The sequence below is a fragment of the Castor canadensis genome, chromosome 12, assembly GCF_047511655.1.
Source record: "Castor canadensis chromosome 12, mCasCan1.hap1v2, whole genome shotgun sequence".
Taxonomy (NCBI): domain Eukaryota; kingdom Metazoa; phylum Chordata; class Mammalia; order Rodentia; family Castoridae; genus Castor; species Castor canadensis.
Window position 1 is genome coordinate 17297746 of NC_133397.1, and position 240386 is coordinate 17538131.

Sequence of the window (240386 nt, forward strand, 5' to 3'; positions counted from 1 at the left end):
TTTTGTAGTATTAATGCTTATGTTTACTCCTTTGATCCATCTTGAGTTAATTTTTATATATGGTATGAGGTAGGGTCCAAATTCATTCTTTTACATGTAGCTGTTCCCTACCTAGAACCTTTTGTTAAAGAGACTATTCTGTCTGCATTGACTGATCTTGTCACCCTAGGTAATGATCAAGTGCCACTCTCAGTTCCATTCCAAGTCTACACATTAATCTTGTGCCAATACCACACCATTTTCATTACTGTAACTCTGTAGTATTGGGCAATGAGTTCTCCAACTTTTTCTTTTTCAAAACTGCTTTGGCTATTCAGGGTACCTTGAAATTTCACATGAATATTAGGATTAGCTTTTTTGTTTCTATTTTTAAAAAAGGCCATTGGAATTTTGGTAGGGATGGAATTGATCATGGGATGTCTTCATTTCTTTATATCATTTAGCAGTTTCATAGCCTTCAGTGTATAAGTCTTTCACTTCTTTGGTTAAATTAATTTCCAAGTATTTTATCTTTTGGATGCTATTGTGCATAGAACTGTTTTCCTAATTTTCTTTTCATATTGTGTATAGAAACACAATTGATTTTTGTATGTTGATATTGTGTTCTTCAGTTTTGTTAAATCAATTTATTAGCTATAATAGTTTGTGCATGTATTCTTTAGGACTATCTACATATAAGAGATGTCATCTGTAAAGGGACTCTTTTACTGCTTCTTTTATTATCTGGATGCCTTTTATTTCTTTTTCTTACCTAATTACTTTGGCTAGAACTTGTTGACTACTAGTAGAAGCAAGCATTTTGTCTTACTGCTGATCTCAGGGGAAAGTTTTCAGTCTTCCCCCCCAACCTCCCCTATGCTTTCCTGCCTCTCATTGGCTCCTCTCTCCAGGGTGCCTTGTTCTCTATCCCTGCTCACTGAGCTGCTCTAGGGGAAACTACTCTCCAGTCTTTGCTATATTCACATCCTCAAATCCCCACTTCTGCCCCCACTTTCTAGTTAAATGTCCCATTTTTCAAACTAAGGGTGCTTAGAGGAGTGCCTGAGCCTCACTCATGTGCCCCACTAGTCAATCAGCACATTCCCTCTCTTGCCCTTTCCCATAGCACTAAGCACGGAGGAGGTGGGTGGGTCTCGTAAATGCTGGGGTCTCCATACACACCTATTTTGACAAGACTAAGAGGTCAGGCTTGTTGAGAAGAGCTGTGTTGGTGCTTTCCTGGAACAGGAAAAACAAATCCTTACACCTTCCAGCTTGATTGGCAGGAGCCCAGAGAGAACTCATGGCCATCTAGGAAACACAAGTGTTGCAGAGCACCTGGCTCCATGGCAGGTGGAGCCTGCCGACAAGACATGGAATCCCCTGTTTGTGGGAAGAACCTTCCATCCCTTTCCTCTCAGCTGGAGGGGAATCCTGGAAGTGCCTACTTTACTGCCCTGGGGACCAGACACCTCTGTGAAGGCAATGACTGGAGACCCACACACTGGGTTTGGAGCACAAACCCAGCATGAGGAGCTAGAATGAGCCCACCTCCCTGCTTCCAGCTGAGCCAGTGCATTTGAAGGACAATGTAGGCAGTTTCTCTGCGACCCCTCAGCTCTGCTCTGAAATGACGGCAGTCTGCTGGAACCCTCAACCAGGATTGGCACCAAATGACTCCCAGAAGAACTGGACAAAACTATCACCATAGTGGGACATAGTAACATCCTCTCTCAGAAACGATGTGTCAGTGGACCCAGAGTAAACAAGTACAGAAGTCTGAGCAACAGTAAGTTTGAAACTATTAACATTCTCCAAACAAGGTATATATTTTAAGTATCCATCGAACATTTATTAAGAACTGGTTTATAATATGTACGTGTATATATTTGGTTGCAAAAAATTAACTTAGAAAAGTAATTTTTTACTTAAAAGTTGTACAGATTCCCATTCTCAAACCAAAATAAAATAAAACTAAAAATGAATTATAAGGATAATAATACTAGACAGAAAACCTGGGGGGAAAATGCAAAATGCTAGTATTTTAAACAGATTTTTAGTTTTAAATAAGAAATAAAAACTTCAAATTTAGTCATCTTGAAAATTAATTAAAAATGAGAACACCACATGATAAATTGTATGGGAAGTAGCCAAATTGTGCTCAGATGACATTTTTGTAGCCTGAAGTGTTTTTCACTTTTTACTTAAACAACAAAAGGAAAAGTAAAGAAAAATTTGACATGATTAAAAAAGAGGACTAAAAATTGAAAGGAAACTGAATGAAAGTTAATAGAAATTGATGAGTTAAATAGAAAAAAAATAGTAACACCGATCTTTAAAATCAAAATTAGTTTTTGTTGTTGTTTGGAGATAGGTTCTTGCTATATGTAGCCCAGGCTGGTATATATAGCAAGAACTCTTGATCCTCCTGCCTCAGATTCCTGGGAATGGGATTATAGGCATGAACCACCATGCCTGTCTTCAAAACTAGTTTTTAGAAAAGACTAACATTATATATTTCCCACAAATATAAGTAGTAAAGAAGGGAAACAAGTAACTCTAGAAATGAAAACTGAACTGGTGTCATAAATACACAAATAATTTTTAAAGTCATAAGAGAATAAGATATATATTTGAGATCTAGATAAAGTAGATAATTTTTCTAGAAAAATATAAAGAATCAAAGTTAACTTGAAAAGAATAAGAAAAACAGGCTAATATCCATAGAAGAAACAGAGATAATAATCAGTGAACCAAGTCTCTTTGAAGACAGGCTCAGGAAGGGGCACAACTAAATGAGACAGGTGAGAATGAGGTGGGGGGAGCAGAGGTACATCCAAGCCTGGGGAGCTGGATAGAGACTTTGTCCATAGCTTTGCCTTTTTGCAAAGGTCATTCTGCTGTCCTGATCTCCACGTGAACCTGGGGACCCCATTCTTGGATTGGGGCTGTCAGGCTCTCCAACTTAAACTTAGTACTCTTGAACCTCAGTTAAGCCCAAAGCACTAATGCCAAGGGGGAAAAATGAGTTCAGGGAGTCTGCCTCTCACTCAGTAACAATAATGATGTTTCAGGCTAAGGAGGGGGACAGGAAATGTTTGTAAAGCTCCTAGTTTGTAGCCGTGCAGTGTTTATAGTCCTGATACAACCATTCAACAAAAATACCCCCAAACAACAACAACAAAACAAAGCAAAATACTTTCCCCCCATCCTATCGGTGCGCTGTGCAGCAGGGTGGGTCTTGCCCTGGGCAGTGGAGGCTGGGGGCCCCAACAGACCCCCCACCCTGCTGTTTCAACAGACCCGTGAGGAGCCTGTAGTCTGCAGGCTGCAGGTCGTCACTCTCTGACTACTAAGAGCCATACAGCCACATTTCCTTGATCTCAACAAGTAAATGTCCAGCTTTTTCTGAACCAAAGGGGGCCTGGTGAGACCTTTGGCAGGACTGAAGCTTCAACACCTGCTCCAGGAGTCCAGGTGGACCAGGGGTCTCCTCATAGGAAGGTGTGTCCTCTTGAAGTCCATGTAACCTGGGTTCCCGAGCTTGCTGACGGGTTGGGGTAGAGGAACGCACCCCGGGCATGTCTTCCTCAGCCTGAGGCTGCTCTCAGCTTGGCCCCAGGAGGGCAGAGAGAAGGGAGGATGAGTCTGTGCTTCTTGGTGGCTTTGCTCATCTGCACTGCACCCACCTCTGAGAGGTCCTGAGCTCTACTGTGAAATGTGTGTCCCACTTGCCTGTCCAGGACAGCACAGGGCAACTTCAGAAAGAAAGATGAAAATCACACAGAGCAGATGCTTTCAAGGAACTAAGGTCAGCAGGTGCCTAGGGCTCCAGGCAGACTGGGAATTTTGACCCCTCATTTCTCCAGAGGACTATCCCTTTTCCTTCTGCTGAACCAGAAACCCTATCACAGTCAGCAAAATGTTTGCGGAGCCTCACCTGGAGTCCAGGTGGGGACATCATGAAAGGTGGGGATACAGGGACCAACATCCAAGAGCAGCAGGTGTCTTCCAGGTTAAGGGACCCTCCTCCTTATGCTTCTTTTATTTTTGTTTGTAAACATATTTAATTTTTTGCAGCAGTTTTAGGTTCACAGCAAAATTAAACAGAAAGCACAGAATTCCCATACATTTCTGCCCCATATATGCATACCCTCCCCACTATTGAATCCTGCACAGAGATTCATTTGATGAATCTACACGAACGCCTCATTATCCCCCAAAGTCTATAGCATACATCCTGGCTTTTACTCTTGGTGTGCATTCTGAGGGTTTTGACAATTGTAAAATAATGTGTATCTACCACTATAGGATCACACAGAGCAGTTTCCCTGTGTAAATATCCTGTATTTTGCCTACTCATCTCTACTTCCCTTCTAGCCTTCAGAAATCATCGAACTTTCTGGTATTGACTTTCCCAGTTATAGGACTGGAATCTTATGGCATGCAGCCTTCAGATTGGTATCTTTTGCTTAGTACTGTGCACTTAAGGTTCCTTCCTAATCGTAAATTCTGTTCTCTGGATTATCACAGTTTATTTATCCACTCACCTACCTCAGGGAAGTTTTCTTGCTTCCATGTTTTGGCAATTATGAGTAAAGTCACTGCCGTAAACATCCATTTCCAAGTTTTTGTGTGGACATAAGTTTTGAACTCCTTTGGATAAATACTAAGGAGCATGATCACTGGACCCTCAGGTAAATATTTACCTTGGGACTGCAGTTCCTTCTTTAACAGCATTATTGAGGTATAACTTAAATGCAATAAAACTCCCTCATTTTAAGTGCCCAATTTGATGAGTTTTGGTAAATGTTTAGAGTCACGCTCAATTTTTAGACATGTCTATACTTTCAATGGTTTCCTCAGTTGTCTCTTGCCTATTCCCAGCCCCAAGCCACTACCATCTGCTCTGTTGCTATGGTTTTGCCTTTTCCAGAAGTCCATATAAGTGGGCTAGTGTATAGCTTTTGTGTGTGTTTTCTTTCACTAGCATTTTTCTGAGATCCACTCACAACTATATTCACTGGAATTTTTTCTTTTCTGCACTGAATGGCACTGCACCGTATATGGATGCACCACCATTTGTCCACTGTCTGGTTGATGGATATTTGAGTAGCTTCCTGTGGACAGAGGGAAGTGCTAAGAATAACACTGCTATGAACATCCGTGCGTACATGTCTCTGTGGCTTCTTCTGGAAGGAAGGGGGTTGTTGGCTCACTGAGACCCAGAGTGAGCAGGCTGTGGAGGGGGAAACTGGGGAGGCATAGAGTAGAAAGAAAGGGCAGCTTCAGACTCTCCTTACAAGCCAGCAAGGCCACAGCCACAGAACTGTCAGCTGCCTCTCCCCAAAACCTCCTTCCCTGCCCTGCCCAGCCTGTTGCTCTGAACAAAAGGTCAGGGGCTGGGAGAGGAAGGACGATGTGTTTATTTCCTCATCTCCATGGTGCTGAGAAAACTATGTGGTCTGCAGTATGTGGTGAGCTGGGATGAGCTCCCTGCTGCCATGGCCCTGCTGATGTTATTAGGAATCCTAGTCTGAATGGCTTTCTTCCAGCACATTCCACGCCTTCTCCATGACCCACCCAGATTTAGCCCCTGGTCGTATCCCAGAATCCCTCAGTCTCCAGTCTCCTCAGTGCTGGGGTCCCTCACTGGGTCTCAAGTGGTTCTGCATGGATGGTCTCCTATGACCCCCATCCTACTGAGAGGTGGCAGAAACAGACCTTACCCCACCTGGCAGGCCAAGTCTCAGAGAAGCTGAGAGGCATTAAATGACACAGCTCATGAGAGGTGAGTCCCCTATCACCTCCATCCACTCCAAGATCAATCCCATCACCTTTCCTCTCCTCCAAGAGCCTGGCTGTCCTTGTTAGAGGAAAATGAGCACATTTAAACCCCAGATTTCCTTAGGCCACAGTAGACAAACTGAATGACAACTCAACAGAAGTTTAATTATTCACATATAAGGTATACAACACACCAAGTATGGATCAAAGAACTTTCCAAACATTGGCTCATTTCAACTTTATAACTACTGTAACAGACAAGTTCAATTGTGATTCTCATTTTACAGGTAAGGAAACTGAGGAGCAGAGAGGTTAAGGCACTGGTCACTTAGCTAGGGGCCAGAGAGCCAGAAGGTGACTTACACTTTAAGCCACTGTATCCTGGAGCTATGGATTTGTTTTTTCTAGTCATTACATTTTTTTAATAGTTTTATTGAGGTATAACTTATATACCAAAAAATTCACCCAATTAAGAGTAGAATAAAACGATTTTAATAATTTCACAGAGTTGTGTAATCATCACAATTCAATTTTAGAACTTTCTATCACCCCAAGAACCATCCTGTGCCCACGTGCAGTTCTGACACCTGGCCTGAGGCACCAACTAATCTACTTTCGGTCTCTGTAGATTTGCTCTGGAAATTTCATGAAGTAGAATCGTCAGTATGTGGTCTTTTGAGTCTTTCACTTAGCATAATATTTTTGAGGTTGATCTATATTGTAGCATGTATTGCCCTTAATTTTTTTTATGGCAAATAATTTTCCATTGTATGGATATACTGCATTTTGATTATCCATTTGCTGGTTGATGGACTTTTTGGTTGTTTCCACTTTTTCGCTCTGATGAATCTGGTGTTGTGAACATTGTGTACAAGTCTTTGTGTAGACATATATTTGTTTCCCTTTCTCTCTGGACATCTGTCTACCAGTGGAGTTACTGGGTTGCATGGTAAACTTATGTCCAACTTTTTAAAAAACTGCCAAACTTCTTCCAAGGCATTGCACCATTTTCCACTCCCACACTCAGGGATTACTCAGCCTGGGAAGCCAGAGCCACCTGCCCAATTAGGGCAGGTCAATCCTATAACCAGCCTGGAGAGTGAGGTAAGGCTATTGGGCACCTGCTCTGCCCCTGTGCAGCTTCAAATGTCTGGGAAACAGGTGAACAAAAATCTGCTGTTCTACTTTCTAGTCCAAAAACTTTGCTCTCTGGGACCTAGAGTACTTGTTAGGGGAAGTCAGCAAAGTGGACAATAAACCAAAAAGGAAAATGTGGAGATGCCAACAGCCTGCACCACAGAGGTAGGAAACCATCTTGAGGGAAGAGAGTCCTTCACAGCCCTCATGCTCTGGAAGCTTTGGGGTCCCACCACCCTGGCTTTCTCAACCTCCTCCAGATCCTTTCTCAGCCTCCTCCAGATCTTTTCTCAATCCAAGGCTCAGTGAGAGGATAATGAGGAGATGGAAGGAGAGAAGCCCCAGAAGCCAGCTCTTCAGTAAGGCCCTGGAGTGTCTTCTCTGTGAGAGATGACCCTCCCCGGGCTGTACTGCCCTTCAGGAAGAGGGGAAGGAATCCCGCTGCCCCCACTTATCAGTGCAAACCACTCTGAACTTCGCTGATGCTCCAATGAGGCAGGAAGCCAAAGAACAGAATCAGAACTAGGAACTCAGAACAGAGCCTGGCACAGAGGCCATGGCTTTGCAGGGCAGGAGGCAACACTTTCTATCTGGGAAGTGAAGTAAGGTTTCACCTGGGCCGACTCCTGAATGCAAAATGCTCAGTGCAGGACGTGACTGTCCTGGGTTGAGGAGAGGCCCTTCACATTCATGTCTACTTGGAACCTGTGAAGACAGGCTTCTTTGGAAATAGGTCTCTGCAGATTTGATTAAGGATGAGGTACACTGGATTAATGGTGGCCCTAATCCAATGACTGGTGCTCTTACAAAAGGGATATGTGAACACACAAAGGAGACATGGAGGGAGTTTGTCTCATGAAGATGGAGTGATGCAGCTACAAACCAATGAATGCCAAGGGTTGCCAGCAGCCACCAGAAGCTAGGAAGAAGCAAGGAAGGGTTCTCCCCTTACAGCCTTAGAGATATGACTCTGTTAACACCTTGATTTTAGACTTCTGATCACCAGAACGTGAAAGGAGTAATTTCGTTGTTTAAGCCATGTTATTATGGCAGCTCTCGGACACTGATGCAGGGACTAAAACCTGGGCTTGGGCTTTCCTCAACTGTGCACGCTGACAGGTGACAGAGAGGGGAGAAACTGGGGCACAGATAGGGTGGGTGGAGGGGGAGGCGCCTCTATTACTGGCACCTGATGGTTGGACAGGAGACCCAAAGAATGGAACTAAAGCTAGCAGCTCAGCATGGCTCCTGGTAGGACCGGTTTTAACGGCTCATTTTCCAGCTTTGTGCCCTCCATGGTGCCTGGAACAGACCCTGCAGCCAACAGATCCATGGGAATGCCGACTGCCAGCAGAGGCCTGGTCTCTCTCATGCCCTCTGAACACCAAAGGTCTACCTGCCAGATCCCTTACTCCTACTCTGTTGTACTGCATGGTCTGTGTCCTTGTCTTGCTCCCAATGGCTTGTGTTCATGTGCCCTGCCACTGCCACCAGCATGATATGACCAGGACAGCTGATCTGCTTTTTTCTTGCTCTCCTAGGCCTCTCCCAACCTAATTCCCTGGGACTGACAGGACACTGGAGCTGCACACTGAATACTGTGTTTGGAGATAAGGAAAGGACAACACGACTAGTGAGCTGGGCTGGAGGGCGATAATCCAGCTTTACCAAAAATGTGATTCCAAGGCTGAGTTGGCAGAGAAGCATCGGCCCTCTGAAAGTTATCAATAGAGAGCCTGCTTACTAAGCGATGTGCTGAGCCCGTAATCCTCATGCCAGAATCTGCAGCTTTATTCTGAGGAGAACCCCGGAAATGCAATCCCTTGGCTCTCACCAGTGGCCAGGGCCATGCAAAGCAAGAGCCAGAGATCAGCAGGCAGGAGAGGGACAGATGTTTACGCATAGTGTTGTATTCACTGCACAATGCCTGGCATGGAATCAACAGTCAACGACTGGGCTGGATGCTCCACTGAGCTGAAGCTGACAGGGCTCTGACCACCTACCTGGTCACTGCCACTTTGGATTAGTAGCCAGTTAGTACTGGACAGGGGTCCCTGTGTGAGTAACTAGGGTAACCAGCTCACTGAAACTCCATCAGGCATGGATAGGACTTCATGTTCACATAAGCCCAGTGGCGAATCTCATTCAGTACTCTGTAAGGGACATCCCATAGCTCAGCTGGACTGGAACCCAGGCCCTTTCATAACCATATTGCCTGACTGCTGCTTCACCAAGATGCTGTAGGCCACATGATAACCAGCTGGCTTTCGCTGCCATCCCACCACCAGCCCGTTGGTCACTTTTCCCCAACCCTGAGGCCTGAGGGCGCAGAGTGGAGGATGGTTTGGGACAGAATCTGCAGGGAGTGGAACCATCCAAAGCCATAACTGAAGGCTTAGCCACTCAAAGGGACTCTGACTTTGGGCAGCTATCGGTCTACATGAAGACATAGAAGTATTGGGAAGTGGCTGATACCCAGTTAGGGCCACCACCCAGTGGACATATTGATGACTCTGTGGCCCTTTCTCAAGATGTGCTCGGCTGTGCAGGAGGTGAGCTGGAGAACCAAGCAGGAATTTGCACATCAGCCTAACACTGGGAATTCAATCAACCACACAGTGTGTCAACACAATATAAACTAGGCATAAAGGTGACAGGCATGAAGGCCATGGGCCCCCAAACAGCAGCTAGACTTTGCTGTCTCGCCTACATCTGGCATGAGGACCCAAGCCTCAGTGCAACCCAATGAGCACACAAGGGTGAGCCGAGGTCTACACAGAGCATTGAGCTGGTGGTGGGAGCAGAGCTCAATGTGTGGGTACTCTTCAGTGACTCCCAGGATGTTAGGCCAGCCAGGGCAGCCCTAAGATTGGGATTTTCCATAAGGACTAGCATGAGTTCATGACTTCCTGAAAAGGACAATGCTGGGAGGAAGGGAGCAGTAGACCCAGCCATAAGCAGCACATCCTGTCCACAGGCTCACAACAGCCTTCAAAATAAACAAACACTGTTGTCCAAATTCAACCTCTCAGTTTCTCTTCCACAGCAAACTCTCAATGCTCTTGGGTCAAGCAGTCCTCAGAACAGCCTAATGGTTTGCCCTTGGGAACGACACTCCAATTCAACACTGCCTACAGGATTCCCACTGTGGGGGAAGAGAGGCCTTGATGTCAGCTTAGTCTGCCCTACCCACAGCCTCCCTGGCTCCCTGGAAACCCACTTTTGGTTCTGCAGTAGATGTCAGCCTGCAAAGCTTGTCACCACACACACACACACACACACACACACACACACACACACACACACACACACCTTGCTGTCTCCTATCAGCCCACACAAGGAAAAGAACACTAATAAATGTTGAATGAGTCACACACACAGACTTTACTGGATGATAGCGACTAGCTGTGGGTCACAAACCTGTGGTGAAAATGAGCCCCAACAGGAGTTTTGGAGTTTGGGAGCAAAAGCTTCTGCTGAGGTGTCTAAAAAGCTCCAGGCCACTGAGGAGGCTGGACCCACAATGGACAAACCCACATCAGACAGTGGGAGGCCAGGTTCCATCAGGGATCCCAGCCAGGTGACTGGACCTGCCTGAAGTACCATCTATTACTATGTCACTCAAAGAGGTACAAATTGGGGGAAGGGGAGAGGGAGGAAATGAGGGACAGAGAGCTGGTGGCTAGGGCACAAAGAAGAAGGTAAGGAGTGGAAAGAGGGCTGGGGCCAGAGATAGGTGATCTTTCAGAGGAAGACCTGGCCACATGGCCTCACCCCTCCTACTGACTGATGCCTTCCTCTACAGATGGCAGGGGGTGTGGACACAGGGCTGGTTGCTGGGCACTGAGAGGTGGAGGGTGTTAAGGCTTGCAGGCAAAAGGGAAGTGAGAGGTGGTGCAGAAACTGTCCTCAAACCAGCTCTAGGCCCTGTGGAGGGGGACCCTCCAACCTGTGCAGGGCAGAGGACAGGACCTCTGTCTTCTCACTCTGGCATGAACAGAGGGGTGAGTGGGTGGCCTGTTCAGGACTAGGCAGCTAGAGAAGGACATGATAAGGCACAGGACAGATCAGAACTGGTGCTCCCAACCAGGCCCTATAGGTCCTGCACAAGGCAGGAGCTGGGGACACCAGACACTGACAGCGGCAAACAATTGGCCGGCATCATTTGGAGGCTCCTCTGGAATTGGGTTTTGGAGCCAACTGGGAATGGAAAAGGTCATGGCTTAGTGAGCCCTTCCAATGCCTCTTGCAGACAGGACAGAGCAAACAGAACAAGAGAGTTATGCTTTTAAAAAAATTTTTGTCTCATTAAAAATTAGCTCTGAACATAAAAAATATATCAAAGAAAGGCCACCTAACATTCTTTGCTCATTGAAACATCATCTATTCACTGAGTTTCCTGAGCACCATGTGGTGTTGGCCCTGTGTGCCTGGGCTCTGGGGGTCTGAAATGTCTGAGGCGCTGGCCTGCCCTGGTGCACAGTTCCTTCTCCCTGAGCTGGTGGCTCCCTGGTGAAAAGCTACTAGATGAGTCTAGACCCTGAGGACAGGCAAGGCCTTGGAGTAAAAGCCTGAGAATACTATGCTGCATGGGGAGTAGGAGGCAGTGTCAGGCTGGAAGCCCACGCCAAGCACTGGGCCCAGGCTGAGCTCTGGAGGATGTCATGATCCACTTGGCTGAGAGCTGCAATGACAGACATTGGCCTCTGGGTTCAGAGGCCCAAAGAGGCCAAGAGCTGGCCAGGTTCTTCCTGGGAAAGGAAGCGGAAGGAAGACCTGGGGCCTAGCTAGCTTCCATATTCCAGAGAGGTAGGGATGGGTCCAATTTCTCCCCTTAGATGGAAACTAGTGGAGGCTCAGAGGAGCTGTGAAGGGAAAGCCTGGACAGCTGGGCTCTTCTGCTCAGTGTCCCCTCCAGGCCTCAGCAGCTATGCAGGTACTCCTGCATATCCAGGCTCAGGTCAGCAGGTACTCCTTCCCATGCTGGGAAGGCACAGTCAGTTGACACACATGGGTAGGAGGTTTCCTACTTCATCCTTGGGGCCGCCTCATGTCTCACTTCATTTTTGGGGCCAGGCTGCTGCTAAGCAAGACATCCCTACATTTACTCTCTCCTTCATGTCTACATGGACTGGGACAAAGTGGACTTAGATTCCTATGTTGTCCTCTACTCTGTATTCTGTAGGGATTCTTCATGGAGCACATAGCCCAAGAGAAAAGGGAACTATGCAGTCCAAGGTCTTGGCCCACAAGGCCTCCACAAGAGGAAATGCAGTGCCAGACACAGCATGGGCTGGGGGTCAGAAGAGGCTGGGAGAAGTCTGAGCAGGTGCATCATGGTCCCGGATGTACTGCAAGATGTCCATCTCATCCATGGCTTGGATCTGCTGTTGCTGCTTTTGTGGCCCAGTCTCATCTTTGGATGGGCTTACCTTAGGGGGTACAGTTGGTTTCTTGGGCAGTGCTGGCTTTGCTGCCACTGGGGGCTTGGGCTTTGGCTGAGGCTTGGGTTTGGGGTCGACCCCCAGGTTCAGAATTTGGTCCAAGTCCTCTTCAACTCTAGGGAACCAAAGTGAACAGTCCTAAGCATAGTCAACCCCTACAAAAGGAGCGAGACCCCAGGCAATGCTATTCTCTATGTGGGCACTGGGCAACTGCTCAGAGCTGGCCTGCCTAATGCCAAGGCCTGCCCACTGTGCCACCCCACAGCCCTGAGGAAAAGCCCAAGGCCAGGGCTCTCTTGTCTTCCACTCCACAGTAGGCAGGGCAGAGCCAGTTACTGATCGCTTTCTGCAAGGCTCTTTATGTGACCCCACTGGCTTCTTCAGGGGATTTCCCCCCAACTCCTAAGAAATGAATGCTGTCTTATACCAAGCTCCTGCTCTGCTCTGGGCACATTAGCCAAATCTTATGGCATTCCAAAACTTCACTCCAGGAGGGGTACCCTTGTCTAACTTACAGATGGGAAGCTAGAGGCCAGTGGCCCCACAGAGGCAGTATGAGGCAGCATCTGAGCCTCACTTAGGATGTATAACCACTTTGGAGGTGGAGACCAAGCATGCAGCCCAACTAAATTCACAGAGAAAGCATAAATGGGTGGTTCTGAGCTGCTATTGTGTGGAGTCTGCCTACCTCAGCACCTCTCTGTGGGCCATATGGGAGTTGGGACAGAGCCCAGCAAAGACTGAAGTGGCCTCAGCCAGGGTCATAGACGCAGAACCCAGCTAAAGATGAAACTGGAGGCCAGGCCCTGATATGGCTACAGAGCAGGAGGGAATGGAGGCTTCTCAGATGTTAAACTCTGCTTGGTACACTTTCCTTGACCCCAACCATGCTGCAGCCTGGGGGTGGCTGATGCTGAGGCTAGAAATGGACAGAATGGAGGGGCAAAAGCATGAATGAATGAATGAATGAATGACTACCAAAAAGCCTTTCATGATAAGAAAGCCTAATTATTGTTCGAACAGTAAAAAAGCAGACACAAAGAAGAATAAAATACGGTTCTTGCTCTCAAGAAGCTAATTTTTTATCACCAGATGTCTGTTAAAGTGAAGAAAGGGACGCAGGGCTCACATTCCTTAGGCAGTGATTCCCAAGTTGCTCTGCAAGATGCTAAAAGGCATGACAGAGGAAGGGTCCCAGGGACCAGTAAGGACATGAAATGCTGCATGGTGTCTGCCCGTGCACACCAGGCCTGCAGCAGTCTTCCTTAATGTTGGTATTTCCCCATCTCACCTGGCCACAGAATCCTTTGAAGGCAGCCTTGGAACATCCCACACTACCTACCATACTCTGTAGAAGGTGGGCCTGTAGGTAACAGATTTAGAATACACTATGCCATAGGGGTCTCCCTGGAGCTATTCCCACAAGGATACTCTCAGCCTGGCTGACTAGCATCGGCTTCCCTGTGCCTCAGTTTCTTTCCTAGTGAAATAACAATGATCCTGGTTCCTCCCAGACTGCTAGGATGTCAGGAGCGAGGACACAGGATGACAGTGAACAGATGCCAGGGGCCTTGGGGAGATGTAAATACAAGAAGCCATCATGGTGACTCAGGCTTGGCGGGCACTTACAGGGCTGTCTAATAGCCTGAGGCTGCTAACGAGGGGTGCATATGACAGACCCCTGGAACAACATGCTTCAGTGCCACATAAACCAATGGCAGCTCAGCTTTCTGCCAATCACCAAGCACACTCTGCATCCTGGGGGCATGGATGAAGGAATGGAGTCATACACAATGCCAGCACACTCACTGTGGGCCCAGAGAGAACCCACAGCCTGGGGGCACAGAGGCAGGTTTCCCAGCCTCTTCTCCGAGTGCTCAGAGCTTCTGATGGAGCAGAGAGGACAGGACAGAGGTAGGCAGGAACAGTGGCCTTGGGCAAGTGACTTTTACCATACGAAATATTCTGTAACATGCAAAGAACAGCACCTACCTTAGGGACTGTGTGAGGAGTAAATAAGAGAATCAGTAAAGAGGCCCCTATGCTATGAGACACACAGCAAGCACTCAGGCATAGTAGCCAACACTTCTGCACAAGGTCTGTATTTGCTTTCCATGTAACAGATTTGGCCTAGTTCTCCCTTGCCTCTGATGGGACCCTCCTGGTGGACCAGTACCTCTGTGCTTTGCTCTCTGTGAGTCATATGACACCAAGGCTCAGCTTTATTTGTTCCCCGACTCATTTATGCCAGTTATACTTGCTCTTGAATTGTGCAATTTAATTAGTTTTTTTTTTTTGTGGTACCGGAGTTTGAACTCAGGGCCTACACCTTGAGCCACTCCACCAGCCCTTTTTGTGTTAAGTATTTTTAAGATAGGGTCTCTTGAACTATTTGGCTGGCTTCAAACTGCAATCCTCCTGAACTCTGCCTCTTGAGTAGCTAGGATTACAGGCGTGAGCCACCGGCACCCAGCTGATTAGTGTTCTTTATATAAATGATTAAAACATGAGTGTGAGAAAAGACTGGCTATACACATGAAGTTCTCTTTGTGGAAACAGCTGAACTGCCCTGCTTATTGATCCTTCTCCTGAATTCCATCACTGGCCTCTTGGCATTTGTAGAGACAGGCGTTGGACAGGCCTGGATCCCTCTCTTGAAAGGCAAAGGAAAGTCCCTGGCTCAGAGCTGGCAAAGCTCCCCTGTAGACAGTGGTACCTGAACAGTTCCTCAGAGGCATCCCTGAAGTCCAGGCTAGACGTGAGCCCTCCACTCTCATGAGTGGCTGGCAGAAGTAAGGGGTCACCCAGGGGGACAGCTCCACCGAGATCAGGGTCGTCAAACAGCTTCAGGGCTGTAGGAAGGCAGTAACACTGTGGTTAGGGATGTCTTGGCTCGTCCTCAGTGGTTGGGGTGCAGGATGGAGACATCTGGCCCAGCTTCCTGGTACATCCAGGAGAGTAAGCAAGAGAATCAGAGAAATGGGATCAGATGAGGGCTGGAGGCAGGTGAGAGGACAGCAGCAGGCCAGGGATGCCAGGCCACCTCTGCCTTGCTCCAGTTCCCAGTATTCACGGGTTTCCCACTGTACTGGAGTCGGGGGAAATACCCTCTTGACTCACTGTGCCAGGCTCCCCAGGTTCAGTGCAGCTAGATCCCTATCTCCCCACCATGACACCATATTCCAATGAGCAGGCACTGATGGCTACCCACTGGCCAAGGGCTCTCACCACCAGGCTACAGGGGCAGCAGACACTGACCTGACCATAGTCCCTGCCCTCAAGGAGCCCGGGTCTCCAGCTATTTCCCCACTGAGCTGCTCATGGCTGCCCTTTGGGAGCAGCCTCTACCTGGAATGCTTTTCCTCAACAGACCTGGAAAGCTCCAGCTGACTTCCCAGGAACCAGACAAGGTATGGAGCCACTTTGCCTCACTCTCACCCAGGACATCTTCCCTGCCGTCTTGTAGGAACTGATGTTTCTGCTCAGCCCTGGTATAGACTCATGTGGCTTTGCAATTGCCAGGTGACATCCTGTCTCCCTATGGGGCTCTGAGCCCCTAAAGATGGGGACTAGGGCCTGGCCCTTGGTAGGTGCTGCTCACCAAGTGCTGGCTGAATCACTAGATGACATGAACCTCCTCCCTATGGAGGAGGACACAGGCAGGCATGAAGTAGGGTCAGACTCAGGGATGCTTCTGTGCCAACGCTACACAGAGCCCTCCAGTAGAGTCTATGCAGTCTACACAAAATCTCTTATTAAAATTAAAATCATACAGTTGGATATATGCCCAAAGAAGGTCAGCATCTACTTTCCAGTTGCTTGAAGCCCCGGTGCCCACATCAGTAGCCGATAACTACAGATATAATGAATGCACTTCTCCAAACAATAAAGAAAATCGTCATCCTCCTCTTCTATAGGACGTTTAAAATAGATGTTCAGTCCCACAGTGTTCCAGATTGTGGGGACACGAGGTCTGAGGTTTGATTTTTCCAGCAGAAAATCCCCATGAGACAAGTTGGCATCTATTCTAAACAGGACAAAGATGAGACTTGCGTTCTATTCACGTATGTCAGGTCCAAAGCCTGCTCAGTGACAAAGCACAGACACCAAGGGCAAAGGAAACTCAACCTGGCCTGTACTTACAGTCCTGAGGCATGTTCTTTGAGGAACTCTCGGGGGACAGCTTCCTGCCTGGGTCAAAGAGCTCCCTGTCAGGGTCCACGTCCTCATCAAAGATGGTGAACCGAGGTAAAGGCTTGGGCTTTGTGGCCACTTCAGGGCGTTTCTTGGATTTCTTGGAGCTGGAGATGAAAAAGACAAAACACAAGATGAAGACTCCTAGTGAACGCCCAGGAGCCTGATGGATACTGAGGGTGAGAGGAGACCAGGCCAGAAGGGAACCATGGGCAGGTATAGAGCAACCCAACCAGAGCACTCCTGATGAGTAAAGCAACTGCAGTGGCCCTCAAGTCACCAACAGAAAGGTCCTCCTGTCCTGGGGAAACAAGCAGGTCAGTGGAGGGAGATGGCAAGAAGCAGGCTTGAGCTCAGGCCAGGAAGGAACTTTGCCATGGGCTGATGATGGAGCAGAGACACCCCTGCTACTGAAGTAGCCAGACATGGTGCATGGGAGTGACTGGCATCAGGAAGGGTGGGTAGAAGCAAACAGTCACGTGGATAGAGCCTGACACTAGACAGCTTCTAGCCCAGAAGGTCTGCTCAGGCCTTGGCTACTATATGCTCACAAGACAGAGAACATGCTCCCTTTCCAAAGGTGCCAAGTACCCACCACATCTTAGCACCTGGTTGCCAGGCTCAAAGGGCCACATTCCACAGCTAGTAGGAGATGGGGTAGATGTGGTCTGAGACCCAAACCTCAGGGCAGAGGTCTGGGAGAGCAGGGAGCAGATTAAGCCTAAGTGACACATGCCTGCTTCCCTCAAGGGGTGGAACTGCAGCCCCCTCTGGGCTGTCCACTCCTTCAGGAAGTCCCTCAGGCCACTGTTTGCCTCTGTCACCCTTAAACCCTGTTAAGCCTGTTAACCACTCTGGGTCAGACTGTGTGGGAAACTGACAGGGGCCCAAAGGAAGGTTCTGGAATGTGCCCCTGCTTTATCTCCTGATCTGGTGGACACAAAACATTCAGGAGGCAGGATGCTCATGATGTGGGTATGTCACTTTAAGTGATGCTGCCACTAAATAAACAAGCTTGGTTTCATTTTGACAAGTTAGCCTAATGCCTGCAGTTGCTGCCCACATTAGCTGTTTTAAGGTTCCTGCAGACAGCAAGAATAGGCTTTTTACTGGAAACTGGGATTGCACGTGCCTGTCTGCCTGCCTGCCAGGCAGTTCCACTGGACTGAGGTCATGTCTGAGCTCATGCTGGCAACTCTGTGGCAAAACTGCGCAGAGAGGCTGGCACTGCCCTAGACAGAGACACAGACTACCAGTGGCAGATAAAAATAGCAGGCCCCTGGAGGTAGCCATTCCCACGGTCTGGAGGCAGATGTCTGGGAGAATCCTAGCCTAGCTATGGTCCCAATAGAGAAGGAAAAATCTATAGAAGTGGGGAACAGACCCGCCTGGAAGGCTGCAGGATGGACAGCCCTTGGTACTCAGGACCAGAGTACTGGTGGGAGACCATGGTCTAGCATGGACTGTTTTCCAGATGAGGAAATAGTGGGTCAGAGGAGCTGAGTGTCTGCTGGAGGCCACAGATCAGGCAGGGGCATGCTGATCACTCATGGCCCCATGCTCCTGCCCCTCCAAATGTCCTGTGAGCAGGAAGATGATAACGGACAGGGTGGGGATCACAGGATTGACCCTGCTGTCTTCTGGGGAGAAAGTGGCTCATTTCAAAGGCAGTGATGCACTGCAGACACTCAGTTACAGGGATTGCATTAGGAAATCCCATTCAAGTACCTACACTTTCTCCATCAGGCACAGGCCACTGGGGCACTTCTCGGGTCTGCTTTGTACTATCCTCAGATCCTGCTTATGGGGCTGAAGGCAAGTGGAGGGAGCCTGAATTGTTTACCTAACAGCAAGCACTTTCTAGAAGCTTCAGCTCCAGCTCTAATCACATCCTGCAGTGTGGGCTCAGCTGCTCTTACTGGGACAGTACCCCTTTGCACTCACCCATCGAGCAGAGCCAGAGCAGCCCTTGCAATCTGGGAAGTGGGTACTAAAAAGAGGCTAGTACTTTTAGTACTAAGGTACTAAAAAGTGGAGCTAGCCCCAGCCTAGACAGAAATCCCAGGTGGACCCTTCAAGCCTTCGTGGAATGCAATCATAGATCATCAGTCAGATCTGGGTGTGTCGATACCAGCCTGGCTTTCGGGCTCTGCCCTGCCACCTCTCTGTTCCATGATCACCCATCACAGCCACTGTTTGCTTGGTTCCTGTCCCTGCATCCAGCAGGGGCTGCAGCAGTAAAGGGTGGAGATCCCACCACACCTGTACCTATACCTGGCCAGGGAGCTCCAGGAAGCTGCTCTGCAGTACCCTTGGCAGTTTCACTCTCCATGTTCCCCACTGCCCTGCTCAGGAGCAGGCCCTTCCTGTGCTCCTGGAGACTAAACCCACATCCTACCCAGCCAAGGGGCTCCATGGAGCAGGGGAGCAAGGCTCAATGAGAGGAAGCTTGTAGAGAGGTGTCATCTGAAGAACAAAGGAAGTGCCAGAGAACAAGCACGAAGCCATGTAGGATTCCAGGCTATCCCTTCTCCCACCCGCATCTGGTCTTGACAGCACAAATGAGGCTGGACTGTCCCTCTCTCTCAAACTAGATGCATGTTTGTCTTTTTCTCCCTGGAGACATCTATGGTCTTTTCTTTTCTTTTTGTTAGTACTGGGGTTGAACTCTGGGCCTTGAGCTTGCCAGGCAAGTGCTCTACTTCTTGAGCCATGCTCCCAGCGCCTGTGGTCTTTTCTCAAACTGCAGTAAAGTGAAGGTACAGTACATGGATCTGCTTAGTCAGGCATTGTCTGCACTCTACCTGACCCCACACAGCCAATCTGCACCCCTCCCCAACCCTCCAGTTCCCATAGCACACAGAGACAAAGGACATTAAGAAACACAGAGCTTTGGTGCCAAAAACCCCACGGTCTTGTCTGAATGGCACCTATCGTCTGTGTAGCTGGAGAGTTGATGGATGGAAGGAAAGGAGGTTAGTGAATCGGCCATAGAAAGGAGGGAAGGAAGGACAGGCAGGCAGACAGATAGACAAGGTGATAGCCTATCTCTAATTCAGACTTACTCCTACTTATTCTTGCAGATTAAGGCAGTGAGACAGGGTCTCAGTGCCTAAGTCGGGAAGGCCTTCCACTCCCTTTTCCACAGGGTCTCCCCATCAGCCTCTCAGCCATTCTGAGAGCAACTTGTCCAGCTCCCACTCACAGGTCCCTGTGCTAGGTGACATGGACAGACATGAGTAAGACCCTCCACCATGCCCAGAAGCTCAGGGTTGAGCAGTCACACACATACACCAATCATTCCACACAGGACAGTCCCGTCTGTCATAGACTACTGTCCAGAGGGAGAAGCCAAGCCAGCCTGAGGTGCTGGCGACAGCTTCCTGGAGGTGATGCTGAGATGATGTGACAAACGATGCCCTCTTCTTCTGTTATTGAGGGGAAGGCTGGAAACAATCAGACTCTTGTCACCAGGGATGAGGCACAGATCTGCAGGAAGCCCCTGGCTTCTAATAAACTTGTGCAGGTCATGAGGGCCACCTAGAGAGGAGTCTAGTCCAGCACAGGTTGCACGAGGCAGGCAGGGGCTTCTGAATGTGCACAGGCGAGTATAAGCATGTTCATGCTGGTGTACAGACTCCAGCTCCCCTGCCGTGTGCCTGACAGGAGACAGATGTGTAGACTGGGCCACATTTTGCAGTCAGGCGTGCAGCACACGCAGGGAGAGGAGGCAGCTGCCATGGCTGACAGCTCCAAAGCTCTGACTGGCCAAGAAGTGGCCTGCTCCCTGTAGCTCAGACACTTCTGGTGACAGTGATTGACACAGGAGAGCAGCCTCTCCTCTGGCCACCCAGAAGTCCTGTGGCACCATTCCAGATTCACCCACCTCTCACAGCAGACCAGCAATGGGACCAGCTGACCAGGACTGGAGTGGACAGGAGTGGCAAAGGCATCTCCCAGACACAGCCAGTTCAACTGGGTCTGGATAGAAGGTGGCAGGTCTTTCCATAGCTGAGACACAGACCAAAGGACTGTTACCTTCAAATCCAGAGGGATGCTCTTCACTAAATACAGATACCAACCTCCTTTCTAATGATGAAACTTTTCCTGCTTTAAAATGAAGTACTTTTCATGTCTTCATCTTAAACTCGGCTGTCTTGGTTTTTTTCAATTAGACAAAATTCTCAGAGTACCAACAAATGACTTTCTGAAATTCATTCCAATACAATGTTATTTAGTGGAGAAGCGATTGCCAGGAGAGGGGCCCACCTTGAGGATCCAGGCAGCTTCACTGGACACACCAGAGCTTCAAAGAAGTACTGATGGAGGATTAACAGAGGTGTGAAAGCTATGCTCCAGCAGAGGCCAGGCCTGTGGAAATGTCACAGTGGGCAAAGTTTGGCACACTAGAAATGCCTAACAGTTGGGCAGCAGGTCACAAAGGGAGGAGGCAGTGGGTGTGAGGTACACCCTGTTTGTGGGCTTATGCTGAGAAAGGAGCAGCCAGGGAGGGACACACAGAACCTGTGTATGACCTGTGCCAGTCATGTACTTGTCTGAACATCTTCTTATCAGGTAGAGGGGAATAAGGAGGCAGTACACACACAGAGAAATGCTCTTGAGCCTGTGAGCAGGTTGTATAGGGCAAGGCCAGCAGCCGAGATCATAAGTGCTGCTTGATGATGCCCAAGTCACGTTTCTCACCCAGCAGACTTCAGAAACGGACCCTGGACACCCAGTACGACTATGGTTCCCCAGGGTCATCCTCTCAACAGCCACAGTCCCATTCTCCAAGATCCTCCAGGTCAGAGCCTAACCTTGGGCACCAGGATCTCAGCAATGACTCTCCCCTTCTTAGATTGTGAGGGACATCATTTTACCTTTTCTGCTCCGGGGCCAGACACTGCCTCTTATCTACCATGCACTGCCAGGAAACCAGGAGGTCTTGGCTGTTGAGGCTCATATCCTCTGCCTAAGATGAACACCCAGCCCTGCTCATGCCCAAATCATCCTGAGACAGAACACACAAAGGAACAAGGGCCAGGCCACATAAGAAAGCAGAGTTCCAACCTACAGCCTGCAGCAACCAGCCCAGGAAGCCATACCACAGCCTCTGTGGTAGTCAGTCCTGGATGGCCAAGATATGCTCATTAATTGCCATTTTCTCTGTTACCTCTACTTCCCACTCAGTGGAACCAGTCAGAGAAAGCCAACACACCACCCTAATTTATCACATAGGACACAGGATGCACCGTTTCTAGGTCCCTATGCCAACAGACTCTAATGATGGCACAGCTGTCGGCTTATTCACTGTGAGGCTGCCTTCAAGTCTCTGGCAACCATAGGTGACAGTGCCCGTTTCCTCTCTGGCTATGGCACACTCTGAGCAAATAGCCTTTGGTAGTTCTCATTTGGGTGGTCTTCCTTTGTCTCCATTAATGCCCCATGCCACTCAAAAAGTTGACAGGACTGGGGGAAGCTGGATGTCCTGGCTATGGAAAATGCCCATCACCTATAGCATCAAAACACAGCAGAAATGGGTGTGGTGGCCCATGCCTGTAATCCCAGCTACTGGGAGGTAGAGGCAGGAGGATCTCAAGATAAAGGCCAGCCTGGGCAAATTAGAAGGATCCTATTCTGAAAACAAAACAAAGGGCTGGGGGGTGAGTCAACTGGCCTAGTAAGCACAAGGCTCTGGGTTTAATCCTTAGTTCCGTCAAACAAAACAAACCAACAAACAAAACCCCCCAAAACAAACCAACAACAGAGAGTGGATGAGGGCTGAGGGGTCTACAGTTGATACAGGTAGGCGTCTCAGTTGGGGATGAAAGGTAAACTATTAGCCAACAGTCAGGAGACTCCCAGCTCTGGCTCTCAGACTATTCTGTGTCATCCTGGGAAGGTGCCTCAACTTGAACAACCTCAAGACTGCGTACATCTCACAGTTCACTAACTCTGTCATGCCATGAGTGTTTGGACTTAAGGGCAGCCTCAGGCAGGAGGATGGCAGATATCTGTCCCGAGGTTCTCTCCCCCAAGGAGTGAAGTAACCATAATCCCAGCAAGGGCTCAGTCCAGCAAGCTGTTTCCTCTTAAATAAAGCAGCAGGAGGTAAGCCTGCCACCTCCAGGTGTGCAGGTGCACCTGGCAGCAGGGAACGCTGGTATCTGTGTAACCATAGGGAATGGGGAAGCTGCCTTTACAACTGTTGTTCCCACACACGGAGGCCTCTCCAGGGTAAATCTTAAATAGTGATAACATTTTCATAAGAACTTGCCTTTCCCCCAAAGCTGCTCAGGGGGTAGGGCTGAGGCTGGGGGTACAAAGATCCAGTCCTTGCTCCTCTCTGAACACAGGCAATTCTACTTCAGTCTCTTTAGTACATTAGGCTTCTGTATGAGATTTCTCTTGAACCAAAGATTTTGCTACTGAACTAAAAAGGCAGAAACCACTATTTCTATCTGTGGTCCCCATGTGGTCCCATGGTCCCCTCCATTCAGGCTGGACCAGGAGCACTAAGTACCTAGATGGGCAATGCAGCTGGGAGAAAGTGCTGTGCTCTAGGATGAGGGTGGCTGTATGTCCTGCCTCTTGTTTTTCTCACTCTTTTGGGACTGGCCAAGTCAGGGCCAGGGCCCATGGAGGTACCAGAGCAATGAGGCCAGGCCAGCCCAGACTCCCAACCATGGTATCTGATAACCAGGGAACTCCTCCAGCAGGAGCAGGGAAAAGTAGAAGAGCAGAAGCAAGTAGGGAAACAAAGTCAAGGGACCACCCTTTCCTTGACCTCAGGGGCAGCAGGCATCTCCCATTCTTTGAGTTTAGTTTCTAGGCTTCTCGGTCATAAACTTGCATAGGACTCAGTGGGAGGGTTTTTTGAAACCTGAGTCTGGGGCTCCAACCAGGGTCCAGAAGGCCTGAGAATCTGCATCTCTACCCACTTTCAGGCTGATGTAGCTCCTAGCTGCTCTCTGCTACACTGGTGGAATCCAGGGAAGGCTTGGGTGCCCAGGCTTAAATTCCCCAGTCCAGAAGTGAGGGCACTTCTATTTATTTAGCAAGAGTCACCCAAGGGAGGGTGAACCCCTCAGGGGGCAAGGCTGAGGCCACCCATCCCCAGAGCTCCAGCCTCAGCTCGCCTTAGGGGACTGCCTCAATTCTAAATGCTGGGCTAGCAAATCTGGGGGCACCTGCAGTGTGCCAGGGGCATTTAAAACCATGGAATCACTCAAGAGTATAATTTCATCCAAAGGTAGACAGTAATATATATTACACACACACACACACACTTTTTTTTTTTGTGGCAGTATCGGGGTTTGAACTCAGGGTCTTGTGCATCCTAGATAGGCGCTCTACCTCTTGACTCTCACCTCCAGCTCTTTTTGCTTTGGTTATTTTGGAGACAGAGTCTCCTGTTTATGCCCCGGTTGGCCTAGACCTCCTACTTTATGCTTCCTCATAACTGCGATGATCGGTGTATACCACAAGACCCAATTTTTTTTATCAGTTGAGATGAAGTCTCTTGAGCTTTTTGCTTAGGCTTGCATTGAACTGGGGCAGATTTCTGCCTCCTGAGTAGCTAGGATTACATGCATGAGCCACCATGCCTGGTCTTTAAAATATACTAAAACATGGCATTTATTTGTGGAAAATGAAGTAAAATCTGTATAAAAAAATGACAACGAAACACAGCATTCCAAAAAGATGTACAGCTTCACCAGTTGAGGCCACAGCACGGGACTCCCCATGGGATGTCAGCCTAACAGACACGCAGGCACAGGAGCCAGCTGTCCTGAGGGAAGCTGAGTCCTCAGGGACCTGGAGCCTGCACAGGGGCTCCCTGGGACTGGGATGCAGGCTGGGGAGGAAGTGGGTAGGACTTGAAGAAGGAGAGGGGCCTCTAGCAGGGCTGCATAGCCCTGAAGCAGTCTTTACTTGAGCCCCCACCACAATCCCCAGCAGAAGCTTCGGGGACCTCACTCTGGGACCTGTACTGGAGGGAAACTCAACAGAATGCAAGTTCTGTACATGTGCTCAAGTTGTTGCCTGTGACAGCCTATGACAACAGGACAATGTCCACAAGCAGGGGCCTGGCAGTGCCACTCTCAGCGCATCAACCTGAGAGACTGGCAGAGCATGACTGGAGAGACGGATTTTTTGATCTGGAAAAATCGCATAAACTGAAAAAACCAAATTACGAATAGCACACACAGCACAATCCCATTGGGTAGTAAGACATGAAGATTCGAAAGTATTTGCATTTTTGGCGAAAGGACTTTCACCCATGTTTTCTAATGCTCTCTACTAGTTGTGTATTATTTGAGTTCCAATGATAAATGTTTCTAGCAGACTGTTTGCAGCAGAAGGCAGAACTTCAATTTTCTCAGACCACGAAGACAGAGTTAAATATGAAAACAGAGATTGGCCATGAAGAGAGAGCAGGGAGTGAAAAGGTGGCAATGTAAAACCACACGTGCACCACGTCTGCAGTTATGCACACAGCACTGGGGCAGGGTCAGAGAACAACCCCCCAGAATAAGGGAAGGTGCAGGGCTGGGATGGGCTGGTGTGGTGTGGGGCTCTTCTGTCTTTCTGTGCTCTGTAATGGTGTAATAATATGGCTTTTCCCTAATCAGGGGCAGGCCGAAAAGACAAAGAAAAGCCAGGCCAGTTGGGCTCCAGCTTTGTGCCTACCACTCCCACCCATGCAGGCAGCTCTGCAGTGGAGCCACACTGCCCCCCGGTGTACACAGCAGGGAAGACCTGGGGCCTGGAGCACGGAAATGGTGACTGCTCTAGGAGGTCCAAAGCCAGGCCAGGATGGGAGCTTGAGAGTCAGGGCTGCTGTGTGAGCAAATGAACTGAGGAACACAGAACATGAGCTGCCTGTGAAGAAGAGGATGTCCCCAACAATGGGAGAGGTGGGCAACCTTGTGCAAGACTGCCTGGGTGTCCATGGGAGGCTGAGGGGTGAACCTGACCTCAAGGTTTGGCTCTGTCCCACACCAAGGCCAAGCCCCTGCTCAGCTGTATCCTTCAGCGAAAAGGGAACAATCTTAGGGCTCTGCCCACCTCCCACATTGCCGAAAGAGCGGGTCAGAAGTGGCCTCCTGGGCTGGCTCTGCCATCTGCAGGCTACATGAATGAGGACGAGCAACCCAACTCTGGACCTCAGTTTCCTAATATACAAAACAAAGCCAATGCCAGCTGTCAGCCTCCTAGCTCTCCACTTCCCACCCTGTGCCCACAATGGGCCAGGAAATAAGTCTGGTGCATCATTATCTTTTCACAAAATGAAACAGGACCAGAAATGTCAGAGTACAGTACACATCGTAAGTTTTCCCATGTGTTCTTGAAATTTGTTCCAGTTTCCTATGAAATTTGTATACACGTGTTCTGGATCATGACATACAATATAATTTTTGTTGTGGGTCATAGCAAAACAGTTTCAGAAGTGCTGTCTTAAAGGTAAGCAAATGCTAATTAGCTCAGTCCCTGACATTTAAAAAGCTCGTGAAAAATATTACTTATTATTCCTGACACAGCTGACAGTATCAGCTGCTGTCACGAGTCCTTAAAGGAAAAATCTGGCAGGAGAGGGGGGTTCTTCTTAGGTACTGAGTTTTTCTAGGATTCAAGAGCCAGAATAGAGAGTTGAGGGCAGGGGGTCCCAGGCCTGCTGCCATGTCCTCCCGACACTCTTGCTACTGGAATAAGTGGAAAAGTCAAGGCAAAACCTGACAACCCCAAAGAGCATTTTCCTACCCAAAAAAGGAGCTGCTTTGCTAAGTGTGCCCTTCAGCCAAAGGCTGGCGCACATTACTGAAGTCCGTTTCAGCTTGGCACTCCATGTGGTTACTCAGAACCGACAGAGCATGAGTTCAAACAACACCTTCTCCTTACCAAAATAAGCCCAAGCAGAGCCCAGGCTTGACAAGGCTGGCATGGAGCTAGCTATTTATTATAGGCTTCTCCCTGTCCCCCACTATCTCCCATTGTTCTCACCTGTGGCCTTGACCCCTTTCCAGGACAAGGTTGGCTGAAGGGCTGCTGAGAGATGGACTTCCCTGAATCTACTGTGTTTCCCTAAACCCTGGCCACCTTTTCTCAGTGGGAATCCTTATCTCCTCTACACTGGTCTATAGCCCTGCTGCCCCCACCCATATACCCCACTTAGGCAGGACGGCCCATGCAGAGCCGCTGTACTTTTAGAACCTCATTCTGCATGTCATTTAAGTTGAATCTGTCTTTGCCTGATTCCTCATAGACTCTAGTTTCTGGAGCAGGTCTCACAAGGCAGGCCTCTTCTTCTACAGACTGAGGTCTTCAGACTATAGACTGAAGTCTTCCTTAAACCCACTGGTCATGGGAAGGGAGAAGGGCAACCTGGTCCATGGTCTGATTCCATAGGAAGAGGGGACCGTGGTGACAGCTAATGCTAACATTTATGCAACTCAGTTAATCTTCCAAGAGACCTAAGAGGTACCATCAAGAGCCTGTTTTCACTGAGGAAAACCAAAGAAAGAGGTAAAGTGACCAAGGACACATGACTGGTGAATGGCACAGCCAGGATTCAAGCCCCAGAAGTCCAGGGTCTCAACCTCAGTTCCAACCCCAGTATCATCCTTTACCAGCTGTCTGACCTTGGGCTGGCATGTGGTCTCTGCACGTTTCAGTTGCTTTAATCTGCACAATGGGCTAATAGCTGATTATAAGGCAGGGGACTAATGAGATGGGGTATGTAGAGTATAATGTACAACGCCCAGCACATTGAAGGTGCCCAGAAAACATTAACTCCTTGTTGGGTGGAGGAAGATGAAAGAATGAGGGTCCTAGGGGTGGCTGAATGGCCTGGTTCCCATTAGGGAAGTCACTACCTTCTGGTTGGGACATCCTGACAAACTTCTCAGCCTGTGTCTATCAGAGGGAGCCTGGAAGAAGACACGTGGCTCTCCAATCCCCTTATCCAGCCTGTGCCTCCTTCCCCCACCCCAGCACAGGATGGTCCATGCAGTAGGGACCCAGGAGCAGCTCACTGATTGGCTGAAGGCAGTCAGAAGGCCAGGAAAGGCAAAGAGACACCTGGTTACCTGTCTTTTATCTGTAGTTACGGGGTGTGTGTGCCTGTGAGGGGGACACTGGCCACTGGCCATGGCATCCCTGCTCATGCTACCTCTCTGTATCACATGCAGTCAGGACCTGTGGGTCACAGTCCCCTCTACTTACATGATTCATAGAGGCCTTCAATTGTCCCCGTGCCAGACGGTGAGGCAGTCCAGGGAGGTACAGTCACAGCACCAGGCACTTGGCTGGAAGAAGAGCCCAACCTCTGGTGCCAGTCAGCTGGGTCCGTCAGCATGGGCTACTTGAAGTGAGTGGGGACAACTCTGCCAGGCCTCAGTACAGAGCCAGGGGTAGGGACACCCTGTGACCAGGGAAAGGCAAGGGCTAGCTGATCCCAGCCCCAAAGATATGGATGACACTGAGATTGAGCAGAGTCCCCTTGAGCACATCAGGCTGAGGCCCCATGACCCAGACCCTAAGTGGGGGCCCAGGACGCAGCCTTCTCAAAACTCTAAGGAGCGAGGGAGGCAGAAGCTGTTTCCAGAAAACCTGGAACAAGCCAGAAAAGGGTCCTGTGGACATCAGGACACCTACCACATGATACCCAGAGGATCCAAAGCTTCCTCTTCCTCCTCCTCCTCTTCCTCCAAGAACTTCTCTGCATCCTTGCCCTTCGGGCCCAGCACAGGCAGACCCTCATTTGCCACTTGGTCCTGCTGCTCAAAGAAGTCAAAGGCCTCCTCCTCATCCCTGTCCCTGTCTGTGCCATCCAGAATGGAGGAATCTCTGCTGGCAAGACTCGCAGCTCCTGGGGATCTGGTGCCTGTGGAGGAAGACGGAAAAGAAGGGGCTTGGTACCCACCTCTGAGGTGCAGGAGGCACCTCACCACACCCTTCCATGCCAGGATCTGAGGCCAAGGGCTCCCTGCAGCTTCCTGGCACCACTCTGCCCCAGCTAAGATGGTGAGTCTGGGTGGGAGGGAGGCAGAACAAACTGTGACCACCTGGTGGCAGGTATCCAGGATGAGGTAAGTTCAGAAAGGGAGAACTAGCATCCAGAAACTTCCGCAGCAGTATGGCATCATCATAGCATCTGAGCATTCGATCTTTGTGAAATTATCTGTCTGTGGCAGGCTGGGAATAAAAAGCTAGTCCCCCCCATGGACAGTTTGAGGAGCGTGGGTTTGGACTACTTGTTCATCTCTATGTAAGTAGTGATTTGGGAGTTTATATTTCAAAGCATTCACTTAAAAAAAAAATCACCCTGAGGAGGGCAAATGTGGTGGATGTATTTTGTACTCCTGTATGAATATAGAACAATGAAACTTGTTAAAGTTGTTCTTGGAAGGGGGGCAATGAGGGAGAATTATGGAGGGGGTGAGTCTGATTAAGATACATTGTAAGCACATATGTAATTGTCCTTCTGCATGATTATATTACATGCTAAGAAAAAAACATCACCCTTTAGGTTAAAAAAGTGTCCTCCTTTTCTTTAGGTAGCACTAGGGATTGACTTCCTTATGAGGGATGCGCTCTACCACTCAAGCCACACACCAGTCCTTTCTGCTTTTAGTTTGTTTTTTAGATAGGGTCTTATGCTTTTGCCCAGGCCAACCTCAAAGCATGATCCTCCTAACTGTGCCTCCTGAGTAGCCACGATTATAGCTGTGCACCACCATGTCTGGCTCTAGAAAGTGTTCATTAGTTCTCATACAGGATGTACTGAGTGATAACAATTATATTGCATAATGTTAGGCTGTTTTTTTTTATTCAAAGGTCAAGATGGCATTCAAAATCTCGTGACCCTTCAGTCTCATGTAAGCACCTTACATTTAAATATCAGAAGACCCTATGAACAAAATTACAATTGTGTGTCCATTTTACAGATGAGAAAACTGGGGCAGAGTGGCTAGAGAAGTAGGACCACTCTGTTCCCCTCTCCGTGACAGAGGGACAAGGATATCCTGAGCCTTTCTTCCAGCTATGCATGCCCCCTTATCACTGTGCACACAGCCCTGGAGACAGGCAGAGCAGAAGAGCCATAGCTCTCTGTCCATTGTAGCAAATGGACAGAAGAGACCCCAGACCCTTGTGCAGGTCACAGAAATGGGTATAGGGAACCTGGCTCCTGCAAGGTGTCCTGCCCAGTCCTTCTGTGCATCTGCTGGTTTTGCTTCATTTCCTAACCATCACTTTTTAAAAATTAGTTAATTTGCTGTTTGAGAAATGTCCTTCCCTCATGGAACTGGGAGATGCAAAGAAGTCAGAAAAGCATTCATGTTCAATCATAGACTTGTCAGGGGGAGACCATCACCACCAGCGGGGGCTTGTCTCTTCCTCCAGGAGAACACGGTGGATGCTGCTCTGAGGGTTGGGAGCAGGCAGGGTGTGCTGGGGTAGGGGAGTCATTTTAGCCACTATTTCCTGTGAGGTGGGCGGTTCCAGGAACTTCACGTGGATGAGTTCATACAATCATGATTGCCAATCAGCTAATTACTTTCCCACTTTACAGATGAGAAATCTGAAGAAAGAGAGGGGCCAGGACACTGAGGCCCTGGGTTCACATCCATGACTCTGGAAGAGAGGTATCCTGAGACCAGGACACTGGGCTAGCTGTACAAGCACAGCTTTCACTGGGTGTCATGCCTCCAGGCCTGGCTGGCATGCATGAGTGTGTGAGTGGAGGGAGCTCTAGGTTGGGGGCTGGCCGGGAAGACCTGGGTGGAGTCATACTATAGAGACTGCCCTGAATGAGCCCATCTGGCATCCCAATGGTCAGTTCCTTCAGGACTGGGTCTCTTCCTGCCCAAGGATGTCAGTGAGGCCCACCTCCCTCAATAGACTGGCCTAAACTTCCCAAGTGTGGGAAGGAGCAGTGGACTTACTCCCGCTGAGCCAGGGCAGTAAGGCAGGTCCTAGGCCAGGGAGACCTCAGGGATGTGAGACAGAGCCTCAGGTACCTAAGAATTCTAGCAGCTCTGGGCTGCCTGCCAACTGGGCATCCTTGGAAATACAGCGTAGAATCTCATTAAACATGGCTCTTCTTTCCCGGATGTCAGATTCTCCAACAAACAGAACCTTCCTGGGCAGCGGGGGCAGGCTGGCTGCTGTGTAGCGACTGCTCAGCTTCTGGTAAAACTCCTCGATCTCGCTATACTTTTTGGAGACCTGGAATGAGAGGAGAACATGGTTTCCTGAGTGAACAACCAGATGTGTGCCTGGTGTCGGCCTGTTGCCACATCGCCTGCCTCCCTGCCTCAGACTCTTGTTCATAGGCCCAATGGGAAGATATAATAATGGAGCAATTCTAGGCTCTGCTAAAGGTCCAGGTAAAGACATTTGATCCAGGATCCCCTGCCTGGCCTGCAGATGAACACAGCTCCTTCCTCCCTTCCGGGTTTTCTGTGCATTAGCAGGGTGATCTCAGCACCTGCTCAGCTGTGATATCATCTTCCAGCAACACCGTGAGTTCTCTTGTCTTAGTACAGATCTCTTATCACTCTCTCCCATGAACCAGTCATGGTCTTTTGAGGGCCAGTCCTGCCATGCAGTAGATGCAAGCATGGCCACAGCTGGTTCTCTGATTGCTGTCAGGGCCCTCAGCCCACAGGAGTTTGGGTGAAGCTGGTTCTCTGATTGCTGTCAGGACCCTCAGCCCACAGGAGTTTGGGTGAAGCCAGACAGGGCTTCTGCTGCTGCTGTAAAATGGTTCTAAGTCACCTGAGTCCTCCAGGGCAGTGTTTGCCCTCCTGCAGGGCCACAGGCTGGCCCTCTCCTCCTCCTCCTTGGCCATTCTCCACAACCCCTAAGCAACCAAGCATTTGCTCATTCACTTACTGTGCTCTTGCTGCACATTTGCTCTGTGTAGGATGCCCAGCTCATTTTGGGCAAGCAGTCACAACACGATGGTTTCTGGCACAACTACTGTGGTCTGTGTAACTCATATAGGGTCAGAGAACAGTCACCTCCCCTGGGTCACAGTCTCCACCAACAGTCCGAGTCCCCTTGGACCTGGACTCCTGGTGCTTCCCTGGAGGCTGAATCCATGTTCCTGATGAGTCTGTAGCAGCACTGAGGGTGAAGCATGGGTTACTAGCATCCCCAGGCCCAGCCTGCCCCCTCTGAATCATCTCTGACATGCTGGAGTGCAGTTGGACTGAGGCATCCCCAGACACTCAGGCTAGGGAGGCCTGGAGGACCCCCCACACCTGGCTAACCAGCATCATCACCCAGCCCCTACAGCTCACGAGTTCTAGACACCAGTAGGTGGCTGGGGGTTTCAGAAAACCCAGAAATGGGGAGTGGTTTGGGACAGGGTGCTGCTATCCACAGCTGAGCACAAAATCCTAACTCTGGAGCTTTCCTGAGCAGAGCCAAGGAAAGGCAAGGGGATCCTTTCCCACAGTATCTTTACACAGGATCTCCCCTGAGATGTTAGGAGCAACTGGCAACTCCAGCCAGGCAGGCAAGCAGGCCAAGCGCCCTCTGCTGGCTAGACTGCTACATGCAGGTGGGAAAAGACTCACCAAGAGGGCAGCATGAGAGGCAGAGAGCTCTAAGCCTGGCTCCCATGCCATCCATTTGTGTCACTGCTAGGACATCAGGGAGCACCTGCACCAGCAACAACGGCAACAGGGAGCTGAGGTGGGAACTCACAATTACCTGGTGCCCTCTATGTGTCAGGCACTACTGAGCACTGGGCAGATAGTAATGCTCCACGGACTTCTAATGGGTGTGTACACCTGTGCTGTGAGTACACACAGGGTATCTGCTAAACCTCATATACAGCGTCTCCTCCTGGAGGCCAGCTTTGCTCCAGGGTTAGCAATTAAGTGCATGTTTGTGTTGAAGAGTAAGTGGCTTTTCGTTGTTGTTGTTCTTTCTTTCTTTTCATTTCAGTACTGAGGACTGTCTCAGGGTCTTGTACTGCCCAGGCAAGTGCTCTAACACTTAAGCCACACCCCCAGCCCTTTTGCCTTGTATTTGTTTTTCAGATAGGACCTCACACTTTTGTCTGGCTAGCCTTGGACTTCAGTCATCTGAAGTCTGCTTCCTGAGTAGCTGGGACCCCAGATGTACTCTACCAGGCTCCTAAAAAGTATGCATCCTTTTAAGAAGTTGATGCAAAATGCTCATGAAATCTTTTAGCTGATCATGAAACTCGGAAGACTGCTGGCGATGTGCAACTTTGGGCTGCAGCCCCAGATCCCACGGGGAATAAATGAGTTCTCCTTTGCTCTCGCAGGTATTTCAAAATGCCCGAGAAACACCTGTGCACACACACTTGTGCGCACGTATGTGCTCGCACTCCACAGGCGAGGCATCACTGTTAAGACAGCATGGCACAGGTATGGTGTATGGAGATGTTATGGACATCCCCTCATAGGCCCCACAGGTAATTCTGGACCTTTGCACAGGACTGAGTGCTTTCTGAAGGCCCTCAGAATGCTGCCTTTCTCCCAGGCCCAGAAGCCACAATCTCACATGCTCTCCTTTTCTGCTCCTGGCTCTGAAGACATGGGTGCACTGAGCTTCATCCTGGGTCAACTCAAATCACCAGAAACTGCAAATGTCCCTGCAGAGCTCAGCCACACTCAGAACAATGCACACCCAGAACCACCAGCTCGCCGTCCACCTAGGATAACACCAAGAGTTGCTCTAAGGAGCGAGCAAACGAAAAACAGCACTGCTGCTTTTGGCTGTCCTCATGATGTGGTTCAGTGCCCTTAAAAACAGGTTAGTGCCACATATTTCTCTTTTGGTCTCCTTTCACAGGTCACCAGAGCTATGCGATTGTCTCCCTTTTTACCTTGGCTGCCAGGAAATTCAGAATCAACCTGCGTGTGAGCTGCAGAATGTTCCCTTATGTACTGCAAGGCTCTAGCTCATTTTCCCTTTTCCTAAAAATCCTGTAGCCTGTCTTTCTTGGTCACCAGGTCCAGACCCTTTTTATAAGAGGCCAAAGGGTAGATAATAAACAAATGTGTGATATCACCCTTTCTTGAAACTCTGCTCCCTTAGCTCCTGTGATGCCAAGATGGCCAGTTCTTTTCCTTCTCCTCATCTGGCCCTGACCTGCTGGTGTCCCCAGGATTTTCTCTTCAGCCCTTCCCTCACCCTCCACATCTGTTCTCTGTGTAGCTTCACTCACTCCCAGACTTTTGACACTACCTCCAAGCTGGTGTCTCCAAACCTTTGTCTTTGGCTTGACCTTGTCCTCAGCGTGAGCTTCCAGTATCCATCCACTGGGCAGACACTGCACACTCGACATGCCCCTCAGACCTGTTCTCTTGACTTCAGCCAACAGAAGCAGCACGTTTGCTACCTTGTACATCCATTCCGCTCTCTCTCCCTTTCTTACCAACAGCTGCCAGCCTGTTCCAAGCCCTCGCCTTGAGGCTCACTGCATTGGCCTCAGAACTGGACTCCCTGCTCCCAACTTGGTCCTTCCTGTCCAACTCCACACTCCCACCAGATCTGCTGGTTCAGGGAAGACAGGATGGTGTCACTGCCCTGCCTAAAACTCCTACTTGGCTGCAAGACAAGGGTAGGCTCAATTTGGATCCTGCCTGTCATCCATCCTTGCCTCTTCCCACTTCGTCCCAGGACCACATACAACTACTCAGAGTCCACCTCCTCCTACACACACCAACACCACCAACCCAGTGCCTCAGCCCTCAGTCTGGGAACCCCTTCCTCCTCTTTTACCGATTAGAATCACCTGCCTTGTCAAACGCTGTGCCCTCGCTTCTTCTGAGAAGTTTTCAGAACCATTCCCCCAAGGTGGGGTAGGAGCCCCTTCTCCATACTCCTCCAGTCCCCTACTGCTCCTGTCTGTATCTACCTCTTTACAAGTCTATCTCCCTGTGAACTGTAAGCACCTGACTCTTGCACTGCCTTCATATAACAGTCCTGCACTCCAAGTCCTGAGAGAGCACAGGTCAGAGAAGTGCCACTCCCTGATGCGACTTGCACCCTGGTGGGCAGGTGTGTCTTCCCACCTGACCCTGGGCACCTTGAAGCAGTCTGACTAAGATCCCCCACTCACCAAGAACTGGACAACATCCTCAGGCCTGTGCTTGGCTGACTTGAAAGCAGCCAGCCGGGTTACCACCAGGATCTGGTACTCCACGTGGCCAGACATCATCTTGCCCCGCACCTCCTGGTGCTGGGGCACGGTCAGGTCAAGGCCGGTGTGGACATTCTGAACTTGCCTGCCAAAGGAAAAGAAGGCAAGTAAAGTTCAGGTTCAGGTCGGCAAGCTTCTTGACTGAAATGCAAACAGGACCTCCGTGTGGCCTGGCAGACTTGGTGCTAGACTTTCTGTTTTTCTGTTGTCCATCGTCAGTGGTCACTGCTCCAAGCCACCTGTCCTGCTACACACCAGCCCCTCGCCAAGCCCAGCCTCAGGAACAAAGGTCTGTTCCTAGCAGGAAACAGAGAAGGATGGGGCTTGCTGAAAACCACAATCATGTTGAGTATTGCCAAATTTGGGGGTGGCATTCTGGAGGTTCCATGCAGACCAAACGAGGCACCCAGGTCTGTGTAGACAAAGCAGGACTGAAAACCTGCCAGGAACCTCGAAAGATATGCGCACCTCCTCAGCTAGTCAGAGGGCAGGGGAGGGACCACAGTCTGCTAGCTGGGAACTAGTGTGACATGGGAAGTGGCAGGACACTGGCCAGCTGCCTCCTTCAGGCAGTCGGTATCTCTCTTGAGGCTGTGAGGATGCATCGGCCAAGCTGCTGCTCTTGAAGAGCTGCTAATGGTCACCTGAGCCCACCAGAGAGTTGTTTATGCTACTCAGAAAACGAATTGCACGCAAAGCAAAGACCATGAAATGTTCTCTCAGAAATGAGGAAAGATGTCAGGTGCATTCCTCACCCTGCGTGAGGTGTGCTGAAGGCCTGTGCAGCCAAACACACATCACACCAAGGCCTCTCCCAGGATGTGCCAGGCTCTTCTTGTAAGGCGAGGTCTGCTGTGCGCCCTGCAGGCCCCTCCAAACGCTAGGCTGAGGCTCGGGCCAGGAGGAGCCTCTGGAGCTTAATGGTGCCTGGTCTTGCCCCTCCTTTTTGGAGTTCCATCCCAACCCATCAAATGACTGCCCCCAGTACCCCTTCCACATGATCGCTCACACCCCCACACTAGCATGCTGACCCTCATAACACAATGCCACCATCATCCGCTGGGAAAGGGTATCACATGGACTGCAGGTGTGTGTGTATGCACTGACTGCACAGAACTGTGACCGCGAGAAACAATCTCATCCTGTGTAAAGCACACCAGACCACAAATCACTCAGAAGCCTGAAGGCTGACCTGCCCCCCGGGAGGTGTCAAAGTCCAGCCAGGACATGTGGATGCAAGATGAAAACACACCAGCAAATCAATACTGTTTTTTCACAACAGGTGAGCTTGTGGCATTGCACACAGTGTTACTGTCACCAGGACAGAGGGAGAAGGGAGAGTAGGGGCTAAGGTGGCCAGAAAGCAGCTGGTACTTCCAGCAGGTGGGCCATGTGAAGTCACTTCCACGTCCCACAACCCACAAAGGAGCTCCACTATAAAGATGAGAAAGAGATCTCAAAGGGAGTGGCCTGCCCAAGGTCCTACAGGTCCAGGGTCAACCCCAGACTGCTGCAGAGCCCAGGCAGCCTCCTCCAGGTGTTGTAAAGAATAGAGGCATCTTTTCTTCAAGATCATCATGAAAAAGGAACACAGGTGGGCGGAAGTGACAGGAGGGCACTTGAGAGGAACTGGGGAGGGCCTCAGTGGTGGTAAGGAGACTGAAGGTGACCTTTAACCCTTGACTACAACCTCCCGTGGCTCCAGCTCTCTGGGAGTACCCACGACTGACTGAACGCACAAGATTTGCATGCCAGTCCCCCCCTGCCCCAACATGTCCCATTCCACAGTTGGAATCACTGTGCCTCAGGCCCCAGCCTCCTGACCTCTTGCCTGGTGCTAAACTGGCCTAGAAAAAGTCCACTTTTCCAGTTTCCTGCCTCCTTAGCCCCTGGACCCAGGCACGAACATGCCACCTGGTCCCACCTGAAGCTCCTGGCCACTAACTTTAGGATGAAGCAGTGGGCCTGGTGACACTACCTTGCCCCAGACTTGGGGTTCTCAAAGTATGGTTCCTGGACCAGTATCCAGTGTCACTTGGGAACTTGTAAGAAAAACACACACAGCCACTGAACCAGAAGGCTAGGGTAGCCCAGCCATCTTTCTGTCAACAAGCCCTGCGAGTCTCCTGCAGAATTCACATGCTCTTTATTTCCCTATGCTGCTAGGAAAACTTGTTCTGTGAAGGACCGGAGAGGAACTATTTCTGGCTTTGCAGGCCATTGGATGTAGTTGCAACTGCTCAACTCTGCCATCAAAGCACAAAAGACAAGGAGTTGTAGACAACACCAATCCAGATGGGGGTTCCCACAGGGGGAGTCATTAAAGCAGTGTGTGGGGTGGAGGTGGGGGAGGCAGGACTTGGCCCACTGGTGCAGTGTGCCCACCTATGGCCTGGTCCAAGCTACTCAAGCTGTACAGTGCCTACAAATCCTCTTGGAGTCCTGATTCTGGGGGGTGGAGGTGCTCCAGCTGATACTCTTGCTGCTCTGTCCGCTTCAGGGACCAGCCCTTGAGTAGCAAGACATAGACCCAAATTCCCTCTCTCAGAAAACCCCCACCTCTGCTCTCCCTGGAAGACCCTGCTTCCCATTTCACTGAGGCAATGATGCAATTGGGACAACCTGCACTTTCCTGGCATATCCACTAATGTGCCACTCAGCCTTGTCCATTGCTACCTTTTGGGCTCCTCTGAAGGCCAGGGGATCCTGGCCCTGCACCTGCTCAGGGACATCACTATGTACTTCTCCCTTCTCTTTTTTGCACCATCAATGCTCCCTCCTTTCTGGCCCATTCTCATCAACAGGCAATCATACTCCTACTTGTCCTATAACAAAAGCTGTCCTTTGATGGACTTTCCTCTTGCTCTCTCTCTTCCACTTTCCAGCAGGACTTAAGTGTGGCCTATAGTCACATCTCCAGTCCCTGCCCTCCTCTTTGGCTCTGAACCCACTCCAACTAGACTGTTGTCCTCATGATGCAACTGAACCACCCTAGCACAGTTCACTCAGGACCTCTGTGATGTTAAGTCCAAAGGTGAGTTCTCACTTCATTTGCATGGTTACCCCTGACCTTCCCCACAGTGTCCTACCTAGACCTTCTTCCTCTTGTGGTCCTCAGGTGATCTTCCCCAGGTTCAAGGCCTTGAATACCACTCCAGGCCAATGGCACCCCAATTCCTACCTGAAGTCCAGATTCTCTTCTCATTTTATCCCCTTCTAGTGGCCTACCTCATCTCTAACTTGACTGTCAACTGCTCCTTAAAATGACTTGTTTTAGACAAATGTTGATTCCACTCTGTCTACAAACCTGCAGTCTCACCAACCCACTGAGCAGCCAGCTCTCCTCTCAGGATCCTAGGACAGAGGCCCTTCGGCTGTCTGAACTCCTTGTTCCCACATCCCACACTTCACCATCAACAACCTTGAAAGCTCCATCTTCCTAACACATCCAAAGTCTAAACCTTCCCCATCCCCTCTACCCTATCACCCTGAGCCCAGCCACCATGAGCTCCACGAGAATTCCTGTGAGCACCTGTGTAATGCTCTGCTCGATGTGGATGGGCACAGCAGCCACAAAGTCTCTGTAAACCAGGCTGGTTCACAAGGCCACTCTGCTTATGGGTTCCCATTGCCTGATTTGTCCCCTGCTCCCAATGTCACCTAACACTCTTCCTGGCTCCCTCCACTCCAGTCACACTGGCCTCAGGAATTGGCTCCTGCTATCCTTTCTGCCAACGACATACTTTTTCAGGATTTCTTTTTTCATGGCTTTTTTCCTTAGAGAGCTTATCATGGACCTGTCCTGCTGCCAGTCTATCAGACAGATGCCCTTTGACCACACCGTATAAAACAGCACTCCTGTTACTCAACTTCCCCCATCACTTCAGTATCGTTCTTAGGTGTTTACCATTCCTGCCTGACCTATTCAGTATTGGCCTGCTGTCCACTGCTCCAGCTAATACTCCATGTAGTACCTCATTTTTGTTCACCATTGTATCCTAGAACCTGGCCCAGTACCTGGCACAGAAGAGACCAGCTGAATGGATGCATGGGGTCTGTGGAGATTCATGCAGGAGGACGTTGGGCAGGAAACACAAATCCCTGACTTGCAAGGCCACTTTCACTGCTGGGCTATGGTACAGGGATATTCATTCCTTGCAGGTATGCTCCTGGAGCTGGTGGCTCCTGTTAAACATGAAGGAATGAGCAAGAGGGACTTCCTCAGCCCTCACCACTAGTAGCACTGGTGCCAGTTACCGTGTATGTGCAGGTTGACACTAGAGGGAACCACTCACCCCTCATCCCAAGCACCTAGCACCAGTCACAGCCTGCATGTCCACTGCTGATGTGCTCATACTTACCAATTTCAAACCTCTATTTGCAGAAAAGGAAACAAGCTCAGTGAGAGAAGTGGCTATTGGGAAACCTTGCCATTGCAGATAGGGCCTGCAGCAGGAGACCAAGCAGGTCATAACAGCAGAGTTTAAGTAAAGAATCATAATTTTCAAGACTGGAAATCTCAGGAAGTTCTGATGACAGCTGGAAGACTAACATTTGAGTTGGGTGAAGCACATCTCTTTAGGACTATTTAAAAGGCGGGAAAAAGTAAAACCAGGTCCCTCCTAGCTTTTCCAGGTTTCATCTTGGCTGGGTCCTCCAGGCCTGGCCCAGGGTGGTCGCACACTGCCTCCTCACCCAGACCTCCACCTCTCCAAGGAGGTCCTTGCTTTTACTTCTGCGCTCTGTCCTTTCCTTGGCCAGCTGTCCCTCCCCACCCACCTGGATAGCGTCTGCACTCCTGCTCTGTGTTCCCATTGCAACCGGTACTTACTGCCCGCCTCCTAGCACCGCAGGTCTGCCCTGCAGGGCTGAGCTGGTCAGATCCGGACCCCAATCCGGGTGCCTGGCATCTGCCTGGCATACACACAGTGGGCGCTGATAGGACAGGGGCTGCATTTTTCCGGCCGAAAGAAATGACCCCAACTCGGCCGGGAAGGCCAGTCCCAGGCCTTCTGCTGGGTCTTAGGTGAGTTCTTCATTCTCTACGGGGCCTCAGTTTCCTCGTCTGTAGAACGGGAACTCTCGATGGCGCGCCACCTCCCCCGCAACACGGCGGGGCCCAGCCGGATAAACCGCCGAGAGCTCTGAGATACTGGGGACGCGCGGGGCGGGGAGCTGGCTCACCTGGAGGTGACGAGCACCGCCGGGGACTGCATGTCTGCGGCCGCAGCTGCGGGCGGGTTCGCGGTCACGGGACCAGGCGTCGCCAGCGTCGCCGCGTCTCCGCCTCGCCGCGCTCGGGGCGAGGCGCCGCCCTCGTCCAGCCCCCTGGCGGCCGCGGACGCACTGCACGTCGGGGCCTCTGTGGCCTCGGTTGGGCAGTGACTTACGCCGCTGCTCTGCGCCCTGCAACAAGCAGTCCAGGGGCCTGGCACGTGATGACATCTAATTGGCCTGTCTCTAAGGCTTAGCCTTTAAAGGGACCGAAAACCTCGTGCAAAATACTCTCCCTCTTCTATCATGGCCTTTGCATTTATTCATTCGTTCAATCAGTGGACAAAACTCTAAGTTGCAACTCTGTCCCGCCCGCCCTGGGGGCTGCAGAGTGAACATATCAGCCCAGCTTCTCTTTCCTGCTACTACTGCCCGCACCTTCCCCCCATCCCCGACTGTACCCGGCAGGCACCCTGCACCAGAGAGGGCCGCACTTAGTTGTTGACAGAGCTTTGGCGCAGGCCCCTGGCCTGGCCTGCTTCTGAAGTTTCCCTCAACTGGAGTCAGGGCAATGAGGTCCCTGGTCCAGTTTTCCTCAGAAGGCTGTTCAGATATAGAGGCCTGCGAGATGTAGTAGATCCGGCTCTCCATGGAGATGGAGTAGACTCACTTCTCCATGGGATGAGAAGCAGAGAGGTCGTGTCACCTGCCAAGGTGGCCCAGGAAGAGAAAATCTGAGTCTGCAAGGATGACCAGAGACAGGTGCAAACCACTGCCCCTATCCTGTTGTTTTCTCTAAGACAAGTGCAGAAGCTAGGCCACCCCAGAATTCACAATAGGGTGACATCGGCTGCATTCCTAGGCTTACCAACTATCGCCATCATTGTCAACATCATTATTACATATACTTTAGTGATGAAATCCCACAGTGAAACAATTAGAGAAACGTCATTCCAATGTGTCCCTTGAATGAATGAATGCTTATAAGGCCTTTGCTTTCTATTTCTTTATAGACAAGATGAACAGTAATGGAGGACTTTTCAGTGGACTTCTTTGCCCTTATACTGGAGAAGGGGGTGGGTCAGAGAGGACTTTGTAAAGGAGCAAGGTCCTGAAGGAACTAGAGAAGGAGAAGTATTGTGTGCAAAGCCTCCGAGATAAGAAAGAATTTAGGGAATAAGAGGAAGAGGCAAGTGGGAGCCAAGGCATGGAGTGAGTGCTAGTGCTCCAAGCTTAGAGCTTTGCACTGACCCTGTGGCTGACTAAGGCCATCAGAGGGCTATGGACATAGGAGTGGCCGGGCCAGCTAAGCTGTGACTGGTGGTTTGGAGCATGTGGGGCTAAGAAGATGGAGTGAACAGAAATTCAGAATAATCCAGACTGGGGATGATGGTGGCAGGAGCTAGGGTGCTGGCTGCCCAGGTGGAAAACAGGACAGATGTGAGAGAGACCTAAGTATTGGCAAATTAAATGAATACAGGCCACAGAGTTAAGATACTGTCACAGTTTGGCCCTTGTGAGTGGCTGAGCAGTGGTGTTTTTCTCTATGGCAGGGCGCTTGGAGGAGGATCACAGTTTTTGTGGAAGAAGTGATTTTTGAGGTTCTGGGGACATGGAGGAGATTGGATCTGTAGCTCTGGATCTCATGGCTGGAGATGCTGAGGTGGGGTCCTGGGTAGAAAGGAGGCTGTTGATGCTGAAGTTCAGCCCCCTGGTGACAGCTCATGGAGAGAGCTTGGGAGGGTCTAGGAAAGCAGAGATGGGGGATGCACAGGGGACTTCTATCAGTGCTGGAGCTGATAGCATACCTGTCACCACTGCCTTGTGAGCCAATGAGCGGGGCCTCACCCTGGCCTGGGGTTGCCAAGTGTGCACCCAGGAGCCTCGGCACACCTGGTACTTGCCAAGAGGAGAACCAGCTTCCCGTGAAAGTGACCCCATTCTGATAGCAATCCCATTTTCTGCCTCTGTGGGTCCCACGTGCCCCAGTGTGGCTCTAGTGTATAATTGTATACAATGCATGGAATGTGGGATCTAAATCTGATATTTTCTGCTTCCTGCTTGACTCAGGGAGCCCTTTCCATGGCTGAAGCTGTGGTAACACAAACCACATTGCAAAGGATTTTCTCTTCCTCCCTTCCCCACAGCCCTGGGAACAAAGGAATGCTCAGGGCTCATCTCCACCAGAGGAAGGCGCTGGCCTCTGCAGCAGTGTGGTCCATAGCCTGTAAGTGAGGGGGTGCAATCTGAGCTCCGGTCATGCCATGCACCAACATTTCCCTTGTTTCCAGTGTGGTGGTTCTTCTGTCACCTGCTGATTTGCCTCTGTCCCCTGATGTGGTGCTTGAGAGCTCCAGAGACAGGGCTACCACCTTATTTGTCACTCAGCGAATACCCATGATGAAGCTTAGGGCTCCTTACTTTGCCAGACCTAAGGGGCTTGCCCAGTGGGGTTCACAGAATGCCTATCCCCCCATAAATATTTAAAGAAATAGCCAGGCATGGTGGCACACACCTGTAATCCCAGCATTTCTGAGGCTGAGCAGGAAGACTATGAGTTTGAGGACACCCTTGGGCTACATAGTAAGACACTGTCTCTCTCGCATGATGAAACAAAGCAAAACAAAACTTAATGAAGTATCTGTTAACACTTACGGGTAGCTTTTACTGGATAATCTATCCTTTCCCTTCACTGAGGTTGTCATCATTAGTATATATTCTAAATATTTTCACTTGACATTATTTGCTTCTGATTTGTTCTTGGGGTTTGTCAATTCTGTTTCCAATGATATACGAGAGGAATTTGTTTATTTTGATATTGCATCATGAAGATCTCCAAGGCAGATTTATTATTCTATCATGTAAAAATATGAGTCAGAGCAGAAAGAAGAGAGAGGGATAGGACAGTGATAGGCATACAACAGACATGTGTGTGGCTTTATTTTGGAGTAGATGACTGAGAACCTCTCTCTTCTTCACCCTCTCCTCTGTACATCCTGTATTTGGGTATCTTCCCATACTGTGCACACAAAGCTAACCTAAACCCCGGATGAGGAGCAGCAATTCCCTATGAGGGCGGATCATAGTTTATTTTGGCCTTAGTGTATTTAAGGCCATAGGTCATTTCCAGGTTTTACTGTTATACCTCAAGATGTTTTTAAAGGTCCTTCCATATTTATCTCCACTTTTGCAAGTGTATCTATAAAATAAATTTCTATGAGTTGAAGTGCCAGGCCAAAGGAACTGCTCCTGGAAGATCTGCCAAAGCCATCCTGCCGAGGGGGTGTAGAAGTGCCCCTTTGCCCTTCCTCTCATCACCAATGGGTTTTTACCTTTTTCAGTTTTACTAACTTGAGAGATGCAAAAGTGCCACCCCATTGTTCTTTTAGTGTGTAACCTACTGATGACTTTTGGATTTTGATTCTGTTGTCCAAGGCTTTTACTAACTTCCAGATTTGTGACCCCAGCCACCAAGTGAAGCATTTGGATTAGAGAACCAGAGCTCTCTAGCCAAGCCAGGAATGAAATCTGGGAGGACAGAAGGCAGTTCGGTCACTATCCTAACATCATTATTTAAGGGTGGGTCAGCTGTCTAGGAAATGGGGAGCAGACAGGGATTGCCATGGCATGGGGCCAAGTCCCCATCCTCTGTAGGGCAGCCTTAGCCATTCCCTCCAGACAGTAGGTCTTCCAGACGCTTTTTCCGCTTGAGCCAGAAGACCTGAGCCATCTCCTCCAACCCAGTGACATCTGGTCAGCTGTGATGCTCTGCTCAATAACTATGCCACAGGAACCAGGAGACCTTCTGGTCCCAGTTGACTGCAAGGTCTCTTCTGCCACCGGCGGGGGGGGGGGCACCCCTGGTTCCTCCAACTCTCCTCCTGAGCTGCATGCAGTCCCACCTTTCCAGGCTAAAATAGCTTTGTCCCCCCCATCATTGTGTGCCTAGAACACAAATCCTGGGCTCTTTGACCAAGATGGGAAGAGCGGATATTCCAAATCATTGCACAAAGCATCAGCAGATTTTATTTGAAATTTTTAAAAATTTTGCTTTAGTCTTATGTGACCACAAAGGTATCCAAGAATAGCTAATGAAGACATAACTCCAGAACATCCAAACTACTGATATTCATGAGGGGACTGCCATAAGGGCAGTGGCCAGCCTTCTAAGAGTTAAGCTAGAATTTGCCAGGACATAAAAGCTGCTGTTAAGTGAGTCTGATCCGGTGGTAAAGACTGTCCTTGCTCTATTGTATCTGTTTGTCATGCCCCTACTAGGTAGGCATCTCTATTCCCACTTAGAGAGGAGACAGGATGGTACAGCTTAATTGTTTTAGATAGGGTATTGCTGCGTAGCCCAAGGTAACCTCGAATTTGTGGTTCCCTCATGCTGGCATTTCAGGTGTGGGCCATCAAACTTGCCATTGGCTGAATCTCCTCCCTGACTGGCCAGGTCTTTGAAATTCCAGAGGCAGGGAATTCAGTCACACCATGGGGTTGTTACAGCCTATGACCGGAAGATGGCAATGTCTGCCTGCCTTCCACTATTTGTCCCAAAACCCAGGGCTCTGCCATATCCCTGGAGAAGGCCTCTTGGGAAAGAAGCTACTCTGTTGCCTCCCCTCCCCCACCAGTGGCCTGGGGCACAGGGCAGGCCACGCCTAGTGCCTGGGGCCTGGGCTGCCCCAAACTGGGTGTGGATGCCAGAGCTGTTGCTGTGGGTAACCTGGGCAGCGGTAACTATGGGTTGAGCATGGGAAATTCCTCAAGCTTGAGGAAGCCCAACCCTGGGCATTATACAGGGCCTAAGCCAGAGTCAACGCGAGTCTTGTCACCTCTCCTGCCCCAGGTCTTTGTAGAGGATAGACTTGCAGATCATTTTCTGGCTGAGAATCAACAGATGCTGAGCAGGTTCCTCTATGGGCTATTGCTGCCGTCTTCCTTCTCCCTCCATCCCGTGACAATTACCCCAGGATCCTCCTTTCTCCCCTCTCACCCTCTCTCCAGCTAAGCCAGAAAGGCCAAAGGCCATAGTGGATGCAGACAGAGGACACACCCTGACCCTATCCTCACACTCTCTTCACCTGTCACTGCCAGGCCTCGCTGGACAGACTAGAGGTATAAAGTCAGGAAGGGTCAGGGACTTGTACCCCAAGCTTACAGGCACTATTTGAATTCAGGTCTCTTAACTTTCCAGAGCATCAGATTTATGTACCAAGTTAGTGCGTGACTGCAGGGACCCAGCACCCCACTGGAGGACAGGGCAGAGGCTGAGTAGAGCTGAGATGAGACCCTCTAGGGCACAATGAAGAGTACAGAGGGACCTTAGTCCTAGATGGCTATGATGTCAGATGACAAGCTGCTAATTACTTCCCCTTGTTGGGGACTTGGTCACAACACATGGAAGAGAACCTAGAGATGGGTAAATGAATGAATGAATGAATGAATGATTGCTCTGGTGCTAGAGAGAGCTTAAGTCCTGGTCAGCACGTAACTGGTGGGCAGTGATGAGCATCAGCCATCAGCCAGCGTCTCCTCCAAACAATGTGGGCTGCAAAGCAGATCATCTCCGAGAGACACCTAGTTTTCTTGTCATTACATGGGAGCCAGGTGTTTGGGTATGGCAGGAGACCCTATGCAAGGCAGAGCAGGCTGCAGCTGGGGCTGCTTCAAGTTCTAGTACCTGAAGGTCATGACGACAACATGGTTCTAGCTGTCAGGATCCAAGACTAATTTCCCAAGTGGCATTATCCCTGATGACCTGCAAATTCCCCATGGTAAAGGTGTCCTTCAGCATCTGGCTCTCATAGATGGAGTATAAGGAGTTGCTTCACATTCAGCTACCTGAAGGGAAGGCTTCTCTGCATGTGTGCAAACACAGCCCAGGGAACAATTTGTTATGATTCAGGCCTGGCATGGAAGTTAGTTTAAATCACCCAAATGTTCTTTCTGATCTTGGAATTCTATGACTGAACAAGGCCTTGTTCAGAGAGCCAGTAGCTTCTGCAAGGGAAGGATGGGCAGCAAAGTGCTGCCCAAGGGTAGGATCTGGGAGTAAGAATCAACAACTCCAGCCAGGTTGCTTCCCCCTTCTTCTCGCTATTGGATCGAATGTCACCTGGAGTCTGGAGAGTTGGGTCCTGGGAGCTGGTCTTCGGATGGATAAAGAGCAGAGGCTGAGATGAGACCCTCTCTCTTTTCCCTGCCTTCTCTAAACTCTGCTCCTGCCATCTGCCTCTGTACCATATCAACAGATTTCCAGCATTTGCTGGGGCAACACTGAGGACAAGGAATTCCATTTACAGTAAGCCCTGTGTCAGAGCACAGCTTCAAGGTCTCCAGCTGGAGTGCTAGCTCTCTCCTGTCCAGCCAGTGACCAGAGGCTACTCACATCCCACAAGAAGAAACCCCTAGTGAGCTTGGACCAGGCTGGAATTAGGACCTACCTGCCTACCTGGAGTCATGGAGCCAAGGGATGGATGGATGAGGGATAGGGACCTTGAGACCTCACCTTTCTCTCTCCTCAGCTAGCACACCATCTTCACTGCAGATAGATGCTCACCCATGGGCCTTGGAAGCCCTGGGCAGGGCATCTGGGCACCTGGGACATAGGAAAGCCTTGCAGCTGGTTCGACATACTGTTTCCATGGCAGATATTGTGAGCACCAAGCTAACAGCAGTTCCTGGGAGAAACTTTGATAATCTTCACTTGGACCCAAGAGTTTTTCTCTCTGCCAAGAATCTTCTAGAGATCTGGGGGGTGGGGGGGGACAGGAATACTGCATATCCACTGGGTCTGGGAGAGGGGGTTGATAGACCAAAGACCTTCACAGTCCCATGTCCTTGGGTCAGTGGAAGCCAAGGCTTGGGCAAAGACAGTTTGCCATTGCAGGCTTTGGTTCCCACCACATTACTCTGAACCACCTGACAGTATATTGGACATCTGTGTGCTGTTTATCATCTGTTCTGTCCACCCCAGAGCACCATGAGTTTATCCTGCACATTGCCAAATCTACGACACATGGAAGAAAACCTGGCAATAAGAATTTACTTGAAAGAAGGAGTGAATGGAGGGATGGGTGAATGAATGAAGGAATGAATGATTGCACTGGTACTACAGAGAGCTTAAGTCCTGGTCAGCACACAACTGGTGGACTGTGATGAACATCAGCCACTGGCTGACCTCCCAAAGCCTTCCAGTTAACTGTATAACTTGCTTCTCTCTGCTTTGGTCATGCTGAGCACTCAAAAAAGCCCAGTAGGTGGAGAAGGGCAAAGCTACTGAGTATCATTTGTGCCAGCCTGTTATCCTAGCCTCATACAACTTCCAGATGTGAAAATCCTCCCATTTCACGGATGAGGGAATTCAGTCTCTAAGAAGCTAAGTGGCTTGGTCACACAGAGCACAGGAAGAGTCAGTAACCCAAAGTGGTCTTAGGGCAAGAGTGTCATATAATCAGCAAACATTTATTTTTCACTCACTGTGCCAAGATCATGCCATGTCCTCTCTATGTCTCTCCTTTATGCAGTTGGGGAACCTGAAGCCAAGACAAGGTGTGGGACTTCAATCACTTTCAAGTGGTCAAAGCCAGATCTGGAGTCAGGACACACTTACCTCAGCTCAGGGCTTCCAGGCATTTGCCATATTATAGTAGAGTTGATTTGGGAAACACCAAAAGACCAGAAAGGATGCTGAGCAAGATAGCAGGATAGGGCATTGGCCTTAAGGGAGAGACAGAAAGATTGGCCAGTGTGTGTGTATGTGCACCTGCAGGTGGATGGGTGGGGAGAGGGCTTTGCCAGTGAGCCTCCATTGGTTATCTTAAGGCTACTTTGTACTGGTACCAAGAGAGGGAAACCCGTGATCATAGCTCTTTCATTCACTCTCCAACCTGGGTTCTAAAGGCAAGGTGAACTAATGAAATCTGGTCATCCCAGCATCACCAGGAAGACTCTTGGTGTCCAAGGCAGACCTAGGCTCAGACCTTCTCATGCTAATCTCAGGCCTTTCTGCTCCCCCCAGTTGATCACGTTTGGGTCTGCAAGTTCTGACCCTGCCAGGCCTTTCCCATCGGCTCCCCCCAAATCCTCAAGTGTTGAATAGGTCAAAACCCTAGACTGTGCTCCCGCAGTGGCCCTGTGATGGTGCCTGAAGATTTTGCTTAGGACGATACTGCGGTGCAGTGAAACCTGGGCTGCAATTGATTCGGGAGTTTCTGGACTGCGACCCTTCTGTGTCTGTTCAGAGTGCCAGACAGCCGGACTAGTGTCTGGACCCAATTGCCTTTGGATGCGATGGAGTTCTGCTGAACCTTATTATCCCCTCCAAATGATGACACGCCACCCCAGACTAGATTTCGAGTTCCCTAGCAAATGCAATAAATTTTAAAGGAAAAGGACCTTCTTCACAGACTTGTCTGGCGCAGCCTAACGCTGGCTAGTCCATCGCCTGACATTCCCGCGCTGGGAGGGGAAGATGTCTGAGTTGAATGAACTCGCTGAGGATCTATCTCCCTCCTCTGTAAGATCCCGCTCCAGGACCGCCCCCTACCAGCTGCGGACTCAAGGGTCCTGCCGCCCGCGCCAGTGCGTCCCAGGGCTTGGTCACGGCCAAAAGCCCCTTCCACCCATCCCCGGCTGGTGCCATAACCACAGTGTGGAAGTGAAGAGAACCAGAGCGCCAGCCACCTTGGGGCTCTATGCTCCCCGCCTTCCAGGCTTCTGGCCGGGTCCAAACGTACCAGTACCCAGTTGCAGTTAGCCGGCGGCCTGAACTTGAAGAAATGTGACCGCCGGCCCACTTTCGACGCACAGTCGAGCTCCCAGAGCCACTCTGCACTGGGGTTCACTCATCACCCCTGAGTTGCCTCCGTAATTTATGAACTTTAAGAACTCGGCTCCTGCTTTGGTGCAAGTTCGGCACCCAAGCCTTTCCTTTCCGACGGCTGGTCCATGTCCATTCCTCTGATTCTGCTCTGTCTTTCCTACCGCTCGTCCTCTCTTCTTCCCCTTCAGGTCTCCTTCCCTGCTCAAGTCTTCCGTTCCGATCCTTTGGGAGCTGTGGCAGGGTAGGGCACCGCCGAACCGTGGATCGAAAACGCCTTCGTGGTTGTCCCGCGCGCCCTTGTGGCTTTTCTGTTTGCATTGACCACGGGTCGCAGCGCAAGCGAGCAGCACAGAAGAGACCCAACCATTTCTCGGCCCCAAGTCTGGAGTCCCTGGCACTCGCGGAATAGGAGCGGGGAGGGGCGGGAGGTTCTCCGTGGAGGAGTGGGGAACAAGCTGGGCGGGTACGCACGACGCCCGGAGCCTCGAACCAAGGAGGGCGCGTTGGTTTTCGGTGGGCGCAGCGCGGGCGTGGCGAACGCGAGTCGCGTGGCCGTGGGCAGGGGAGGCGGGGCACTGGGCTGTGGCGGGAGCCTGGGGCCCGTAACACTCACTTGGCGAGGGTGGGGGCAGGCTCCTGCCCTGGACTCCACGATAGGCCCGAGTGGGGGGCGCAGCGCTGCCACTGGAGTGTTCAGCAGGGGGCGCTGCTCCGGGCGTTGGGCGGGGTGGGGTGGAAGAGGAGGGGGGCCGCGGCTTGCTGCGCACACTTCCCCCATTATTAAACACTATGTTCAAAAGGCGCCGGGGGACTTCCCGGAGCCACGGAGCCCTAGTCGCTCGGCCGGCTGGCCCACGGAGCCCATGGACCTGAGCGCCGCCGCTGCGCTGTGTCTCTGGCTGCTGAGCGCTTGCCGCCCCCGCGACGGGCTGGAAGCTGCTGCAGTGCTGCGAGCAGCGGGGGCAGGGCCGGCCTGGGGCCCGGGCAGCGGCGGCAGCGGCAGCGGCAGTGGCGGGCAGACCCTCGCCCCGGCTGCGGGCGCCTCAGCTGTCCAGGCCGCCGCGGCTCCCGGGGCCCGTACTGTGCGCCGCGCCGCGGGCCCCGGCTTCAGGAACGGCTCCGTGGTACCGCACCACTTCATGATGTCGCTTTATCGGAGTCTGGCTGGGAGGGCTCCAGCTGAGGCATCCTCCTGGAGCCACGGCCGCGCGGACACAATCACCGGCTTCGTTGACCAGGCGACCCAAGGTACTTTACGCCTCTTCTGCGCCCAACCATCCCGTCCGATCTTGGGCTGAGATCACCCCCCTGGAGCGATGCTCCATTCCATTCAGGGCCGTGGCCCTACAAGTCCCAGCCTCAGGTGTTAGAAAGAAACTTCGCCACCAAGGTCAACGCACTCGAACCCGCTGCGCCTGGACTGTGGCGCGAGTCCGGCAGCTCGCGGGGCCGGGTCCCAGAGGGCTGAGCGGATGTCTTTGCTGGTTGCTGGCTGGCAGGTCCCCTGAAGGAGGAAGGCTGAGTCCAAGATTTGTTTCTTGAGGAAGGGAGTGGAGTGGCCTCGGGCCCAGAGCCCTTGGAGAAGAAAAAAGGGCAGGAGTGGGGACTTTGGAGTTCTTGCCAAGAGGGTCTATGTAATGACCAGGGCGGCGGATGCAGCTTACATTGTCGTGGGGTGAAGGCACACACTGGCGGTGGCCCAGGGGAATACGAGGCAGGTATCAGGCTAAGGTAATGACTGTGGACAGGCTGGTGGCGTCTCCCGGTATGAGGCCCTTCTCAGTAGGCTGCATCTGGGTGGTGGTGCCTTGTGTGGGGGCCTGCGTTGTGCGGGGGTGGGGTGTGGGGGGGAACCCCGGAGGGCCAGAGGTCCAGGATTTTAGTTGTGTGGGGAGGGGAGCATTTCCCAGAGTCTGTGCAGGAATGCCTGCGGCCCTAGTACTCCACCTTAATCCTCTACAGGGCCCTCCAAAGGTAGGGCGTGGGTGAGGCCGTGTGGTGGTTGCTGTGTGTCATCTGGATTTTATTAATCTCCATTGAAGTCATTAAAGCAGACAGATAGGGAAAATTTAACTAATTTCAGGCGGAAATGCAAGTAATTTTGATCTTAATTCTGTCCAGCCAGACACTTAACATGGACAGCAAGAGGGGAAAAAAGGCAAATAGGGCTGGAAAGCAAGGGTTGCTGGTCTGAGGCTCGAGGGGCCACTGACTGCACACCTTTGGATCCCAGCCTGGTGGAAGCAGGTATAGGCCACTGTGTGGTGAGCAAATCACCCATCCCTGCAAAACACACAATAACTATGCACAGACTGCTTTCTTTTGGGTACCTGAACCCAAAAGGCTCAGGATTGATAGTCCATTAGAATTATCTAGCATTCTCTGAAAGCCTGGCATGGCCTCTGCACTGAACCTTAGCATATTCAAGGGAAGCCCCACTCTTGGTGCACAGGGCCAGGGAAGGCTGCAGACCTATCCCTGAATAGGGATTGCCGAGGCTGCAGGAGACAGGGCAAGTGCAGGACCCTAAATTACCAGAAGCACCAAACTCTCTTAGGGCTAAGTCTCCCAGGGTCATAGACTCAGATAAATCCTTTCCTGGGGAGCTCTGCTTGGCTGGCAAGGCCTGAGAGGCCACCTCTCCCTCCCTTCATGGCTAAGTGGCAGGCCAGAGAAGCAGGGAGAGATGGAGGGCTGCACTATAAGCTGAGAGAAAGCAGGAGATGTGAGTGCTTGCCCAGAGAGCATCTCTCCCTACTCTCTACCCTGAGCCTCAATTTGGAATAGGGCTGCTTGAGTCTTCCAGGGACCAGGGACATCACCCAGACTGCGGACCTCAGGCATCAAGTCCTGGCCTCCGTGGTTGGAGAGCAAATCCCTGATGGTGGTGGTGGTGGTGGGGGTCTGCATAATCTCTCCGAGTTTGGGGCAAAACGAAACCATATGACCCCCTTCAAAGGGAGCTCCTTATCTGCTACTTGGTGGAATTTAAACTTTTTCTTCTGAGCCCCAAAAGGAAAAAAGTGCCCAAGACCAGAAATAAAACCCTAAGCCTGAGATAAGTCTCAGCAGAGCAAAAGCATAAGTCCTGAATGGTCTGGCTCTCCTGGAAGCAAGACATCACAGGGACCCGCTGCCCTCACTGCAGCAAAGCCAGCCGGCTCCGTTCCTTTGGCGCCATCCCCCTGTCTTCTGAGGCTAGGGGAGCACCAGGAGGACCCAGGCGAGGGGCTCCAGCAGGGCTTTTGCTGAGACTTGAGCGAGCCTGTATGCCAATCCGGGACCTCGGTTCCCCTTTGGCCAAACGGGGAGATTGGACTGGAGGGTCTCTACCACCGTTCTGCTGCGTTCCACCTCTGGACAACTCGCAGGCCCCTGCTTGCCTGGGAGACGGAGGTCGGCGGGAATGTCAAGGCTGGGTTAGAGAAGAGAGATAGCTGAAGAGGAGTGTTTTGAGGGGACAAGAACTTTCCGTTTGCAGTTCTCCTGGGAGCTCAGCAAGGCAGTCAGGAGCAGTACCTATTCTGGGCAGGACCAGACCTACTTCTGATGCGACCACTTCTTCAGTTCTCCTATCCCGGGATGTCTGGTCTTCGATCGTTTCCTAAATCCATGGCTATAGGGCAGGGAGCAGGACTGTAGTAGCCTTAAGATTGTGTGTTGGGTATTGTGGCGCGTTCCTGCCCCACGGCTCGGCGATAATGCGGGTATCCATGGTTGTCGCGATGGCTTGAGGAACCAAAGCTCCAGGGGGGATGAAGGCGCCCTTGCTTTGGGCCAGGCTGGCAGCATTTCAATTGGGGCCTAGGTGAGGGAGCTTGTATCCTGCTTCGAAGGTTGCCAAATCGAGTGCTGTTAGGTGGTCCCGTGGCGGGGAGTTCGGGTTTCGCTCTTACTCTGTCCTTTCTCTCTCTGTCTCTGCCCGTCCCTGGTAGACGAATCGGCGGCCGAGACCAGCCAGAGCTTCATATTCGACGTGTCCAGTCTTCCCGATGCCGACGAGGTAGTGGGCGCTGAGCTGCGCGTGCTGCGCCACGAATCTCAGGAGCCAGGCTTTGGCATTGCGACTCCCCCACCGCTGCTGTTGCTGTCCACGTGCCCGGGTGCAGCCCGCACGCCGCGCCTGCTGCAGTCGCAGGCCGCGGAGCCCCTGGACGGCGCGCGCTGGGAAGTGTTCGACGTGGCGGACGCCTTGCAGAGCCACCGCCAGGAGCCGCGCGCCAGAGCGTTCTGCGTCCTGCTGCACGCAGCGGTGGGCCCCGCAAGGAGCCCGCTGGCACTGCGGCTGCTGGGTTTCGGCTGGCGGGGCGGAGGTACCGTGGCAGCGGCAGAGGAGCGCGCGCTGCTGGTCGTCTCCTCCCGCACGCAGAGGAAGGACAGCCTGTTCCGGGAGATACGTGCCCAGGCCCGCGCACTCCGGGCCGCTCTAGCTGCAGAACCTCCACCCGACCCGGGACCCGGCACTGGGTCGCCAAAGGCAATGATTGGCGGCCGCAGGCGGCGGCGGACAGCGCTGGTCGGTACTCGGACAGCGCAGGGCAGCGGCGGGGGTGCGGGCCGGGGCCACGGGCGCCGGGGTCGGAGCCGCTGTAGCCGGAAACCGCTCCATGTGGACTTCAAGGAATTGGGTTGGGACGACTGGATCATCGCGCCGCTGGACTACGAGGCGTACCACTGCGAGGGCGTTTGTGACTTCCCGCTGCGCTCGCATCTTGAGCCCACCAACCATGCCATCATTCAGACTCTGCTCAACTCCATGGCGCCCGATGCCGCGCCAGCCTCCTGCTGCGTGCCTGCTCGCCTCAGCCCCATCAGCATCCTGTACATTGATGCCGCCAACAACGTGGTTTACAAGCAGTACGAGGACATGGTGGTGGAGGCTTGCGGCTGCAGGTAGCATGCGGCATGGGGAGGGAGCAGGTTGCCGCTGAGGACCCCTGCTGAAGAGCAGCTTGGGGCCCAGCGGGTCACCGAGCAGGAGTGCGCTTCGGACTGTAGCCCCCCCACCCGCGCGGAGAAGAGCACTCGTTCACACTCACACCCACACACTCGTTCACTCACGCATACATATATCGTGCAGTGGACAGTAGCATCTGAAAGCCTTGGGAAGAGATTGCCTGCCGCTACCAAATGTCACAGCCATGTGTAGTTTGTAAACAGATCACCCTTTAGGGGAGAGGAAGATGTTTGTGGTGTGGCAATTGGCATTAAATCAGGTAGAAACGGTTTAGGATGGAGGCTCCAAAACGGGTGACCTAAAGGGGTACTGGAGTACGTTTTAGCTCACCCACCCCTATTTGTTCTGGTGGGGGTGGCGTGGCCTTGCTGAGAGGCGGAAAACCTGGTGTTGCACCCTGGAACCCACTGAAGGACTGGAATGCTTTTTCTCACAGTAAGGAACTGCTGCAAAAGAAATCTTTCTCCCCTAACTTTTAAAATTAATGTGGCACCGCCTCAGTTTTGAACGGGAAGTTTTGTCTGAAAGAATGTCTTATGGAACTTCCCAGATCTCTGCAAATGTCAGAACTGCCCTCTTTTATCAGTTCTAATTGGGAATGATCAAGAAAGTGGACTTTTTCTCTTTGAGGGGAAATCAAATGGAGGAGATGTTTTTCACTGAGCTGACATGACATTGGTTGTGGGGTGGGATCCACCAGGTTCAAAAAACCCAAGCTGGTCGGAGGAGGGCACTAGCAGTGCCTTGGAGACATAAGAGGAAGGTAGTGCAATGACTGGGCTTGGGGAAAAAGGAGGGGGACTGCCACTTTTCCTAGAGACAGGCCAGGAGGGTTTCCTAAGAAGCTGGCAAAGAGGCTGTCAGGGCTTGAAAGCTTGCCTCTCCTGGAACTCAGGTTCATCTGCCAGGTAGCACACCGCATTCCAAAAGCCACACTCAAGAGTGCGCCAACATGTGCTTGTGCTTAGCTTAGCTTTTGCATCAGCCTTGGCCTTCACACGCTTTCTCTGTGTTGTTGCTGTAGGTTTTGGCAGTGTGATAGTAACCTTAAGGGGAGCTGCACAAAAGTGCTTTTGTCAGACTTAAACTCACAACCCAGACCTTCAGAACAGGAGGAAGGTTGACCTCCCCCCCCCCTTGCTGTCAGCCACTGCGGTAGCCCGCTAGGGCAGGGTCTTGGTGCAAGCCCTTCTCACAGTTCCCGAATTTCTCCCCAAAGAGTCTCATTGATGGCAGGATTTTCTATCTATGTAAAAGTGAGCTCCAGCATGCCAGCCTTCCTTGTTTTATTTGATTTGTTCATGCCTGCGAGTCTTTTGTGGTCTTTTGTTAATGGTTGGAGAGAAAGAGAGATAAGTTGGACTCCACCAGTCCATGGCTTCTTTGAAAAATCCTGCAGCCCTTCTGGGTACTGTTGTTTTAGATGTTGTGCTGGGCCTTGTCTTGTGTTTGTCTTGGATTCTAAGGGTCAGGACAATTTATATGTATTTTAATTCTGAAGAGTTACACTTTACACTCTTCAGGGACAGGAAAGACTAAGGTTCAAATGCAGTTTATTTATGGTCCCCACCTGAATCCTTTCCAGTCTGTAAAATTATCCCAAAGGGGGAAAATGCTATTTATAACTTATTCTTAAAATTATAATTGTCACCTCTTACAATGTGAGTTTATTTGCTATGGCTATGTGAGTCACTATAAATGATCAGAAAATTCAAGTTTCTTTAGGTTAAAAAAAAAAAATCCCAAAGTTACTGCTCTGGTACAATTCCATCTTTTTAAATACCGAGGCAGAGATGGTGCCCAGATTATTGGTTTTGCGAGGGAACCCTCGATCTGTTTTTCTAAGTGATGGATGATTTTAGTAGTGATTTTGCTGATACTTGTCTTAATGAATTTTTTAAAAAGTTAAATGTCAAACTAGAAGATTTAGAAAGGAAGTTAATAAATTACAGTTAAATATTATTTTGAAGAAACTTTAAGATACTTTATATGTTTGGGCAAAAGCATACATTTAGATACTATTTTTAATTATTAGAAAAAACAACATTTGGGCAATAAATGTCTTGATTTAGCCTAGTTTTTTATAGTAGGGAAAAAAATTTCCATTCCTTGGTTTCTGCTGCTCACTTCTTAGGAGATGTGTTGTGGGTGAGGGAGCAAGTAGGCATCTCCTTGCATTTTTACAGGCAGAATCTTGGGAAGAAGGGAGGAGTGTTACCTTAGAAGGCTCTTACTGTCCCTGAGGCCTCAGTGTGCTGTTTATGGAATAAAATGAATGGCTCCAGGTTTCACCTGGACCTTCCTGGAACCACCAGGGGCTCTGGTGGGTACCCTGTTCCATCTCTACTCAGCCCTCTGGCTCTTCAGCGTCCATCTGTACAGTGTGTTTCTGTTTGTAAAAGTGACCCCAAGAGAGTCATAACATGGGACAGACAGCTTTCTGTTGTTAGGATGTGGCTAAAGTAGCTTCGCCAAGAGGTGTAGAACAGGCCTGGGCCTAGTTAATACAGTTGAGAGCCCTCTGCATTGTCTGCCTATCTTCTAGGCAGTGGGGTTGAGCTGGGGTGATCAGTGCAAGCCCAGCTGCTTCTCTGGAACCCTAGTCCTCACTGTTGGGGGGAGCAGGGGTCAAGTGTGTCAGGGCCATGAGCAAAGTTACCCTCATCTGAGATCATTAAATTGTCCCTGCCAAAGTAAACAGAATTTTACACTTTTTGGGGAAGGACTGAGTTGAGGCCTCTTGAATCACTATTTTCTGTGAGTGAGAAGGGTGTGACATCCCTGCTCGGGGAGCATGGGGCAGACCAGCTAGGGTCCAGAGGGATTGCTGCTGGGTCTGCCAAACACTAAAAAGGTCTGGTCACCGCTGATTGAAGCCAGATCTTTTGTATTAAGGGAGACCTCTACACTGGTAGGCCGGCATTTCCAGGATTCTTAAATGGAATTCTGGCTTTCGAACAGCTGGACTGGGTCTTCCAGAAAGGACGGTAGCATGCCTTGTCAGCTTATACTGGGGAAGCCTGGCTGGAGCTGTGCTCATTTGGTATATTCATATCCCTGTCACCATACTTGCCTGGCACTTGAGTGAGAGAAGCAGTGTAGATTGTGTGATGGTGCAGTCAAAGCCCTCAGAGGCTCCATGCAGATCTCACTGCACTTGTGGTATGGGCAGGGGCAGAGGCATGCATGAGTCCTAAGAAGAGGTTGGGAACCCTGGGGATGGAACAGGAGATGATCCAGATCTTCCAAATCCTCATGCCACCAGCAGTCTCCTTCCAATCATGCAGAAACTCACCGGAGCTGTAGACTGCTTTTCTTCTTAGAGCAGGGAGCAGAACTGCATTCTTTCCAAGAGCAGCTTGTGTACGAAAAGGGGCCAGCTCTTCCCTAGCTTGAGTCTGGTTTCCAGACAATGCAGTGAAAGGGAGAGAAGGTAGCTGACTTGGACCTTGCTGGGTCTCCAGAGAGTGCGAACTCTCTAAGGCACAGATATAGGGGTCCCCTGCCAGTTAAGCAGAACCTTCTCAGTGAGCTGAGGGCCAGAGGCCTCAGCAGGTGGACTGGGAGACATCAGGAGCTAAGGGCCTGCACTTACCCTTTAGGAAGTGTCTATGTTGCAAAGGAAAGGGAGGATGCCAATAGTAAACTCAGAAATTATAAGATTTTGGGAGTGGGAAGTCACTAGGTTCCCATGGGGGTAGTGTGTCTGAGTGGTGCTACTCAGGCCCACTGTGGGCTTCTGTACACTCCAGAGCCAACACCCCCACAATGTGGTCTGCACCTGCCTTGAGGAGGCTACTCTCCGCAGTAAGTCACCTTCCTGCTGGAGCTTCAGCGTCCACCTCTTAAAGTGAGGAGCCCTCCAGGCAGAAGTCCCAGGATGCTAGGGCAGAAAGCCCAGTCAGACAGTTCCAAGGCAGGGCAGAGTAATTGAGATCATCCCTGGGGAATGGCTCCTTCTGACCCCAATTTTGCAGCCCTCGTGGCATGTATGTTCTGTGGTGTGGTATCGTGTGGTGTGTGGTATAGTGTGTGACCCTCCTTTTTACTCCCACTCTCTGCTGCTATTTCATGGATGTCGTTTCCATTTCCACCTGGGGTAAGGCCATGACCAAAGGGTGGGACTTGGCTTACCCAAATCAGGAGCTGTCCCACACCCCTGGGGGCTGAGGGCCCTGCTAACCTGGCTCCAGTTGTGCCTGTGCTCATGCAGGTTGAAGAGGCCATACTTCGGCTCAGATTGTGACCAAGTGCTAGGAAAAGGATCACACCTCCAGCAGGTCCTCTGTGGGGCAGCAGAGAGAAGGGAAGGCTGTGCCTTTTTGGCAGCCCATGTGGGTCTGCCATTGTCCCAGAGGCCCTGGGTGAGACAAGCAAACCTGGTCCTAAGTAGGCTGCCCACACAATGCCCCCATGCCCGGATCTGAGGTCTGGGGGAAGGAGGGGAGAGATGTTGGGAAAGAGACCAGAGGCAAGCATCAGAAGACCTTCTCCTCTTCCTTTTTATGACCTGGGAAATGGTGGTGCAGTTTAACATTGAGAAGCACTAGAAGGAGGAGTCTAAAAGATGTTTAGTTTGAATTTTTCAGACAGCTCAGCCTTTTGCATCTGGAGCTGCCTGACCATTTATGTAGGAGCAGAGTTTTTATCTCTTCTTTTGTTGCCATTCAGGTCTTTCATTTGTGCCAGAGCTCAGAACTGAACAAACAGGGAGCCCAGAGTGAAGCTCTAGCTACGGAAGTCTGCTCTTCTCAGGAAGGCCACCAGCCCAACCTGGGTAGTCACTTGTTGCAAACAGGCTGGAAGTTTGCACTGTGAATCAGTGAGGGTAACTGAGGGCAGTGGGCTCTGAGCATCGTTCAGGGCCACACTCTGCTGTGAGAGCATTCATGTGGCTTAACCAGAGCTTGGCTTCCTCTTGTCCACCCTGCACAGGGCCTATGCTGTGCCTACAGCTGGTGTGTATTTGGTGCTAGGCCTTCAGCTAGGCAGAATTGGGGTTGGTGACTCATGGCAGCAGCAGTGTCAGTAATTATAGCAGAGCAAGTTAGGAGGGGATTAAAGGGTATGAGGCCCCCTGAAGAAATTAGTTCGTGTTTCAAGGCTCACTTGTTGTAGCTGAAAAAGTTCAAATTCACCCTCCATCCCTCCTGCCATGCAGATCTTGCAGACAGGCCTCCTCCAGCATCTGTGCATGGTGTGTGTGTGTGTGTGTGTGTGTGTGTGTGTGTGTGTGTGAAAAGACAGGACTGGTTTCTCTCACATGCATCCTCTTCAATTGCAAGAGGACTGCAGCGTCCACAGAGACTTCCTGAGGGATGTGTTTCTGCATAGGCAGGTGTTTGTTGGCAGGATGGTTTGTGTGAAGGTATGAGAAGCCCATTTTGCTCTTGTCAGGTGAACTTTCTCCTGCTAGTTTAGAAACTTCATTCAGAGAGGGCTGTCTGAGGGAAGTCATAGTGCAAACTTTTCATCCTTTTTCAAGGGACACTGAAATAAGTTGGCTAGAAAAACAAGAAAAAGCTGAGGTCAAACTCAGGTACCTGTAGGTGGGGTGGCACAGACTTTGGCTCTGAGGTTGGATGCTTTGCATTTGTGTTTCAGTTTTACCACCTTTTGAGTTCTTGGCAAACAGAAGCACTGTGAAGTGGTAGCTGGAGATTTGGCTAGGCATGAGGCAGGCAACTGGCTGTCTTTTTTGCAGTCAGGTCTCCATCTGCCACCTGACCAACCAGTGGTGGTAACCATTACATCTACTTCCTGAGTCTAGAGGTGGTATAAGATGCCTTGTTCTGTCTCTAGATTCCTCAGGGCCTTGGGTACCAGAATCTAGAACTCTGACTAGCCCTTCTGGGATTTTGCCCATGGTGAGCCAGCATGAGGCTTCTGATAAGGCTTATTGTAAAAGTCCTATTGAATTCAGAAGTATGCCTGGGCCCATAAGTAGCACATAGGTTGGGTTCCTTTGAGGACACTCCTAGGCCCAAGAGCTGCTGGTTTGGTGCAACTGTGCACAGCCTGTTCCCTCACATGGACTACTGGCAGCTCTCGGCTCGGGTTCTCAATGGGACAAGTCTGAAAAGCAGTGACAAGGTATGTTGAGGGCCTTTCCTTGCCACAGGCGCATGTGTGTCCAAGGCTCCCCTGTGACTTGCGGTGGCAGCAACTTGGCTTGAGGGAAGCAGGCTAGCTTACCTGGCTTGAGGGATAGTCCCCCATGCAGGCTTATTTCCTTGCAACTTACAGTTCTGATCCAGAGCCTGTCAGTCGGAGACAGTCAGCCAGTCAGCATTCTGTTCAGAAAATGATGATCAAGTTCGGTGAGAAAGAACGTTTCTTGGCTGGGAAATAGGCAAATGTTTCAAAGCTAGGAACAGAAATTCTCCAGAGGGGAATTTCTCTGGCATTCTCCACCTCAGACAAATTATAGATTAAACATGAGCACCCTAGTGTAATTTTTATTTTTATATTTCACTCTATACTATAGCGCAAACAGCTATTATGCTTTCTTTGACAAAGGTAACAATTGTGTCACGTTCAGTCTTTTAGCTGAAAGTTTTCACCTCAAATGAAAAGTCAATGCTTTGCTTTTCTTTCTTTTTTTTAAAGCATGAATTAGCATGCTGTCTACAACTTGACCTATTAGCTAATAGGGGTCTGAAAAGTTTGGGAATTTTTGTTTTGTTTTGTACATAAATAAAGAAGCAGATCCTATGAAGGTGCTGCTGAAGTCCTGCACCCGCTTAGAAAGAGATGCTGCTGAAGCAGGCTCTGGGTTGGCAGAATGCAGAGCCTGGTGGTGCCCTGAAGCTTAAAAAGCAAATATAATCTGATTCTTATACCGTGGCATAACTTAAAGTTACGGAAATGCCATCGAGGCTCAGTTACACACCATTCCTCCAGCAGCTAAAGACAAAATTAGTTATTTTTAGGGGAAATCCCTTTTCCTTTTTCAATGACATCCACTGTTTCTGAGCTTGGCTTGAGAGTAAAGAGATAGGGGTGTGAGAGAGGTCTTAAGTCAGGATTCTGGGACTCACAGGCTGCAGATTAATTGTCACCTACTGCCCAGCCTGGCCACTGGAGCAGCACTTGCTGACACTGTGAGATGTTGTTCGTAGCCAGGCCAGCAAGCAGACAGCTCTTCAATGGCAGGTATAAACCCATGTGTAGATGTATACTCACATTTAAATAGACTGTACATATTGACATGTAAATGACCTGTAAAACAGCAAACTCTATTTTTCTTGACTATTACATAGCAGTATATATTTGTTAAACATGCTTGTACACTTGTCATTAACCATTTTAATATTTTGTACAGATAAGTTGATTAAATATTTTATTCATAAAACTGCTTGTGACTGGTGTTTAGAGAAAAAGATTTTGGCTTTTGTTATTTAGCCTGTGTTGGTCTAGTCCTTCCCCTCTGCAATGGAGATCGGAGACATGCATTAGGCACTAGGAATGACTGTGTTGAAATAGGGGCAGCTTTGTGGTAGACTGGGCCCTGCTAGTCTTTGTGCTGACCACTGACCCTTTAAACATCAGTGTCTCCAATGTGGAATAGCATGCGGCTGCTGCATGTTGGGTCTTTTTGATTGTTGTGAAACTACATAGGGCACTGTGCACAGCCCAGTGTGTGAAGTCATTGCACAGGAGGGTAAAAACTCAGGCTTGGGCTCAGAGAAGAGGCCAAAATGCAGTGCAAAACATTATCTCTTTGGGAAATGAGCATTGTAATTTGTAAAGAGTGCTAATTCATTCCAAACAGTGGAAATGGAAAGGCTTTTGGTTTTAATATTCTGTAGGCCGCTGTAGCCCTCTACCACTGCAGAAAGTGTGAGCCCTCTCCTCTGGAGGTCACACAATCATGCCTCTGAAGTCCTAAGGTACAGAGCCCCATGCCAGCAGCTTCCTCTGCAAAACCACGACATGTTTCAGAGAAACCAGCTAAATTTTATAGCACATTTGACAAGCCACTTTTGCTAAGGCCCTGTGTGTTCAGTGACATGGCCTTGGATGCTTCAGTATCTCTCCCTGATGGGCAGAGTCAGACCATCCATGGACTGTTCCCTGGCTGTCCCAATTCTCACACCTGACTTTCCTGCAGATGATGAAGAGGGCTATTTCATCTGTTCCTAAAATGTGCTGGGAGAGGATTAGTGACAGAGTTGCAGTGGTGGGAAGCGGAAGGGGACTCGCCCGCATTAAGGACGCGTTACCTGGATGATTTCTTTTAGGGTATGGAGCCTGTCAGTATTACGCACCTTTTGGTCACAGTGATGGCAACATTTTGAATCCAGTGATCCTGTATTATGATTTTTTTGTTTTGTTTTGTTTTGTTTTTTGGTTACTTCCCATTTTTCTTTAAAAATTTTTTTATTAGCATATAATATTGTACAGGAGGATACATTGTGGTATTTACAGATGTGCTTACCATATATTTTAGCTATATTTATCCCCTCCGTCATTCTCTCTCTTCTCCTCCCGCCTTCTTAGAACAATTTCAACAGGTTTCATTCTTCTATTTTCCTATGTGAACACGAAATACATCCACTATATTCACCCTCATTCCCTCTTCCCTTGCATTCACCCTCTTCCCACTGGTATCCACACCTGGAAAGGACTTATTTTGTCCTCCTGCCCTTCTTTTTTTTTTTTTTGAAATGTACATTGTTAGTTCAAGGGGGTTTCACCTTGGTACTTCAGGCCTGTGTACATTGTGCTTTGCCTGTAGTATGTTAATGCAAATTCCTGCAGTTAAGTGGGTTTTATCCTGGTGAAAGATAAACCTACTCTCTTTCTAGTCCTTAAATTCATTACTACTAAATGAAGAATTTTTTATTGGAAGAAAAATCATATTTCCCCTTTAACTAACTCATTTGGTAGATACAGTAAATGTGTAAATTCTGTGACCCTGCTGTGGAACAGTGTAAAGTCTTGTCAAGCTTTGTTTATAGTAATCTTAGGTAAATTTATCATGTTTTTGGTTTTCAGTCTCCACACTGCCTGCCCCAGTATCTGTGCAGTAGAGAAGGAGCAGCTACAGACAGAGGAAAGATAGGGGTGGCGCTTAAAATTTCATCCAACTTCCTGCACACAGATGAGGGCAGTCTGAAAGGCTGGCAGTGCCAGATGCTAAGTGGAGGCTACAGTTGACTTCCCTGATGACTCCCTCACCCTGTTATGGCTCTGCCCCAATGCTGCTCATTTCCAGACAAGTCGAGTAGAAGAAGCCCCAACTGCTGCTCTATTGAGGGCGGGGCGGGACACAATTACAGAGGCCAGGAGTGCCTGTGCCTTTGGAAACTGCACTCATGAGCTCAGAAGGGGCAGTGATCTGGAGAGAAACTTGTCCACTGGGATGTGTCGCCAGTGCTCAGCTGTCAACCGTGAGGCTGTGGTTTGCTGAGTCCTAATGATATGCAGGTGCGTGGCCCTTTTGTAGTGGCCAGTAGGAGGAAGCACAGATGTGCTGCAGAGCCCGAGTAGAGTGGATTTACAGCAGGGGGAATGCTAGGCCCTCTGTGAGGGAGGGAGACCTTGCAGGTGCACCCCCACCCCCGGCTGTAATAGACGCCCAGTCATGGGGTCACATTCCCATCCCAGGGAGGAGGAATTTTCCCATAGACTTACCCAGCAAGCAAATCCACTCCTAAGTGGGGAGGTCAGCACAGACCCCTGTGCCAGAATGTTTGAGGAATGCAACACAAAATGAGACTATCCCCAAGCAGTCTTGTGTATTGTTGCTGGAATTCTCACTTGGGATGCTGCACAGAGTTAGCGATCAACAAATAATAAGCCACATAATTGGTGGTTGCTAATATCCAGACTCCAGAAGTTTCTAACCATAGCAGAACAGAAGTAACAGTTATAGCCATAGCAGAGGAGGTGAATGGACCATGAGGTAGAGTGGCCTTGCTTTCTTGTAGTTCTCTGGTGCCAGGAAGCAAACAGTTGATGTTTTTGAATCTATCTGACTTCTGTGCCTAGCTCTGCTGGGAAAACACTTAACACAAAAGCAAGTGTCTCTGCCCAGCACTTCTACTGACATGTCCAATTTGAGGATGAAGGGTTCCTGAGATGTGAATCTTACCCACTGTGAGAATCTGCATTTCTTGAGAACTTGCCTGTTAGGTATGGTAGAAATTTAGATTATCTAGAATACGAATTTAGAAAATCAAATTTATACTATATTCTAGCAGCAGCTCCTATTCTCTAAGCCTTGCAAGTAAAGAGATGACTAAAACACAAATCCATCTTTTGGAACTCTCCGCTGGAGGATGGGAAGGAGTGCTAGTAGTGAGGGTAGGGAAGAGCACCGGAAAAGGTGCTGTGTGTGCAGTGATGGCAAGTGCTTCAGCAGAGTGGACCCTGGGGAGGCAAGTTGAGAAGGAGGGATGGAAGGAGAAAGGAGAGAGAGCGGTGGGAGGCAGGAGCAGTTGGTAGTTTGGGCCATGTCTCAGGGGTGGGGTAGAGAATGGGCACGATTGAGCCTGGGGCACTAATTCCCAAGGTTTAAGAGCACAGCGCATGTTCAGAGAGCTAAGGAGGCGTTATCATGTCCTGTCCTGTGTGAAGTATCAGGTGATGGTCAGGGAAGCAAGGCAGAGGGACCTGGCCTGTGACTGCAGCCTCAGCAGACTTCCAGCATGTGATCTTCCTTCTCTCAGCAAACTGGCTGATACAGTGTTTGCCTCTGATAGCTGATTATAGCTTCCAGTCTTTTAAAATGATTCAACTATCTATTATTCCTCTGCCAATGGGGTGCTCACTGCCCTTTGAGTGACTCCCTTTTCCACCCCACCACCTTTGCTAGGTTTGCCCACTGTGGCCTCCAGGAGGCAGCATGATGCAGAGGACAGAAGGGGATGAGGCAATAGCTCTGAAGAGGTCTGCACTGGAATCCCAGCTCTGCCACCCACCAGTTGTGAGACCCTGAGCAAGGTAATGGCCCCTCCATGGTAAACTGTACAAGGGGCATAGTCAGAGCCTCCCAGGATTGGGAGGCCTGCAGGAGACATTTTGATCATGCAGGAGATTCTTTACCTGTACTCACTTTCCTCTTATGCCAAACCCACCCAAGTTCTACCTGTCCTTCTGGGTCTAGAGGTAGACCCTTTTCCCTTTCTTTCCCCAGGAATTTTCTCTTTATAGAACCCTGGACCCTCTCCAGGTATCACATTCACTGACACTAGTCTTGCTATGGAGTTGCCTTCAGTCTGGTGGGAGAAGCCAGACCCATGTCCCACAGCCACTCCTCACCTGGATCAAGGTGATCACTGACCCACAGCTGCTTGGGGCACAGGCAGTAGTCTCAGCCCCTCAGGAAGCAAGGAAGACTCTCATAAAAGCCTTTCTGTCCTCACCACTCCTTCAGGAAAACTTTGCTTATAGCCTCGGAAATGTTTGTTCACAGAGAACACTTAGTCCCAGCCTCCAACCTCTCCTAAAGCCCGACCCCGAAGTGAAGGAATGCTTGTGTGTCCACACTCCTGCTTCCCTGCAGAAGGCCAGGAGTAGGAAAGATGCTTCATGCTTTCTAAGAGATCCTTTGGTCTTCGCATCTTCTCCTAGCCAGCTGTGTGAGAGCTGTGTGTGGGGAGGCTAAGTGGCCTGAGGCCAGAAAGCTAAGCCAGGTGAGCAAGTGTCACCCCTGCACAGGAGCCAGAAACACTGAGACTACAAGAATCGAGTTACAGGCTTGGTGACTGAGCCAGCCTGGGGCCCTCAACTGCATTGGAGAGACTAAAGGAAAAGTAAGTTTGCCATCCTTTCCTTTTAGGTATCATTCTACAGAGCATTGATCATAGGCCAGGCAAGCATATGTCTATGCTATACATATAACCTATTGTATTCTCCCCCAAACAAAAACCTGATGTCATCTCAGCTTCAGAGTTGAGGAGCTGGGGGCTCAGAGAGGTGTGAAGCCTATGGAGCATCACAAACCTAATGAATGACAGATCTGGGATCTGAACCCTGGTGTCCATTTACTGTCTAAAAGAAACTTACTTTTTGGGGTGTGGGGGAACCAAGAACAAAAGCCAAGAGACAGATGCAAGATTTTTTTTTTTAATAATTAAAATTTTTGTAAATTCCAAAATCATCTCAAAATTCCAAAAAATTTGCAAATACAGAGAACATTATTTTCCTGTGAACAACCTGAGAGTAAGCTGACATGTGCTTATGATATTAATTGTATTCTCAGTACAAATAAGGATATTCTTTTTCTCTACAATACAACCACTGAAGTCAGAAAATTAACACAGGAGTCTTGCTCTCAGCTGTTCAAGTTGTACAAATTGTCCCAATAATTTATTTTCTAACAAAAACATTTAAACCATAGTTGTGTAAGGCTGTCATGCTTCTTCAGTCTCTTTAATCTGGCATTGTATTTGTTTTAATATAATGTATGCTATAGTTTAGAGGGTTGAGTGGAGGCACAGACAGAAAGGGTCCTGGCAGCTGTGGGCCTAGGCCACCAGAGCTGCTGAGTACGCCTCTGGAGCATCTCTTGTGGTCCACAGCTGACTAGAACCACTGTGGACATGGACTGAGGCTTCAAGTGATGCTTTTCACTCAACATTAGACAACTCTACAGGTTAAATCATGGACAAAGACCATCCTATGGTTGACTGGAAAACACAGCAGAACTGTTTCTGAAAAATGTGTCTCACTCACTGTTTCATCAATTTTTGTCTTTTGTGTAATTTTTAATGAGAAAAATGAATTTATGCCTCTTGGAATCTGATTCTTAACTCTTTAAAAGAAGGAATGAGCTGGGTGTGGTGGTTTGCATCTGTAATCCCAGCTATTCAGGAGGCAGAGATTGGGAGGATCAAGGTTTGAGGCCAGTCCAGGCAAAAAATTAGTGAGACCCCATCTCAACCAATATGCTGGGCTTGGTGGTGTGTCCCTGTGATCCCAGCCACATGAGAGGCATAGGAAGGAGGACTGCAGTCTGAGGCTGACCTTGGGCAAAAATGTGATACCCTACTTGAAAAATAACTAAAGCAATATAGGGGTTGGGGGCATGTTTCCAGTAGTAGAGCACCTGCCTAACAAGCAGAAGGCCCTGAGTTCAAACTCCAGTACTGCACAAAACAAACAATGAGTAAAACAAGCTAGTGCACGGCTCAAGTGGTAGAGCGCCTGATTAGCAAGCATGAAGTCCTGAGTTCAAAACCCAGTACTACCAAAACAAGTACAAAACCAAAACCAAAACCAAAATCAAAGCAAACAAGCAATGAGAAAGAGGCTTTTCCCTTTAATGGCTCAGTCTAAGTAGACAAATTGCTCATATTGTACCCTCTTTCCCAGATGCACAGATAACAGGCCAGACGTGCTCTAAGTGCTGGTAAGACATTTATTTTGAAAACTCATTTGGTATTTAGATGAGGAACAGGAATTAAGGGTCAGTATCTTTTTTAAGCTCTGTAAAAGGAAAATAAGATACAATGTCATACAAGCAGAGTCTGGAAACACAGAGTAAGGTAAAATAACTTCTAAAGGAACAGCTGTGGATGTTGCTCTTTATTGCAGTAGGTTTGATTTAACTCTACTTGTTATATGGTTGGTTTCATGCCATTGACCTCTCCTGTATGCAAGGCACTCAGAGGTGAGTCCTAGCTTCCAGCGTCAGTTTTGCAGAAGGCCTCCCCATGCAGATGCCAATAAGGTCATGTGTGCAACCCTGTGCCTGTGCTGTGTACCTGACAGCACAGCACCAGAGCTAGTCTTTCATCAGAGGGCTTTCAGTTTTGAGAGGAAGGACATCTCATTGTCCTTAAAAGCATGCAAACACCATGAGTGCTTTCCTTCAGTAGAAAATGAAATGCTTCTGACTGATCGCCCACTGCCACTGCAGCCAGTGGGTCTATTGGCCCCTCAGGTCTCAGGATGGAATCAGTTTAGGGAAGGCAGCACTATTGTTAGTCCTCCCCTAGCCAGAGACACAATTCTTCTCTTCTAGGCCTCCATGTGTCCAGGGAAGGCAAATTCACATAATTTAACAGCTTACTTTGGTTAATTAACAAAAATAATTCTGTTCCAACAAATAAAGTTAATACAAATGGAGAACCAATTTATGTTAATACTCAGCAATTTAAACACATTTTCAAACTATTTACTAGGACATTTTCAGGAGAAAAGAACAGTCAACTATTATCATTAGCGGCTAGCACAGTACAGGGCTTGCTGCTGCCCTTCAATGGAGCTTTTCTGTAAGAATCACAGGAGGAGCAGCTGCAGGTTGGCCGGTAGAAATCTGATTCAGGAGAGCCCAGTGCCTCTCTCCCGGCTCTGAAGAAACCTGTAGGGACCTGGCAGGTTAAGGCTCAGATCGGAGCCTGCTGACTGTCCTGAGTCAGGAGGTAGAGTTGGGATCCTTCAATTACACTCTGGTTAGTTGACCACAGTAATATCTGGTGAACTTGATTCTTTGTCACATCTGGGAGATCATGATGTCATATGGATGACCTCAGCCAAGACCTGTGCAAAGTTAGTTTGGGCTAATTTTCATCTTCTGTCCTTAGAGGAAACCCAAGTCCACTGCCAATATCTGCTACTGGAACAAAAGTGTGTCCTTGTCATGATCTCACACCCTTTACGTATCTGACTGTACACTGATTCACTGATCTCTTTTATGCTTTCTCATAGTAATTTCATGATTTCCTCTAGGAGAGTGTAGTTTATGCTACAAGGAAACTCAAATAAAATTACCTACATTTTGTTTTTGTCTATGAGGATTCTGCTGACCAAAATACATTGTATGGTGCCACTGGACATCTTGTGCAAAAAGCAGTCCTCATTTAGATCACTATGCTTCCTGACTCTAGGAAAATGTGTTGTAACCCTATGGAATGATTCATCAACTGTGTTCCTTCAGCATGTAGCATGGGGAGCTGGGAGCTGCATTTTTTAAGCCAAGAGGTTCTCACCTTTTCCTTTTTTAACATCAAACATCAAAATTAAACATTTTCTTACTATGAATAGCACATTTATTGCTCCACATACTGGCTATAGGTGCTTGTTTCCTGTGTCAGTATTTATATTTTGGACAGATTATCCTTTAGCCAGTCAGCAACCACGCCAGCCATTTCCTGGCCAAAACGGAGGATAAAAGCATGAGGTATTTTTTTCTCACAGAGTCGAATATCTCCTTCTGGAAAATCTTTTCTGATGTCTTCATAGTACTTTACTGGACACCAACGATCTGTTGTGCCATAGTAAAATGTCAGCTGAAAGAAAAGAACATCCTGTTAGGAGACACTTTCTTTCTCCTTCTCACACAGATGTGACACCAGGTTCTGCAGTGCTTGTTCCTGTCCCTACCAGCCCATCCCGAGGCTCCTCAGAGTATGGCCCTCTGCAGTCAGCAGGCACTCACAGTCCATGGGAATGTCTTACAGGAGCTGATGAAAGAAATCCATGTAGGGAGATCTCTGTGTGGCAGAGCCTCTAACTAACTAAAGTAACTTACCAGCAAAGTCATGTGTACTGAGGTGGAATGAACACTGGATACCTAATGACTCAATAGTTTTCATATAGCCATATGGGAGGCATAGGGGAAAGGTTCATTAAATGAGAAGAAAAATTGGACTGACTTGTGCTTTTCAATGTAGCAAATGAAATGTGACCAGTATTCTAGGAAAGTTTATGACATTTCTAAGAAAAGGATCCATGTAATAGGAAAGTAAGTTGAATTTAGCAAGGAGGTGTTGCAATCACACTTCAGGTGACATGACAGTAAGCAGGCTGAATGGAGAAAGAGCCTCCTTTAGACATTACTAAGATCTTTACAAGAGATTTAGCTACACCTGCATGTGATATATAGATACATATCTATATATCTATATGTCTCTAGATATATATATCTAGAGAGAGCGAGAGAGAGAAAACTAGGCTGTTGTGCTTTGCTATAAAACTCCTATATACTATGTTTCTTTTTAAAAAAGCCAACAAAAGATAAATCTTACATTCAGAAGAGTACATACCGGTTAATTTCTACAAAAAAAGGATTAATCTTAAGGACCTTATGACATGTGTTATCACTAAAGAAAGAAGTTATAATAAGCTCTAGGCCATAAGATGTCAGTAATAGCAACTTGTAGCATCCATAATATACCAAATTTGCTCACTCACCTAAACACTTAATCACTTACTCATTAGTCTGTTTGGCAAACACTTATTGAGTACCTTCTCTGTACTAGGAACCTTGAAAGAGATAATAAGACACAGTCTCGGGGAGGGGAGAAAGGTGGCCTATTACACAAGGCAATTAGAGTGCAGACAAGGGGCAGCTGAGAGGAAACAGTAGGCAGAATCCATTCCCCTTCAGAGGTTTTTGCCTGGGTTGAATCTTCAAGCTGGGGAACTCACTGTGGGGGCAGACCAAGGAAGTCACAATCATGAAAGAGCATGGAAATGCTGGGGCAATAGAAGGAACTGAGAATGGATGGAACGTTGGCTAGTGGAAGACACAGATCAGGTCACGATAGCCTTCCATGCACATGGAAGGCACAAGAGTGCACTTTATTCTGATGTCCACAGAAGCCAACAATAGACTTTACACAATGAAATGACATGATTAGGAGTGTATGTTAGGAAAATTAATCTGTCTACAATGGGAAGAGAGATTGGAAGGGATCAAGTGCGGGGAAGAAGGTATGGGAAATAGGAGTTACTGCCAAGTGGATAGTTTTACTGTATTGATCATTAAATCCGTGATCTGAATATGGGACTGGTGAGATTGCTCTTATAAAAACCCTGGCCTTTAATATAGTAATATTTCACTGAAAGTCAATATTAAGAGATAGTTAAAACCACTTTAGAGAGCAAAATAATGTAGTATTCCAGAAAGTCAGTCATTAACAACTAATCCTTGAGTAAGACTTATTCTGAATCACTTTAAAGAGATTTTTTCTGGTTGTCACTTGAGGTTCCAGTTCTGAATGCTGTAGAGGACCTTGACTTATTGATTTATCACTTAATTTATTCTTTTCATTGTCCTGTTTTTGTTCACTCCAACTATTTCCAGGTCCTCCAAAGCCCCTAAAACTGAAATTCATTTTGTCGTGGCTCTTAGCAGGGTAAGGATTACTTTTGCTTTTTGTAGAACAGGAGAGCCCAACAATTGCCTGGTTCTTCCTCCTGGTCTCAGCTCTTTCGACAGTTCTAAAGTAGCTCCTTCTGCAGCTCGAGAGCTGGAACCTCCCCATCAATGGTGACTATTCTGGCCAGTCATGAAAACATATGTGTCCCAGGATTAGGAGGAACTACCCTGTTTGTTTCCCCTTAAAAAGCTGCCACAACTACAAGCAACCTCATATATTAATCTCCTACCAACAGGGCTAAAAACCACTTCCTATACTGACTACCAGCGATCTATAACTGTGTTCAGGAAACGGCATATGATGCAGTCACTATGCACACATAGTGACTCAGCATTTCCCCAGAGCATGAACCAGTGTTGAGAAATCTAGAAGTCCAGACTTGGATTCATGACCCACTGGTCTATTGCTCTGGTGTAGTGTCTTCTCTTGTCTGAAGATACCTGGGCTCTGTGGAAGCTACTCTGGGGCCCTCCAAGCAGCACATGCTATAGAGGTGAGTTATGTGAAAACTATAATACTAAAGGAAGTTAGAGGAAAGCAAGGCAGAAAAGGCCTCCCCTCACCAAGTCACCTTGACAAGAACATCACTGTCTGTCTGCACTTGCATTTCAAGGACAATATGAAGAACTTAACATTTCCTTGTGAGTGAAGGAATCATAACTTGAAGTGTTTCCCTTGGCACAGGGAAACAGCACTACTTCCCTCACGCATGAAGTACAGACAGTTGAGCAGAGCTAATTAACATGGATTGTAGCGACCCTGTACCTTAGTGTATTGAGAGACAACCCATGTACTACTGATTATAGGGTGCACAGTGCCCAGGTCACATGGTAGGAACTTTAACAGACAGTGATGTCAGTGTTCAAGATATCATCAAAAGTGAGGATTCTAGATTTTCCCTTGTACACGTCATTTGAGTTGACTTCTCAATTCTTTATGACCAGTAACTGTCTATAGTAGGCTTCATTTGGTTATATCCCTAACTGGTGGTGGGGGTCAAGATTTTTTAATTTTGTTTTGATTTGTTTTAAAAGTTTTTCCTCAGGCTACATTCCCTGAAGGGCTTTTTATGAAAACCTTGGCTTCAAGTAAAACATGTGGCTATCTAATGCCTTACAACACTGGTTTCAGATACTTCCTGTTCTTTATAAATTAGAAATCACAGGCAATAGATCTGACCAGAGGATTCGGCACCTTATAACCCTAAATAGGAAAATGAAAAAGTATGGGGTGTGTGGAGATAGTGGTAGGGGATGGAGAACAGGTGAGGTAGAAAGGAAGATAGCTAACTGGACACCAAAACTAGTGGTTAGGTTTGTAAAAAATGAATTGTGATGAATCATTATGAACTGAAGAATGAAATATAGGAACTGAGAATGATGTGCCAGGTTTTGTGCTATGTACTTTTCACATATGTCATTGCATCCTTGCAACATTACTCTGAGGATGGTATTTTATCCCTGTATGGTATTTTACAGACAAGGAAACTGAGCCTTAGTGAAATAAACTTGCTAAGTTCAAGCAATGAGTGAGTTGTAAAGCTGGGTTACAAATCCAAGAGCAACATCCCTGATCAGTATTTTTGACTATATTACTTGTAACTATCAGTGGACTGACTAATGTTATAAAAACACAGACCTGAAGATTAGGGGGAGGGTCTTAAACTGGATATGATAACTAACAGAGTATGATAATCACTGAAAAGAACAAACCCAACTACCTTTATTTAAAGCCATCTCGAAGTCTATGTGGTTCTATATAGATGCTATGTGTCTTGGAGGAGATAATTATGGTGAAAATACTGGAATTAGTAACTAAGGATCTCAGCCTATCAAGAGGATGTTTATGTTCAAAGGTTTAAAAGAAAGTAAATTATTTCCTGAAGTTTATTTCTCTTTAGAACTTGTTTTCATATTCATGAGAGTTGATAAAAAGTATGTATTATTGAGAGGGCAATTTTTGTTTCCAAATTGTTGTCATGTTAAGTGACTCATTTTTCCATTAAACACAAAATTAATTTACTAAGTTCTTCTAGGTTTTGATTTCCCAGGGCTGCCCTTTTGCTTCTCCTCTTGTGTTTTCTACAGGAAAGTGGAATTATAGTTATAATAGTTTCTATGCTCATAGATGTATTTTCTTTTAACTTGTCCCTGGAAGTTGCTGCAGCATGTCCTCAGTTGTCTCTTCTCATGTGTTTTCCCCCCACTTTTTTTTTTCCTATGAATAGGCACTTTTGGACAATAAATTGCCAATCCTGACAGATTCAAAGGAGTTCCACTAAAAATGACTCTGAACCTATCCCACACCTGGTACTGTACTAAGTGGTTGAAATTCAGAAATGGCTTCTGCTCTAGAAAAAACTCTCAGGCCTGGGAGAACACAGGCCTGAACCAACTGGCTCTCAAATAGGCAAGTGTGAGCATAGCTTTGCCCACACACAAAGAAGAAAACTGAGTTCTGCCCTGAGGGAGTCAGCAAAGCTTTGAATATATACTTTGAGCTGCTGGCTTTTATGCATTTTTAATAAAGTCTTTATTACTAACAGAACAAAGATAACAGTAAGAGACCATAGTATGATTTGGATAAAAACTAAAAAAAAAAAAAAAGACCATTTTAAACATCTTAATTATGGAAGCAGCCACACCCAAAAAATCTCTGAATTACTTTTCTCTATTCGATAGGCCAGTAGGACTGCAGGCATTACAGGAATGGTCAGTCTAATGAAATGAAAGTTTCTCACAGTTTAAGAAGTGTGTGTACATCAAAAAGATCATTCACCACGACCAAGGAGGCTTCATCCCAGGAATGCAGGGGTGGTTCAACATACGAAAATCAATAAACGTAATAAACCACATTAACAGAAGCAAAGACAAAAACCACTTGATCATCTCAATAGATGCAGAAAAAGCCTTTGATAAGATCCAATACCACTTCATGATAAAAGCTCTAAGAAAACTAGGAATAGAAGGAAAGTACCTCAACATTATAAAAGCTATATATGACAAACCTACTGCTAGCATTATACTTAATGGAATAAAACTGAAACCATTCCCTCTAAAATCAGGAACGAGACAAGGATGCCCATTATCTCCACTCCTATTCAACATAGTACTGGAATTCCTAGCCAGAGCAATTAGGCAAGAAGAAGGAATAAAAGGAATACAAATAGGTAAAGAAACTGTCAAAATATCCCTATTTGCAGATGATATGATCCTATACCTTAAAGACCCAAAAAACTCTACTCCGAAGCTTCTAGACATCATCAATAGCTACAGCAAGGTAGCAGGATATAAAATCAACATAGAAAAATCATTAGCATTTCTATGCACTAACAATGAACAAACTGAAAAAGAATATATGAAAACAATTCCATTTACAACAGCCTCAAAAAAAATCAAATACCTAGGAGTAAACTTAACAAAGGATGTGAAAGACCTCTACAAGGAAAACTATAAACTCCTGAAGAAAGAGATTGAAGAAGACTATAGAAAGTGGAGAGATCTCCCATGCTCATGGATTGGTAGAATCAACATGGTAAAAATGTCTATATTTCCAAAAGTAATCTACATGTTTAACACAATTCCCATCAAAATCCCAATGACATTCATCAAAGAGATTGAAAAATCTACCGTTGAATTTATTTGGAAACACGAGACTGCGAATAGCCAAGGCAATACTCAGCAAAAAGAACAATGCTGGAGGTATCACAATATCCAACTTCAAACTATATTACAAAGCAATAACAATAAAAACAACATGGTACTGGCACAAAAACAGACATGAAGACCAGTGGAACAGAATAGAGGACCCAGATATGAAGCCACACAATTATAACCAACTTGTCTTTGACAAAGGTGCTAAAAATATACGAGAAATATAAGAGCAAAGACAGCCTCTTCAACAAAAACTGCTAGGAAAACTGGTTAGTAGTCTGCAAAAAACTGAAAGTAGATCTATGTTTATCACCCTATAACTCAAAATGGATCAAAGGACCTTAATATCAGACCCAAAACTCTGAAGTTGGTACAGGAAAGAGTAAGAAATACTTTGGAACTATTAGGTATGGGCAAGGACTTTCTCGATGGAACCCCAGCAGCTCAGCAACTAAGAGATAGCACAGACAAATGGGACTTCATAAAATTAAAAAGCTTCTGCTCAACAAAAGAAATGGTCTCTAAACTGAAGAGACCACCCACAGAGTGGGAGAAAATATTTGCCAGCTACACATCAGACAAAGGACTGATAACCAGAATATATAGGGACCTCAAAAAACTAAACTCGCCCAGAATTAATGAACCAATAAAGAAATGGTCAAGTGAACTAAACAGAACTTTCTCAAAAGAAGAAATTCAAATGGCCAAAAAGCACATGAAAAAATGCTCACCATCTCTAGCCATTAAGGAAATGCAAATTAAAATTACACTAAGATTCCACCTCACCCCTGTTAGAATAACCATCATTAGCAACACCACCACCAACAGGTGTTGGCGAGGATGTGGGGAAAAAGGAACCATCTTACACTGTTGGTGGGAATGTAAACTAGTACAACCACTCTGGAAAAAAATTTGGAGGCTCCTTAAAAATCTAAACATAGATCTACCATATGATCCAGCAATACCACTCTTGGGGATATACCCAAAGGACTGTGACACAGGTTACTCCAGAGGCACCTGCACACCCATGTTTATTGCGGCACTATTCACAATAGCCAAGTTATGGAAACAGCCAAGATGCCCCAGCACTGACAAATGGATTAAGAAAATGTCTTATCTATACACAATGGAATTTTATGCAGCCATGAAGAAGAACGAAATGTTATCATTCGCTGGTAAATGGATGGAATTGGAGAACATCATTCTGAGTGAGGTTAGCCTGGCCCAAAAGACCAAAAATCGTATGTTCTCCCTCATATGTGGACATTAGATCAAAGGCAAACACAACAAGGGGATTGGACTATGAGCACATGATAAAAGCGAGAGCACACAAGGGAGGGGTGAGGATAGGTAAGACACCTAAAAAACTAGCTAGCATTTGTTGCCCTTAACGCAGAGAAACTAAAGCAGATACCTTAAAAGCAACTGAGGCCAATAGGAAAAGGGGAACAGGTACTAGAGAAAAGGTTAGATCAAAAAGAATTAACCTAGAAGGTAACACCCACGCACAGGAAATCAATGTGAGTCAATGCCCTGTATAGCTATCCTTATCTCAACCAGCAAAAACCCTTGTTCCTTCCTATTATTGCTTATACTCTCTCTACAACAAAATTAGAGATAAGGGCAAAATAGTTTCTGCTGGGTATTGAGGGGGGGAGCGGGAGGGGGCGGAGTGGGTGGTAAGGGAGGGGGTAGGGGCAGGGGGGAGAAATGAACCAAGCCTTGTATGCACATATGAATAATAAAAGAAAAATGAAAAAAAAAAAGAAAATGTGATATTTATACACATTGGAATTTTACTCAGCCATGAAGAAGAATGAAATCTTATCATTCACAGGTAAATGGATGGAACTGGAGAACATCATTCTGATTGAGGTTAGCCTGGCCCAGAAGACCAAAAATTGTATGTACTCCCTCATATGTGGACATTAGATCAAGGGCAAACACAAGGGTATTGGACTTTGATCACATGATGAGGTGAGAGCACACAAGGGAGGAATGAGGACAGGTAAGAAACCCAAAAGACAAAAACAAAAACAAAAACCCAAGATAGCATTTGATGTCCTCAATACAAAGGAACTAATGCAGAAACTTTAAAGGGACAGAGGCCAATAGAAGGGGGGGACCAGGAACTAGAGAAAAGGTTAGTTCAAGAAGAATTAATTTAGAAGGTAACACATATGTACATGAAAGTAAACTCCCTGTACAGCTATCCTTATCTCAACTAGCAAAAGCCCTTGGTCTTTCCTATTCCTGTTATTGCTTATACTCTCTCTTCAACAAAATTAGAGATAAGGGCAAAATAGTTTCTACCTGGTAGCTAGGGGTTGGGGGAGAGAGAAAGGGGATGGGGGAAAGGGGATGGGGGAGAGAAAGGGGGGAGAAATGACCCAAACATTGTATGCACATATGAATAAAAGAAATAAAAAAAGAAATGTGTGTAATTTTTCCTTTTGTTAACTTTACAAATAAAATGAATTTTAGAAGCTGCTTAGATCATAATCCACTATGTAGTCAAGTTGGGCACAAACATTCCTCAGGCAGTGTTTGGGCAGTCTGTTTCATGATATAGTGTAGCCTGAGCAGAGTGGTAAATGGTGTTTCTAGGGGAGTCATGCCCAGAGTGCAAGGCTTCTCATGATGCCTTCATATTACAGTTTGATAAAATAATCTTACTTACATTATGGTAGAGTGATTTGTGAAACTACTCAAGCTCATTATGTAGGGACAGGGCAAAGAGCTGGTTGGCATTGGTGAGAGTGACCAAAGAGGATGCTGCAGATACTCAGTGAGGAGCTTTGTCTCCTCTGCCTGATTCTGAGAGGTCAAAGGAAAGGATGTCACTCCTACATTCTCTACCTTTTCTTTCCTTCTGTGGAATAACTTCTACCTAAGTCGGTATTTTTTTTTTCTTTAATTGGTTGTGAGAGAAGCAAAAGGTCAGATACAAAGCAGCCAGGTGCTTACCCAGTGTTCAAATTAGTGCCTAAACATGTATACCTCTATGCTGGTCAGCTTTCCATTACTGTAACAAATGTCTGAGATAGTCACTTATAGAGAGAAAAGGTTCATTTTGGTTCTCAGTTTCAGACGTTCTAGACTATGATAGATTGGCCCTGTGGTTTGGGGTCTGTAGCATGGTAGCATATCACGATGGGGAGCACAGGGGAGCCATTCCCCTCATGGCAGCTGGGAAGTGAAAAGAAAGATAGGAAAGGGCTGTCCCACTATCCCCTTTGAGGGCATGCCCCAGTGATATAAGACCTCCCACTGGGCCTGACCTCTTAAGGTTCTACCACCTCTTAATATGACCAAGTGAGAGCCAATCCCTCAATTAACATATAGGCCTTAGGGGGAAATGGTCTAGATCCAGATTAAGGTAGCCTCCTATTTCCCACCTAGACCTTCCTGTCTTGCCTTCTTCTCCCTGTTTTCATCACCTTCCAGCTTTCTGGGGCTTAGGATACAACATTTGGGTCCATCAAACTAGTTCACCTCTGGAGAGAATCTAGAACAGCTGGATGACAGCCATAGGCTTCTGCTTCTCCTTTCTCACCAGAGTCCAAAACACATAAACCTTGACCTTGTGAAGCTAAAGGGAACCTATTCTGTAATACAAGCATTTCTTTTCAGTTATTTAAGAATTTTATCCCTTTGAGTACATAAGTAGCTACAAAGATTTAAAATTCCACTGTGGACTTTTGGAGCAACCTAAATAATTCTTTCAAAGCTTCTAAAAAAAGGAACATTTAAGTTTCAACATACCTTGTTTCCTTTCTTCACTTTATACCTATATGGCTAAATTACCATTATTGAGAAAATGAGAATTAAAATTGCTAAAGAAAATGGAGGTAACAACCACAATACATCCACCCATGGAATCCTGCTTCTCTCTGCAGGTACCCAAAGATGTACAGAATGGGGTTCTCTTCTTTCATATGGCAAATGGGTACAAGGCCAGAACTCAACTCTTTCCCTTAGAAGTCATAAAGCCATCTAGTGATCAGCTTTGTCTTTCCTACATGGACTTGCAGTGAGAAGCTGATTCAACACCTACTTTCTGCTGACTTTGAAACACTGGGATCCATCCAATTTATCCTCCTGCATTTCTGTTCTTCCCTGGTCACTTGCCTCAGGAAAGTGGCAGTTATGCTGGAATGGTTGTGCTTAACTGAGAAATGGCAGAGCCCAGCTCATTGTCATTCTCTGCACTTGGGTACTGAGCCTGAGTTCTGTAAAACTTCAGTACTACTGTGTGTTACCTCATCATGACTCCTTTACAACAGCCCCTATAGGCTTCTGCGGGACTGTTACCTAGAATGGGACTGAGAAACCTGGATCTCAGACACATCCTTAATATTACTAACATTTTTTAGTGAAAATATATAGAAAGGGAGTATGTATGGGGAAGAAAAGTTAGGAAAATAGTCTTTAAAAAAATATTCAGAGGTCTATTTAGTCTATAACTAACTTTATAATAGTAGCAATGAACATTTATAGAATGCTTACTACATGCCAGACACTCTTGCCAGATCTGAATTACAGGGTATGAATTACAGCATTACCCTCTTGGAACAACTATATAAGAATGATACTAGTATTAAATGATTTTATTGATGGAAAAAGGAGGCACAGTGGAGTTCAGTAACTTAAGCAAGGTCCAATAACTAAGCAAGTGGTAGAGCTGGAGTTTGAACCCCTGCTATGGCACTGACTCTGTTCTCCAACACTCACCTCCATTCAATCAGAGTCCACAGGAGAACTCAAGCATATGTTAATGTACTTTCCTCAAATGAAGCTCTTAAGGTCAAAGTGATGGAGATAAAAAAAATGAACTTATCTGTTTCCAGAATGATTATGACATTCTGGACAGGCTTCAAATTAAACAGGCAGAACTAACACAATCTGTTTCAGACTAATGCTTAGCGGAAAGGCAGTCCTGGTTAGCTGGTCCAGGGAGCACTTCCTATGCTCCAGAAAGCAGGACGTGTGCATGTCAGAATGATTTGCATGCCGATTGTGCAAGCAAGGGCAAGAGAGTGTTCCCAAAGGCAGCATGCACCTCTGCCTAAGGCAGGCTGAGAAGACTGGGAGAGTGCCAGGGCAGAGGGCTCCTGTTAATAAGGATACTTTGCCCTTTTCTCAAGCCTGACCCTCTGGAACAGGGCAACGCCTTGCAGTCAGCTCCTCCAGTGCTGCCCACCTTCATCCAAAATCTGTACCCCATGTGTTCCCTTTGTGAACAATTTCAGACTCCTGTGTACTGATAGCGGTGCTCAGTTTTGGTCTAGAAGTAGCTCACACCAGCTGTTTCCATAAGTTGGGGCCAAAGATGGTCACGGCAGTTTAGAATTTCCCTCCTAAGTGAGTTTTAAATGAAAACTGAAAACTTCAAGTTTATGACCAAATGCTAATTCACTTTTCTATGAATGAGCTCTGCATCCATCCCCTATAGGTTAGAACAATGGCAGAACAAGGGAACACTGACCTCCTCATTGCTTCAGATATACCAGGTGCCTTATAAGCAGAGCAGACCCCAGAGGCTCCCAGAAAAATTGGGAGTAGAGTGGTAAAAATGTACAGTTGGTTTTCTTCCTCTGGTTTATTCTATCCTGGTTCTCATCTATAATCCCTCTTCCCCCTCCCACCTGATTCTTTAGCTCCTCTTTATCCCCATTCCAGCCCTTAAGTTGGGCTCCCAAAGAATCAATCTTTAAATGTCTTCTCTTCTTATACTTCATACTTCTGTAGGTTGTCACTCTCTATGCTCATGTCTTCAACTACAGACCTATGATGCCAAAATAAAAACTGACTCTTCTTTTGAGCTTTATACCATATATCCAGCCATCTGCCAGACATGTATCCACTTGGATGCTCCATAGGTAGGTACCTCAATCGCAAGTGCCAAAATGGACTACTTTTTCAACCACATCTCACAACCTCAGGTTGCTTCTCCTGTATTCCTTCCCTATTACTAAATCCAGATTCAAAGAAATGATCTTAGATTCCTCCATCTCTACTTGCTAATATCCTGTGTGCATAAAGTACCTTTGGTTCAACTTTCTAGATCTTTTCATCTTCAATTCCACTGCCTTCATTCTTATAAAAGCCTTATAGTCTTCCCACCTGAAATTTCATTTTTTCACAATGTTTGGCCACACATTTCCTTCAGAATAATCCCACTCATTTGTTAATCTCACCACAGTTTTAGGGATAACTTGGTTGTTTGTAGCTGGTATATGCTCTGATTGGTCAGTGGTTATATCATGTGGTTGCCAAATATTTGAAGATCACCTAGGTTGTTATCCCCCGGCTAAGGCCTTTCAGTGGCTCCCCAACAGCTTAATACCTTTAGTGCAGCATATCATGCTTGTTTTGTTCTCAGGCGAAGGCTCAAGCTACCATACCACACTATCGAACCTTTTCTAGTTTCTCTAATGTACAGCTTCTTTACGTGGAGTCTACTAGCCAATGAAAGTTCATGGGCTGGGAACAGAGGTATCTAAACCTGAGAAAAATTACACCTTTATTCTTATTAGTTCTAATTATAATTTAATATTTCCTTTAGTTATGAATATAGGCAATAAACCATAATATTAGTGATATATATATGTGTGTGTGTGTGTGTGTGTGTGTGTGTATGTGTGTATTTTGTCACCTATAAAAACTATGGATATTTTCAAATCATAGTAAACCTACTAAAGATAACCAAAACATTTAATTATACTCAGTAATTCTGCTATTATATCTTGTTACCCAATATGTTAGTAAAGATGCACATATTACTATGTTACACATTACTTTAAAATACTTTGATAGCTATGTTTCAATAGAATCTGTACTCGAAAGGCTTCCCCATTGATCTGTTTCTTCACCTATCTACCCAGACCATATTTACCAATTGTTTACTAGGTATTATGAATTGTGCTGGATCCTGGGGGAGCTCAAGATGAGAATAAAAACTCCTTACTTGAAGGCTGGGGGAGAGGGGAAGGCTGATCATTTCTATATGGTGTGACAAATGTAATATTATAACTTTACATAGGAAGCCATGAAAGTCAAAAGAAGGGACAGCTTACCAAAACAAGGGGCTAGAGAAGACCTCCTAGAGATGACTCTGGAACCAACTTTTAAAGAACAAACAGAATTTAGTCAGGTGAGAAAATAACATAACCTATGATGCCATAAACCATGGCTTACTCTTTTGGAAACAACTATAAGTCTGATATGTTTATGCCAGGAAAAGAAACAACTATCTGTCACTGAAGCACTACAAATAAGCACAACTGTCCATAATTGGCTATAAAATCTTGAGACCTTGGAAGGAAGACAATCAGCCCAGTAGATTTTTTCAGAGTTAAAAGGGCCAATTTTCAGCCTGAAGATATAACTCAGTGGTAGAGCACTTGTCTAGCATATATAAGGCCCTGTGTTGGATGCTAGCACTACACTCATTGCCAAATTGTGAGAACATCTTTAGTTAAGAAATTTGTATCCATATCTCTGGGTTACATTGCCCTGTCTAGTGGGTAGGGAGGGGTAGGTACCAGTGGGAGTAAGGAAGAAGTGGGGAAAGGGTGAAGGAGGGTGAATATAGTGCAAATACTGTGTACACATGTATGTAAGTGGAAAAATGATACATGTTGAAACTATTCCTGAAATGGGGGGAGGGGGAATAAAGGAAAATGATGGAGGGGATAAAGTCAAGTATGATATATTTGATATACTGTAGGAACTTTTGTAAATGCCACAATGTACCCCCAACCACCACAATAAAAAATAAAAATAAAAAAAATAAAAACAACATAAAAAGAGGTCAATTTCCCCCCAAGAATATTAAACGTTCTCTTCAAGTCGGCAATGGAAATCAGTGGTAGAAAATCTGAATTTAGAAGTAAAGTCTGTGGATTATGGTATAAGAGATTTCTAGGGTAGGAGAAAGAATCAGATAGTCTTCTGCATGATATAGTAGAGAGGCTACTTTTAGACTAGCTTTCCTGTGGTTTCCTGGTTAGATGGCACAAAGATATTTTTCAGAATATCTTTGCTGAATAACTGAGATATATGGAGTAATTTTTGCAACAATGTGTGGCTCGAAAACTGTTCATACTAGACTTCCCTGAACAGGTATGACATTTCTGAATGCCTTTGTTTGGATAGAAAAGGGAAAGAACATTCTTGACCAAAATATCTAAAATAGGGATATTTTTAATCTCAGGAATTGTTTTTCAATTTTGACTATTTTCAAGTTTGTTTTTTAAATCTGGAAGGCAGGAGTCAGTGTTCACTCTTTTCTTAGAACTATGTGCTCTGTTAACTTTTCCTTATTTTCTCAAGCAGAGAGGGCATATTATGTTGATTCAACTTTTATCAATATTAAATTACAGCATGCTTCCTCTTTTTCATTAGAAAAACAAAAAATTACAATAAACTTCCTGTCTCTCAATACCTAGTTTCATTTAGGAATTGAAATTGTATTATTTGAGTGGAGGGCTCAAGTTCAGCTGGTAGAAAACATAGCCAATGACAGTTGTCTACCATCAAACTAAACAATGCCTCGTTTCCCCAAATTCTAGAAGTATATTAAATGTCTTTGAAACAAAACTTTTCCTTGGAGTTGGGAAAGTTTATTCCTGTGACTGTGTTTTAATACTTACCTTGAAATGTCAGCCATCTACCATTATATCCCCATATTTTTCCCATGGAAGTTTCAGTAAACTTATAGCTCTGACACAGTTAGCATAAGCAAACCTCTATCTGGGAATGATTACACTTGCATATGGATTTAACTTAGCACAGGAATAAGTTAGCACCTTTTTTTGACCTCTTTCTGAGCACAACATACAAACAGGACCCAGGAATGATGAGTATTTTATAGCAGCTGGCTTCCCCAGGTGGTAAGATGGGCTCAATACATGATGGGTCTAGCCATTCAGCAAGTGTGAATTTTGGAAGTGAGCATCTGCCAATCTTATTATTAACTGGGAGTCGAATTGTTTCTATGAACTCCCAACCTTGGAAAACTTAAATGCACTTTTGAAACAGACTCACTTATAGTTTATTTTATTTTATTTTATTTTTTGTATTTTCACATCCTTCAATGGTCAGAAGTAGTTGAGAACCCTGGAGGGAAGGTTCTTTCAAGGCTCCAGCCTTCTCCATTCGGTTGGGAGGGCTTCTTTCTTATTCTAAATGTCTACCTCTGGACAACTGCTGTTAAAGAATTACAATGAACTACGACCATAAGGCAGAGATTGGTATTTTCCAAAATCTTCTCTGGGTGAATGTTTTCAATATTTTGAAATAAGTATATTTCTTGCTTCAATAAAATTACATTGAAAGGGTATAGAAATATGAATTAGCACTGAAGACAAGTTTAAGTCAAATGTCTCAAAAGTTTATGAAGAGATTCTAAACCCAGTAGAGTATCTAAGATTTTATTTGCATATTGTAGGCTCCTGAGCCCTATACAAGTAGACAGAAGAGATTATTTTATCGCACCCAGCAAATACCATTGTTTAGTAACAATTGTTAAGCTCTACATTAGTGTTAGTAGCAGCAGATATAATTTTTAAAATTTCTAGTAATTATGTTAAAAAGGTACAAAAGAATGGGTAAAATTACTTTTAGTAACAAATTTTATTTAACCCAATCTAACTAAGATATTATCACTTCAATAGGTAATTGACATAAAGCTATTACTGAAATATTTTCCATTTAGATACTAAGTTTTTCTTCTTTTGTCATACTGGGGAGTGAACCCAGGGACTTTCATATGCTAGGTAAGTACTCTGCCACTGAGTTACATCCTCTAGTCCTAGGTACTAAATTTTTGAAATTCAATGTGCATTTTACATGTATAGCACATCTCAATTCACCAGCCACAAATAACCACAGGTGATGAACGGGTATGGTATTAAACAGTACAGCTCGGGCTTGGGGCTGTCGCTCAGTGGCAGATCACTTACTTCGAATGTGCAAAGCCCTGGGTTTAATCCTCAACACTGCAAACAAGACAAGACAAAAAAAAATAGTATAGCTCTATCTTATTCAGTATGGGCAAATAAGACAAATGATGCCAATGAAGTATCGCAGCCACCTAAATTCTAGGGTGTTTAGACATATTCTAAACCATGCTGGCTTAATAGTTTCAGAGATTGGTGTTCCCAAATGTGTTTGTGCAAGAGTGTAGCATTTGCAGGTGCAACACATATGCTGAATATTTCAAAAAACTATTTTTTTGTGAGTGTCAGAGTGAGACAGTCTTACTTCAATGAGTTAAAGAAAAAGAAACACAAGCTTACTGGTCATCAGGTCATACATAATGTTACTTCTTTTCCATTGTCTTACTTATGTTTCAACATGACTCGTTTATTCTGTAAATATTATTGAGTCTTCTCAGTACAATGCATTGTCAAAATAGAAAAGCACTGATTCTGAAAATAAGTTCAATACACATTTAAGTAACTATGTAATGCAATCAGCTTTCTTTACTCTAAGTAACTTTCAAGGATGACATTAATTTGAACTAGAAGTAAAACTCTGTCTCAGTCTACAAACCTTTGAGGTGGTTCAGATTCTAACCAAATCTAGCCCTTGTCCTTAGTAAATATTTCTGCCCATCTACTTATCTGCTTGCACTACTAAAGTGATTACCTTAGATAAATGTTCCTTTATGACTTCATCATCTCTCTTCACCACTTGCATCATTTCTTGGCCCCCAAGGTAGGCAGCATTAGCTACATTTAAAAAAGAAAAAGTCAAACACTTAGAATATACAGAACAAACACAAACTTCAAATTAATTTTAGTAAATCCATGTACCTCTCTTTTCTATCTGTCAAGTGCTATCTGAGATACAGGTGAGGCCAATAGAGGCAGGTACACCAGCTAACATGCATAGTGTCTAGAAACAAGAGCGTGTCCTAAAAAACAACACAAACCTTCTCTCAACCTCACATGGATCCTCAGTAGCAAAGTTTAGTGGTCCAACTGCCTGAAGAGACCTCTCAACCCCTGTAGCTGTTCCTCTACCAGTTACCTCTAAACATTTGTGAACGTCTTGCTATCACCCTTGCCCATCTGCTATGAAGCTGAGGACTTAGTTCACTTTTACAGCCCTTACATACCGTCTTGTCATCTTCTCAACAATTTATCTTATGTTTAGTTTCTCTATTACTACTTAAATAGTATATTTACACTTTCATTTTTAAATATTGTTCACTGCTGAGCCAAGTAGTATACCACATTTCCGTCCTTATATGTCTCCTCTTCCAGTATTTGTCTTAGCTGTAGTTCTTTTTTCCCTAACCCTCCACCCAATCAGATATCTTTTTGAGTCATTTTGTCTTGGAGATTTTTCCAGTACCTTTAGACCTGCTGCTCTAATCTAGAATACTGGCAACCTAGAAATTCCCTTTGCTGCCTTCTTTGGTCCTTCTTACTGCTAAGTCAAGGTAATTTAACTCATCTATTTGTTTATTCATTCCAAGATTATTGAGCACCTATTATTATGCCAGAAAGTGCTCTAGGCTCTGGAGATGGAGCAATGAACAAAACACATAAGCTACCTGCTGTTATTGAATTTATATTTTTAGTGTTGGGGATGGGTGAATACAGACAAACCAATATATAATCCATGGTGAGAAAGGGCTATGGCAAAAAAGAAAATAAACTGGGAGACAGACCGTGCAGAACTACAGTGGTGTCCTATTTTGTATAAAGTGCCACTCTGAAAAGGGGATGCATGAACTGAGACCTAAGTGAAATGAGGAAGTGGGCCATACTGACACTTGGGGAAGAAGCATTCCAGATGACAGCAAAAGGCTGAGACACTTGCTATGCCTGTAGGAATGTAGGAAAAGCCTGTGTTGCCAAGGACGAAGTGGGAGTGGGAAAGGTAGGAGATGGGGCAGGAGAGGGGCTAGTCTATTATTTCCTGTCACAGAGGTGCTTGTCTGTGGTTCCCTTTGTTTTTTGGTGTCCGTGTCTTAATGACTTAAGGAAAAGCATACTAGGAGGCCATGAGTGGTGGCTCAGGCCTACCTGTAATCCCAGATACTTGGGAGGCAGAGAGAGGACAATGAGCAAAAAGTTGGTGAGATCCTATCTCAAAGAACAAGCTGGATGTGATGGGTACCTGTAATCCCAGGAGGCACTGGTAGGAGGATCATGGTCTGAGACTGACCCTGGGCAAAAACTGCTATGTGAGTATAAAAGGGTGACTGTCGTGGGTGTTGGGAATCAGCAGAAACAGGGAGGGGGAAAGGAGAGGGTACTTGGGTGAAGGTGGGAGTAAAGAGGATCGAAGTATGTTACATATACATGTTTTACGATACTATGATGAAACCTACTGAACACTGTTTGGGAATGGGGGGAAGGTGGAGGGAACATAATAGAGGGGGTGAACTTGTTCAATATACACTGTATGCATCTATGGAATCATCACAGTGAAACTCCCTTGTACTATTAATGTATACTAAGACAAAAATAAAGCAAACAACAAAAACCCTCACTAGACCCTATCTGAAAAATAACTAACGCAAAAATGGCTGGGGCATGGCTCAAAGGTTACAGTGCATGCCAGCAAGTGTGAGGCCCTGAGTTCAAACACCAGTACTGCTAAATAAATAAATAAACAAATAAATAAATAAATAGTAGGAGTAATTATTCCTTAAAAGTGAGACAGGATATTTAGTCATAGCTATACACAAGAATGTGGAATACAAGTCTCTAAGTCTTAGTTCCAAAAGCAGATCCATCTTTGTTTTACTACTAATATAAGGTATAATCACAAACAAATTAAAGCACCAGAGATTTGGTTAATAAATTATGGTTTATCCACTCTTAATAACTTCAACATATAATCTATTAAAATTATGCTGAAGAATATAGAATGTCAAATACATTTTTAAGAATAATGGTAACTTTAAAAAGCAGGTTACAAAATAATACTGCAAGATCCCAATGTAAAACCAGACAAATGTGTGGTACAGATATATACGAAAAAAAAGAACAATAAAATAACAATGATTACCTCTGATTGATGGACTCCCAGGTGATTTGCCTGTCCTCCCTTCTTTTCTCCCTTTCCCTTCCTTCCTTCCAATGGTCATAGCATTTTTTTTGTACACTCTTTTGTCTTTCTTAAAATTATTTATTGCCTCTTTTCTTTGGTTAGGCAATGAAAATTCCCTACTTTCTTCAAATTCCCATTTCTATCATATTTTATTCCTATGCATCCAAACACACCATATAATTCACTCACTCCATCCCTCTTCTTGCAGAGCCGTTCGTTCTTCTGATCTAGTCTTAGATTGGTTGCTCTCCTGCTGAATAGCCATCACCCTTGGACTTCCTTTTGTGACTTCTCTGGACTCAATTCTCTGTTTTGTGGATTCTATCTATGATGTTCTTGGTTTATTCCCTTACTTTACTGAAGCACACTTTCCAGTAAGTAATAAAAAGGTACATGGAAATTAGATTTTATAAATATTTATATATCAAATTTTTCTCTATTCTTATTTACAGTTTAGCTCTATATAGAATTTTAAGCTAAAAATGGCAAACCTTCCAAATTTACTATCTTCTAACATCTAAGATTAATGATTCCAATTCTAATTTTTTTTTTTGGTATGCAACTACTTTTCTCAACCCTACCCCATCCCTATCCATACTCCTGTCTCCCCAAACCCAGGAGCCTTTGGTGTTCTGAAGTTCCATAGGGATATGGTATTCTATAAATCTGTTTGTGGACATCCAAGGGGCTCATTTACTTGCCTGGATGCATCAAATTCATTTCTGGAAATTTTTCTTTCACTATTTCTCTGATAATTTCTTGCCCTGCTTTCTCTGCCTTTCCTTTCTAGAACTTCTATTAGTGGGATATTGGACCTTTTGGTTTGGTTTATCCTTTAAGTCATATTTTTTTTCTATATCTCTTCTCTTTTTCTATTTGTATTATTCAACTTTCTTTTCTAACCTTCTACAGAATTTTTATTATGGCTGTCAAACTTTCAATTTCGAGAACATTTTCTTGTTCTCTTTCCTTTTTCATAGCATTCTTTTCTTTGTTTTAGGGATGCTTTTTTTTTTTAACTTTCTGAGATTAAAGTCATTTTTTCCTTTTTTCTTACTCATTACATTATCTGTGTCCTCTGAGTCTTCCCCTTCCTCCAACCTATATTTCCATTTTGAACTCTCATCTTGAGGAAATGCCTGATGCACTTGCATGATATGATGATATGGGCTGTAAAAGTAACACCTGATGCTTTTATCTGTATTTATTAGCTGTAGGTTCACAAGGGAAGACTCTTCCTGATTTGAAAAGGTTTCATTTCAGACCTTATACAGATGGAAGACAGTGTTTTCCTACTGGGATAATTATTTTCTATTTTTGTGACAAATTAGACTTCCATATACTATTATTTCTCCTTCAAATATAAGAGCTACAAAGTTCAGGAAAAGCATCCATTTGCACATTTCCTTTAGCCTTGAGTTTTTGGGAGTCCAGACTGTTTGACCCTGGACATGAGATAACCTCTTCACCTCTGGGGTGAAGGCTTTTCCTTTTAAGTGAGGATGACCAGCTTCTTTCCTGTTACAGCAGGCCCTGATGGACAGCTATTCACCCTTAGCTCTCCTGTATAACGGGGCTGTCGCTGAGTGTGATACAGACAAGCTACTCATAGCTAAGAGTCTGATCTCTTGACATAAGAGCTCTAAAAGCATTTTATTTGAAGTATAGCCTCAGTTCACCTAAGATTGATGGATAGGAATAGTTCCTCTACCTTATGCACAGGTATAGCAGGTTTGAGTTCTGTTGTCACCAAGAGGCTGAGTGTCACACTGTAAGGAATGAAAGCACAAGTGGACAAAGAGCCTCAGTGGCAGTTTTCATCAGTACAAGAGAAACTTACAAAGTACACTTTTCTCTTAGGTGGAATTTGCCTCATTACAACTCAGGGAACTTGAAATTCAACACAAAACACTGACCATCGACAAAGCACTACACTGTCATTGTAAGCAGTAGATTTACTTTTATCTTTCCAGATCTACTCAGAGATTCCAGTTGGTCAGTGATGTTCATAATCAAGTCAATCAGTTTGTTTCTTGTATGAGAAAACATAAAATGTTTGGCAGAATAACATACCTTTATTTAATCTTCCTATAAAAAACACTACTATAGACAGTTCAGAACGTACAGAAGGGTCATGTTGCAAAAGTTGAACCCAAAGTCAACTATGTTGAGTTTGGTACTTGTTTCTTCATGGGGAGAAGCTTGGGGGAAGAAAGTACTATAATAAAGGACAATATCTTACCTACTACTTAGATCACTAGTAATGAGAGCCTACATCAGACATTCTCAAACTTTAGTAAGTCTTCATTTACCACAGAGGACTGTGAGTACAATGGAAAGGTCACCTGGAATTGTTATGTGAAACCTGATAAGGTTCTGACTTGGTGTGGGAAGGCCTAACTTTGGTGCATGGCAGCCATGTGAGATGCCTCCCAAGGCCCCACATCTATACATTTGAAATATATGGCTTTGTAGCATTAAATGTGTGGTTTCAATACCTTGTATTTGATAATTTGTTAATAAAGTTTTATAGGAAATACCTAAACTTCAGTCATGGTTACTGAAAACATTTAGACTTTATGCTGCTTATAAAACAAAATATAAATATCATGAAATTTGGAATATGTGATCAGTTTCTAGGAAACAAAAATGTTCTCAGAGATGGAAAAGTACATTTGTTAATGAAGACTGGTGAATTATTAATATAGAAGCCAATGCTTTTACAAATGTTTCTAAAACTCTCAACTGAATTTTAATTTTAAATGGAAATGACTTCACATAGTTTTTACACTTCTGAATAAGATGGTGGATAAGACGGAGAAGGACTAGGTTTGCTTTCTGCCTACAATAATTAAAAAAACAGATAAAACATGAAAACAAAAGTTTCCAAGATACTGGATACTAGGCAATGAAAAGACAAAAGAGAAACTGATAGTGTGAATCTTCTAGGCTTTAGTACAGGAAAGAGGAATACAAGCAAAGCTTGGTAATCTCCCTGAGTTGAAGAGTGTATAAATCATGCTATTTATTTTCTATATTTTATGATGTAATGACATCTTGGACACCTTGCTGGCCAGAGGAAGGCTGCCCCTCCCAGGGTTAGGTAAACATGCCTTTCACATGCAGGCCAACTCATCCAAAGCCCATACCCCTGACCACTTCTTTAGAAGACTTGCACAGCGTGCCAGCATTTTTCCTGTTCTAAATTACTCCGGGATCAGGTAACAGAAGGCTAGGGGCCACTGTAATAGTCCAGAGACCTTTGAAATTATTCAAACGAGCCAGTCCTAAACCCGCTCAGCCACTTAACCTGCCTCTCTTGTTCCTTCCCTTGCAACCTACAACAGAGGAACTGGACCATGTTCTGCTGTGTCTCTTCTGCCTCTGATCCAATGGGGTGCTTCCTTGTGTGGCACTGTCTGGTGTGGCATGCCTCTTCCTTTTGGGAACTATAATTGACAAACTTCTTTTTTTTCCTTTTTCTTTTATTATTCATATGTGCATACAAGGCTTGGGTCATTTCTTCCCTCTGCCCCCACCCCCTCCCTTACCACCCACTCCGCCCCCTCCCTCTCCCCCCCACCCCCTCAATACCCAGCAGAAACTATTTTGCCCTTATTTCTAATTTTGTTGTAGAGAGAGTATAAGCAATAATAGGAAGGAACAAGGGTTTTTACTGGTTGAGATAAGGATAGCTATACAGGGAGTTGACTCACATTAACTTCCTGTGCGTGTGTGTTATCTTCTAGGTTAATTCTTTTTGATCTAACCTTTTCTCTAGTTCCTGGTCCCCTTCTCCTATTGGCCTCAGTTGCTTTTAAGGTATCTGCTTTAGTTTCTCTGCATTAAGGGCAATAAATGCTAGCTAGTTTTTTAGGTGTCTTACCTATCCTCACCTTTCCCTTGTGTGCTCTCGCTTTTATCATGTGCTCAAAGTCCAATCCCCTTGTTGTGTTTGCCCTTGATCTAATGTCCACATATGAGGGAGAACATACGATTTTTGGTCTTTTGGGCCAGGCTAACCTCACTCAGAATGATGTTCTCCAATTCCATCCAGCAAATGATAACATTTCGTTCTTCCTCATGGCTGCACAAAATTCCATTGTGTATAGATACCACATTTTCTTAATCCATTCGTCAGTGCTGGGGCATCTTGGCTGTTTCCATAACTTGGCTATTGTGAATAGTGCCGCAATAAACATGGGTGTGCAGGTGCCTCTGGAGTAACCTGTGTCACAGTCTTTTGGGTATATCCCCAAGAGTGGTATTGCTGGATCAAATGGTAGATCAATGTCTAGCTTTTTAAGTAGCCTCCAAATTTTTTTCCAGAGTGGCTGTACTAGTTTACATTCCCACCAACAGTGTAAGACGGTTCCTTTTTCCCCGCATCCTCGCCAATACCTGTTGTTGGTGGTGTTGCTAATGATGGCTATTCTAACAGGGGTGAGGTGGAATCTTAGTGTGGTTTTAATTTGCATTTCCTTTATTGCTAGAGATGGTGAGCATTTTTTCATGTGTTTTTTGGCCATTTGAATTTCTTCTTTTGAGAAAGTTCTGTTTAGTTCACTTGCCCATTTCTTTATTGGTTCATTAGTTTTGGGAGAAATTTAGTTTTTTAGGTTCCCTATATATTCTGGTTATCAGTCCTTTGTCTGATGTGCAGCTGGCAAATATTTTCTCCCACTCTGTGGGTGTTCTCTTCAGTTTAGAGACCATTTCTTTTGATGAACAGAAGCTTTTTAGCTTTATGAGGTCCCATTTATCTATGCTATCTCTTAGTTGCTGTGCTGCTGGGGTTTCATTGAGAAAGTTCTTACCTATACCTACTAACTCCAGAGTATTTCCTACTCTTTCCTGTATCAACTTTAGAGTTTGGGGTTTGATATTAAGATCCTTGATCCATTTTGAGTTAATATTGGTATAGGGTGATATACATGGATCTAGTTTCAGTTTTTTGCAGACTGCTAACCAGTTTTCCCAGCAGTTTTTGTTGAAGAGGCTGCTATTTCTCCATCGTATATTTTTAGCACCTTTGTCAAAGACAAGTTGGTTATAGTTGTGTGGCTTCATATCTGGGTCCTCTATTCTGTTCCACTGGTCTTCATGTCTGTTTTTGTGCCAGTACCATGCTGTTTTTATTGTTATTGCTTTGTAATATAGTTTGAAATCAGGTATTGTGACACCTCGAGCATTGTTCTTTTGACTGAGTATTGCCTTGGCTATTCGTGGCCTCTTGTGTTTCCATATAAATTTCACGGTAGATTTTTCAATCTCTTTAATGAATGTCATTGGAATTTTGATGGGAATTGCATTAAACATGTAGATTACTTTGGGGAGTATAGACATTTTTACTATGTTGATTCTACCAATCCATGAGCATGGGAGATCTCTCCACTTTCTATAGTCTTCTTCAATCTCTTTCTTCAGAAGTGTATAGTTTTCCATGTAGAGGTCTTTCACATCTTTTGTTAGGTTTACACCTAGGTATTTGATTTTTTTTGAGGCTATTGTAAATGGAATTGTTTTCATACATTCTTTTTCAGTTTGCTCATTGTTAGTGTATAGAAATGCTAATGATTTTTCTATGTTGATTTTATATCCTGCTACCTTGCTATAGCTATTGATGATGTCTAGAAGCTTCTGAGTAGAGTTTTTTGGGTCTTTAAGGTATAGGATTATGTTGTCTGCAAATAGGGATATTTTGACAGCTTCTTTACCTATTTGTATTCCTTTTACGCCTTCTTCTTGCCTAATTGCTCTGGCTAGGAATTCCAGTACTATGTTGAATAGGAGTGGAGATAGTGGGCATTCTTGTCTTGTTCCTGATTTTAGAGGGAATGGTTTCAGTTTTTCTCCATTAAGTATAATGCTGGCTGTAGGTTTGTCATATATAGCTTTTATAATGTTGAGGTACTTTCCTTCTATTTCTAGTTTTCTTAGAGCTTTTATCATGAAATGATGTTGGATCTTATCAAAGGCTTTTTCTGCATCTATTGAGATGATCAAGTGGTTTTTGTCTTTGCTTCTGTTAATGTGGTTTATTACATTTATTGATTTTCGTATGACAAACTCTTCTTTCAAAGGCAGTTGTGTCCATGTCTGTCACCTACCTGATTAAAATAAATTCCAGGTACATTTAGAAACAAGGAGACAGAGCTGATCATCTGGGGAGAGGAGTGTAGTTGTTTTTGGTAGGTAGAATAGTGGAGAGGCAAGAGCTACAGTGAGTGATTGAAAGCACCTGAGTTTTTCAGAGGGTTGCCTTTGAGCTTCAGTTAATTACTGACCAGTACAATCATATGCAAAACAACCAGAGGGGAAAGAACCTTATGAAATGATTATAGGGAACAATCCCTGAACTGGGAATAGTTACTATTCCTTTCAGTCCAGTAGCAAACCTCTTAAATTAATAGCACATCAACTAGAGAACTCAGAGAAGACTTTGCTTTGGAAGTGAAACACTGTGTCAAGAAATCAGAATCTTAGCTGGGGCTAGTCTAGCCAGATTATATTAAGTAAATAAGCTGTTTAGTAGAGGGCTGTCCATCAGGGCCTGCTGTAACAGGAAAGAAGCTGGTCATTTCACTGCATTAAGAGAGCAAAGAGATAATCTATAGAATGGAAGAAAATATGTGCCATATGGCAAAGGTACTGGTATTATGAGTATATTTGAAAATTTGTACAAACCAACAAAGAGGAAGGTGACCAAGCATCAAAACAGGCAACAGATAAATTTCAGAAGTTAGCCAAATTGTGAAAAGGTACTCATCCTCATTAGCTATCATTTTTAAATGTAAATTTAAAAATCTGAAACTCTTTTGATATGATAGATGCTAGAATGCCAAAATGGGCTCATAGACAGATTACCACAAGCAGTAGCTACTTGATTTATATGCTTTAATGCCCTTATAAAGGAAAAACATTATCAAATTAAAAATTAAAATTTTAAAGAACATATTATCTTAAAATATAATAAATAACTTTATATACACATGTACATACAATATACACACAGGCACACGATTACTGCTATATACTTGCTACACTGGCCAAAATTAGAAACAAAACAACAGATAATATCAAGTGTTGGTGAGCAAACGGAGCAACAAACTCTCATGCATTCCTGGCAGAAGTATAAATTGGTATAACCACTTTGGAAACCATTTGGTATTATCTACTGAGGCTGAAAATATCAATTCTGCATTTCCTCTTTTGGATAAAACCCAGCAGAAATTCTTGTTCAAGTTCACTGAGAGGAAAACCTAAAAATGTTCTTGACAGTATTAATTTTAATAGTCCCAAACTGGAATCAACCCAAATACAATAATCGACAGCAAAAATATATTCATCCAATAATGCACACATGTACAGTAATGAAAATGAAAAGAATTAAAGCTACATGCAACAACATGGATTATCATTGTAAACAAAATGCTATATGAAAGAAGTCAGACACAGATGATATACAATAGATATTTCTAGTGATGTAATGGTCATAACCAGGTACAAATAAATAATGTTGGTAGATGTCAAGACAGTAGTTCTATGTGGGAGGATGGAGTCAGAGAGGTAAGTCAGGGTACAAGAGAAGTTTCTAAGATCCAGGCAGTGGTTACTTCTAGGTGGGGTGGCAGTTATGGAAGTCTGTTTTGTGATAAATTCATGGAGGTATACATTTATGCTTTAAGCATTTTTCCATCATCCTTAAATTACAAACAATTTAGAAATTTTAATGATCTGTAAGGAGTCTTACATTCCTGAAAATAAATTTTTCATCAGGGAATGTATCCCATCCTAACTTTATTCCATTCTTACTTTTTTCCTGCTAATTTCACATCTAAGAATACTTAAAAAAAACAAAAAACAAACAGAATCCCGTTTTCCAGTAATTGCTCTGAGAAAGCCATCTTTTTCATTCCTCAGAAACGTACATAATACAATTCAGTGGTCAGAAATAATAATACCAAGTAGAAGTGTAATTTCCTAAGTGGAAAACACATTTTTCTTGGCAATGACTATGAATAGCATTCCTGGAAATCCAGCAGAATTCAGAATTTCAAGCACCATAAGTGAAGGAAATGTCCAGTACCAGAAATAACGGGAAATAAAAACACGAAGGGAAGAGAATGATTAAGAAGAATGTTGATTGTTCACTTTTGCTTTATTAAAAAATCTAAGCACAGACATATAAAAAAGGACTCACTAAGGAGTCTATTTGGTATTACCATCTTCTGACATCTGCTTAACATTTAAATATTACTATGAGACTTTGTCTTATAGTAGAGGGACTAAAAAACTCAGGATAGCTAAAAAAATGAAATCTAAAGTTGGAAGACTAACAGGACCTTCATCTCACAGTTCAGATGTTATCACCGAGTTTTCCAAGGACACATAAGAAGGCTGTCTTCTGTTCAGCCTTGTTGCCTACGTTGATGCTAATATGTCAGCCTGGAAAAATCCCAAGTCATCTTCAAGTCCAAGCTCACTTATGTTCTCCTCTGTTATTTATCTACTTATTATTTATTATTCATATTTCTATTTATTTACTCATATCTTGTATCTGTTTTTATGATATCCTTCACTATGATACACTAAAATTCTTCACATTTGTCTCACATTTGGCTCCCCTCATGCACCGTAAGTAACTTCCTTCCTTCCTTTCCGGGGTGCTAGGATTATTGGCATGTGCCACCATGCCTGGTTGGGATTTGTCTTTCTTAACAAGCCAAAGCCTGCTCAGGAATAAGTCTTTTGTGTTTTTCCTGCCCCTTCTTTCTGTTAATCTCAGACAGGAGAGCTAGGATTTTAGGAGCCACTATGTGACCATAAGAAACAACAGAGTGGAAATGTAGAAAGAACCCACATCCCTGATGGCAAGTAGGACTATTGTTTCTATCTGACTGCCTACAGCTAGACTTCTCCGTGCAACAGAAAAATAGATCCCTATCTGTTTCTCTGCTGTAATTTAGTTTTTTGTTAAATACAGAAAAGCTCAACCTTTGAATTTTCTGGGTGTTTGTGGTCAGAACACAGGGAATGTGATTAAATTCTGCGAGATTCTGGTACATGAGTGTGGGAGGAGGGTAGTCTTATGACCTATCTATATGCATCTACGACTTCCCATCTAGCAGTATTAGATATGCTTAGAAACCTCAATGAAGCTGCTAAAAGGGGGAAATTGGCAAGTAGTTCTTTACTTTTTCCAGGTTGTTTTCTATCTTTCCCAATGATGCCAAATGTGGCTTTTAACAAGGTATAAACCAGACCTAGAAAAGAACTTTTCCCATTCTAAAATTCCTACATAATTTGGAAAAATGTTTATTATTCAAGCAATTTATTATGCTTTTCTGTAAGCCAGGACTCTGCTACTGTAACCATTCATTTGGTCTTCCAACAGATAATCTTACTTAAGTGACAGTATGTTCACCACAGTGAAAAACACAACTCAAGGTGTGACATGATTTAAAAAAAAATAACACAACTTTTTAGAATTGAAGGCAACTTAAATATACAAGTAAAAATTTCTTTAGAAAAAGTAGTAAGATACTCATAGGGCCATTTAATGTTAGATCAGGGATATCTTAATCCCATATTTAGTCAGCTTTTGATCCTAAATCCTAACAATGATACAACATTTTTTCCCTTTATTCCTGAATTTCAATCCGAACTTCCATGAATCATTTAAAGCAGCAGTTGGGCATTGTAAACACATTTTTACAAACTATTCACTTAAGTGAGAGAATAGGTAACATAGGAGTTTGGGTTCTTATTCAAAAATTTATTCTGGGATTGAGTTAATATATTTTGAGAAGAGATCCATGATTCTTTAGTGAAGCTTATGTTGTTAGCTTATTAAATAGCCCAGTTCATTTTATATCATTTAAATGTTTAAGATGTTATTTCCACATTGATAAAGGAAAGGAAAGATTATCAAAACTTCTTTTACAAGAATGTATTCAGCAAAGTAATCTAACCCACCAGAAACTCCCTATGTCTCTGTGCTATGTTTTTCTAGTTAGGTAGCTAAAAGGAATTAAAACAGCAATTTAGCCTAATGAAAAGACCTTTGAATATTTAAAAAAGTTAATTATTTGACCTGTGGATACTGCTGAGCTAAAATGTATTTTCTTTTACCTTGGATCAGAAAATCCAATTTAGCTGTCTCAGTGGAAAGTCTTTTTCTCATGAAATGGAAGAACATCTACTGTAAAGAAAATATGTAGTAGCAAACATTCCAGAATTGAAATTAAGGGAAAACAATTCATTACTGTCCTTTAAAATAACATTTAAAACAATCTATTTACACAAATTACTCTGATGAATTCTGTGGCAATGTTTGTAATGCATGCTAATTGAATTAGGGCTACTCTTTTCTGAATGCTGGATAGGAAATGATGTTTCACTCATACTGGAGAAGAACACTAATGCCACAGGATTCTAGCCTACAGGAAGGATGTGCCATCTTTGCCAAAGGGTAGCAGCACTTGAAATACTTGAATATTTTGGTTCTTAAAGTTTTTGGAACTTATAATAATAACAAAAATGTGTGCATAAGCTAAAGGATAAAGAAAAAACAATTTCTATCTATCTAGATAGGGCAGGATTTATTATCCACTACTTGGACTAGCAAACTTCCTCCATTTGTTTCCGTAAGATTTCTACTGAAGCACAGACATTACATAATGTGCAAACACTGCAAGGCGTCCTACAAGCCAGGCTGGCAAGTTAAAGGTCATTGTCTGGATGACAGTCAAGCCACAGAAAAGCAGGCCAGGAGGGGCAGAATCTAACTAACCAGACAGGACCACTGTGAAAGGTCTCTGACCTTATCTTCTTTTCACTTGACATGCTTTTCTTCATGCAACCTGACAACCATGCCACTGACTCCTATGGCTGGTAAGAATATGGGTCACCTTCACCATCCACAGGGCAGAAGCTCTGACAGAGTCTACTGATCATCAACAAGGGCGAGGTCTTCCATTATGAGCATTGTTCTCTCTTAGCTGGGACCTTCTTCTACTTGTAGTACATAAGGTAACAGGAATTGCTTAAAGGATGGCCAGGACGTGACGTGGGCAAAGGTAGCTTCTGTGATGGTGGTTGCAAGAGGAGGCACTGAGAATCCAGAAGAGATAGGTGGAATGAGCTGACTAGGATGTATGAGACATCTTAGGGTCACTACCAGGAACTGAACTAAGTCACTGCAACTAGAAGGAAGATTCCTTTCTTTCTAATAGCTTCTAAGGCTGACTTCTCCAAGAGGGTATTTATAACTCTGATGTAGGAAAATACCTTATATTGAAGCTTCTTAAATAAAACAAACATTAAACTTTTGATTATCTGTTGTATGTGTTATATATTCACTGAATATATGATTGTAATTTAATTGTACTTAGACTTCCTATATATAAATAGAAAAACAAATAAAAATTTCTTATATTCTACATCCTGATTTGGCTTTAGAAAATATTTCTAAGAAGTCATCATGAAAGCACAGGGCCTACTGAACGGTGCCATTAGCTCTGAGGCTCCAGGTCTACAACCTTCTCAACACCTCAGGAACAAGGATGTAGCAACATCTATTCCATAAAGGAAAAGTCATTACCTGAAGAATGCTTTTTGTCTTTTTGTTAATAATTCAACTTTTATTTTAAGGAAAGTGTAGATGCACATGTAAGGTTTAGGGAATAATAGATAGAAATGTGTATAGACTTTACTCAGTTTCTCCTAATGCCAACCTATTGAAAAACTATAGTATAATATTATCACCAGGACACTGACACTGACACAGTCAAGATAATAATAATTTCATCATTTCAAGTCTCTCTTTCTCTCTTTCTCTCAGACAGGGTCTCACTATGTAGCTCAGGCTAACCTTAAACTCTCAATCCTTCTGTCTTAGGAGGATCCCTCCTAGGATTATAGACATGTGCTACCACACCCAGCCTAAAGATCTCCTTTGTTGCCTTTTTATAAATGCAGCCATTTTCTTTTGTGTCCTCTTTCAATCTTAACCCCTCACAATCACTACTAAACTGTTTTCCATTTGTATAATTTTATCATTTCAAGAATGTTATATACATGGAATGTTATACATACTATGTAACCTTTTTTTTTTTACTGAGCATAATTTTCTGAAGACTCATTCATGGTTTGAGTGTATTAAGAGTGTGTTCCTTTTTATTGTTGAATAATACTCTATGGTGTGGCTGTACCACAATTTAACCATTTGCCCAATGAAAGACATCTGGGTGGTTTCCATTTTGGAGCTATTATGGAATTCATAATGTAGATTTTTGTGTGAATATAAATATTCATTTATCAGGAATGAATGCCTAGGAATGCAATTGCTGGGTTATATGGTAGCTGCACGTTTAGTTTTTTAGAAACTGCCAAACTCTTCCAGAGTGAGTATACCATTTATATTGCCAGCAGTAATATATGAGTGATTCAATTTTGCTGTATCCTCACCAGCATTTGCTGTTGTTATTTTCCATTTCTGTCATTCTGACAGGTGTGTAATTATATCTCTTAGTGATCTTAATTTACATTTTTATAAGGACAAATGATGTCTAACAACTTTTCATGTGCTTATTCAGCACCTGCACATCCTCTTTGGTGAAACATACGTTCATGTCTTTAGCCCATTTTCTAGGTCGTTTACATTTTTCCTATAGGTTAAACAGTCCTAATCTGGAAATAAGAAATCTGAAACTTTCTGAGAACTGACATATACTCAAGGAGTTCTGGATTTTGGGGCATTTCAGATTTTGAATTTTTGGATTAGGAATGTTCAATCTATAGTCTATGCAAATATTCAAAATAAAAAAAACACAAACCAAACAAACAACCCTCCCTAACCCCCAAAACTATTAGCACTTTTGGTTCAAGCACTTTGGATAAGATACTCCATTGGTATTGAGCTTTGAGAAGTTTTTTTTTCAGTACTGGGTTTGAACTCAGGGCCTCACGCTTGCTAGGCAGGCACTCTACAACTTGAGTGCCTCCACCAGTCTTGTTTTGTGTTGGATATTTTCGAGATAGGGTCTCTCAAACTATTTGCCCAGACTGACTTCAAACTATGATTCTCCTGATCTCTGCCTCTGAGTAGCTAGGATTACAGGCGTGAGCTACCAGAGCCTGCTGATGCTTGAGAGTTTTAATATATTCTAGGTACTATTTCTTTGTCAGATGTGTGGTTGTAAATATTTTTAATAGATGTTTATTAGCTGTTCTTCGAAGCATTTTTATAATGGCTGCTTTAAAAGCCTTGTCAGATAATTTTTATATCTCTGTTATTTTGGTATTGCATCTATTGTCTTTTTCCATTCAAGTTGAGATTTTCTTGGACAAGTGATTTGAAACAAAGGCATTACAAGACCCTCAGTTTTACTTAAACTTTCTATTTTAGCTGTTTATTTTCTGATACTGCTTTAGCAAAGAGAAGCATGTGTGTGTGTGTGTGTGTGTGTGTGTGTGTGTTTGTGTGTGCCACCTCATTACTGGCATGTAAGATAGGAGTCTGCATTCCCCATTTGGCTTCAGATGACACCAAACTACTTAACTTACCCAACTGCTGGGCAGAAGTAGTAATTGTCACTTCCTACCAGGCTTCTATTTGTAATAATACTAGCTGAGACAGGTAGGAGTCCTTTGCTACTTCCCTCCATCATGATCTCCACTGACATGGTGGTGGCAGTGGTAGTGATTCCATAACTGTCGGGCACTGGTGAAAAATCTTACCTGTCTATCTACCCTCTTCTGGACAAACCCTAACAGGAAGGAGGGGTGCCTCATTACTGCTGAGTAGGGGGTAAAGTCTGGTTACATCACTGGACCTTTGCAGATATGAGTAGGGATAAGACTTCAGCTTTACTCTGGTGTCTAACTGGAAGAGGGCAGCTATAAGCTGAAAATTTCTTCTACAAAGTATAGGAGACCACAAAATACTACCCCCAAAGTATGCCGGAGAAGCCCTGAAGAGTTACCTTTTTGTAAGGGAAAGGCTCATCAATAAGAGAAATACCCATTTGAAAGGGCATCTCCCTCTCTGTACAGGAAGAGAAGAATAAGTCTACCCCAGTAGAATCTACAAGCAAGCAGGCAACAACTTAAACCTGCACAACAAACTTTTCCCTGGTTTGCCATGCTTTTCCTGGGCACCTCCCCATTTCTTGGCTTCCCTATAACCCTCAGTTTGTTTTAGGTGAAGGTGGTATTTCAGCCTGAACTCAAAGCTACCTCTTTGAAATGTATTTCTTCAGGAGTCTATGTATATATGAGGTATACATGTTAATAAATTTCACTCTTTCCCTTATTAATCTCTTTTGTTTTAAGAGTCTGTTCTAACTAAGAACTATGAAGGTAAGAAGAAAATGACTTTTTCCTCCCCTTTTCTTGTCCTTTGGCTCAAGAGTCTCTTTTTTTCTGGATTGTTGGCTCAACATCTAGTACATATGAGGTAAAGGGATAATCCACAGGTCTTACTATAGTGTTGTTCCTTGTACCTCAAGGTTCCTACATAGTCTGCCTTTTGTTCTCCACCTCACCTAGTCCTCTTATGCTTGTTTCATATAGAATATTCAGAGGTTTTACTACTTAGAGGGAAAATGGGAAAAGTTCATTTACCTCACCTTCCCAAGAGCAGCAGTTCTAGGAAGAAAATGAGTCTTTAAGTGGCGAATGGTTTTAAAAAACCTTTTGATAAGGTAAAAAGAAAATGCCAAAGAGGGGTGCAGGGGAAAGAAGCTATAAGGGGATTAAAATGGTCTTATTGAAATATACATGGAAAATTTCACATACAATTGTAACAGGTACTTAGAAACTGCTTTTGCTAAACAGCACTGACTCCACATTAACCCTACAAGTTAACTAAAAGCAGGATAAAAACCTGGTATCCCTGCCTCCATTTTGCATCTCTCTCCTTTGCTCAGTCATGCTAGATATCAGGAGTGACAGGACTAATCAACTATATCTTTGTGACAGTCAAACAAAACTACTCCACCCCAAAGAATAGTAGAGTCTCACAGAATGCCTCCCCTGCCCCTGATTAAGGACATTACCTATAATGATGAGGCTGTACCTTGCAGTAGGAATAATCACCCAAATTGCTCCCCTCAAGTGGTGACATTGATAATAACCTCCCTGCAACCCCTTGCAGAGCCAGAACTGAGATAATAATCAACCAGGCCATACTTTGACTGAGGCTACTTAATCCTGCATATCTCTTGCCCCTGCTCCAGTTCTTCCAGCATTTAAACCTAAAGCTTTCTGTCTATATCTCAGTGATGCATCGAAATGCTTCTGTTCTCTTCCCATGCACCACTGGCACATTAGTAAATCTCCTTTCTCTGATCTTCACCACTGCTCATCTCCTTAATGAGCAAATGGTAAGAACTGACATATTAGAACTACTGAGTCTATGGCCTAGGACTATGAATATATATTTGCCAGAATTTCAAATGTTGATTTCTATGTAATCTCAAACAATTTCCAAAGGTGGATTGGCCCTTAGAGATCATCTAGTAAAAATCTTAGCTTGATCAGCAACTAAGAACCAAAGAGTGGAAGTGATTAAATTGAGGTGATGGAGTCTGTCTAGGGCAGAATCAAAATGCTTCCTTCCAGGCAGCACCATTTCTACTTCTTAGACCATCTCTTGTCTTTGGTATGAGGGAAGATGAGTAGTTGAAATAAGTGGTCTTTAAGGAACACCTCCAACTTAATCTTTGGCAATTCCTATGGCTATCCTTAGCTTTGCTTCCCTCTCCCTATCTCATCTCTTTTTTTACCACTGTTCTATGGCTATAATAAAAAATAGAAGTTGGGGGAGAAAAGAAAATGAAGAGAAAAAAATTCACGAATACAGAAAACATATTAAGTCTTGAATTTATAATGACCACTTCTGGCTATATTCTTAGAAAAAACACTCTCATACAATCTATAACTGTACAGCTGGTCAGGCACAGCAGTAACTTATTTCTAGATTGACTTTGCATGTGATCTTGTGGTGTTCTTAATATGGGTGATGATGCTAAACTTTGCTCAGGAATCCTGCCTTTCCCATTTACAAGGGAAAAAGACAACAGCAGCAGCTATGGTGAAAGGAAATGGCAGCTTGCCTTGGTTTGAACACTATCCACTAGTTGTGTGACTTTGGGCAAATCCTGTAACTTCTTTGTATCTCAGTGTATTCATTGATGAAATGGGAACAGTAACAATACCTAGACTCATTAGTTCTTCTCCCTCTTACAGGTAAAAGCTTAGAACAGTTCTAAAAGCTGTGCTTGCAACTACTGTTTCTGTATGGTTGACAGACACTTTGCATATATTACTACATCTAATCCTAGAATAATCTTTTGAAGCATGGGGTATCATTATTCCCATTTTATAGGTTAGGAAACTAAGATTATTTTATTATAAAAGTCATTTATAAATAAAGAATAACTTAGCAATATCTAAAAATATAGATTATATTTTAAAGCAAAACTTTTAGTCAAAAAGTAAAATAGCAAAACTACTCCCTGGCACATTCAATATAATCAGAAAAGCATACAATATTAAAATATTTTACCATAATGATTATTTACTCCTTTTATAATTTAAACTTCCCCCAACAAACATTTAAAGGGGAAAATAAAAGCATAACCCGTCAATTCTATGGGAATAATGGGTTTGGTTTTCTTAGGCTGTTTTTGCAGAACAGTGAACTAACAGGGCACACCCTGAATTCCTGTAAGGACTACACACATTCTGTGCACTATGCACTGAATGCTTCTCAGATGTTGCAGTTAGAGTGGAGAATCAGAAACATAAGATAAAAATATAAAGCTTGATGAAGCTTTTCTACCTATTTGTCATATAAAACTCCCCTCACTCAATTTCTAATTTTCATTATTTCTAGTTTCAAACTTTTGGGAGGAAAAAAAAATCCAAGAATGCTTGTTTGATATTCATCAACTGAGATTATTCTGTAAACTTCCTTATACAACAATAAACATATGTTTTTAAACATGTTCTTACCAAGGCAGAACGGTTGTAAAATATTCATCGGCAAAAATTCAGTCTTCAGGTTCATTACTTGAAGGCCCATTCTGATTAATAAGGACTTGATTTTCTCAGGACATGGTTTAAGGATTAAATAGCCAGTAACATAGAGCACATAGCGAAACCAGCACAAAAGTGGTGTGGCAATCCTGCCGTTGGGTGACTCAGACATTCGCTCAATTGTTGGGAACAGCAGAAAGGTGTGAATAACCTATAATAATGAAACACAGTTTGGTGAGAGGTTTTCTTAAGGGATAGTCTACTGCAGACTAAGAACCACCCCTCACTGCCCTCTCAACCCATAACCAGTCTGAATAGGATATTAGGATAGCCTTGCTGTGTTTTGAGTTAATTTTCAGAATAGGGAGAAATCAGATTCCTAGAAAACTGCTAGATAATGATAACAATTCACAATTGTTTGGAAGGATTGCTGAAAGTAATAACTAAAATACCATTTTAGCAGTTATACCAACTTAACTTATTAGTGATGATACCGGAAGACAGCAGGGCTATATAAAATACTCCATTACTATTCAGCATTTCTTTTATTGATTTTACTTGGAGACAGTTCACTTTTGAAAATCTATTCCTTAATGTCATTAACCAAGGATAATCTTTAAGAGGACCAAATATATTCCAAACAATGGGTTCAACTTTAATAAAGTGCAAACCAGGTATAAGTGAAACTGTGACTCTCTATCCACATTGAAAAATGCTTAAGGACAAAAACATCCGTTCAACTCATCCCTCAGAATAGCAGAAAATATATTTTACTAATTTTTCAGAAGAAAAAGACTACCTTTAAATCATTTTACATCATTTACCACATTATTATTTTTGAAATTAATATATATAAGCAACTTCTATGACAATCAGAAAAGCCAAAATAGTTAAACAACCACCTTTAAATCATTTTACATTATTTACCATATTATTATTCTTGAAATTAATATACATAAACAACTTCTATGAAGATCAGAAAAGCCAAAATAGTTATACACAATCTCTATCAATAGAGTATAGACTAGATTAATAATATTTAAAGACTGCAGAATGGGAAATGAGAATGGAGTAATGGGGTTTTTTTTAAAGCCACATTTTAAATTGTTAAATATAACCCACATACAGTAAAGCATATAAAATATAAATGCATGACATCACAAGTAATTATAAAATGAATGGCTAGGTGGGAGAAGCAGAAAAATATTTCCAGAAGCTCTGCTTATGCATCTTCTAATCACAACTCCTTCCTCTGCTGACATCTCAGATTACCTTTCCTTCACATCAATACTTATCATTTCTTAATGATACAATAACTTCCTTATTTTGCTTCAGTTAAATACTTAGTATGCTTTTATATTACAGCATAATATAAATGTAATCACACAGCATATTTCTGTGGTTTTACTTCTTTTACTCAATGTTTTAAGATTCATCTATATTGACAGATGTAGCAACAGCTTGTTTATCTTTGCTAGAGTACTTTTCTATGGTGTGAATATACCAGAAGTTACTTATTTTACTGATAAATATTTGTTTTAAATCTTTATGTAGAACTGAGTTTCTGATGTGTATTAGTTTCTCCTTAAGAACTTTAAACATTTCTTGCAAGCCAGGTTCTGGCAACAAATTCCCTTATTTTTTATCTGAGAAAATCTTTATTTTTCCTTTACTTTTGAAGGATAATTTCACAGGATACAAAATTGTAGGTGGTTTTTTTTTTTTCTCTCAACACTAAGTATTTCACTCTACTCTCCTACTGCTTAGGTGGTTTTTGAGAAGTTGTTCCTTTGTTCTCTATTTCTCTATGGGTAAGTTGTTTTCTCCTTCTGACTTCTTTCAGGATCTTTTTATTTTTGACTTTTTGTAGTTTGAAAACAATATGCCTAGTTAATGTTGTTTTCTTTAAGGGGGGCATTAATCTCACTTGGTTTTCTCCAAATTTCCTGGATCTGTGGTTTGATGTCATTATTGTTTAGAACATTTCCTCTATTTCTTTCTCTTTTCTCCTTATGGTATTCCTATCACAGTATGCCACACCTTTGTAGTATTCCTAGTCCTTAGCTATTCTGTTCCTATCAAAAACATTCTTCATTTCTGACACAGTGTCTGATAGGTAGCATGTCCCCACCTTCCCTTTCATTTCTTTGAACTTCTGGATGAAGTCAATGGCTTTTTCCTAGTAGGCCCTGAGAGAAAACGTAGGCTTTCTCTTTCCTTTGTCTTCTGCTGTAGACATCCCTTTTCCATATTAGTTTGTTTGATGACACTGCTTATATGTCAAAGTTGATCAGGCATCCCATGTAATTCTGCCTTTGCTAGCTCCCTCGCTAACATCTCTATTAGTGAGTTGATTAGGGATTTGAGTGAAAACTGTAGAACTGCTTCCTAGTTACAGCTTGTTTTTTGTTGGTCTTATCTCTTAGCTGAGTGCTCAGTCATTTCCTATACTTTTCCTTTTTTTCTCAACAATAACTGAGACATTTTAGTTGTTTCTTTTTAGTCACAATGACTCAGCCTCCACTGAATCTTCTTCTCTGTTACATAACTAAGACCATATTGGTCCATATAAGTATCCATATAAGTATGATGAGTAAAAAATACTCTTTGGGAGGAGGGAGTAACAACTGTCTCAGATAACTTTAATATGTTTATGCTGGACTGGCAATGATACATTGCAAATGCTCTCGTGTGCTTTTTGAATAAATGAATGGTTTCAGCCAGAATGTGAAAACAAGATTCTCCTACTCTGGCATCTTCTCTAGTACAACCAGAAGAAGAAGTGCTGGATGGACTGGACTATCTCACTAAAGGCCTTAGGCAGCAGTCAAGGGTACTCATGATACCTGTATCATGGGCTCCAGAATGTCAGGAATGACAGGCTCCAGAATCCTCAAACCAGAGCCGGTTGCCTGCACTGCCATGGGCTTTTACAAAGGTTACATACAAAGATCCATACAAACTTATGGAATCTCTGTGAAGTCTTACTGGACAAGAAAAATCAATGAAAGGAATCATCATTGTGAACTCCAACACAATGCACTGAAACACAGACAGAGGAGGGATGAGAGCTGTCTGGAATGCCAGCACTTTTTCTGATGTTTGGTCACCTTTTTTTTCTCCTTCTGGCACAACAAAGGAATCAATATTCCTGACTCAGCAGTAATTTCTACAATGTTGAGGATCCATGGTAAGCAGAACAAGCAGCACAACTATCATAACTGTAGTTGTCTTTGGATGTAGGACGCATGAACACTGAACAGAAATCTCCCCACTGTCACATTCGATGAACAGCAGCTATGCCACTACTTCATTTTTGCTATCATACAAAGACATTTTGTTAGGACTGCTGTCAGTGGCTTAAATTCAAAAGTGACTATTGCCACTTTTAGGGATGTGCCATATGCTTTCCATGGTGGCAAAAATTAAGAAGTTTAATCATACCAAATATTGAGCTAGATGTGGACTGAGAGAACTTTTAAGCAATCCAGCATTTGTAAAGTATTATGCTTCCGTCCTCTGGTTTTGAAGGTGGGCATCTAGAACTCACACTGAAAGTAAGTTCTTGTTACATTGTCTAATACGAACAGTACAGTGCAGGAAAACAGCACTTTACTTGGATACCCAGCAGCCTACTTTAAGACTCTTGAGAAGTAAAAAATGATGGAAGAATCTTTTAGCAATTAGAATGGTGCTACAATTAAGCACTGACTTTCCACCTTCAAATTCAGAATTCTTATATTAGGTATTCTGTGTGACTTAACAAGACTTGATAGATTTCACACAGGGGTGGATTTATGCAAAGCAGTAGTTGGTATTGAGAAAGGAAAGGCTCCTCCTTGCCCTGCTGAGGATTCCCAGGTGCATGGCTAAAGAAGAGTTCTCCCGCTACTTAAAAAGCTGGACATCGATCTACCATTTGATCCAGCAATACCACTCTTGGGGATATACCCAAAAGACTGTTACTCCAGAGGCACCTGCACATCCATGTTTATTGCGGCACTATTCACAATAGCCAAGTTATGGAAACAGCCAAGATGCCCCAGCACTGACGAATGGATTAAGAAAATGTGGTATCTATACACAATGGAATTTTATGCAGCCATGAAGAAGAACGAAATGTTATCATCCACTGGTAAATGGATGGAATTGGAGAACATCATTCTGAGTGAGGTTAGCCTGGCCCAAAAGACCAAAAATCGTATGTTCTCCCTCATATGTGGACATTAGATCAAGGGCAAACACAATAAGGGGATTGGACTATGAGCACATGATAAAAGCGAGAGCATACAAGGGAGGGGTGAGGATAGGTAAGACACCTAAAAAACTAGCTAGCATTTGTTGCCCTTAATGCAGAGAAACTAAAGCAGATACCTTAAAGCAACTGAGGCCAATAGGAAAAGGGGACCAGGAACTAGAGAAAAGGTTAGATCAAAAAGAATTAACCTAGAAGGTAACACCCACGCACAGGAAATCAATGTGAGTCAATGCCCTGTATAGCTATCCTTATCTCAACCAGCAAAACCCCTTGTTCCTTCCTATTATTGCTTATACTCTCTCTACAACAAAATTAGAGATAAGGGCAAAATAGTTTCTGCTGGGTATTGAGGGGGGGGAGCGGAAGGGGGTGGAGTGGGTGGTAAGGGAGGGGTGGGGGCAGGGGGGAGAAATGAACCAAGCCTTGTATGCACATATGAATAATAAAAGAAAAATGAAAAAAAAAAAAAAAAAAAAAAGAAGAGTTCTCCCTCCATGCCAAGGAACAGGTTTCCTGGCGACAAAGACAGTGAGACAGTGATGAAGAAGCTGAATTTTTCAGCTTTGTGGAGTTCTGGTTTGTCAGGCCCACCTGGAGCTGCACAAACACAATACGGTAAGGAAGCCAGGTAGGCGACAGTTTACAGTCCCCTCAGGATCCTGGGTATCTGATATTCGTCAATAATATCTTGAAAAGAATGGTGGTTTTGCCTTTTATATTTAGGTCCATAATCTACTTGAAGCTGATTTCCATATATAATGTGAAATAAGGGTGTAATTTAATTTTTTCCACAAGGAAATCCAATTGTCCCAGCATGATAAAGTGTAAATGCTGCCCTTTTTTCCCCCTGCTTTTCTGAAAGGACACTTCTGCTGTAAATCCTATAGGCCCTACATTAGGGCTTTCTAATCTGTCCCACTGGCCTACTTTTCTAACTATGCACCAAGAGCAAATGTCTTATTTACTAAAGCTTCATAATATATTTTTATATGTCGTAGGGTAAGCTAAACCCCATCTTCTCTGACTTCAAGAATGTCTTGGGTATTTTTGGCTCTCTGCATCTGCACAAATACTTTAGAATTGGCTATCCAAGTTTCACGGACATATTGTTGAGAATCTCATTAGGACTTACAAAATTTAGTAATATCTTTATAATGCTGGATTTTCCAGGCTATGAACTCAGAATTGTTCTCCCTTTATTTCTAAGTGTCTCTAAAAGACATCTTGTGCATGTTACTGGCAGTCATTCTGCACCATTTTGTCAGATTATTAGGTATTCATCACTTTTTATGTTATTGTAAAGGGTATTTAAAAATTCATTTTCTAAATAGTTATTGCTGATATACAAGATACAAGTAACATTTGTATACTGATTTTGTGTCCCATAAAGTTGCTAAAGTCTCTTATTAATTCTAAAAACTTTTCTATAGATTTCTTTGGATTTTCTAGGTACATGCTCATGTCATCCACAAATAATGACAGTGTTGTTCCTTTTTAAAAAATCTTATCTCTATCATTTTTTTCCTTACTTCTTGAATTGGTCCAAATCTAAGGTAAAAAACTGAATATAAATAGTTCTTGCTCTCAGTCTCAAAGGAACAACTTTCACTTTGATCACTTGAATTAGCCAGTAAAATAAATTGTGTGTGAAGGGTCTCACTCGGTAGCCCTGGCTGGCCTCAAACTCATGATCCTTCTGCCTCAGTCCCCATGCGCTGGGATTACATATGTGCTCCACCATACCTGGCTATGTAGGAAGGTTTACTTTATCAGATTAGGAAAACATTTCCTCTATTCCTTATTTGAAAATTGCTTTTTGAAATCACAAATGGATGCTGAATTTTATCAAATGAGTTTTCCATATCTATGGAGTTGATCATGTGATTTTCCTAATTTTGTGTGATAGCCTATCATACTGATTATCTAATGTGAAATTAACCTTCTATTCTTGAGATAAACTGAACTTGGGCATTGTGCATGATTTTTGAATGTTGCTATACTTTGTTTTCTAATATTTCGTGTAAGATTTTAGTATATTGGTGAGCAAGCCTGGTCAGGCACTTTCTTTCACCATATTTCCAAGTTTGGACATAAAGATTTTGCTAGTTTGAGAAAAAACTGAGTTGGAAAGCATGACCCTCTTTTCCACCATCTAAAAGACTTAATAATGTAACAGAGTGATCTGTTCCTTGAATATTTGGTAGATATGTGAGTGAGACCATCTGGGCCTAGAGTTTTCTTTTTAGAAAATGCTTTGTCTATTGATTGATTCAATTTCTTTAAATGTTTAAACTCATTCAGGCTTTCCATTTCTTCTTGAATCTGTTTTGATAACTTTTTTCTAGGGATTTGTTCATTTCACCTGAATTCTCAAACTTATTGGTATAAAGTTACTTATAATACCCTGCTTTTATACTTCATTCTCTACACAATCAGTAGTGATATCACTCCTTTCATCTTTGATATTGCCTATAGTGCCTGACAAGAGTAAACCTTTTATAATTATGAAGTAACTCATTTCATTCCTAGCAAAGCTTTCCCCCTTAGGACTTATTTTGTTTAATGTTAACACAGTGAAATCAGCTTTCTTTTGGTGAGAATTTGCAAGATAGAGCCTTTCCATTCCCTTACTTTCTACATTTCTATCACCTTGTCTTTACAGAATATAGTTGGATTTTTTTCTCTTATAATTTAATCATTTAATCTTCTCACATAATTTAATACAATAAGTAAATTTCATCTGAAGTAACTGCTAATATTTTGGATTTAAACCTAAACTGCAAATCACAAACCTTATTCTGGGTCATTTCTTTTCTTTATCCCCCATATTTTTTCTTCCTCAGTGTATTTTCATATAAAGACATAAATAATAAAAATAATGCAAATCTATAAATGTGATATACCACATTGACCAAATGAAGGACAAAAACCACATGATTCATCTCACCGTATGCAGAAAAAACATTTGACAAAAAATACAACATCCTTTCACGCTAAAAACTCTCAACAAATTAGGTACAGAAGGAATGTACCTCATTCTAAAGTCCATTTATGACAATCCCACTGCTAACCTCATATTCAGTGGCAAAAAGCTGAAAACTTTTTTTTCCTGAGAACAGGAATGAGACAAGGATGTTCACTCCTAGGACTTCTACTCAACATAGCACTAGATGTCTTGGCAGAATAATTAAGCAAGTGATAGAAATAAAAGGCATCTAAATTAGAAAAACAGAAGTTAAATTGTCCCTATTTGCAGGCAACATGGTCATATATATATATATAAAACCCTAAAGTGGGTATGGTGGTGTGTGCCTGTAATCCCAGCAATAGGCAGGCTAAGGCAGGAGGATAGCAAGTTTGAGGCCATCTTGGGTTACACAGCAAGTTCCAGGCCAACATGAGCTACATAGCAAGAACCTCAAAACACCAAAATAAGAAAAAGAAAAAGTAAAAGAAAACTAATGATACCAAAAAAAATCTGTCAGAATAAATGAATTTAGTAAAGTTTCAGAATACAAAATCAACACTAATACTAACAACAAACTATCCAAAAAAGAAATAAAGAAAACAATTACACTTATAATAGCTATAGAAAATAAAATACTTAAGAATGAATTTAACCAAGGAGGTAAAATACCTGTACACCAAAATTTATAAAACACTAATGGAAGAAACTAAGAAGACACAAGTCAATGGAAAGATACTCCATGTTCATAGATTAGAAAAATTTAATATTGTTGAAATGTGCATACTCCTCAAAGTAATCTATGGATTCAATCCAATCCTTATCTAAATTCCAAAGATATTTTTCACAGAGAAAAAAATAAACCTACGATGTATATAAACCACAGAAGGCCCCAGTAGTCAAAGAAATCTTGAAAACAACAAACAAGCCACCCCCCCCACAAAGATCTGGAGACATTATACCAATTGACTTCATCATACACTAAGGAATAGTAATCAAAACAGTAGGAAAGTGGCATAAAACAGACTCAGACCAATGGAATAAAGTAGAGAACTCCCCACCATGTATTTGCAGTCAATTGACTTTCAACAAAGGAGCCAAGAACACACAATGGAGAAGAGACTCTGCCCATCAATAAATGGTTTTTGGGCAACTGGGTATTCACATGCAGAAGAATGAAATGAAGCCCTACTCATACCACAGACAAAGAACAAACTGGAAAAGGCTTAAATGTAAAACTTAAAACTGTAAAACTACTAGGAAGAAATTGGTCTGGGCAATGATTTTTTGGACATGGCTCCAAAAGTACTGACAACAACAGCAAAAGCAGAGCAACAGAACTGCATTTAACTAAAAACCTCCTGCATAGCCAAGGAGATAATCAGCAAAAGAAAGAGACAATATACAGAGTGGGAGAAACTTAGCAAGTCATACAACTGATAGGGGTTAATATCCAAAATATGTAGAGAATTCAAAAACTTAATAGCAAGAAAACAAATAACTTGACCTAAAAATGGGTCAAGGAAATGAGTAGATATTTCTTGAAAAAAAAAACATACAAATGGTCAACAGGTATATAAGAAAATTCTCAACATCATAATAATCAATGAGAAGCAAATTATAACCCTGATGAAATTTCACTTTACACCTGTTAGAATGACTTAACAAAAAGGGGAAACATAAGTGCTGACAAGGATAAAGAGAAAACTGCCTGCATTTATATGTCATGGTAGATCAGGAAAAAAATGCTATCAAATTATTCTTTAGGAAAGTAAAACTAAATTATATCTGTACTCTGTTTATTAAGCAAAGTTAGAAATAATATGCTTTTTCTTGGTAAATCTATAGTTAACCAGTGCAATCAATTAATGAAAACAGTCTGTTTTGTGAGAAGTCTGATCATTTTAGTCTTGAATGTTAAGCAGTCCTCATTTTAGTTTTGAGTTTATTTACTTCCAAATGAGATGCATCCTTACATGGATTAAAATGTCCAAAGATTTAGAGAATAGAAATGGTTAATTCAGTTACTATCAAACTAAAAGTACCACACAGATTCCATACTAATTATGTAACCTGTAATACATAAGGAACTTCAGACTGATCAAATCAGCTGGCAGAAACAGGAAGCAACCCATTACTTTTATAAGTGATCCCTTACTCTGACCCATGTTAAAACAAAACTGCACGCTAAGGGAAACTAAACATACATGAGCAACCACAGGGTTATAGTTGGTTGATCTATATCAATAACAAATTGAGAATTAAAAGTGCATTCTGAAATCATGGGAATGGACCAAAACAATAAGGAAGTTCCAATATTTACTCTGAATGCCTCATTGCCTCACAAAAATATTAAGAAGACAAAAGATTGTTTATCACAACTAATAGCTGATGAGTCAGGTTTTCCTTTTTTGCCTTTGGAGACATTTATTATCTGTTGGATGAAGTATACGTTTCCTGAAATTTATAGTCCAAATTTGATAGGATAAAAGTCACAATAATAATAATTCCATTTGTTCTTCATATAAAAACATACTGGTGAAAAAAATTACTCAAGTCAAGGAAGTATACCTAATTTTATAACACAGCTGTGCAGAGAAAGTTTCCAAGTCTGTATACATGACAAACTATTCTCTTATGTTACTGTCTCATTAAAGAACTTTCAGGCTGGCCAATTCATTCTGCTCTAGGAAAACATTTTCACATATTTCACATATTCATTTGAAATCTACCAGAGTCAACTTTTAATAATGAAGTACAACCATGCTTTCTTATACAGGAAAGTAAATATGTACATTGGGACTTTTTATATTGGCTATGTTTGGGAAGGTTAGTGATGGTAATCTGATGTTTATTTTTCATGAACTTATTATTATTATTAATCATTCTTCAGAAAGGAAGTTAAGAAGCAATTTAAAGTGTGACCATAAGGTAAAGCATATAATGGTCAGGTGTGGCTTGTGTATAATATTTCATTAAGTAGGATTTATTTATTTTTTCATGGTGTCTGGAATAGGACTAAAAAACTGAGTAAGTCAAAAAAGTCCTTTACAATCTTCACTAGTTTAGATAGCTTATTACAGATGAATCCACTTTCCTGGAAGACTAACAATGATAATATGTTATGATCAAGTGGAGCTATGACAAATAGTACTTTGAACTGTCAAAAGAAGAACATCACCACTATACTCTCTGTTTATTAGGTAGCCCACCTGGTGCAGTAATAATACCATGCTTCCCTACTGTACAAGATGAAGACAAGAAGACATAACACACAGTTTTTCTTTTCATATGATTGCCAACAGTGTTAGGACATAACTTAGTGACTACAAAATATAAACCAGATAACCTTCAAAGATAAAAGTGTAGATCTAGAAATAATCCTTGTTTATTTATCCTGTTCCCCCCAATGAGGCCATGTTTTCCTATCCTTAGCATCAATCTGGAAATGCAAGCCCCTTCAGCTTATTTAATAAGTATGCAGTTCATAGACTGCCATTACAGTTTAATCAATGACAGCTTACTTTTTGAGATAATATACCCTGTCTTTAAAATTTCATAGGTCAGTAAAACAGGAATATGTTTACAATAAGAAAGTACTTAGAATAACAGTAGTGATCGTTTACATTAATGCACTTTATAAATATTATCTCCTTTAATAATTTTCTTCATTTCTATAGATGAGTGAACTGAGGTTTAGCTACAAAGTGGTAAGGATGAGCTATGAATCTCAGCAGGGTGACTTCAGAGCCATGTCATTAGTCATTAAATATACTGTATACAAAAGAACTTGTAATAGCTATTGCTTGGAGACCCAATTTCTGTAAGGCTGAAATGATCACTATCATTGTTAGACATGGGTCAATATTTATAAGTGTCTTAAGTTATTTAACTTCAGAAATAATCCCTTGGGCTGGGCACATTGGCTTACACCTATAATCCCAGCTACTCGCAAGGCGAGATCATGATGGTAAGGTCATCCAGGCAAGAAGTTAGGGAGACCTCATCTCAACCAGTAGCTGGATGTAGTGGATGCCTGTCATCCCAACTATGTGGAAAGCTTATATAAGACTGTTGTGGTCCAGGCTGGTCCAGGCAAAAACATGAGACCCTACCAGAAAAAATAAGCACATAGTAGAAAAGGGATGGAGGTGTGCCTGAAATGGTAGAGCATTTGCCTAGTAAGCATAAGGCCCTGAATTCAAACCTGAGTACTGAAAAAAAACCCAAAAAAACCAAACCAAAAAACCCACCCCAAACCCCAAAATTTAATGTCCTAATAAGTAAAACATACGATCGTTCAATTAGTGATTACTAAAACAAAATTATGCCATTTCAATGTTTGGGTAAAGATGGTATTTAAAAAAAACTGAACAAAATATAAATATTACTCAGACCTTCTGATGCAGAGATAGCCCCATTCTTCTCAAGCTTTTATCATTTTCTATACTTCACACTTATTTTATTTTGAATGTAGTATGCTCTTCTCAGTTTGAAATCTCTTGGTATTTACTTTCTTTCAAATCTTTCTGATTCAGATCACTAAGAATTCACTCAGAAAATAAGAGTGTTCACACTCTCACTGTAGATTATTATTTACAAGTTGCTCTGTAGCACAGTAACTGCTTATTGAGCACCTGTTATTCTGATTGAACAGTGTTTTCCAGGTAGCCTCAGAATTCAGTAAATGGTGACAATAGTAAAGCTGTCCCCATATCTACACCTATAAAATTCTCACAATGACTAGTACAGTCTTTGGCATATCAGGCTGTTTTCACATTCCCAAAGGCAAAGCAATATGAAATTTTCTAACCAAGAAACTGCTATTGGCAGTTCCCTAAACTTTGCTGTAGTACTTAATTTGTGTGGGTCAGGAAGCAAGAAAACCCTAATTATTTGCTGATGGTACTAGGGCTGTTCTAAACTAGAAACCCCGTTCTTTAAAAACTTGGGCCCAGAATGACTGTGAAGAAGAGTCATGCATCAGGTTTATTGGTTGTTCACTGGTTTGCGCATTCATTCATTCACTGAAGATATATTGGGTGGCTATAATATGCCATATGCTGTACTGAGTGTTGGAGACACAGTGGTGAACAAGACAGTTCCTGCCTTCAGGGAAATTTCAAATAGAGGGAGACATATGTATAATAATGTACACTATGTTCCAGAACATGGAAAATAAAGAGCAGAACAGAAACAGAAAATGGGTCCTAGAAATCTCTTGTCTATTATGGCCTAGAACCTCCTGGCAAGGGATTTCTGCCATAGAAGTTGTCCACTACACTCCAAGCTTCTCATAAGTCACAAAGTGTGGCTTTCTATTTCCATTTTAGCTAGCAAAAAGCAAATCCATTAGTAAGAGAAGCTAAGACCCCATGAAACTGCAACTTGGGAACACAAGCAGTTAACTCATAGGCAATCACTTCCTTCAAGTGATTGAAGGAAGTAGATAAATCTTCATACCAGTTTGGATAATGAAATAGGCAAGGAGCTGCCTTGTTCAGCTCAGGAAAAATAGAGATGTATCAAAGACATAGTTTACGAAAATTTCTTCCTCACAGCTCTCTTGAAGCGATGTTCCTCCTCCTAGCGATACAGTGTTATGAGGCAGCATCTCTCTTGGAAGAGCTCCATCTCCCAGGCTCAGCAATAACCCCAGTTATTTCCCAAGTCCTCACACTGTCACAGTGAACTTCTTAGGACTCAGCGTCTACAGAGCTCAGAGAAAGGACAACTGCGTCCAGGAAAGACAGGACAACATCACCAGCTCTCTAGAACACCTGGCGTACAAAGATAGGACACTAATTTACCAATCAAAAATGCTTATGGACCCTAAAAAAGCTATACAATGGAACTGGAAATTATAGACTGCTACCAGTTCAACTTTTAGCCAGCACTAAAAAACTCATTCAACTCAAAGGCCCTGGAGAGTTTTTCAGTAAGTACATCTAATATTGCCAATTGACAGAATTAGTTTTTCAAACAAATCCATCCAGCAGAAGTTTGCTTCAAGATAGCAAGGACATTTGCTGTCATTAAACCAAAACAAACTGCTTTTAAAATAACTCAAACTCCATCTGTCTTTTTGAAGGTCAAAAGCATTTCCTTTATTTTCAAATTTGTACAACTTTCATGAAAAGGTTCTCTCATTTATAGGTTTCACTGGTAAAATACGGTTACTTCATAAAAGATGCATATTCTGTTAGTCTGTGAGTGCTTCTAGTTAGTCTTCCTGTACATCGCTATAAAATGTGGTTTCAGATTTTATTGTGAGGAAAAATGGTTTCCTTTTCTCTTTTGAAAAAATCACTCAAAGGAAAGGAAATCATGAAACAAATAACCTCCATTTTCAATAAATATAAGAGACATTTGTAGTAACAAACCACGATATATACTACCTCAGTCTTATGAGGGTAAGTGACCGTAAAAGGCTCCACATAGAGCATTGTCTAATATGCTTTTAAAAACTACCATTCATTAGTTGATTTCAGGGGGAAAGTTGAATGTTTCTTGGACCCTAAATTAACACATACCCTAATTAACAAAAAGCAAAATCCTACTAAAACAGACAGACACAATTACTTCAGGGATTGACAATCATCATAGCTGGATTGTAACCTTTATATTACTGGCTTGGGTGGCCATGGGCAATACCTCAGCATTTAAGAATTCACCCTGTTGATATAAGTGGATTTTTGGCTCTTCTAGAGTCAAATATCTCCACAATCATTTTCTTAAAACAAGCCTGACCACCACACTAACATTCGAGGTCCTTGACAAAAGAGTTGACTTTTATCTAATCACTCCACAATGAAAGCCAGAAGTCCATGTGCTGAAAAGTCTAGCCCACACAAAGCCTCCACACAACAAATTTAATATATATTCTTAAATGTAAAAAAGAAAATTGACAGATGTTAGAGTACAGCCCTAACAGGGAAGCCAGAGAGCAAAACAAATATAAAAGAAACTCATGGAACACACAATGAAGGATCAAAAGAAATTTTCAATTTCCTTAATGATAAGAAAATATTACATTACTAAAGAGCAGCATATAAAAAGAACATTCAGTAAATAAGATAGCATTCTTTAAATATTAAAAAGTTCTACAATTGAAAAAAAACAGTGAAAAGTTTGGAAGATTAGGAGTGGAAGAAATCCCAGTGGAAGCACAGAGATGATCAGATAGAAAGAAAATTAAAAACCAAATCCAGGGAAGCAAATGTCCACAAGAAAATACGAGAGCAATGGTAAAGGAATCTATCAGAAATAGGGCATGAATGTTTCCCCTAAACTGAAGAAGACAGGCATGCAGGTCTTCATACTGGAACAACCACTGAGTACCAAGGTCAGTGTATTAGTTTCCAATGGCTGCTGTAATAAACTACCACAAACTGGGTGGTTTCAAGTAACAGAAATGTACTCTCTCAGATTTGGAGGGCAAATTAGTGTCATTGGTTGAAATCAAGATGTCAGCAGGGATGCACTGTCAGGAAGTGCTAAGAGAGAATCGCTTCCTTGCCTCTCCCATTTCTTGACCTATGCCTTCATCATGTCCCAAAGAGTCTCACTTATAGATAATTCAGAAATTCACCAAGTTGGTGCTTTTAGGTACACGTTTTGAGCTTGTTTTACTCGGGTCATTCTGGCTCTCCACCCTGAATACCAGTCTCCCTGTATAGCAATCTGTGTCAGTGCAATCCAATAATACTACATCTCTGTGACTACAATTTCTGGTTGGTTATAATGAAAGCTCAATCTTATATTTGAGTTTTAAAAAATTTCATCTTCACTATGAAAATACACAGAATCTTTTTTCCAACCGTCTGAAGTGTGAAACTAGACTTGTGCTAGGTTGACATAGTCACTATTTCCCTTTTCTAAGAATAGTCAAAACCTGTGTAATTATCCAAAGAAAGGTGACTGGAATGACTTCAATGGAAATAAAAATATCAGTGATGAATAGGCTACATTTTCAAAAGTACATATCTTTATGTAGTTATCTACATTTTATAATATGCAAAATGAATTTGAGAAGCTGGCTTAAGAGCAGGCTTGCTTCTCCCCTTCATTTTTGGTAGAGACAGGTATGGTTAAATGTTTCCACTGTGCAGTAGGATACATAGAGAGTTTGTAGGGAAGATTGAGGTAGCAAAAAGAAATATTACATAATGCAAGAAAGTTTTACAGTCTTAATTATATAATTAATTATAATATATAATTAATATATTATTAAGTCTAGTTACAGAATACAAATGTTATTGTTCAAAGAGTAATTCACACTTTTGGATAACAATGGAGACTGGGCCTATTCATTTACCTGTTTCCTCTCAAAATTCAAGCAAAATGTGAATAAATAAAAACCATGTAACCTATCAGAAAAAAAAAAAGAAAACAGAATATAGATAGCAGATGAGAGAGAATACCAGATGAGAGATATCAATCAATATTCCATTGGAAAGCAGATAAATGAACAAATAGCTGAGCAACCTAACCTGTGCCTCAGAGAAGGATACAGATAAAAAGAATTCACTCACAGTACCTTTAAAGATGGAGGATGTGCACTGAGGTATTAGCTGAAAATCTTTCATTTCTCCCACTGTCCTGAAACTGCTCAAAGTCAGCAAAGACTTCCACAATGCTAAATATTACGGTCAATTCTCCCTCTTCATCTAACGTGACTGTATGATGCATATGGCAGAGTGGGTGGGTCACTGGTTTCCTTCACAACACTGACTTCAATTGGCTCCAAGGACACTATATTCACCATTTTTTTTCCTTCTAACGTCTTTGGTTTGTCCTTTTCAATCTCCTTTGACAGTGACACCCTGGACTTTTTCTTTTCTGAGCATAATTCCCTATTTTCCATTTCCACTTGAGATGTCTAAATAACATCTCAAGTGTAGTATGCTAAAACTAAAGCTAATTAGCTTTTCCAAAGCTAATTCAGTCTTTCTTAACTCACCTGATGGCTATTTACCTTTCCTGCTGCTCAATCCAAAACTTTATAGTCATCCTCATTCCTCCCTTTCTTTCACATTCCACATTTAATCAATCAAGAATTCTTGGGCTTCCATTTCAACATATATACAGAATCAGTCCCCCACCACTTTATCACCTCAAGTGCTACCTTTATGGTCTAATTCACATGTACACCACCATCTTTCACCTGCATTATTGCAATGGCCTCATATCTGACCAAATGACCTTTTTGGCCATTCTTATTCTCTTAGTTTATTCCAATTATGACAAGAATGTTTCTTTAAAAACCTAAGTCATAGTTTCCTGCTTATTCAGAGTAAGAGCAAGTCTTTTAGACAATTTTGCTGTCCCTCCACACTCTATTCACTTCTCTCCAGCCACTCTGACCACTGGGCTGTTCTGTACACACAGGTATGTTCCTGGCCTTATGCCTTTGCAATAACTACTTTTGTTGCTTGGAAACTCTGTTCCCTAGATAGGCATGTGGCTGATTTCATCTCTTGCAAGTCACTTCTCAACTGGGCCTACTGGCTACCTTGCTTAAAACAGGAGCCAAATTGAATTCCCTTGGTCAAATATGGAACAAGTTCATCAAAATAATTAATAGTAGTCATGACTCATATACCTTTAATAAATCAAACTTATAGCTCCATGCTGACAAATAAACACATACACACATATATAAATGCATAAATATGAGAGAAAGTAGAGCTCCTGATCACAAAAGAATGAGTACCAATTAGTATACATGGAGGGAGTGCTAGAGATGGAAATCCATTTTGCAACCATCATGGCAAAGATTAGAGTAAGGCAAAAATACACAAGGGATGTTAAATTTTGGGGAAAATTTGGGCAAAGATCAGGATATTGCCCATAATCTTAAAAAAAACACCATATCACATATTTATGTGATTACTAAGAAAAAAGTAGCAACTATTAAGTGGAGAAATCTTGGATAACATCTTGATGGGGTGATCTAAATTGGCATTGCCAATGATGAGCAGCTGAACATAGTATGGTTACAGATATGTAACCCTGAGAAGGACAGAACATCACCTATGTGATATTGTATCCATGGATGCACCTCAAACTAATCATAAAGAAACATGAGGCAAACACAGAGGAAGGATGTTCTTTTTAGCTCCTTTTTAAAGGAACTGTAGCTCTCAAAATATCAGTTTCATGAAAAAAAGAAAGGAATGCTTTTGAGATGTTTCAGACTAAAGGAGAATAAAGAGACATGAAAATTAAATGCTAATCTGTCTTGAGACTGGATCCCATATTGGAGGGGGAAAATACTATGAAGGAAATCAATAGATCAAACAACAAAATTGAGATATGGAAAGTAGATTAAAGTATTACACATAAGTTTTAAATTTACTGGAGTTGACAACTACACTGCAGTTAAGAGAATATTCCTATTCTTAACAACTATATATGTAAGGATATATTTAGGGATAAAAGACACTCAATTTAATTCAAACCAGCATACATACATATACATAGAGAGCAAATAAAGCAAATGAGGTAAAAAAGTGATTCCTGGTAATATAAATATTGTGTTCTTTGCACTATTCTTATTCTTGCAACTGTAAGATTTTCAAATAAATTGTTAAAAAAATCACTAGCAGTCCACCACTGCCCTCTATCCCCCAGCAAAGGCACTTCCAATCCCTTTTTTATTACTCTTTTTTTTAATTCACATGTGCATACATTATTTGGGTCATTTCTCTCCCCTGCCCCCCTCCCCCACCCTCTACCCCCTTCCCTCACCCTCTCCCTCCTACCCCCCTCAGTTCCAGGCAGGTCGTGTTCTGCCTTCATCATTAGTTTTGTTGAAGAAAAGAGACAAGCTTAATAAGGAAGACAAAGCGTTTTTGTAGTTGAGTTGAGGATAGCTATACAGAAATATTCCTAGCATTGCTTTCATGTACACGTGTTATGACCATGTTGATTCACCTCTAATTGATCTTTACCCTGGTTACTGATCCCCTTCTCATGATAACCTTTGTTGCTTTAAGGTTTCTGTATTGGTTCATCTGGAGTGGGGACAGCAGACGCTTTCATGTTTTGGGTTTTCTACCTATTTCTATATTACCAAAATGTGCTCTCCCCTCATCATGTGATCCAAGTCCAAACACATGGCTGCATTTGCCCTAGATCTAAAGTCGGCATATGAGGGAGAACATACGATTTTTGGTCTTCTGAGTTTGGCTGACCTCGCACAGGATGATGTTCTCCAGTTTCATTCATTTACCTGCAAATGATAAGATTTCATTCTTCTCCATGTCTGAGTAAAATTCCATTGTGTACAAGTACCACATTTTCTTGATCCATTCATCAGTAGTGGGGCATCTTGGCTGTTTCCATACTTGGCTATTGTGAATAGCGCCACAATAAACATGGGTGTGCAGGTGCCTCTGGAGTAATCTGTGTTGCATTTTTTTGGGTATATCTCCAGGAGTGGGATTGCTGGATCATATGGCAGGTCTATGTTTAGATTTTTAAGGAGTCTCCAAATTTTTTTCCAGAGTGGTTGTACCAGCTTGCATTCCCACCAGCAGTGGATTAGGGTTCCTTTTTCCCCACGTCCTCTCCAACACATTGTTGTTGTGTTTTTGATAATGGCTATTCTAACAGGGGTGAGGTGGAATCTTAGTGTGGTTTTGATTTGCATTTCCTTTATGGCTAGAGATGGTGAGCATTTTTTCATGTGCTTTTTTGCCATTTGAATTTCTTCTTTTGAGAAAGTTCTATTAAGTTCAGTTGCCCATTTTTTTTTTTTTGGTGGTACTGGGGTTTGAACTTAGGGCTTCATGCTTGCTAGGCAGGCACTCTACCACTTGAGCCACTCCACCAGCCCTAGTTGCCCATTTTTTAACTGGTTCATTAATTTTAGGAGAGTTTAGTTTCTTAAGTTCCCTGTATATTCTGGTTATAAGTCCAATCCCCTTTATATATTCTCTCTCTCTCCTCATCAAGGCAGTATCACCTTTGAGCGTATCAGCTTACTCATTTTTGTTTATTTCCACCTCTGTAAACTTTACAAAGGCATGGTGGTTTTTGTCCCTGCCCCTTCTTTTTTGTCCCTTCTTTTTTTCCCACAGATGTATCCACGTTCCTCACAGGTGCTCAGAAACGGTCATGGCACTTAGTAGACTAAATTAGTGAAAGATTGACTGAAAGGCAGCTAGTCACCCAGGATATCTGCCTTATCCAGGACCTCCACATAACTTCTTCACAACACCACACAACCTAGCAGTTTACTCTGTACAGAAATGGAAAGAAAGAGGTCCTGGACCTGTGAAAACAGGGTAGTAAAAGAGGCAGGGGAGAAGGGCATCAAAAAAAGGGGAAGCAAGTGAAACCACTGAATGCTGAGACTCTGTCTCTCTTACAAGAAATATCAGCCCCAGGTCTGTCTGCTTCAAGGATATCACCCTATATCAAGAAGGCTAAAGATTTTTTTTTTCTGGAAAAACATAGTGGCAGTAGAAGAAAAGTACACCAAGATAATACATTGGAGAATACCAGAAACAAAAATGTCAGGGTAACCTGTATAATCACTCTTCAGTGAAGCTGACCAGCTGACAAAACCTTCCCCACAAAGTCTCCTACCACTTTTAGTGCCTCATTCTCCAATACAAATAGATGATGAAGTAGTTATAAGCCAACTGGGGAAAGCTTGGATTGTAATAGATCAACATAACCAAAACATGAAGAAATGAATTCAGAATGAAGATAATGCAGGATGAAACTTTCCTGAATTTCCTCTATAGAGAAAGAGATTCATGAAATAAAAGATACGATAAAAAGAGAACAAATAGCAAGAAATTCCTCAGAAACTACTTTTATGAATGCTAAAATCAAAAGTTTAGTTAGATGAATTAGAATATAAAGTTGGGAGAAATATCCCATATTTATTATCATATAGAAATAAAATACAAAAGAGGTAGATGATGGAAAAGGAAATACATGAAGAGAATCATTTCTGTAAATGTAATACGTGAATATTGAGAAACAAGAGAGGAAAAAAAAAAACACAAGAGATGTTCTCAATATGTAAGTATGCCATTTTCTAGATTATAAAGAGTAAGCCATCCAAGGAACAGCATCATGAATTTTAACAGTGGGGAATAACTGAAGGCTCTAAAATTTCCCCAAGAAAAGACAATATTCTTATAGAGTAAAAAGCTCAAAACAACATACTTCTCCATAGCAGGCCAGCAGAACCTGAACTTGGGCAACAGGTGGTAATGTTGGGCATGGGGAGAGGGGCAGTACACTGCCTTGCTGCAGAGCATTCTCTCTGCAAAAAGCAATCAGGAAAACTGGGCAAATATAAAAGTCCCCTTGAAAGCACCAAAAGCAGAGAAACCTGAAGTTTCAAAATCCTAGGGAAAAGGAAACTCAGAACTGCTGAAATAGCTTTCTCTAGTTTTTTACTGGTTTGCAAGTAATAGCTAAGAGGCTGAGAAGCCAAAGTTTCTAGAAATCTTATGGGATTCAAGGGAAAAAACTGGGGAGTTGTGCCCATGAAAGAGAAGGTAGTCAAGGCTCTCAGTGAGACTGCTGGCTTCAGTCTTGGATCTCTTGTCAATATAACCTTCCTGATACCTGACAATTTTGCTTCTTCCCAACCAAATACAAGCAGTCCAAGCTGGCCCTGAACGTGAGATCTCATTTTATTCTAGTGAAGCATCTTTCACTTAAAGCCTGCTAGGCTTTTTCCACTTCAGAGATTTTTTGTGTGTGTGTGTGTGTGTTCTACATTGCATATTGTTCACAGATTTTCCACACAAGTAATGATTACAAAACAACTTCATATATGATGGGTAACCATAGTCCAATAGTCAAGGGCTTTTGCCTTCCTTGAAGATCATACCCATATATTTTATTTCCACAGATTTAGAAGAAACTTCTGGCTGAAATAAGCAATACACACAAAAAGGCAGTTTCACAGAATTCTGTTCATCTGTTTCCACTCTCCTCTTCTTACCTCTTCTCTGACAATTATGCTCCATCCACTGAGATTCCATGAATTTTCTCTTCTATGAACAAGGCTTATATGTGGCCAGGTATAAGCACTAGTTTTCAAATCTGTGGTCATCTAATTACTAGGGGATTTAAAAAAAATATTCTGCCATAGCACAGGTGACCTCACATCCCACAGCCTCTTAATGTTCTATCTCTGTGAATTTCATGGTGGGGTGAGATTTTAATATGGCCATTCTTTCAAATAAGACCTGCTTCAACCTAGCAGTAGAATGGATGATGCTAATCTTCACCTGTAATTTTATTATTAAACCAAAAACAATCATGAGGCAGGCCTCTGAAAGGTAAACTTATCAACAACCCAGATTATTTTGGGTGGGGCAGGGAAGGAAGTGTTAAGAAACGATTGCAAAGAAGGTCAAACGTAGCTGAAGAAGCTGATTCTTCAGCTAGATACTGCTATGTACCTCCATGTGTAGCTTTTTTTTTTTTTTTTGGAGTTATTGCGGTTTGAACTCAATAACCTTGTGCTTGCAGGTACCATGTAAACAATGGTCCCAGGCCCTTTTTCTTTAGTTATTTTATTCAGATGTGTTCTCATGCTTTTTTCTCAGGCCAGCCTTGGACCACGATCTTCCTACTTACAGCTTCTGCATAGCTGGGATTACAGACATGCACACCACCACATCTGGATTGTTTGTTGAGATGGGCGTCTCCCTAGCTTTTTGCCTAGACTGGTCTAGAACCATGATCTTCCCAGAGTCCACCTCCCAAGTAGCTAGGACTATAGGTTTGAGTCACACTGCCCAGCCTCCCAGCTGGTTTTTGAGATAAGGTCTTGCTAACTTTGCCTTGGCTGACCTTGAACTGCAATTCTATCTTGACCTCCATGCATGTACCATAACGTTCAGCCTAAGATGGTGATAATGACTCAGTGCTGCTACTGGTCTTAGGGGTGGGTTTTCCCATGGAGAAACCATGCAGTGGTTTCTCTTACTTTCCTTTTCACTTGTTTACAATAATACACATATGTTATGTCCATTTCAGTAGGTCGAGAGTCCAGGCATGGCCTAGCTGGGCCCTCTGCTTATGGTCTCACAGGCTGCAGTCAAGGTGTCAGCTTGGGCTGGGATCTCATCTGGGGCTTGACTGGGAAGGATCTAGAATCACTAAGATTGCTGACAGAATTTGGTTCCTTGTAGCACAGGATCAATAGCTTCCGCTTTTGTTGGCTATTGGCTCAAGGCTGCTTTCAGCTTCTAGTGGCTGCTGTAATTCATTACCACTTGGAGTTCTCAAACTAAACATCCAAGAACATGGCAGTTGCTTTTAAAGTCAGTAAGGGAGAGTAACTTCAGCAAGACAGGCAATCATCTTATGTATATAAATCACATGTACATAACCACATCACCTTTTCCATATTTTGTTGGTTAGAAGCAAGTCATAGGTCAGACCTACACTCATGGAGGACACTACATACAAGCAGAACATTAAGAGGTTGGGACCATGGGAAGCCTCTCCAGAGTCTGCCTACCACACTCTTAACCTCCTACCTACACACAACAATGGTTTGTACAAAAGCTTGCAGTGTGCAATTTAAATCGTTAGCTACTCTAGGGCCATAATAATGTTCTTCAATTCTGTCTTACAGAAGCTGCATTATTATTGCCCCCTTGCACGCATCTTGCTGCTGTCTCTTGCTGCTGATTTGTGCCCTCTCTCACTGTCAGATGGTTCAGCTATTTTCTTACAGTTAATGCAGGTGGTTTGAGCGCTCAATAGCATTTAGGAACCACTGAGATTTTACCCAGCAGCAGCTGTCGATATTATAACTGCCAAATACCTTAATGTAATTCAATAAAAAAGAAGAGTACTTTCTTTTGGGATGTATAAGGAATAAGTAAGACCCTGTCTAGAAGTTGCAGGGGTGTGAAGAAGAAATAGAGCCAGTTCTTGTCCTTATGGATTATAATAAAAATTTTCTTAAGCTACAAGCAAAAACAGAAGCAAAAGAATTAATAGTGGAAATGAGTAGTTCTCACTCCAATGCAACCTTTAGCCCTAACCACCAAGAATAACAACTATAAGCCAGTACAGTGCCTACCTGTTCAGACTTTCAAAAAAAATGTTTGCAGAAGGACACACACAACACAACTGTTACTAATTTTGATAGCTCTTGAGATTCATCCATTAAACAAACATTAGTAAGTACTACATACTCAATAAACACTAATTTTATTAAGCACCGTGGTCACACTTTGTGATAAACACATATTTTTGATATATTCTATTAGCTAGGTCTTCAGTAGATTACCTGTTCATGTTCTTTACATCATCATTTGAGAACTGTGAGGAAAGGAGTCTTTTTTTATCAAAGTGTGTCCACATCTTAGCTGCTTGTAGTTCTGGGTTCTGGTTCACTAAGCTCCATTTTCATACTGAAACTACTATCTACCCCACCCCAAGATTCCAAATGTAGCATTAGCCCATTGTGAGTAGATTGTGTGCCTGAACTCGACCAATCTGAGTAAAGGGGCAGGGCCCACTGCATCAGGAATAAAAAGGAGGACCGAATGTCTGCTCCTTGTGCTTGCTGTGCCCGTGCACCTGGCAGAAGTAAATTTTGCCTTGCTGAGACAATTCTCTACTTTTGTGTCTTACATTGTGACTCTGGTGGTCTCTGGGGGTCTTATTTCTAACAGAACTTGCTGGGATTTTTTAAAAATGGATTTTCACAAATTCTTTAAAATTGGAGGTTAACCTTTTAGCCTGGTGGCTAAGAGCATGGATTTCAGTGTCACACCCTAGTAGTGCCACTTACCAGCTGCATAACTCTTCACAACTCACTTACAGCCTTTCTGTTTCCTCATGTACAAAACAGGACAACATGTCTATTCAAAGAATTGTTGAAAGGATTAAATAACACTCCTAAGTTATAATATAATACATAAATAACGACAGTAAGAATACTTAAGAAAAATAATTTGATCTTTGGCTAGGTGTGGTGGCCCAAGCCCATAATTCTGGCTACTTGGGAAGCAGAGAGTGAGAGGATTGTGGTTCAAGGTCAGTCTGGGCAAAAATTTCACAATACCCTGTCTCAACTAATGGCTGGGTGGGGTGGCGTGCATCTGTTATCCCAGCAACCAGGGAAAACACAAATAGGAGGATTGTGGTTCAGGCTGGTTCAGGCATAAAGCCAGACCCTATCTCAAAAATCACCAAAGCAAAAAGGGCTTGCGGTATAGCATGGTACAGCTCAAATGGTGGAGCGCCTGCCTAGCAAGCGCAAGGTCCTGAATTCAACCTCCAGTACTGCCAAAAAAAATTTAATTACTGCAAATAATTATAAGGAAATTATGTATCTGAAATAAATCTTTGCACTAGAATAAGTAACAATGTAAATTCGGATCAAATTTTTTTCTCATAAAATGAAATAAGAATAAAATTATTTTCTCTGGCCTAAACATGGAAACTCGAAGGACAAGTTAGTTGGCTTTAAAAGGACCTGTAGAAAGTAATGAACACTTACACCAAATATCTCCAAAACAAACGATAATGAGATTTAGCTATCCCTTTTCTTTAAGCCAGTTTCACATTCTAAGGAGCCACTTGTTGCATAAAAAAGCTTTTTGTGATACAAAGTACATTAAGTCTTTCTGGAGAATACTTCAAAGGTACCTTTGCTTTTTAACTTTTTTTCTACCTTTCTGAAATTTGCAAATGCCTTAACTTTTATGATTAGGAGAAAATTTTTAAAGAAGGATCTTGCGAACAAATTCTAAAATGATGTGGGGACAAAGAAAATCTAAATATGACTGTAATTGATAGTATCAAAGAGTTACCATTAATTTTGGCAGGTGTATAATGGTATCGTAGTTCTGTAAGAGGCTATCCTTTGCTTAAGACACAGAATGAAGTAAATTAAGGGTAAAAATCATAAGGGTTATAATTTACCCTAAAGTATTTAAGAAAAAATGATGCAAAGAAAACAGAATATTAGTAGTTATCTTTCTCTGGATGGGAATTTGGAGATTCAGCACATAATTGTTCTTATTTGTGTATAAAATTTCTTATAACAAAAAAATTAAATTATCAATTAAAAAAAGATGTTTCTTTTTTTCTTCCTTTGTCTTTATAATAGCTAACACAGCTACTTGTTTCACTGAGATGGGTTGTCACAGAATATACCTTTAAACTCCTAAAATTCCCTTAGGCCATGTCTAAAATTTCCTATCTTCACACTAAGCACAAGTGATTTGGCTCACTTTACCAAATGGGTGACTTTCATCATCAGGATAATATTCTCAGGTGTTATAATGCCACAGACATTGGACTTTGCTGGAATGCAGAGAACCACTGCAAAGCATTAAGATTGAGAATGTGTACACAAAACACAGAATTTACATCAGCTTCCACTGACAGACCTGATACCTTGCTGCTTAAATCTTGGAACTTAGCTGGGTACTGATGGCTCACACTTGTAATCCTACCCACTTGGGAGGCAGAGATCAGGAGGGTTGAGGTTCGAAGCCAGCCAAGACAGTATCACAAGTACTGTCTTGAAAATAAACAACACAAAACAGGGCTGGTAGAGTAGCTCAAGTGGTAGTGTGCCTACCTAGCAAGCACGAGGCCCTGAGTTCAAACCCCAGGACTGTGAAAAAAAAATCTCGGAACTTAAAATTTCAAAGAAATGAGAATGAAATACTATATAGTACCATCCCAGATTTGATCTGGATAACTCAAGAAAATGAGTTAAAATACATGTTGGTAGTCTGTTACTGTGAACAAGTTGATAGTCCTGTGCTTGCAGACAAGGTCATAGGTGGATCAAACTAGAATCCATTAATACAGAAAAGACTTTTTCCTTAGAGAACCCAATTAGTATGCCTCTTGCTTCCAACGGATGGTATGTGAAGTCAGAGCTGACCTGTCACAGAAAGACCAAGGACAGAATTAATTGTCCATAGCATTTTAATGTATTCTATGTCTCAAGTACTCAAAAAGCTAAGGTTGATGGCTGTCAAACTTGAGCATGCACTAAGATCACCAATGGCAGTAAACACTGATGGGTCCTTCACCTCCAGAGCTTCCAGTTCATAGTCAGGGTGGGGGCTAAGAACCTGCATTTCGAATAAGATTTCAGGTGATGTTGACACTGCTTTGAGAGGTGCTGGTTTAGACACTTGAATCAATGCCCAATGTCATATATTGTATTCTATTCACAACTACTCTTGGGTCAGGAAGAGGCAGTGATAAAATGTGTTGGTAGACACCAAGACTTTCTCTAGCCAGTAGCCACTTTACTTCACTTGCTGGACCTGTCCTTTAAAACATCTCACTAACTCCCAAGAATAGAGAGGATAGGGGAAGCTTTCTGCATCTGACAGTACATCATGGATACACAAATATTAAAATGGCTCAATGCTTAAATCTGAAGTGTTCAGAAATTCTCAGATGAAATACATTAGATAAAGTACTAAGTATTAGCATGCATGAAGAATGTTCTATTATAAACCCTGTTTTCACTTTCTTGCAGCTTTCCAAAAAATTAGCCTTTTGTGGTGAAATTTTCCATGCTTGGTTTCGGCCCAAAGGTGATTTTTTTTTGCAAACTTTGAGAAAAATATATTAAATAGTTTTTGAGTTATGAAAAGATGAAAAAAGCCCACATAATTTTTCCACTTTGAAAGCAATTTCAGAATTCTTAAAAATATTCAGATAACTTAAAATTGCTGAAGTTGAAGAGTTGAAACTTCCCATGTGTCTAGTTTTCAGCAAGGCTAGTTTTCAGATAATTCTGAAAAGGTAATGTGTGTGCACACACATAAACAAATAAGTACATAGCTAAATAAATGCATGTCATTGAGAAAACAGCATTTCACCACATTCAATTACCAACTTTCTGAGTAGATTTGCTGTTTTCTGAAATGGAGAGTTTTCACAAATCATAGTAGTTAGTTGTTGATTACTTGACCTTTGTGGTTTTCATATACCAGGATTCATTAATGGTCACATGGAAACAAGTGTCAAATGACCATATACATATATTACGTTTGCAGAATTCTCCAATTTCCTTCAGACTCTAATGTCTTCTCTGTCCCTAGCTCAGTCCTAGGATTCTGATCCTGTCTTTTCAGTTTGATTTCTACCCTTGGCCTGTGCCTCAATGCTAGCTCCCTTTATCTCCTATGACCCACAACATTCACACATGCTCTCATTCTTCCCAGTTCCCCCAGCACCCGACTCCCAAAGCATTCATCTGTTTCCCATTAAAACCCTCCTTTATGTATTTGAAAAACTCATGTATTAAAGAAATACCAGTAGAAATCTTAAATTTAGGCCAAATAGGTGTTAGTGGCTTCTGAACCTTTTCAAATTAATTCACTTGGAAAGCAGATAAGGGGGAAGTCAGAAAATAACACTGTCCTAGTTCTGCCACTTACTAGTAATTGACATAATGTTTAGGCATACAACCTCTTGGAACTTCAGTCTCACTTATAAGATAAGAAAATTAGGTTGTTAAATGACTTTGCTACATGTGAATGTTTTGTAAATTTCACAGAAAGAATATTTGAATGATTGTTGTTAGTAATGACACTCACTTCAATTTAAAAATTGATCCAGGTTTCTAGACAGAAATGGAGAACTAAGAATAAGTCATATAGTCCTCCTCCTCCTTTCTCCCCTTGGACAAGTATGTTTGCAAGGACAAGAAGGTTAAGAAAAATTCAATGTTCCTAGTTTTTGAGTACACAGGTTTACAAGCCAAATAGAAGGAAACTTTTTTCAATAAATGTTTCTATTTCTCTTTCATTTTCAACATCTCTGCCTGCATGGGCTAGTCCCATCAGCATATGTTAAATTCTCTCCTACTTATAGGAAAAATGTATCATTGAACACTTACTTTAATTATTATATTGTCTTCTCCTCTTTACTGGCCAACTCCCAGAGCACTATCCACTTATCACTTCTGCTACTACCTCTTCCCATTATTTCACTAAAATGATCCCTCCAAGGTCACCAGTGACCCTTCAATTACCCCTAATACCAGCAGCCTGAAGTTCTCATCCTCTTCAACCTTTATTTACTCAACTGTTACCCTGTTTCAATTATCTACTGCTGTATAACTTATCATCCCCAAATTTATAACGTAAGACCAAAATGATCATTCTTTTTCAGGATTCTGCGGATGAGGCATTATAGGGCTCAGATCTACGTGCTGCTGAAGTCACTCAGCTGCATTCAGTGATGGTTAGGAAGGGCTGGGCTGCAGGGTCCAAGAAAGTTTCACTCCCATGTGCCTCACAATTCTCCCACGTGGGCACTGGGGCCTTCTCACAGCCCAGTGGTGTTAGGGTAGCTGGACTTTTTTGGTAGCTGGTTACTGAGAGGGAGGAAACAAAGCTTCCAGACCTTTTAAGTACCAGAACATCACTTCCATTGTATCCTCTTGGTGAAACCAGGTCAGATGCCCAGTCTAAATTCACAGGAGAAGGAAACAGACTTCTTCTCTTCATGAGGGAGGAATCCATGACCATCTTTGATCCTTCCTATCACTACACTTTTCTTGACATTCTTTTCTCTTACCTTCTGTCATAGACTGTTGTCTGGATTAGCAGTTTTCAATTTTGTTTTACCTTGACTCACACTAAGATATATATTCCACATTGTAATCTAAGCTATCAACAAACACTTTTAAAATGTGAAACAAATGTTTGTATGTTTGCATATGCGTTTATCACAATACAAATATTTACTATTCTATTTTTTTAAAATGCTGTTTTATCATTCACAAGCATGTTTCCTTTCTCTGGAGAGGATTACACTTCCCAGCCTCATTGATAAGAGACTTTGTCACATGACTTGAACTGTCCTCACACTAGTAAGGAGTGACAAGTGTTACTTTTAAGCAGAAATTTTAAAATACAACTTGTGGTTCATTACTTCCTTTCTATTCTCAGCCATGAGACCAGAATATTTCAGATAGAGACTACTTCATCAGTCTGGATTCTGGAGTAAGACTGCATGGACAGAACTACATGGGGTCAGCCGACACACACAGGACTTGCATTATGAGTGAGAAATAAACTTTATTAAAGCTACAGACACTATGTCACTGACATCTTAACTAATCCATTGAAATGATTCAAGGTCCACTAATTGCGGACAACAGTTTAGAAAACTATTACACCTTCTGCCTCTTTCTCTGTTCCTTCTTTTTCATTCTTCTTTATGCCACCATAAGTAATTTCCCCAATATGCACACATTTATGACTCCTTCCTTTACTCTCTTAATGACCTCCCTCAGCAATTTTATCCCACATGCTGTCTTCATTGTTTCTCATTTGGACAAGTAAACTTGCCTGTCACCAGGTTGTTTGCTTTCCTTCTACATCCTTTCTCCCGAGTTCATTCTCCTTTTCACTGAGATTAGTTTACCTGATGCATGGCATCTTGCTGTCTAGAAGTGAGTCTGAACCCCTAGTCTAGCTTTTTTGTTCCTCCACCTCCATCAAGCTGCTCCCTTCACACATGTGATGCTGCAACTCTCTTCCATGTGCCCAGTGACTAAAACCATCTCTCTCCCCATGCTGTTTAGAACACATCGCATCCCTCAACACACATCATCTGATGAAATGTTCTACTTCTTGATGCTACTTATTCTTTAGTAGCCTGTTAGAATATGTTGGTTTTGAACAAATTGTTCAAAAAAGTTTCCTGAAGTTTTTCCAATCTTTGCAGCTAGGAGGCTCCTCTCTTCTCAAAACATCCAGAGCCTCACGGTAGTTCCCCACTTCTTGCCAGTCAGACTAGGGATAGGACTCTGGCAACAGTTCCTACAAGAAATGAATTACCAGACTGGAGGTTGGCTCAAGTGGTAGAGCTCCTGCTTTGCAGGCAGAAGCCCTGAGTTCAAACTTCAGTCCCACCAAAAGAAGAAAAGAAAGAAAAGAATTACCTCCTACTCTCTCCCCCAGATTATCCTACTATGAAACAGCATAGCACTGCCAAATGAATGCTTCTCACAGGCATGTCTAACTTTGACTGCAGACACAAAAGTTTAGCAAAATAGTTTAGTACATCACAAACTCACATCAACATCACAGTTAGCAGAAGAATATTTATTTTTTCCTTAATACGGACAAGATGTACTCCTGAATCAACACAAACATAATCTAACATGCTATTCTAACTCTTTGTAAAGTATTTTAAGCTTCTCAGTTGCAGTTGTAGTGTGTTTTGAGTCTCTAAAAATCTGAATATCTAAAACATTCAAAACCACCCTTTTTGGAGATACCAAAAGAAACAAAAGAAAAAAGGGTCTGAGTGATAATGACACCTATACGCTTAATTTTGTGAATTTAACTCTTTTTTTATTTGTGTGGTACTGGGCTGGGCAAGTGTTCTACCACTTAAGCCATGCCCCCAACTCTTTTCACTACAGTTTATTTTTGATAGGATCTCCTGCTTTTGACCTGGCTGGCCACTAACCACAATCTTCCTCTCTCTGCCTCCCGAATAGCTGAGATTACAGTTGTACACACCATGCTAGCTTGTTTGTTGAGATGGGGTCTTGCTAACATTTGCCTGGGCTGTCTTTGAACAATGATCCTATCTCTGCCTCCTGAGTAGCTGGAATTACAGGCATTCACCACCACACCCAACTTCAATTTTATTCCTGTATCTTTATTTAGTACCTGGTCATTCTTTTTCATTTTTTTGGCAGTACTGGGTTTGAACTCTGGGCCTCATGCTTGGTAGACAGTTTTCTACCACTCCAGCCCTTTTCGCTTTAGTTTCTCTTTCAGAAGGGTCTCACATTTTTGGTCTGGGGCCAGCCTGGACTTCAATCCTTTTACTTGAGTCGTCCAATTAGATTAGCTGGGTGACAGATATGCACCATCATGCCCTGCTTTTCTGTTGAGATGGGGATCTCCCTAACTTTTTGCCTGGAATGATCACAAACCATGATTCTCCCAGTCTTTGCCTACTGAGTAGCTGGGATTATAGGCATGAGCCATGGTGCTCAGCTACCTGTTCATCCTTACTGTGACAAATTATAATATGGTTATCTGTTGGCTCTACCCATAGCAAAGTAGTAGCAACAAACTATAAGTAGGGAAGAGAAGTGGTACCTAGTGCTAAGAAAGAAGATAGAAAAATGTGAAATAGACATGAGAAATATTTTTTAAAGCCAGAAAAAGCATGATCCCTTAAGACATTTCAGGACACAGGCAAAAATTCCTTGATACATTTTGTGTCAGCTTAAGACTATTGAAATTACAATAGGTAAGAACTTTCTCAATGAAACCCCAGCAGCACAGCAACTAAGAGATAGCATAGATAAATGGGACCTCATAAAACTAAAAAGCTTCTGTTCATCAAAAGAAATGGTCTCTAAACTGAAGAGAACACCCACAGAGTGGGAGAAAATATTTGCCAACTATACATCAGACAAAGGACTGATAACCAGAATATACAGGGAACTTAAAAAACTAAATTCTCCCAAAACTAATGAACCAATAAAGAAATGGGCAGGTGAACTAAACAGAACTTTCTCAAAAGAAGAAATTCAAATGGCCAGAAAACACATGAAAAAATGCTCACCATCTCTAGCAATAAAGGAAATGCAAATTAAAACCACACTAAGATTCCACCTCACCCCTGTTAGAATAGCCATCATCAGCAACACCACCAACAACAGGTGTTGGCGAGGATGCGGGGAAAAAGGAACCCTCTTACACTGTTGGTGGGAATGTAGACTAGCACAACCACTCTGGAAAAAAATTTGGAGGCTACTTAAAAAGCTGGACATCGATCTACCATTTGATCCAGCAATACCACTCTTGGGGATATACCCAAAAGACTGTTACTCCAGAGGCACCTGCACATCCATGTTTATTGCGGCACTATTCACAATAGCCAAGTTATGGAAACAGCCAAGATGCCCCAGCACTGACGAATGGATTAAGAAAATGTGGTATCTATACACAATGGAATTTTATGCAGCCATGAAGAAGAACGAAATGTTATCATTCGCTGGTAAATGGATGGAATTGGAGAACATCATTCTGAGTGAGGTTAGCCTGGCCCAAAAGACCAAAAATCGTATGTTCTCCCTCATATGTGGACATTAGATCAAGGGCAAACACAACAAGGGGATTGGACTATGAGCACATGATAAAAGCGAGAGCACACAAGGGAGGGGTGAGGATAGGTAAGACACCTAAAAAACTAGCTAGCATTTGTTGCCCTTAATGCAGAGAAACTAAAGCAGATACCTTAAAGCAACTGAGGCCAATAGGAAAAGGGGACCAGGAACTAGAGAAAAGGTTAGATCAAAAAGAATTAACCTAGAAGGTAACACCCACACACAGGAAATCAATGTGAGTCAATGCCCTGTATAGCTATCCTTATCTCAACCAGCAAAACCCCTTGTTCCTTCCTATTATTGCTTATACTCTCTCTACAACAAAATTAGAGATAAGGGCAAAATAGTTTCTGCTGGGTATTGAGGGGGGGAGCGGGAGGGGGTGGAGTGGGTGGTAAGGGAGGGGGTGGGGGCAGGGGGAAGAAATAAACCAAGCCTTGTATGCACATATGAATAATAAAAGAAAAATGAAAAAAAAAATAAAATAAGAAATAAAACTATCTCAATTCACAGAAAAAAAAAAAAAAGAAATTACAGTGTTATCACCGTCCTTGAGTCAGTAAGAAAAAATTCCTCAGCAGTCAAAATGCATTGTCGAGGATAAGTCTGTATTTTAGACAGACTTATTCAATTGGACAAAAGAGTTTTACACTTAAAGGAGTTTAAGCAATGTAGAAGTTTCACTTAGAGAGAAGATAGTTTTGCCAACCAGATGGACAAAGAAAACTTTATATTACTGTGCACTTTCCCCAAGGAAGGCCAAATAATATAAAATCTTAAGTGTGTGGAAAGGAGGGAATATCATCATTAAATGCTATATAAACTCTTAGAGAAAAATAGAAGTTAAATTACATGAAGTTCAACCATAACTCAGTATAGAGCCCAGGTAACTTCTCATCCTATACTTCATGGAAATGATTTACTGGCAAAATCTGACGGCCCATTTTTATATACAGAGGATTGATGAGAGAAAGCAGATCCTAGATGGTGAGGATAAGACTTTCGTTCTTGTTTCATGTCATCTGTTTCCCCTCCCTCCAAATTGTTAGAGCATTTGCAGGCCTCTTACTTCTTGAGCTGCAACAAGAGTCACATAAATCTAGTCATGTATACTGCAGGGGCATACTGTAATATCTGAGCCTGTTATCATCCAAAGATTGAGCGGCCATCAGATACCCTCTTACACTCTTTATCCCCATAACTAATAGACATGTACCTCATCCCACGATTCAGACAGAGCCAAGGCTGAATCCTCACAAGCTACCTTTCTCTTGCTTCTTATCTGTAAAATGAAAGATGGGGCTAAATTGTTGCTAAAGCCTACCTCAGATCCTATGAGTCTAAAAGCAATTCTGTTTATTATTATGAGTCATGACAGTTACTGCTTAATAGTCCTCCAGTTAACTATTTTCTTTTAAAATTCCCTATCTGAATACTACTGTCAAAATATGTGATGAATTTCTAGTTTTAATTTGCTTGAAAAAGAATAAAAAATCATAAATATCAGTTTTAAAAGAGGAAATTATTTTTCAGTATATTAAATTAGGCCAGACAATGCATTTAACATAGGCAAAAAGTCTCTTCAAAGGATTTAAGAAAAGTTGACTATAACTAGTCACAAAAATATTGCGAAGAACTAAACCAAAATAAAACCAAACAAACCAGCTACCAAATTATAATTGTGTCTCAAAATCTTATGGGAGTCAAAAATTCCAGTAAAAATAGCAGAAGAGATGGAAACACAAGTTTCTTATTATCACACTTCATATGTTATAAAACATAACAGCTAGCTTATTTTTGGCAAAATGATTAGGGATTGCAACACTCTGGCTTACACAACCTTGCTTGATTGTCAAATGTATCTCAAATGGAGCGTGTCATGCTAACTTCAAGCAAGCAGGCACTGTTGTTTTAGAGTAGCCCAGAGACACTGAAATTTCAACACTTTAGCAGGGATCACACCACCAATATTAACTGGACCAGGTGTTTAATGGTGGTGGTGGTAGGGAGTACTAAGGAAGAATTTCAAAAGTGTAGTTAATTGAAACCAGATAAAACTTTTGAGTAATGAAAAAAAAATCATACAGCTGTTCCCCACCCCCCACCACCAAAAGGTGCCTTTTATGGAAAATTTATCACATACGTTATTTTCTAATATATACCCGTCTTTAAGAATATACAGTTTCAGAAGTCTCTCTGAAAACCCTATAATCACAATATGAGTTATATCTCACAAACAGATTAGATTAAGTTAGTGTTTCATCTCCCCCCCTCCCCAGCTGCCCCTTTTCACTATTATTCTTTTTTCTTTTCTTTTTTTTTTTTTTTGTACTGGGGGTTGAACCTAGAGCTTCACACATGCTAAGAACGTGCTATAACACTGAGCTAGACCCCTAGCCCCTTTCAATACTATTCTTGCAAGGGCAAGACACTTAAAAGAAGAGTAATAATTAGAAAGTTATGAAGCAGAAGAAGTTATAAAAAGGTACATTAACTTTAAGTTGCATCACACTTATTTCCCAACAGACATTGTGAATGCAATCCCCAAGAGAGAAAAGGGTTCAAAACAAACATGTCAGGGCTGGCAGTGTGGCTCAAGTGGTAAAGTGCCTGCCTACTCAGTGTGAGGCCCTGAGTTCAAACCCTAGTACTGCCATAAAGATACAACGCAAAACAAACATGTTGAACAATTGTTTTTTGGTACACACAAGAGAAATCATACATTGCATACAGAATGTATTTAGAACAAATAAATAAAAAGCAAAAGGACATATCTGTGATTAAGTCAACAACTATGAGGATCTCAGAAATGAAGATTTTTCCTTATGTTTATGGAATAGTAATGCTAATTTCATTAGCATTACGCAAGTAACTTTGTTTTTGTAAAATTTTGAAAATACCCAGAATAACTAATATTCAAAAATTACATTTCATATCAGTTTACTTCATTTTATTTAACAAGACCAAGTCACTGCCATCACCAGGAAATAAATTTTCAGTATTTTAATTTATATGTACTCCTATATCCACATGCTTGATTACATATATTAACTGAAATCCAAGCTTTACAGTTGTGGGGTAGGCAGCTTTGACATGGCTCCCAGTGCCCCTTACCTCTTAGAATTCATGCCTTTGTATAATTCCCTTCCCTTGAGTGTGGATTGGATTTAGTGATGTGATTCTAACAAAAACAATACAGTAGAAGTGATGTGATATCACTTCTGTAATTAGATTACAGCTTATGACTTCCATCTTGCCAGCAGATTCTCTCTGGTAATTCTGCCAGGCTCACTAACAAGCCAACTAAGGACTTCGGAAGCAGATCTGCCTTAATTCAAGTCTTCAGATAAGGTGGCAATCCTGTAAGATACCTTGATTACTATCTTGTGAAATGCCCTGCAGTAGAGCCATGGCCAGATTTCTAATCAGAAACTGAGAAACTAAATGTGTATCATTTTACACTGTTAAGTGTTAGGGTAATTAGATACATAACAGTAGATAACCAATGCAGTAGTCAACCTAATAACTGAGCCAATGATTCTAGTGTAATTTCCATAATAATAATAATAATAATAATAATAATAATAATAGGTAATACTTATTTGGAAGTTCCAGGTACCATTCTTAATACTTTAAAGAACATGTAATTATGCCCAATTTGCAGAAGAGGAAATTGAGGTAGAGGCTCAATAACTTGTTCAAGGTCACACAGGTAAAGATTGACAGCAAATGTTTCAATTCAGGTGACTGGCTAAACCTAGTACTCAAAGCAATTGTGCAAGTAGAGCCACTAACTAGCAAGACTGAACACTGTAAAGATGCTAAACACAAAATACAGTTCTACCAGAGATTTTAAAGACACAAAAGAAATTATAAGCCATAGAAAAGGCTAAAAGCAATAATAAATCCTATTTTCTGATTAAAATGTCTTGTTTCAGGGAAAAGCTCAAAATAATGGAAACAACAACACAAAGAATAGAGTGCCACCTTGAATTTACTGAACTCATAGTAAGGAATGAAAAATACATTTTTTTACATCCAAACTAAGAGAAAATTAAAACCTTCCATTTGGTTTTAAAAACCACATCCAGGGAAACTTACTTTTTCCAAGGGTTATTATGAGTAACTGAGTATGTCAAGCTGTCTGGAGAAAGAGCAAATTCTTAGTGAGCACAAAGACCCTAGTGGAGTTATTTTATCACACAGAATGAAAAAAATTCAAAATCCTAGGACAGGAAGTATGACAGGATCCCCTTTCCATTGCCTCCAGGCTAAATGACACTCCTTCACACTCCCACACGCTGGTGCTTATACCAGTAGCAGGTAGCACAACCATTCGTTAGTCTGTCTCCTCCATGATTATCCAGGCTCTTACCTCAAAGACTATCTTATTCACTGGGATGTCCTCAAAACATAGCACAGTGTTTTGATACATAGCAATATTTAATATGCTTGAATGAAGAAACAAATTATCTTCTGAATCACATCTATTTAATGGGTCTCTTCAATGGTACATGTTAGTGAAAGTACAAGCTTTTGTTTTAAGTCTCTTATAGTACATTTCCTTTCCTGGGCACTTTAAATCAGTTTTTATGACTCCAGTGCCTCACTTAATATTTGCTACTCAGTGGCATTCAAGAAGTATTTGTCGGGGGGCTGGGGATGTAGATCAGTGATAGAGTGCTTGCCTAGCATGCACAAGGCACTGGGTTCCATCTCCAGCAATCAAACAGAAGTATTCATAAAAGAAAGGAGAAGTTTGTATCTCAAAAAGGCTGTCAAGCTACAAAACAGACTTATGACTAAATAAAGACTTAGTATTTCATAGGGATAATTGTTTATGACTAAATAAAGATTTAGTATTTCATAGGTGTAGTTGTTTACATATTATTAACAAAGATGATATTCTTTTTTTTTGCTTCTGAAAGAAGGCATGAATAGTTGCAAAAGAGTCCCCTAATAAAGACAGATACCTATCTTATGGCTGCTACCTGCTCTTAAATAATCCTTCATAAAAGATAGCAAGTTAAATGTAACATTAGAACCTCAGATAACCCAAGATTCAAAAGGATTCATTTAGAAAATTCCTATCTCTTTCATCATTATTTTTTGGAACATTATGGAAATTTCACAAACATATACTCACACAGGTTCATAGTAATAGGGAGATAAAGGCAGCTACTAAAAATTCTTCTCTTTGTTCTATTCATCCATTAACAAAGAGACAAAAGAGCAAAGGAGTGCTGAGGAGGATTTGTGTGAGTGCAGTCAGGCACCCAGGGTCACCTCATAAGACATACTTACTGGAAGCTCAGGAGCACACTTCAAGATCTGAAGAGCAATGTAGCTGCCTATAGAATGGCCAATGAGTAAAAGCTTTACTTCTTTTGGTACATGAGTTCTCAGGAAAGCTAGTTTGTGTTCTATTTGGCCATGTAGTCCATAGATGTCCTTAATTTCTTGAGCATTTGGGTCTAAAAGCAAAAATATGAGCATGCTTTCATTCAATAAGAAAAGATAATCATTAAATTGGAAAAATATGTAAAAAAACTGACAGTAGTAACCATGTATTAAAAGCTGACAGTGTACCTGTTGTAGTATTAGGCACTCATTATATCAACTAATCTCATAACAACCTTAGAAAGGAAGTATTATCATTTTCTTTTTATAGGTAAAATTCTTAGCACTCAGACATGTATCAGATTGACAGTCACAGACCTATAAAGTGGGAGAGGCAAGATTCAAATACAGGTCTCTTTGTTCTCTAAGTCCATGAACTTTCAACTATTCCATGAGCTACTATTAGCTCAGGCCAGTGTTCTCAAACTTGAGCATGCAACAGAACCCTGTGGAAGGCTTGATAAAGGAGCTTGCAAGGTGCCACCGCCAGTTTCTGACTCAGTAGGTATGGATTGGAGCCCCAAAATTTTCATCTCCAAGTTTCAGGAGATGTTGATATGCTAGTCTCAGGACCATGAATTGAGAACCACTAGTTTAAGGTTATTCATGTTACTAATAGACAACTAAGAAAGAGGACATTGGTTCATATTTTAAACAGTCTGCTTGTTTGATTGTTTGTTTAAAGATCTGAGACTTAAAGATTTAAGTAGAACTGTTGTAAATTACATAGTATAGCCTTAATCTGAAATATCCTTTCTTTCTGTCACAACTCTTTTCTAGATTCTTCAAGATGTAATTAAAAATTATCCTTGCCTTCAAGGAGATCACAGAGGAAATTAAAAAAAAAATCATAAAACCCTGAAGTAAGCATCTCAAGCATTTGCTTGGGCAAAGAACAGGGTTTCATTGAACCATGATAGAAAGGCAATATTCTTTTGTATTCATAAAAAAGCATTGTACCTTTCTCCAAGTTACCCAAGATAAGTTACTATAAAATATTCTCTACATGTGCAAGACTACGAATGTATAAATTTAGCTACATATTTGAATATAAGCACAACAGCTGAAATTTACTATATGTATTTAACTATACATATATACAGATTGAATATAAATGTACAAATTTAACAATATATTTTCACACAAACAGTATTTATAAGTCCTTTATGACCACAGAACTGATAAGATTAGAGATTAATATATGAGCATTTTGCTAGGATTGAGTCTACAGATGGTAACTACTAAATTCTTCCACCCTGCCCCTCCCATTACTGCAAAGCTGTATCTTAATAATAATTTTAATTTACATACAGAAATAAAAAGGCTGAGAACAAAACTTCATGTTTGCAAGAATGCTTTGTGCAAGATGAATGTATCATTTTAAAAACACACAAAACAGTATCATATATAAAAAGAGCCATGAAGCATTTCCTCTAAATTCATAATACTAGAACTGGAGATAGGATATAAAAATAACTTTTTATGTATTATTTTATTTCACTTATTTTATTAATAAAATATTAAATTATGGTAGTGTTAGGTCAAGTATGAGTAACAGAACTTGGATTATTATATAGGTGTATAAACTATTAAACTTTTGTATATTTAAAAAAATCTTCTTAAAATATATTTTTTAAAGCGAGAATGCTTTGATATGCCATTCCTAAATACCTTGCATCTATTTTTTAGGGAAAATCATTATTCATTACTTTATTACTCAAGTGGGATACAGAAGTCCCAGAGGACTTCCTGGGGTTGTGCTAAATAAAGACCAGTGAAGCAGGTAGATGATAACTGTGGTTCCCACTTTATGCTTATTTAACTTACTGATCCAAAGGCCTTCTTTATACAACTGTCCCCGGAGTTTGCTAAGCTAATGTAAAAGTACAGTCTCATAGTTTAAATTCACCTGTTCCCAGCTCCTTAAACATTCTGTAAGCTCTGTATTTAAACACTGGCACAGCTCTGCTAGCTCTGAAAGTATATGACAGACTGAAGTAAACAGGCATTCTATCTAAAAAATGCTATCTGACTGAAAAACAAATTAAAAGGAAACTATAAACCCCAACCACATGCTTTATAAAATATTTTAAAATATTCACCAAACAGATGGTGAAATCAAGGGCATCAAATTATGTTTTCTACTTGACTAATTCAAAAGATCTACTAAGGATATCAATAGGAGAAATATGGGAAATACCAAGAACATAATGTTATAGACTTAGCAAAGGACAAAAGAAAAAGGCACAAATGTGTGAGATGCTATTTTGGAAATAGCCATGAGTTCTGAAGTTATTTGTGGTTATAGGGAGACATGGAGCAAAAAGGTTAGAAAGGAAGGCTGTCACTAATCAAGTAGGACATGGACCATCCTACCAAGAGAGGGATAGCATTGTCTGCTCTGGAATAGGACAGGGACTGCCATGCTGACGTTCCCTAGCCAATAAAGACTACTAAATGCTGTTGGAAAGGAGAATTGGTTTTTAGATGTAATACACAAGCACTGAATGGATGATTTAGACAGAAAAGGAATTCATTTAAAAGATATTAGAAAAAAAGATATTGGACTGCTTAAGTATCCACAGAACATACAACAAGACAGGTCATATCCTGGACTAACTAAGCCCAACAAATTTAAAAGACCTGAAGCTATAAGTGTATGTTTCTCTAGCAATAATGAAAGTAACAACAGAAATCAGAGAAATTTCTAAAAATTCAGAAATAAAATAATATTATTTTAAATAATTCATGGGTCAAAGACAAGATTCCAAGAGAAATAAAAAAAACATTAAAAAGAGTGAAATTAAGAATATACATATCAATATCTGTGGGACACAGCTGAGTAGTGCAGGAAGGGAATTTATAGTACTAAATACATAAGTTGCAGAGAAAAACTTCCAATCAACAGTGTAAACTCCCACTTTAAGAACCTAGCAAAAGGAAAGTAATATGTAGGTTGAGTATTACTTGTCCAAAATGCTTTGGACACGAACTGCCCCAGGTTTCAGATATTTTTTTCCTCCAGATTTTTTGATATTTACATAGACTTTATTGGCTGAGCATCCCTCATCCAAAAATCTAAATCTGAACAGTTTCCTAGTCTTCCCTGGGGCTCTAATAATGAGCTCAATTCCCTAGCTCTGTGCTTTGGTTTTCTGATTCTTCCTACCTAGAAATTTGTTTTCATTTCTGATGACTGTGAGCCTCAAGATTTGACTGCTTGTCTGACCAGCCTTGGGCTCATCTAATCATTCTATCATTCTCCCATGTCTGTCTGTTAGTCTCAGTCCTGTCAAGAGAGAAAGCTCTACTGGCTTTTCTCTCTTTCTTTCTATTTGAAGGACTGCAGTGGGAGTAGCTCCCCAAATCATCATAAATTGTACTATCATGTAAATTTTTAAAGTAAACTACTAAAACTAAACCAGTATGATCTAGCTTCCATTTTATACTTTTTGAACAAATGACCTGAACAGTTGATAAAGAATCTGACATCAAGTACAATGACTTTACATAAGTAAAAGCCAGAGAACAATTTATACTTCTAATTCCTCAAATGTTCTTTTCACGTTTTTTTTCTTGCATCATTCCTTTCTGACACTGGCGAACATCTGTTCTCTCAATTTCTTTTTCAATTTATGGTTGTGATAATGCGGTGCAACTAGAATATTATTTCCAACTGTTCATGATTTTACCATGTTCTAATATGAAGGAGAGCACAGCTCAATACTTCATGTGTTGTTACAGCTTTCTTGCAATAATTATGGACTCTTTACACTATATTTTGCACATTAGTAAGATAATCTCAGATGGTGAATAATGTATCTGTCTTGCCTATGCAAAACAATCAACTATAGGATATACTTGTAAACATAACCTCTAGCATGTAAAACTGAAGAAAGCAAAACAGTTTTTCTTGAATTGGGAGCTTGAATTGAAATGGACCAGGACACTATTTGTTCTTCACAGAACTTTTGGGCTACTCAGAACACAGATGGAAATCACTATCCTAAAAAGGTGGAGATGGGCATTTCTACTTCTTTTCATTCTACTGCAGCACCACACATAATAATCTAGTTTGCTGTCAATAAAGCCTGGTGATAAGTTGCCCTTTTACCCTTTCTGAAAACCACAGATTTCTTTGGCCCTGTGGTGGCCCTCAGGGATAATACCTCTAGATGGCACTGTTCTCATTAGGTAGCAAAGAACCCAGGCTCTAATTAGTAAGTTATTAACTCAATACTGTGCACAGAAACAGCTAAACAGCAATAAGCATACCTAAAGTAAAGTTATAAATAATAAAATGTCAATTTAAAAACAGGAATTAAAGACATTTCTTAGAAATTCAGACACACAACAGATACTTTCTACTGGTTTTGGTCACTAGTAGTCAGTGGGGAAGACCTAGGGCCATTGTGAAAAATGTGGTCCAAGCCTGGGAACTTGTTAGAAAAAGAATGTTCAGCTCCCACCTTAGCACTACGAGTCAACCATTCAGAGGGTGGCCATTCATGTTTCAATAAATCCTCTGAGTGATTCTGATGCATGCTAAAATTTGAGAACCTCTGAACAAATGTGATCCCCTGAGCCTGTTTTTGGCTTTCAAAATTACTATTCACATTCTGCTCCTTTACTTCTTTCTTTAGCATGACTTCAGATAGCTACTATGATAGCTGACGTTGCTCTAATTAAGTAATGTTCTCTACAATGGATAGCCTTTCTTGCCCAGTAAGAATGCAGGAATGAGACAAGTTAGCTATTCACCACTAGTAAGTTTGAGCATGTCAAAAAAAGGAATTCACCTTCACTGGGGACCTTGTAGCATTCCATTACTTCCTAGCTCCCTCTGTCTTTGTACTATCTCTTCTTTTTCCAGAGTTCAAATAACAGGCCAGGACAGCTGGTAGCTTTTGGAAGTATAGCATGTTAAATTAACCTGTTTTGCAAGAGATTTACCACTGAGCTACATTCCAAGTACAGAAATATTCTTTTAATACCTCTGATTTCCAAACACAATATAAGATGCAGAGGCACTTTTTAAACAGACATAATATATATTTCCTGACAAAGGAAACATTACTGGTACCTTTAAAAATATTTCACAGCAGAGTATCTGTTATATTTTATTCACTTTCAGTCACATTTCAATATGTTGAAATATTTTTTAATCAAGGCATTACAATCTGTATGTTCCATTTTACTTCACTACTCTTCTTAAAATCTTGCAGGTAGGTAATAAATACTCAACTTTCAAAATATACTCTGGTTCAAACATAAAGTGTTTTCATTAAATTTGGCTTTATCATTGTTGCAAAATTGGAAAGCAATTGACTTGTATATTAATCTTGCATTCTGTGATATGACTATAGTTACTTATTAATTCCAAGAATCTTTGCCATTGATGATGCTTTGGGATTTTCCACATGGGTAATCATGTCATCTGCAAACAAAGATAGTTTTATTTCTTCCTTCCCAATCTGTTTCACCTTATAATTCCGTGTCTTACAGACCTAGGTAGGAGTTCCAGTATGATGTTGAATGGAGTTGCCTTGTTCCCTATCTGAGGGGAGAGGTATCCAGTTTTTCATCATAAGGTATGATGTTAACTATAGGTATTTTGAAGAGATTCTTGCTTAAGTTGAGTAAATTCCTTTCCATTCCTAGTTTGCTGAGTGTTTTTAAATCATAAATGGGTTTTGTCAAATGTGGGTTTTTCATAGATTTTGTCAAATATGTTTTCTGCATCAACTGATATGGCCATTTGATTTTTTTCTTGACCTATTGATGGGATGGATCATATTAACTGATTTTCAAGTGTTGAACCAGCCTTGCATACTAGTAACAGATCTCAGTTGGGTGTGGTATATAATTTGTTTTATATATTGTTGGAGTCAACTTACAATATTTTGTTGGAAATTTTTGCATTTATGGTAAGCAAAGGTATTGATCTACATTTTTCCTTTCTCAAAAACTATAAATGTTTATCTGATTTTGGTAGTAGGATAATGATGGTCTCATGGACTGAGTTAGGAAATGTTCCTTTTGTTTCTATTTTTCTGGAAAAGATTATAGAGAATTTGTATAAAGTCTTCATTAAATGTTCACAAGAATTTGCCAATACAACCATCTGAACTTGGTACTTTCATATTTGGAAATTTATTAATTATTGGCTCAGTTTTCTTTTTTCCCTTAAGATCTACTCACTTAAGAAATTTCAAGGATACAGTACAGTATTAACAGTAGTCACCATACTGTAATTACATCTCCAGAACTTACTCATTTTATAACTGAAAGCTTGTACTCTTTGCCCAATATCTCTCTGTTTCCCCCACTTCCAAGCCCCTGGTAACCACCAGACTCTAGTTGTATGATTTGACTTTTTAACATTCTATATATAAGTGACATAATATGGCATTTACTTTTTAATTGTTTTTAATGCAATTATGAATAAAATTGTTTATTTCTTTTCAGATGCTTTATTAGTACACAGAAACACAACTGATTTTTTCTATATTGATTCTGTATCCTGCAACTTTACTGAATTTAATTATTAGCTCTTAACAGATTTTTGGTGGAGTTTGTAGGGATTTCCATGTACAAGTTCATGTAATCTGAAAACACAGATAGTCTTTTTTTCTTTCTGAATTAGATGCCTTTTGTTTCTCCTAATTGTTGTGACTATGACATCTAGTACTGAATGGAACAGAAGTGGTGAGAGTGCACCAATTACACTGTTCCTGACTTATAGGAAATGCTTTCAGTGCTTCTCCAGTGATTATGTTAACAATGGGCTAGTCATACATGTTTTTAGCATGTTAAAATACATTCATTCTATATCAACCTTATTGAAAGTTTTTGTTATGAAAGGATATTGAATTTTTTCAAATCCTTATTTTTTGCACCTTTTGAGAGAATCATGATTTTCCCTTCATTCTGTTTTAACACAGTGCATATTTAGTGATTTGTATATGTTGAGCCATCCTTGCATCACAAGGATAAACTCCATCCTTGTACCTGAACAGGTAATAAGAAGCAATCAACTGTTGAAAAACATATATTCAGAATAAAAATGTAATTATTTTATTAAGGTTTAAAATACACACTTCATTATAACATTGTCTCAGGGGAAAAAAGCACTAAAAATTACTCACTGGATAGTTCTTAGATAATTATTTCAAATTCAACAAAATCCCTGAACTATTGTGTAAAGAATAGAACACATTGAGAAATATCATCTGTCAGAGCCAAGGTAATAACGTTTGTTTGATTTTTGGGTTGAAAAACTTTACACATAATTAGAACAAAACATTAAAAAGTTATAATATTCCTCTCCAATCTTTATATTTTAGAACACTGATTTTTCAACTTTCTTATTCACAGTTTCCTGTGTTGTCTAAATTATTTATAATAAGCATATAACTTTTAACACAAAAATAAAATGAATTCATTTTTAAAATAAATAAGTAAATTTTATATTATTCACAATTATATATCAGATCAGTTTCAAAATACAAAGCTAAAAACTAGATAACACTAGATAAGTTGATATTGTTTAGCCAACCAAAATTAGTAATAGATTAATAAATTAATCTTTACAGGGTATTTAGAAGAGTGCAAACATGTAGTCAAATTTATTGTCACTAAATTAAATTTTAAAACACAAACATGAAAATTATGTCTGATATGATGGTGAGTATACTATACTATGTATAATAAAAAATAAATATAATCAAAAGTAGCCTGGAATATAATATAGATCATTCATAGAGTACAGGTTTTATGTATTTGAATTCATATACCAGTGTCTAAAAGAATCATGAATATATAATCTTAAAGAGTACAAATATAAAATGTAACTTTAATATACTGTATTTTTAAAACAAAAGCTCAGTAAGTATAAAATGATGTTTGTAAGGAGAGACCAACAAGAACTAGGATCCAAGTAGGGAATAAAGCCAGCTCTCTTGCCTCAAATAAGTAAGGGAAACTCCTAGGACAAAATGACCTTGAATGTGATGGCTACAGAGAATGAAAGTTATACACTTTTTTCCTCTCATTTAAAAATTTTTCAGGAGCGTGAATTAGAATTCTTATTAGCAAAAAGCAGGTAGTTTGTATCTCTGTAGTAACACTTCCTTCATTTAAAAGCCTTCTAGTAATCTACCACGCGGAGTCCAAGCTCTCTAGCTTTCACAATTCTCAAACTAGCCCTGAATACCTCCTAACTCTTACTCCCTTCTGTGCTACTCCTTCTGCCTATTATATTTCTGCATCTACAGCTACCCCCAAATACAAAACCTACCCAAGTATCAAAACCTGCTGTTATGGTGTCATGCTTATATGCCCTCCCTCTAAATCCGTATGTTGAAATCCCTACCCCTAAATGTGATGATCTTAGGAAGTAAGTCTTTGCAAAATAATTAGGATTAGATAGTCATGAGGTGGAGTTCTCATGAATAGGACTAGTGTTCTGAAAAGAGTCCCACGAGAGCTTGCTTCATCTCTCCACTAAGAGAGGACATAGGTAGAAAAAATTATCTATGAATCAGGAAATAGGCCCTCTTCACCAAATACTGAGTTGGCCAGTGCTTTGATCTTTTACTTCTCCACCTCAAGACATTATAAGAAATAAATGTATGTTTATAAGCTACTCAGTGCACGGTATTCTTCCATAGCAGACCAAACTGACTTAAGACATCCACTACTCCACAAAGTCTCTTCTAACCTATACTGTTGGTTTACTTAGTTTACTTTTAGGTATCTACATGATCAGTAGTCCAGCATTTGTTAAGTCATCATTCTACGAACATGAGGGAGAACACTTCTTTAAAGACCGTGCCTTATAAGGTCTTTTTCTACTTTTCCTCCTAGCACAATCTTAGAAAAATGTGATCAATAAGTATATAGTTGATTACTAATTAGTAAATAAAGAAGGCAAGTCATAGACAAATTCTTATAGAAAACTGCCTGCAGAAGAGTTACATTCTATAAAAATTCTAAAGTTAGGAAAATGTAGCTCCCTGAGCCTAATGTTCCAAGGAAGGATTTTCATTGGCAAAAACTTCTAAAGTTAGCAGGCTTTCTAAAAAGATGAATATCCATTCACTGGAAAGGAAAGTAGATGTTCACAAAGACATACCCTTCAATGTTGGAACAATCTTCTTGTCTTCAGGGGCCAAGGCATGTCCGGCATGAGTGATTGTCCAAACCGGAAAGCATCTGTTTGTCAAAGAGAACAAAGCCTTTGCAAATGGCACATAAAAGGGAGAAAAACCTGGGTTACCTATAAAAGAAACAAAGACCTAAGATTAACCAAAGGAATAAACCTACTTAAGATTGTATGCAGACTAGAAGGGTCTACATCTCCTCACACTTTCCTCTACAAACTCAGCAACATTTATTCATATACTTTAATTGTAATCCCCTTCCTAACTTAAGTCTGGGAATAACCACTTCAGAAATTTCTGTTCTTATTTTATTCTCCAATTGTTTCAAGCAAGTTCTCCCACTAAGTTAACCCACTAAGTGGAACTACCAATCATAAACCAAGTGTTCAAGTTCAAACAGTAGGAGTTATACTTGGTTTCTTCCTGTCCTTCACATCCAACCCACAAATTCTTCAAGTAAGCTTCCAAAATGCATCTCACATTTGTCCACATCTCTCCATTAGTGATTATCACTTTCCACTAGATCTTCTACAATAGCCTCCTAACAGGTCTCTCTACTATAGTTCCCTTGGAATAAATTCTTCGGGTGCATAGTAGTATCCTTTTCAGACACCTTTTTGTGGCTTCTCACTAACATGTGAATAAAGCCTAAAACCATTAATATTTCCTGTGAGGCCCTTTAAAGTTTGACTAGCTCAATTATTAAGATTCATGAAAACTAACAACAACAACAAAAATCCAGACCAATTAGATCAGTGTTAGAATCGTGTACAAAGAAAACTTTAAGGCATCTATTCAGTTTTGCCTTGTCATTTATCACAACTACTTATAATGTAAATGGATGTACATCTGATCTTTGAGAGAAAAGACCATGAACTAATATGTGGAGGTTTTTCTGATATATACATAGAATGTGTTTTTGACACAGGTTTACTACAGAGAAGCAGAATAAATAAATGATTCTTATTAAAAAAAGATTCAATCTGATATACCTGTAGAGTGAAAAGACAGTGATAATAGGGCTTTTATCTTGTAATCATCATTTGTATGGTCTTCACAGTTAGTAATTTATTTCCATCAGCATCTATTTCTATTTCACCAATCAAGTTATCATTTCTTTGTGCTACAAGGTTTTTTTTACTTGACTTGATGGCACTAACTGCCATCCTTATCAAATTTCACTGAGTTCTATTACAGTTTTCATATCTTTCAGATAGGCAGCATAATAAAGTGGTTAAGAGTGTAGACTCTGGAGCCAGACTGCAGTGGTCAGAATCCTGGCTTTCCCACTTACAAACTCTGTGAGTTTTAGCAAGTTATTTAGCCTCTCTGTGGCTTGGTTTCCTCATCCATGAAATGGGGATAATAATTATGCTATCTCATGGGATGACTAAGTGAAAAAAAATATTTCAACATTGCTTAAAACATAGCAATGTTAGCTATAAGTGTTAACTATTCAACTTGTACATCAATGTCTAGCCATAATGGATATAGTAGGATTATGATCCATTTTGCTATTTTGCTTCTGTTGAATTTTGACTTAGTGCCTCAAGTTCCCAGTTCCTTCTTTTGATGGTGCTACTGTCATCTTTGTCAAATGAGATGAAAATTCACTAAATGCCACAATGTGCTCTTTGATCAGCTACTATGTAGCTAAGGAAGAAGGGAGGAGGGTGGATGAGAAGAGGGGCTACGCATCTATGGTGGCTGTGGATGGCACTGATCATGTTTTATAAATTTAAAAGTAAATCTTCAGTAAGTTGGAATATTGTTTAGCAACTTCTTTCCAAGTAAGTAGGCAAGTGTCCCAAGACCATATGTAACTCATTCTTTAATATGTAATTTTAACATGCAACTCATTATTTTTGCATTAATTTGCAATGTCTTCTGATCCAAAACTAAATTTTTACATTAGCTTGTGAATTCAGATTCCAAATAATTCCATTTTTCTCTCCTTCTCTCTTCCTCCCTTACTTCCCTCCACTCCCCTTCCCTTCCCTCCCCTCCGCGTCCTTCTCCTCCCCTTCCCTTCCCTTCTCCTTCCCTTCCCTTCCCTTCTCCTTCCTTCCTTCTTTCCTTCCTTCCTTCCGTCCTTCCTTCTTTCTTTCCTTCCTTCCTTCCTTCCTTCCTTCCACTAGTAGAGAAAATCCCTCTATTTTTCTACATTTTCTAGGCTGGCCTCATGAACTTCTAATTAATTTCACTTTATAAAAATTTCTTTGGGATTCTGAATAAAATTTCATTTCATTTATATATTACAGTAGAAAGATTTACTACATCTTCTATTGCTGGGTATAACCTTCCAGGGCTGTGTTATACCTCATATTCACATTTTTAATGTCGGCCAGTGAAGTTCTATAGAATCTTCACATGGTTAGAAAATAACAATAGCTAACATTTTAAGTGATGGTTATTTCATGCACACACACACAATCATCCTAATTTCCCCCACAGTTAAAATAGACTAGGCCCCAAAATAAAATATAATTCTGAATCCCACAGATTAATGAGTAGAACCAGCCTACGGCTTTCAGGAACCATGGCAAAGGGCTAAATACAGCAATGAGAATAGAAGTGCAAACAAAAGAACACAGGAAAAAAAATGTGATCTGAAAATGTCAAAGCACTACAAACAATAAGACTACACAACAAAGAATGTTTTAAATTTCCCTCCATCCATAGTGCTTTCACTGAAGGCTTCCTCTACCATCACACTATGTCAGAAACCTGGCTTCCCTGTGATGGACTCTTCCGTTCAAGCCTTTTCAATAGCAACCTCACTCAATATTCTCTAATACCTCACATATTTCAAGGACAGCATAGACTTTTGCAAAGCAGGATAAATGAGTACCCTTAGGTGGGGAAGTGGAGTGGGCTGTCTACCTACTTATTATTTCACCTTACTTTAACAACCTTTCTTCCTTTGACGCAAGCCATTTACTCCCATCTATCAACTTTTTAGTCACTCACACATTCCCTAAAAACAATGACCCTTATATGACAATTTCCTTATCATGCCATGTCTTAGGATATTTCAAAATCTTGTAGGATTGACTGAACCGCCACCTTTGTTCCATAATTCATTACAGTGACCAAATTTATTTGACTTTATCTGCATTAAGTTTACACAACTAATTCCTATGGCCAATTCTAGACAAGGTGAGGTGTCACCCCTGGAGGGCTTGTTAGAAAAGATTATCTTATCCCAAGATTTTCTGGTTCAAAAGTCAAAGATAGGGAGAAAGACCATGCACTTCTAACACATTTTCAAGTGATACTCCTGGTCCTGATACCAACTGTAAGAGCCACAGGCTTAGATGTTTTCTTTTCTTTCTTTCTTTTTTTTAAAAAAATTGTTGTACTGGGTAGGGGTACACTGTGGCATTTACAAAAGTTCTTACAGTGTATCAAATGTATCATACTTGAATTCACCCCCTCCACCATTGTCCTTTATCCCTCCTCCCGACCTAGATCTTTTCATTAGGTAGAAATGATTATCATTTAAAACATCTTAACTTTGATAGCCCTTTTCCAGCTTAATCTTCTGCCCTGTTGGACCTTACTCTCAATATGTCTGTTATTCAATCACAGAGCTCCTCAAAAATCTATCCACTTCTTTTTGGTGGACGATTCCTTTCACACAGATATCTGCTATTTCAAACACTGGCCACTTTCCTCAGGGTCGCCCCACATCTTCCATCATGCTTACTCTCAAAAAATGACCTCAACTCTTAATAGAGATCAGGAGGTAGGAACTATTTCTCATTCCTCCGATATGCCTTTACAATTCTCCATTTTAGTAACTAACTTCTCTTCCTTTTTTGCAGCCTTCAGAAGATACATATCCCTTCTGTAATCCAAGATTATAATTTTACTTATTTTCTCTATAGCCTCCAAATCTCAGCTCCATTAAACAAAACTTGTCATGCCTATAATTTCAATCTCTTTCTCACTACTGACAGAAGGTAAGTAGTTTTAATTTTAATAGGTGCTGCCAAGGCTGATTTTCAAAAAGAATATTACATCCTGGCAGGAGACCGGCCATTTATTCCAGAGAAGATTGAACCAAAGAGAGATTCTGGGTCAGGAATCTTAGCCTACCTGAGAATGAAAGTACTATTCTAAGAAGAGGTTATATTAAGTATAACTGATCACTAAAGCTCTTAACATCTCCTTTTGCTCAGCTCTGAACATTAGCAAACAGGATTTCACTCTTCAAACAGGACATTGGAAGATTTCTTCTTGGAAAAAATAGAATAATCCAATCCAGACACAAAAAATTGGAAATCTCCCACTGAAATACTGGGTTCTTACTTAATACCCCAAGGGCAAGTCTCACCCAGTTGACCAATCATTCTGTTTTGCCTAGGTCTGTTGTGATTTTAGTACAGACTGTCATGGGTCCTTGAAAACTCCTTAGTCCTAGGCAAACCAGGATGGCTGGTCACCCTAAGTACATGGGCAAGTCCCACCTCTAAGTACAAAACCTCCAATCAGCTCTTTTTGTCTCTCTTTTAAAGATGAATAAGTAGTAAAAAGATTATAAAACATAGGAGGAAAAATAATCATTAATATAAACAAACTGAAAAAGAAATATAGTGAAATTCTAACAAATGGAAAAAGTGAAAAATGATATTACATCCATCTAAGAGGAAAGAAAAGAAAGAGACATTGGTACTGAGCATGTGAATCTCTGGTTTAATAGGGCCCATTAAAACCCCAGTACAAAGTACATACCAATGTGGTTTGTTGTGAAATTCAGAATCTTAGAACAAAGAGAAGGGTGAGGTATGGGGAAGTTTCATATGCAAAAGATAAAAAACCAGAATAATACCAAGACTTCTCATAAGCAGCTCCCAAACTCTAGAAAACAATGATTAATGGCCTCTAAATTCTAAGGAAAAATCCTTTTCAAACTAGAAGTCTAAGACACTTTCTTTTCTTTTTCAGCATGGAACCCAGGGCCTCACACAAATGATCTACCACTATGCTACTTCTCCAGCCTTAAGGTATTTCTGACATGAGATTACTTCTCCTACACTTCTCAGGAAATTACGAGAAGAAGTTTTTTACCACAAGCAGGGAATAAATAAAGAGAAAAATGTGGGATCCAGAAAACAGGGGATCAAACCCAGGAAAAAGTGACAGGAATCTCCAGAATGGCAGCTGGGCAGCAGCCTGAGCAGCAACCAGTCCAGATCAAATCCAAAGAACACAGCATTCTGTAGAGGCAACTCCAAGAGAAAAGAAACTGACTACCCAAATACAGTGAGAGGACTTCTTCTACAAGATAGCTTTAAAAGATAAATGAGTGATTGAAGAATAGAAAGTTAAGTAAAAAGAAGAAAGAAAACGACATGGATGGATGGATGGACATAATCACTAACTCAGGAAAAGCAAATAAAAATGTACAAGAAAGGAAATGCAATCAAAAGACCCCATAGGCTGAGCTGCAGATTAATACATAGTTATATAAATGAAACGACTGAATATTGATCTAACCAAAAGCTACAAAATAAGATTAGGAACTGGGAAGAAGGGATGTGTGACTGAGTATGGGGAAAGGAAAGTGTAAGAAAGTTAATTCTCATCTTTTATAGAGGAAGTCAACAGATGATATCTAATAGTGAGAACTCAAGAAATAGCAATTGAAGTATTTCATTTAGAAATATGGACTAAATTCCAGAGGAGTACACCAGCCTTGAAAGTATTTCTCTCTGAGGATGTTGGGACTAGAAAAGCTGATTTTAAAGATCACATAGCTTTTTTTCTTTCCTCCTAACGAAGTAAAAAACAAATGTTATGAGGTCAAAAGAACAGAAGCCAAAATTATTCTGGTAAAGAATAAAAGTGAGCAAAGACAAGTTCTAAATGATATGTAATGGTATCATAAAGCTGTAGGTATTAAAAACATGAATACATGAAAAGGTAGAGGATACAGAAATAGACTTCCAGTCAAAGGAGAATCTATTTTATGATAAAACAAGCATTGAAAACCAGTAGGAAAAAGACAATTACCTCATAAATAGTTGGGGATCAATTAGTAAGACGTCTAAAGAGATGCGGAAGAAAACTAGATCCATTTTTCAGTTCTTGCCCTTAAATTTTAGAAGGGTCACACTTAAAGATCACAAATAACATTATATAAAACAAAACAACAAGACATGGCAGAATTGTTTTATAATATTAGAGTAGGGAAGGCCTTTCTAAGAAAGTCATAAAACCCAAAGATCTTGAAGGAAGGGCTAGTCATTTTTACCAGTTTCGTAAGAATGAAATCTTCTGTACAGCCAAATAAATATTGTAAATGAGGTGGAAAAAAACCAAGAAAGATTCTTGTCATGTATGACAAACAGAACATAATTTTACCTTTTTTTTTTCTTTTATTATTCATATGTGCATACAAGGCTTGGGTCATTTCTCCCCCCTGCCCCCACCCCCTCCCTTACCACCCACTCCGCCCCCTCCCTCTCCCCCCCATCCCCTCAATACCCAGCAGAAACTATTTTGCCCTTATTTCTAATTTTGTTGTAGAGAGCGTATAAGCAATAATAGGAAGGAACAAGGGTTTTTGCTGGTTGAGATAAGGATAGCTATAGAGGGCATTGACTCACATTGATTTCCTGTGCGTGTGTTACCTTCTAGGTTCTTTTTGATCTAACCTTTTCTCTAGTTCCTGGTCCCCTTTTCCTATTGGCCTCAGTTGCTTTTAAGGTATCTGCTTTAGTTTCTCTGCGTTAAGGGCAGCAAATGCTAGCTAATTTTACCTTAAGTGAATAAGAAAAACATTGATGACACAATTGAAAAATGGGCAAGGGTTTCAAACTGGCAGTTCACCAAACAGAATCCCCAAATGGATTTGATTATAAAATATATGTATTAAATTCATAATGTAAAAAGCACTTCTAATACCTGCAATCATCTACCCCTAACATTCTATTTACAGTGATCTGGCAAAAGTCACAAGCAACTCATATAAATCTCAGAATAAACAAACATTCTATGATAAACATATAATCATCTTAAAATGAGTTGGAAAAAAGTTTTAAAAAACTTAAAAATATTGATAAAGTGGTAGATATAAAGACAATTTTAAAAGCAAATTACAAAACTGCATATATGGTATACATTCAGCTGTAACTCTCTTCTTAAAAAATATATATCTATCTATATAATAGACAACATAATAGAAATAGAAGAAAATCAAAAAATCCATCCACCAAAGTATTAAAGATGGGTATTAGCCACTGGTTAAGTAATTTTATTTCCTTTTAAACTCTCTATAGTTAACTCTAAAGAGTAATTTTCAAATCATAAATATTTATAAGATCATTATAAAGTCTCCTCAACCAGACTTTCATACTTACCAGGAATAATGACAATAAGCAGCTTAGGCCTGTTGACACTTTGCTCATTAAAGAGGTCAGTCCAGGGCCCACATTTTAGAACCTGGGTTTCAACTCCACCACAGAGAACAAATTCCTCATGTACAGGGATTTCTTCTTTGGTTTCTGAGTCCATTTCTACATTAAAGGAAAAAAGCAAATTGAAGAGTCAGTAAAATGTAAAAGATTGAGCCAAAGACAATAATGAAAAATAAAAAAGGTAAATCTCAAAGTAATTAGAAGGAAATACATAGAATATATAGAAGATATAAAACTATTCAGCTATTTTGAAGTAAAGGATTAGAAGGCAAATTAAAACAAACAACAAGGATATTACTTAGAAATAGGGAGTCACATCTTTGGTGAAATAAAAGATCACAGCCCCCTCCCCTTTCCAGTCTAAACTGATAATGACAATGAGTAACTTCCACTTCTGCTGTAATTCTCTTAATCACTGTCACAACTAGAAAGAATTACTGGCATAGATTAGAGGCCAAAGATCTACTAAACATCCTACACTGTACAGGACAGCTCCCTCCAAAACAAATAACTATTTTGCATTAAAGGTCAACAATATCAAGGTTGAAAAACACTGCTTTAATGCCAGGTACCTATATGGTACAGCTTTCACAAGTACTTGGCTCACAGCTATTACTCTCCTCCTGCCTCCAACTCTACTCAGGCAGCAGCAGCACGGTAGTCAAGAGCCCCAGAACAGGTGGCCACTCCCCATTCCCTCTTCTCAGCCCACATGCACACCATTCCAGAGAACCAACCAGCCACTTGACCTTTGTCCCACATAGCCTGGAATTCCCTGTCCCAAACCCTACTCAGCAGTGTTCTAGGTTGCTTCACTGGAGGCCTCTCCAACTTCTAATTTCAGCAGTAATATGGTGCTCTAATTCCCTCTGTACTTACCTACCAACCTCATTTCACCTGTACCCCAAGGTCCTTCCATCATAAACACCATGTGCTCTAGGTCTCAAATCTGTAACAATGACACAACTCCTTCTGCACACTCCCACCAGTTTTGGCTTACCTGAGGTTGCAGTGACTGCACCAGCTTTGGCCCAGGCAACCCAGAATATTTTTCTGACAAGTATTCTCACTTCAATTTGTCTTTCCTTGGGTATTACCCTCAGACCTAGGGTAGCATTTAGAGTTCTCTTTATATAGTAACATCACAGCATTTCTCCTATCATAGTTTAATAATTATTTAGGTTAAACTAACCATTTGTTCCTGTGTTGCTTTCATTTCCTGTTTCAATACCGACAGATATACCTCTCACCTGTCTATACAGCGTTATCCATAAATCTTTCCCACCTTAGACTCAGCCTTTTTACATGAAGTCTTCCTTGAATACCCCAGATAAAGGAAAACTTTTCTTTCTCTAAATTTCTCCCATCTTATCTTAAATGGACAGTAGTAAATGTACCTAACTAAACTTTATCTGGTAAAATTTCTTACGCATGTCATGTACCAAAGTCAAGAAATTTACTGCAAGCACCAAATATTTCTTTCTAGACTAAACACTTTAATTAAGGCAAAAGCAATGCTGGTTAGGATGCAATGAAGTGGGAAATTCCAGACATTCATGATAATAATGAAAATGGCTTTTAAAAAGCCTATAAAGGGCATAGACTGTGACTCAGTCATTTTGAGAAGTTGTTTGTAAAACAAATAAAAAATAAAAAATATTTTTGTAAGACTGATGCATGGAATTCTATTTTTGATAGTGAAAAGCTGAAGAACCTAAATGGAATGGTTAAGTAAATTATGATAAATCATTATAGAGATACTAAAACTATAGAATAACAGTATTAGGGAATGATAAAATAAACTATAGCTCAATATTATGATCAAATATTTCATTCCATCAAGACTGCTCTGCTATCTGCATTAGTTATAAATTATCCATTTGCTTTTTAACATTTCTAAGATTCTATTTGTCTTATGTTCTGTTGCCTTTTCCATTCTCTTTGTTTATGCCTTTATTACTTTCACTGTCATTTTAGTGAATTTAGGGCGGCAGAAGAAATAAGCATAAATTTTCTAACTTCTACGTTTAACCAAAAGTTCTAAATTGAGTTTTTCTTAAGTAAGAATGCTTAGAAAAGTAAAAAAAAAAAAAAAAAATTCATTTAAAAGGTGGTAACTCTTGATTCAAAACATGTTGACTACAAAAGGAAAAGTATAACTCACCTTTTCATATAGATTTTTAGTTCACTAATAAATGCCACTATGGCCCAGTCTTCAAAACTATCACAAGACAAGGTATATTTGTGAAGTCTTCAGACATTTATAATGTATTAGAAACAAAATTTAGATGGAGCAATTATACATAATGTCAAATTAGAGCACTGACTGCAAAGACTCTGTCCACATTTAATAACACTTTCACCACAAGGGAATTCAAAGCTATTAAATACTTTCGACTCATAAATACTTAACTACAAGTATGTGGCATCTTGGGAGCTTTATTATCCTCAAAACTTATGAAAATCCAAGTAGATATGAAACTCCAACAAGGTCGATAAAGCTGGAAAACAAAGAAGCAACTGCAATTCTGAAACACCTCAAATAAAACAGAACTGAGAAACATACATATATATTTCTATAGCATCTCTTATTTTCCTTCACTCTTATATTTCTGACTTTCACATAGCCATGAAAGCAGCAAAGAAAAACTTGAGGCATGAGAATCTTCCTTACCTAAGAATCCAAGTCAATTCAGATCTGCAAGCATCAGATTAACAAAGAACAACGTGTTGCAATTATATATTGTTGAAGAGTGATGGCTCTACCTTCAGCCTCAGCTTATAAGCGACCTTGAATGATATCAATTTGATAAGCATCAAGTTATACTGGATAAAAACCAAGTATGGATACAATTTGTGCAATTCATACAAGCCTGCTTCCCTAAATACCTGTGTTCATTTGCATTAATGCTTTTCTAATTTTATGTAGTAAATCTTTTCCAATTAAATCTTATATAAACCTAGAAACATTTAAAACAGAAAACCAGCATTTGATCAGTATAAATCTTCAAGGTTCAAATCTATAGTATTTATTATGCCATTTATTATAAAATTTATAATGCAAATACTTAGTTTTTATAATATAGTCAATGAGAGCAATAAGGCTGAATGAATGAACAAAAATATTTGAAGTGGAGTTGTAAGTATGTCTTATTCAGCTTCAGCATCCAAATATCTGCAGTTTATTTTAGCTACTCAGAATTCTGTTTTAACCATGTAAGAATTAGATATTATAAAAGTTTTTTAAAAAGTTTGTGTAGAATGGCCATAGTTTTCAATATTATATTTGAAAAAGAGGTGAGGCAGTTTTCTTTTAATGTTAAAGCACTAACAATATCTAATAATCTGAATTATTTTCTACACACATAAAGTGGCTAAGAAGTTTCTGAGACTTCCTAAAATGCTGAAATAATATTACCAAATTTATTTTTGTTGACTGTGTTATTATCTTACCATGATATAGAGCAGAGCATATACTTTGTATATATCTGATCCTTGAATGGCAATTAACTAGTGTTAATCCTGGGTAGTAGTATTAAAACTACTTGTAAAATATTTGGTGACTGGGAAAATGCAGATTAACTTTTTAAAAGCCAATGGAAGTTACAAAATTTGTAATTTATATAAAACACAATAGAAGACACTATACAAAAATGTCAGCAAAATCTCTATATCGAGTTTTTAAAAAAAAATTGGCCTAATAGCAAACATCAATGTGACTAATATATAAAATAACAGAGGTGAATCTGGGAGTTGTTTTTAATTAGAGGAGTTTTGTTTTTTGAGCAATGCTGGGGACCAAACTCAGGGACTTGCACATGCTAGGCAAGTGTTCTACCCAGCCCTGAGAGCTTTTGGTTTTTGTTTAGTATGTACATTAATTTAAGTTTGAGGTAGGTGCAGTAGCTCATGTCTGTAATCCTAGCTATTAAGGAAATAAAGATTGGAAGGATTGCAGGTTGAGGCCAGCCTGGGGAAAAAAAAAAAGGTAGAACATGCTTGCTATCCCAGCTATGTGGGAAGCATAAAAAGAAGGATCTAGGTCCAGGCTGGCCAGGGCATAAATGTGATACCTTATTAAAAATTAATTAACAGCAAAAGAGCTGGGGGCATGGTGCAAGTGGTAGAGCACCTGCCTAGCAAGAAAACACAAGGCTCTGAGTTCAAAATCTCAGCACCACAAAAGATTTGTGAATCTGCTTTAGCAAGGGCAGACTAGGTAGCTTCCAAATAATCTTCCACTGAGAACAATTAGAAAAGCCAGAGAAATATTTTTTAAATTTGTCTTAAAAAAATCAGTAACCACTAAAAGAACTGCATAAGAATGTCGAACAAGTTTATAAAAGAGGAGAAAGAAAATTTAATCAGTGCAACAATAAGAAGAAAACATAGAACAGAAAACAAAGATGACATATCAAAAACATGGGATACAAATAAAAGCATGGATGCAGGAAAATTATGTCTTGAGATGACATTTAGAAAAGAGTAGAAGTTAAGGATCTAGCCATATAGGTTAATGAATATGAAAAGACTAGGTAATTCCAAGTAAAGATAGAAATTAATGAGACAAGGGAATAAGTTTATATTAGAGAGTATCAACAAACCCAAAAGTTTGTTCTTTGGAAAACCCTATAAAAAAGTAAAACTCCCAAAAGACTCCTAAAGGAAAGAGAGGGCCCAAATAACGAATATCAGAGGTGAAAAAATGTTATCTCTCCAGGTTCAAAAAGAGGCATCAACAAAGAACTTCACACCATGGCAACCATGCTCCGAAAATATTAAATGAAAATTTCAGAAATAATAAACTTTAAGTTTGTGTACCATTCTGAGCAGCATGGTGAAATCTGGATCTGTCTCATTTCATCCTGCACAGGGTATTATTCCTTTGTCCAGCATATCCACACTACATATGCTACCTGCCTATTAGTCATTTAGTAACCATCTCACTTATCAAAGCAACTGATAGTACAGTGGTTGTGTTCAAGTAACCTTTATTTTACTCAATCATAGGTATATATGGATAGGAAAAAATATACATACACTCAAAACAATCTCTTTAAAAATAGTACGTTGATATCCCTTTGCTTGAAATAAACTTCAAAATGAAATGCTTGATCTTAAAAACATATTAAAGTAATAGTACAAGTTAGAATATGCTGAAAGAATTGTTTAACCCAAACTAAGTCACCCAGTCTGAAGGCTTAGTTACCAAAATACAAAATATTAAAATGTGAAAGTTTAGAAAAGTGATCTTCTGTGTTGCCTTGATTTTCCTCTAGAATTCTACATGCTGAGAAGAAGGGCCTTACAAGGCCTCTCACCTTTAGGTGGAAAATAGCAAAACATCCAACAGACACATCAGACTTTCCTACGTATAGTTCAGGAAATAAATGTTACAAAACATTTTTGTGAATAAAGACTGGTTTTCTAAAATTTCTGGGTTTCTTCTACTACATCTCTCTTTTCCATAGGCATGTGCTCTTAGAACTAAAAGGGCTAAGAACTGTAGGCCCAGATGGTGGACTATAAACTCTAGCAGTGTTTGACACATAAGGCACAAAACAAGAGGCCAGTAATTAGTTGCGAGAAATGAATGAATGAATGATGGAATGAAGTGTGCCAACCTGCATCCTGTCTTGCAAGCAAAAAAAAAAAAAAAAAAACAACAAAACAAAACTCTAAGAAATGAGAGATTACAATCAAGGACTTAAAGGTGAATGAAAAGCAGTATGATCGCTAGACGCCTGCTGCAAAGAACTTCCCCGGCCAGCCCAGACTTTGATCTCTCCTAGGCACTCCTTGCAGGCCGGCTGCCCAATATCGGGTTTTTACCCGAAAGGGACCTCCTGAAGACCTATCTCCAGGGAGGCTGCACTCGGTTTTACAAACGGGGTTCTCGCGCTCAGGGTAGCCACCGCCAGGTCAGCACCTCCGGGCACTCCCTAGCCCAGAGGCTCTGAACCGGTGAAATGTGGCCGCATAGTTATTTCCGCGGCAGCAAGCCATTTGGCCAAGGGCAGCAGATTCCGCGTGGAGCCATAAAGAGGAAGGAGCTCCCGCGTGTCTTCCCACCTGTCTTTCCTGGGACAAAATCACCTGGATCTCGGCGAGCGGTACCTCACCTGTCAGTCTATGCGGGGGCCGACTCTCCCTGGGGATCTCTGGACCGCTTCACCGGGACCGGAAGTCCCGCCTCCCCGCAGACGTCACAGCGCCGCGCCGCGCACTATTCTGGGAAGCTGATGGGGTTGGGACGCGCGGTTGGTTGCCAGCAGGCAGGGGAGAGCTCTTACCTAGCTTTGGGTTGATGCTCGGGATTCAGCAAGACCGCCTGGAGGGTGTAGGGATTTTCCCTTTCTCTTTCGTTTGAATTCCGATCACCTCCCATCACCCTTGATCTACTCTTACGTTTTAATTGTCCACTTCAGCCGCTTTCTGTCCTCTGCCCCTTCCTCCGTCACCGGCTGCGTTTTTTCCCTTCCTTATGCACACAGAAAATTGACTCTAAGTTGACTTTGTTCATTAGCTTTAGCAGCCTCACATACTGTACACTTTAGAATAATGCTGAAAGTGTTTGTTTCAGAGAGATTTTGAACTTACCCGAATACAGTGAAGACAAAGGTTACATATGTGTTGAGACTATTGTAGCCTCAGTATCTAGCGTGTGTATATGCCCAAAGATGTAATTCACTGTGTATGACAGTCTTATGGACAGGAAGAGAGGCAGACAAGTAGATGGGCAAATCATCTGTGATTCTCACCTACAAATAGAAAAGAAGCTTTGCTTTTTTGTATTCAACATCTCAGTTATAGGCCCTACCATCCACTCAGCCTTTGGAAGTAGACTGGTAAACCTTCATCATGTCCCTTTTTTGGTCAGTTCTACTTCCTAAGTATAATAGGTAACTTTTAATGAGTTTAGGGGGAAAAAACTATTCATTGTGCTTTTCATGACTACTTTAAAAAATATATTTATTAGCATGTAATAGTTATTGAGGAGAGATTCATTGTGACATTTGCATGTGTGCTTACAATATATCTTAGTTAGATTTACCCCTCCGTCATTCTCCCTCATCCCCCTTCTCCCTTCTTAGAACAGTTTCAACAGGCTTTATTGTTCTACTTTCATGTACCTATACAAAGTACATCCACCGCATTCTCCCTCTTTCACCTTCTCCATTTACCCTTTCCCCTCCCACTGATACCCACACCAGGAAAGTACCTGTTTTACCTTTCTCCCATCCTTCATTTTTTAAGTATATATTGATTGTTCAAGGGGATTTTGCCTTGATATTTCATACATGTATATATTGTATTTTAATCCAACTAACCCCCTCTATTACAATGGAGTATTATTCAGTCATAAAGAAGAATGAAATTATGTTGTTTGCAGGTAAATGGATGGAACTGGAATCATCATGTTAAGTGAAGTAATCCAGGTTCAGAAAGACAAAGTTTCTCCTCATATGTGGACACTAGACCTAAAAGATAAATGTGTATATGTATGCATAGAAAACATGACTGCATGATTGTAATGGGGGGGGGTTCTGTCTGAAGGGACACTATGGGGAAGTGGGAGAAGAAAAGAAAATGATGGTGAATAATTTTGAGACGCAGTGCTTCTGTGTATGAAGATAGTATAATGCACTGTAAGCTGTTGCATAGTAGGGGAGCAGGGTGATAAAATTCGTTTTTAATCCTCACAAAAATTAGTAAGTCACAGAGTTTGAAGACATAGATATATATACAATTACATTACAGTGACATTATATGGTATGTTCAAGGTGGTGTCCCTCATACCAATACAATTCAATGTGTATACAAAGTTCCCATGAATGTGGTTCACTAATCTCATGAAGTATGTCTTTTAATCCTTGCATATGCATCTGCAATATACTGCTTCAAATGATTTATGTCTCTGATTTTATTAAACTTCTGTCAGAAACAATTTACCAAAAGGGTTCTATTAAAAAACAAAACCCCTATCTTTCTAGACCTTATGGCCACTCAGTATTATTATCTCTATTTATCCATACTGTAAAATGCACAGAGAAATTAAGTAACTTGCCCAAGGTCAGTTGCAGAGCCAGTCAGTTGCATATATGTACATATATGTATATATTGCATAAATGTGTATATGTATATATGCATGCATATATTTATATGTATATCTGTATTTATCAACTATTTGCCATAACCTCCAAATTGTACTCCAAAATTGTCTTCTGTCTTTGCTAATTTTTGGAATGGCCATTCTCTTTCAGTTTTCATACTTTTGTACACGTTATTCCCTCTGCTTAGGCTGCTGTTCTCCCTTCCATTCCCACTGCTCCCTCTCTCCCTCCTCTAACTAACTCCAGCACATGATGCAAGATTCACTTCCAAATGGCTTTCTCTGATGCCCCCAGGCTTACCTGAGTGAAGTGCACTGTGAAGCCTACAGAATCTATTTGGCATATGTAAACTGTATTGTAGAGCTTTCAAGTGTATTGTGGTTTGGATACGAAATGCCCCACAAAGGCTCATGTGTTGAAAGCTTGGTTCTCCCCACCTGTAGCAGTGTTCAGAGGTGGGGCAATTGAGAGGTAAATGGATCATGAGAGTGCTAACCTCATTAATTAATTAATCCATTAATGAATTTATATCTGAATGGGCTATTAGGAAGTGGGACCTGGTTGGAGGAAGTATGTCACTGGTGTGTGCCTTTGAAGGGTATATTTTGACCCTGGCCACTTGCTTTCTAGCTCTCTACTTCTTGGCCACCATGAGGTGAGAAACTTTGCTCTACCACCTGCTCCCCATCATGATGTTCTACCTCACCACAGTCTAAAGGCAATAGAGCCAGCTGACCATGAACTAAAACCTCTGAAACTGTGAGTCAGTTCCCATTAAGAGAGGGATTGCCCTATAAATGTGCTCCTGTAGTCCTTTAGTAGACTATTAAAATTATTGTGCATGCATTAATTTATTTGAGGGTCTGGAGAATCCAATGAAGCCATCTCTTTTAATATTATCTCTATCAGTACTTCTTAAATTTTAGTGTGCATCATTGGAGGGTTTGTTAAAGTAGAAATTCTTATTCAGTATGTCTTGGGTGGAGCCTAGAATTTGCAATTTAAATAAGATCTCACATGTTGCTGCTGGTGATCATTATTAGACCACATTTTGAGTGGCTCTACCCTATATAGTAGTCAGAGAAAATGATTTTAGGAATTTGTACCTAAGAATATGTGTAATTATCTTGACTTATAGCATTTTCAATATATTGCAGAAAAATTTCTTGAAAAATGGACCTGTACCATAGCATTTATTTAGTCATGTACCTACACACATACATGCACACATACATGTATACTGTTTACATACTTATAGCTTCATGCTAGGTATTGTTTTGAGTGCCAGGTATAAGAGAGAAAGATCTTTGCTTTCTTGAAAAGTAAGAAGACAAATAAATGTACATGAGAAATAAGTAATAAAATTAAATATCAATGTGAAAGAGACTGGCTAAATTATATTGTGTTATGAGGGAAGTCCTGAATGGCAAGAAGGAGTCAGCCAGAGAATTCAGTGAAAGAGAATTACAGCATTTGTCTTATCCCCTCTCTCATTTAACCTTAGCTTGCTAGTATACTAAAGCACCATATTTAACCCTCTTTTCTATCTAAAATCTCTCCCTGGGTTATTGTATCCTGTTCCATAGCACTAAACTATAGACAGATAACTCTCAAATCTGAATTTCAAATCCAGTCCTCTCCCATGAGTTCCAGGTGCCTAGATCAATGAGCCTCCCCAACATCTCCTCTTGAAAGTCAAATAGACATCAGAAAGTTAACATAGTTTACACAAAACTATTCATCTCCACTCCAAGGTCAATAATGCATCCATACCTCAGTATGAAGAGGAAATGAAATCTGAAAAACAGTTGGGTGCGGAGGCAAAATTATCTGTCATCTTGACTTCATTTCTTTCTGGGCATCCATTTCATCATTGTTTGACCTACAAGCTACATGAAAGAATATGGCTGTTACAGTTTATGCAATTTATGCTGTTAGACTGAGGAGTCCTTAGTGCTCTACATACAGTTTCTACTTTCTACCTATGGGACATGTGGGAGGATTAAACTTGCCTTTAGTTGGGTGAATGGGGGTAAGAGACGTGAGAAATTCTGGCCAATGAATTATGAGGAAAAATGGTGTGTTACTTCCAGGCTGAGCAGTTGGTTATTTGTATGAGTTCCTTTGAAACTTCACACTTTCCTTTGGCAAGGTGATGGCAGCATTCAAGGTTGTGTCTATGTCATCCTTTGAGTAGCTATTGCCATCTACAGTCTATTCACCATCCTGTGATGAATACATACTGTGAAAAGGAAATAACCATTAGTGTTATTTATACTGTGAAAAGGAAATAACCATTAGTGTTAAAGCTCCTGAGATTCTTGTTATTTGATACTGAAGGACAGATTGGCACAGAGGGACAGCCGCACTGAGATTCTCTTTCTCCTGATTTTAATTCCAAATTGTCTCATTTTGGGTTTAGTGTCCAGCAATTGTCCAATCACCATTGACACCAATTCTAGTGATATTTTAGCTCTCTGCCAACATAGGAAAGGAATCAGAGTGGATAGAGCTGAATTCCACAAAGGTCTATCAGAAACACAGATGGCCATAAAATTAGGTCACTGTATACTGATTTTAAATTACACATTTTAACCTAACACTAAAAATGCTTGACTCTTGTTGCTCATTCATTTTTTATTGATTGCCTATTACATTCCAAACATTCTTGCAGGCTGGGGATAAAAAAGCAATCCAAAGGGAAAAAGTTTTTGATCTCATGGACATACAATAAATTAAGATGTAATGACAGTGTAAAGGGAACTAACAAGCAAGCCTAGAGATAGTGAGAAATGCATTGGTTTTCTGTTGTCTAACAAGGTATCAAAACATTTAGCTTAAAACAGTAGACATTATCTCATATGGTGTCTAAAGATTAGGAAATCAGAAACTACCTAACTATGAGGAATTTGGGGATTCCAAGGTAGTGCCTCTCAGAAATCACAGTGACAGGTTTTGGTACCATGGAATACAGCAGAGGGAAGGAAATCTGCCTTTCCTCGAGCAGAGAACCAGGACACAGGCAATGATTTTAAAGGACTGATCATGCACAGCACTTACAGGGTGGAAGTTGCAATGTATACTACAGAACCTTCTGGCATTTCATGGACAACATCATTGAACAAGAAAAGAGGAGAAAGGTTGTATTTGTGATATGCCTGAGATCAACTATTCAGGGACATGGAAGACAGCTCCTAGGACTGCCATGATTGTTGGAGATAATTCAGTGGAGGAGGAGTAGTTGGGGACAACTTGCAAAAGGACTGAAGGTTCCCCAATAGTAGTGAGAGTGAGACAGACAAATGAGTATGTTATGAGAACACTGGGAATTATTAAACAATGTCAATAATAATGAGTATTCCTCTCATTCTATCAATCAATCCATTATGCAGAAAGTAGAAACTATTGCTTTACACATCTCTTGAACCAGGATATGATCATGTAAAGAGGAACAAAAGGAGGAAAAACATACCCAAAAAAAACAATGATAAATGTCACTAATGGGCCCAGTGATGCCCACAAAAAAAAATCCCTTAAAGAGGAAGTCATGGAAAAAAAATCACTGAGAATCTCATGGAGAAGACACTAGACATGGTTAAAAAGAAAGTACAAGATTCACTAAAGATATTTCAAGACATGAAAAATAAAGAACATGAGAAGGTGCAGAAAAAATGATCTCAGAGAAGAATTCAACAAGTACCAAAGTTAAACAAAGAACAGTATAAAAAAAGAGATATATGAATTAAAGAAGACAGCACATAACATAAAAGAGGAGTTGAACAAAGATTTAGAAAACCTCAGAAAAAAGAGTCAAACAGAAATCCTGGAAATAAAAAGTCCCTTTAGTCAAACAAAAAACACAGTGGAAGGCTGCTACAGCAGACTAGAATAAGTGGAAGACAGAATCTCAGAGCTCAAAGATAAAATAGAAATGAAGGAAAAACAGCAGAATTCTTAGCCAAACAACTCAAGATCTGTGAAAGGAATATGCAAAAACTCAGTGATTCCATCCAAAGACCAAACCTGAGAATCATGAACATTGAAGAAAGAGAAGAGTTAGAAGCCAAAAGCATATGTAACATAGTCAATAAAACAATTACAGAAAATTTTCCAAATCTCGAGAAAGTTTTGCACATTCAGGTACAGGAAGTCTCCAGGACACCAAACAGACTTGACCAAAATAGAACCTCTCCATGCCATATAATCATTAAAACAACAAGCATAGAAAACAGAGAAAGAATATTGAAGGCTGTAGAGAGAAAAAACAAATAACATATAAAGATAAACCCATCAAAATTATAGCAGATTTCTCAATGGAAAACTTAAAAGCAAGAAGGGCATGGAGTGAGGTGTATCAGGCACTGAATGAAAATAACTTCAGCCCTAGGATACTCTACCCAGAAAAATTACCATTCAAAATTAATGGAGCAACAAAAATCTTCCATGATAAACAGAAACTAAAACAGTATATGACCACCAAACCACCACTACAGAAGATACTACAAGGAATTCTGCACACAGAAGATGAAAGCAAAGAAAACCACAAGAGGACAGGAAGCATTAAACCACAGGAGAAGAAAAGACAAGTAGTCAGAGAGTAGCATGAGATCCAAGCTGGTGACTAGATGAAGGAGGCAGACAGTGTGAGTTCCATAAATCAAAAATCTTGCTGAGATGCTGGAGCCTCACTTGGCAGGAAAAAACCACTGAGAAGAAGTAAAACCCCAACACCTCAAACCCCTGGCTAGCACAAAGCTTCTCATGCCACATTACACTGAGAAACCAGGAGGGCTTCTGTGCTGACAGATGGTGGCTCCAAACCTACTTGGGAGATGCAGACTAACAGGTGAGCAAATAAGCAGCATGCATTACTCCCACAGTCACCCCTGGAATAAACCAACATAGCCCCCTGGACAGACTGACCCCTGCCCCACAAAAAAAACAACAACAACCAAAAACCTGAACAATAAACAAGGAACTGAAAAGGACACACAACAGAAAGGGTGTGGTGCTCCGAGTGCTGTGGAGAAGAGAGGAGGAGCAAGGAGCTGCTCTCCATGCGAACTTTCAGTAAACAGAGCCTGCAAAAGTAGACGGCTGACAGTAGGTGGCAGATAAGCCACTGCCTGAATAGGGCAGATAGTGGTTCACAAAACTGTCTCCTGACCCAACCACCTGGCAACACTACAACAGAGCTACTGCTTAAATATCAACACCAGAACTGGATGCTGAAGGAGTAACACCAGAACTGCTAATACTGAAACTTCATTGTTCCTGAATGTGACATTTTTTTTCTTTTCTTTTTTCTTTTTTCTCTTTCTCTCTAAGTGCTTGTCTTGTTCACTGTTGGTTAGTACACCATCTCTCTCTGTTGATTTCCTTGGTTCTCTTTTTTTCTTCTTTCTCTTTCATTCTTGGTTTCATTACTTTTACTATTGTAAGTTAGCTAATACTAAATTATACACCGAACAGGGACAGAAACAGCACCAAGTGGAATAATGGGAAGACAAAAGAGGGATGGAAACCATTCCCCCCCAAAAATAAATTAGCACAGGATTCAGAGGGAAATGAAGAAAATGGATACCCAGTTCCAGGCCACAACAAAACAAAGATAGACAATCACAAGGAACACAACGAAGTCCACAAGAACATTCTGAAAGAAGAAATCCTGCAAGAAATCACTGAGAATTTCATGGAGATATTACTAGACAAGATCAACCAAAATGTACAGGAGACCCTCAAGAAATTCCACTAGACAAGATCAACCAAAATGTACAGGAGACCCTCAAGAAATTCCAAGACAATAAAAACAAAGAATATAAGAAGACACAAAAACAAATAAGTGAACTCATAGGAACCCAAAATAAATACCAAAGTGAAACAGAGAGCACCATAGATAAATGAGTTAAGTATGAAAATTGACAATATTAAAAAGGAAGTGACCCATGATATGGAAAACCTCAGAAAAAAAAGAAGCAAATACAAAATACAATGGAAGGCCACTCCAGCAGATTAGAACAAGCGGAAGACAGAATCTCAGAACTTGAAGATGAAATGGAAATTAAAGGAAAAACTGAAGAACTATTACTCAACTCAAAACCTGTGAAAGGAATATTCTAGAACTCACCAAATCCAAAAAAAGACCAAGCCTGAGAATCATGGGCATTGAAAAAGGAGAAGAGTTGCAAGAAAAAGGAATTCATAATATATTCAACAAAATAATAACAGAAAAGTTCCCAAATCTAGAGAAAATTATGCCCATTCAGGTAGAGGAAGCCTCCAGGACACCAAACAGACAGACTTAACCAAAATAGAACTACCCCATGACATATTACCATTAAAACAAGAAGCACAGAGAATAGAGAAAGAATATTGAAGGCCAGAAGGCAGAAAAAACAAATAACATACAAAGATAAACCCATCAAAATCACAGCAGATTTCTGAATGGAAACATTAAAAGCAAGAAGAGCATGGAGTGAAGTATTCTGGGCACTGAATGAAAATAATTTCAACCCTAGGATTCTCTACCCAGCAAAACTATCATTCAAAATTAATGGAGCAATAAAAGTATTCCATGATAAGCAGAAGCTAAAACAATATATGACCACCAAGCCACCACTACAAAAGATTCTTCAGAGAATCCTGTACACAGAAAATGAAAGCCATACAAAACCATGAAAGGACAGGCAGTACCAAACCATAGGATAAGAAAGGGCAAGAAAGTAGAGAGTAACATTGATTTAGCTGCACACAATCAAACCCTTAAACAAAAAAGACAACTAAATGACAAGAATCACCACATACCTATAAATACTAACACTAAATGTTAATGGACTTAATTCTCCCGTCAAAAGACAATGTTTGGCAAACTGGATTAAAAAGGAAGATCCAACAATCTGTTGCTCACAGGAAACCCATCTCATTGACAGAAACAAGCACTGGCTTAGGGTGAAAGGCTAGAAGAACATTTGTCAAGCCAATGGCCCCCTGAAAACAGGCAGGAGTAACAATACTTATCTCAGACAAAGTAAACTTCAAACCTACATTGATCAAACGAGATAAAGAAGAACATTCCATACTAAGAAAAGGTGAAATACACCAAAAGGAAATAACAATTATCAACCTATGCACCCAATGTCAATGCACTCAATTTCATCAAACATACTCTGAAGGACCTAAAAACATATATAAACTCCAACACTGTGGTAGTGGGAGACTTTAATAGCCCCTATCACCAATAGGTAGGTCATCCAAACAAAAAAATCAATAAAAAAATCCTAGATCTAAATCACACTATAGATCAAATGGACCTAGCTGATGTCTACGGACTATTTCGTCCAACTTCCAAACAATATACATTCTTCTCAGCAGCCCATGGAACCCTCTCCAAAATTGATCATATCTTAGGGCACAAAGCAAGCCACAGCAAATATAAGAAAATAGAAATAATACCATACATTGTATCTGATCAAAATGCATTAAAACTAGAACTCAACAACAAAAACAATAGTAAAAACATGCAAACAGTTGGAAGCTGAACAACACATAGCTCAATGATCAATGGGTCATTGATGAAATAAAAGAGGAAATTAAAATGTTCCTGGAAATTAATGAAAATGAAAACATGACCTACCAGAATCTATGGGACAGAGCAAAGACACTCTAGAGAGGAAAGTTTATAGCCCTGAGTGCCTATATTAAAAGGACAGAAAGATTTCAAATCAATGACCTAATGCTACATCTCAAACTCAGAGAAAAAAATAAACAAGCAAATCCCAAAACAAACAGGAGAGAAATAATAAAAATAAGAGCTGAAATCAATGAAATAGAAACAAACAAACAAAAAAACCATACAAAGAATCAATGAAACAAAAAGTTGGTTCTTTGAAAAAATAAATGATTGACAGACCCCTGGCAAACCTGACTAAAATGAGGAGAGAAAAAAAAACCCAAATCATTAAAATCAGAAATGCAAAAGGGGAGATAACAACAAACACCATGAAAATCCAGGAAATCATGAGAGACTACTTTGAGAACCTATGTTCTAATAAATTTTAAAATCTTGAAGAAATGGACAGATTTCTAGATACTTATGACCATCCAGAATTGAACCAAGAGTGATTCCAAGATGGCGAGTAGAAGGAGGAAGCAGACAGCATGAGACCCGTAAACCAAAAATCTTGCTGAAATGCTGGAACCACACTTTGCAGAAAAAAACCACTAAGAAGAAGCAAAAGTCTGACACCCCAAACACCCAGCCCACACAAAGCTTCTCCATGCCATGTTACACTGAGAAACCAGGAGGTCTTCTGTTCTGCCAGACATCAGCTCCAAATCTTCTTGGGAGACGCAGACCAACAGGTAAGCAAATAAGCAGCACACGGTACTCCCACAGCCACCCCTGGGATAAACCAGCATAGCCCTGTTAAAAAAAAAAAACCCAAAATTGAGCCAAGAGGACATTAATCACCTGAATAGATCTATAACACAAAATGAAGAGTTTCCCAAAAAAGAAAAGTCCAGGACCTGGTGGATTCTCTGCTGAATTCTATCAGACCTTTAAAAAAGAACCAAAACCAACCCTCCTTAAACTGTTTCACAAAATAGAAAGGGAAGGAAAACTGCCTAGCTCATTTTATGAAGCCAGTATTACACTCATTCCAAAACCAGACAAGACTTCTTCAAAAAGGAGAAATATAGGCCAATCTCCTTAATGAACATCGATGCAAAAATCCTCAATAAAATAATGCCAAACCGAATCCAGATCATTCACCACAACCAAGTTGGCTTCATCCCAAGGATGCAGGGGTGATTCAACATACATAAATCTATAAATGTAATACAGCACGTTAATAGAAGCAAAGACAAAAACCACTTGGTCATCTCAATAGATGCGGAAAAAGCCTTCAACAAGATCCAACACTAAGCGCCAAGAAAACAGGAATAGAAAGAAAGTACCTCAACATTATAAAGGCTATATATGACAAACCTACAGCCAACATCATGCTTAATGGTGAAAACCTGAAATCATTTCCCCTAAAATAAGGAACAAGACAAGGGTGCCCACTATCCCCACTCCTATTCAACATAGTACTGAAATTCCTAGCCAGAACAATAAGGCATGAAGAAGAGATAGAAGGAACACAAATAGGTAAAGAAACTGCCAAAATATCCCTATTTACAGATGATATGATCTTATACCTTAAAGACCCAAAAAAGTCTACCCAAAAACTCCTAGACACCATAAACAGCTACAGCAAGGTGGCAGGATACAAAATCAACAAAAATCATTAGCTCTTCTACACACCAATAATGAACATGTGGAAACAATTCCATTTACAATAGCCTCAAAAAAAATCAAATACCTAGGAGTAAACATAACAAAGGATGTGAATGACCTCTACAAGGAGAACTACAAACTCCTGAAGAAAGAGATCCAGGAAGAATACAGAAGGTGGAAAGATCCCCCATGCTCATGGCTTGGTAGAATCAACATAGTAAAAATGGCTATACTACCAAAAGCAATCTACATGTTTAATGCAATTCCCATCAAAATCTCGATGACATTCAACACAGAGATTGAAAAATCTACCCTAAAATTCATTTGGAAACACAAGAGACCATGAATAGCCAAGGCAATACTCAGCAAAAAGAGCAATGCTGGATGTATCACAATACCTGACTTAATACTATATTACAAACAATAGCAAAAGAAAACAGCATGGTACTGGCACAAAAACAGACGTGAAGACCAATGAACAGAATAGAGAACCCAGATATGAATCCACACAGCTATGCCCACCTTATTTTTGACAAAGGCACTAAAAATATACAATGGCGAAAAGACAGCATTTCAACAAATGGTGTTGGGAAAAGTGGTTATCTGTCTGCAAAAAAACTGAAACTAGATCCATGTTTATCACCCTGCACTGGTATCAACTCAAAATGGATGAAGGACCTTAACATCAGACCTGAAACTCTGAAGTTGTTACAGAAAAGAGCAGGAAACACGCTGGAAGTAATAGGTATAGGAAAGGACTTCCTCAATAGAACCCCAGGAGCTCAGAAACTAAGAAAAAGTTTGGACAAATGGCACTTTATAAAACTAAAAAGCTTCTGCATAACAAAAGAAATGGTCTCTAAACTGAACAGACCACCCACAGAGTAGGAGAAAATATTTGCCAGCCATACATCAGACAAAGGACTGATAACCAGAATATACAGGGAACTTAAAAAACTAAACTCTCCCAAAATCAATGAACCAATAAAGAAATGGGCAAGTGAACTAAACAGAACTTTCTCAAAAGAAGAACTTCAAATGCCCAAAAAAATATGAAAAAATGCTCATCATCTTTAGCCATAAAGGAAATGCAAATCAAAACCACAGTAAAATTCCACCTTCCCCCTGTTAAAATAGCTATCATTAAAAACAGCACCAACAACACGTATTGCAAGGATGTGGGGAAAAAGAAACCCTCGTACACTGCTGGTGGGAATGCAAACTAGTGCAACCACTCTGGAACAAATTTGGAGGCTTTTTAAAAACCTAAACATAGATCTGCTTTATGATCCAACAATCTCACTCCTGGGGATATACCCAAAGAAATGTGACACAGGTTATTCCAGAGGCATCTGCAAACTCATGTTTATTGCAGCACTATTCACAATAGCCAAGTCACGGAAACAGCCAAGATGTGCCACTACTGATGAATGGATTAAGAAAATGTTGTACTTATACACAATGGAATTTTACTCAGCCATGAAGAAGAATGAAATCTTATCATTCACAAGTAAATGGATGGAACTGGAGAATATCATTCTGAGCGAGGTTAGCTAGGCTCAGAAGACCAAAAATTGTATGTTCTCCCTCATATGTGGATTTCTGATTTAGGGCAAGTACAGTAATGTGTTTGGTCTTGGGTCACATGATAAGGGGAGAGCACACACAGAAGGTATGGGGATAGGTAAGAAACCCAAAACACGATAGTATTTGATGTCCCCACTGCAGAGGAACTAATACAGAAACCTTAAAGCAACAGAGGTTAATATGAGAAGGTGATCAGGAACTAGTGAAAAGGTCAGGTAGAGATGAATCAACTTGGGATGTAACACATTTGTAGATGAAAGCAATGCTAGGACTCTTTCTGTATAGCTACCCTTATCTCAACTAGCAAAAATGCTTTGTCTTTCTTATTATTGCTTATACTTTCGCTTCAACAAAATTAGAGATAAGGGCAGATCATATTCTGTGGTGAGGGGGGAGAGGGAGGTGATGGGGTGTAGGGTGGAGAAATATCCCAAATAATGTAAGCACATGTGAATAAATGAATTTTAAAAAAGAGAGTAGCATTGATCCAACTGCACAAATCAAATCCTTAACAAAAACAACTAAATTCAGGAATAATCACATACCTATCAATATTAACACTGAAAGTCAATGGACTCAACTCCCCCATCAAAAGACACTGTGTGTCAAACTGGATTAAAAGAAAGATCTGACAATCTGTTGTTTCCAAGAGACACATCTTATTGACAGAAGTAAACACTGGCTTAGGGTGAAAGGCTGGAAGAAGATTTACCAAGCAAACGGACCCCCAAAACAGACAGGAGTAGCAATATTTTATCATACAAAGTAGACTTCAAACATACATTGCTCAAGTGAGATGAAGAGGGACATTTCATACTAATAAAAGGGGCAATGCATCAAAAGGAAATAACAATTATCAACCTATGTGCACCTAGTGTCAATGCACCCAGTTTCATCAAACATACACTAAAGAACTTAAAAATACATATAGACTCCAACACAGTGGTAGTGGGAAACTTTAATACCCCTCTATCACAAATAGGTAGGTGACTCAGACAAAAAAATCAATAAAAAAATCCTAGATGCAAATGACACCATAGATCAAATGGATTTAACTCATGTCTACAGAGCATTTCATCCAGCAACAGCACAATATACATTCCTTTCAGCAGCCCATGGAACTTTCTCCAAAACAGATCATGTCTTAGGGCACAATGCCAGCCTCAAGAAATACAAGAAAATAGAATTAACCCCCTGCATTCTATCTGATTACAATGCAATAAAACTAACTCAACAACAAAACCAACAGCAGAGAATATGTAAACAATTGGAGGCTAAATAACACATTGCTTAATGATCAGTGGTTCATAGAAGAAATAAGAGAGGAAATAAAAAGATTCTTGGAATTTAATGAAAATGAATACACAATCTGTCAGAATCTATGGGACACTGAAAAGGCAGTTGTAAGAGGAAAGTTTATAGCCATGAGTGCATATATTAAAAGCACAGAAACAACTCAAATAAACAATCTAATGCTACATCTCAAACTCCTAGAAAAATACAAAAGCACAAAATCCCAAACAAACAGAAGGAGAGAAATAATAAAAATAAGGGCCAAAATTAGAGGCCAAAACACCATACAAAGAATCAATGAAACAGAAATCTGATTCTTTTAAAAAATAAACAAGAGCAAAAAGCACCTGGTAAATCTGACTAAAATGAGGAGGAAAAGACCCAAATTAGTAAAATCAGAAACAAAAAAGTGGAGATAACAACAGACACCAAAAAAATCCAGGGAATCTCAGGACTACTTTGAGAACCTATATTCCAATAAATTGGAAATCTTAAAGAAATGGACAAATTTCAAGATAGTTATGACCATTTAAAACTGAACCTTGAAGATATTAACCACATAATCAGATCTATAACACAATGAAATTGAAGCAGCAATAAAGAGTCTCCCAAAAAAGAAAAGTCCAGGACCTGATAGATTCTTCCCTGAATCTACCAGACCTCTAAAGTGGAACTAATACCAACACTCCTTAAACTTCTCCATGAAAAAGAAAGGGAAGGAATACCACCTAACTTATTCTATGTAGCCAGTATTACACTCGTCCCAAGACTGGACAAGGACACATCTGAAAAGGAAAACTATAGGCCAATCTCCTTAATGAACATTGATGCAAAAATCCTCAATAAAATAATGACAAAAGAAATCCAAAAACATATCAGAAAGATCATTCACCATGACCAAGTTGGCTTCATCCCAGGGATGCAGGGATGGTTCAAAATGTACAAATCAATAAATGTAATACAGCACATTAATAGATGCAAAGACAAAAACCACATGATCATCTCAATAGATGCAGAAAAAGCCTTCAATAAGATTCAACAACATTTCATGATAAAAGCTCCATGAAACTAGGAATAGAAGGAATGTACCTACATTACAAAGGCTATATATGACAAACCTATAGCCAACATCATAGTTAATGGGGGAAAACCTGAAACCATTTCCCCTAAAGCCAGTAATGAGACAAGGGTGCCCACTCTCTCCACTCCTATTCAACATAGTCCTGGAATTCCTAGCCAGAAAAATAAGGCAAGAAGAAGAAATAGAAAGAATATAAATACGTAAAGAACTAGTCAAAATGTCCCTATTCTCAGATAACATGATCTTATACCTTAAAGAATCAGAAGACTCCAAGCAAAAACTCCTAGACACCATAAACAGTTTCAGCAAAGTGGCAGTTTACAAAATCAACTTAAAAAATCAGTAGCCTTTTTATGCACCAACAATGAACAAATTGAGAAAGAATACAGGAAAACAATTCTATTTACAATAGCCTCAAAAAAATCAAATATATGGGAATAAACTTAACAATGGATGTTAATGACCTCTACAAGGAGAACTACAAACCATTGAAAAAAAATTGAAGAAGACTTCAGAAGATGGAAGGATCTCCCGTGCTCATGGATTGGCAGAATTAACACAGTAAAACTGGCTATACTACCAAAAGCAATCTACATGTTCAACACAATTCCCATCAAAAATACCAATGACATTCATCACCTAGACTGAAAAATCAACCCTAAAGTTCATTTGGAGACACAAAAGACCACAAATAGCCAAGGCAGTACTGAGCAAAAAGCAACACTGGAGATATCACAATATCTGACTTCAAGCTACGCTACAGAGCCTAGCAATAAAAACAGCATGACACTGGCACAAAAAATAGATACGAAGACCAGTGGAACAGAATAGAGGACCTGGATATGAATCTACAAGCTATGCCCACCTAATTTTTGAGAAAAGTGCCAAAAACATATGATGGAGACAAGACAGCCTCTTCAACAAATGTTGCTGGGAAAAGTGGCTACCTGCCTACAGAAAAGTGAAACTATATCCATGTTTATCATCTTGTACAAGTATCAACTCAAAGTGGTATAAGGACCTTAATATCACACCTGAAACCTTGAAGCTAGTACAGGAAATAGCAGGGCATACACTGCAAGCAATAAGCAAAGACAAGGACTTCCTCAATAGATCTCAAGCGGCTCAGCAACTAACAGAAAGGACTGACAAATGGGACTGCATGAAATTAAAAAGCTTCTGTGCAACAAAAGAAATGGTCTCTAAACTAAAGAGGTCACCCACAGAATGGGAGAAAATCTTTGCTAGCTATACATCAGACAAGGGACTGGTAACCAGAATATACAGGGAGCTCAAAAACCAAACTCCCCCAGGGATCAATGAACCAATAAATAAGTGGGCAACTGAACTATACAGAACTTTTTCAAAGGAAGAAGTCCAAATGGCTAAAAAACACATGAAAAAATATTCACCATCCCTGGCCATAAAGAAATGCACATGAAATCCACATTAAAATTCCACCTCACTCTTGTTAGTATTGCTACTATCAAGAATATCACCAACAAAAATGTTGTCGAGGATGTAGGGAAAAAGGAATCCTCACACTGGTGGTGGGAATGTAAGCTAGTATAACCAGTATGGAAAAGAATATGAAGGCCTCTTAAAAACTAATCACAGATCTGCCATATGATCTAGAATACCATTCCTAGGGATATACCTGAAGGAATGTGAGTCAGGTTACAACAAAGGCACCTGCACACCCATGTTTATTGCAGCACTATTCACAATAGCCAAGCTATGCAAACAGCCAAGATGTCCCACTACCAACCAATGGATTAAGAAATTGTGGTATTTATACACAATGGAATTTTATTCAGCCACAAAGAATGAAATTTTGACATTCGCCAGTAAATGTTGGAACTGGAATACATCAGTTCCAGTTAGTCAGGCTTAGAAGGCCAAAAATCACATGCTCTCCCTCATTGCAGATAATAGACCTACAACAAATGCAGTAATATTATTGGACATGGGTCACACATTAAAGAGAGACCATGCACGGGAGGTACAGGGAAAGGGAAGGAAACCTAAAACTTGAGTGAGGTTGATATGCTCACTGTATAGAAGCAAATACAGTAATCTTAAACTGGTAGAGGCCACTATGGGAAGAGGAGTAGGAAGTAGTGAAGAGGTCTGTTAGAGATGAAGCAATGTGGGTTGTAATACACATGTGTATGGAATCAATGCTAGGAATCTCTTTTTCTAGCTATCTTTATCTCAAACTAGCAAAAATGCTATGTTTTTCTTATTATCTCTTATGTTTTCTCTTCAACAAAATCAGAGAACAAGAGTGTGGAACAGGTTCTGCCTGGAGGGGGTGGTGAGGTGGCCCAAATAATATATACACATGAAAGTAAATGTAAAAATTACAAAATAAAATTAAAATAAAAAATAGAACAAAGAGATAAAATTTGTGTCTAAGACAAATAAGATTTCAATGTATATTCTACAAATAAGATCACTAGTTAAAAATATTATTAGTGAATTTTGGATTGTGGTTTTCTACTGGCTCCAATAGTCCAATGGTGAAATTTCTGTTTTTCAATTACCATATAATAGTTGTACAGAGAGGATGCATTATGACATTTATATATCTGCATACAATATATATTAATTAGATTCACCTCTTCATTTTCTGTCATTGTTCTATTTTCATACATGTGTACAAAATACATTCACCACATTTTCCCTCATTCACATTCTCCATTTACCCTCCTCCTCTCACTGCTACCCACCATAGACAGGACCTGTTTTGCCTTCCTATCCTTTTTTAAAAGTATATATTGATTGTTCAAGGGGGTTTTGCCTTGGTTACGATAGTGGATTTTGTTATGTGTACATTTATAAGCAGAGATAATTCCAAATGCTTTTAAGTTTATGATTGTTTAATGTAGCATATAAAATGGCACTGGTGTCCCCTGAGGTCTGCATTAACTGTTTTTCAAGCACCTTACGTCAAGGAGAGAGGTTCACATAATGTGTCATCCAAGGTATCAATTTAAAATCAAGATATGCTTTCTTTTTGAAACTGTGAAAATATATTTCTTTAATCTTTAAAACTGTGTGGAGAATAGAGAAAATAGCTAAAAAATCAACAAAGCCATATTTAACTCTCATATTACAGTTGGACTGTTCCTCCTGGTATTTAATAATCAGAACCCCAAACAGATAGATGGCCCTAAAAAGAATGAACAAAAAGAATTGGCAAGTGCCAAAATTTAGATGTCCTCGATGTCAAATATTATACAAAATACTCAGACAGTTATTTGCATACAAATACAACATATCTATGTGCATATGTATTTGAGCAATAACAAAATAATATTTTTATTTTAAGATTTTCAATATAATTCACCATATATAGTATAACTGTAGCTCCAAATGTTTTGTTTTAATTCATGCTATGATCCGTTATTCCCTCTCAATGAAACCACACCATAAAGAAACTTTTAGTGGCAGGGTAAGGTAGAATGAGGGTAAGAAAAATATGAGATGTGTACTTCAACTATCTATATAAATTAAAGACAAAGTAGAGATTGGGACTAGCTACAGATGGCTACCCCTTTAGTGTACAGTATGTTCTCATTTTATTGGATTCCTCAGAAACTTATTGCTCCATTCAACTAAGTTTTTGTGGACTAATAATACTGCTACAGAACTTTTAAAAAGCATTCCTTTTTACTTTTTTAATGGTGACTTTATATTCTTCAGTAAAACGAGAGAATTATTCAAGGATCAAAATTCTTTTCCATAACATCCATCTATCCCAGTGTGGTGGAATGAATGATGGGCCTCCAAAGATGACCACATCCTAACCTCTGGAATCTGTTCCATGCTACGTTATATGACAAAGTAGGCATTGCAGATGCCTCTTAAGGTATGTGAAAAATTTCAATATGGAGAGATTATCCTGAATTATTCAGGTAGGATCAAAGTTATCACAAGGGTTGATATAAGAGCGAGGGAGGAAGGTCAGAATCATAAAGGTACTGAGACATTGGAAGCAGGGAGAGAGAAGGAGATGTGATGGTGGAAGCAGCGGTCTTGGTCAGAGAGTGTGACTGGAAGATGTTGCACAGATGGCTTGAATGTGGAGAAAAGAGCCACAAACCAAGGAATGGAGGCAGTTAATTGTTATTAAAACTAAAAAAAAAAGATTCTCCAGAAGGAACACACAAATGCCTACACCTTGACTTTAACTCACTGAAACTGACTTTGAAGTTCTGACCTCCAGACCAGAAAGACAATACATTGGTATTGTTTTAATCCAGGCAAGCAATCTATCACTGAGCTACACCTCTGCTCCTATCTATAGAACTCTTAACTAAATTGATATAGTGAAACAATTTTTAAAGAAAAATAACAAATTCTAATTTTTTTAATGCATTCTAACTTTCAGTTCAGAAGCCTTCATTTATTAGAACATTTCTGGAATACTAGGCAAAGATGTTTATGTCCTTTTCTTTCTTTCCCCTCCTTTTCTCATTTACTTCTCCATATAGTGAAACTAAGATATCTACTCTAAAGAATGTGAGGATTGAGTGGATTGCATTAACTTTTTGGCAATCTACATCTGGCCCTTTCTCTGTGTTTGGAGAATGCCCCATGTGGTGAGTCCTGTAACACTGTGTTAGGCTTGCTCTGAGAGAATTCCCAGCCCAGGAGATGAGATTATCCCATGTAAAACTGTACTGATACTGTCAACGAGCTCCTCAAGTTCCAAGTTGAAGAGCATTCTCTTTTTTTCTTTAATTCATATGTGCATACAATGTTTGAGTCATTTCTACCCCTTCCCCCACCCCCTCCCTAAACTCCCTGCCCCTTCCCTCTCCCCCTCATTCCCCTCTCTACCCGGCAGAAACTATTTTGCCTTTATCTCTAATTTTGTTGAAGAGAGAATATAAGCAATAATAGGAAGGAACAAGGGTTTTTGCTGGTTGAGATAAGGATAGCTATACAGGGAGTTGACTCGCATTGATTTCCTGTACATGTGTGTTACCTTCTAAGTTAATTCTTCTTGATCTAACATTATCTCTAGTTCCTGGTGCCCTTCTATTGGCTCAGTTGCTTTTAAGGTATCTGCTTTAGTTTCTCTGCATTGAGGGCAACAAATGCTATCTAGTTTTTTAGGTGTCTTACCTATCCTCATACCTCCCTTGTGTGTTCTTGCTTTATCATGTGATCAAAGTCCAATCCCCTTGTTGTGTTTGCCCTTGATCTAATGTCCGCATATGAGGGAGAACATATGATTTTTGGTCTTTTGGACCAGGCAAAATTCACTCAGAATGATGTTCTCCAATTCCATCCATTTACCAGAGAATGATAACATTTCATTCTTCTTCATGGCTTGAACAGCATACTCTTAAGAAGAGAGAAAAGTGCACTAGCAGATGGGTGAGGCAGGCTTTGATGGAAGGAAATTCTCAAGTCCTACCTAGAAAGAAAGTAATCACAGAAAGGTGACAGAAAGTTGCATTATGGAGGAGGAATTTAATTCAGCAAAATGTATAAAAAATGCTCTGAAATGTTATGATCCAGTGAAGAAAAGTTGACCGGACTCAACTCTGTATAGTCAAGACTAATGTCATTTTTACCTCAAAAGTTTTCACTGGGGTTATGTGCAGTTTCTATTGAAGAATTGCCTTGAGATCCTTCTTACCTATTTCAAAATGCTTTTCCAAACTTCTCTGCCCTGATAATACCATGCTCTCTGCCTAAAATATTATTCCCTTCTCTGGTAACTATACTCTAGTTAGCCCAGAAGTTCTCCATGTATCCTTCAATATTCAAATAAGTAAGTTAGTTTTCTATCCTGACTGAGGAGCCTGGACCCTCAGGGTTAGATCCTGATTATATCTGCACTATGTTCACATGATGATTTTGTTTGTTTATTTTCTGGAATATTTAAAAACCAGACATCATATTATTTTAACTTTAAATGTTTCAGTATGCATCTCTAATGGATAAGGAATTTAAAGTAATGGCATCATTCCATCTCACAAACAAACAATTCTTTTTTTCTATGTAAGTTGGTTTTATTTATTTAATTTTTGGTGTGTTTTTTAAAAATTGTGCTGGGTGGGGGTACATTGTAGCATTTACAAAGGTTCTTACAATGTATCATATATATCATACTTGAATTCACCCTCTTTCTTCTTCATCCCCGCTCCCCTGATTCCTGTGATAGATTCAACAGGTATCATTTTTGCATTTACGTACATGTGTATACATTATTTATACAGTATTCATCCTCCTACCCCTTTTCCCATCACCTCCCCCTTCCTACTGGTGCCAGCCCCCTACCCACCCCGAACCTGTTCTGCCCACCTGTTCTCTGACTTCATAGAAGAAAAACATAACAGATAAAAATAGAAACATGACATGTTTGACATAAAGGTAGCTACACAGGGAGTCTCTTTGTGTTGTTTCCATGCATATATGTATTACAATCCCAATTGGTACATCTCTTCCAGTCCTCCCTAGTCCATGTCCCATGGTGACCCCCAACCAGTTTAAGATTTCTATATTCATTTCTGTAAAGTGAGCATATCAACCAAATTCAAGTTTTTGGTTTCCTTCCCTTGCCCTATTCCTCCTGTGCATGGCCTCCTTTAGTGTGACTCGTATCCCATGATATTGCTGCATTTGTTTTAGATCTACAGTCTGCATGTGAGGGAGAACATGTGGTTTTTGGCCTTCTGATCCTGACTAACTTAATTTAAGATTAAGAACTTAAGAACTGTTCTCCATTTCCATCCATTTACATGTGAATGACAAAATTTCATTCTTCTTTGGGGCCAAATATAGTGCCATTGTATACCAATAGCACGTTTTCTTAATCCATTAGTTGTTAGTGGGGGATCTTGGCTGTTTCTGTAGCTTAGCTATTGTGAATAGTGCTGCAATAAACATGGGTGTGCAGGTAAATATGGGTGTGCAGGTGCCTTTGTTGTAACCTGACTCACATTCTGTCAGGAATAACCCAGGAGTGGTATTGCTGGATCATATGGCAGAACTATGTATAGCTTTTTAAGGATCTTCCATATTGTTTTCCATAGTGATTGTACCAGCTTACATTCCCACCAGCAGTGTATGAAGATTCCTTTTTCCCTACATCCTCGCCAACATTTTTCTTGGTGATATTCTTGATGGTAGCAATTCTGACAAGAGTGAGGTGGAATTTTAATGTGGTTTTCATGTGCATTTCTTTATGGCCAGGGATGGTGAATATTTTTTCATGTGTTTTTTAGCCATTTGGACTTCTTCCTTTGAAAAAGTTCTGTATAGTTCAGTTGCCCACTTATTTATTGGTTCATTGATCCCTGGGGGAGTTTGGTTTTTGAGCTCCCTGTATATTCTGGTTACCAGTCCCTTGTCTGATGTATAGCTAGCAAAGATTTTCTCCCATTCTGTGGGTGACCTCTTTAGTTTAGAGACCATTTCTTTTGTTGCACAGAAGCTTTTTAATTTCATGCAGTCCCATTTGTCAGTCCTTTCTGTTAGTTGCTGAGCCGCTTGAGATCTATTGAGGAAGTCCTTGTCTTTGCTTATTGCTTGCAGTGTATGCCCTGCTATTTCCTGTACTAGCTTCAAGGTTTCAGGTGTGATATTAAGGTCCTTATACCACTTTGAGTTGATACTTGTACAAGATGATAAACATGGATATAGTTTCACTTTTCTGTAGGCAGGTAGCCACTTTTCCCAGCAACATTTGTTGAAGAGGCTGTCTCTTTTCTCCATCATATGTTTTTGGCACTTTTCTCAAAAATTAGGTGGGCATAGCTTGTAGATTCATATCCAGGTCCTCTATTCTGTTCCACTGGTCTTCGTATCTATTTTTTGTGCCAGTGTCATGCTGTTTTTATTGCTAGGCTCTGTAGCGTAGCTTGAAGTCAGATATTGTGATATCTCCAGTGTTGCTTTTTGCTCAGTACTGCCTTGGCTATTTGTGGTCTTTTGTGTCTCCAAATGAACTTTAGGGTTGATTTTTCAGTCTAGGTGATGAATGTCATTGGTATTTTTGATGGGAATTGTGTTGAACATGTAGATTGCTTTTGGTAGTATAGCCAGTTTTACTGTGTTAATTCTGCCAATCCATGAGCACGGGAGATCCTTCCATCTTCTGAAGTTTTCTTCAATTTTTTTTCAATGGTTTGTAGTTCTCCTTGTAGAGGTCATTAACATCCATTGTTAAGTTTATTCCCATATATTTGATTTTTTTGAGGCTATTGTAAATAGAATTGTTTTCCTGTATTCTTTCTCAATTTGTTCATTGTTGGTGCATAAAAAGGCTACTGATTTTTTAAGTTGATTTTGTAAACTGCCACTTTGCTGAAGCTGTTTATGGTGTCTAGGAGTTTTTGCTTGGAGTCTTCTGATTCTTTAAGGTATAAGATCATGTCATCTGAGAATAGGGATATTTTGACTAGTTCTTTACATATTTATATTCTTTCTATTTCTTCTTCTTGCCTTATTTTTCTGGCTAGGAATTCCAGGACTATGTTGAATAGGAGTGGAGAGAGTGGGCACCCTTGTCTCATTACTGGCTTTAGGGGAAATGGTTTCAGGTTTTCCCCCATTAACTATGATGTTGGCTATAGGTTTGTCATATATAGCCTTTATAATGTTGAGGTACATTCATTGTATTCCTAGTTTTCTTGAAGCTTTTAGCATGAAATTGTATTGAATCTTATTGAAGGCTTTTTCTGCATCTATTGAGATGACCAAGTGGTTTTTGTCTTTGCTTCTGTTAGTGTGCTGTAGTACATTTATTGATTTGCATATTCTGAGCCATCTCTGCATCCCTGGGATGAAGCCAACTTGGTCATGGTATATGATCTTTCTAATATGTTGTTGGATTTCTTTTGTCATTATTTTATTGAGGATTTTTGCACCAATGTTCATTAAGGAGATTGGCCTGTAGTTCTCTTTTTTGGATGTGTCCTTGTCTGGTTTTGAGATGAATGTATTACCAGCTTCATAAAATGAGTTAGGCAGTGGTACTTCCATTTCTATTTTGTGGAAAAATTTAAGGAGTATTGATATTAGTTCTTCTTTAAAGGTCTTTAGAATTCAGCAGAGAATGTGTCAGGTCCTGGATTTTTCTTTTTTGGAAGACTATTGCTGCTTCAATTTCATTGTTTGTTATGGGTTTGTTTAGGTGATTAATATCCTCTTGGTTCAGTTTTGGATGGTCATATGTATCTAGAAATTGGTCCATTTTTTTCTAGATTATCCAATCTATTTGAATATAGGTTCTCAAAGTAGTCCCTGGTGATTCCCTGGATTTCCCTAGTGATTGTTGTCATCTCCCCTTTTTTGTTTCTGATTTTATTAATTTGGGTCTTTTCCCTTCTTCATTTTAGTCAGATTTGCCAGGGGTTCAATCTTGTTTATCTTTTCAATGAATCAGCTTTTTGCTTCATTGATTGTTATGTGGTTTTTTTGGTCTCTATTTCATTGATTTGGGCCCTTATTTTTTATTATTTCTTTCTCCTGCTTGTTTTGGGTTAATTTGTTCTTGTTTTTCTCACAGTTTGACATGTAGCAATAGGTCATTTATTTGAGAATTTTCTGTGTTTTTAATATATGCACTCATGGCTATAAACTTTCTTTTTTGGACTGCCTTTTCTGTTCCCATAGGTTCTGTTAGGTTGTGTTTTTATTTTCATTAAATTCCGGGAACTTTTTTATTTCCTCCCTTATTTCTTCTATGACCCACTGATTATTGAGCAATGTGTTATTCAGACTCCATTGTTTGCATATTTTCTGCTTCTGTTTTTATTGAGAACAATTCTTTGATATCTTGTAATATTCAGTGCATATTCAATTTATGGAAAAATTTTTTGACCGACTACATCCTTCTACTAGTAGTTTGGAACTTTTAGGGCAACAATAAGTGTTTTCATTTTACTATTGGAGTACTTTAATGCCATTATTTATTCTCATTATAGAATCTCTGATAGGCCATTTTAGACAGTACTGCAAGGACAAAATTTAACACAGTAAGCAGAATATGTAGAACTCTACTCTCTATTGCAATAACAAATACCTGAGGCTGTGTTCCTTATAAGGAAACAAAGAGTTATTTAGCTCACAGTTTGGAGGATGACAGTCTAAGATAGGGAGGCCTTATCTCTTTTGCCTCTGGCAAGGGCCCCTGCTGCCTATACCACAATGGTGGCAGAGAAGCAGAAAGAGAAAGGGAAATGACCACATGCATGAGAGACCAGCGTGTGAATGCATGAGATGCCTCACTTTATAACAACTCACTGTCTTGAGAACCAATTGGCATCCTTCTAGAACTACATTAATCTCTTCAAAGGGAGGCACCTCCATGACCAAATTACCTTCACCAGGTCCCACCTCCTAACATTTCCAGTATCTCTCAACATTACCACTCTGAAAATTAGTTCTCTAGCACATGAACCCTTGTGGGAATAAACTGCATCTAATCACAGCAATGAAGAATAAAATTTCAGCCTTGAGCACAGCATGGCTTTGGACTTATTTTGAACTTCTGTCAGTTCATAGTCTTCTGGGGACAATACTCATCTCACCCATTGGGTTGTATGCTGAAAGACACTCAAACTGTAGCAATTGGTGAAGTGACCTCCTGCCAGGTAGAAGGTTCTCCTAATAGTTCTATCCCCTGAGGCACATATAGCATAGGCTAATGAAAGAAAACAAAAATTCACTAACCTGGAATATATTTTTCACTTCCAATGTTTCCTTCCAGGGTGAAAGACCTTAATTAGTGTAACATTCCTGGCCTTTCATAATCCTTTCCTCACCCTGTTCCAGGGAGAGCAGAGTAACTTGCTTGATAGGTAATGTTGGGAAGAATAAACCGTGCTTAAGTCATCTGCTTTCTTCTTGGAGCTAGCTTCCCCAGGAAGCTGGAGATCTGGACAAGGGTCTGTCTCAGCAGAATGCTGCATGTGGTTGCATCAGTAAGTCAGCTAATTCTGGGTTCACTTTGCAGACCCCTTTGATCCTCACATTAGCTATGACCATAACATAACATTTACCAGAAATGAAGTGATATTTTGGTGGTCATCTGCTTTATTCCTACATGTATTTCTCAGGATTTTCCACAATCCAGATGGAAATGAAGGATACTATTCTGAGGGTCCCCTCAAAATTATAAAAAAAACATAGTGTTATCTTATTTGGTAATATTGTATATAGGATTTTTATTGATATTCTGAAGTAGCATTAAGTTGTGGCTTTCTTTTAGAGTTTTGTGGCCAAAATTACAAGAGGTTCATAAAAAGAATATAGATGTTTTCCTTCTTTTTATTTTCTATGCTCTGGAAAAACTTAAATAGTTTGGAACTATCAGTAATATATGTTCCCTTAAGGGTCACCCTTTTTACTTAGGTTCTCAGATTTGTTCACTTAGAGTTGAGCAAAGTAGTCTTTTACAAATCTTTATCGTTCCTCTGTGTTCATGGTTATTCCATTATCATTCCCAATTTTTGCACTTTTGTGTCTCCCACTTATCCACTTGATCAAATGACCTAGTTGTTCATGTTTGCATATTTAAAATTTTTTTTAGTAGAAGCAGTACTTATATTTACATATTAGTTTCAGAAGCATCTCTTTTAAAATTCTTTATTGAATACCTTTTATTTATGGTTCTTTCCTTCTGCTTTTTTTATTCATATGTGCATACAATGTTTGGGTCATTTTCTCCCTTCCCCCCATCCTTTCCCTTACCCTCCTCCCTCCCTTACCCCCCCTTACCTCTCACTACCTGGCAGAAGCTATTTTGACCTTATCTCTAATTTTGTTGAAGAGAGAGTATAAGCAGTAATAGGAAGGACCAAGGGTTTTTGCTAGTTGAGATAAGGATAGCTATATAGGGAGTTGATTCGCATTGCTTTCCTGTACATGTGTGTTACCTTCTAAGTTAATTCTTCTTGAACTAACCTTTTCTCTAGTTCCTGGTCCCCCCCTTCTATTGGCCTCTGTCCCTTTAAAGTTTCTGCATTAGTTCCTTTGCATTGAGGACATCAAATGCTATCTTGGGTTTTTGTTTTTTGGGTTTCTTACCTATCCTCATACCTCTCTTGTGTGCTCTCGCCTCATCATGTGATCAGAGTCCAATCCCCTTGTGTTTGTCCTTGATCTAATGTCCACATATGAGGGAGAACATATGATTTTTGGTCTTCTGGGCATGGCTAACTTCACTCAGAATGATGTTCTCCAATACCATCCATTTACCTGTGAATGATAACATTTCATTCTTCTTGGTTACTGCATAAAATTCCATTGTATATAAATACCACATTTTGTTAATCCATTCATCGGTATTGGGGCATCTTGGCTGTTTCCATAACTTGGCTATTGTGAATAGTGCTGCAATAAACATGGGTGTGCAGGTGCCTCTGGAGTAACCTGAGTCACATTCTTTTGGGTGTATCCCCAAGAGTGGTATTGCTGTATTATATGGTAGATCAATGTTTAGCTTTTTAAGTAACCTCCAAATTTTTTTCCAGAGTGGCTGTACTAGTTTACATTCCCACCAGCAGTGTAAGAGGGTTCCTTTTTCCCCACATCCTCGCCAACACCTGTTGTTGGTGGTGTTGCTAATGATGGTTATTCTAACAGGGGTGAGGTGGAATCTTAGTGTGGTTTTAATTTGCATCGCCTTTATTGCTAGGGATAGTGAGCATTTTTTCATGTGTTTTTTGGCCATTTGAATTTCTTCTTTTGAGAAAGTTCGGTTTAGTTCACTTGCCCATTTCTTTATTGGTTCATCTGCTTTTTTTTTTGATTCTCTTATTTGTCTCTTAATTGTAAATGTAAGTTTTCCAGCTATGAATTTTCCTCTGACTTTTGCTTTGCTTATTTCGCATGTTTTTGATGTGATGGTGGGTAACAGTTTGGTAAGAAATTGGATTTCGGAGGATTCCAAGATGGTGGCTAGAGGTAGGAAGCAGAAAGCAAGCCTCTTATAGTGAAATCTTGGAGAGACGCTGGAGACACACTTTGCAGGCACAATCAGTGAGAAAAGGCATAATTTTGACCCCTCCACACCTCCAGCTGGCGCAGAGAATCTCGACTTCATGTTAAACGGAGAAACGAGGAGGGCCCCCGGGCCACCAGTGGCCAGCACCCACTGGGAAGACGCGGACCAGGTGAGCTTCGCGGTACCGTGGTTCTCCCACAGACAAGCCTGGGCCAGACTGACCTACACCCAGGGAAAAAAAAAAAACTGAGTAATAAGCAATAAGAACAATTAAGACACGCTGGAAAGAGGGTGGGGCGCCCTGAGTGCTGAAGATTGGGGGAAGGGAATCCTTCCCAGGACTGTAAATAAACAAGCCAGGCAGGCCGAGAGGCTCTGGCAGGAGCGGGGCGCGCACCCAGCAACCAGGAGCAGGGAAGCTTGTGAGAGGAGGGAAGACCCACTTCCCACGTGAACTGTAAACAAACATGGCGGCCGGCAGGAGCAGCAGCACCGCCCAGTAATCAGGAGCAGGAAAGCTTGTGAAAGTGGCAGTGGGAGGAAAACTGCACAGGAGAGGGGTGAAGACCCACCTCCCACATGAACTGTAAATAAACAGGCAGGCCTGACAACACGGGGGCAGTCTCACCTTTCCCAGTGCTTGGAAAGGGGAAAGCTTGTAGCAGAGGCTCCCGCACAGGAGAACTCTGAACAAACAAAGCCTGTGGGACAAGGTGAGTGCTAAGTTCACCCCAGAGATCTGCATAAATAACACCGCCAGCTACAGAAGGCTGACAGCAGCAGGCAGGCAAGCCACAGTTGCAGATACCACTCTCAGAATGGTCTCCAGACTCTTTTTTTTTTCTTTTTCTCCCTACCTTTGATGAGAGAACAACTGAATTACACCTGCAAGCCGAAAAACTTACTGAAGCTGTATTGCATTTGAACTTGGGACACTTGGTGGGGCTTTGTGTGTGTGTGTGTGTGTGTGTGTGTGAGTGTGTAGTTTTGTTCTACTTTATGCATCCCCTTTGATGAGACAACTACAGAACAACATCTGAGGCACCAACTCCAGGACTGGAGATTGAGACGGACACCCAAATTATTAAGACTGAAACTGCATTGCATATAAACTTGGAAGTTTTTTTTTTATTTTCTATTTTCCATTTTATTTTAATTCATTTTTATATATAGATATTTCTTTCATTTACTTATTTTTTATTTTTTTTATCTTTGATTTTCAATCCTCTCTCTGTCTCTCTAATGTCTGTTCAGCTTACTGTCGATTAGTGCACTAACACTCCCTGTTTATACCTTTGAAACTCTCTTGTCTGATACCTTGTTCTGCTTTCTCTCTCTTGTCTGTATATTTGTTTTCCCTTTTCTTTAACTTTTTGCTTTCCATCTCAGCTCACCCTTCCATTCTAAATATTACCATTGTTATTATTACAAGCTAGAAAATACTTAATTGCACACAGTACAGGGACAGTAACAACACCAAGGACAATGACGGGAAGACAGAAAAAACAGGGAAACCAGTTTCCCCACAGCAAAAAATTAGTACAGGAACCAGAGGGGAATGAAGAGAACAGAAACTCAGATCCAGACTCCAACAAAATGAAGATAAACTATGCCAAAGGACCCAATGAAGTCCACAAGAATAATTTAAAAGAAGACATACTGCAAGTACTCAATGAGAATTTTATAGGGATGATACTGAATAGGGTCAACCAAAATGTACAGGAGACACTCAAGAAATTCCAAGACAACAAAAATAGAGAATTTGAAAAAGCAAAAGAAGAAATAAAGGAAACCATAGAAGCACTATATAAACACCAAAGTGAAAGAGAGAACACAATGAATAAATGGATAAATGAACTCAGGACAAAAATAGACAACATTAAAGAGGAAAACTGCCAGGATATGGAAAACCTCAGAAAAAAGAACGAAACAGAACTGCAAAACAAAATGGAAGGCCAATCCAGCAGAATAGAACAAACAGAAGACAGAATCTCAGAACTTGAAGATGAAATGGTAATTAAAGGAAAAACCGAAGAACTATTAATTAAACAACTCAAGACCTGTGAAAAGAAAATGCAAGAACTCACCGACTCCATCAAAAGACCAAACTTGAGAATCATGGGCATCGAAGAAGGAGAAGAGGTGCAAGTGAAGGGAATGTGTAATATATTCAACAAAATAATAACGGAAAATTTCCCAAATCTAGAGAAAGATATTCCCATACAGATGCAAGAGGCCTCCAGGACACCAAACAGACCAGATCAAAATAGAACTACTCCACAATATATCATCATTAAAACAACAAGTTCAGAAGCTAAGGAAAGAATATTGAAGGCTGTAAGAGAGAAAAAACAAGTAACATACAAAGATAAACCCATCAAAATCACAGCAGACTTCTCAACAGAAACATTAAAAGCAAGAAGAGTGTGGGGTGAGATCTTCCGGGCACTGAATGAAAATAACTTCAACCCCAAGATACTCTACCCAGCAAAGCTATCATTCAAAATAGATGGAGCAATAAAAGTCTTCCATGATAAGCAGAAACTAAAACAATATGTGACCACAAAGCCACCATTACAAAAGATTCTTCAAGGGATTCTGCACACAGAAAGTGACACCCAACTTAACCATGAAAAGGCAGGCAGCACCAAACCACAGGAAAAGAAAAAGCAAGACAGTAGAGAGTAACATCAAGTTAGGTACACACAATCAAACCTTCAAACAAGACAACTAAATGGCAGGAATCACCACATACCTATCAGTACTAACGCTTAATGTTAATGGACTTAATTCACCCATCAAAAGACACCATTTGACAAAATGGATTAAAAAAGAAGATCCAACAATTTGTTGCTTACAGGAGACTCATCTCAACAACAGAAATAAGCATATGCTTAGGATGAAAGGCTGGAAGAAGATTTACCAAGCCAATGGCCCCCGAAAACAGGCAGGAGTAGCAATACTTATCTCTGACAAAGTAGACTTCAAACCTACATTGATCAAACGAGATAAAGAAGGACATTCCATACTAATAAAAGGGGAAATAGACCAAAAGGAAATAATAATCATCAATCTGTATGCACCCAATGTCAATGCACCCAATTTCATCAAACATACCCTGAAAGACCTAAAAGCATATATAAATGCCAACACAGTGGTTGTGGGAGACTTTATCACCCCATTATCATCAATAGATAGGTCATCCAAACAAAAAAATCAATAAAGAAATCCAAGATCTAAAATATGCAATAGATCAAGTGGACCTAGTAGATGTCTACAGAACATTTCATCCAACCTCTACACAATATACATTCTTCTCAGCAGCCCATGGAACCTTTTCCAAAATAGATCATATCCTGGGCACAAAGCAAGCCTCAGCAAATATAAGAAAATAGAAATAATACCATGCATACTATCTGATCACAATGCAGTAAAAGTAGAACTCAACAACAAAAGTAAAGACAAAAAACATGCAAACAGCTGGAAACTAAATAACTCATTGCTTAATGAAGAATGGATCATTGATGAAATAAAAGAGGAAATTAAAAAGTTCCTGGAAGTCAATGAAAATGAAAACACAACCTACCGGAACCTATGGGACACAGCTAAGGCAGTCTTGAGAGGAAAGTTTATAGCCATGAGTGCATATATTAAAAAAGTAATCTACATGTTTAATGCAATTCCCATCAAAATTCCAATGACATTCATTAAAGAGATTGAAAAATCTACCGTGAAATTTATATGGAAACACAAGAGGCCACAAATAGCCAAGGCAATACTCAGTCAAAAGAACAATGCAGGAGGTATCACAATACCTGACTTCAAACTATATTACAAAGCAATAACAATAAAAACAGCATGGTACTGGCACAAAAAGAGACATGAAGACCAGTGGAACAGAATAGAGGACCCAGATATGAAGCCACACAACTATAAGCAACTTATCTTTGACAAAGGAGCTAAAAATATACAATGGAGAAATAGCAGCCTCTTCAACAAAAACTGCTGGGAAAACTGGTTAGCAGTCTGCAAAAAACTGAAACTAGATCTATGTATATCACCCTATACCAATATTAACTCAAAATGGATCAAGGATCTTAATGTCAAACCCCAAACTCTAAAGTTGATACAGGAAAGAGTAGGAAATACTCTGGAGTTAGTAGGTATAGGTAAGAACTTTCTCAATGAAACTCCAGCAGCACAGCAACTAAGAGATAGCATAGATAAATGGGACCTCATAAAGCTAAAAAGCTTCTGTTCATCAAAAGAAATGGTCTCTAAACTGAAGAGAACACCCACAGAGTGGGAGAAGATCTACCTTTTGATCCAGTAATACCACTCTTGGGGATATACCCAAAAGACTGTTACTCCAGAGGCACCTGCACACCCATGTTTATTGCGGCACTATTCACAATAGCCAAGTTATGGAAACAGCCAAGATGCCCCACCACTGACGAATGGATTACGAAAATGTGGTATCTATACACAATGGAATTTTATGCAGCCATGAAGAAGAATGAAATGTTATCATTAGCTGATAAATGGGATGGAATTGGAGAACATCATTCTGAGTGAGGTTAGCCTGGCCCAAAAGACCAAAAATCGTATGTTCTCCCTCATATGTGGACATTAGATCAAGGGTAAACACAACAAGGGGATTGGCCTATGAGCACATGATAAAAGCGAGAGCACACAAGGGAGGGGTGAGGATAGGTAAGACACCTAAAAAATTAGCTAGCATTTGTTGCCCTCAATGCAGAGAAACTAAAGCAGATACCTTAAAAGCAACTGAGGCCAATAGGAAAAGGGGAACAGGTACTAGAGAAAAGGTTAGATCAAGAAGAATTAACCTAGAAGGTAACACCCACGCACAGGAAATCAATGTGAGTCAATGCCCTATATAGCTATCCTTATCTCAACCAGCAAAAACCCTTGTTCCTTCCTATTATTGCTTATACTCTCTCTACAACAAAATTAGAAATAAGGGCAAAATAGTTTCTGCTGGGTATTGGGCAGGGGAGAGGGAGGGGGCGGACTGAGTGGTAAAGGAGGGGGTGGGGGCAGGGGGAGAAATGAACCAAGCCTTGTATGCACATATGAATAATAAAAGAAAAAGGAAAAAAACAAGAAAAACCCAAAAAAAAAAAAAACCAAAGATCTTATGGAAGTGTGAAGTGATAGAGAAAAAAAAATAAATGAAGAAACAGCAAAAAAAAAAAAAAAAAAAAAAAAGAAATAGGATTTCTCCAGTTGAGTGATCATTGTCCTGTGAAAGAGATAATTGAGAGATCTAATCTTTGTGTAAATCTCTTATGCAATAAAACTTATTCCCAATAATTTTGTCCCTTTCTCAGTGAGAGATTGTATTTTGTGCACGATTGACTATGTCTCCAAATCAGCATGTCCCAGATGGTGTTTTCCCTTTGTCCTGGATCCCATAATGAAGAAGACGAGAAGTAGAGGTGTAGCCAAGCAGGGAAGGACATGTAATGAAGCAAGAAATCGACCTGTGTTGTTGTAAACTGATGAAATTTGTGGGTTCTTTGTGCAGCAAATGCTAGCAAAATTGGCTGATGGGCACATACTGGATAGTCAACCATTCATTATCTCTATCTTTATGTACTTTATCTCATATTATACATAACATATGATTCATGCTTCAATATAATATATACTGAAATCTTTTGAATAATAATGAGTAGGTATATTTTATGGAACTCAAAATGTAATTTTTGCTATTTAAATTATAAAAGTTGGTAGTTGTGTCTTTGCCCTTGTAGTATAGTTGTGGACATAGTTATAATTTATTTGATGTCAAACGTCTGTTAAAAAAGTTCACTATTCTAACAGTGTCCCATCAAAGTTAGAACATATTCTAGAAATTCAGTCATATGAGAAACGGATGCTGTCATTTCTTATTTGTGATTTTTAAAATCTGATTTTTATTATTCCTTAAAACCAGAGGAAATAACATATAATCATAGTGACATAATACATCTCTATAAATGAATAGTTTCCTATAACTATCAGATGGAAAAACAGGATGAGATATGGAGATAATTTTTAATAATTCTTCTAAATAAGAAAAGAAAGTGTTCTAATTTTTATTGAGAGTGTAATCAAGAAGTAAAGTAATATTTGAACTTTCAGGACTGGGGATGTGGTTTAGTGGTAGAGACTTGCCTAGAATACACAAGGCCCTGGGTTTGATACCAGGCACTGCCAAAAGAAAAATTCTAAAGGGACCATATTTTGACTGTCTTTGCTTTGGAAGTACTCAAACAATTCTACAAGTGTTTTATCATTATGTCTCATAGATAGATCTAAGCAAAAATATACCAGATGCCAAAAATGTTTGAAAATAGTCATTTTTTAACACCTCCTGAATTACATGTTGTTATTTTATATGAGAGAACTGGCATAACTTAAAACTTGGTTAATTTTCTAACTTTGTTTTTACAAACCCAAATTTTCTCTATGTAGTACAAATTGAGTTTTAGTAGCCCAGTCTCTGAGGAATCAGATGGGTTTGGGGAAAAATAATGCACAGAGGAACTGCAAGAAAGGAGCAGATGATTTGCATTATTAGTACTTTCTACGTACTAACTCTACACATTGTTATCATTAGCAACACTATTTCAATCATGAATATCACTGAGTCCAGAAGAAATTATTTCTGAATTGACCATGATCAAGAGGAAAAAAATACAAGACTGAGTTTTCCTTTAGTGTTGTATCTGACATTTTTAAATAGACTCATTTTCTGTGGTTTCATGTGACCTATTACATTTGTCACTGGATGTCAAGGAGGCCTGTCTCTCATTAGCACTTCCGCTAGCACTTGAGAAAAATATCCTGGAAGAAAACAGTTTCAAATCTGCCCCCTGGATTTGGAGGTATTTGATTTTTTTTTTTTTTGGAGAATTTTGGTGAATATCCTCTCTAATTTTTGTTGAATACTCCTCACCATATGATGTTACAAGATATAACTAACAGACTATCCAACTAGAAATATGTTTCTTTTTGATCCTGAAAATGGTTTTTGATTAAAAGATTGGCTGTCCATTATGTTAAGGGTGAGATGGGACTGGCTTTGTGTGGGGGAGGGAGACAAATCTATAAAAGACAGAACAAAAGAACAGGTCAGAGTTAATTCTGTTACTTTAAAAAACTTTGTATTTTATCTTGTTTTTGATAAGTATGCTTTTATTGTACAAGTTAATGGGGTTCAGTGCATGCTGTATGCATGCATTGATCCTGTTACTTTTTAATCTACCTCTTAATTTTTTCCCCTTCCTTTCTGTTTATCCAAACCTCAGTGATCACTACAAGGCTTCTGTAGATTTGTAGTACTGTATATCTACACTGCATTTGCTTGTAATGTGTGTGTGTTGTGTTTGCAAGTAGTCTGGGTTATTTGCCTCATTTCTTCTTCCTTTCTCTTCCATTGTCACTAACAATATTTGTTTTCCCACGACAGTATTTTGACTCTATCTGCACACCCAGTTTCTGTGGCTTGGGAACTCGTCACCAACTGGGGAGCCTAATTGCATTCTCTTTTTTTAAATTTTTATTTTTTTATTATTCATATGTGCATACAATGCTTGGGTCATTTCTCCCCCCTCCCCCTACCCCCTCCCTTACCACCCACTTTGCCCCCTTCCTCCCCCCTGCTCATTACCCGGCAGAAACTATTTTGCCCTTATTTCTAATTTTGTTGTAGAGAGAGTATAAGCAATAATAGGAAGGAACAAGGGTTTTTGCTGGTTGAGATAAGGATAGCTATATAGGGCATTGACTCACATTGATTTCCTGTGCGTGGGTGTTACCTTCTAGGTTAATTCTTCTTGATCTAACCTTTTCTCTAGTACCTGTTCCCCTTTTCCTATTGGCCTCAGTTGCTTTTAAGGTATCTGCTTTAGTTTCTCTGTGTTGAGGGCAACAAATGCTAGCTAATTTTTTAGGTGTCTTACCTATCCTCACCCCTCCCTTGTGTGTTGTTGCTTTTATCTGTGCTCAAAGTCCAATCCCCTTGTTGTGTTTGCCCTTGATCTAATGTCCACATATGAGGGAGAACATACGATTTTTGGTCTTTTGGGCCAGGCTAACTTCACTCAGAATGATGTTCTCCAATTCCATCCATTTATCAGCTAATGATAACATTTCATTCTTCTTCATGGCTGCATAGAATTCCATTGTGTATAGATACCACATTTTCTTGATCCATTTGTCAGTAGTGGAGCATCTTGGCTGTTTCCATAACTTGGCTATTGTGAATAGTGCTGCAATAAACATGGGTGTGCAGGTGCCTCTGGAGTAACCTGTGTCACAGTCTTTTGGGTATATCCCCAAGAGTGGTATTGCTGGATCATATGGTAGATCAATGTTTAGCTTTTTAAGTAGCCTCCAAATTTTTTTTCCAGAGTGGTTGTACTAGTTTACATTCCCACCTAAAAGCATATATTAACTCCAACACAGTGGTTGTGGGAGACTTTAACTCCCCATTATCATCAATAGATAGGTCATTCAAACAAAAAATCAATAAAGTAATCCAAGATCTAAAATATACAATAGATCAAATGGACCTAGTTTATGTCTATAGAACATTTCATCCAACTTCTACACAATATACATTCTTCTCAGCAGCCCATGGAATCTTCTCCAAAATAGATCATATCCTAGGGTACAAAGCAAGTCTCAGCAAATATAAGAAAATAGAAATTATACCATGCATACTATCTGATCACAATGCAGTAAAAGTAGAACTCAACAACAAAAGTAAAGACAAAAAACATGCAAACAGCTGGAAACTGAATAACTCATTACTTAATGAACAATGGGTCATTGATGAAATAAAAGAGGAAATTAAAAAGTTCCTGGAAGTCAATGAAAATGAAAACACAACCTACCGGAACCTATAGGACACAGCAAAGGCAGTCCTGAGAGGAAAGTTTATAGTCATGAGTGCATATATTAAAAAGACTGAAAGAGCCCAAATCAATGACCTAATGATACATCTCAAACTCCTAGAAAAACAAGAGCAAGCAAATCCCAAAACAAATGGAAGAAGAGAAATAATAAAAATAAGAGCTGAAATCAACAAAATAGAAACCAAAAAAAAACCATACAAAGAATTAATGAAACAAAAAGTTGGTTCTTTGCATTCTCTTGATTTAAATCAAATGCTTCATTTCAGTGAGGCTTTTCCTGCCTGCCCTAGCCACTATGCCTATCTTATACCCTCAAGAAGCAGGGATGACTAATTTACTTCTGATCCATCATCTACTCTCTACTCTTTCCCTCATAAAAGATTCCTGATTTTATTGGGATTTTTGTTCACCCAATTCCCAACTTTCTTATGACCAAGTAACCAAGTTCTGGTCAATGAAACACAAATAGATGTTGAGTGGGAGTCCAAAAAAATAAACTTCTATAAAGGAGGATAGGTAGCTGGCAGTAGACTTTTTGTCTTTATCTCCTTTTCTCTTCATACTGCCTGAATGAGGATGTATTGCCTGGAGCTTCAGCAACTATTTTGGGCCATGAAATGCCATACATTAGAGATAGTAGGACAGAAAAATGGAAAAATCTAAAGATTGATACTGCAAGTCTGCCATACCCACTTTGGATTATTTACTTCTGAGTTTCTTGGTTCTCATTTTGTTTTGTTTCTTTGTTTTTATGTTTTATTTTTATGAGACAGGATCTCATGATGGAGCCCAGACTGGCCTCAAACTCACAATCCTCCGATCTCAGCCTCCCAAGTGCTGGGATTATAGGTGGGCCCCACAGAATTAGCCCTTGAAGTTCTTTTATTTGGGAAATAATTTATTTCTTTGATTCATTTTGTTTAACTTACCCTTATTTTGGTTTTCTCTTATATACACTAACTCCAATCTTGAGTAATATATCTAAATAAAAGCAACTACCACAGTGTATAATATTGGTTTATTTTTTTCTTTTTTTTAGTGGTTCTGGGGATTGAACCATGGGTTTCATGCTTGCTAGGAAAGCACTCTGCCACTTGAGCCAAGGTTTAGTTTGTTTTTTATGGGGTCCCATGCTTTTGCCTGGAATGACTTCAACTGTAATCCTCCTACCTCTGCCTCTCAAGTAGCTGGGATTACAGGCATGTGCCATCACCCTAGTCTTTGTTCTATTTTTTATACCTCTTTCTTACTGTAGTATTTATAATATAATAGCATTGTCAGGCTGAATCCTGTCAGCCTGCGATTCCAATTGGTGGGAAAGGGATAGGGAGGTGAGGATGGGGTCTTCCCAAAAGGTCCATCATGGTGTCTATCATCTTGAGAAGAGGCAAGGTGTTTGGATAAGGTGTTTTAAAAGGCTCATTCCTTCTGATTCTGGGTTCTGGAGAGTCTGTCTACCAGGATATTTTAGGTAAGAAGTGTTCAGGCCATTTCCCCCCCTGGAGGGAGATGGAAACTCAGAGTGAGTGGGACCCTGATAGATTATCACAAAGTAATAATGCACCCAAGCTTGTAGTCAGTTTATTCTAGGTGCATGGCACTCTTGCTGTGTATTTCCTGATGTTTCAGCTTTATCTAAGCACTGCTCAGGAAAGCCAAGGAAGAGCTCTGCTCATCTTGGGCCTAAGGGTATGCAGAGACTTTCTGAAGTCAGCATGATGGTAGCAACAAGACTGAATCAGGGAGGACAGCGTAAGGGTGAACTCAAGAGAATTCAGTGGATCAGGGTCCAGTGAGCCCTGGCACCAAAAGTGCCTGCTCCCAGTGCAATGCCTTCCATTAAGGTATGATGAATGTTCCTTCAGTTATGAATAGGAATGATGGTTGATTCTTGAAGGTCACATAGAGGTCATGTGGTCCAATCCTCTCATTTTACAGATGAGGAGCTAAGATCCACAGAGTTTTTATGAACTTGCCTATATCAGCAGTAGAGTCAAATCAATTTTCAATGAAATCAATTTTTTAAAAGTATGTGCTTGCACATTTTTACAGAGAAGAAATCTCAATTTTTTTAAATATCAAATGTGCAAGGACATCCATGAGCCATAGCTACAAATAATGCATGTGGGAGAAGGGCAGTTTCCATCACAACTTCACCTATTTTCCAAGTCCCTGGGAATGAGATTCCCAACAAGCAAGTTCCTCTCAGGTCCTAGCTCTATCTACCAACCAGTTCTCTGAAGAAAATACTTTTTGTTCTCACTGAAGTCTTCTTCCTTTGATGTCACCTACTCATACTTAAGTCTCTGCAAGGAGATGCTCAATTCAGAGGGATCTGGATTTTCTATGTCTGACCATATCTGCAAAGAGATAAAAGTTTCTTCTCCTTTGGTTGCATTGAAAGGCTCTTCAGTCAGTTCTGATACTTATCTTTGCTTGTCACAAGTGTTCATTCAGTTCAAAGTTGTAGTTTGAATTTGGAAGCTAGCCCATCCATTATGATTTCTGACCTATGTTGATACTACTAAGTTCATTTTCAAAGTGATTTTTAACTTGATATTTTATGCATCACAGTTCATTTACCAAAATCAATTAACAAAAGATAAAATTTCAAGATGTTAACATCACTGTTAGTGAATGAATGAATAGCATTTTAAGAGGGAAGTGTTTGCTCTAAGCACAGCTGTGGATGGAATTTCTTGAGTTGCCACTCATCTCCACTGGGTCATTGGTATCTCAAATCTGTTTCATGCTTTTGAAATAATGTTTGTGTTGGGATGCTTTTGTAATATTATCTAATTCAGTTTTGTTCCTGATCTATTCTTGTATTTCTCTGCCCAGTGAGGTGGGCATTCCATACTCCCTGCAGCAGGGAGGTAAGACAGCAGAAAAGAGGAAGAAGGTGATCCTTCCTTAATGCTTGAAAATTAAATCATAGTGAGCAATCGATAAATTTGGAAGACTATATGGTAAGAAGAATTGCAGGCATTCCTTAAGCTCGAAGTGGTGGCAGAAAATAGGCAGGATACTACTAATTAGCAGGAAGCTTGTGAAACTGAGATGAGCCATGGGAAAGATGGTGTAGACCACCATTCAATGCCCTAGTTGAGTGAGCAGCTGAAGTATTGACTACCTACAGTCATAAAGTAGTTAAGTCATTGTGCTTGTGTTGGTTAACTTCCTCTTTTGTGTTCCCTGGGTTGGAGAGCTATGCTACTTGTTCTTGGGTTAAGCTTCTTAGTGAAAAATTTTCTTGCAGTGGTCATTATGTCACTGACTTTCAGAGCTTTTGGTTGGTTTCTATCCAACCTCCTCTGAGTGGAACCACCTCTTATTTGATGTTCTAAGACACCCATAGTTCCTCTGAAGGGAAGGCATGATGTTTTCTCTTTAAGGCTGGTGGTGTGTGAAAGTAAGGAATTGGCTCACATTTTCCACCACGTCTTGGGCTATGGTAATATATACCTCAATTGTCAGACTGTAGTGAGTAGTTGTTAGGAAATTGCAAATAGGAGTCAGGGTTCTTGATTTCAGTGATGGAAAAGTCCTAGAAGCAAGAAAGTCAAGTTGTCATAAGTTGGTGTGTGTGGGTCACCTCTGCCCACTTATGGCACTTGACTTGGTCATCAGACTGTTCAACTTTAAAACCACATCCCCTTTCCATTCTGTGGCCATGGCCCATCCCAGCAGATTATCCCTGCTTTATTTTCTGAAGAACACTTGTTTGTGCAATTCTACCCATGGGAATCATCCGGAAAAATGGTCCAAGACATGGAAATGTACAAAAGAGTTAGGTGTGTGTCCTGTCCATGAAATGTTGGATGTTTTCTCATGTACACAGGAGTTTTTCTGATTGTAAACAGGTGTGGTCCTTTGATTGATTTTCTATAAACTTTCTGTAGAAGTAGAAGTTAACTTCAAAAAACTGATCAAAGGCATATGATTATTGTCTATAGCAATGAAAAGGAGTTTTGACTGGTAGAGAATAAATCTATTTTGGTAAAGTAGAAAAGAGATGCTCAAACAGTAATATTTTTTTGGGTCAAAAAAGGGGCCAAAGAACTGAACAGAGGTTTTCAAAGAAAGAAGTCCAAATGGCCAAAAAAACACATGAAAAAATGTTCAACATCATTGGCCATAAAGGAAAAAGGTGAATAATACACAAATAGTGTTTACACATGAATATTAATGGAAAAATGAGACCTGTTGAAACTATCTTAGTAATAGGAGGAGGGAGATAAAGGAGAATGATGGAGGCTTGAATTCAACTATGATATATTGTAAGAACTTTTGTAAATGTCACAATGTACCCCAGTACAACAATAATAAAAAAACAGAGAAACATTTTATTTGGGTTTTATGTATATTCTAAATATATAAAATATAACATAGTCTACATATGTAAAAATATACTCAGTTTTATATATATTAGCAAATTAATTTCAGGGTTCAAAGCATATTTCAGATATATAAATTCCATGTATAATGGAAAATTTTATTGGAATTTCTCATTGTTCTAAGTGATCATAACATTAGATGTAAATGGGAGAAATTTGCAAGTACTAGCATTTTTTTTTAATCATGGGACATTTTTGTTCAATAAAATGCTATTACCCTTTTTGGCTTGGTATGGTAGGACAAGGTGTACTTACAAATCTAACCAAGCAATTTGCCCAGGGAGGCTGGACATTGGCAAATGTTGATGAAACTAGCATTATTATGGGAACAGACCAGAACTTCACTTTCTCCTAATGACTGTGCCTGCACTGAGCACTATAAAACACATTAGAGTTTTATTAGAAAGGGATAAAAAACAAGGTCCATTCGGGATAGAAAAGTAGTATAAGAAGAGCATTGGAAGTTAAGCCCACTGGAGTTTCCAAGCATGTGGGAAGATTTTACTGCTTGGGCGGAAATTCTAAGGAGGGGCGGTGAGAGAAAGTTAAATGAAGGCCTTTGGCATTCATCCAATGGAGAAGTGAGGTTGAAGTGGTAATTCTGGAGTAAAGGAATGGCTGATGAAGACTATTGTGACAGCAATGTGTCAGAAAGACTGGGTTTGGAATGACTGACTGGGGGAAAGGAGAAATAAATGAAGTCTGAGAATTTCTGGATGGAAACAACGGAGGATTCAGGGAATTTTTTAACGGTTTAGTGACCTGTGGAATAGAACACAAAAAGACTGTGAAATTAAGAATGACTTAGGAGTTTTGAAAAAATGGATGATGTCATTGAAAGGAACAACAGACAAAATTTGTTTCAGGGGATTTTTCAGTGTAGGGTAGATCTGACAGTACAATTTTTTTTTTTTGAGACAGTGGCTTGCTATGTAGCCTAGACTGACCTTGAACTTAAAATGCCCCAGCTTCCGCTTCCTGAGTGCTGAGATTATAGGTGTGCACACCATGCCCAGCTCTGTATGATCTTTTATATCATGTGGTTTTCTTTTTTTAAAAAAATTTCAAGGCATTACCCCTAATTTGTCTTGCTTGATAGCCACTATAATCCATGAAGCAGGCATGGCAATTAAGCAATGGTTATTCTTACAGAAGAAGAAACTGAAGCTCAGGAGTGTTAAGTGATTAGATGATTTATTCAAGCTTTAGGAAGGTGGCCCAACCTAAATGGGTGCTAAAGTCTGCTCATTGCAACTTGGGTGTCTTTGTTTCTTTGTCTTTTCAGTGGACAGAGCCGGGAAATATGTGCATGTATGTACAGATAGGCAAACAGATGCATGCAAAGAAAAATGGTGCTTTTGATGAAAGAAGTAGGTAACACACTGTACAAGTATCTCACAGGGATTCAGGCTAATGGATGAGTGCTCAGTTAGAAAAGAAGTGACAGGGATTCACGTAGATGATGTTTAAGAAGAGTGAGGATCTTGTGAATATGGTCAGTCGTCATCTATGTGTGAGACATGGGGCTGGAGATATGCAAATAATCAAGCGTTAAAGGTCCAAGTACCTGGACCTTGATTCTTCAGTGGTCATTCAAATCAGAAGTAGTAGGGTCTGTCTAATAAATCAGACATATCGTTAGACATAATGACTTGGCCAGATTGTTTGGTGGCATTTTTGGTATGTGGTGTAAGAAGTTCTCCTTCTTTCCCTTTAACAAGGGGAAATTCATTTGTAAAGCAAGATGAGGGATGTCTGCATAATGTGTAAAGGTCCAGATGTACGTGAGAAAGCTGTGCAAAGACCCTCGAAGCAAGGCCCTTCCCTCCCCCGATGTGACTCTCACAAGAAGGACGGAGATGCTCTTACTGTGGCTATCCTTTGTTGGTACCTTCCAGGAATACTGATGCCATGTGTGCTCTCCTCACCATTCTCTGAAGGTAGAAGTGAAAGTACAAATTAACCTCTCGGTTTTCATCTCTGGTCATCTGTGCCAAGGTCTTAAAGCATGTATAACTTTTATTAAGGCTATAACTTTCCTCCCACAGTTCCTGGGGTTAGTTTTCTTATGGAATTAAAGTGAATTTCAACCCTGTTTTGTCATCCACATGAATGGTAGGCCCCCAGGGTTTCAATTTGGGTATTTAGCATCAATTTCAATTGATGACAAATTTTAGCAGCAAAGAGCATGTATTGCCATCATTTCTAGTGACCTGTACATGAGAAAGTGTCAAGGCCTCCACATGGCCTAGAGGAAAAGTATTGGTTTGCTTTGTTTGTGACAGTTCATTATGGGCCATGGTGTCCATAGATTTGGTCAAATGTTATGCTCAGTCTTTCTGTGAAGGGATTTTTCATGACTAACAATCACATGCATGTGCAGAATCAGAGTGCTTCATCTTGACTGATGTATGACCTTCTTGGGGTGGTGGTAATGGGCACCTCCACCATCTTTTGTAAGATGAGCACAGACCAGCCCAAACTGCTGAGCAGATCACCTTATCAAGTCCAAACCTTGGTGCCCAAAGCAGAACACAAATTTGATCTGTGCAGAAATCCTGTTCATGTACACCTGAGCAGGGACAGCAGCCAGGTTACAAACACTGTCCAATACCTCTTTAGAAAGCCGATCCAGAAACTCTTACCCACATGCTATCTTCCTTGTAATTGACCAAAAGCCCTAATTTGGCACTGTTCAGTTGGCATGGCTTGCCTCTTTGCAAGTTCTATCTCAAATTAAGCAAAAGAACCCTGAGTTGACTGATAACAGTGACAAATATTCAAAAGTCAAAGGTTAACTCCCTCTCTTGTTCTTTATACTCCATTTCCTTCACCCTTAAATTGGTCACTGACTTTATTGTTTTTTTCTTTTTCAAAAATTTGGGCAGTACTGGGATTTGGGCCCTGGGCTTGCTAGGTAGGTGCTCTACCACATGAGCTACACCTCCATCCCTTTCTTGCTCCAATTATTTTTTGGATAGGGTTTTGCATTTTTGCCCTGGGCCTGCCTTGGACCATACTACTCCTACCTATATCCTCCTGTGTAGCTGGGATTACATGAACCATCATGCCTGACTTATTTGTTGAGATGAGATCTCACTAACTTTTTGCCTGGGCTGGCCTCAAACTGTGAACCTCCTGATTTCTGCCTCCCAAGTAACTGGGATTGTAGGCACAAGTTACTGTGCTCAGGCCCCTCACTGTTTTCTTATAATTTATATTGTATTAAAAAAATAATATGTAGACTTTCTTTTTTTTTTGCAGCACTGGGATTTTAACTCAGGGCCTCATGCTTGCTAGGCAGGTGCTCTTACTGCTTGAGTCACCCCAATAGCCCTTTATTGTGATGGGATGTTTTTGAGATATGATCTCATGAATTATCTGCCTGGGGCTGGCTTCAAACTGCGATTTTCCTGGTCTGTGCCTCTTGAGTAGCAAGGATTACAGGTGTGACCCACTGGTGCCCAGCAAAATAATATGTAGTTTTATGGTTTCACGTATGTATTCTTATCTTCTTTTCCTATATACTCTGTTACTTTGCTTTTTCACTTAATATATCCAAGAAATCATTCCATAATGGTTTACAGAGCTCACCCTCATTATTTTCTTTTATGCTCTATAATACTCTATTTTGTGTCTGTGCCATAGTTTAGTCACCTAATCTCCTATGCCTGAACATATAGTTAGTTCTCAACAGCTTACAACAATTGCTACCATAATTGATGCTATCATAAGTAGCTTTGTGAATTTGAATTTTTGTATTGTTAATAAATTTCTAGCAGGAGATCTTCTGTGTTGAAGGATAAGTACATGTATACCTTTGTGAGATTTCACCAAATTCCTCTCTGTATGGAATTTCTCCCACTTTTCAGTTCCACCAGGAACACACGAAACTGCCTGTTTCCTCCCCACAGCCTCACTAACAGAGCAGATTGTCACACTCTTGAATGTTTATCAATCTTTTTGGATAAGAATTATATCTCAGCATAGTTCTAATATGCTCTTCTCTTATGAGTGAGGTTAAATATCCTTTCATATGTTTTAAGGGAATTTCTTATACCTCTATTTTGTGAATTGTCTTTGTTTTTGCCCATTTTTCTAAAGATTTTTGGTTTTCTTCCTCTTAAATTTAAAAGTCTCTAACATAAGAGAAATTAGCCATTTATCCATGATACATGTTAGAAATATTTTCTTCTGGCTTTGTTGCCTCTGGATTTCTAGTTATGGTTAGAAAATCTTTCCCTACATTGTAGTTAAAGTAGAACTCACTCTTGTTTTCTTCCAGCTGTTGTTTCATTTAGCTGACTTTGGCATTCATCTAATTTCAAAGGCACTTTTCTTCTTACTTTGTTCTAAAGATTCCTGGTGTTTTTATTAGCTTAGCTAGTCATTTAAAAAAAATTAGGGGTAATTATCTGTTAACAAATTTGATTGTGACACTCATTATTCAACATATGTATGTGTGATTTTATATGTATAAGAACCATCATGTTGTGTATGTTGAATATATTCAGTCTTTGTCAATTAAATATTACAAAATAAAATAAAATGCATTTAAACATACTTACCTGTTAGTTCTTAACCATTATAGACCTGTTAAACCCAGATCTATAAAGTAGTAAAGGTCATTTTTGAAGAAGAATAAATTAGTTACCTTACAAATTTACTTATAACATTACCAAGCTGCTTTTTCTATGCCTTTTTTCTGTTTCCTTATTTTTTAGTTGAAAAAATGAGGAATTATATGTAAAAGCCAGATTTATCAAAGAGAAGCATGTTATAGTCCATGTTAACTTTTCCTAAAAGCTTCTTTCTGTATTTGCTTAAGATGAAATAAAATATAGATTATTTAATTGAATATATACATTTTAAAAGGATATACCTAAGTAGATAAAGCTTAATCTGACGATATGTTATTTGAGTTGTTTATGTGATTGCTGCATATTAAGACAATTAAAATTTTCCTCAAGCTATATATCTAAATGGAAGCAAACTGTTCATGTTTAATGATATTTGTTAAACAGAGAAATGAAATTCAAATTCCTTTGACTAACTAGAAATATTTGAGCAGCTCTTATCATATATACAAATGCGCTTTATTAGGAAGTCATCAACCATTTTAAGTACCCATACTATTTCCTCTATGATTGACAAGGTGTAACAGATAGCCCATAATCAATGTACACATGGCTCTATTATGGCTAAAAGGGTCAGATTTTCACATGCTAACATTTCCATGTATCAGCAATGTGATAGATGAAAGTGAAACTTAGATTTTTCTAAACTTCCTCTTTCTGGTCCCAATGTGTGTTGCTGGATCTGATGCAGTGCAGTTGTTGTTTCTGGCACCTGGAGATTTGAAGCCAACTCCAGACATTACTCTGACCAGGCTCATACATCAGTGCAAAGGTTGTATGCAGGCTCCATTCAAGAAAAACTTAGTATTCTACCAGCTGATTTGAGGTCTTATAATCTCCAAACTTCACTGCAAGCATTCTGGATTTAGTAAAAGGTTTTCGATGAGGTGTTGGTTAAAACAGAATGCTAGTGAAACTTTTTACCAGATCCAACATTATCTCTACTGCTCAAGATACATTTTGAAAATTATTGTAATTTTTAATGATTAAGTGTGGAAAGCTGAAAATACAGCTTTGTTTAAAAGAAGGGAACATGTTTCCACAGAATCTTCCTTAAGTTCACAGTCTGTAAATGTGCTCCTCAATTTCCTCTTTAAACTCAGGTCCTGGTTTCCAGAAGTCATGTGGGTCTTTGCAGCTAGCATCCTGCAGAATGTTTGCTTAATACATATTTGTGGATGGAAAGAATCATCAGACAGTAGTAAACAGTATGTGAGGACATGTTGGCAAATCTCTTTGATCTGAAATTGTTTAGATGATGATCAGTTACCATAAAATTTATAATTTACATAAATTTTAATATGGAGCAATGGCCATTTAAGTCTTTGGTTCTCTGGTGAGAAAGTTATCATCTAGTGAGAAAGTTATATAAGTTGGCTAGGAATATTGTAGAAAGCATAGGCACCAGTGCCAGATTATTTTAAAACTAATTCTAGGAATGTGAAATATTTGAAGGTCAAGGTTATGGATCATAATGAAAGGAAACTAAGCATATCGAAACACTATGATGTCTGATATGAGATCTCTATGGAAACTCTGAGACTCCTTTCCATGAGGTCTGGCTCATGGTGGGTTTTAGATTGCATTCATAGACGTGGTTCCTGTCTGAAACTCACAACAGTCTTCTGGGGTAGGCAGCTCAGAAAGATCCTGTCCCTTTGAGGCATGGTAAGAAATCTAAACCCAAGAAGGATTAATTGAACTTCTAAGGTTTTCTGGAATGATTGCCAGGATTCAGATTGAAACTCAGATCTCTGAACATTTCACTGAGTGCTCTTTCTCATTCTATATCAGAAAAAAACCTGAAGATAAAAAGAAGAAGGAAAAAGAGTTCAACTCTATAGGTTACTCCAAATGGTAGACTTATCATAAGAATATTTGGAATGGAGCTAAGTTTCTTGGGATAATAAAGCACCTAATGAGAGTATATGGTTAATGAGTAGATTCTTATCTCTTTCCAGAGAGACCCTTATCATATTGCTTCATATGCAGTAAAATCAATAGTCCTTTTGATTCTTCTGAGAGTTTTCCAAGTGGATTGATGGTGGCCATCCATTGATTGCCACTGTGGGTTTCTGAATATTGGGAAATTTCAGAAATCTCTGTTGGACCTTTAGCTGTAGGCTAGGGGAAAGGAGATGTTGAGAATGAAGGAAGGCATAGGTTGGATTAAGAAGGTACATGTTTGGCTGTCATCATCGTTTGGAAAATTTCTTGGTGCAGAATCTGGTCTAACACCATTAACCATTATGGGGTCACTTCTCATGGCCCAGATTTAGCATTGCATTTTTATTATTTGAGAAAAAAAATGAAAGTAGAAGTTTCCCAGGGCTGCAAAAGACAGTCTATTGGCTGTGCTTATGTCTGTTGCCAGCACACTAGGACTGTGTGTCTTTAACTGTAGAATAACCTCCCAGTCTTACTTCTTGTCTCTTTAGACATTGCTGAATTTCATTTAGTCTCTAGTTCATTTGGATCTACATGTGCAATATATTTAAAATACATCTATGAAAAGTTAGTTAAATACAACACCAATCGAATCAGTATTTATTTTACAAAATGGTTTTTGGTAAACTCATATTCCAAGATATAATACAGTTACTGCATCAGACCATGCATGTTCTTTGTAGATCCCACTGGAATTTCATAAAATGATGGTCTAGATATTAATAAAGCTGTTAAAATGTAAGTTACCAGGCACAAAGCCTGGTGAGAGAAACTATGCCAAGTACAGATACTTTTCCTTTGGGATCCTCAAGGTTAAGAAAGCCTTGTTTTCCCTGGGGTTGGGGTTACAGCTAGGGCCAATGTTGACATGGAAGCTCACTTCTTAGAACATGGAAGGGACTTAAGAAGTTAAGTGTAAATCTAATCATGGCTGGAAGAAATTTTATTTATAATAAATCAAGTACAAGTTGGTAAGTACAAGTTAGAGCCAATCTTTGAGCTATTTTCTTAAACAGCTTCCTGTTGTCCTGTCCCTCCCCTAACTGTACTCTCTTATTTCCTTCTGCAGATTGAAAAGGTATTCATGTATGCCCTTAAATCTACTATGCCCTCTAAAGGTTCAATGCATTTATAAATGGCAGTCTTTAAGTGCCAGCCTCTCCTGAGGCCTTGTGAGGTAGACAAGAGAATGGAAAGGTGGTAACTTGACATAAAGCCCCACATTCAGGTGTCTTTCCAGGCTCTGTTCTAATGTCCACAGTAGCTGGCCAGAACAGGCTTCCCAAAACACAAGTCCAATCATGTCATGTGTATTTAAAACCCTTCAGGAATACTGATCCAGCTTCATATCCCACTTTCCAAATACCTTACACTCAGGCCTTCATGTTTCTATGTTTCTGCTTCTGCCTGAGAAATCAAACAAATAAAAAAAAAAAAACAAGCTAAGAAGCAAGTAAATCTACTTAGCTTTCAATGCTGTTTTTCTATCTTTTCTTCTGCAAAGATCTTCTTCTCTTCCTTCTTTTTTTTTTCTTTTATTATTCATATGTGCATACAAGGATTGGTTCATTTCTCCCCACTGCCCCCACCCCCTCCCTTACCACCCACTCCGCCCCCTCCCTCTCCCCTCTACCCCCTTAATATCCAGCAGAAACTATTTTGCCCTTATTTCTAATTTTGTTGTAGAGAGAGTATAAGCCATAATAGGAAGGAACAAGGGTTTTTGCTGGTTGAGATAAGGATAGCTATACAGGGGGTTGACTCACGTTGATTTCCTGTGCGTGGGTGTTACCTTCTAGGTTAATTCTTTTTGATCTAACCTTTTCTCTAGTACCTGTTCCCCTTTTCCTATTGGCCTCAGTTGCTTTAAGGTATCTGCTTTAGTTTCTCTGCGTTAAGGGCAATAAATGCTAGCTAGTTTTTTAGGTGTCTTACCTATCCTCATCCCTCCCTTGTGTGCTCTCGCTTTTATCATGTGCTCATAGTCCAATCCCCTTGTTGTGTTTGCCCTTGATCTAATGTCCACATATGAGGGAGAACATACGATTTTTGGTTTTTTGAGCCAGGCTAACCTCACTCAGAATGACGTTCTCCAATTCCATCCATTTACCAGCAAATGATAACATTTCGTTCTTCTTCATGGCTGCATAAAATTCCATTGTGTATAGATACCACATTTTCTTAATCCATTCGTCAGTGGTGGGACATCTTGGCTGTTTCCATAACTTGGCTATTGTGAATAGTGCCGCAATAAACATGGATGTGCAGGTGCCTCTGGAGTAACAGTCTTTTGGGTATATCCCCAAGAGTGGTATTGCTGGATCAAATGGTAGATCGATGTCCAGCTTTTTAAGTAGCCTCCAAATTTTTTTCCAGAGTGGTTGTACTAGTCTACATTCCCACCAACAGTGTAAGAGGGTTCCTTTTTCCCCGCATCCTCGCCAACACCTGTTGGTGGTGGTGTTGCTGATGATGGCTATTCTAACAGGGGTGAGGTGGAATCTTAGTGTGGTTTTAATTTGCATTTCCTTTATTGCTAGAGATGGTGAGCATTTTTTCATGTGTTTTCTGGCCATTTGAATTTCTTCTTTTGAGAAAGTTCTGTTTAGTTCACATGCCCATTTCTTTATTGGTTCATTAGTTTTGGGAGAATTTAGTTTTTTAAGTTCCCTGTATATTCTGGTTATCAGTCCTTTGTCTGATGTATAGTTGGCAAATATTTTCTCCCACTCTGTGGGCGTTCTCTTCAGTTTAGAGACCATTTCTTTTGATGAACAGAAGCTTTTTAGTTTTATGAGGTCCCATTTATCTATGCTATCTCTTAGTTGCTGTGCTGCTGGGGTTTCATTGAGAAAGTTCTTACCTATACCTACTAACTCCAGAGTATTTCCTACTCTTTCCTGTATCAACTTAAGAGTTTGGGGTCTGATATTAAGATCCTTGATCCATTTTGAGTTAATCTTGGTATAGGGTGATATACATGGATCTAGTTTCAGTTTTTTGCAGACTGCTAACCAGTTTTCCCAGCAGTTTTTGTTGAAGAGGCTGCTATTTCTCCATCGTATATTTTTAGCTCCTTTGTCAAAGATAAGTTGCTTATAGTTGTGTGGCTTCATATCTGGATCTTCTATTCTGTTCCACTGGTCTTCATGTCTGTTTTTGTGCCAGTACCATGCTGTTTTTATTGTTATTGCTTTGTAATATAGTTTGAAGTCAGGTATTGTGATACCTCCTGCATTGTTCTTTTGACTGAGTATTGCCTTGGCTATTCGTGGCCTCTTGTGTTTCCATATAAATTTCACGGTAGATTTTTCAATCTCTTTAATGAATGTCATTGGAATTTTGATGGGAATTGCATTAAACATGTAGATTACTTTGGGGACTATCGACATTTTTACTATGTTGATTCTACCAATCATGAGCATGGGAGATCTCTCCACTTTCTATAGTCTTCCTCAATCTCTTTCTTCAGAAGTGTATAGTTTTCCTTGTAGAGGTCTTTCACATCTTTTGTTAGGTTTACACCTAGGTATTTGATTTTTTTTGAGGCTATTGTAAATGGAATTGTTTTCATATATTCTTCTTCAGTTTGTTCATTGTTAGTATATAGAAATGCTAATGATTTTTCTATGTTGATTTTATATCCTGCTACCTTGCTATAGCTATTGATGATGTCTAGAAGCTTCTGAGTAGAGTTTTTTGGGTCTTTAAGGTATAGGATTATGTCGTCTGCAAATAGGGATATTTTGACAGTTTCTTTACCTATTTGTATTCCTTTTATTCCTTCTTCTTGCCTAATTGCTCTGGCTAGGAATTCCAGTACTATGTTGAATAGGAGTGGAGATAGTGGGCATCCTTGTCTGGTTCCTGATTTTAGAGGGAATGGTTTTAATTTTTCTCCATTAAGTATAATGCTGGCTGTAGGTTTGTCATATATAGCTTTTATAATGTTGAGGAACTTTCCTTCTATTCCTAGTTTTCTTAGAGCTTTTATCATGAAATGATGTTGGATCTTATCAAAGGCTTTTTCTGCATCTATTGAGATGATCAAGTGGTTTTTGTCTTTGCTTCTGTTAATGTGGTTTATTACGTTTATTGATTTTCGTATGTTGAACCACCCCTGCATCCCTGGGATGAAGCCTACCTGGTTGTGGTGAATAATCTTTTTGATGTGTTGCTGAATTTGGTTTGCCATTATTTTGTTGAGGATTTTTGCATCAATGTTCATTAAGGAGATTGGCCTATAGTTCTCCTTTTTGGAGGTGTCTTTGCCTGGTTTTGGGATAAGTGTAATACTGGCTTCATAAAATGTGTTTGGCAGTTTTCCTTCCCTTTCTATTTCATGGAACAGTTTAAGGAGGGTTGATATCAGTTCTTCTTTAAAGGTCTGATAGAATTCAGCAGAGAATCCATCAGGTCCTGGACTTTTCTTTTTGGGGAGACTCTTGATTGCTGCTTCAATTTCATTTGGTGTTACAGGTCTATTCAGGTGATTAATTTCCTCTTGGTTCAGTTTTGGATGATCATATGTATCTAGAAATCTGTCCATTTCTTTTAGATTTTCAAATTTATTTGAATATAGGTTCTCAAAGTAGTCTCTGATGATTTCCTGGACTTCCATGGTGTTTGTTGTTATCTCCCCTTTTGCATTCCTAATTCTACTAATTTGGGTTTTTTCTCTCCTCATTTTAGTCAGGTTTGCCAGGGGTCTATCGATCTTGTTTATTTTTTCAAAGAACCAACTTTTTGTTTCATTAATTCTTTGTATGGTTTTTTTGGTTTCTATTTCATTGATTTCAGCTCTTATTTTTATTATTTCTCTCCTATTTGTTTTGGGATTTGCTTGTTCTTGTTTTTCTAGGAGTTTGAGATGTATCATTAGGTCATTGATTTGGGAACTTTCAATCTTTTTAATATATGCACTCATGGCTATAAACTTTCCTCTCAAGACTGCCTTAGCTGTGTCCCATAGGTTCCGGTAGGTTGTGTTATCATTTTCATTGACTTCCAGGAACTTTTTAATTTCCTCTTTTATTGCATCGATGATCCACTCTTCATTAAGTAATGAGTTATTTAGTTTCCAGCTGTTTGCATGTTTTTTGTCTCTACTTTTGTTGTTGAGTTCTACTTTTACTGCATTGTGGTCAGATAGTATGCACGGTATTATTTCTATTTTCTTATATTTGCTGAGGCTTGCTTTGTGCCCTAGGATATGATCTATTTTGGAGAAGGTTCCATGGGCTGCTGAGAAGAATGTATATTGTGTAGATGTTGGATGAAATGTTCTGTAGACATCTACTAGGTCCATTTGATCTATTGCATATTTTAGATCTTGGATTTCTTTATTGATTTTTTGTTTGGATGACCTATCTATTGATGATAATGGAGTGTTAAAGTCTCCCACAACCACTGTGTTGGCGTTTATATATGCTTTTAGGTCTTTCAGGCTATGTTTGATGAAATTGGGTGCATTGACATTGGGTGCATACAGATTGATGATTATTATTTCCTTTTGGTCTATTTCCCCTTTTATTAGTATGGAATGTCCTTCTTTATCTCATTTGATCAATGTAGGTTTGAAGTCTACTTTGTCAGAGATAAGTATTGCTACTCCTGCTTGTTTTCGGGGGCCATTGGCTTGGTAAATCTTCTTCCAGCCTTTCATCCTAAGCATATGCTTATTTCTGTCGTTGAGATGAGTCTCCTGTAAGCAACAAATTGTTGGATCTTCTTTTTTAATCCATTTTGTCAAACGGTGTCTTTTGATGGGTGAATTAAGTCCATTAACATTAAGTGTTAGTACTGATAGGTATGTGGTGATTCCTGCCATTTAGTTGTCTTAGTTATTTGAAGGTTTGATTGTGTGTACCTAACTTGATGTTACTCTCTACTGTCTTGCTTTTTCTTTTCCTGTGGTTTGGTGCTGCCTGCCTTTTCATGGTTAAGTTGGGTGTTACTTTCTGTGCAGGATCCCTTGCAGAATCTTTTGTAATGGTGGCTTTGTGGTCACATATTGTTTTAGTTTCTGCTTATCATGGAAGACTTTTAATGCTCCATCTATTTTGAATGATAGCTTTGCTGGGTAGAGTATCCTGGGGTTGAAGTTATTTTCATTCACTGCCCGGAAGATCTCACCCCACACTCTTCTTGCTTTTAATGTTTCTGTTGAGAAGTCTGCTGTGATTTTGATGGGTTTACCTTTGTATGTTACTTGTTTTTTCTCTCTTACAGCCTTCAATATTCTTTCCTTAGTTTCTGAACTTGTTGTTTTAATGATGATATGTCGTGGAGTAGTTCTATTTTGATCTGGTCTGTTTGGTGTCCTGGAGGCCTCTTGCATCTGTATGGGAATATCTTTCTCTAGATTTGGGAAATTTTCCGTTATTATTTTGTTGAATATATTACGCATTCCCTTCACTTGCACCTCTTCTCCTTCTTTGATGCCCATGATTCTCAAGTTTGGTCTTTTGATGGAGTCAGTGAGTTCTTGCATTTTCTTTTCACAGGTCTTGAGTTGTTTAATTAATAGTTCTTCAGTTTTTCCTTTAATTACCATTTCATCTTCAAGTTCTGAGATTCTGTCTTCTGTTTGTTCTATTGTGCTGGATTGGCCTTCCATTTTGTTTTGCAGTTCTGTTTCGTTCTTTTTTCTGAGGTTTTCCATATCCTGGCAGTTTTCTTCTTTATTGTTGTCTATTTTTGTCCTGAGTTCATTTATCCATTTATTCATTGTGTTCTCTCTTTCACTTTGGTTTTTATACAGTGCTTCTATGGTTTCCTTTATTTCTTCTTTTGCTTTTTCAAATTCTCTATTTTTATTTTCTTGGAATTTCTTGAGTGTCTCCTGTACATTTTGGTTGACCCTATCCAGTATCATCTCTATAAAATTCTCATTGAGTACTTGTAGTATGTCTTCTTTTAAATTATTCTTGTGGACTTCATTGGGTCCTTTGGCATAGTTTATCTTCATTTTGTTGGAGTCTGGATCTGAGTTTCTGTTCTCTTCATTCCCCTCTGGTTCCTGTACTAATTTTTTGCTGTGGGGAAACTGGTTTCCTTGTTTTTTCTGTCTTCCCATCATTGTCCTTGGTGTTGTTACTGTCCCTGTACTGTGTGTAATTAAGTATTTTCTAGCTTGTAATAATAACAATGGTAATATTTAGAATGGAAGAGTGAGCTGAGATGGAAAGCAAGAAGTTAAAGAAAAGGGGAAAACAAATATACAGACAAGAGGGAGAAAGCAGAACAAGGTATCAGACAAGAGAGTTTCAAAGGTATAAACAGGGAGTGTTAGTGTACTAATTGACAGTAAGCTGAACAGACATTAGAGAGACAGAGAGAGGGTTGAAAATCAAAGATAAAAAAATAAAAAATAAGTAAATGAAAGTAATATCTATATATAAAAATGAATTAAAATAAAATGGAAAATAGAAAATTAAAAAAAAAAAAACCCAAAAAACTTCCAAGTTTATATGCAATGCAGTTTCAGTCTTAATAATTTGGGTGTCCGTCTCAATCTCCAGTCCTGGAGTTGGTGCCTCAGATGTTGTTCTGTAGTTGTCTCATCAAAGGGTATGCATAAAGTAGAACAAAACTACACACACACACACACACACACACACACACACACACACACACACACACACACAAAAGCCCCACCAAGTGTCCCCAGTTCAAATGCAATACAGTTTCAGTAAGTTTTTCGGCTTGCAGGTGTAATTCGGTTGTTCTCTCATCAAAGGTAGGGAGAAAAAGAAAAAAAAGCATCTGGAGACAGTTCTGAGAGTGGTATCTGCAACTGTAGTTTGCCTGCCTGCTGCTGTCAGCCTTCTGTAGCTGGCGGTGTTATTTATGCAGATCTCTTGGGTGAGCTAGCACTCACCTGGTCGCACAGGCTTTGTTTGCTTAGAGTTCTCCTGTGCGGGAGCCTCTGCTACAGGCTTTCCCCTTTCCAAGCACTGGGAAAGGTGACACTGCCCCGCGTTGTCAGGCCTGCGTGTTTATTTACAGTTCATGTGGGAGGTGGGTCTTCCCCCCACTCCTCTGAAGTTTTCCTCCCACTGCCACTTTCACAAGCTTTCCTGCTCCTGCTTACTGGGCAGTGCTGCTGCTCCTGCTGGCTGCCATGTTTGTTTACAGTTCACGTGGGAAGTGGGTCTTCCCTCCTCTCACAAGCTTCCCTGCTCCTGGTTGCTGGGCGCGCGCCCCGCTCCCACCAGAGGCTCTCTGGCCCGCCTGGCTTGTTTATTTACAGTCCTGGGAAGGATTCCCTTTCCCCAATCTTCAGCGCTCAGGGCGCCCCACCCTCTTTCCAGCGTGTCTTAACTGTTCTTATTGCTTATTACTCAGTTTCTCTTTTTTTTCCCGGGTGGAGGTCAGTCTGTCCAGGGGGCTATGCTGCTCTGGCCCAGGCTTGTCTGTGGGGCTACCGCGGTACCGCAAAGCTCACCTGGTCCGCGTCTTCCCATGCCGTATGGGCGCCGGCCACTGGCGGCCCCGGGAGCCCTCCTTGTTTCTCCGTTTAACGTGAAGTGGAGATTCTCAGCGCCCCCTGGAGATGTGGAGGGGTCAAAGTTATGCCTTTTCTCAGTGATTATGCCTGCAAAGTGTGTCTCTAGCGTCTCTCCAAGATTTCACTATAGGAGGGTCGCTTTCTGCTTCCTACCTCTAGCCGCCATCTTGGAATCTCCTCTTCCTTCTTCTTTTAAGGTACAAGTAGGGTTGTTCTAATAAATGTGCCCACAGAACACGGTGTTTATTCTATATTATAATCTAATATTCACACACCTGTGCGTGTGTATACACATATGCATTTTAAAGGTATTTTGAGCTTTTTATGGACTGAGCCATAGCTTCTTCTCATGTGTATAGTGCCAGCTCTTTAAAATGATGAATTAATCAATTAAATGAACAAATGCAACAGTCCCAGGTTTTTTGGTTTTTTTTTTTGCCTACTTGAGAGTTATCTTTATGGAACAGAATGCTAAAAGTATTCTAAGTTCAAAGAAGTTTCATTTTTCCCAGACTACCTAGTGAAGACTAAATGCATTTCTTTTATTTTATCATTTTTACATTTACTTACATGTGTATACTTTGTTTGTGCCACCTCCCCCTCCCCACTCCTCCCCTGCTTTCAGGCAGAGCAGGTTCTTGTTCTCTGATTTTGTTGAAGAGAAAGCATAGAAGATAATAAGAAAGACATATAGTTTTTGCTTGTTTGAGGTAAAGATAATTATACAGAGAGATTCCTAGAGTTGCTTCCATGTCCTTGTGTATTGCAACCCACATTGGCCTCTTTGCTACCTCCTGGTTCTCTTCCCATAGTGGCCTCTGCCAGGTTAAGATTACTTTATTTGCTCTTCAACAGGAAGCACAACAACCACATTCAAGTTTTAGGTTTCCTTTCCTTTTTCCCTATTTTTCCCATGCACTTTCTCTTCTTAGTGTGTGACCTATGTCTAATAATATTACTGTATTTGTTTTGTGTCTATAATCCACATATGAGGAAGAACATTTGATTTTTAGCCTGCTGAGCCTGGCTAACTTCGCTTAAGATGATGTTCTCTAGTTGCATCCATTTACTTGCAAATCACAAAATGTCATTCTTTTTTGTGGCTGACTAAAGTTCCATTGTGTGTAAATACCCCATTTTCTTGATTCAATTGTCTGTAGTGGGGCATCTTGGCTGTTTCCATAGCTGGGCTATTGTAAATAGTGCTTTAATAAACATGGGTGTGCAGATGTTTTTGAAATAGATTGAGTCATATTCATTCAGGTATATCCCTAGAAGTGGTATTGCTGGATCACATGGCAGATCTATGTTTAGTTTTTAAGAAGCCTCCATATTGTTTTCCAAAGTGGTTGTACTAGCTTACATTCTCACCGGCAGTGTATGAGGGTTCCTTTTCTCCCCATGTCCTTGCCAACATTTGTTGTTGGTGGTGGTCTTGATGTTAGTTATTCTAACAGAGGTGAGGTAGAATCTTAGTGTGGTTTTGATTTGCATTTCTTTTATGGTCAGGGATGTTGAGCATTTTTTCATGTGTTTTTGGCCATTGGGTTTCTTCCTTTGAAAGAGTTGTGCTCAGTTGTCCACTTTTTTATTAGCTCATTGATTTTGGGGGAGTTTAGTTTTTTTAAATGTTTTTATTCATTTATTCACACATGCATACACTATTTGAGCCATTCCTCCATCCTGCCCCCTGCCCCATCCCTCTCCCCCCCACACCCCCTTGCTTCTAGGTAGAACCTGTTCTGTCCTTATCTCTAATTTTGTTGGAGAGAAGACATAAGCAATAATAAGAAAGACAAAGCATTTTTGCTAGTCGAAATAAGTATAGCTATACAGAGGGATTCCTAACATTTCTTCCATATACAAATGTGTTACAACCCAAGTTGATTCATTTCTACTTGACCTTTTCACTGGTTCCTGATCCCCTTCCCATATTGACCTCTGTCATTTTAAGGTTTCTGTATTAGTTCCTCTGCAGTGGGGACATCAAACACTTTCATGTTTTGGGTTTCCTACCTATCGCCATACCTCCCCTATATGCTCTCCCTTTAGCATGTGACCCAAGTCCTGTATTTGCTGTAGATCTAAAGTCTGCATATGAGGGACAACATATGATTTTTGGTCTTCTGAGCCTGGTTAACCTCGCACAGGATGATGATCTCCAGTTCCATCCATTTACTTGAGAAAGATAAGATTTCATTCTTCTTCACGGCTGAGTAAAATTCCATTGTGTATAAATACCACATTTTCTTTTTCTTTAAAATTTCTTTTATTCATATGTGCATACAATGTTTGGGTCATTTCTACCCCCTTCCCCTCCCCCCTTTCCCCCACCCTCTCCCTCTTCCCCCTACCCCCTTGCTACCAGGCAAAAACTATTTTGCCCTTATCTCTAATTTTGTTGAAGAGAGAGTATATGCAATAATAGGAAAGACTAAAGGTTTTTGCTAGTTGAGATAAGGATAGCTATACAGGGAGTTTACTTGCATTGCTTTCCTGTACATATGTTTTACATTCTAAATTAATTATTCTCGAACTAACCTTTTCTCTGGTTCCTGGTCCCCTACTCCTATTGGCCTCTGTCACTTTAAAGTTTCTGCATTAGTTCCTTTGCATTGAGGACATCAAATGCTATCTTGCTTTTTTTTTTTTTTTGGGTTTCTTGCCAATCCTCACACCTCCCTTGTGTGCTCTCGCCTCATGTGCTCAAAGTCCAATCCCCTTGTTGTGTTTGCCCTTGATCTAATGTCCACATATGAGGGAGAACATACGATTTTTGGTCTTCTGGGCCTGGCTCACCTCACTTAGAATGATGTTCTTCAATTCCATTCATTTACCAGCGAATGATAACATTTCGTTCTTCTTCATGGCTCAGTAGTATTCCATTGTGTATAAATACATTTTCTTAATCTGTTAATCAATAGTGGGGCATCTTGGTTGTTTCCATAACTTGGCTATTGTGAATAGCACTGCAATTAACATGGGTGTGCAGGTGCCTCTGGAGTAACCTGTGTCACATTCCTTTGGGTATATCCCCAGGAGTGGGGTTGCTGGATCATATGGCAGATCTATGTTTAGATTTTTAAGATGCCTCCATATTTTTTCCAGAGTGGTTGCATTAGCTTGCATTCCCACCAGCAGTGTACAACAGTTCCTTTTTCTCCACATCCTTGCCAACACCTGTTGTTGGTGGTGTTTTTGAAGATGGCTGTTCTAATAGGGGAGAGGTGGAATCTTAGTGTGATTTGATTTGCATTTCCTTTATGGCCAGAGATGGTGAGCATTTTTTCATGTGTTTTTTGGCCATTTGAATTTCTTCTTTTGAGAAAGTTCTGTTTAATTAAGTTGCCCATTTCTTTATTGGTTCATTGATTTTGGGAGAGTTTAGTTTTTTAAGTTTCCTGTATATTCTGGTTATCAGTCCTTTGATGTATAGCTGGCAAATATTTTCTCCCACTCTGTGGGTGGGCTTTTCAGTTTAGAGACATTTCTTTTGTTGTGCAGAAGTTTTTAATTTTATGAAGTCCCATTTGTCCATCCTTTCTCTTAGTTGCTGAGCTGCTGGGGTTCTACTGAGGAAATCCTTGCCTATACCTATTACTTCCAGAGTATTCCTTGCTTTTTCCTGTACTAACTTTAGAGTTTCAGGTCTGATATTAAGGTCCTTCATCCACTTTGAGTTGATACTAGTGGAGGGTGATAAATATGGATCTAGTTTCAGTTTTTTGCAGGCAGATAACCACTTTTCCCAGTAACATTTGTTGAAGAGGCTGTCTTTTCTCCATTGTATATTTTTGGTGCCTTGTCAAAAATAAGGTGGGCATAGCTGTGTGGATTCATATCTGGGTTCTCTATTCTGTTCCACTGGTCTTCATGTCTGCTTTTGTGCCAGTACCATGCTGTTTTTATTGATACTGCTTTGTAATATAGTTTGAAGTCAGGTATTGTGATACCTCCAGCATTGCTCTTTTTGCTGAGTATTGCCTTGGCTATTCGCTGTCTCTTGTGTTTCCCAATGACCCTTAGGGTAGATTTTTCAATCTCTGTGTTGAATGTCATTGGTATTTTGATGGGAGTTGCATTAAACATGTAGATTGTTTTTGGTAGTATAGCCATTTTTACTATGTTGATTCTACCAAGCCATGAGCATGGGAGAGCTCTCCACCTTCCGTAGTAGTCTTCCTTGATCTCTTTCTTTAGGGTTTTGTAGTTCTCCTTGAGAGGTCATTCACATCCTTTGTAATGCTTACTCCTAGGTATTTGATTTTTTTTGAGGCTATTGTAAATGGAATTGTTTCCATATATTCTTTCTCAGTTTGTTCGTTATTGGTGTATAGGAAAGCTAATGATTTTTGTAAGTTGATTTTGTATCCTGCCACCTTGCTGTGGCTGTTTATGTTGTCTAGGAGGTTTTGGGTCTTTAAGGTATAAGATCATATTGTCTGCAAATAGGGATATTTTGACAGTTTCTTTACCTATTTGTATTCCTTTTATTTCTTCTTCTTGCCTTTTTGCTCTGGCTAGGAATTCCAGTACTATGTTGAATAGGAGTGGAGATAGTGGGAACCCTTGTCTCATTCCTGATTTTAGAGGAAATAGTTACAGTTTTTCACCATTAAGTATGATGTTGGCTGTAGATTTGTCATATATAGCTTTTACAATGTTGACTTTCCTTCTATTCCTAGTTTTCTTAGAGCTTTTATCATGAAGTGGTGCTGGATCTTGTTGAAGGCTTTTTCTGCATCTATTGAGATGATCAAATGGTTTTTGTCTTTGCTTCCATTAATGTGTTGTATTTTATTTATAGATTTGCATATATTGAACCACCCCTGCATCCCTGGGATGAAGCTAATTTGGTCATGGTGAATGATCTTTCTGATGTGTTGTTGGATTCAGTTTGGCATTATTTTCCTGAGGATTTTTGCTTCTATGTTCATTAAGGAGATTGGCCTATAGTTCTCTTTTTTGGAGGTGTCTTTGTCTGGTTTCGGGATGAGTGTAATACAGGCTTCATAAAATGAGTTAGGCAGTGTTCCTTCTCTTTCTATTTCATAGAACAGTTTAAGGAGGGTTGGTATTAGCTCTTCTTTAAAGGTCTGATAGAATTCAGCAGAGAATCCATCAGGTCCTGGTCCTTTCTTTTTTGGGACACTAGTCCTGCTTCAATTTCATTTTGTGTTATAGATCTATTCAGGTGATTGATATCCTCTTGGTTCAGTTTTGGATGGTCATATAAAACTAGAAATTTTTTCATTTCTTCAAGATGTTCCAATTTATTGGAATATAAGTTCTCAAAGTAGTCTCTGATCATTCCCTGGATTTCCTTGGTGTTTGTTGTTATCTCCCCTTTTACCTTTCTGATTTTATTAATTTGGATCTTTTCCCTCCACATTTTAGTCAGATTTGCCAGGGGCTTGGCAACCTTGTTTATTTTTTCAAAGAACCAGCTTTTTGTTTTGTTAATTCTTTGTATGGTTTTTTGGTCTCTATTTCATTAATTTCGGCCCTTATATTTATTATTTCTCTCTTTCTGCTTATTTTGGATTTTGTGTGTTCTTGTTTTTCTAGGAGTTTGAGATGTAGCATTAGATCATGTATTTGAGATCTCTCTGTCCTTTTAATATATGCACTCATGGCTATAATCTTTCCTCTTAGGACTGCCTTTGCTGTGTCCCATAGGTTCTGGTAGGTTGAGTTTTCATTTTCATTGACTTCCAGGAGCCTTTTGATTTCCTCTTTTATTTCTACTATGACCTATTGATTTTTGAGCAATGTGTTATTCAGCCTCCAATTATTTGTGTGTTTTCTGCTACTGCTTTTATTGTTGAGTTCTAGTTTTAATGCAGTGTGATCAGATAGAATGCATAGGATTATTTTTATTTTCTTATATTTGCTGAGGCTTGCTTTGTGCCCTAAGATATGACCTATTTTGGAGAGCATTCCATAGGCTGCTGAGAAGAATGTATATTGTGTTGTTGTTCAATGAAATATTCTGTAGATATCAGTTAGGTCCATTTGATCTATGGTGTCATTTACATCTAGGATTTCTTTGTTGATTTTGTCTGAATCACCTACCTATTTGTGATAGAGGGGTATTAAAGTTTCCCACTACCACTGTGTTGGAGTCTATATGTATTTTTAAGTTCTTTAGTGTATGTTTGATGAAACTGGGTGCATTGACACTAGGTGCACATAGGTTGATAATTGTTATTTCCTTTTGATGCATTGCCCCTTTTATTAGTATGAAGTGTCCCTCTTCATCTCACTTGAGCAATGTATGTTTGAAGTCTACTTTGTATGATAAAATATTGCTACTCCTGTCTGTTTTGGGGGTCCGTTTGCTTGGTAAATCTTCTTCCAGCCTTTCACCCTATGCCAGTGTTTACTTCTGTCAATAAGATGTGTCTCTTGGAAACAACAGATTGTCAGATCTTTCTTTTTAATCCAGTTTGACACACAGTGTCTTTTGATGGAAGAGTTGAGTCCATTGACTTTCAGTATTAATATTGATAAGTATGTGGTGATTCCTGCCATTTAGTTGTTTTTATTATTTAAGGATTTGATTGTGTGCATTTGAATCAATGCTACTCTCTGACTACTTGTCTTTTCTTCTTCTGTGATTTGATGCTTCCTGTCTTCTTGTGGTTTTCTTTGCTTTCATCTTCTGTGTGCAGAATTCCTTGTAGAATCTTCTGTAGTAGTGGCTTTGTGGTCATATACTCTTTTAGTTTCTGTTTATCATGGAAGATTTTTATTGCTTTACTAATTTTGATGATAGTTTTGCTGGGTAGAGTATCCTAGGGTTGAAATTATTTTCATTCAGTGCCCAAAATTTCTCACTCCATGCCCTTCTTGCTTTTAAGGTTTCAGTTGAGAAATCTCCTGTTATTTTGATGGATTTATCTTTATATGTTATTTGTGTTTTCTCTCTTCTAGCCTTCAGTATTCTTTCTCTGATCTCTGTGCTTGTTGTTTTAATGATAATATGCCATAGGGAGGTTCTATTTTGTTCAAGTCTGCTTGGTGTCCTGGAGGCTTCCTGTACCTGAATGGGCAAAACTTTCTTGATATTTGAGAAATGTTATGTTATTATTTTATTGAATATGTTACATATCCCTTTGGCTTGCACCTCTTCTCCTTCTTCAATGCTCATGATTCTCAAGTTTGGTCTTTTGATGGAGTTGCTGAGTTCTTGCATATTCCTTTCACAGCTCTTGATTTGTTTGGCTAAGATTTCTTTTTTTTCCTTTAATTTCTATTTTATCTTCCAGCTCTGAGATTCTGTCTTCCACTTGTTCTAGTCTGCTGGAGTGGCATTCCACTGTGTTTTTTGTTTGACTAAAGGGAATTTTTATTTCCAAGATTTCTGTTTGATTCTTTCTTCTGAGGTTTTCCAAATCTTTCTTTAACTCCTCTTTTATAATTTGAAAACACAAAAAAATTTGAGAGTAGGGAAGAGTTGGTGGGAAGGGCATGGTTGTTGCAGACTCTGCAAAAGCTGAAGTCACTGTAAAGGTGGAGCTTTAAGCTTGTAAAGTTCTAGGTGACATCATCTTATTCTCTTCTGGGAGAAATCACAAGTCGAGTGCTTATTTGGCAAGTAGTTGATGCTCATAAAAGGTAAGGTCTCATCTCTGTCCACTCCTGTGCACGGTCTACCATCTTAAAGTCATTCATTCTATTACTAAACAAATACGTACTGAGTAGTCTGCTTTTTGCTAGGTCTGCACTAGGTTGTAGAGATAGACTTGGAATACTGTGGGTGCAGTGATTTTCCTTCACAATGCTTGCTGTAAAGCAGCAACTATTGATGTTCCTTTGGGATCCACCCATGACTCCACTTTTCCATACTTCAGATCTCTTTCATTTCTGAATAGGTTTCACCTATTCTATAATCATTGATGATTTTTACTTCTATCCTAGCTCTGTTCTTGAGTCCCAGATATGTATATCCAATGTCATTTAGCCATCTCACTCCAGGATGCCTCAAGACTTCAAATGCAACATGCCTCTCTGGCTTATCCCATTACCTTCCTCCAAGGCCTATTTTTCTTTTTCTAATCACTGTAATGCCATTGCCTGACAATTACACTCTAAATCATGACCTTGAACTGAGAATATTTTGATGTGCATTGTCTGATATTTGTTTTTTCTTGTTTGTACCTGTCCCTTCAACCTTACTTGCCACATACAACCTGACTTCAATCTAATCAATTTGACTGCTACAGAGTTTCTTCCTCCTCCTTCTTCTCCACAGCTAGTGTCTAGGTTAGGGTTTTCCAAGCCTCTCCCTTTTATCCTTGGATATCTTTCTTCATGCTTCTAGAGTAGTTTTAGAAGTCTAATGGCTCTTCTTTTCTACAGAATAAATCTTAGCTTGCCATTAGAAAGCCCACATAATCTGTCTCTGACCCAACTGCTTAGTGTTGTTTCCCTTTTATGACCTTTGATACCCATGATGCTATCTCCAGCAACATTGACTCTTTAAAAATAGGACCCCATCTTCTCTCCGATGATGTCTTGCTTGAGGTGTTGATCTCCTTGGAGGGCCTTTATCCTGTTTATACTGTTGGGAATCCTACCCAACCAGAAAGGTCCAGCTCCATACTGTCTTCCAGTTTGCCCATATCTCTTTAGACTGGAGTAATCTTTTCCTCCCCTCTACTTCCAGTGGGCTTTGTTTGTATTGTGGTGGACACAACCACACAGGAGAGATTGTGTGACATGCAGACAACATAGGCTTTATCTGAAGTTATTTTTTTCTGGCTCCACTTCTGATTTCAAATAGGGCAATGCATAATTGATCATCATCCTCATGATTGATCTTGGTTTATTATGTCCTTAATCTGTGGATGGGGAACATTCGAAACCAAGGCACCCATGGGAGCTTTGATTTTTGATCTAGTTAAAAAGAAAAAAGTTATTTAGAGCATATAAATGTCATGTGAAAAGCAAACCAAAGCAAACCTTGTGCTCAGAATGATAGAATCACTGTGGAAGTTTAAAAGGAATGGACAGGGAGTGGCTATCTGGGTTATGGAGGTTTAGCTGGAGAGAGTAATGGAATGGAATGACTATAGCCATGATAACATCAAAGCAGTTTCCTAAATACTTTTCATGCCATTTGTTGGGGTACATTAGGTAATCGTCCCATTTTGCTGCAGCTGGTGTGAAATAAAATAGTTTGGCAATGATTATTGTACAAAAATAGGGTGACCTGTAGGTAGGAGTGTCTGTAGGTAGTGTTAGAACTTCATTGAAAGTCAGACAAGATTTAAAGTCAATAGACAGAAAATAGAGCACAATTTAGGTCATAACAACATTGAACCATTTACTTTCCCCAGGGGTTACCTCTAATATATGTAAAATCATTTCAAAACTTGATTTCCTAATAAATCAATGCACTAAAGTAATATTGACATTTGAAGTCATTCAGACAATGACAAAAAAACACCCAATACATTAGTGGTGCCATTAAAACAAGCAAGTGTTTTCACCTGAAGATGTTATTTAGCTATGAGCTCAGGTGACAGCTGCTCTATATAGCATCCCTACTCCTTACACCTGCCCATGTTGCCAATTCCCTTCTCTGGGCTCCAGAAGCCTTGTGGGGGCATTTATCTATTACAGTACATTTCAGACTTATTTAATTATTTTGTTTTTTTCCTAGACTGAGTGTTTTTTAGGGATCTTGAGGCCATTTTTCAAATTTTTTATTAGCTCATATTAATCGTAGAAAGGGGTTTCATTGTGATATTTCCATACATGCATGTAATGTACTTTGATCAAATTGACATTCTCCAATACTCTTTCTTTATCCTCCCCATCCTTTGCTTTTTTTTTTGTTTTACAATTTTAGTTGGTTTCATTATGCTATTTTTATATGTGCATAAAAAATACTTTGATCATATTCACCTGATATCACCCTGGCCTTTCCTCCCTCCCACTGGTTCCCCCTGAACACTCCCTCTTTTATGTTCATGTCATTTTTTTAAGGTTTAAATTCCACATATGAGAGAAAACATATAATATTGATCTTTCTGAGTCTGGCTATATTTCACTCTATGATGACCTCTAGTTACATCCATTTTCCTGCAAATGACATAATTTTAATTTTCTTTACTGCTAAGTAAGACTCCATTGTGTATATAATATCCCAAATGTGCTTTATTCATTCATCAGTTGATGGGCACCTGGGCTGATTCCATAGCCTGGTTATTTTGAATAGTGTTGCAATAAATACGGGTTCGCAGGTGACTCTATTATATTCTGACTTAATTCCTACACACACACACACACACACACACACACACACACACACACACTCACTCACTCCAAGAATGAAATTATAAGTTTTGTTTTGCCTTTTAATAATTATCTTTGCTTAATGAGGAAAGAGCAGAATGAGAACTTGAAGGAAGAATGAGCTATTTCAGTTGGAGTCCTCCCATGCCAGGAAGGAGCAAGAGAAATTATAGACATCACACAATGAAACTTGATGGTCCTTTCTGAAGGGACAAGCATCTGCTGAGGATCTTTTTGATTGAAAGTCAGGGTTTCCCAAGAAATTTCTGTTCAGGACACTGTATCAAACCCCACAGCTCAAGAGGCAAGAGGGAGATAGGGCAATGCTTTGCCCCAAAGAGAGGGGAAGGACTCCTCTTCTGTTTTTTGGGACAAGCAGAAGAGGAGTTGGGGTTTACTGCAAGGGTTCCACACCCACTTGCCACCAAGCAGGATCTCTTTATTGAGTCTGAAGCCCTGCAAGCAGCAGGTAGCCTGGAGCTCTGCATATGTTTTATTGTTCTAATGGGCGTTGGAAATACCCTGACTTCCCAGTCTTAGAGAGAAATCTGAAAGCCTCTGAGGAAAAGGATGGAAGAATGCTTTGTGCTGTCATGCTCCATATCCTGCCAGGAGCACTTCACTCCTTTGAGCTAAGGCAAGGTCTCTTGTTAAAAGACAGCTCTGTCTAAGAGGGGCCATGCCTTGACAAAAAGCTAATGCTTTTTGAGACTTTCCTCAGTGACCCTTCCTGATAATTAAGTTTAAAGCAAAGAGTGAAAGAAATGAGTCTGTGGTTCAGACACTGAATGGGACAGGCTTGACTGTTAGCCAGGGTTAAGAATTCCACCAGTCATCCAAAGGAGAAGCAGGCGAGAAGAGTCAGACTGGAGCCACTGTGAAGTTTAGTGCTGGAAAGACAGATGGAAAGGAACAGGAAATCTTTCCCAGCCTTAGTAGGTTCCTGGCTGGCTTTGGCCAGGACAGGGAAAAGACTGAGCCTTGCCTGCCCTGCCTGACCTGGGAGCTTTGCCCAGGGGATGGATCTGGGAGCAGGGACAAAACTTGGGGTAATAATGGCCTTTCTCTCCATAGAGAACTAGAGTCAAGCTCATAAAGAGAGTTGGTGAGAGACCATGTCAGAGAAAACAGATGGACAAAACAGAACCTCACCCAAGACTCTAGGCCAAGAAAATGAACATAAGAATATAGATTTCTTTTTGAAATAGGAGGGTAGATAAACGTGGCAAAACATGTGAAAGCCTTACTGGGGAAATACTTTATACTGTAAAGGAAGACTCTTCCGTTCAAGGTCAGGGTTAATCTTCAAAGCACACCCCATGTTACCTTCTTAAATAAGCAGCCCTTAAAGCAGAGTTTGCAACTTCAGTACAATTGACATTTTGGGTTCAGATAATTCTTTGTGGGACCATCTTGTGCCCTATAGGATTTTTAGCAGCATCCCACTAGATGCCAGGAGCACCCTCTTCCCAATTGTAATAGCCAAGAATGTTCCAGATATTTCTAGATGTACAATGAAGATACAAAAATCTCTTCCAACCAAGAGCTACTGATTTAAATGTCCTCTGAGTGTGTGTTTCTTTATTAGTTTGCTGGATTATTTTTCACCACTTTTTTTTTTGTTTCATTTTGTTGGTGTTGGGGATTGAACTCATGGACTAAGCTTTTAAATTCTGTGTTACATAATTATCTTATTCATCCATGTACTCAAGTTTCCTCCTCATTGAAGTGGTAATGATAACAAGAAGTGACATTTTGAAGGTCCAAATAAGACAATGTTTGAGAAAAAGGAAGATAAATCATGTCTCATTTAACTAATTCTTAGTATAATCAGCATTTTTCAACATTATTGTGGAAACAGAGTCCTTAGTTGGAGCATTGAGTTTGGATTCAAAACACCTGTAACCAAATCTCTGCCTCTATGGGTGGGCTGTGACAACTCAATCTATCTGAGCCTCTAAATGAATTTAATGTAGTAATGTACAACATAACTACAGGTAATGTAGCTTCATTTTTACACCTTTAGGAACCTAGAATCAACTAGTAAAAAGTTGCTACCAGAGAATTTTTTTGTGGTTTGCCTCTGTCAAAATAGTAACACCAACTAGTATATTTGATGACTTGCATCAAATATAGGTGGGACTAATTTCTTTTAATGAATCCATACAGACAAATGAGTATCAAAGAACCACAAAGGAAATAGCAAAAGAGAGGTAAGAAATCTTAAAATGGATTGATTTGATGAATCATATGTTAATAATTGCATAAATATTTATTAGAAACACAAAAAAATAAATACCTTTAGCCAGTGACTGAAACAAACATACAAAAAAACCACAGAAAAACAAAAATCTTCATTTTTGAAGGGTCCTACTTTATGGGAAATCTCTAAAAGTAAACCATCAGAAGAAAGATAGGTGAACATAGCATATAGACAATAGACCATTATTCTAACTGGTTATATGCAAATTAGCTTAGGTGATAGATTTTAGGCTAGTTGAATTTAGTTGAATTGTTTTCTTAGAAAACTGCACTGCTCTGTCAATTCTAGGGTTGGAAGATGAGTTTTTTTGGAATAAAAAAGAAAAAAGAATGTCGATATATACAAGAAAAGTAAAACAAGGCAGTGTCAAAGGACCGATTTCTGCCTGAAGACTATATCTTGTAGGCATGGCCCTTGATAAAATTAAGACATTGTCTGGATGTCTTAGGTAAGATGCTGTCTTAATTTTTTTTCTTTTACTATAAAAAAACACCTGAGACTCAATACTTTACAAAGAAAAGGGGCTTATTTAGCTCTTGGTTGTAGAAATCCAAGAGCATGGTGCCAGCATCTGCTTGACTTCTGGTAAGGGCTGAGCACTTAGCCACACTTAACAAACTGGTCTTGGGAGAACCAATCTGTCCCCATGAGAACTGATCCAGTCTCTATGGAAAGGCATTGGGACCTTATTGGAAGGTCCCACCTTCTAATACCACTGCATCAGCAACCGAATTTCAGCAAGACTTTTTGTGGGGACAAACCACATCCAAATCTTTGCAGATGCCTCTTGAATCAATCTCTCTTTCAGTGCCACTCACCAGCTTCTTAATTGTGACATTTTTTTACATTACTAATTTCATCCTGAGTTACACACTTATTTGTTTATTTGCTTGTTGTCTATTCCTTTAGTGCAACATACATAAACACAAACACACACACACGCACACACACACACAAATATAAACTCTTTTTAGTCACTACTGTCTTTCCTAGGCTTTTAAATATTTCTTCCCCATCAGAACTTGTAGGAATTATTTGAGAAAAATCTTAATTATTAACAATTCAATAATAATTACTTAAATTATAATAATGAATCATAAAACTTTAATTTAGCACTAGATGCTGGGCCACTTACACTCTGATTCTTGATCCTCATGTTAGCTCTGTGAGGAAGGAACCATATCACATCCTCAAGAAACTCAGGCCTTAATAGAGTGCATTAAACATATTCACAATAAATCTTTTAATGAAGAATCTGATGTTTAGAGAAGTTCAGAAACTTGCCTACGGTCACATAGCAAATAATTAGTCTTGCTGGTGTTTAATGTTGGATTAACTGAAATCTCTTCAAAATGCCTTGGTGTCCTAAAGGAGCAACCATCATTGCTATGTATCTCCCATGCTCTTTGATCATGCCAAACAGAAACCGTACCCATTAAGCAGTAACTACCAATCCTTCCTCCAGCCCTTGGTAACCTTTAATCTGCTGTCTCTACGAATTCGCCTATTCTAGATACTTAATGTGAACATAATCTAGCAACATTTGTCCTTTTGTGCCTGAATAATTTCACTTAGCCTAATGTTTACAAGGCTTATCCATGTTTTTGTATAAATCAGAACGCATTACTTTTATGGACAAATAATATTCCATGGTGTATATGTCTGTGGGCATGTACATGTGTGTATGTATGTATATAGATACCATATTAAAAAATCCACTCATCTATTGATGGAAATATGTCATTTCCTCCTTTTGGCTTTTGTAAATAATGTTACTGTGGTACCATGGACTGTCTCTGTTTCCATTTCTTTCAGGTAGTTACTTATAAGTGGAATTGCTGGATCAATATGGTAATTCTGTTTCCTTTTATTGGCAGTATTAGGGTTTGAACTCAGAGCCTTGGGCTTGCTAATCCAGTGCTCTACTACCTGAGCACACACCAGCTCTTTTTGCTTTAGTTGCTTTTCAGAAAGGGTCTCACATTTTTTCCCAAGCTGGCCTGGTACCACGATTCTACCTATGCCTCCAGTGTAGCTGGCATTATAGGCATGTGTCACTATACCTAACTTGTTCTTTTTTGCCCTGGCTGGCCCTGAACTGTGAACCTCTTTTCTCTATCTCTGAAGTAGTTGGGATTACAGGTATGAGTCACCATGCTTGCCTATGTTACATTTTTGAGGAACAATCAAACTATTTTCCTGAATGGTAGTACCTTTGTACCCTCCCGCTAGCAAAGCATGAGAGTTCCAACTTTTCCATGTCTTCACCAAAAGTCATATTTGCCCTTTCTGGACTTCAAATACCATTTCCTGCCATGTCTAGGAGACAAAAACATACTTCCAGAGTACATCCAAGTACCTGTGGGAATACTTTGGGGTTCCACTCCAGGGACTACTTCTTTCAGAGCAGATTTAAAGTTAATAGAAACTGCTGGTAAAATGACTTAGTCAGTATAAAAGTTTAAAGACAAAGTTAACACCTATAATCCTCACAATGTCACTACATTCATGTTCTCATGCAAGTCATATATATCAACATGGAAGAAGTGATCTAAAAGAACAGAGTTGGAAAATATTTAAATAAGCCATTAGTCCTGCCAACTCAACACCAGGGCATCTTGACCGCAAATTTGGAACTACAAGAAACAAGTCATAAACCCCTCTGCACTCTGGTAATGATTACATCTGGCATGAAAAGAGGCAGGATGGACAGAGCACATCAAGCAGCCACCGCCAGTCCTTGGGGTGTATTTCTAGCCTGGCTGAGAGGAGGATAAACATAGCCCAGGAACTGGGCTGCTCTCAATAGGAAGGGAGCAGCAAGGATCACATGACAGGGTTACAGAAAATGGGAAAGGAATGGGCACAGAAGTCAAAGGCTGCCAAGGACAGCTTTATACAAGGAGGAGTCTGATGAAGAAGGAGAAGGAAAGAGGATGAACAGAGTTTTGCTTCACAAAGATGCCCAGCTAAAGGTGAACATCGATGTGAATGACAGTAGTGGGAGAATCTATTTTCTTAATTGGTGCTTCTCCAATTTTAATGTGCTGAGGAGTAAACTGTGGGTCTTGTTAAGATGTAGTTTCTGACTATCTTGGTCTGGGGTGACACTGAGGTTCTACATTTCTAACAAGCTCTCAGATGATAGGATGCTGCTGGACCCCACCCTGAATATCAAGGCTGTAAATGAAAGATAAGGGAGAAAAAGACTGAAGAAGGAAATGAAGGAGGATGGAGGGGCATTAACCCCAGTACGTTCTCTTCCTGTCATGCCAGCAAACGAGGAACCATTTCTACGGAAGGTATATTGGATTATTTGATAACTAACTCTCCTGATTTAGGTCCATAATAGATTTCCTTCTTATACTAGCCAATCCCTTCTCTTGAATCTTTGAGACAAAGTTGACACAGAGTGGTGGTTTGGTTCATTCTCCCCTTTTCGTGGAGGGAAACACTGTGACTTCAGGCTATGAAACCCTCATAGCAGACATTAGTGCTTCAGGAAAGGGCTCGAGTAAGAGAAGCTGCACAGACTAAGTGGATAACTGAGCATAATCTTGGGAATGCCTAGAAATACATACACATATATTTGGTCAGCCTGAAAAGAGTTAGAGAAATATGTAGCCTCCCAAGGAACTCCTTGTGTTGTGCTCCCTAACAATTAGGTCTTTCTTGTATGTGTGTGTTTAGTTTTGTCTTCAAAGTCACAGAGCCTACTTCTACTCTTTGGGCAGCAGCATTCAAAGAATATTACTGCTAAATAAAAAAAGCAATCCAAGCTCTGTATAGTGGTGCATGCCTATTATCTCAGCACTCCAGATGCTGACACAGGAGAATTTGGAGTTTAAAGGCCAGCTCAGGCTACCTAGCACCTCCTTAAGAAGCACCCCAAACTGAATGGTGGGTTGAGAAAAAATAGAGGTTAGATAGGTACCACTACTACATAGCTAATTAAAAATGGCATCAAGATTTAGTGCCTCATGAAAATTTGATGTAACACATGCTCTGTAAATATTTACCACCTGCTTGGTTCTTCCATCTGTTCCAATCCATGTTTGGCATGCACATGCTCTACTTCTTTTTTGTTTATTTCTTACACAATATCTGTTTTTACATTTACTTTTATCCATCTTTATTTATTTGTTTCTCACATATTTTGTTGTGGAATTGAATAATCTTTTAAAAACAATCACAAACATTCAATACTTTCCTTTCCTTAGGGCAGTTTGCAAAATATTTGAGAAGCAACTTAGGAGGCACAGCAAATGCAACCAAAAGGCTCCTCCTTTAACTAAGATCTCATTTTCAATCTTGGACTAGCTCATTGTTTGGAGCCCCAGAGAGTATGGCTGGGGAAGCCAGCAATATTCTTTCCATCAATACCTGCTAAAGCCCACATGTTGAACTGCCAGAAGAGTTTACACACCTGACAGAGGATGGGAGCTCCTTGGAGGCCATTCTGGCACAAGATTCACTGGAAGTATAATTGTTGAGAAATTGCATCACCATTATGAATGGTACTAGATACTTACCAAACACACCTGTACTCTTCAAGGTTGTACCTCCTACTCAGTTATGTGTTAATTCTGTACAATGCAACAGTCACAATTGAGATGAAAACTGGAAACAAACAAATCCCATCTTTTGACATTTGGGACATCCCCATATAATTAATGGGCAAAAACAAAACTTAAATTGCCCGCATAAAATGAAAATAGTCATTGGAATGAACTTTATTCCCCTCATTTAATAGGAATCATTAGGCTTTTGTTTTACATGGAAAAGGGGGGATCAAAGGCAGTAAAAACCAACAATTTAAAATGAAAACAATGTTTTATTGGGTTTTCATAATTGAAATAGATCAAGGACTTTTCAAAGTTCAGAAACAAAAGTGAATAAATTTAAGAAGAAAATGTAGCATGGAAGGGAAGAAAGTTAAAATACTACAAGTTCTATACCTAAAATAATAGAGTTCTTTCCCCTCCCTCTGACTCTTACTTTTGATAGAAAAACAGAGATGAATCATTTTCATTAGCTAAGCATATTCTAATGTTCTATTAGCTAAATGGAAATCTTATTATAGTCCCTGGTGGAATAATTTAAGCTAGTATTCTTTATGTGGTTCTGCATATAAATATCTAACTTCAGAGTTTTAACCAAGATCCAAATCAAACAAAATTAGTTAATTTCATCTTTCAGTAAGACATTGTTCAACTAACACACAGGTGTACTCTTTGGAAAGAAGCCAGAGAGAAAATACTTGAAACTTAGTATGTAGAATCACCAGATTTTGCTAAAGAGCATGGGTTATAGTTTTAATTACTTAAAGAGCAATTTATTCAAACAGCCAGGAGGGATTTATATCTCAGCTGAAAATGTTTGTGTAGGTTCCATTTTCTCCTTGTTCTAGAATGTAAATCTTTTTGTCTTATTTCCTCTCCAAAGTACCATATTGTTTTTTGGGTCATGCCAATAAATACAAAGTTCTTATGAGTTGAAATATGGGCAAACAAGAAATGCTCATTCACTGTCTAGGTACTCTTGATTCACATGTCCAAAGTACCTAGGATAAATGATTCCCATGCTCCTTTGTTCTGCAAAGTGAGCTGAAAATCTCTAAAGATTAGATTTGCTTGCACAGCTTCCAATAATAATACTTGATTATACCAGACATTGATGTAGCAATAATTTTGGATAATAATAACCCTCAACACTTCAGCATTTGTCATCATCCAAGTGTTTTAACTGTTTAATCCTCATAAAATCCATGTGGAATCAGCAAGCAGTACATTATTCTCACTTCACAGACTTAAAATCTAAGCACTAAAGTGTGTTTACCTCTTCTTGTACCACTTGAACCCAGCTGGGTTGGATGAGTTGTATAAATGCTTGCTTCACCATTTTGTGTCACCTAAACCAGAAGCCATCAGAAAACTTCTCTGTTTTTTAAGTATTATTTTTTTACATGATAAACATTAGCTCAACTATCTTAACTTTACAAAAATATCCAGTGAGTCCCTTTTGTAATACAAATGAAATGCAACTCCAAGGCCTCTTCCTTCTATCTCTGGAATACTAGATTTGGGGACATCCTGATAA

General features: G+C 40.8%; 3 protein-coding genes across 13 annotated transcripts; 1 reads left to right on the plus strand and 2 right to left on the minus strand.

Moving 5' to 3' along the window:
* Positions 1-5906: 5906 nt before the first annotated feature.
* On the minus strand, positions 5907-40042 carry Hs1bp3 (HCLS1 binding protein 3). Of its 2 annotated transcripts, none has more exons than XM_074049246.1 (7): positions 39919-40042; positions 34654-34819; positions 30566-30773; positions 28200-28428; positions 16491-16648; positions 15064-15199; positions 5907-12462 (listed from the first exon to the last, which is right to left on the minus strand). In XM_074049246.1, the coding sequence occupies exons 1-7, from the start codon at positions 39948-39950 to the stop codon at positions 12204-12206; spliced, it is 1188 nt and encodes a 395-aa protein (XP_073905347.1). In that variant the 5' UTR covers positions 39951-40042; the 3' UTR covers positions 5907-12203. The 2 variants fall into 2 exon arrangements, with proteins under 2 accessions (XP_073905347.1, XP_073905346.1); XM_074049245.1 differs by having other exon boundaries at positions 39566-39957.
* A 9565-nt stretch (positions 40043-49607) lies between these two features.
* On the plus strand, positions 49608-61011 carry Gdf7 (growth differentiation factor 7). Of its 2 annotated transcripts, XM_020156584.2 has the most exons (3): positions 49608-50023; positions 51287-51291; positions 52737-61011. In XM_020156584.2, the coding sequence occupies exons 1-3, from the start codon at positions 49639-49641 to the stop codon at positions 53670-53672; spliced, it is 1326 nt and encodes a 441-aa protein (XP_020012173.2). In that variant the 5' UTR covers positions 49608-49638; the 3' UTR covers positions 53673-61011. The 2 variants fall into 2 exon arrangements, with proteins under 2 accessions (XP_020012173.2, XP_020012172.2); XM_020156583.2 differs by lacking the exon at positions 51287-51291 and having other exon boundaries at positions 52711-61011.
* A 6256-nt stretch (positions 61012-67267) lies between these two features.
* Ldah (lipid droplet associated hydrolase) lies at positions 67268-165182 on the minus strand. Of its 9 annotated transcripts, none has more exons than XM_074049249.1 (9): positions 165091-165181; positions 161643-161758; positions 159969-160073; positions 158912-159067; positions 151517-151660; positions 142285-142454; positions 104602-104836; positions 85159-85241; positions 67268-68974 (listed from the first exon to the last, which is right to left on the minus strand). In XM_074049249.1, exons 4-9 carry the CDS (start codon positions 159063-159065, stop codon positions 68783-68785), a joined length of 978 nt encoding a protein of 325 aa, XP_073905350.1. In that variant the 5' UTR covers positions 159066-159067; positions 159969-160073; positions 161643-161758; positions 165091-165181; the 3' UTR covers positions 67268-68782. The 9 variants fall into 9 exon arrangements, with proteins under 9 accessions (XP_073905350.1, XP_073905349.1, XP_073905348.1 ...); XM_074049248.1 differs by having other exon boundaries at positions 159541-160073; XM_074049247.1 differs by lacking the exon at positions 159969-160073 and adding an exon at positions 161382-161469.
* Between the last annotated feature and the right edge of the window lie 75204 nt (positions 165183-240386).

What these genes read in the sequence shown, in the direction of transcription:
- Gdf7 (XM_020156583.2), top strand. Translation starts at nt 49,639, where the DNA reads ATGGACCTGAGCGCCGCCGCTGCGCTGTGTCTCTGGCTGCTGAGCGCT. An exon ending in CGTTGACCAGGCGACCCAAG is followed by an intron (nt 50,024 to 52,710) that starts GTACTTTACGCC and finishes CGTCCCTGGTAG; the next exon opens with ACGAATCGGCGGCCGAGACC.
- Ldah (XM_074049247.1), bottom strand. An exon ending in TTTACAACCGTTCTGCCTTG is followed by an intron (nt 85,242 to 104,601) that starts GTAAGAACATGT and finishes TTTTAAATGTAG; the next exon opens with CTAATGCTGCCTACCTTGGG. An exon ending in TAAAGGAACATTTATCTAAG is followed by an intron (nt 68,975 to 85,158) that starts GTAATCACTTTA and finishes CTTTTCTTTCAG; the next exon opens with CTGACATTTTACTATGGCAC.
- Hs1bp3 (XM_074049245.1), bottom strand. Translation starts at nt 39,690, where the DNA reads ATGCAGCCCCTGTCCTATCAGCGCCCACTGTGTGTATGCCAGGCAGAT. An exon ending in AGGATGTTGTCCAGTTCTTG is followed by an intron (nt 30,774 to 34,653) that starts GTGAGTGGGGGA and finishes CTCTCATTCCAG; the next exon opens with GTCTCCAAAAAGTATAGCGA. An exon ending in GCCTCTGAGGAACTGTTCAG is followed by an intron (nt 12,463 to 15,063) that starts GTACCACTGTCT and finishes TTGGTTCCCTAG; the next exon opens with AGTTGAAGAGGACTTGGACC.